This window comes from Rhinopithecus roxellana, chromosome 17 (assembly GCF_007565055.1).
Source record: "Rhinopithecus roxellana isolate Shanxi Qingling chromosome 17, ASM756505v1, whole genome shotgun sequence".
Lineage (NCBI taxonomy): Eukaryota > Metazoa > Chordata > Mammalia > Primates > Cercopithecidae > Rhinopithecus > Rhinopithecus roxellana.
Genome location: NC_044565.1, coordinates 26,276,364 through 26,560,680, shown reverse-complemented (window position 1 = coordinate 26,560,680; position 284,317 = coordinate 26,276,364). Strand labels below are relative to the sequence as shown.

Here is a 284,317-nt window from a genome sequence, read left to right as displayed (position 1 = left end):
GAGAATTGCTTGAACCCAGGAGATGGAGGTTGCAGTGAGCCGAGATTGCACCACTGCACTCCTCTCAAAATAAATAAATAAATAAATAAATAATTTTAAAAAGTTTCTTCGTAGTGATGGGGCATTGCCACGTTGCCCAGGCTGGTCTCAAACTCCTGGCCTCAGACAATCCTCTTGCCTCAGCCTCAAAGGGCGGGGATTATAGGCATGAGCCACCTAGCCCAGCTGCCCCCTCCTCCTTGCCCCCTTGCCACTGTGTTTTTTAAAAGACAAAATACAACTTGAGAAAATGTCACAAAAGAAGAGCTAGTTGATAGACAAATTTCCCTAGCATAAAAAAATTCTTAACAACCGAGCATGGTGGCTCACACCTGTAGTACCAGCACTTTGGGAGGCTGAGGTGGGCAGATCACCTGAGGTCAGGAGTTTAAGACCAGCCTGACCAACATGGCAAAACCCCATATCTACTAAAAATATAAAAATTAGTCAGGCATTGTGGTGGGTGCCTGTAATCCCAGTTATTCGGGAGGCTGAGACAGGAGAATTGCTTGAACCCAGGAGGTGGAGGTTGTAGTGAACCGAGATGGCGCCACTGCACTCCAGCCTGGGGAACAAGAGTGAGATTCTGTCCCAAAAAAAAAAAAGTTCTTACAAATAAATAAGGAAAAGGCAGATAGCCCCAAAGAAAAATGAGCAACATAAGTCACAGAAGACATACAAATAGATTGTAAGCACATTAAAAGATGCTCAATGTGTTAAAAGATTATAAGCACATTAAGATGCTTAAATTTATATAAGTATGATAAATGATATTTTTGACTATTTGAGTCCCAAGAATAAAAAGATTAGCAATATCCAGTGTTGGTGAAAATGTAGAGAAATAGGCCCTCTCATATATTATAGGCAAGCATGTAAATTAGTTCAGTTTTTTTGGAGAATTTTTTAAAATTTAAAACCTTTTTCTTTTCTTTTCTTTTCTTTTCTTTTCTTTTCTTTTCTTTTCTTTCTTTCTTTTCTTTCTTTTTTTTTTTTTTTTTTTGGAGTCTTGCCCTGACACCGAGGCTGGAGTGCAGTGGGGTGATCTCAACTCACTGCAACCTCCGCCCCCCAGCTGAAGCCATCCTCCTACCTCTGCCTCCTGAGTAGTTGGGACCACAGGCACATGCCACTATACCCAGCTATTTTTTTGTAGTTTTAGTAGACACGGGGTCTTGCCATGTTGCCCAGGCTGGTCTCAAACTCCTGAGCTCAAGTGATTCGCCTCCCTTGACCTCCCAAAGTGCTGGGATTACAGGTATCAGCCACGGCACTCGGCCTTTTTTTTTTTTTTTTTTTTTAATAGCGATGGGGCCTCACTATGTTACCCAGGGTGGTCTTGAACTCTTGGGCTCAAGCGATTTGCCTGCCTCAGCCTCCCAAAGTGCTGGGATCACAGGAGTGAGCCACTAAGCTCAGCCTGGAGAATAATTTGCAATAGCTACTAAAATGTCAGAAGATTCCTTTTCAAAGATTCCTGTATAAGGATGTACATTGTAGCACCTTTTATAGTAGCAAAAGCCTGGAGGCAACTTGAGCAGTCCCTAGATCTCTAGTGCCTAGAAGCAACCCAGGATTTTCTGATGAAATTAATTTTGGTGCTCAGCCTTGAACAATCAGTTTTCTTTTTCTCACTTAATTGTGGAAATTCCTCCAAGCTACCCAGTTTAGATCTAATTCATCTTTTTAGTGTCTGCATAGTGTTCCGCAGTATGGGTGGGCCACAATTTATTCAACCTTTCTTCTGTTGAAAGGCATTCAGGTTGTTTTCCACTTCTGTCCTACAAACAGAACTGGTAATAAACATTATTTTAAATATATATTGTGTACTGGCTCTTTTATTTCTGTACAAAAAGATCCCTGAAGAGTATTAATGGACAGAAACCTGTGTAAGTTTATATTTTTAAATTGTAATTGATATTACCATATTGATTTCTAAGACACTGTAAAAATTCACATGGCCCTTGTGACCTGCTGTATCCTCAGGGTCTAGTCCATGCCAGGGACTCAGTTGGCCAAACTAAAATAAAAATATTTAAAAAGAACAAATAAATTTGTCCAGGAGCTCTCAAGCTCTCCTGCAACCAAATTCCTCCCCACTTCCCAACCCTCTTTCCCCACTAAAGAATTCTCCTTCCTTTTTTTGTCTAGACCCATTAATATGCAAGTGAGCTGGGTAGCAAGGAGGAGGAGGGAAAAATGGTAGTAATAATAATAATGGGTAATATTTACAGATCACTTAGCTTTGCACTTGGATTATCTCACTTAAGTAGAGAATGAGTTTCCTTCTCTGGATTGAAGGAAGAAAACGTTTTGAGCACTAGTCGAGGTCTCAGAGCCACTGGGGAAGATGTGTTAGGAAGCCCCTTTGCTGCTCTTTCTCCCAACACCCTGATGAATCCTGTCCCTTTTCTCCTTTTTCACTCTCCTTTTGCAGGGTCTTTCTTCCTCCCTCCCTCTCTCTCTCTCTCTCTCTGTCCCCCCCTCCTTTGTTCCTCCCTCTATCCCTTCCTTTCTCTTTCTCTCTCTTTTCTTCTCTTGTCTTTCCAAAGGGAAGCTTTTTCATGCAGAAGAAAGGTGCTAAATGGTGATGATGCAGTTTGTTGGAGCTGGATGGAGGGCTGCCATGCAACGTGCCTTAAGTCAAGCCCAGCCTGCAGGGTCAGAGGGCCCCAGAGCTGCCTTGGGGAAGCCCCATGACTCTCCCCCTACCCCCTGCCCGGGCTGTCTCAGCTCCAGCTCACACCTGCTCTCCCCTCCCCTGCCCCTCCTGCTTCCCCTGCACCTGACAGGCCAAGAGCAAACATGGTTGGTTGTTTGTTCCTCCCTCCCCGGAATGCACAGCTAACACATTGCACTTTGCAGTTAAACCTAGTGTTTCCTAACTTTTTCTTATGTATGCCACTTTTAAGACTTTCTCTGAAATCCTATGCCCTTCAATTAGACTGAAGTTGACAAACATTTACTTGTTTGAGGCCTTTTCTGTGTTGGGTTTTATGAGGGGTACAAAGAGCAATGAAATATACAATGCCTGCCCAATGGGAGCTCAGAGTCTTATGGTGAGGGTGGAGGGAGGGGACAGAGAGACTCATCCACAACTAGCTAATGCAACTACCAAATTAAAGGGACAGATTCTATGGGAGTACAAAGATGGAGAGATTAGTAATAACTTCATAGGCCAGGCGCAGTGATTCATGCCTGTAATCCCAGCACTTTGGGAGGCCGAGGCAGGCAGATCACCTGAGGTCTGGGGTTCAAGACCAGCCTGGCCAACATAGTGAAACCTTGTCTCTACTAAAAATACAAAATTAGCCAGGCATGGTGGTGCATGCCTGTAACCCCAGCTACTTGGGAGGCTGAGGCAGGAGAATTGCTTGAACCCAGAAGGCAGAGGTTGCAGTGAGCCAAGATTATGCCATTGCACTCCAGCCTGGGCAACAGGTGAGAGTCCGTCTCAAAAATAAATAAATAAATAGATAAAGTAATAACTTCATAGGTCCAGGAGGGCTGTGTGGAGGACACTTTCCTCTGCAGAGGCATTCAAAGAGAGGGAGGCCTATCAAGGGATGAGAGTGGGTGAGATCACACAGAGAGAAAATGCTGTAGTAAAAGAGAAAGGGGTTTGTATGGATCCCTTGGGGACTGCTATGTTTAGGGACAGCAAGGACAGAGGAAGAAGGATTAGTCAGAGAGGAAGGTTGACAGCCAGGGCAAATAATCCTTGTGCAGTGAGATGAGTATGTTTTCTATTCACTTGGAGCGTTTTATAGCTGGTTGGGACTTTAGCAGCAAACTAGTCAAAGCCTCTTTTCTTTTCTTTTCTTTTCTTTTCTTTTCTTTTCTTTTCTTTTCTTTTCTTTTCTTTTCTTTTCTGTCTCTCTCTCTCTCCCCCTCCCTTCCCCCTCTTCCCTTCCTTCCTCCCTCCCTCCCTTCCTTTATTTCCTCCCTCCCTCCCTCTCTCTCTCTCTATCTCTTTCTCTCTTTCTTTCTCAGAGTCTCACTCTGTTGCCAGGCTGGAGTGCAGTGGTGCGATCTGGGCTCACTGCAACCTCTGCCTCCCGGGTTCAAGCGATACTTCTGCCTCAGCCTCCTGAGTAGCTGGGATTACAGGCACATGCCACCACACCCGGCTCTTTTTTTGTATTTTTAGTAGAGACGGGATTTCACCATGTTGATCAGTATAGTCTGGAACTCCAGACATCGTGATCCGCCTGCCTGGGGCTCCCAAAGTGCTGGGATTACCGGCGTGAGGCACCGCGCCCCGCCATTTCTTTTCTTTTCTTTTTTTTTGTGAGATGGAGTCTCACTCCATCGCCCAGGTTGGAGTGCAGTGGTCTGGCGATCTTGGCTCACTGCAACCTCTGCCTCCCAGGTTCAAGCAACTCTCCTGCCTTGGCCTCCCAAGTAGCTGGGACTACAGGCATCCACCACCATGCCTGGCTAGTTTTTGCATTTTTAGTAGAGATGGGATTTCACCATGTTGGCCAAGCTGGTCTTGAACTACTGACCTCAGGTAATCCGCTCACCTCAGCCTCCCAAAGTGCTGGAATTACAGGTGTGAGCCACCGCGCGTAGCCCTGGCTCCTATTTTATGTTTTTGTTTGTTTGTTTGTTTGTTTTGTTTTTTGTTTTTGTTTTTGCAGAGATGGGCTTTTGCTATGTTGCTCAGGCTGGTCACGAATTCCTGGACTCAAGCAATCTTCTTACCTAGCCTCCCAAAGTGTTGGGATTTTTGGTATGAGCCACTGTGTGCCTGCCCTGACAGCCCTTTCTTGAACTGAAAAGGGAAGACATTGAAGACCCACTAAGTGTGGAGTGATTTGCCCAAGAAAAAACTCAGTTCAGGACTGTGAACTTCCAGCTTACTCTGCATACCTCTGTGACAACCCAAGACCCACTTCAGTGCCTTATTCATTTTTTTATCCACTAATCATACCTTCCATGGTGCTTAGCACATATTGGTTGAATTGAATTCTCTCTCTTCCCCTATCACTCTAGTTTCTGAAAAAAGGGACAAGAAAGAGGGATGGTCCTCCAGTGAACTCGTATTATACCACAAGCGCATTGCAAGGGGCACACCTGTGCATTCTTTTTGACCCCCCACAATCATACTGTTATCCCCATTTTACAGATGAGAAACCTGGATCTTGGACAGTAATGTGATTTGTTTTACAACTAGTGACCTGCCAGAATTCAAACCTATTAGGTTGGTGCAAAAGTAATTGCAGTTTTTGCTGTTGAAACTAATGGTAAAAACCACAATTACTTTTTTTTTTTTTTTTTGAGACCAAGTCTCTGTCACTCAGGCTGGAGTACAGTGGCCCAGTCTCAGCTCACTGCAACCTCTGCCTCCTGAGTTCAAGCAATTCTCCTGCCTCAACCTCCTGAGTAGCTGGGATTACAGGTGCATGCCACCACACCCGGCTTTTTTGTATTTTTAGTAGAAACAGCGTTTCACCATGTTTGCCAGGCTGGTCTTGAACTCCTGACCTCAGGTGATGCCCACACTTTGGCCTCCCAAAGTCCTGGGATTACAGACATGAGCCACCACGTCCAGCCTAACCACAATTACTTTTGCACCAACCTAATAGTTCTGTTGACTCTAATCCTACAATGAGAGTGTTTATTTAATGGTTGAAATGGAATTGAATTGAATTGATTTTTCTTCTGTGCTCATAGCCCTTAGAGAGGAAGGAGGATTTTTTTTTTTTTTTCTTTTGTGGGTAAACAGGAGATGGAGTTTTAGAAGGAGAGTGAGTGAGTGAGTGAGACAGAATCCCTTTAAGGGCTTTTTTTTTTTTTTTAACAGAGTCTTGCTTTGTCACCCAGGCTGGAGTGCAGTGGCGCCATCCTGGCTCACTGTAACCTCCACCTCCCAGGTTCAAGCGATTCTCCTGCCTCGGCCTCCTAAGTAGCTGGAATCACAGCTGCCTGCCACCAAGCCCAGCTAATTTTTGTATTTTTAGTAGAAACGGGGTTTCGCCATGTTGGACAGGCTGGTCTTGAACCTGTGACCTCAAATGATCTGCTCTCCTCAGCCTCCCAAAGTTCTGGGATTACAGGCATGAGCCACTGCACTCAGTGGGGGCCAATTAGTTTTAACTACTCATAACTGATCGAACTTCCAATACCCGTAGGAGAGGCACACAAAGGTATGAGTTCCTCTTTAAAAATCACCACCTATCTTAGACCTTAGCTCCTTTTTCAGCATTTTCACCATTTGAACCTGATCTGAGGGGCGTTGTTGAAATGGACAGACACAAAGCGAGTTGGGTTGTGATGTGTGCGACCTCTCCAAATGCCATAAATAGATGGAGTCAGAGAGGGGAGAGGATGCAAGAACCACCTAGAAATAAGTTTCTGTGCTCAGGAAAAATAGGCGGTGATGGTCGTGGTGGTGGTGGTGGCGGTGGTGTGTGTGTGTGTCTTGCAGATAAATATAGTGTTGGGTAGGGGGAAGAGGACAGTCTTGCCATAAGCTCAGCTCAGACCTTCCCTCCTCCCCTGGTGAGCTTTTTAGAGCTCCTCCACAAGTGGGTTTCTAGGGTTGTCCCTGAGCCTTTGCCACTCACTACTAAGGCTAGAGAGGTTGAGTCCAGGAGGAGGGCAGGTTGGGAGAATATAGGTGGGGGAGGGCACTGGAAGTCCTGGGAAACCTCATTATCCCGGCCAAGCACAGAGGCTGGACCTTGCCACCATTGGGGGTCTAAGAGTGGGACGGGAGCTCTGGCTGGCTGTTTGTTCAGCACCGAACTGAGGTTCCTGTTAGGAAGTTTGTGTCCAGACGGATTTGTTTGCTATTCACACTTGCAGGGAGAGCTGCCCCTTGGAGTCCTGGCTTCAAACATAGGCATCAGTGTGGGAAGGGGGATTATGGGCTGAACTCAGAGTCCCCAGAATCCAGGAAAAGTCAACATCTATAAGCTCCTTTTTTTCCCTCTCCACCCCATCTTTAGAACCTGTGAATATAAGCTCCTGAAGAGGAGAGCAAAGGGTTGGACCCCACTGGAAGCTGCATAAGATGGTGAGGGGCTCAGACCTGACTTCCTCTTTTCTGGAGAGGAATCACGTGGGGGCTAGTCCCATGAGGAGTCCTGAGTCAGGAAAGGTTTGAGTTTGGCTTCCCCACTCACCAAGGGAATTCCTTAGTGAGGAACAAATTATCCTAATGCTGGCGTCCACCTCTGAGATTTTGACTTATTAGTCTGGGGTGTGGCTGGGTGTTGGGAGCTGGAAAATCTTCCTAGGTGATTCCACTGTGCAGCCAAGGCTGAGAACCACTGCTCCAGAGGCTGCCAGCTCCTCAAACCTTAATGTGAGCACAGATCCCCAGAGGGTCTAGTTCAGTTGCAGCTGCTGACTTGGGAGGTCTGGGGTAGGGCTTTAGGTTCTGGATTCTAACATTCCCAGGGGATGCTCGTGCTCCTGGTCCAGGGATGACTTGTCAAGTAGCAAGACCCTGTCCTGCTTTGGACTCCTCATTCCATTTGTCCTCACTGCACAGAGGGGAAGGGACAGAGCCATCTCTCCAAGTTTCCTGCACCTGTTCACCTAGCCCACCATTTCCCTCCATCCTATTTGATAAAGTGATCAACAGACTTCATAGCCTCTTGGGCCAAGGCTAGTCTTCTAGGACTTCTCCAGGTCTAAGTGGACAAAACAGATCCCTGACCCTGCCTTGAAACAAACCAATTCAACTAACTCCAGTTGGGGAGTGTGGCAGAATGGGGTAAAGGGTGGGAGCAAAAGTAGTAGGTACTTGGCAGGGTATGGTGGCACCTGCCTATATAGTCCCAGCTACTTGAGAGGCTGAGGTGGGAAGATCTTTTGAGCCTAGGAGTTCGAGGCCACAGTGTGCTACAATTGTACCTGTGAATAGCAACTGCACTCCAGCCTGGACAACATATCAAGAGCTTGACTCTAAAAAATAAAATAATAATAATAAAAAGTAGCAGGCACATCTTTCCCTAATCCTTTTGGGAACTTAGGCCTCCAGGGCAGGTAGGACATAAACATTGTGTGGTAGGGTGTGTTACCAAAGATGGCTGCAATAAAATCTTCCTTTCCACATGCTCTGTTACAAAGTGACCTTGCCAACTCCTTTTCTTGGATCTGGGCCAGACCTATGGCTTGTTTTGGTTAATAGAATGTGGAGAGAGTGATGCGGTGTAACTTCTGAGGCTGGCCCTTATGACCTGAAGCTTTCCTTCACTGCTTGGGATTTTCACTCTTGAGATCCAGCTGCCATGTGAAGAAGCCCAAGCTACTCATGCAGAGAGAGAGAGAGACAGAGAGGTCCCAGCCTCCCACCCAACTCTACCAAGACACTAGATTTGTGAATGAAGCTATCCTGGATATTCCAGCCTCAGCCACCATCTGATTCTAATCAACACTAGCTACATAATTTGCAGAGCCCAATGCACAGTGGAAATGCAAGATCCATTGTTCAAAACTTATTTAGAAATTTAAGATGGCAACAGCAGAGCATTAAACTAACTGCAGGGTCCCTCTGAATTTCGGGCCCTCTGCAGCTACACAGGTTTCATGCCTGTGAAGCTGACCCTGACTGCAACCTTATAAGATATCTGAGCTGATACCACATGAAGCAGAAGAACATCCCAGCTGAGCCCCGCCCAAATTCCTGACCCCCAGAATTGTGAATAAAATAGTTGTTGTTTTCTTTTTTTTTTTTTTTTTTTTTGTTGTTGTTGTTGAGACAGAGTCTCGCTCTGTCGCCCAGGCTGGAGTGCAGTGGCCGGATCTCAGTTCACTGCAAGCTCCACCTCCCGGGTTTACGCCATTCTCCTGCCTCAGCCTCCCGAGTAGCTGGGACTACAGGCCCCTGCCACGTCGCCCGGCTAGTTTTTTGTATTTTTTTAGTAGAGACGGGGTTTCACCGTGTTAGCCAGGATGGTCTAGATCTCCTGACCTCGTGATCTGCCCGTCTTGGCCTCCCAAAGTGCTGGGATTACAGGCTTGAGCCACCGCTCCCAGCCTGTTGTTTTCAACCACAAAGCTTTGGAGTGGTTTTTACAGAACAGTAGATAACCAAAACAAATTGCATGGTATGACTTTTATAGAATGGGAGATCCCTGAGAGGAGGCCCTGGCAGGTCAATGACTTGGGAATCTCAAACTATAGGCCAAATTCCAGTCTCTTAGTAAACAATAATACTTGTTCACTAAATCTCCAGATCTGTGAAGACAAAGACAGTCCACAAAGTGCAGTAGAGTCAAGAACTAAGCACCATGGCTGGGCATGGGTGCTCACGCCTGTAATCCTAGCACTTTGGAAGACCAAGGCGGGTGCATCATGAGGTCAGGAGATCAAGACCATCCTGGCTATCATGGTGAAACCCCATCTCTACTAAAAATACAAAAAAATTAGCCGGGCGTGGTGTTGGATGCCTGTAGTCCCAGCTACTTGGGAGGCTGAGGCAGGAGAATGGCGTGAACCCGGGAGGCAGAGCTTGCAGTGAGCCGAGATTGCGCCACTGCGCTCCAGCCTGGGCAACAGAGCGAGACTCCGTCTCAAAAAAAAAAAAGAACTAACTATAATTTGGCTGGGCATGGTGGCTCACACCTATATTCCCATCACTTTGGGAGGCCGAGGTGGGCAGATCACCTGTGGTCAGGAGTTCGAGACCAGCCTGGCCAACATGGTGAAATCCCATCTCTACTAAAAATGCAAAAATTAGCCAGGTGTGGTGGCGCATGCCTATAATCCCAGCTACTTGGGAAGCTGAGGCAGGAGAATCGATTGAACCTGGGAGGCAGAGACTGCAGTGAGCAGAGATTGTACCACTGCATTCCAGCCTGGGCAACAGAGCAAAACTCTGGCTCAAAAAAAAAAAAAAAAAAAAAAAAAGAATAACTATAATGCAGTGTTTGAATGTGTGTGTAAATTTCCCAAAATATGCTGAGCTCATTGAAGAGAAATGCAGGGATAGGACTACCACTCTTGCTCTGCCTTTTCCTTGGAGCAGGCAACTTGAAGAAGCCAAGGAAGGAAGGTTTTAAGTCAGGCAGACATAGGATTACATCAGGCTTGCGTGCATTCACCCTGTGAGAGTGACATCCTCCTCATCTGTCCCCATCCTGCTCCTCCAGCAGCATTTCCCACCCCAGAAAATGGCAACTTCATCCTGCCAGCTGCTCAGGGCAGAAAACTCAGTCATCCATGGATGTACTCTTGCTCTCATTCTCACATCCAGTTCAGCAGCACCATCCTCTTGGCTGTACCTTCAAAATACATTCAGAAGCCAGGCGCAGTGACTCACACCTGTAAGCCCAACGCTTTGAGAGGTCAAGGCATGCAGACCGCTTGGGCCCAGGAGTTTGAGACCAGCATGGGCAACATGGCGAAAATCGCATCTCTACCAAAAAATACAAACATTAGCTTAAGCCAAAGAGGCAGAGGTTGCAGTGAGCCAAGATCGCACCACTTCACTGCAGCCTGGGTGACAGAGCAAGACTTTGTCTCAAAAGAAAGAAAAACAAAAACAAAATACATTCAGAATCTGACTTCCTCCATCACCTTCCACTGACACTCCTGTGGCCCAAGCCTCCTGTCTCTAGCTGGGATCAGTGCAGTAGCTATCTGCTCCCTTGTCTTCCCCTTCTCCCTCAGCAGCCTTCAGCGCAGCAGCAGCCAGAGTGGCTCTGGTAAAGAGAGTCAGATCATGTCACTCTGAGCAGAGGCTTAAGACCCTTCAGTGACTCCCCAAGTCAGCCTGCATGAGGGCTGACAAGGTCCTACCCTCTTTCTCTCTAACCTCACCCACTGTGATCCCATTCTCTTGCTCTGTTCCCCCGACAGTGGCTCTCTGGCTTTCCCCTGACTATGCATGCTCCTGCCTCAGGACCCTCGCATTTGCTGCCCCTGATGCCTGGAGTGTTTGTCCTCTAGATGTCTGCTCGGCTCGTTCCCTTATCTTCTTTGAGTCTTTGATGAAATGTCACCTTTTAAATGAGGTCTGGCTGGATGCAGTGGCTCACGCCTATAATCTCAGCACTTTGGGATGCCGAGGTGGTTGAATCACCTGAGGTCAGGAGTTCGAGACCAGCCTGGCCAATAGGGCGAAACCCCATCTCTACTACCCCGTCTCTACTAAAAATACAAAAAATTAGCCGGGTGTGGTGGCATGTGCCTGTAATTCCAGCTATTCGGGAGGCTGAGACAGGAGAATCACTTGAACCTGGGAGGCAGAGGTTGCAGTGAGCTGAGATCACGCCATTGCACTCCAGCCTGGGCAACAAGAGTGATATTCTGTCTCAAAAATAAAAAATAATAAATAAATAAATAAATGAGGTATCTCTTGACCTGGCCAAAATGGAGATTTTGGCCTACATTCCTTATTTTCCTCTATTGCTTAATTTTTCTCCGTATCACCATCCAACAAACAGATATCTTATTTATTTTTATTACCTTTTTTCAACAAGAATGTGTGCTGCCTAAGGGCAGAATTTGTTTTGTTATGTTTCTAATAGAGACAGGGTATCCATGTTGTCCAGGCTGTACTTGAACTCCTGGGCTCAGGGGATCCTCCTGCCTCAGCCTCCAGAGAAGCTGGAACTACAGGTGTGCACCATGATGCCCAGGACAAAGATTTTGCTCTGCTTTCTTTACTGCTTTTTTTCCCCTTGGTGCCTAGAATTGAGCCTAGGAACCCCACAGATATTTGTTAAATGAATAAACCAGTGAACGAACCTAGCTGATATTAGCTTCACCTGATACAGCCCACTTCCTTGGATTGAGTGGAGTCTAAAGGAGGTAGTAAAGACACAGTTGTGGAGCAAGGGCTCATGTACACATACATGTGGGAATCAGGGAGGGGACATGAGCTGGGCAGCAAGCAGCTCATCAGTTTAATGTCTGCATCTTTGGCCAGATGTTCCTTTCAAGGACCCAGGTTAGCCATCACCAGCCTGGGATTCCGGTCTAGGATTAACAGGGCTTCAGCCTCCATCTAGGGAATTCTGGGTGGGGATTGATTTGGCCCAAATATGTTGCCATATCACATGAAACTTGTAGCCTTTCTTTTTCTTTTCTTTTTCCTTCCTTCCTTCTTTCCTTCCTTCCTTCCTCCCTCCTACTTCCCTCCCTTTCCTTTCCTTTCTTTTTCTTTCTCTCTCTTTCTTTCTCCTTCTTTCTTTTCTTTTCTTTCTTTTTCAAGACAGACTTTTGTTCTTGCTGCCCAGGCTGGAGTGCAATGGCATGATTTTGGCTCACTGCAACCTTGCCTCCCGGGTTCAAGTGATTCTCCTGCCTCAGCCTCCCAAGTAGCTGGGATTACAGGCATGTGCCACCACACCCGGCTAATTTTTGTATTTTTATTAGAGACAGGGTTTCGCCATGTTGGCCAGACTGGTCTCAAACTCCTGACTTCAGGTGATCCACCCACCTCAGCCTTCCAAAGTGCAGGAATTACAGGCATGAGCCACCAATACATCCCAGCCAAATGTATTTCTTTTTCTTCTTTCTCCTTCTTTCCTTCTTTCTTTCTTTTTTTCTTTTTTCTTTTTTTTTTTTTTTGATGGAGTCTTACTCTGCACTCTGTCACCCAGGCTGGAGTGCAGCAGCACAATCTCGGCTCACTGTATCCTCTGCCTCCCAGGTTCAAGTGATTCTCCTGCCTTAGCCTCTTGGGTAGTTGGGACAGGTGCGTTCCACCATGCCCAGCTAATTTTTGGTTTTTGTTTGTTTATTTGTTTGCTTGTTCTTTCTGAAATAGCGTCTCACTTTGTCATCCAGGCTGGAGTGTAGTAGTGTGATCTCTACTCACTGCAACTTCCACCTCCCAGGTTCAATCAATTCTTCTGCCTCAGCCTCCCAAGTAGTTGGGATTACAGGCAGGTGCCGCCACGCTTGGCTAATTCTTATATTTTTAGTAGAGATGGGGTTTTGCCATGTTGCCCAGGCTGGTCTCAAACTCTTGGGCTTAAGTGATCTGCCCATCTTGGCCTCCCAACGTTCTGAGGCTACAGGCATGACCTTGAGCCACCGCACCTGGCCAAAACTTGTAGCTTTTCTAAGCAAACATAAATACCTGAACACTGGCAAGCTCCTCTACCTACCTACCTACCTCCAAATCTTATATTTAGTTCATAATTTATTTCAGTGATGTTCAACCTTTTTCTGCATTTAGGAACACTTTTTTTTTTTTTTGAGATGGATTCTCGCTCTGTCACCAAGACTGGAGTGCAGTGGCAAGATCTTGGTTCACTGCAACCTCTGCCTTCCGGGTTCAAGCAATTCTCCTGACTCAGTCTCCCGAGTAGCTGGGATTACAACCACCACACCCAGCTAATTTTTGTATTTTTATTAGAGACAGAGTTTCACCATGTTCGCCAGGCTGGTCTCAAGTGATCCGCCCACCTTAGACTCCCAAAGTGCTGGGATTACAGGCGTGAACCACTGTGCCCATCTCCTATTTTTAAATGATTTTTTTTTTTTTTTTAATTTTGGATCTCAGAAGCAGAGGGCTGAAATATTCTCTCCTGCTCTTTTGTGGGCATTGCCATCAGAGGTCCGCACCAGACCCCACTCTTCATTCTGGCTTTTTCTCTTTCCCCCCATTTCCTCCTCTTCTCCTAGTAAGCCCTTCTCTTGTGCATTTGCTGTTGATTATTTATGGATCCATGTAAAACGTGCAGGGCTGTTCTGTATTTCTGTTTTTAATTTACATAAATGGTATTGTGTATAAATCTCTTTTTAAAAAGAAAAACCTATTTTTTAAAGTCTCTCTTTGGTGCTGTATGCATGGAAGTTTCATTGCTTCTAGTAGCTGTTTTATAATATTTCATGTTGCAGATGAAAAGTCGGCTGTCAGGTTGACTATTTGCAGAAAATCTTTCTGTTGTTAAAAAGCTTGGAAGGTTTTTTCATCATCAGTATTCAAAAGTTTCAGGAAGATGACTGGGTGTGTATCTTCTTTCCACATGCCTTCTCTCCACAAGCTGCAGGCAACAGGCAGTTGGAGGGGGTAGTTATCAATCGAGTTTTGCTTGTGTTCACGAGTCTGAGGTGTCTGAGAAACATCCTAGTGGAGATACCTAACCAGAAGTTGGATAAGAGAAGTTGTCTGGACTGGATATAGATTTGGGAGTCATCTGCATGTGGGTTCTAGTTTGAAAAGAAAAATGAATGGATGAGCTCAGAGATGGAGGAGAATTGGCCAAGCAGGGAGATGAGTGGGCTGAGTTGCCAAAAGCAGAGGGTCTATTACTATCAGTGACCAATGGTTTTCCTCTCCTTTCTTCTTTTTTTTTAAACCATAATAAAATATTTCAAACACCAAGAAAGTTATAGATAAAAATATAAGTACTCAAGAACACACCAGTCATCTTTCTCGACTGTAGGTTTTGCCACTTTTACATGAGTTTTGTTTTTGTTTTTGTTTTCTTAAGCAAAAGCACATTGCAGACACATATGGGGCCTTTTGTACCTCTCTCCAGTCCTATTTGCTGGAATCACCTCCAAATCTAATTTGGTATTATTTCCACTCATGGACTCATACAATTTCTCCATATTTATTGACCCATAAGTAGCATATAGAAGTGTTTTGTATGCTTTTAAACTTCATAAATGGGGCCAGGCATGGTGGCTTATGCCTGTAATGCCAGCACTTCGGGAGGCCAAAGCAGGAGGATTGCTTGAGCCCAGGAGTTTGACACCAGCTTGGGGAACATAGTGAGACCCTGTCTCAAAAAATGTTTTTATTAAAATTAAAAACATAAATTTAAAAAAGAAAAAAACTTCATATATGTAGCATCATACCATACTAATGCTTCAGCTTGCCTCTTTCACTCAGACTGTTTGCAAATTTTATGTATATAATCCTAGTTTATTAATTTTCATTGCTATACAGTATTTCAAAGATGAATACATTACAATTTGTTTATTCAGTTATACTGTTAGTGGATATTTGGTTGCGTCCAGTTTTTGGTTAACAGTGCTATGAAGGATAGCACCTGCTGCTTTGGGCTGACTGCCACACGCAGGCAGTTCTGGGAGTCGATTGGAGATCCCTGAAGGAGCTAAGGGCTACTTCAGAGACCACTTATGGAGCATCTGCTATATGCTAGATATTGCAAAATTGTAGCCCTTAATCCTCGCCACAACCTATGAAAATCTCCCCCCGCCCCTTTTTTTTTTGAGACAGGATCTCACTGTCAACCCAGGCTGGAGTTCTGTGGTGTGATCACGTGGCTCACTGCAGCCTTGACCTCCTGGTCAAGCCATACTCTAGCGATTCTCCCACCTCAGCCTCTCGAGTACCTGGGACTACAAGATGCATCACGATGCCGGGCTAATTTTTTTTTTTTTTTTTTTGGAGAGACAGGGTTTCGCCATGTTGCCCAGGCTGATCTCAAACTCCTGGGCTCAAGCAGTCAGCCCTCCCTGGCCTTCCAACGTGCTAGGATTACTGGCAGGAGCCACTGACCCTGCCGGAAGATCACCAACCTTTGTAAATATAAGAAACACAAGGCTCAGAAAGAGGAGTAACACAACTAGTCCAGGTCACGCAGCTAGTAAGTGGCAGAAGGAGGGCACCCTCTCATCCCTCCAGGCTCCTCTGGCCCTGACCTTGCATTGTCCCTCCTTCCCCAGCGAACGCACTGCCTCAGCTCCCCTTTTACAGCCGCAGCCCTGGAGGAAGGGATGCTTCTGGAACTTCTCGGGTTGGTGCTCTGCAGTTGACCAGGGACATTCCTGGGCTTGGTGCTGGGATGGAACCTGTCAGTGCCTACTGCCTGTGTATACTCTACCCAGGGACGGGTGACTCACAGCGCTGCCCAGCACAGAGCTAGGCCTGTGCCTGTTTTGGGGGTCCAGGTTCCTGGATGCCAGAACCCCATTTTCTCAGTCTCCACAGAGCTGTACGAGGCATACAGTGCCCTGGAGAATTTAAGCCTTTCATTAATGGTTTGTAAAAGTTGGACTTGCTGTCGGGAAACCTGGGCTCCAGTCCTGCTGCTTGATGCACGAACGTCACTGAGGTCCCCTGAAAAGTGGGGTGATAGTGTCAGGTGGTACTGAGCCCACTGATGGAGACAGCATTTTGTTTTGTAAGTGCCTGCACCTCCTAGGCGCTGTCCCAGCCAGGACGCGAGAACGCGCGGGGATGCGAGCGGTGGGGGGCGCCCGGAACCGAGAAGCTGAAGGGCCTGGCCGACGGAGGCCGTCATTTCTCGCAGCGGGCAGCAGGGGGCGCACGCAGACTGTACGATGCTGGCTTCCGACCTCCCCGAAGCGGGCTGCGACGCAGCCCGCGGGTCTCCAGAATGGGAGAGCCGGCGGGAAAGGGCTGTGCTGGGAAGGAGAGGAGGGATCTGTGCTTCGAAGGGATCTGTACGCCAAGATGATCCTAACTCCTTACACAGGAGCTTCGAAGCTACAGGAAATGAAGCTGGAGCGGGGGAGGAGGGGGGCGCGCTGTGCCCCGAGGTTGGTAAAGAATGCGTGGGGAGGGGGAACAGGGACACTGTGTCGACCGCTGACGACCGCTGCGCTCAGGCTGGTGGAGTCACTGCTTCCTAACCGTGGGGAAGAAATAAGCATTCCCCGCTCCTCCTCCCAGGAGGAAGAGCCGGTCACTTCTGGAAGTCGCAGCAGCTCACTACGGAATTTAGGGGAGGGTGAAGAAGAGAAGGCATAGCGCAGGGAAGTGGCTTGGTCAGTTCGGAAGCACCGATAGCATAGGGCTTCATAACCTTCCAAGAAGAAGGCTGGTTACAAAGCGTCTTCGCCTCCCAGGGGCTGGGTTGGGGGTGTCCCAGGAGCCAGAGTGAGGCATCAGTGGGAAGTCCGTGCGTCACTCCAGAGAGAAGGGGGCCCGCTTGGGCACAGGCGCCCCAGGGACCAGCCTACTGCCCTTTCAAGCCCCTACGCCTTTCTAAGGGATGGGGGATCCTAGACCAAACCTGCCAGCCCAAACTGAACATACCGCCTTTCTTTGAAGGAAAAGGGAGGAGGCTAAAGACCTTCACAGAGGGACCCTGAGATGGAATCAGATGCTAAATTTGCTCACAGCCCTCTGAGCTGGAGAACTAGAGAGCTTCCTGGAGGAAGAAACTGGGAGCTAACTGTGCCTTGATAGGTGGGCAGAATTTGGAGAAGCCCAGGCAAAGCCTTCTCCTTTGTAGGAATGAGCAGTCTGCCTGGGAAACGGGAAGGAGCTGGGATTTGGGGGGCGGGAGGGCAGGGGCAGGGCCAGAGGAACTCTAGCTGGGGGTGCAGCCAGGAGAGGAGCTGGTTTCTGGAGTTCTAGGCTGTCCTTCCGACCTCTGGGGGCCCTGAGATCTGGTTTAAGACTTGGACTCGTACCCTGGGGCTGTTGGACGCCTGCCGAAGGCTCGCTTCCCGGACCAGCTGAGGACTCAGCCCTGCGGTCGCTGGCTCTGACCCCCAAGTGCGCACCGGGTGGGCCCCCGCCACTCTCCAGTCTTCACACCTCCGCCTTTGGGTCTTTTCCTTACCTTCCCCAACCCGTTCCCCTTTCCCTCGCCCCACTAGGCAGATGGGGAACTAAGGGTGCGGGAGACGGAAGGGTTAGAGCCAGGCCTAACGACGGCGCGGCGAGGTGTGCCTGACGATGGAGCAAAAGGAGACCGTGCCCGGGTGGCCTCTGCCGAAGGAAAAACCCGTCGCTCCCCATCCGGTGCCTGCCTCCCCGAGTCTCCCCCCGGGCGGGCGCCGAGGGCTCCCGGGCGCTTGGGGCCGGGGCCGTCCCCTTCCCCCACCACCGAGTCACGGCGGGGCAGGCGCCGCCGCGGGCTGAATCGAGCACTGGGGATTGAGGCGGCCGCCGCGTGTTTGCCCAGCGCCCGCCCCCGCCCCCGCCGCCGCGGGCCCTAATCTCCGATACACTTGCTAGTTGGCTTCCTGCCCCTGGGCCCCGGCTCTGCAAGCAAACAGGCTGAGCGCGGCGCTGCATCCGAAATGCCGCATTTGAGCGGCGCGGCGAAAGCGAGCGGGGGCGCGGCCCACCCGGGTAATTGCCCTTCTCGGCTCCTAATCCCCTCGCCGGGCCCCTCCCGCCGGCTGCGGCCCATTGATTAGCGCGGGAGCTGCCGGCTCAACCCAGCTCCCGAGGGACCGCCACAATCCCCAGTGCTCACAATCCTGGGCCCCGAGGGCTGTCAGGACCCCCGCGGGGTCCTTCCGGGCTAAGAGCATGAGCGTGCTCCTGGAAAGGGCAGCGAGATCGCCCAGGAAAAGATGGGGTGGGGGAAAAAGGGGACGTCCAAAAACTTGCAATGGAGCCCAGGCCATGCATGCCCCAGGCAGAGAAGGCGGGACCCCAGACCCCGCTGTGCCGGTGAAGGAGACAGTGCAGAGGGCCCTGTGAGCGCAGCTGGGCTTGACACCACTGACAGCTCACTGTGGAGCCAGGGTTAGGAGATCCCCAACCACCCAAACCCAAATCACCCTCAAGACCCCGTACTTATTCAGTGGCCTAAGCCTGCTTCCTGTGGTCTGCCCAGAGGAACCTGGGCCTCACAGGGGTGGAATGCCAAGTGCTTCAAGCTGGGAAATAGACATGGTTCATTCTGCAAGATAGAGGTCAGTGCAGATGAGGAGAGAAATAGGGTTCTGTGGAGCCTTTCGGGGCAAACTCACTGATGACTGGGTGATAGCTTCACAGGGACAAGACCCAGTTGCCATCTGGGGTGAGTTTTGTTTCTTCCCTCCCACCTTTCACTTTCCCATCGGGGCCTGAGCTCATATCCTTTCCCCCTCCCAGAATAGCCACCCCAGGCCAGGAAAACTGAGCGTTTGCCTACTGAGTCGACCTCCCTGAGTCTAGGCCCACCGTTCAAAGCCTGACTTCCCTGTGCAGGGGCAAGGCTTGCTGCTGTGGCCCTCTGGGGTCCAGTGAGCAGGAGCCTCCTCTGACACCCTGAGACCTGGAAACAAACACTGGGGTTGGGGGCAGAAGCTGGGCCAATGTAGAACACAACAGCAGAGATGCAGGAGAGAAATCAGGCTTCTGGCTGAGAGGAAACCATAGCAAACAAGAACTTCATGCCTCAGTGACCCCCCCTTGTGTACCCTTGAACAGGGCTGGACTAGGGTGAGGCAAGTGATGTTCCACTGAGGCACATGTCTTAAGGAGGCACTCCCTCTCAAGGCCCTGTAAATGCAGGGCTAGCGCCTGAGGGAGTGCCTCCTCCCCTCACTCTTATCCATGGCCTGCCCCCATCTTGCCTGAGAGCTGTCCCTGGCCTCAGATAGCTCCAGTCACTCCCATAACCTGTTGATTTGCCTCAGAGTCCCCCCATCACCTCACTGTCTTCCTCACTACTCACTTGGTCAGTACTGACTATATCTTAGGTGGAACAGCAGGAGGCAGGGACCTCATGCCTTCTGCCAAGAGCAGTACTTGTGTTATTCAGACACAAAGCTAGGTTCTATTCAGACATGGAGTGCTGAATAATATCTGAGGAGTGAGTAAATACCTTGTGTTTCCCAAAATCTTCTCCCTGGGGCCTGCCTGAATTCTTTCCCCTAGACATGGCTGGCTCCAGTGGGCACTTCTGGGTTGCTTGCTTTACCTCAAGCCCCTTTACTGAGGCCCCTGACCTGAGCGTGAGTTTGCACAATTGGTGTGTGCTTGCTCTCACGTCTTCTAGGTTCTAAGTCCTGTTTCTCTTTCCAGCCAAATGCTGAGCTCCCTGAGGGCAGGGACCAAGCCTGTCCTGGAACTCTTTATCTGCCCTGTATTAGGAACCCCAAGGCCCTCTCACCCACCTCTGAAGACTGGTCAGACAAGTCCTCCTGACGCCTATTTCTTGTTGAGGAGAGGGTGATCCAGGTCATGTGTCTCTACAGTGACAGAGCTGGGTGGAAGTCAAGGTTCTGGGTCCTAGAAGCCTCCCTTTGTACATGGACTATGAGATCTCCTCATACTGGGTAATTGCATCAGGCAATTATGAAGATTCGGCCAGGCACAGTAGCTTACACCTGTAATCCCAGCACTTTGGGAGGCTGAGGCGGGCAGATCACTTGAGGTCAGGAGTTCGTGACCAGCCTGGCCAATATGGTGAAACCCCGACTCCACCCAAAATACAAGAATTAGGCCAGGTGCGGTGGCTCATGCTTGTAATCTCAGCACTTTGGGAGTCCAAGGCCGGCGGATCACCTGAGGTCAGGCATTTGAGACCAGCCTGGCCATGTTGGCGAAACTCCATCTCTACTAAAAATACCAAAATTGGCTGGTTGTGGTGGTGGGTGCCTGTAATCCCAGCTACTCGGGAGGCTGAGGCAGGATAATCACTTGAACCCGGGAATCGGAGGTTGCAGTGAGCTGAGATCATGCCACTGTACTCCAGCCTGGGAGACAGAGCAAGAGTCTGTCAAAAAAAAAAAATTTTTTTTGGCTCATGCCTGTAATCCCAGCACTTTGGGAGGTCGAGGCAGGAGGATCATGAGGTCAGGAGATCGAGACCACCCTGGCTAACACGGTGAAACCCCGTCTCTATTAAAAAAAAATACAAGAAATTAGCCGGGCGTGGTGGTGGGCGCCTGTAGTCCCAGTTACTCGGGAGGCTGAGGCAGGAGAATGGCATGAACCCGGGAGGCGGAGCTTGCAGTGAGCCGAGATCATGCCACTGCACTCCAGTGTGGGCGACAGAGCAAGACTCCATCTCAAATAAAAAAAAAAAAAAAAATTATGAAGACGCAATACTCTCTAACTCACTATTTTGTAGGTATGGGCTGGCAGAGGTTTCTCAGCCCTTCTCACGGCCCCAACTCCAATGAATGTGACAGTGCACATGTGAGTGGGCGGGAGTGTGCATGATATCTGTTGGGGTGTGTGTGTGTGTGTGTGTGGTGTCTGCTATATTCGAATATGTGTGGGAATTGTGTGCATGTGAGTGGTGTGTGAATTCTGTTGGATATGAGTGTAGGTTTATGGAGGTGTTGGCGGGTGTGTGTGTCTGCTGAGTGTTGGTGTGTATGTATTTTCTCCTGGGCTGTGTCTGTATTTTTGTAGTGTTTGCTAAGGGTGAGGGTAAGTGGTATCTGTGGGGCATGTCTGCAGAGTGTTTGTGGTGGTGGCTGCGACGTATGCATGCAACGTCTGCTCTGTGTGCATGTATGGGGTTGGGGTGCCTGCAGGCTGCATCATAATGCCACAAAATTCCTGGTGAAATCCCCCTACCAGTGACTCTGTGCTGGCAGAGGCTGCCCCTTAGAGGCAAGTAGGGAAGGTCTGGGAAGTCCACTGTCTCAGGATGTCAGGAAGCTGAGGGACCACAGTAATTGCTATACCCGGGGGCATGGAGACCCAGGCAGGGACAGGTGCTGGCTACAATAGGTAGACAAAGGCCAGTGCCTGGAAGCCTCCAATCCTGTTGAATACAGATGGCAAAGCTGCATGCACAACACAGATCCCAGGCAGGGGATAAGGATGGACATGTCAAGTCTGGGTCTCAATCCAGACAACATATTCAGGCTCAGGACAGTTCAGAAGGAGAGGAGCCCTGGGGGAAGGCTGAGCTCAGATGGTTGGGGTAGGTGGGGGAAAGAAGTGAGCTGGCCAGGCTACTCCATATGGCACCCTGCTGGGCAGAGGCAGCTCCATGCCAGGGCACAGGACTTGGTGAGGGGAACAGGAGCTGGACCTCAGTCCTGTTGCCCCCCTGGCCGGGTGCCCTCTTACAGGGGCCCAACTGTACATGGTGACCCTGGATATTGGCCTGGGAACCTGTGATCTTCTACTACATCTGGGGCTGGCAGAGGACTGGGGGGCTGAGAAGGAGACATGGTCCCACGACTTGGAGGAGAGAGAAGGCTTGACCAGAAGGGACTGGCTATGCAGCAGGATAGCTGGAGGCCTGTTGGCTGGGCATCCTGTCTCCTGGGTCCTGGACTGGTCTTGACAGCAAAGTCAGGGCAGTTGACACCAGTAAGCCACAATCTGCCTGCTCCACAGAGTGCTAGAATGGGCACTCATCAGTTACAGCAGGACTATAACGATGACCAAGAAGATAAGACAAAACAGAAGAGGGTGGGTAGACCAGAAAGAGTGTTCAGAAAGAAGCTTGAAAGAGGAGAGGAGAGAAGCTCCCGAGTAGTAGCAGCAACCTACTAGCTAGATTTGTAACCTCCAACTACTACTTTCTGGCCTCAGTTTTGTCACCTGACTAAGAGGGCTGGAATAAAATGAATTTAAGTCTCTTTTACCTTTGATTAGGACTGACCCAGGCTGGCCTTTCACCAGCTCCTGTCCCCATTCCCAAGGGAAGCTGGGTGGGGGGTAGAGGGTGTGGACGACTCAGTGTGGTCCATCGTCAGACCAAAAACCCAGCTCAGGGCCGACATATTACTCTCTGAAACACCATGCTCAGGTGTGAACAAAGATGCTTGGTTACTGTGGACTTTAACTCCAAGGAGGGCTGTGTCTTTCTTAACTCAATGTCTTTCTTAACTAATCAAATTAGGAGCCTGGCTGGGCATGGTGACTCACACCTGTAATCCCAGCACTTTGGGAGGCTGAGACAAGAGGATCGCTTGAGATCAGGAGTTCAACATCAGCCTAGGCAACATAGTGAGACCCCCATCTCTTAAAAAGAAAAAAAAATAGGAGCCCACATCTTTAGATTCCCAGGGCTGAGATTCTGGGAAACTCAGCCAAAACTCCAGAGCTGATGCAAGTAGCAAAGGACCTTTTTTTTTGGTCACTGGGGTCTGGAGGACAGACAAGGGCAAAAGGCAGAGAATTCCAGCCTTTACAGGTCACAGAGAAAGTGGAGGAGGAGGAGGTAGCTGATGCCTCCACACCCAGGAGGGAGGGGGAAGTGATGAGCAAGATTTTTCACCCTTTCGGTAAAACAAAAAAAATTATTTCTCCTATTTCCTTCTCTGAGATTAATGATAAACTGTCTATCCCCTAAAAGAAAATGATAAAGACTCTAATTTTACTTGGAGGCTTAGAAATGCCATTTCTACGCAAAACAGGGAGCCCATAATCTGACTTGAGCGGGGCAGAGCTTTGATAGAAAATGTTTTCCTCTCTCCCTCTATTTCTTCCCCTCCTTCCCCTCGCAAACCAAGATGCCCGACAGCTAAAAACAATGCTCAATAAAGTGAAATAATATTTTAGTCAAAATAGGCCGAGACTGCTCCCAGCCAACTATAAATTAGCATTTTGAGGGCAAATATGCAGACAATTTGAGATAATGAAGCCTGATTATTCAATCCAATGAATGTTAACTAGGGAGCAGAGGCTCCACTGCCTTATCTCACTCCCTTCGATTTATTTTTTTAATCGTTTCACATTTGAACTCTTTATTTGTTTCTGTTTTATGCGCCCCCTCCCTTCCTCGGTCACACACACACACACACACACACACACACACACACACACACACACAGGCACAGTCTCCCTCCCTTCTCTCCTCTCCTCCATTCCTGCCCAGGCTGCAGAAGGGGACCCTTGCGGAGGCCATCAGTCTTTCCACCCAGACTGGCCTTCGGGTTGGGGTCAGCATGCCCCATGGAGCCCCTACTGTGTGCATGGTCAACGTGCACTAAACAGATGACACACACGCTGCTTCTCAGGCCTTAGAACAGGCCTGGGTGCAGGAGCTGGAGAATGGCAGGTTTATAAAGGAACATGCCGGATGTATGTGGGGCTCAGAGAAGCGGGGGTGGAAGGACAAGAAATGTCTTTCATGTCCTTCAATCCACCCTCCATGAAAGGTCCATGTGGAGCGCCCCCTGTCCCTAGGAGTCATGGAAAACTTTCTTAAATTATCCTTTGTCCCAGGCAGGACTCACTGCATAATTTGCAGGACCCAGTGCAAAATGAAATGCAGGGGAACTTGCCCAAAAATCATTGAGAATTTCAAGATAGTTGTGGCAGAACATTATGACACCAAGCAGGGGAACTTCTGAGCTCGGGGCTCAGGCAACTGCACAGGCCACACACCCATGCAGCTGACCTGGCTCCAGCAGCTAAGGGGCAGCCTTGAAGCCTGTTGGAGGTAACATAATGAGGCCTTCTGAAGGAGGATTGAAGCCCTTCTCAAGTGAAGAGAGAGGTTTCTGAGACCCTGGGAAGGGTCCCAGCTGACTAGGGCTAGCCGCTGGGGTTGTGGGTGCCATAGGCAGGAGCCCCAGTGCCTGAACAGCTGTCAGCATGGTGGTTTCCCCTTGGAGGTACCCATCCTTCAGCCTAGAGATGAATGTGTACTTGGTGGTGGAAAGAACAGCTCCCACTTGGGCGAGGCTCCCCGCTGTTACGGTGCTTACCTGGCCTCAACCTCCTGCTTGGGTCCTGGCCCTGCTTTTTCCCTCAGAAGTGTGGCCTCCCAGTCCCTGCCCTGTCCCCATGAGCTCCTGCCTGGGTCAAGCCCCTTGCAGCCGCCCTTCCCTCGGGGCCCCCTTACCACCCTTTACGGTGTGTGTAGCAGGAATTCCCCGCCTGAGCATGGCCTCCCACCTTGTCTGCCCTGTTCTTCAGCTTGCCCACTCCCCACCAGACCTCCTGCTCATCGAGTGCCCTGTTCACCACTCTCATCCTCCCGCTGCCTCTGCTCATGCTGGGCCCTCACCTGGAGGGTCTTCAGCCCCCTCCTGCCTCCTATCTCCTCTGTTTCCACCCATCTCTTCACTCCCAGCCAAAGAACACTGCTCTGCCTTTTATCGGATGTGTTCTTGGGTGGGTGATTTCACCTCCTTGAGCTTTAGTTTCCCTGTGGGTAAATGGGATTGTAGTGGGGCCTGTCTTGTGAGGTGAGTGAGAAGACCAATCAAGCTGGTACAAGTAAAGCCCTGACCCCGGACTGGCCCACCTGAATGTGCATACCTGTTAGCTTGCACTCTGGGAAGCCTCTGGGAAGCTTCAGAATGCCACAGCCAGTTGGAACAGCTGCTCTCCTAGAACTTCCGCAGCCTTTGGAGTCCTGGTCACAAGGTGTAGCCTGCATTCTTACACTGTTTCCTCCACCTGATAGCAGTTTCCCAAGAGTTGTGTGGTGGGCACTTAGGACAGGCTCCCTCAGCCTCCCATGCCACCCTCCTTTTGTCTGGAGAGGCTGGAAAATTAAGAGCTGCATCTCCCAGATTCCCTTGCAGCTAGGCTTCTGGAAGTGAATTGGGTGATACTGATCAGTTAGACTCCTGAAGCTCAGAAGGTGGACATGAGACTCTTTCCTGCCCTGGATTTCTAATGGCTAGCAAGATAGTAGAAACACGATTACCTTTTTCTGCACCAGATTCCCATTGTCCATCTTCTAGCTTCTGGGTGTCAAGAGGCAAAAGCTGTTGTTTTGGTTTCAGTAATGGCTTGATTCTGGCCGGCCTTCCTTCCTTCCTTCCTTCCTTCCTTCCTTCCTTCCTTCCTTCCTTCCTTCCTTCTTTCCTTCCTGTGCCTTCCCTTCCTTCCTTTTTCTTCCTTCCCCTCCTCTCCCTTCTCCTTCCTTCCTTCCTTCCTGCCTTCTTTCCTTCCTTCCTTCCTTCCTTCCCTTTCCTTTTCCTTTCTTCTTTTCTTTTCTTTTTTCTCTAGATATAGAGTCTCACTCTGTCGCCCAGGCTGGAGTGCAGTGGTGCGATCATGACTCACTGCAGCCTCAACCTCCTGGGTTCAAGCGATCCTCCCACCTCAGCTTCCTAAGTACCTGGGACTATAGGTACCACCATGCCCAGCTAATTTTTACATTTTCTGTAGAGATGGGGTCTCAGCCTCCCGCTTCAGATTACAGGTATAAGCCACTGTGTCCAGCTGATTCTGGGTTTCTTGATCTTTGTATTGCAGCTACAGTGGTTTCAAACTCAATTTAAGGGGTGGTCTCAGAGGTTGTAGTGCCACTGGCAGTTAGTTCAGAATTCTGGAATTCCTTCCTGGATGTTCAGGTTAGAACCCACCATTCTGGCTTTTCCAACAATTTCAAAAGTATCTAATTCTCTAATTAAGTCTCTCTTTGGTGGCTGGGTGCAGTGGATCATGCCTGGAATCCCGCATTTTGGGAGGCTGAGGTAGGTGGATCACTTGAGCCCAGAAGTTTGAGACCAGTCTGGGCAATACAGCAAGACCCCCCGTCTCTACAAAAAATAAGTTTAAAAAATTAGCAGGGGTCGGGCGCGGTGGCTCACGCCTGTAATCCCAGCACTTTGGGAGGCCAAGGCGGGCAGATTGTGAGGTCAAGAGATAGAGACCATCCTGGCCAACATGGTGAAACCTCGTCTCTACTAAAAATACAAAAATTAGCTGGGCATGGTGGCACGTGCCTGCAGTCCCAGCTACTCAGGAGGCTGAGGCAGGAGAATCACTTGAACCCTGGAGGCGGAGGTTGCAGTGAGCTAAGCTCACGCCATTGTACTCCAGCCTGGTGACAGAGCGAGACTCTGTCTCAAAAAAAAAAAAAAAAAAAAAAAAAAAAAAAAAAATTAGCGGGGTATGGTAGTGTGTGCCTATAGTCTCAGCTTTTTTGGAGGCTGAGGTGGGAGAATGGCTTGAGCCCAGGAGATTGAGGCTGCAGTGAGCTATGATCATGCCACTGCACTCTAGCCTGTCTCAAAAAAAAAAAAAAAAAAAAAATCAGCTGGGCGTGGTGGTGTGTGCCTGTAGTCCCAGCTTCTTGGGAGGCTGAGGTGGGAGGATGGCTTGAGCCCAGGAGACTGAGGTTGCAGTGAGCTATGATCATGCCACTGCACTCTAGCCTGTCTCAAAAAAAAATCTCCCTTTGGTTAAAAAAGCTCAGAGGGGCTTTCTACATAAATCCTGACAGGCACAGGAATAAACTAAGCCATCGCTTTCTCCTGCACCCCTACAGCACAGTACCTAGCGTAGGTCTCCCTCTCCCTAAGAAATCCTCATGCCCCATACCAGCTGACCTGGCACCATGGCTGGCCTCTGAGCTGCCCGAGCACATGCTGGACATTTGCCTCTTTGTGCATCGTTCATTCCCTTCCCTTGCCCTGCTTTGTCCTGTATGCAGGAAGCTGACTCCTGCAAATTACATTTCCCTTGTCCACATGCACAGTGCCTTGTCCGCTGGTTTTTTGTTGGGTTCAACCAGTGCAATACACTGGTGATAAACTGGAGGGTGAGATAAGGGGAATGCCAGAGTATTTCTTGTCCTCTCTCTGCTTCCAGTGGCATCTATTTTGTGGAGCCAGTTTCTGCCAGGCAACACCCGCACCACAGCCTTCCAGCTCCCAGCCATTGGCCCCTCCACAGTTAAAGCTCTGCCCTGGCACGCCAGCTCCTGGAGTCATGTAAATACTATCTCCCTGCTCTGACTGTCTAGATCTATGGGTAGTAGCCGCTTCCTGAAATTGCTAATCTTTGAGTTGCCTCACCCTCCCCTGTTTTCGGCTTTTCCAACACTGTCGTAACTGGGTTCTCAAATGAAATTACCTCTCTTGTGAGCTACCTGGTGAGCTGGGTTTTCCTGACAGTGTGGTTCCTCCTATCTGCTACAAGTGGAGCTCAGGGCCTTGAGCCACGTCTTCCTTCCTTGTGGACACAGTCTGTCTCCCCTGCGGCCTTCCTGGCCATTTTGTCCTGGCCCAGCCTGAAGAAACATCTGAGTAAAATCCTTCGGGGTCCCTTTCCCCAGCTGGGGAATAGGGGGGCAGGGGAGGAGCCAGGGTGAATGGCAGCTTTCGCCAACACCTCACTCTTCTCTTCTCGACATGTTTACTCACAGGCTGTCTGGGAAGTGAGAATCCTCCCTAATGGATGTTTCACCCAATTAAATAATTAACTCCAAGTGCTGCTAAGCATCCTCGCCTCTTGCCTTCCAGTCCTGGAGGCTTCCTCATGCCAGGCCAGGGCTGCTGCTGACACAAGGAGCCTAGGGTAGGCTGCCCTGTTGCCTCTGCATGGAGTACCCCTGATGCTTCTGTACAGGATGAGGGAGATAAATGCACCTGAGAGGGAAGGTAAGAAGGGGTGTTTAGACAGGAGGCTGAGGGGAGGCCGAGACTCACAGGAAGTGGCATTAGAACCTTCTGGAGGCTTTCTATTGAATATTTAGTCCTTCAAGTCCTCTCCCCCTATTCTTCCCATACCCCACAGCAGGGTTCTTGTTCCTTCAAGGAAGGGGAAAGGAAGGGACACAGGTTTCTTCCTAATGGTGGTCTTGAGTTATGAGGACTTACAGAGCTGAGCTGCTCTCCTAACCAGACAGGTAAGGAACCCTGAGGGGAGAGGCTAAATACATTCATCCTGTGGAATATCACTCAGCCCTTAAAAAGAACAAGATACCTTTTCCTGTATAGATAGGAAAAGATCTGTAAGATACTATAAAGTGAAAAAATGCAGATACCAGTACATGCAGTTTAATTTAAGTAAAAATAATGTGCACATCTATGCATATACTTGTCTATCTATGGAAGGAGGACTGGAACTAGGGACACCAAACTATTCCAAGGGGTGACCTCTGTGCCTTAAAATGGAGTGGGGAGAAGGCTAGTGCTCTTATTTTATTCTCTGCACCCCTGAAATGCCTGATTCTTACAAGAATGTGTTATTATATCACTGCTACAATTAAAACAGCAATAGAGGCCAGGCGTGGTGGCTCACACTTGTAATCCCAGCACTTTGCGAGGCCGAGGCAGGCGGATCACCTGAGATCAGGAGTTCAAGACCAGCCTGGCCAACATGGTGAAACCCCGTCCGTACAAAAATACAAAAATCAGCCAGGCATGATGGTGGGTGCCTGAAATCCCAGCTACTTGGGAGGCTGAGGCGGAAGAATCGCTTGAACCTGGGAGGCGGAGGTTGCAGTTAGCCGAGATTGTGCCACTGCACTCCAGTCTGGATGACAGAGTTAAGACTCCGTCTCAAAAACAAAAACAAACCAATATAGTGAGGAATATGAAAGGAAAAAAAGAAACAACTATGCTCTTAAAAAATGGCACAGGGGGGCATGTGCGAGTTAGGACAAAGTGAAGAAAATGCATTCTTAACCCTAGGGATTTTAGATTGTTGAATCAATATTTTTCTATCTTTTTGGCCTCAAATCACAGTAAGAAATAGATTTTCATCAGATCCCAGTATACACATGTATACTTGTACTTATGTATTTGAAACAGACTTTCCAGTAAATAATGCTTGCATTTAGTATACATCATGCACCCTGGTATTTTCTATTCTTTTCTGATTTTCCCATTTAAAATACTGGTTGTGGCCAGGTGCGGTGGCTCATGCCTGTAATCCCAGCGCTTTGGGGGGCAGAAGTGGGCAGATCACCTGAGGTCAGGAGTTTGAGACCAGCCTGGCCAACATGGTGAAACCACGTCTGTACTAAAAATACAAAACAAAATTAGCCAGGTGTGGTGGCGGACACCTACAATCCCAGCTACTCAGGAGGCTGAGGCGGAAGAATCATGTGAACCCAGGACACAGAGGTTGCAGTGAGCTGAGATCGTGCCACCATTGCACTCCAGCCTGGGCCACAAGAACAAGACTCCGACTCAAAAAATAAATAAATAAATAAATACTGGTTGTGACTTTATTTTATTTTTTTGAGGCAGGGTCTCACTCTGCCATCCGGGCTAGAATGCAGTGGTACAATCTCAGTTCACTGCAACCTCCACTTCCCGGGTTCAAGCGATTCTCCCACCTCAGCCTCCCAAGTAGCTGGGATTACAGGCACGTACCACCATGCCCAACTAATCTTTGTATTTTTAGTAGAGATGGGGTTTCACCATGCTGGCCAGGCTGATCTCGAACTCCTGGCCTCAAGTGATCTGCCCGCTTCGGCCTCCCAAAGTGCGGGGATTACAGGTTTGAGCCATCGCGCCCGGCCTAAAAATATTGGTTGTGACCTTCTAAATAGATTTCATGAGCATTAATGGGTTCCAGACTGCAGTTTGGAGAAACTGCCTCAACTGATGGGGCTCTGGGCCCTCTTGGGAAAGGTTTGACCATCAAGCTTTCAGGGACCCAACGGGTCAGGAGGGGATCCCTCAAGTCTTTTCAGCAAGTCCCTGAAGGAGTGGGGAGAGTGGTCCTTCAGGACATGACCACTGGATGGCAGTGCTGGCTGCATTTCCCACCAATCCAGGCTCCAGCCCAGAGGCTTTTCTTTTAAACCGCTTAGAAACCAGAATTGAACCATTGCCTACCTCCCACCCCCACCTCTATGGCGCTGCTGAACTGGAAAGCATTATGGATGGCTCCCAAATAGGAAAAAAAGAACCGAAAGAACTTTGGATGAGAGGCCCAGACCTTCTCTACCAGTGTAGCCCAGTTAAGAAAGGAAGATAATCTCACCCAGGTCCAAAACCCAAGTCCTCACTACTAGTTGTGTGGCCTGGGGCAAGTTCCTTAACCTCTCTGTGTCTATTTCCTCATCTGTAAAATGGACATCCAGTGGTCATGTCCTGAAGGACCACTCTCCCCACTCCTTCAGGGACTTGCTGAAAAGACTTGAATGGCCCCACACTCAGAGCCTCAGAGCCAGCAGTAAGTAATAACCAACTGTCATTAGACTACTTTGCCTTCTGATTCCACCCTCTATGGAGGTGGCATGGCATTGGAAAGTGCTTTAGGGGTCAATTAACTGCAGAAATGAATGAAACCGTGGAGAGCCTGTTTCTACCCCCTCCCCTAGGCAAGCAGTAGGCTGGAGCCGATGGGGTGAGGGGTGGTGGGGGTAGGGGAGGTGGGGTGTGGCGGGCTCTGATGGAGCTGATAAGCCACGACTCCCAACTCCCACTCCCTGGTGACGGAGCCCTGAGCCCTGGGACCTGTGGCCTGGCCGCTGCCCGCTGATTTATTCTCTCCACTCCCCTCACCCCCTCATCCCTTGGGAACCAGGCCTATCTCTGCCATCACTGGCCCGCAAGCCAGGCCTACACTTACCCTGACCCCATAGGGCGGGGTAGGAGACAAACTGAGCCCTGTAGACCCAGGGACGGCTCATTCCACCCTCTCTACGTCACCCTAACTTCCCCTTCCTTCCCTCCGCACCTCCTCCAGGTGCACAGCTCCTGCCCACGGCCAAGGCTGCCTCCTCTGCAGAGCTCTGGATCCCCGGGTCAGCTTCCTCTCCCCAGCAGCCTCCCATTTCCCTTCTTCCCTCTCTGGCCCCACTGAAAAGCATCCTTAACGCACCCCTTCACAAAAGCCTTCCCCTAACTCAGGGAAGTTATGCACACCCAGAGCCAGGCCTCTCTCCACCATCATTGAGCCCCAAGGCTAGCACCTTCAACTTCCTCATCTTCTGAATATTAGGGCATGATGCTATCTGTTTAGAAACCTGTAAGCAGCTTCCAGAATATTAAAAGTATACCTTGGAAAGGGCCACTTTTCTTCTTTTGAAATTGCCTAATTTGACACAAACAATGCAAGGGTGGGAAACAAAGACGAACCAGAGAAGTAACCGCAACGTTAACATTTAAACACAGTAATATTCACTCTTCCTGGTATATAGGGTTATGAGTTTTGACAAATGCATAGAGTCCTGTGCCACTACCAAAATCGAGATATAAGACAGTTCCATCCTTCCTCCAAATTTCCTTTACTGTCTCATTTCAGTCAACTGCTCTTCCACCCCTAAGCCCTGGCAACCACTCATCTGCTCTCCTTCCCTATAGTTTCACCTCTTTCAAAAATGTTATCTAAGTGCAGTGCTACAGTGTGAAGCCTTTTGAGTCTGCATTGATTCAATGCATTTGAGAATCATTCATATTATTGCATTTCTCAATAGTTCGTTCCTTTTTATTGCTGAATAGCGTTTCGTTGTCTGTATGTACTATGGTCGATTTACTCATTACCAGTTGACAAATATTGGGTAGTTTCCAGTTGGGGGCTATTATAAATAAAGCTGCTAGATGTACATTGGTGTACAGGTTTTTATAAAAATAGCATTTTTGGATGAGCATGGTGGCTCATGCATGTAATCCTGGCACTTTAAAATCCCAGTTATTTATTTTATTTTATTTATTTTAATTAATTAATTAATTAATTAATTTATTTATTTATTTTGAGACGGAGTCTCGCTCAGTCACCCAGGCTGGAGTGCAGTGCGTGATCTTGGCTCACTGCAAGCTCCGCCTCCCAGGTTCACGCCATTCTCCTGCCTCAGCCTCCCAAGTAGCTGGTACTACAGGCGCCCGCCGCCACACCTGGCTAATTTTTTTGCAGTTTTAGTAGAGACGGGGTTTCACCGTGTTAGCCAGGATGGTCTCGATCTCCTGACCTCGTGATCCGCCTGCCTTGGCCTCTCAAAGTGCTGGGGTTACAGGTGCGAGCCACCGCGCCCGGCTTGTATTAATTTTTGAGACAGAGTCTTGCTCTGTCGCCCAGGCTGGAGTGCAGTGGCGCGATCTCGGCTCACTACAATCTCTGCCTCCTGGGTTCAAGCGATTTGCCTGCTTCAGCCTCCTGAGTAGCTGGGATTACAGGCGTGCAGCACCACGCCCAACTAATTTTTTTGCATTTTTAGTAGAGACGGGGTTTGACCATGTTGGCCAGGTTGGTCTTGAACTCCTGACCTCAGGTAATCCACCTGCCTTGGCCTCCCAAAGTGCTAGGATTACAGGCATGAGCCACAGCACCCGGCCCCAGTTATTTTAAAATAAAAAAAGAGCAAGTTCATTTCCCAGTCTTCTAGCTCTCCATTATTTTTTCTTTGCATTTTTCTAAAGATATTGTATGCGTGCCTGTGTATGTGTCTGAATGTGGTGTGTGTGTGTGAGAGTAAGAACGAATATCATCTTTTTAAAGTTCTGATCAACTTCCTGCCCATGCTGTGAGACCAACATCCCAAAGCTGACTCAGCATCTTGCTACCCCCAAGAGCTGTTCCTCACCTGCCTGCCCGAGCTTTGTTTTTGGAACTACTATGCTGCCAGGAACCTGGAAGACTTTGTGTCCCTCATCCCATGTTCATAAATGTACATTGTCCCACTCTTCTACCACTAATTCGTCACGAAAAGTTCTCCTTCCCAAAGTTTTCCCCATAATCAACCACTCTAGTGCTGGACTGCTCTTAACAATACAGGCTAAATTTTACTGACCGTTTTCTGTGTGCCAGGCACTATTAACAATTGTCAACCAGTTGTAAATTTTACACAAACTTACAAGAAATGTACTATTAGCACTTTATAGTGAAGATTCGGTAACACAGCCAGTAACGATGGACTCAGGATTTGGTCCCAAGCAGTCTAGAGCCTGTGCATGCAGCAATGCCCTTGCACCCTCTTACTCATTGAGATTGTCTTATAACAGGTTGTCTGGCCTTTAGACCTTACCAAATCCAACCTTCACTCAGCTCACAGATTGATGTTCCTACAGCAGGAGTCTCCACCCCCAGGCTACTGACTGGTACGGGTCTGGTGGCCTGTTAGGAACAAGGCCACGAAGCAGAAGGTGAGTGGTTGGCCAGTGAGCATCACCACCTAAGCTCTGCCTCCTCTCAGATAAGAGGCATTGGATTCTCACAGGAGCGCAAACCCTATTGTGAAGTGCGCATGCGAAGGATCTAGGTTGCTAGTTCCTTATGAGAATCTAATGCCTGATGATCTGTCATTGTCTCCCATCACCCCCAGATGGGACTGTTTAGTTGCAGGAAAACAAGCTCAGGGCTCCCACTGATTCTACATTATGGTGAGTTGTATAATTATTTCATTATATATTGCAATGTAATAATAATAGAAATAAAGTGCACAATAAATGTAACATGCTGGAATCATCCTGAAACCATCCCCCCTACCCCTCCATCTGTGGAAAAATTGTCTTCCACTGGTCCCTGGTGCCAAAAGTTTGGGGACTGCTGGACTAGAGCACTGTTCTAATTACATGACTCTGATCAAAAGCCTTCACTGCTTCCAGGGAAAGCCCTGATGCCAGACTTGCCATTCAAGGCCCTCCATGCATGGGGTCCAACCTGCCCATCCTGCCTTCCATGGGCACCCCACCCTCCAGCTGTCCCTGGTGTGACCCTCTCATTCTCACATCTTCATCTCAACTCATGCTGAAGAGTGCCATCACCCCTTAGCACCCCTCATCTCGGCGAGGCCAAATCCAACCCAGCCTTTGTGGTTCAGATGAATGCCGCTTCCTCCACAAAGCCCCCACTTCACAAATAGTTGGCATAAAAAAGAAATATTGTCAATTTGTACCCCAAAACTTCTTTCCTCTCTCTTAACATGAATCCCATCCTCTATGCTCCCATCCCAGCCATTCTTACCCTCGCAGATGTCTCATTTTAGCAACTATGCTGGACTGAAACCAGTTTGGCCAAAATCAAGCTGAATGGCATAACAAATTTATTTATTTATTTGTTTGTTTGTTTGTTTGTTTGTTTAGAGACAGAGTCTCGCTCTGTCCCAGGCTGGAGTGCAGTGGTATGATCTCCATGATTGCAAACTCCGCCTCCTGAGTTCAAGCGATTCTCCTGCCTCAGCCTCCTGAGTAGCTGGGGTTACAGGTGCCTGCCATCACGCCTGGCTAATTTTTGTATTTTTAATAGAGACGGGGTTTCACCATCTTGGCCAGGCTGGTCTCGAACTCCTGACCTCAGGTGATACACCCACCTAGGCCTCCCAAAGTGCTGGGATTACAGGCGTGAGTGAGCCACTGCACCTGGCCAATTTTATTTTTTGAAAAGAAAATATTCTACAGTCATTTAAAATTTATTTACTTATTTCTAGATAGTTAATGTATTTACATTGTTAAAAATTCACTATTTAAAAATTTTTTTGAGACAAGGTCTGGCTCTGTTGCCCAGACTGGAGTGCAGTGGCGTGATCTCAGCTCACTGCAACCTCTGCCTCCCAGGCTCAAACCATCCTCCCACCTCAGCCTCCCGAGTAACTGGGACTACAGGCGTGCACCACCATGCCTGGCTAATTTCTGTATTTTTTGTAGAGATGGAGTTTTGCCATGTTGTCCAGGCTGGTCTTGAACTTATGAGCTCAAGCTGTCTGCCTGCATCAGCTTCCCAAAAGAGCCACCTGCCCAGCCTCAGAAATCCTTAAGATAAAGTGAGTACAAAGTAAAATCCTCCCTTCTTCCCATCTCCCAGCCACCCAGCTCTCATTCTTCATAGGAACCAAATTTTATTAGTATCTTATGTTTTCTCTCAGAGATATTTTGTTGTGGTAGTTTTTTTTTTCTTCTTTTTTTCTTTTTTTTCTGAGACAGAGTCTTGCTCTTGTCGCCCAGGCTGGAGTGCAGTGGCGCAATCTCGGGTCACTGCAACGTCTGCCTCCCAGGTTCAAGCAATTCTCCTGCCTCATGTTGTGGTAGTTTTTAAATGTCTAACATTTATTTGATACTCCTCCCTTCAGGAGATGGCACTTAATTCCACTCCCCTTGAGTTTGGGTTGGACTTAGTGACTTGCTAATAGAATAATCGCACATTCTAGAATAATCACACTTCTAGAATATAATATTCTATTTTAGCAAATAGAATATAGCAGATGTGGTGGTGATACAGGTGTGAGCCACTGCCCCCGGCATGGAATTCTGGGTTTTCTTTACATATGGTATTTTCTGACTTTTCCTGAAATGAGTATGTATTAGTTTGTGACAGAAAAAAAATGATAAAACATAAAAAAGAAAATATTTAAAATTATATCATTAGATATGCTTGTTCCAGTTAGTTACTTATTGTTGGACCATCATTTTATAATACATCTCACCTTGTTAGGTATTTATTTAACCTAATCAATCCCTTATTGGACATGTAAGTAATTCCATCTTATCTCAAACCACATGACTTTTGCCCACGTTAGACTAGCTACTCAGTCACCCTTCTTTTATCCTTCTTCTGCAACCTCCCCTCACAGGTTCTGGTTCCTTCCCATCTGCAATTAAACCCCCTCGGGTCTCTCCCATTAAAACAAACAACACCCCTCTTTGCCCCTCCCTCACTCCTAAACTCTGGTTCCACCTTTCTTGAACACTGGTCAACCTTTTGCCTTCCTCCATTGAGCAGAAGTGTTCTCCTAATCTCCTTGTGGCTAAGGTAACAGACACTTCTCAGGTCCCTTATTACTCAAGGACATCAAGCCATTGCTGCTTCCTGAAGCACTCTCTCTGGGTTTCCAGGTCACACACTCTCTCCCTACCTGTCTAACTACTCCCCTGTGGCTCCTGTGCTTTAGAGCCAGTGACCTTGGGGTTTGGCTCTGTTGTCCTCTCCTCACTCTACACCCCCTCTCTGGGGGCTCGCTCACTCCCATGACTTCAGTTACCTCTGTCTGTTGGGGGCTCCCAACAGATCCCATTAGCTCCCTGCTGTCCCTGCTAGTGCTAACCCGAATAGCAGCCACCTAATGAGCCCCTCGCTGGGAAACGCCCCACACACTCAGCTTGTCCCACGCAGGACCCATCATTGCACACCCCTAGCCTCGCTCATCTGTTCTTCCCTGTTCCCATCAATTTCTCAGGCTAGAAACTTGGGGGAGACTACCCCCTCTTCCTCAGACTCTGAGGAAGAGTCTGGCACTCAGGAGCAGTCAATAAATGTTGATGTTTATTTAGTGACTTTAATCAACCACCACGTCCAGATGACTTTATCTTCTGAATGAAACTAAAAGGAGTCTGTTGTTCTCCTTCCACCATCTTCGCATTTGATACTTGTTTGTCTCTCCATGCGGCTATGGGATCCATCTTAGAAGCAGCAGAGGTGTGAACCCAGGACACCTTAATAAGATACTATGGGAGAATGAAATCTGGGCTGCTTTCAGGGTGTTGCGCTGCAGGACTTCATGCTGTCCCCCAGGCGTTCCCCCTTCCATCCAGGAGAAAGGGCGCCTTTTGTGCTGCACGTCCTCAGGGCTGCATCTGAAGGAGCAACTCTTTCTAGGCACCAGAAGGTGAGGTGAGAGCCCTCCACTCCCAGAGTCCAGGTCTGGCAGGCTGCACCCCCCTCACACTGGCTCAGTCTGGCTGAGCCCAGTGGCGTGGGGGTTGTTTCATGCGTCCACGTGAAGAGACCCCCAAACAGGCTTTGTGTGAGCAACAAGGCTGTTTATTTCACCTGGGTGCAGGCAGGCTGAGTCCGAAAAAGGAGTCAGCAAAGGGTGGTGGATTATCATTAGTTCTTACAGGTTTTGGGATAGGCGGTACAGTTAAGAGCAATGTTTTGGGGGCAGAGGGTGGATCTCACAAAGTACATTCTCAAGGTTGGGGAGAATTATAAAGAACCTTCATAAGGGTGGGGGAGATTACAAAGTACATTGATCAGTTAGGGTGGGGCAGAAACAAATCACAATGGTGGAATGTCATCAGTTAAGGCTATTTTCATTTCTGTGGATCTTGAGTTGCTTCAGTGCAGGTCACTGGGGATATGATGGTTTAGCTTGGGCTTAGAGGCCTGACAGGGGTCTTCTGCTTTTGGGAGGTACCCCCCAGAATGTGAACCAGGGGAAGGAGGGCCGTGCGTCTCGTGAATCAGTGGGGGCAATGAGGATGACCCAGGTCTGGGAAAGAAAGGAATGATGACCGACTTTCTCACTGTTCGCAGCACACAATAGGGGCGGCCTTCCTGGTTGGAGCCAAGTGACCTCATTCCTTGGAGAGATAGAAGTCAGAACCCTGATCTGGCAGTGCCTCTGGGAGCCGAGCTGCTCACTGGATTGGGATTTCTGGGACAGCAGCAGAGGGCGCCCTCAGTTCATCACTGCACCCTGTGGACAGTGCCAGGTGGGGACTTGGGGGCTCACATTGTAGTGGCAGCAGAACAGAGGGGCAGGGCCAGAAGACAGCAAGCCCCAGTTAGGAGACCAGGCAGGAGACCTGGTAGGATGCAATCAGTGTTGTACAAAGACCGTGACAGTGGGGATGGAGCTGGGATAGGAGTTTGGATGTGATGGAAAAGTTCTGATAAGCCATTGTATGTGGGGAGCAAGTGTGAGGGCCTGGTGAGCTGACTTCCACCTTTGTCTCCGGGATGAACTCAGATAGGAATACAGGAGAGGGGCCATGTGATGGCAGTCAGGGAAAGTGAGTAGGGTTTTGTGGAATATGAGGTCCTGAGGACATCCTGTAGGAGATGTGTACTGGCAATTGATAAATCATTCTGGAGCTCTGGGGAAAGGTTGGGGTTAAACATGCAGATTTGGGATCATCATTTTGTGTGCAACCGTGCAAGCTATGACGTGGCTGAGAGTTCCCAGGTTTTGGGATAAAGGCAGGCCCAAGGCAGAAGCACTGGGGAGCATCAGCATCAAAGGGACTGGGGGTGTACATACCAGAGAAGTGGGAGAGAACCCAAGGGAGCGTGTGGTGAATGCAAGGGGCAGGAGAGTCTAAAAGTGGATGAAGCCAGGCGTGATGGCTTAATCCCAGCACTTTGGGAGGCCGAGGTGGGTGGATCACTTGAGGTCAGGAATTAGAGACCAGCCTGGCAAACATGGTGAAACCCCATCTCTACTAAAAATACAAAAATTAGCGGGGTGTGGTGGAGTACACCTGTAGTCCCAGCTACTCAGAAGGCTGAGGCAGGAGTAGCACTCGAACCTCAGAGGCAGAGGTTGCAGTGAGCCGAGACAGCACCACTGCACTCCAGCCTGGGTGACAGAACAAGACACCGTCTAAAAAAAAAAGTGGCTGAGTGCTCCACTTACTGCCCTCTAAAGAAACTTTGCCAATCTGGTCCCAGGATCTTTTATCATGTATGGTCCCCCCAGTGGGAAAAGAGACAAAGCTAAGAGGCTGGAGGGAAGGTGGGGCCCTCAGCTAGAAAAAGGAAGTTTAGCTATACAACGTAAACAAGTGTGTTGAGGGGGTAGAGAAAGGAAGTCCATGTAGGGGTGGGGCGGGGGGGTGCGGTCCCTGAATTGGGGCTTAAGTATGAGGGTTTCCAGAAGAGCTCTAGGGTAAAAGAGAACTGGGAGAGGGAGATCAAACGGGTCTTGAAAAGTGCGTTCTTCTAGTGGAGTATAAGTTGAATTTCTTTTTGATTTCTATTTGGAAGCCAAATAACACATATTTGAATAGGACTCTGTATCTATGTTGAACCACATAGGACCTCAGCTTTCAGTAGAATTCATTAAACTTTAGCAAGCTAGGATTAGAAAAAACCTTAACATGACAAAGGGAAACAATCAGAAATCAATTGCATACTTAATGGTGAAACAGTGAAAGCATTCTCACAAAATCCAAGACCAACACATAAATGTCCACTATCATTGCTATTATTCAACATTGTACTGAAGGGCCTACTAAGACAAGAAGACAAAAGAAAGTATACATTCTGGGCCAGGCGCAGTGGCTCATGCCTGTAATCCCCCAGCACTTTGGGAGGGAAAAGCGGGGGACCACCAGAGGTCAGGAGTTCGAGACCAGCCTGGGTAACATGGCCAAAACCCATCTCTACTAAAAATACAAAAATTAGCCGGGCATGGTGGCGGGCACCTGTAATCCCAGCTACTTGGGAGGCTGAGTCAGGAGAATCACTTGAACCCAGGATGCAGAGATTGCAGTGAGCAGAGATTGCACCACTGCACTCCAGTCTGGATGACAGGGTGAGACTCCATCTCAAAGAAGAGAAGAGAAGAGAAGAGAAAAGAAAAAGAAAAGAAAGTATACATTTGGAATTATTAACTGGAATTCACCCACTGGAAACTTTCCTTTATTAACTACTTGACCAAAATGCAACTAAAAATATTATTATTTGCAGATGCTGTTACCGTATTAGATACCTAGAAAAGAGAGTTAACAGAGAAACTATCACAACTAACAAGATAATTAAGTGACTACATACAAGATTAACATATATAAATCAACAGATCTCCTACAAACAAGTGATTAAAAAACACAAAGATCAAAAGATACCGTAATTACTCAATACAGGCAACATTTGTTTACCTACATGTTTATAGTTGATTTGCTCACCATTCCTTCTTGAATCTCTGACATTCCTTATAGGATCATTTTCCTTCTTCCTGAAGAACATTCCTTGGCAGTTCTTTAGGACAGGTTTATTGGTGCTAAATCAGTTTCTGTTTATCTGGATATGTCCTTAATTCACCTTATTCTTCACAGTTGGTTTTGCTGATTATATGGTTCTAGCGTGACAGTTATTTTCTCTTACTCCTTTGACTTAGCCCTTTCTCTTAGTCCTGTATTATTCTGTTGTCTTCTGTTTTTGTTTTTTGTTTTGCTTTTTGTTTTTGTTTTGTTTCTGAGACAGAGTCTCACTCTCTTGCCCAGGCTGGAGTACGATAGTGCGATCTCAGCTCATTGCAACCTCTGCGTCCCGGGTTCAAGCAATTCTTGTGCCTCAGCCTCCTGAGTAGCTGGGATTGTACAGGGATGCACCACCACACCGGACTAATTTTTGTATTTTTAGTAGAGACAGTGTTTCGCCGTGTTGGTCAGGTTAGTCTCAAGCTCCCAACCTCAGGTGATTTGCCTGCCTCGGCCTCCCAAAGTTCTGGGATTACAGATGTGAGCCACCGTGCCTGGCCTATTCTATTATCTTCTGGTTTCTGCTCTTGCTGTTGAGAAAGTCAGTTCAATAATTGTTTCTTTGTAGATGATGCAACTTTTCTTTCTGATGATCTTTTTAAAAAAAAAAAAAAATCTTAGGGAAAATTTTATAAATTTACCTCAAAGTAGAGAGAACAGCATAATGAACTTCTACATTCCCAACATCCAGCTTCAACAGTTTAACAACATTTTGCCAATAATGTTTCTACATTCTGCCTTCCCTCCTCACAGGCATTCTTTGTTTTACTGGAGCATTTAAAGCAAATTTCAGATATATTCAAGGATCAAGTTGTATTTCTTAGAGATAAGGACCTTTCACTTTATTTTTATGTTAATTTCTTAATATTATCTAATTCCTTATGCATGTTTAAAAGTGGATGAGTAGCCCCATTGCCAGCCTGATTGTTCCAAAAAGCCCTTTTTACATTGGTTTGTTTGACTCAGCATCCAAAGTCTACACTATGCATTTTGTCTTTTAAGTCTCCTTTCATCTATAACAGTACCACTCTGGCCCTTTTTTAAGCTATTTATTTGTTGATTTCAAACAGGCCATTTGTCCTGCAGAATTTCCCACAATCAGAATTTGGCCGATTGCTTCCTCATGGTGTCATCTCACTTGTTCCTCCAGCCCCAGTATTTCCCATAAATATCTATATCTAGAACCTTAATTTAGCTTTTTTTTTTTTTTTTTTTGGCAAAAACATGTCATAGGTGGCACTGTGTACTTTCTATTATATCAGTTTAGGAGGTACACTGTGCATGGTTGTTGTGCTTTGATGTTCAATTCATCTGTTACTTAATTAGGGGTTGCTAAATGGTGGTTTCCCTCGAATTCTATCATTCTGTCTCTAATTATTAACTGGAATTCACCCACTGGAAACTTTCCTTTATTAACGACTTGACCAAAACGTAACTAACATCCTGTGATTGATGAGGTGTGGCAGCATGTGTGTATTTGTAATTATGAAATTTTTTAGTAAAATGCAGTCATTATTTATTATTATGATGCTGATATTATCTTGTCTTTAGCAAATGTTCCTTCAAGTTGGTTCCTGCGTCGTTTTATTTAATTAATTAATTAATTTGAGATGGAGTCTCACTCAGTTACCCAGGCTGGAGAGCAGTGGCGCAATCTCAGCTCATTGCAACCTCTGCCTCCCACGTTCAAGGGATTCCGCTGCCTCATCTCAGCCTCCCAAGTGGCTGGGACTACAGGTGCATGCCACCATACCTGGCTATTTTTTTTTTTTTTTTGTATTTTTAGTAGAGATGGGGTTTTGCCATGTTGGCCAAGCTGGTCTCAAACTCCTGACCTCAAGTGATGTGCCCACCTCAGTCTCCCAAAGTGCTTGGATTACAGACGTGAGCCACCATGCTCCACCTCCTGTGTCCTCAACCTTAGTAATTGCTGACAACCTCCTTCCTTTATGGCTTAATGAGATCTCCCAGGTTTCTCTTGTCCGTTTCTTGCCCTAGAACTGGCACCAGCCATTTCTCTAGGGAGAATTTGTTCCTTTTAGTGAGCAAAATTGGCCACTAAGTGTGCTTATTGCTACTGGATTGTCATTTCTTCAGAGGACAGAGCTGGAAAATACATATTAAAAATAAGGCACGAGTCCATATTGATATTCCTAATTTAGTTGTAAGATGACAAGATTTTCTTTTCTTTTCTTTTTTTTGAGACAGATTCTCTCTCTGTCACTCAAGCTGGAGTGCAATGACACAATCTCGGCTCACTGCAACCTCCATCTCCTGGGTTCAAGCAACTCTCCTGCCTCAGCCTCCTGAGTAGCTAGGATTACAGGTGCCTGCCACCATGCCTAGCTAATTTTTGTATTTTTAGTAGAGACAGGGTTTCTCCATGTTGGCCAGACTAGTCTCAAACTCCTGACCTCAGGTGATCCGCCCACCTCGGCCCCCAAAAGTCCTGGAATTACAGGTGTGAGCCACTTTTCCCAGCCAGATGATAAGATCTTTAACTGAACTTCTTTTATTTTCAATCTCTGGCTGCTTTTACAACTTTGTCTTTAGTTTTCTTTAATTTCCTTACAAGAATCCTATGAGTGGAATTTTTTTTATTTATCATTTTTGATATTATACTGTGCATCCTGTATGTCTGGATTCATATATTTTATCAATTCTGGAATACTCTTCCTTAATCTCTCTATATATAATTGATTTTCTGACATTCTTTCCATAATGTCTTTCTGGTACTTCAGTTAGACAAATGACAGGTCGTTTCACGCTATACTCTGTAGCTATTACATCTTCTTTCACATTTTTCATCTCCCTGTCTGTCTTTGCTGCATTTTAAGTAATTTCTTCACTATTTCTCTTTTCAGCTGTGTCTAATCTATGGTCCGATGTACCAAATAAAATGCTTTTGCATTGTGGTATTATTTGTTGATATCAAACTAGAGGAAAATTAAATTCTATAATTAGGTGAATGCTTAAACAATTATTATATGTACATAGATGAATAATATGAAGTCATTTTCATGGTATTTCACAAAGTTTTAAAAATGTACAAAATTGGCTGGGTGTGGGGTGGCTCATGCCTGTAATCCCAGCACTTTGGGAGGCCAAGGCAGGAGGATCACTTGAGCCCAGGAATTCAAGACCAGCCTGGGCAAAAATTTAAGAAATTACCCAGGCGTGGTGGCAGGTGTCTGTGGTTCCAGCTACTTGGGAGGTTGAGGTACAAGGATTGCTTCAGCCCGGGAGGTCAAGGGCACAGTGAGTTGTGATTGTGCCATTGCACTCCAGCCTGGGCAACAGAGTGGGACCCTGTCTTAAAAAATAAATAAATAAGTAAGTAAATAAAATGTACAAATCACCTAAAATAGTTTTAGGTGGAAAAAATTAAGATATCGGTTATATATACTTTTATCTCAATTATATATAAATTATACACAAAAATAAAAGTGTGATACATTGAAAGTGAATAGATTAAAAAAAATAAGACTGTGGTCCACATGACACAATGGAGCAGTGAAAAATAAATGTGATATGGCTGCACAAATCAAAGTGAGTGACTCTCATGACTATGAAAAAGCAAACTGCAGAAAAATACAGTATGCAGTAGGATTTAAAGAAAAGTCAAAACTAAACAAAACATGCTGAGAAGACTCTGGTAGAATAATTTTTTTAAAAAATTAAAGGCTGGATGTGGTAGCTCAAACCTGTAACCTCAGCACTTTGGGAGGCCAAAACAGAAGGATCACTTGAGCCCAGGATTTGAGACCAGCCTAGGCAACATAGCAAGACCCCATCTCTACAGACCTCATCTCTACAGACCCCGTCTCTACAAACGATACAAAAATTCTCAGGGCATGGTGGTGTGCGCCTGTGGTTCCAGCTACTCAGGAGGCTGAGGTAGAAGGATTGTTTGAGTCCTGGGAGGTCGAGGCTGCGGTGAGCCATTATTGCACCACTGCACTGCAGCCTGGGCGATAGAGCAAGACCCTCTCAAAAAAAAGATTTGAAAAAAACTGGGCCAGGCGCAACGGCTCACGCCTGTAATCCCATCACTTTGGGAGGCCCAGGCAGGCGTGGGAGGCCTAGGCCGGTGGATCACTTGAGGTCAGGGGTTCAAGACCAGCCTGGCTAACATGGTGAAACCCCGTCTCTACAAAAAAAAAAAAAAAAAAAATTAGCCAGGCGTGATGGCGGGGGCCCATAATCCCAGCTACTCAGGGGGATGAGGCGGAAGCATCACTTGAACCTGGGAGGCAGAGCTTGCAGTGAACAAAGATCGCGCCACTGCATTCCAGCCTGGGTGACAGAGCGAGACTCTGTTTAAAAAAAAAGACGGAACAAAACAATATATTGTTTAGGAATGAATACCAACTTGAATCATATGAAACTGCTTATTACATATGTGGTAAAACTATAAAGAAAAGTAAAGAAGTGAAAAGACAAAATTCAAAACACTTTAGGCCAGGCGCGGTGGCTCATGCCTGTAATCCCAGCACTTTGGGAGGCCGAGGTGGAGGGATCATTTGAGGCCAGGAGTTTGAGACCAGCCTGGCCAACATGGTGAAACCCCGTCTCTACTAAAAATACAAAAATTAGCTGAGTGTGGGAGCACACACATGTAGTCCCAGCTACTCGGGAGGCCGAGGCAGGGGAATTTCTTGAACTCGGGAGGTGGAGGTTGCAGTGAGTAGAGATCATGCCACTGCACTGCAACCCGGGTGACAGCAAGACTCTGTCTCAAACAAAAAAACACTTTAATGTCATTGGGATGAAGGGGGCTGAGATCTGGGCAGGGTGGCAGGGATTTCAAAAGTTCTTTTTTACTGAATGGTGGATCCACTGATGTTTGCTTTATTTTTGTTCCTTATATTTTACACATATGTAATGAATATTCTTTGGTATTTATTCAGTATTTCATAAGATACTATGTTTAAAAGGGCAGAAATATATTACATATTTATATGTAACATGTGATGTGATACACATATGTGATACATATGCATATGTAATATGTATATGTGACATTTGTTGTTACATCTGGACATGTTGATTCAGTGTGAGTTTTTTCCTCTTCTATATTTTTATGTCATGAAGAATTTTGTACAGTGAGCATGTATTATTTTTATAGTCAGGAAAAAATCTAGCTAGGTTGGAAAGCTGACAGCAAAAAGATTGAGCATTGTATTGGAATGTTAAAACAACAAAATTTAGGTGAAATATTTCCCTAGTCTTTATGTATAAGAAGGCAACAATATGCATTTTTTTTGCAAGATGGTAGTAATATCTACTTCACAAGGCTATTGCAGGGATCTCAAAGTAATCACACTGAGAATCTTAATATACTACAAGTATTAATTATGACTATGAGAAATGAACAGGAAAAACTACGTATAAAATTGTTCAGTCCAAATTTATATAGCATTCTCTAAAGGTAAGGCTTGGGAGATTTTGTAAATGTTAACAAGATAGAGTATAATATCTTTCTCTAGAGATTTAAAAATAATTTATTATAGAAGACATCAAGCATGCTCTAAACATGGGAAGAACAGTTGAGTGAATTCCCATATACCTATTGCCAAGACTCAACAATCATCAAAATGTTGTCAGACTTGCTTCATCTTTTCCTCTGTGTTGTATTTGCTGTTGCTGAATTAACAATGAACAATTCTGTTAAATTGTTTGGTATTCTTACAATATCAAATGATCGGAATTCCCTGGTACTCTTTATAGTATAATGCTAGGCCATATTCAAATTTCCTAAATTGTCTCAAAGACGTCTTTTTTTTTTTTTTTTTTTTGAGATGGAGTCTCGCTTTGTCGCCCAGGCTATAGTGCAGTGGCACAATCTCAGCTCACTGCAAACTCCGCCTCCTGGGTTCATGCCATTCTCCTGCCTGAGCCCCCCGAGTAGCTGGGACTACAGGCGCCTGCCACCTGGCCCGGCTAGTGTTTTTGTATTTTTAGTAGAGACGGGGTTTCACTGTGTTGGCCAGGGTGGTCTTGCTCTCCTGACCTCGTGATTCACCCGCCTTGGCCTCCCCCAAATGCTGGAATTACAGGCGTGAGCCACCATGCCCGGCCCCCTCAAAGATGTCTTTTTATAATTGGTCTGCAGGAGCCACATATTGCATTTAGTAATTATGTCTCTTAAATTTCTCTTAATCTAGAGCGATCTCTACCTTTTTTTTTTTTTTCCTTATGGCAGTGACATGTTGAAGAAACTGGATCAGTTGTTCTGTGGAATGTCCCAATTTCTGGTTTTGTCTCTCACCTTCTTCATGGTGTCTTTAACCCATTTTTCTCTCTCCTGTGTTGCTGTAAACCAGAGCTCAGCTGTGAAGGCTCAATTAGATGTGGGTTCTTATTGGGCAACCCCACTTTATACACTGGGCTGTGTAGTTTACACTGCATCACATCAAGGCATACATGGTGTCCACTTTTTCCATGTCCACTAAGTTGTTTTTTTGTTTGTTTGTTTTTTGAGACAGGATCTTGCTCTGTCACCCAGGCTTGAGTGCGGTAGCACAATCATGGCTCACTGTAGCCTCGACCCCTTGGGCTCAAGCGATCCTCCCACCTCAGCCTCCCCAGTAGCTGGGACTACAGGTACATGCCATCACACCTACCTAATATTCGGTCCACTAAGTTTACTTACTTTAGCAATCCTATTTTTTCTTTGCTAGACATTCTAATCTTCTGTAATTCTATTTTGTCCTCTCAGATAGCCTCTTCTTTGTTGCTTACTTCTGTGATTCCATATCTTATTTCTGTAGACATTTCAGATATAAGAGTGCTTATTATGTAGCTGACAATTCCCCTCTCAGGAATCTACATCTGTTGTGTAGGGTTTCTGCTGGCCCTCACCTGATGGAGTTTGTTTGGTTCTCTTTGAGGACATGAGTTTAGGTGAATAGGGCCACTCTCCAGGGAGTGTCCGGCTTCTGTTTCCAGGGAAAACTGTGGGACTAAGGACCTGGAACCACCTTTGCTCCCTTCTAAAGTCCCCACTTTGAGGCAAGAGTCTCGGGTTCAGGTCCCCACCTAGGCTGAGTCTCACAGATCATTTGAAGGGCTCTTGGCATTTTCTTCAGGGCAGCCTTGACTGGTAAGTTCCCATCATATACTGTTCTGGTTTCAGCTCAAGGCTTTTGCTTGTTTGCATTTGTTTTTTTCTTTTCTCTTTTAGGATTTTTCTTGTTTCCAATGAGTCCAGCAAAAATGTATGCTTAATGCATAATGTCCAGGCTGGTCTCGAACTGTTGGGCTCAGGTGATCCTCCTGCCTTGGTTTTCCAAAGTGCTGAGATGAGTACCTAATAGGCCAGACTCCTGGGAATGGGAGCCTACAGCAAAATTTACATAACTAAAATATGGAAACAACTTAAAAGTCAGTCAGTAGGGCTAGAGTTTCATGAATTATAGAGCATCAGTACAATGGAACACTATGGAATAATTCAAATCAAGAAGAGAAGGATATATGTGTGATGACATGGAAAATCTCTAATACATTGGGTTAAGCCATTCTTGCATTGCTATAAATCCCTGAGGCTGGATAATTTGTAAACAAAAGGGGCTTAATTGGCTCACAGTTCTGCAAGCTGTACAAGCATGACAGCAGCATCTATTTGGCTTCCAGGGAGGCTTCAGGGAGCTTTTACTCATGGTGGAAGGTGAAGCGAGAGCAGGCACATCACATGGCGAGAGCAGAAGCAAGAGAGAGAGAGTGAGGGGAGGTGCCACACACTTTAACCAACCGGATCTCATGAGAACTGACTCACTATTTAGAGAACAGCATCAAGCCATGAGGGATCTAGCCCTGTTACTCAAACATCTCCCACCAGGCCCTATCTTCAAACTAGGGCTCACATCTCAACATGAGATTTGGAGAGGACAGACATCCAAACTATATCATACATATTGTCAAGTGAAAAAGCAAGCTAGGACTCTATGTGGCATGACTCGACTTGTTATTGGCAAAATCAAGTCAATATATATGGAGGTAAATAAACAGAAAAAGACTTTGAAGAGTCCACAGCAATCTGTTAATAATAGTTCTCTCTGGGGCAGGAGGATGTGGAAGTCCGGAGTGGTGGCTTCCTTTCAGCCACTCAGCTAAGGCTGAGTTTTACTCTTTATGTATATTGGTATGATTTGATTTATTTTTTCTTTTGGTATCACCAGAGTGTACTTACATATTACTTTTGTAAATTCCCTTTTAAAAAGGAGGTTGTCTACAATGTCAGTTGCCTCAGTGAGGCCAAGAAAGGACTGCAAGAGTCCATTGACTTTGGCAACTTGGAGGATATTGGTGACTTCAGGAAGAGCTGCCAGTGCTGGGTGGACACCAGACTGTAGGGGTGAGGAGAGAGTCAGAGGGGGCATGGAAGTGGGAAGGTAACCTGTGAAAGGAGGGAGAAGGGTGGAATCCACTAGACAGGAGTGTAAAGCAGGGTAAGTAGAAGTTTCAATTGGATGGCGTTTGAGAGCACAGGGGGCAGCCTGAGCCATGTTTGAGGGGCAAGATGTGGTTCTAAACAGAGGAACAAGAAACTAGAAGTTGGAAGTCTAAGGATCAGGAACAGGTTGGGAAGCACAGATGGGTCAGGATGATTTGTTCAGGAAAAAGGCTGTGAACATTATTCAAGGACATTAGTGGCTCATTTTTCTGAGTGTGTGTGTTTGTGTGTGATGTCTGGTGTGGGGCCTGGAGGTGTTGGTGCCAGATTAAAGGAGACCTGCAGAGCAGGATTGAAGTTGGGTAGGGGACCCTTGTTTGGGGCAGGTGCAGGAGAAGCTTAAGGGGCTAGGTTGAGAGTCCTGTGGGAGATGGCTTTAAGGATGTCCCTATGAGTCCAGTTGAATAAGAAAGGGACTTGGGAAGCAAAGCATCTAATATTATACCTGGCACATCGTAGGTGCTTGATACATACTTGCTGACTGTTGTCAAGGCAAGTATTGTGAGACTAATAGTGTAATAGGCTGGCCAGGCATGGTGGCTCATGCCTGTAATCCCATCACTTTGGAAGGCCGAGGCAGGCGAATCACCTGAGGTCAGGAGTTCCAAAGACCAGCTTGGCCAACATGGTGAAACCCCATGTCTACTAAAAATACAAAAATTAGCCAGGCTTGGTGGTGCATGCCTGTAGTCCTAGCTACCCAGGAGGCTGAGGCAGGAGAATCGTTTGAACCCAGGAGGTGGAGGTTGCAGCGAGCTGAGATCGTGCCACTGCACTCCAGCCATTCCAGCCTGGGTGACAGAGTGAGACTGTCAAAAAAAAAAAAAAAAAAAAAAAGAGAAAAAGAAAAAAAGCAGAATATTGAGACGTTAAGATTTCAATAGTGGGGCGGGATGGTTTTGGTTCAGCTGTGGCTTGATGGAGGGTGGTGAAGGATAAGGTCTTTGATGCAATCACAGGACAGTGGGGATTTTAGAGTGCTGGAGAACTTAAAAATGGGGGTGCCCAACTCCAGGTTGTCTCAGCTTTTCCAGTGTTCAGTCTCTGGCCTCCCTATTCATTTGCCTTTGATTATACATACTCCTCTGCCCATGCCTTTACTGGCCCTTTAGTTAACTTCCTAGATGAGTTGAAGCCTGGCCAAGCTCCTAGGTATGCCTCGAACAATTACAACACCCTGGCTGAGAACTCCCTTCTGCCTCAGGATTTGCTTTCACTGACTTACAGATCTTCAGCCAATGCAGGGCTTTGTCTGTTAGGCTCTGAGCATCCTATGAGGATGTGAGTGTCTATTTACCCATTCAGAGAGAAAGGGACCATTACAGTAGAAAGATTAGGTATTTTATCATTGTTCAGACTCTGTCAACTTTCCAAAACTTTTCCATAAGCACCATATCTACCTCTTGCATTATCCCAAGGAGTTAAAATGACACAGGAAATATGAGCAGAGGGAGTCTGGTGATGGGGGTGGGGGATGGCACCTGACCGTGGAGACCCTATGAATTGTGGTCTGTGCATTCAATTTGCTGAACCAGACACTTGAATTTTGTGGGGTCCCCAAAGTGAATAGTCTCACCAGGACTGATTCACACCGGCCATCTTGATAAGGGATTCATGTGCAAACTGGATCTAAATTTTTATTCACAGTAAGGAGTATATTGTTCAAAAGGTGCCCCCTGTGTCCATACTTCCCCTTCAAAAGATCTCCTCTAGGCTCAGGGCTTTAAAATCTCCTGTGCCCTTATGACTCTGAAATAAGGTATCTCTAGCCTTAGTCTCTATCTTTATTTATTTATCTTTCTCTTCTTTAATTTGACTAATAGGCATCTCTTGGCTGCTGCAGTTTTTGCTAAGATAGGATTTTGCTTGGGCTGTTGGCTCCCTACCCAGGTTAAACATAAGAGAAATTATAGAGGGAAACATGAAAGCCAGGAAATAACAACAGAGAAGAACCCCCTGGGGAGTTGACAGGCTGTTTAGAACTGGGGAGTGTGTGCATGCATGTGGGGGTGGGGGGTGATTGCAGCCTGAGGGAGGTGGCTATGATGCTAAGGATGAAGGAAGAAAATAGTGATTGACTCTCTACTCTTGCCTCTCCTGCACCTTTTCATTGGCCAGTCATTGCTTGTCCACACGGCAGAACTGCAGAGGCTCAGACCACTGGTGAGGATGTCCATGGGGATGAACTCAGGGCAGCGTAGATCTCTGCCAGGGTGAGGAGATGAATTAGGGAACAGTCGTTTTTGAGCAATGCCTCCACTCTTTCCCCTCCAAATCGCCAGCCTGGCCCATCCCATCAGTGGAGACAGCTTCCTTTCAGCCACAGGGTGGAAAGTGAAACCAAGGCCCCTGGTCAGGATGAAAACAAACCTGTGGTTGTGCAGAGTTGTGGGGTGCTCCACTCAAGATCTGAGTCCTCATCCTCTCCTTGAACTTAACAGGCTGTTAGATACTAAGGAGTGGCCTTCTGCCTTCCCCGAACGGCATTACAGGGCAATAATGAGACACTTGTAGGGCAAAACTAAACCAGAAGAGAAAAGGAATACACAACATATGACACCAGAAGCAGCAGGACTGGGCAGGAGTATTAGTACAGATGGACCAACAATTTCAAATCAACTCTATAGACTGGGCACAGTGGCTCACGCCTGTAATCCCAGCACTTTGGAAGACCAAGGTGGGCAGATCACTTGAGTTCAGGAGTTCAAAACCAGCCTGGCCAACATGGTGAAACCCCATCTCCACTAAAAATACAAAAATTAGCCGGGTGTGATGGCGGGCACCTGTAATCCCACCAACTCAGGAGGCTGAGGCAAGAGAATCACTTGAACCCGGGAGGCGGAGGTTGCAGTGAGCTGAGATCATGCCACTGCACTCCAGCCTGGGCGACAGAGTGAGACACCATCTCAAAACAAAACAAAACAAAACAAATCAGCTCTATAAATACACAAGAGATATGAGAAGTAAGGTATAAGCAGTGTAAAACAAGAACAAGAAAAAAGTTAAAAGAATCAAATGAAAATGTTAAGTATGAAAAAGATAATGGGGCCGGGCGCGGTGGCTCAAGCCTGTAATCCCAGCACTTTGGGAGGCCGAGACGGGCGGATCACGAGGTCAGGAGATCGAGACCATCCTGGCTAATACGGTGAAACCCCGTCTCTACTAAAAAATACAAAAAACTAGCCGGGCGACGAGGCGGGCGCCTGTAGTCCCAGCTACTCGGGAGGCTGAGACAGGAGAATGGTGTGAACCCGGGAGGCGGAGCTTGCAGTGAGCTGAGAGCCGGCCACTGCACTCCAGCCTGGGCGACAGAGCAAGACTCCGTCTCAAAAAAAAAAAAAAAGAAAGAAAAAGAAAAAGATAATGGAAAGTAAGAACAAATAAATAAGGTAAGTAATAGATTAAAAATAAATTGAGAAACTGCAAGAAGAACTCATTGAAGAATGAGGAGGAGAAAAGCAAAATTAAGAAATAAGGAGACTAGAAGTAGAATACCCATCTTCATATAATAGGAATCCAGAATAAAACAATAAAAATGAATGGAAAAATATATTGGAAGAAACAATAGATATACATTTTTCGGATTTAGAAATAACGAATGACTTCAGATTGAAAGGGCCTACTGCATAGAAAATAAGAGAGAGAAGGGAAAACCCACATAAGATATAGTATGATGAAATTTAAGAATACCAAACAGGAAATTCTAAAAGAATTAGATTGATGTCAGACCTTTCAACAACAGCATTGGGTATAAGAAGATAATGGAGTAATATTTCTCTTTTTTTTTTTTTTTTTTTTTTGAGACGGAGTCTCGCTCTGCCACCCAGGCTGGAGTGCTGTGGCCATATCTCAGCTCACTGCTTCTGCCTCAGCCTCCTGAGTAGCTGGGACTACAGGTGCCCGCCACCTCGCCCGGCTAATTTTTTTGTGTTTTTTTTAGTTGAGACGGGGTTTCACCGTGTTAGCCAGGATGGTCTCGATCTCCTGACCTCGTGATCCGCCCGTCTCGGCCTCCCAAAGTGCTGGGATTACAGGCTTGAGCCACCGCGCCCGGCCGTAATATTTCTTAAGTAAAAAAGTTTGAACCTACAATTTTACATCCAGCCAAGTTGTCATTCAAATGTGAAAAGATAAAAATAAAAATATTCTCGGGCAGGGAGTGCACAGTGGCTAATGCCTATAATCTCAGCACTTTGGAAGGCCAAAGCAGGTAGATTTTTTGAGCTCAGGAGTTCAAGACCATCCTGGGCAACATGGCAAAACCTCATCTCTACAGAAAATACAAAAATTAGCAGGGTATGGTGGTATGCACCTGTAGTCCCAGCTACTTGAGAGGCTGAGGTGGGAGGATCACTTGAGCCAGGGAGGTGGAGGTTGCAGTGAGCCGTGATTGCGCCACTGCACTCCAACTTGGGTTACCGAGTGAGATCTCATCTCAAATGAATGAATGAATAAATAAATAAATAAATAAATAAATAAAAATTTGCAGGCAACAAGGCCTTAAAATGCTTGCCCTACAAAGAGCCACACTGAAAACCATCTCTGGAGTGTCAGAAAACAAGGCCGCATTTAAGGGTCAATGGAGTAATTTCAAATGGTTTAACCTAATATATAAAACAAATTATTTTAAAAATGTTGACAATTGTTATATCTAGGTGGAGGGATGTATTGATGTTCATCGTACTATCTTTTCTGCTTTTCTAGAAACATTTTACAATAAAAAAAGTTAAAAACATTTTGGAGGAAGTACTCAAGAAGAAAAAAAACCTAGGAGACTTTGCAAGAAATATTTAAATTAAGGTGATTAAATGCATTGGTAACATATTCTGTTGTGTAAACACCAACAGCAAGAACAGCAGCAGGCTTAAGACCAGAGACAAAGGGAAAGCATACCCATAAGAATCCCAAATTGAAATTCTGGACAATATTACTTTGATAGTGGGTTGTGAGTATGCAGAAATTTGGGAAATCCCCAAATATTTGGAAATTAATATATTTTTACATTATCCATGGAACAAAGAATAAATCCCAAGGAAAATTATTAAATATCTTTTGAATTAAGTGAAAAAAGAAAATGCAACATATCAAAATGTATGGGATGCAGCAAATGCAGTGTTTAAGGGAACTGTATAGCTGTAAATACCTAGATTAGAAAAGAAGAATAGTCTCATATCAACAATCTAAGCTTCTACTTTAAGCAACTGGAAAAAGAAGAACCAATTAAATTTGAAGCAAACAGCAGGAAGAAAATAATAAAGATTAGACTGTAAATAAGAAATAGAAAACAGAAAAACAATAGAGAAAAATCAATAGAACAAAAGGTCGATTTTTTGAAAAGGTTAACAAAATTGAGAGATTTTTAGCTAGATTGACCAAGAGAAGCAGAAAACATAAATTGCAAAATCAGTACTGACCCCACAGAAACAAAATAATTACAAGGAAAAATTACAAATGGAACAATTTGGATGAAATGGACAAATTTCCAGAAAGATACAGATTATTAAAACTGAGTCATGAAGAAATAAAGACTGAATAGGCCTATAGCAAGTAAGCAAATGGAATTAGTACTTAAAATCTCCCTACAAAGAAAAACCCAGTCACAGAACACTTTACTAGTGAATTCTATCAAATAATTTAAAAACACATAATACCAATCTTTCACAAATTATTTCAGAAAGTAGGAGAGGAAATTACACTTCCCAACTCACTCTGTGAGGCCAGTATTACCCTGATTCAAGCCAAAGATATCATGTGAAAAGAAAACTACAGACCAATACCCTTTTTGAACACAGATGCAAAAATCCTTAGCACAAAATTAGCAAATAAAACCCAGCGACACATGCATAGAAGTATATACCATGACCAAGTGGGCTTTATCCCAGGAAAGCAAGGTTGATTTAACATCTGAAAACCAATTAAGATGAGTCACTGTAGTAATAAAATAAAGGACAAAATCATATGATCTCAACAGATGCAGAAAAAACATTTGACAAAATCCAACATCCATTGATGATTGAAAAAAAAAAAAACAAAACCTTGAACTTGTAATAAAAGGGAGCTTTCTTAACTTGATAAAGCATATCTAAGTGAAACCTACCATCAACATTACATATAATAATGAAAGACTGAATGTTTCTCCTTAAGATCAGGAACAAGGCAAGAATGTCTGCTCTTGCCACTTTCAATCAACATTGTCCTGGAGGTTCAAGTCAGGGTGATAAGGCCAAAAATTAAGAATAAAGGCATCAACAGTGGAAAAGAAGTAAAACTGTCTTTTTTTTCCCCACAGATGACATGATCCTGTATATAGACACAACAAACTACTATTGTCTGTAATAGTATTGTGTCTGTATATAGACACAATAAACTACTATTGTACTGTAATCTCAGCACTTAGAGAGGCCAAGGTGGGAGGATTGCACGAGCCGGCCTGGGCAACATAGCAAGACCCATCTCTAAAAACAAAACAAAACGGATAAACTACTATTGTTAAGATAGCAATATTGTAATATTGCCCAAATTGATCTGCAAATTTAATGCAATCCTGTGACATAATAAGAAATATATATTTGGTCTCTGCCCTGGGTTCATAGCACAGAGCTACTAAAACTCCTGTGATTCCCCTGAGTGATAGGGGTGAGAGGAACACCCTTGGTTATTCATAATAAGCCCCTTTCAACCATACCTGGGTTTATGCTAATGAGGTGACTCTTGGAGGATGCAGGCTGGTCGACAGAGGAACCAACCTTATAATTAGAGGGCTGGAATTTTCAGCCCCATCTCTTTGACCTCTGGGGAGGGGAGAAGGGCTGAAGATTAATGTCAATCACAGAAGGTCAATGATATAATAAATCATGCCTACATAATGGGACCTCCATAAAAAACCTAAATGACAGGGTCTGGAGGTCTTCCAGGTTGGTGAACACATTAAGGTGCTGGCAGGGTGCAGGGCCTGAAAGGCCATGGAAGCTCTGTGCCCCTCCCTCCTCATACCCTGTCTTATGCATCTCTTCCATTTGGCTGTTCCTGAGTTGTATCCTTTATAATAAACTGTAGATGTAAGTGCTTCCCTGAGTTCTGCGAGCCATTACAGCAGATTATTGAGTCTGAATAGGTGGTTGTAGGAAACCTTCACTTGTAGCTAAGTCACACAGAAGTGAGGGTAACCTGGGGACCCATTACTTGAGATTGGCATTTGAAATCGGGGCAGTATTATGGGACTGAGCTCTTAAGCTGTGGGGTCTCACACTAACTCCAGGTAGCTACTGTCAGAATTGAATTGAGTCATTGAATTGAGTCAGTTGGTGTTTGCAGAGAGCTGAAGAATTGCTTGATGTGCGGGGAAAAAAATCCCAGATATTTGGTTTTAGAAGTGTTTTTGAGTATAGAAAACCTGTTTGTTTTCCCCTTTAAATCCCGATCAAAATCTTGGTTGTCATTTTTGCAGAAATTGACGAGCTTATTCTAAAATTAATATGGAAAGGCAAAGGATCTGGAATAGTGAAAATGATCTTGGAAAAGAGCAAAAGTGGAGGACTCACACTCTCTGATTTCAAAACTTACTACAAAGCTACAGTAATCAAAACAATATGGTACTGGCATAAGGATGGATGTATAGGCCAATGGACTAGAATTGAGAGCTCAGACCTCACATGTAAGGTCTATTTATTTTTGGCCAAGGCAATTCGGTGGGAAAAAGATATTTAATACAGTGTTGGTAAGGATGTGGAGAAACCGGATACCTCATACATTTCTGTTGAGAATGTAAAATGGACCAGGCACCGTGGCTCATGCTTGTAATCCCAGCACTTTGGGAGGCTGAGGTGGGTGGATCATTTGAGGTCAGGAGTTTGAGACCAGCCTGGCCAACATGGTGAAACCATGTCTCTACTAAAAATATGAAAAAATTAGCCGGGTGTGGGGGCACACGATAGTCTCAGATATTCGCGAGATTGAGGCAGGAGAATCAGTTGAGCCCAGGTGGCGGAGGTTGCAGTGAGCTGAGATTGTGTCACTGTACTCCAGCCTAGGCGACAAAGGGAGACCCTGTCTCAAAAAAAAAAAAAAAAAAAAGAGAGAGAAAGTAAAATGGTACAGCCACTTTGAAGAACAGTTTGGCAGTTTCTTAAAAAGTTAAAACTAAACTTACTATTTGACCCAGAAATTCCATTCTTAGGTATCTATCCAAAAGAAATGAAAACACATGTCCACAAAGACTTGTACATGAATATTCATAGCAACACTATTCATAATAATCCCAAACAGGAAACAGTCCAAATATCCATCAACAGGTTAATGGATAAACAAAATGTGCTAATGTGGTATATTCACATGACAGAACATGGCAATGAAAAGGAACTACTTTTTTTTTTTTTTTTCTTTTGAGATGGAGTCTTGCTCTGTCGCCAGGCTGGAGTGCAGTGGCGCGATCTTGGCTTGCTGCAACCTCTGCCTCCCGGATTCAAGCAGTTCTCCTGCCTCAGACTCCTGAGTGGCTGAGATTACAGGTGCACGCCACCACGCCCAGCTAATTTTTTTTTTTTTTTCTCAGACAGTCTTGCTGTCACCCAGGCTGGAGTGTAGGGGCGTGATCTCGGCTCACTGCAAGCTCCGCCTCCTGGGTTCACACCATTCTCAGCCTCTCGAGTAGCTGGCACTACAGGCACCCACCACCATGCCCGGATAATTTTTTGTATTTTTAGTAGAGACGGGGTTTCACCTTTTTAGCCAGGATGGTCTCGATCTCCTGACCTTGTGATCTGCCCGCCTCAGCCTACCAAAGTGCTGGGATTACAGGCGTGAGCCACCGTGCTCGGCCAAAAAGGAACTACTTTTTAGTGAAAAGTTCAGTCATGGTAGCTCATACCTACAATCCCAGCACTTTGGGTGGCTGGGGTGGGAAGATCCCTTGAACCCAGGAGTTCGAGACCAACCTGGGCAACATAGAGAGACCCTATCTCTACAATAATAGTAATAATAAAAAGATGAAAAAAAGGAACTACTAATATACACTATGACATAGAAGAACCTCAAAAACATTATACTAACTGAAGGCCAGACATAAACACTATATATTGTTGATTCCATTTACATATATATATAATATTATATTATATATATAGTTTATTTTGTTTGTTTTTTTCTTTTTTTGAGACAGAGTCTCGCTCTGTTGCCCAGGCTGGAGTGCAGTGGCGTGATCTCGGCTCACTGCAACCTCTGCCTTCCAGATTCAAGTGATTCTCCTGCCTCAGCCCCCTGAATAGCTGGGATTACAGGCGTGTGCCACCACACCCATCTAAGTTTTGTATTTTTTGTAGAGATAGGGCTTCGCCATGGTGGCCAGGCTGGTCTCAAACTCCTGACCTCAAGTGATCTGCCCACCTCAGCCTCCCAAAGTGCTGGGATTATAGGCGTGAGCCACCATGCCCGGCCATATTGTATGATCCATTTATATAAAGGGTACAGAAAAGGCAAATCTATATAGAGAAAGTAGACCAGTGGCTGTCTGGACTGGATCTGGTAGTAGGAACCAACTGCAAATAACCATGCGGAAACTTTTTGGGGTGATGGAAATATTCTAAATCTGGATTGTTGTAATAATTGCATAACTACAAACTTACTAAAAATAATCGAATTGTATACTCACAATGGATGAGTTTTATGGTGTATACATTAAACTTCAATCAAGCTGTCGGAAAAAAAAGATCATAGGTTCATGGCCCAGAGTATTAGGATATTTTGGGGATATTTTACTATTCCACTTGGGAGAAAATTTGTTGTGCTAGTGTCTGCCTCTAACGGGGTCCTAGTAGCAGAGATGTTTTCGTGGATGTTCTGACTCTCTGTGCCGGTATCAGCGAGGCCATGCAGATTCCTGTCATCACATCATTACCTAGGATCATTACATAGCTTCAAATCTGAGGGTTGCATCCTACTCTATACTTGTGGTAGGCTGAATGATGGCCCCCAAAGATATTCAAATCTGAATCCCTGCAACCTGTGAGTGTATTCTCCTACCGCAAAAGGGACTTCACAGTTGTGATTAAATTAAGGATTTTGAGATGGGGAGTTTATTCTGCATTATCCAGGTGGGTGGACCCTAAATACAATCACAAGTGCTTTTATAAGAGAGAGGTGGCGGAAGATTTGACAAAAAAGTAAGACATATGAAGATGGAAGCAGGTTGAAGGAAGGGGTCACGAGCCAAGGAATGTGGGTGGAGTCCAGAAGCTAGGAAAGGCAAGGAAAGGATTCTGCCCAGAGCCTCTACAAGAAACGCAGCCCTGTAGACACACAACTGTAGCCTTTCTTTCTTTCTCTCTCTCTCTCTTTCTTTTCTTTCTTTCTTTCTTTCTTCTTTCTTTCTTTCTTTTTCTTTCTTTCTTTCTTTCTTTCTTTCTTTCTTTCTTTCTTTCTTTCTTTCTTTTTCTTTCTCTTTCCTTCTTTCTTCTTTCTCTTCTCTCTCTCTCTCTCTTTCTTTCTTTCTTTCTTTCTTTCTTTCTTTCTTTCTTCCCTTTATTCTTTCTTTCTTCTTTCTTTCTCTCTTTCTTTCTCTCTTTCTTCCTTTTTCTTTCTCTTTCTTTCTTTCCCCTCCCTCCCTCCCTCCTTCCTTCCTTCCTTCCTTCCTTCTTTTTTGACAGAGTCTCACTCTGTTGCCCAGGCTGGAGTGCAGTGGCACAATCTTGGCTCACTGCCATCTCCACCTCCTGAGTTCAAGCAATTCTCCTGCCTCAGCCTCCCAAATAGCTGGGATTACAGATGCACACCACCACGCTTGGCGAATTTTTGTATTTTTAGTAGAGACGGGGTTTCAGTATATTGGCAAGGCTGGTCTCAAACTCCTAACCTCAAGTGATCCATCCACTTTGGCCTCCCAAAGTGCTGGGATTACAGGCGTAAGCCACTATGCCTGGCCAAATCTGTGCTGTTTTGTTACCAAGTTCATGGTAATTGTTATAGTGGCAACAGGAAGCTAATATTAATATGATATCCAACCTCAAACATATTTGATTTCTATTTTATAATTTTTGAATTAGTTGTAAACATAGAAAAATTCTAAAATTTTAAATTAAAATCTGGATTTATAATTCTGTTATTGTTATTTAACTGGAAAATTAGACAGCACAGATCTTCCCCAACAGCATGGCAGTACTAACTGCCTGGAGCTGTGCAATGATGCCCCAGGACCCTGGGTCCTGCTTGCCTCCCTGTGATGCCTGCCCGGCTCCTGCAGGCATACGAGAGTGTGACTTCCACTTTAGACTGCGTACCAGAGCTTCCTGCAGCCACATTTGGATCTGAGGATGTGACTCAATCACTTTGAATGAATGTGACTTCTTCTTTTTTTTTTTTTTTTAAACTAGCATGAATTACAATTATCTGCTTTTTTGAAAGGTTCAAAAGGGGACAAGAGGGGCTACTTCTCAAGCTGCCTGATTATTTCAGCCTGTGTCACCTACACATCTTCCAGCTGAAAATCCTCTGCCCATGTTATTGCAGGGACTTTTTCTTTTTGTCAAGCTTCTGACCTTTCTAGAATATTTGGGGAGTGACGGAATCTCTCCTGTCCATACCTCGCTTGTATTTTCCGCTTTGCCAGGTACTCATGCTTACTTCCTGGAGCTCCAGGACCACCAACCTCTCTTGAAAGATGAGAGCATCTTGGCACCCTCAGCAGTGCAGAAGGAGGGCAGTGGGAATGCTGTTCTCTGTTTGGGACAGGGACATAGACCTGTTTAATTATTTGCTTCAGCCCAGGTGGAAGGTTAACAGACTTATCTGAAATCTTGGTGTGAATTACAGTGCACAAAAAAGAAATTTTAAAAGTATACATTAGAATGCTCCAGCACTCAGAGGCCAAGCTTCTCCACTTAAGTTCCCTCCTGGGCACTCCCTCTTTCCTGTGCCTCAAGAAATGATACCTATAGCAACTCCCTCCACCGTGAGTCCTTGTCTCCTGCAGCCCTTGTCTCAGGTCAGGATTCTGAGGCTGGTCTTTCCACACTCTGACCTGGCCCTTTTTGGTAAGACTGACAACCTTACCAAAACTGACCCACTGGCTGCATCCCCCATCCCCACCAAAAAATACCATCATCCTCCAATCTGCAATCTGGATCAGCAGCCTGGGCTTTGGCACTGCCAGCGAGGCCCCTCTGGAGTCTTCGTGCTGAAGAGGAGTTCCGCTGGAGTCCTTCTGGCTGCCTTCCTGGCTCTCCTCCCATTTTCCTCTGGGTAACTGCCTCGACCAGGATATACCCACACCCTTGCCCAAAACACAGCTACAGAGACTGCCTTGTCTGAATCATAGTTTTTAAAAAGAAGGATTTTTCTAATCCTTAAATGGTTTTGCATTGCCCTTAGGAGGAAATCCCAAATCCTTAATGTGGCCCACGAGGCCCTGGAGGGTTGTGCCTGCCTTTCCTCCTGCTCAGGCCACACTAGCCTTCTTCCTTCCTTCCTTCCTTCCTTCCTTCCTTCCTTCCTTCCTTCCTTCCTTCCTTCCTTCCTTCCTTCCTTCCTTCCTTCCTTCCTTCCTTCCTTCCTTCCCTCTCTCCCTCCCTCCCTCCTTCCCTCTTTCCCTTCCTTTTTTTTTTTTTTTTTTGAGATGGAGTTTCGTATTTGTTGCCCAGGCTGGAGTACAATGGTGCTGTCTCAGCTCACTGCAACCTCCATCTCCTGGGTTCAAGCAATTCTCCTGCCGCAGCCTCCTGAGTAACTGGGATTACAGGCATGTGCCACCACACCTGGCTAATTTTGTATTTTCAGTAGAGACGGGGTTTCTCTGTGTTGGTTGGGCTGGTCTTGAACTCCTGACCTCAGGTGATCTGCCCGCCTTGGCCTCCCAAAGTGCTGGGATTACAGGCGTGAGCCACCGTGCCCAGCCCCTCCTTTTCTCCTTGTTCTTGTTGTTGTCCTCCTCCTCCTCCTCCTCCTCCTTCTTCTTCCTCTTTCTCTCTCTCTTTCTTTGGCACTTTCTCTCTTTCTTTCTTTTTTGAGACAGGGTCTTGCTCTGCCACCCAGGCTGGAGTGCAATGGCATGATCATAGCTCACTGCAGCCTCAAACTCCTGGACTCAAGCAATCCTCCTGCCTCTGGCTCTCGAGTAACTGGGACTATGGATGTGTGCCCCCACTAGCGGCGAATTTTTTTTTTCTCTGTAGAGATGAGGTCTCACTTATTGCCCAGGCTGGTCTGGAACTCCTGGGCTCCAGAGATCCACCTGCCTTGGCCTCCTAAAGTGTTGGGATTACAGGGATGAGCCATCATGCCTAGCATTGCTATTTTAAGTCATTCAGAGATCCACATACTTATATTAATACAAAGTTCTTTGAACACGTGTGAGGATTTCCATAGGATAAACTCTTAGAAATGGAGTTGCCAGATTACAGGAACCAACCATTTAAAATTGTTGATAGAAATTACTGAATTTATTTCCACAAAGGTTGTACCAGTTTGTGCTCACATCAAGGGTATCCTTCCCCATCACTGGTGTATTAATTGCAATTTTAAACCAGTAGTGAGGTTAAGCATTTTTTCATGTGTTTAATTGTCCTTTATATTTCACCTGTGAACTATTTATTCAAATTATTTGAGCAGTTGAGATAGAATTCCAAATATAAAAAATAAATTCCTATATTTTATTCTATTACTTTAGTGGGGTTTCATGTTTAGATCTTTATTCTATCTGACGTCATTTTTATGAGCTGGGACTTACCTTTACGTTTAATATTTATTACTATTATTTTTTAGAAATAAAAATAAAATTGTCTTTTTCCTACATATTTGAAATACCATCTTTATAACAGATCAAATCTTAAGTACATGTAAGACTATTTCCAGACTTTCTATTCTGTTTCTGCTGACTCTTTTTGTAGATTTCTGGCTCCACCTCATACTGTTTTAATTATTACAGCTCAATAATACATGCCTGGTACCTATTAAGCACTCAACAAATATTTGTTACCCTCTGAATCTACTCTTTTGAATATGCTTTGAAATCCATTTGTCAAGCTATTTAAAAACCCATTGAGATTTTAAATTCTTTTACTTTCAAATTCTTTATACAATTTTTTTTTTTTTTTAGACAGAGTCTTGCTCTGTCACCCAGCTGGAATGGAGTGGTGCAATCTTGACCCACTGCAAGCTCTGCCACCCGGGTTCACACTATTCTCCTGCCTCAACCTCCCGAGTAGCTGGGACTATAGGTGCCCGTCACCACGCCCAGCTAATTTTTTTTATTTTTAGTAGAGACAGGGTTTCACTGTGTTAGCCAGGATGGTCTTGATCTCTTGACCTCGTGATCTGCCCCCCTCAGCCTCCCAAAATGCTGGGATTACAGGTGTGAGCCACCGTGCTCGGTCACAATTTTTTTTTAAATTGATCCACAAACCACACACAGATGGGGTCTTGCTGTGTCTTCCAGGCTGGTTTCAAACTCCTGGGCTCAAGTAATCCTCCTGCCTCCACCTCGCAAATAGCTGGGATTATAGACACATGCCACCACACCAGGCTGCAATTGTATTTTAAGCATATCTTTTATTGATAGCATATATTTGCATTTAGTGTTTTTTAAATCTCATCTGAAAGTACTTAATTGGTGAGTTTCTGTCAATCAATTATTGCTTTACAGATAGATTTAGTCTGGTCATCTTTTGCTGTTTCGGATTGCTTTTTAAATACTCCCTTATTGTTTTTCTTGTTTTCTGTCATTTGCTTTCTGGCTTGTGTTTTGTTTGTTGCTTTTCCCCACTCCTAACAATTTGAAAAATGTAATTGTGCGCAACACACAATTTACCCATGTATCAAACCTGCAGATGTACCCACTGAACATAAAATTAAGTTGCAAAGAAAAAAATGTATAATTTTTCAAAACTATTATTTTACTTTTTTTTGGTTTTGTTTCTTCTCTTTTTTCTTTGCCCCCCTCACTAAAGACAAGACCTCTGTCAATCACCCGGGCTGGAGTGGAGTGGCTCAGTCACAGCTCACTGTTGCCTGGAACTCCTGGGCTCAAGCAACCCTCCCTCTTCAGTTTCCTGAGTAGCTGGCCTATTTTTTAACTTTTAAATAAACATGCTTATGCCTGTGCAATTCCAAAAGTCACTACTTTTAGAGACCAAGAGAGCAATCAGAGAGAAAACAAATAGGGATATTGAAGATCTAAACAATACAATTAATAAATTTGATCTATTAGATATAATTGAACTCCACATCCAACAGAGAATTCATATGCTTTTTAAGCACTAGAACACTAAATTGGCCTAAAAGGAACTGTAATAAATGTCACAGAATCAATATCATATAGACTAAAATTAGAAGTGAATAATAAAAATAAGGCTGAAAAGCACATGACTCTTATAATTTGCTGGCTCTGCTGTCGCTTCTGATCTCTCCTACCTGCTCCTCCCTCCTGGATTGCTGGATGGCTCTGGGAAACTGGAAATTTTTACTCTACATAGCAATTCAGTTCTCCAACATTTCCTCTCAAACTCAGCTCCCAAAACAACTGTCCTCATTGAGAGCCCATCCATGTGCCCAGCGAAACAAAAGGGTCATCTTCTGATTTACCAGGATCCGCCTTCCTAAGAAGCTTTTATTTATTTTTATTTTTATTTATTTATATTTTTGAGACGGAGTCTTGCTCTGTCATCCAGGCTGCAGAGCAGTGGCATGATCTTGGCTCACTGCGACCTCTGCCTCCTGGGTTCAAGCGATTGTTCCGCCTCTGCCTCCTGAGTAGATGGGATTACAGGCGTCCGCCACTGGGTTATTTTTTTTTGTATTTTTAGTAGAGATGGGGTTTCGCCATGTTGGCCAGGCTGGTCACTAACTCCTGATCTCAAGTGATCTGCCCACCTCAGCCTCCCAAACTACTGGGATTGTAGGCATGAGCCACCACGCCCAGCCCTAAAAAGATTTTAATGGTAACTTACACACTAGTAAGCAGTAGCTATTGACCTTCCTTTTCCACTTCCATGAAAAGGAAATAAATCAGCTAAAAACACTGTGGTAATTCCCTCCTGCTTTTTCCCTTTCCCGCTCCACCTTTTGGGCATGTTTTGTTGTTTTTGTTCCTTTCTTAAGTCAACAAATATTTCTTGAGCCCCTGCTGTGTGCCAGGCACAGTGGTGGAAGCTGAAGATGTGGAGGTCAACCAGGCAGCTGTGGTTCCTGCTCTCCTAGAGCTTACAGTCTATCAGGGAGAGAGACACAAACACAAATGATCAGCAAATGAGTGTAACATTGCCCCCGTGGATACTGATGAGAGCCTGTGGTAAGGAGATTTTACTATTAAAGACAATTATTCAATGATACTTGTTAAAGCATGGCAAGGAAGACTTTATTCAAGACCATCACAATAGGCATAGGGACCACTACAGTGGGATTTTGCAATGGGGGAAAGAGCCTGGGCTCAATTCTGAATACAGCATGGGCAAGTGGGAGTTTATCACCAAGAAGCAGGGTGGGGTCAGTGGATGGTAAATGACTAAGAGCAAGCATTGAGGATAAGGGATCATTCTGGCTAAACCAACCTCAAAGGATTCTTGCTACAGTCAGTCCAGGTGATTAGCTATCACCTGGGGGATAGGGGAGGATGAGAAACCCAATCAGATATCAAGGGTGATCGTGATCAGCTATCCAAGGGAGGTGTTCTTGCTGAACTGACTTAGCAAGATTCCTTGCTAAAACTAGATTTTACAAGGAAGTGCACAGGTAGGCCTAGGAGAAAGTTCAGGAGCCTGACTAAAGTTTAGTCAAGCAAAGAATCTTTGTCACTGCCTGGCCAGGGAGTCCAGGGAAGGCTGGACTGTTAGAGGGATGCTGTGGTGATGTCAGTGGTAGGGTAGGAGTTACCTTGGCAAAGAGGAGGGAAGAGTGTGCTGGGAGGACGCAACAGCAGATGCAAAGCCTTTGTGGCAGGAAGGAGCAAGGCAAATGTGAGGGACTGAAAGGAAGCAGTCTGCCTGGGTCATTGTGAGACCGGGAGAGGCTGCAGAGGTGGGCCAGCACCAGGCCACGCACGGCCTGGCAGGTCAGGCTGGGGATGGCTGCCCCTGATTCTTTTTTTTTTTTTTTTTTTGAGACGGAGTCCCGCTCTGTTGCCCAGGCTGGAATGCAGTGGCCGGATCTCAGCTCACTGCAAGCTCCGCCTCCCGGGTTCACGCCATTCTCCTGCCTCAGCCTCCCGAGTAGCTGGGACTACAGGCGCCCGCCACCTCGCCTGGCTAGTTTTTTGTATTTTTTAGTAGAGATGGGGTTTCACCGGGTTAGCCAGGATGGTCTCGATCTCCTGACCTTGTGATCCGCCCGTCTCGGCCTCCCAAAGTGCTGGGATTACAGGCTTGAACCACCACGCCCGGCCGGCTGCCCTGATTCTAAGAGTTGTGAAAAACCATTACGATTATTTTGCTTTTGTTTTTATTTGTGTTGTTAAATATAACATGAATTTAGAAAATCATATCAAGCAAATGTACCATTTAATGAATTACTATAAAGTAAACATCACAGATGGGAGGAAACTAAGGAGACACGATGACTAAATGCAGTATGGGATCCTGGATTGGATCTTGGAACAGAAAAAAAATTAATGGGAAAACTGGTTAAATCTGAATAAAGTCTGTCGTCTAGTTAATTGTATTGTACCAAATGTTGGTTTCTTAGTTTGGACAAAAAAAAAAAAAAGTAGGGAAAAAGTATTATGTACTAGTAAAATGTTAACATGAAGGGAAGCTGAGTGAAGAGTATATGGGAACTTTCTGTACTATCTTTGTAACTTTCTGTAAATCTAAAATTATTCCAAAATAAAAAATAATTTAAGCTGACAAATACCAAAAACATACTCAAATCCAGAAAATAATGTAATTTAAAAATTAACTGCCTTACCTACTTCTGCAGTACTTTTTCCCTATTTTTTTGGGTTTCATTCAATCAAGTCTTTTTTTTTTTTTTTTTTTTTTCTTTTTTTTCTTTTTTTTTTCAGATGGAGTTTTGCTCTTGTCGCCCAGGCTGGAATGCAGTGGCACAATCTTGGCTCACTTCTGCCTTAGCCTCCTAAGTAACTGGGATTACAGTTGTCCGCCACCACACTGGATAGTTCTTTGTACTTTTAGTAGAGATGGGGTTTCACCATGTTGGCCAGGCTGGTCTCGAACTACTGACCTCAGGTGATCCAACTGCCTCATCCTCCCAAAGTGCTAGGATTACAGGTGTGAGCCGCTGTGCCCGCCCTTGATCATGTCTTATATAGCAATGACTTTGTAATATTTTGTAAAGTAAGAATAAAAAGTAATTTAGTCTCGGGAGGCTGAGGCGGGAGAATGGCGTAAACCCGGGAGGCGGAGCTTGCAGTGAGCTGAGATCCGGCCACTGCACTCCAGCCTGGGCGACAGAGCGAGACTCCGTCTCAAAAAAAAAAAAAAAAAAAAAATGTAATTTAGTCTCTTTTTTTTAAATACAGATAAAACCAAAAGATAGTGTTTAGAGCTTGCACTTGGGCACTTGGGATATGTGTTAGACAGCGACATGCACAGCCCAGGTCTCCTCAAAGGCAGATATATCTTTTTTTTTTTTTTTTTTTTTTTTTTTTTTTTTTTTTTTTTGAGATGGAGTCTTGCTCTGTCGCCCGGGCTGGAGTGCAGTGGCCGGTTCTCAGCTCACTGCAAGCTCTGCCTCCCGGGTTTATGCCATTCTCCTGCCTCAGCCTCCGAGTAGCTGGGACTACAAGCGCCCGCCACCTCGCCCGGCTAGTTTTTTGTATTTTTTAGTAGAGACGGGGTTTCACCGTGTTAGCCAGGATGGTCTCGATCTCCTGACCTCGTGATCCACCCGTCTCGGCCTCCCAAAGTGCTGGGATTACAGGCTTGAGCCACCGCGCCCAGCCGGCAGATATATCTTCTTAATTTCCTCTTGTTAATGATAATTTCTTGGTCTTTCCTTGTGTCTCATGATCTTGACACTTTTGAAGGGTACTGATCGGGTATCTTGAAGAATGTCCTTCAATTTGGATATGTCTGATGTTTTTCTCTTGATTAGAAAGCAGCTATGGGTTTTTGGAAAGGCATAGAGGTGATGTGCTTTTTCTTTTTTTTTTTTTTGCGACAGTCTCGCTCTGTCACCCAGGCTGGAGTGCAGTGGCGCAATCTCGGTTCAGTGCAACCTCCGCATCCTGGGTTCAAGCAATTCTCCTATCTCAATCTCCTGAGTAGCTGGGATTACAGGCACCCACCACCATGGCCAACTAATTTTTCTGTATTTTTAGTAGAGATGGGGTTTTGCCATGTTGGCCAGGCTGGTACTGACCTCAAGTGATCCGCCCGCTTAGGCCTCCCAAGTGTTGGGATTACAGGTGTGAGCCACTGTGCCTGATATGCCTTTCTCATGGCTGCATATCGGGGGTTCATGCAGTCCATGGGACTTATAACTGGTGATGTTAATCTGGACCACTTGATGAAGGTGGGGCCTGCCAGGTTTTGCCATTGTAAAATTGTAAAATTGCTGGTTTTCATACTCTGTGCTTTGAAGGTGAGTCTCTGAGTCCAGCCGACACTCAAGGAAAGGGGAATTAAACTCCACCTCTTGGCCAGTGGGGGTAAGGGGGGGCAGTTTCAACATACATTACTTAGAATTCTGTAAGGCAGATTTTTCTCTTTTCTCTCATTTACCTTATTTGTTCAATCATTTATTGGTATCACTATAGATAGATACATGAGTATTTCTTTTATTTCATGGGTTATAATCCAATATGATTGTAATTTATTTTGTGGCCCAAATTGTTCGAGCTCTGACCATTGGGAGCTTGTTTCTGGTTGGCTCCTGTATTCTGCTGACATAGTGCACCTTCCTCACCTCCTTTTCTTCCCTGATGATTTCCTTACTTTTTGGCATTACAAAACGATCCAGGCTAATCTTGTGTTTTCTCTGCCCTAGTCCTATAATCAGACATTTCTCTAAGGAGCCTGGTTCTTTGTATTGGAGGATGGTAGTTAGGAACCATAATCTGAGTGCTAGACGTGCTCATTGCTACTGGGGTATTTACCTATTTAAAAAACTGTGCTTTTCAGGTTTTAAGGTTCCTCTTCTATCTTCTAGCTCTTCCTTTTTTTTTTTTTTTTTTTTTTGCAATTTGTTGAAAAAACCTGGATTGTTGGTCCTATGGTTTCCCATAGTCTGAATTTTGCTGATTGCATCCCTACGTTATTGGTTTAATGATTTTCTCTGTCCCATATATTTCCTGTAAATTTATATATGGTTGGATATAGAGGCTTGATCAGATTCTGGTTAAATTGGGGGGTGGGGCAAGACTACCTCATAGATGGTGGTGTATTCTTCCATCAGCAGGCACACAGTTCCTAGTTATCTCTTTTAGTCAACAGCCACTGACAATCACTGCTTAGATCCATTAATTCATTATGGGCTATGAAATGGTGCTATTCCAACTCAATTATTCCTTCTTCATTCATTTTCTGAAACACTTCTATATTTCAAATATTTGTCTTGCTATTCTTATTGGTGCTGAATTTGTTGTGCCTTTGTCCAGTAGAAGCATCTTGAGTTGGCTCTGGAATCCTTTTGATGCAATCCTGGTGGTCTTGAATGGCTTTCCTTCAATATGGCGTCTGGGAAGCAGGAAAAAGGTAATGCCCTCTGCAGCATCTAGGTGGCAGTGCTTCCTTCCCTTGAAAAAAAAAACACTAAGTTTCTGGTTAGGGCCTTCAAAGATTCACCAAGAGGGAATAAAGGAGAGGGAGCAGGTGGGGATGGGGAAGATAATGAGTTCAACTTACAATTTTTTTTTTTTTTTTTTTTGGAGATGGAATCTCACTCTGTTACCCAAGCTGGAGTGCAGTGGCACAATCTCGGCTCACTGCAAGCTCTGCTTCCTGGGTTCACACCATTCTCCTGCCTCAGCCTCCTGAGTAGCTGGGACCACAGGCGCCTGCCATCATGCCTGGCTAGTTTTTTGTATTTTTTTTAGTAGAGACGGGGTTTCACTGTGTTGGCCAGGATGGTCTCCATCTCCTGACCCGTGATCAGCCCGCCTCGGCCTCCCAAAATGCTGGGATTAGAGCCACTGCGTACGGCCTCAACTTATAATTTTTGTTATGGGCTGAATTGTGTGCCCTCAAAATTCATATATTGAAATCCTAACCCCAGTTTCCCAGAAGCCCCAGAATGTGACTATACTTGGAGATAGGGTCTCTTTTTTTTTTTTTTTTTTTTTTTTTTTTTAAGACAGAGTCTTACTCTTCCTGGCGTGATCTTGGCTCACTGCAATCTCCACCTCCTGGGTTCAGATGATTCTCCTGCCTCAGCCTCCTGAGTAGCTGGGATTACAGGCATGCACCATCACGCCCAGCTAATTTTTGTACTTTTAGTAGAGATGGGGTTTCACCATGTTGACCACACTGGTCTCAAACTCCTGACCTCAAGTGGTCCACCCGCCTGGACCTCCTAAAGTGCCGGGATTACAGGTGTGAGCCACTGCACCCGGCCTGAACATATAGTCTTTAAAGAAGTGATTAGGGTAAAATAAGGTCACATTAATGGGGCCTAATTCAATATGACTGGTGTCTTTGTAAGAAAAGGAGGCTAGAGCTGAGAGTGGTGACTGAGAGGTAATCCCAGCACTTTGGGAGGCTGAGGCTGGAGGATTACTTGAAGCCAGGTGTGCAAGACCAACCGAGTCAGCATAGTGAGACTTCAGTCTCTACAAAGGTAAAAAATTAGCCAGGTGTGGTGGTGCATACCTATAGTACCAGCTACTTGAGAGGCTGAGGAGAGATCACTTGAACCCAGAAATTCAAGGCTGCAGTGAGCTATGATTGTGCCACTGCACTGTAGCCTGGGCAACAGAGCAAAACCCTGCCTCTAAAAATAAATACATAAATTTTAAAAAGATAACAGGAGATAGGACATAATAAATACACAGACTGAGAAACAACCGTATGAGATCACATAAGAAGGTGGCCATCTGCAAGACAAAGAGAGAGGCCTCAGAAGAAACTAAACCTGCCAACACCTTGATCTTGAACTTCCAGCCTCCAGAACTGTGAAAAAATACATTTCTGCTGTTTAGTCACCAGTCTGTGATATTTTGTTATGGCAGACCTAGCAAACTAATAAAATTTGTTGAATTTGAAAGTATGCGTGGGTATACAATAAATACGTGCAATTTCATACGTCAACTTAAAAATAAATAAATTTGAAAAAGGTATGTATGGGATGTTTTCATGGCATTTGTAAGTGTTTATCTGAGGTTCAGGAAAGATGACTGGGCTGGAAGTAGACATATGGGAGGTGAGAACATTTATAGAATGAATAAAGCCGCATGTGTAAAAGGGAATCTTTAGGGAAAATCTAAGGAGTAAAAACAGAATAGGCCCGAGAAATAAACCAACATTAAGAATTTGGAAGCTTGGCATGGTGGCTTATGCCTATAATTCCAGCACTTTGGGAGATCAAGGTGGGCAGATAGCTTGAGCCAAGGAGTTCAAGACCAGCCTGGGTAACATGGTGAAATCCTGTCTCTACAAAATATATGAAAATTACCCAGGCGTGGTGGCATGTGCCTGTGGTCCCAGATACTCAGGAGGCTGAGACTCAGGATCTCTTTAGCCCTGGAGGTTGAGACTGCAGTGAGCCATAATTGCACTACTGCACTCCAACCTGGGTAACACCCTGCTTTGGGGGAAAAAATTGGGGAAAGGAAGAGAAGCCCCCTTAAGGAGACCCAGAAGGTATAAGGGAGAGGCAGAGCAAAGGCATGAAAGAGTGGGGTCCCAGAGGCAGAGAATGGGTTTGAGGGAGTTTGGGGGAAGGAAATGGTTAACTACCACATGCGGAGGGGAGGTTAAGATAAGGACTGAAGGAGGGCCTGGAATTTTGCAATTATGAATGCAAAAACAACAGGGTAGAAGGTTGGAGAGCCAGGCTGCTGTTGAGTTGGGTATGAATGGGGCAGTAAGCGGATAAAGGCAGGGGAAGTCAATCATATTTAGGAAACGTCTCAGAAAGAAGGACGTGGTACTGGCAATATTGAAAGGGTGTTGTGGTTTTCTGGCTTTATTGGGAAGGACATGAGCATATTTATATGATGAGAGGAGGAAACAGTGGATGAGAGGTACAGAAATGAAGGGGAGGATAGAACCCTGGACTGCCTCAAAGCAGAGTAAGGAAAATTAAGCACTCAGGAACAACTCTTCCTCTGAGATGCAAAAAAATGCAGTTGGAGATTGTAGATTTGGGGTAGGAACCTGGGGATGCATATTCATGTTCAACTTTTTGTGTGGACGCATGTTTTCATTTCTCTTGGATTTATATCTCGGAGTGTGAAATGGCTGGGTCATATGGTTACTACATGTTTAACAACTGAGGATCTGTCAAACTTTTTTCCAAAGTGTCAGCATTGTTTTACATTCCTACCAGCAGCGTATGAGTTTCCAGTGTCTCCACATCCGGAAAACACTTGTCACCTGTCTTTTTATTGTATCCATTCTATTTGGTGTGAAGTGATATCTCATTGTGATTTTGATTCACATTTCTCTAATGGCTAGTGGTTTTGGTGTCTTTTCTATTTGGTGTGAAGTGATATCTCATTGTGATTTTGATTCACATTTCTCTAATGGCTAGTGGTTTTGGTGTCTTTTCTATTTGGTGTGAAGTGATATCTCATTGTGATTTTGATTCACATTTCTCTAATGGCTGGTGGTTTTGGTGTCTTTTCTATTTGGTGTGAAGTGATATCTCATTGTGATTTTGATTCACATTTCTCTAATGGCTAGTGGTTTTGGTGTCTTTTCTATTTGGTGTGAAGTGATATCTCATTGTGATTTTGATTCACATTTCTCTAATGGCTGGTGGTTTTGGTGTCTTTTCTATTTGGTGTGAAGTGATATCTCATTGTGATTTTGATTCACATTTCTCTAATGGCTAGTGGTTTTGGTGTCTTTTCTATTTGGTGTGAAGTGATATCTCATTGTGATTTTGATTCACATTTCTCTAATGGCTAGTGGTTTTGGTGTCTTTTCATGTGCATGTCGGCCATTTGTATATCTTCGCAGAGAATTATGTATTCAAATCATGTTCCCATTTTTAAACTGGGTTGTCTTTTTATTGTTTTTCTTTTGTTTTTGTAGAGAAAAGTCCTTACTCTGTTGGCCAGGCTGGAGTGCAGTGGCAGTTCATAGCCTACTACAGCCTCAAATTCCTAGGGCTCAAGGGATCCTCTTGCCTCAGTCTCCCAAGCAGCTAGGACTACAGGTGAGTGCCACCATGCCTGGCTAGTTAAGAAAAAAATGTTTTTTGTAGAGATGAGGTGTTGTTATGCCCAGGCTGGTCTCAAATTCCTGGACTTAAGCAATCCTCTTGCCTTGGGCTCCCAAAGCATTGGGACTACAGGTGTGAGCCACTGTGCCTAGTCTGTCTTTTTATTGTTGAATTATAAAAGTTCTTTATACATTCTGGATACTAGTTCCTTATGAGATATATGATTTGTAAATACTTTCATCCTGTGGAGTGTCTTTTCACTTTTTTGATGGTGTTCTTTGAAGCCTAAAAGTTTTAAATTTAGATGGAATCCATTTTATTTTATTTTATTTCATTTATTTTGAAATGGAGTCTCACTCTGTTGCTCAGGCTGGAGTGCAGTGGCATGATCTTGGCTCACTGTAACTGCTGCCTCCCAGGTTCAAGCAATTCTCCTGCCTCTGCCTCCCGAGTAGCTGGGACTAGAGGCACACACCACCACACTCAGCTAATTTTTGTATTTTTAGCAGAGACGGGGTTTCACCATGTTGGCCAGGCTGGTCTTGACCTCCTGACCTCAGGTGATCCACCGACCTCAGCCTCCCAAAATGCTGGGATTACTGGCGTGAGTCACCATGCCTGGCCTTTATTTATTGATTTTTTTCAGTTGCTTTGGTATAGCTAAGAAGGTTTTGCCTCATGCAAGGTCATGAAGATTTATTCCTATGTTTTCTTCTAGGAGTTTTATAGTTTCAACTCTTACATTTAGGTCTATGATGTATTTTGAATTAATTTTTGTGTGCAGTGTAAGAAAGGGGTCCCGCTTAATTCTTTTGCGTGTGAATATTCAGCTGTCCCAGGCCATTTGTTGAAAAAACAATACCTTCCCCATTAAATGGTCTAGGTACCTTTGTTGCAAATCAGTTGGTCATAAATGTAAGGATTTATCTCTGGACTCTATTTCATTCCACTGGTCTATATGTCTATCTTTATGCCAGTACCACACTGTCTTTATTTGTAGTAAGTTCTGAAATCAAAAAGTGTGAGTGCCCTGACTTTGTTGTTCTTTTTCAAGATTGATTTGGCTATTTTGGGTCCCGTGCATTTCCATGTGCTTTTCAGGATCAGCTTTCCAATTTTTGCAAAGACAGTAGTTGGAATTTTGAGAGGGGATATGTTGAATCTGATGAGTATTGCCATCTTAACAATGTTAAGTCTTCAGTTCCCTGAACATGAAATACCTTTCTATGTATTTAGGTTACTAATTTCTTTCAACAATGTTTTGTAGTTTCCTTAGATATCTTTTTTTTTTGAGACTGAGTCTCATTCTGTCACCCTGGCTAGAGTGCAGCGGCACAATCAACCTCCACCTCCCATATTCAAGCTATTCTTGTGCCTCATCCTCCCAAGTAGCTGGGACTATAAGTGTGCACCGCCACGCCCAGCTTATTTTTGTATTTTTTGTAGAGAGGGGTTTTGCCATGTTGGCCAGACTGGTCTCGAACTGCTGACCTCAGGTGATCCGCCTGCCTCAGCCTCCCAAACTGCTAGGATTATAGGCATGAGCCATCACACCTGGCCTTGACTTCTTTTGTTAAATTTATTTCTAAGTATTTTATTTTTTGATGTTATTATAAATGGAATTGTTTCCTTAATTTTATTTTCAATTGCTCATTGCTAGTGTATAGAAATACAATTGATTTGAATGTGTTGATCTTGTACCCTAATAACCTTGCTGAACTTGTTTATTCACCCTAACAGATTTTAGTGGACTCCTCAGGATTTTCTATTTACAAGATCATGTAGTCTACAGAGGTAGTTTTCCTTTTCCTTTCCAATCTAGATGACTTTATTTCTTCTTCTTGCCAAACTGCCCTAGCTAGAACCTCAAGCACATGTTGAAATAGAAGTGAAGAGAGAGGACATTCTTGTCTTATTGCAGTCTTAGGGAGTATACCATGACTTTGAATGGGATGACTATGGTTTGTAAAGATGTCAATTTTTTGTCCCAACAATTTGTCTCACAATTCTAAATAGAATTACAGCTCATGTGGATGGATACAAAGTGAGAGTACAAGATCTTTGGGTGGAGATTTGCTCTTCTGTTGTAATAAAATATTTAAAAGGCAATAATAAAACAGAATGATGTAAATCTCAGTGAAAGAGAATATGGAGTTCAGACTGTCTACAAATATATATATATAAACTTATATGATAAACCCAGTGGTTAAGGGATAGGGCTTTGCAATAAATATTGGGAAACTTGGATAGCTGTTGGGAGAGAGCAGGTTAGATATTCACCTGAAATCATTCACCAAAATGGTTGCTAGCAGGATTTAAAGAGAATAAAAGAACAAACAAAAATCCAAACAACTTAAAAACTTGAAAAAAAACTAAATGAATATTGTTGGACCTGTAAGTTTGGAAGAACTCAAGCTTAAAGCAATGGAAGGAATTCAAGGATTTGATTATCTAATTTTATTTATTTATTTAGACAGGGTCTGAGCTCTGTCACCCAGGCTGGAGTGCAGTGGTGTGATAATGGTTCACTGAAGCCAGGATGTCCCGGGCTCAAGCAATCCTCCTGCCTCAGACCCACTCTAACCCCCTCAGTAGCCAGGACTACAGGCGTGCATTAGCACACTTAGCTAATTTAAAAAGAATTTTTAAAAAGAGACAGGGTCTTGCTATGTTGTCCAGGCTAGTCTAGAACTCCTGGGCTCAAGTAATCTTGCCTCGGCCTCCCAAAGCGCTAGGGTTACAGGCATGAGCCACTGCACTCAGCCTACCTAATGTCTTACATCAAAAACATATCTAGGCCGGGAGTGGGGGCTAAAACCTGTAATCCCAACACTTTGGTAGTCCGAGGAGGGTGGATCACCTGAGGTCAGTAGGTTGAGACCAGCCTAACCAACATGGCAAAACCCTGTTTCTACTAAAAATACAAAAATCAGCCTGACGTGGTGGCACGCACCTATAGTCTTAGCTACTGGGGGAATTTGAGGCAGGAGAATCACTTGAACCCTGGAGGTGAAGGTCGCAGTGAGCTGAGATCATGCCACTGCACTCCAGCCTGGGTGTCAGAGCAAGACTCTGTCTCAAAAAAAAAAAAAAATTAAATTAAAAAAATATCTGCAGTAAATATAAACAACAAAGTGTTACTATTCTTTTTCTTTTTCTTTTCTTTTTTTGAGATGGAGCCTCGCTGTCTCCCAGGCTGGAGTGCAGTGGCGCGATCTCGGCTCACTGCAAGTTCCACCTCCTGGGTTCACACCATTTTCCTGCCTCAGCCTCCCGAGTAGCTGGGACTACAGGCGCCCGCCACCCCACCCGGCTAATTTTTTGTATTTTTAGTAGAGATGGGGTTACACCGTGTTAGCCAGGATGGTCTCAATCTCCTGACCTCATGATCCGCCCACCTCGGCCTCCCAAAGTGCTGGGATTACAGGCGTGAGCCACCGTGCCCGGCCTTCTTCCTTTTCTTTTGAGACAGGGCCTCATTCCGATGCCCAGGCTGAGGTGCGGTGACGTGATCACAGTTTATTGCAACCTCGACTTCCTAAGCTCAGGTGATCCTCCCACCTCAGGACGCATGTGCCACCACACCCAGCTAATTTTTATATTTTTTTTAGAGATGGGGTTCACCATGTTGGCCAGGCTGATCTCAAACTCCTGGACTCAAGCAATCCTCCCTCCTCATCCCCTCAAAGTGCTGGGATTACAGGCATGAGTCACTGTGCCTGGCCACGTTACTATTCTTAACATATAAAGTATTTGTATAAATAATTAATAAGAAATTAAGGCTTCAAAGAAAAATGAGCATAGAAAATAGGCAATTCAGGAAATACACAATTCATTAAAGGAGGAAATACAAATGACTAATAACTGAAAAGAAGTTCAATCTCACTGGCAATCAAATAAATGCAAATGAAACAACAAGGAGGCACAAGTTTTGCCTTCAGCAAAGATTTCTAAGATGATAATTCATGCTCATTACTGCTTAGGGTGTGTTGAGATAGCTCTCGTGCTAACCCTATGAAGTAATTTCTTATTAGTAGGCCCATTTTACAGAGGCGGAAACAGACTTAGTAGGGTTCGGTAATTTGCCCATGCTTATACAGTTAGTAAGTGGTGGCACCAGGACTTAGACCTGGGCATGTGGTTCTGCTATAAAGAGGGCCTGGAAAATAGCTGCAGGAAGGTGAGGTAAAGAACAGATGGAAATGTAGCTGGAAGAGCAGGACAAATACATGTGAAGTGTCTACATGGAAAAGCAAACGGGCTTAGTGGTACTGAAGAGGGAGCAATGAGTGGAAGTTACACATATGTGGATGCTTTTCAAGCAAGAACTGTCTCCAACGGACTAGGGAGGCCCAGGAAGGCAGTGAGGACACCCAGCCCTGGGGAGGCAGAGGAAACTGATGCTTTTGGGTTCTTGTTGTCTAACACTTATGCAGGCTACTGCAGGGAGTGGGGCGGGGGGGAATCTCATCTTCTAGAGGATGAAACACACCTTTAGATGGCCAAGACCTCAGTATCTGGTGTTTCTGCTATTTTCTCAACCACAGACAGCTAGCAGACCCGCCTTTTCCTTCCAGGGCCAGGCAACGTGGGGTAGGAGCCCTGGCTGGTTTTGTTCCCCTTCTATAGCCAGCCACAGTCTAGAGCCAGCAGGACACTTGAGCTTGCCAATCTGTGAGGACCAAGGCAGGAGGAAAGAGAGTCGGAGGGCAGGTGGGGCAGAGGAGCCATCTGAGTTGTCCCCACCCTTTCTCCCTTTCCCGGTGCTTTGCTCCTCCTTGGCAGAGGAGGAGGAAGGGAGGAAGTGGGAGCAGTCACGTTGGAGAACAGGCAAACAGATGAAACAGAACCGCTAAAGGAGTGACCCATTTATGTTAGTTGAAGTTTAGTGATGATATTGTCATGTGCAAAGTCCTTGAAGAATTCACTCTTAAAGTAGGGGGTTCATCCTGATTCTTGTAACCTTGGTTACCTCAAGCTTCATCTGTAAAATGGGTGTGAGAACACTTCCTACTTTATTGACTTTAAATGGATCTAGTGCTTGGAAAACCAACAAGCTGGTGTAAGAGCAGAGTGCCACAGGCAGTAAAGCCACTCAGTCTCTGCAATTTTCCGATTGGAGACTTGGGGAAAATCACCCAAGCTCTTTCTGCTTCTGTTTCCTCATCAGTGAAACCAAGGGTAGCAACAGCACTTGCTTTAAATGGTTATCTTCAGGGTTAAACATTATTATGTATGTGTATGTGTGTGTGTGTGTGCAAGTACTATATGTATATAATTTTTCTTTAGAATACAGACTTATAGCCAAGAGTAATAATATATATATAAAGTAAATGGTAGAACCAGGACTCCAAAGCCCACAGATTTAATAATTATACTTTAGATGTCTCAAAAACCATAATGTATATAAAACAAACACGTATTGTGTAAAGACTAGAAAGAAACACAACAAATTATTAACAGTGTTTATTTATGGATGGTTGGGTTATGATTTATTTTCATTTTTTCTTTCTTTTTTTGAGACAGAGTCTCACTCTGCTGCACAGGCTGGAGTGCAGTGGTGCGATCTTGGCTCACTGCAACCTCTGCCTCCCAGGTTCAAGTGATTCTTGTGTCTCAGCCTCCTGAGTAGCTGGGATTACAGGTGTGCCCCACCATGCCTGGCTAATTTTCATATTTTCAGAAGAGACGGGGTTTCACTATGTTGGTCAGTCTGGTCTCGAACTCCTGACCTCAAGTGATCCGTCTGCCTCGGCCTTCCAAAGTGCTGGGATTACAGGCATGAGTCACTGCGCCTGGCCCCATTTTTTATTTTTTTGAGACAGTCTCATTCTGTAGCCCAGGCTGGAGTATAGCAGCACAATCTTGCCTCACTGCAATCTCTACCTCCCAGCTTCAAGTGATCCTTGTGCCTCAGCCTCCCAAGTAGCTGGGACTACAGGCACCTGCCACCACACCCGGGTAGTTTTTTGTCTTTTTAGTAGAGGTGGGGTTTCACCATGTTGCCCAGGCTGGTCTTGAACTCCTGGCTTCAAGTAATCCACCAGCCTCGGCTCCACCAGCCTCGGCTTCCCAAAGTGCTGGGATTACAGGTATGAGCCATCCCGCCTGGCTTGAGGTAAGAATCATTATCCCCATTATCCAGATGAAGAAATAAGGCCAAGAGAGGTTAGAGAGTTGGCTTAAACTTTGGGTTTCATAGCTACCAAGAGGCAGACAGCCAAGAGCTGTAGGCAGATCTGGCTGTCTCTAAAGCTAGGTGCTACCGTCAGGGATGCTGGACCATGGGGCTGGTGCCTAGGACTTCCCCACCCCAGTCTTCTGATGGAAGAGTTAAGGTGGGAGGCTGTGAGGACTGGGCCTGTGCTGGGTGTGCTCTCATGGGTCTCCTCTGCCTACTCTACTGGTTTCCTAGGTTCATATTACCAGTAGAGGACATAGCCTGGAAGGTGGACAGTCGAGGGGTACTGTGGAGTCTCCCTAAGAAGAAATACATGTTTCTCCTGTTAGGTATCCTATAGAGCAGTGGTTCCCAACCTTTTTGGTACCAGGGACCAAAATGTAAGTTTCCACAGACTGAGGGTGGCAGGGATGGTTTCAGGATGATTCAAGTGCATTACATTTACTGTGCACTTTATTTCTCTTATCATTACATTGCAATATATAATGAAGTAATTATACAACTCACCATAATGTAGAATCAGTAGGAGCCCTGAGCTTGTTTTCCTGCAACCAGATGGTCCCATCTGGGGATGGGAGACAGTGACAGATCATCAGGCATTAGATTCTCATAAGAAGTATGCAACCTAGATCCCTGGCATGCACAGTTCACAGTAGGGTTTGTGCTCCTAGGACAATCTAATGCCAGGGCTGATCTGACAGGAGGTGGAGCTCAGGCGGTAATGCGATAGGAAGCGGCTGTAAATACAGGTGAAATTTCACCAGCTAGCCCCCACCACCGCTCACCTCCTACCATGCAGCCCAGTTCCTAACAGGACATGGAGGGTTACCAGTCTGTGGCCCAAGGGTTGGGGACCCCTGCTATAGAGGAACTAAAAATAATAGCGTAACTACACAAGAATGAGGGATGAAAGTGGGTGTGAGCCAGCTAAATCATTATCTATCATAGGAGGAAGGCCACAGACAGTGGCCAGTCCTGATAAATCCAGATGTAGCTATGTGAGCATCTTAATGTAATGATGTGGAAGTAACCATCAGACCTGAAAACACCAGTGGCTTTAAGTGGTATCCCTGGATTGAAGGATGGAGAGAGAGTTCTTGCTTTTCATTGCAAGCCCTTCTATCCTATTTGATTTTTTAAAAAAAGCTGTGTGTATGATTTTTAAATTATTATTTTAAAAGTACAGGCTCTGAAAGTTAAAAACAAAACAAAACAGGCTCTGGGGGCATCTAGTGGATTCACAACCCTCCCCTATCTAGGCTGACATTTCATCTTCTGGAAAATAGGGATAAAAGCCATACCCCACAGAGTTGCTCTGAGGATAAAATGAGGTAATGCATATAAAAGCACACAGACCACAGTTGGCTGAAATTCAGCATCTATAATTACTAAACATCGTTATTATCAATAATAAACCAAGTGTACGTAATACTCAGGCCCTGGCACATAGTAGGCACTTAATAATGGGTGCAAGTAGTTATTTAACCCCCCACCAGGGCCTGTAATTTCCTCCAACCCGTGACACACTGGCCCCAAGGCTCCGAGTGAACACTTAAATATTGATGTGGTTACTCATTTATTCATCACTCAGCTCTCCGCCGCAGAGTCTGAGGAGGGTCAGCCCCGCTCTCCGGCCTCCCGCGCCGCGGCCTGGCCGCATCCCGGCCCCCTGTGCCGGGAAAGGTTGGAGGGGGCGGCAGCTCACTCCTTTCCAGGTCGCCGATGCGGGACCGTCACGTGGCGGGGCGACAATCGCTCCGGTATCACTCCGGCATTTTCCCGGGCAGGGGCGGACTGGAGGAGGGGAGAGCGCGGCCCAGGGTCAGGGGAGCGGCGGGGGTCCCCATCACCCCAAGTCCGCGCCAAGAGGCTGGCCATCCCACGGGCGGCGGGCCGGGACCCTTTTAGGGCGAGGGCTTTCCAGAGCAGGGACTTTTAGAAGGAAGACGTGGGATTGGCCTGGAGGAGCAGAGCGGGTTTTTGTACCTGGCCGCGGGTGTTGGGCTCCCCACAGGCGAGGCCGGGTTGCTTCGGGCGCCCCCAGCCAGGGGTGGGGCCACCGCGGGAACTCCGCCCACCCTCTGCAGAGGGCGCGCGCCGCCCCTTCCCGCTCCGGGCGGGTCTGCGGCTGCCGGGGCGCGAGCTGCGTCCCCGCGTCCCTGTCGCACCGCTACGCGGGTCGGGGCGGGGGGCGCGGGGCGGGGCGCTGACGTCGCGGCGCGGCCCGCGGCCCGCGGCCCGGTGGGGCGGGGAGGCAGCGGCCGGTCGGCCCGGCCCAGCCCAGCCGGCAGCTGCGGCGGCGCTCGGAGTCGGTTCCTGACCGCCTTCTGCCGCGGCCGAGTTTGTCACCAGGTCCCGGGGTCTGCACCGGCTCGGCCAGACCTCGCCCGCCGCTTCCCCGCCATGGCCCTGGTGCGGGGCGCGGAGCCGGCGGCGGGGCCTTCCCGCTGGCTGCCCACGCACGTCCAGGTGACGGTGCTGCGGGCCCGCGGGCTGCGGGGCAAGAGCTCGGGCGCGGGCAGCACCAGCGACGCGTACACTGTGATCCAGGTGGGCCGCGAGAAGTACAGTACGTCGGTGGTGGAGAAGACGCACGGCTGCCCCGAGTGGCGTGAGGAGTGCTCCTTTGAGCTGCCGCCCGGGGCCCTGGATGGCCTGCTGCGGGCGCAGGAGGCCGACGCGGGCCCGGCGCCCTGGGCCGCGAGCTCCGCCGCCGCCTGCGAGCTGGTGCTCACCACCATGCACCGCTCGCTTATCGGCGTCGACAAGTTCCTGGGCCAGGCCACGGTGGCGCTGGACGAGGTCTTCGGCGCAGGCCGCGCCCAGCACACGCAGTGAGTAGGGGGCGCGGGGGCACAGAAACGGCTAAAGGCCTAACTGGGCGGGGCTGGTGGGGGATCAGGACCCCGAACTTCCGCCGGGCGTGGAGCCCCTTGCCTCGCGCTCAAGGTCGTAAACCGACAGACACGTTGGTTCTTCGCATTTCGGGATCGCCTTCATGCTCCCCAAACGTGCGCTGTGTGGGGCTCCGCCGCTAGTGGTCCCTGGGAGGCCTGGGGGAGGTTCAAGTGGTGGCGAACGTTGGGAGTAGATTGTCACATAAAGTTAGGAGTGAGATTCAGAGGCTTTGGGGCTATGGAAACCTCAAGAAGGGAAATCTTGGGGCTATTCTTAGAACCTCCGGGCCTGCCTCCCTTTCCTCAAAGGGGAGGGGAACTGCGGGCGCCTGTCCGGCAGGGGAGTGGAGAGGCACAGACTTGCCCTGCGGGGGAAGGAAGGCCAGGTGTCTTTCTCCAGGGCGAGGTTGAATGTTGATTACCCCACTAAACGTAGAAGCTGGCTGCAGAGGGCATCTGCTTCTTGCCTGGCTCTCAAGATGCCCTCCACTATCTAGAGATGTCACCCCCCCATCCTGTCCCTCTGTGTCCTGTGTCCCTGTCCTGTGTCCCTGGTCCCTGGCAGGAGGATCTCCTAAGCAAAGAAAGGAAACACTTGAGTCAGCCTTCCAGTGGCCTGCCTGCCCTGCCCTGCCTGAGGTAGGAGGCAGCGGCATGGTTAATGCATAGCAGGAGATTATCTCCTGGTCATTTCCACCTCAATGGGCCAGGTTTTTTTTAAATCATTTATTTTGGCAGCATTTAACCTTGCCTGTGTTAAGATCAAGGCTTCAGCCTTGGAGCCCCATTTCCTGTTTTGGGCTTGGGCAGGAGCTGGAAGCCAGTCCGGGGGCTGACAGCCTGCTGTGGATCACTCAAGTGGTTAACTTGGGAGTGATCTGGGTAGGAGGGTAAGGGGATTGGGCCAGGACTGTGCCTTAGGTCAGGAGAGGTGCCGGAAACGTTTGCCCTGGTGGAATGGCATCCACTGAGTGAATAAATCCAGTAAAGCTTGCAGGAGGAAGGGGATGAGCCTGCTGCAAACCCAAATGAAAGCAGGATTTAGGTAAAAAGGATCTGACCTTGAATATTTTCCGAAACATGGGTGTGAAATGACCTTCCTGGCTGTCTCTCTGTGGCCTGGGATGAGGAGGGCATTAGTGCAGGGCAGGTTCCAGGCGTGGCTGTGACTTAACTCCATCTCCCCATCCCCTGGCCTGCTCCGCTCCTTCCTTCATGACTTGCTGTTTGGTGGCTGGGTGTGGAATCATGTGGTATAGCTTGGACCTTGTTTTGCTTTTTTCCTCCTTTCTGTCCTCTCCCTCCTTCCTGGTTCCTGGAGCCCAAGGGGGTGGGTATATGGGGCGAAAAGCTCTCCCCTGGATCTCTTAGCCCATTCTTTTTCAGAGGAAGTGCCTGTCCCCCAAATCATCCCACCCCTTCCCCCAGTCCTTCACCCTCCACCAATCAGCTACTCTGACCAGACTGGTAGATGACACATCTGTTCGGGGGGTGCTGGGGGAACAAGAGGAGGCAGACCAAAAAAAGGCTCCAGGCCTGCAGGGAGCAGCTTCTTTGATTGTTTTTTCCAGTTCCTGCCCATGCTTTCCTCTTGGCCTCTGGATCTTCCTTAGCTGAGCTGGCCAAGCCTGTAGGTCCAGGTGGACCCATTTTCAGCCAAGAACAGCCTGTCTTGGAGAATTTGACTTACCACCCCTTGATCTGAATGGGAGCCTTAATTTACTTTATAGAAATGATCTTTTCCACCAGGATCTTTCCACATGCACCTGGCTGTTTTCTCTGATGCTATGACCTGGTTTATTTCTAGAACTGGGAGGGAACAGGAGTGGGGATGGTCACTTAGGGTGGGCAGAGGAAAGTATGTGAAGTTGGCCTGGTGCTCTAGTTTACTGGACCTAACGTCATGCCCACTGACAGAGGAGGAGGGCTGTCACCCCTGCTGTGGTCCCCACCTCTGGCTCTAGTGGTCATTCCTGGTGGTATTTCCTGGAGCACCCTGATGTGGGCTACGGAGACTGAGTCTGAATGCTGCCTGGTAGGGAGAGGGCAAAGCAGAGAAGACCAGGGTGTACCCTCCTCAGCTTTGGATAATGGTGGAAAAGAAAAGTATCTATTCCTTAACTCCAGGAATTGGCTGTGGTGGTGTCAGGCAGGGCAGATGGTGGCCCTTTGCCAAGAGAGGACCTGACTGGGGAAGGGTACCTTCATGGTTGGGAAGGGGCTGCAGAGTGGCACTGGACAGATCCCAGTCCCAAAACTGCCACCTGTGGCAAGTCATATAAACTCTTGGTGCCTCAGTTTTCACATCTGTAAAATGGAGATAATTTATACCTTCATAGGGTTGATGTGAGGGATGAAATGAAAATGCAACTTAAGCACCTAGTACAGTCCCTGTACATGGTGGGTGGTCAGTGCAGAGCAGTGATGGTGAAGGGAGGTTTTGGTAACAATGTCTGGAAGAGCTTCTTATGGGGTGGGGGAGACAGTCTAGAACTTAGAGCTTAGGAAAAGCCTCAGAATCACGGGTGATGGAGTACACAGAAGAGTACAAGAGTTCCCAGCAAAATGAGCTGGCCCTTTGCAGCTTTCTGCATTCTATTTGCTGCTAGAGGCTCAAGAACTAGGGCTGGGCTTGAAAGGCCTCTGCAGTCCTGAAGCCAGGCTCAGATAAGCCCTGCAGCTCTGCAGCTCTCCTCCCTGGCAGCCCTGTCTGGAGCTGCCCCTGCCCTGTTGGGAAGGGAGGACGTTGCCCAGGGCGTCAAAACCTGGAGACTGGGGTTTCATTCTCAGTTCTGTGACTTACCAGCAGGCAGGTTACTTAGCCCACTTCCTCACTTCTAAAAAAGTCGTGATGATGATCATAGAGTTGTACAGATTAGATAAGACACCATCTGTAAAAGCCTTAATGTAGTTCTGGATACATAGAAGCTCTCAAAATATTAGCGTGGTGGTGACTCTGGGGCCCTGTTTTGTGTGATGGTGGTGGCTGGGGTGGTAGGTGCTTCAGCAGCCTCCGAAGGTCTTGTGTCAGTGGGGCAGTCTTTGAAATGAGGAATTTCACCAGAGGCTTCCAAATAATTGAAGAGGATATTCTCAAAACAAAATGTAACGGTAGTACACAAGGAAACTAATGATCTCCCCTCCCTCAGTAGAACTGTCCATGGATCATCATGTTCCTGTGAGTCTGGAAGTCGTGGATGCTTCTCTGCGATTTATTTTCTGGTTTTTACCTTTTTTTTTTTTTTTTTTTTTTTTTTTTTTTAAGACAGTGTCTCACTCTGTTGCCCAAGTTGGAGTGCAGTGGCGGAATCTTGGCTCACTTGCAATCTCTGCCTCCCAGGTTCAAGTGATTCTCCTGCCTCAGTCCCCTGAGTAGCTGGGATTACAGGTGTGTGCCACCACACCAGGCTAATTTTTGTATTTTTAGTAGAGACTGGGTTTCGCCATGTTGGCCTGGCTGGTCTCAAACTCCTGACCGCAGGTGACCCACCTGCCGTGGCCTCCCAAAGTGCTGGGATTACAGGCATAAGCCACCACGCCTGGCCCAACGTCCTTCTTAGCACTCCCCAGTGAGTATCCTGTGTTTGCCTCCCTGACTCCCAAGACAGGGATGGGATGTGGTGGTTAGTTAGTTCTCCTTGTTCCTTGCGGGGTCAGATGGGTCATTTGGACCTTTCTGGCCTTTATGCAATTGGTGTGAATCACACCCTCAGGGAGTGGACCTGAATATATCAGAAGAGGGAAGGAAGGAAGCAGCAGCAAAGGTTTTGGAGTAAGAAGACAGGGCATCTGCCACAGGGCCATTTTGCTCGGGGAGACCTGGTCTTTGCCAGGAGGATCACTGAAGGCCAAGAGTTCAAGAGCAACCTAGGCAACATAGCAAGACTCCATTTCTACAAAAATACAAAAAATTAGCTGGGCATGGTGGTGCGCACTAGCAGTCCCAGCTACTCAGGAGACTGAGGTGGGAGGATCACTTGAGCCCGGGAGTTCAAGGCTGCAAAATGCAATTAGCATTCTTTGCCCTGGAATGCTGGTCTTTGTGTGTTTCAGGAGAGGAGGAGGAGAGAGCACAACTGTGTTATATGGAGCCCCTGTCCACCTTCTCCCTCATCCTGATAAGGGTGAAATGGTCCCTGGAGTGTGGCAGACAGGATCATCATCCTGGGCCTGTTGGATCAATGGTTAGAGGCTGGCTTCTTGGGAACTTGGGTTGGGATCAGTTTGTCTTTTATCATCACAAAGACTAAAACTGTTGTGACCATGAATCATGGCCTGCAAGAGGCTCCATTCAGGCCCTGCTTAGACTGTGCCACTTGGCAAGGGAGCTCGGAGACCTAAGGCTATGAAGGATGTAGGTCTGAGATGAAAGCCTTCTGCCTGGCTGGTCATGGTGTTCTGAGACCTCCTTAGGTGGGTGGGTTTGGGGGCACTGGGAGGCACCTGAGGGGACATGCATCCTGTTGGCCTAAGGCTGGGATGGTCTTTGAAGGCTTCCGTCTATCCTGTAACCCACAGACAGCCTGGGCAGACAGTTGTGGGCAGATGGTGTGTGACCTCACAGCCTTCTCTCTATTGGCTTCTGGGTGTGACTCTGCTCCTCGGGAAACAGCCATGGTCACTGGAGCCCCTGGCCTTGGCTCCTGCTCCAGCCCCAGAGCTGGCGTGGGAGGCCTGTGGGACTGCTGGGGAGGTCTGCTCTGGCTGCAGTGGAAGGGTGTGGCTGCACTCAGAAGCCAGTCATTGGTATGCAGAAGCTCCACTGCCCTTAGTTATGGGGTAGTTTTTATTTGGGGTTGCTTGAGCAGCAGCGTCTGGGGGTGTGGGGTGGGGTAGGAAGTGTGACTCCTCAGTCAGGCTGGGCAGCTCCTCCTCTCTGGCCCAGCAGCTTCCCCTGCCCTCCCCATCTGCCCCTGGCCCTGAGCCCTGGCTGGAACCAGGGAGTTTCAAGGGGCCTGTGGTCAGCCCCATCTCTGCCCCGCGTGCCTGTCCTTGTAGGCAGCTGACTGCAAGGCACAGCTCAGCAGAGCCACATCCTGGTGACCTTGAGGGCTGTCCTTCTCTGCTGGGAGCTGCCCGCCCCGCTTGTCACTGCTGCCACCTCAGTGCTGTGACGCTCTTGTCTAAACCACTGGCCTGGCTTTGTCCAGATGTTCTCCTGCCCTTCCCACCCTGCGCAGGGACAGATGATGAACATAAGAACAGGAGCTGTTGTCGCTCTGCTCCAGGGGAAGCAGTCCTCTTTTTCTTTCTTTTGCAAAATGGTGTAGTCATGAAGCAGTTTTGTTTTTCCCCACGGCCAAGTAATAAAAATGAGTCCACACGTGAGTCTGCTGGGCACCTGGCAGTCCCATCGGGGAAGAGTCTGATCACTATGCCCTTACTGAGCTGGCCTGAGGTTATTTCTGCCTTGGGAACAATGGTGGCCAGAGAAAGGCTTGGCTGGCCACATGAGGCCTCTGTGTGGAGCTGGGCCCCGGCCTCTCAGGAGCAGTAAGTAGGGCCTCCCAAAATGGGGCTCCCAGGAGCAGCCAGCACCTCCAAGAAGCTGCAGGGTGAGGAGGGGGTATCACAGGCCACCTTGACCTTTGGTTCACCTGGTAGTGGGGAAGGGAGCACAGCCCTTACTCATGGGACTCCATCATGGGAGCTGGAAGAGAGCTCAGACAGGAAACTGAGACTCACAGAGGGACAGCTGCACACTCTCAACTACCCAGCACTTAGTGGAGAGTGTGCCCTGTGTGGTTTCCATTAGATCCGGGCAGCCCACAGAGCTGTAGGATTTGGGATAAAGAAGAGGTGGCATTTGGAGCCCTGTGTGTACCCCAGGGTTTCTGTGGAAGTGCCTGCCGGGTTTTAGTGAGATGGGGCATTGGGCTTCTCTGTTGACCTGGAAGGGCAGTCCAATCCCAAGGCAATTCTGGAGGCCTGAAAGGCCAAGAGTGGGCCACTGGTAGGGGAGAGATTCCAGAGAAGGGGAGGCCTGGAAATCCCCCTCCATTTGGAGGAAGCCCTATAGGCAAGTGCTATGTTTTGGGAGCCCTGGAGATGTTGGGAGTAGATAGAGCCACTGGTGCCGGCTGTGGTCAAGGCACACCTCTGTGAGGAGGGGACACACACCGGACCTGTCGGCCATCATGGAACCCATCTGCCTCCCCAGCCTTCTCTGAATCCCCACACCTGGAGCATTGGCACCTGTTTTGGTGCATTATTTTCATTGCCTGGTTGGTCTAGTACATCACTGATGAAGGCCTGTCTAGGTGCTGGCACTGTCTTAAGGACTGGACTTCCGTTTGTCCACAGCAAGCCCTTGAGGTGTAGGCACTGTTTAACAGCTGAGGAAACCTTGGCATAGAGAGGTAAAGTGACTTTGCTTTTTCTTTCTTTTTTGGGGGGGTGGGGTCAGGGTCTGGCTCCATCACTCAGGCTGGAGTGCAGTGGTGCCATCATAGCTCACTGCAGCCATGAACTCTCAAGTGATCCTCTTGCCTCAGCTTCCCAAAGTGCTGAGATTATAGGCATGAGTCACTGGACTTGACCACAGCACATGGCACAAAGTCAGGATGTGAACCTAGGCAATCTGGCTTCCGAGTCTGTGCTCTTGGCCACTACACCACACTGCCCACTTCAGTCTTCCCCCATGTCTCCTCCCATGACCCTGCTCTGCACAGGGCCAGGTGCTCAGCTGCTGCCTGTTAAGGCTTCCTCTCTCCTCCTTGACATGGATCTCGGGGGTTAATCTGGTGCTTTGTAAGCATGACCTGCTTCTCCTGGGTGAGTCCTTGGTTTATTGGGATAAGCACATTTGGTCTGCAGCTCTAGCCTTGTGTACGTCTCAGAGGCTGGGGGGTGTTATCTCTTACTTTGGGAGGGAGTCACTGCCACCAGATAACTCTCAGGAGTGGAGTGAGGGCTGGCTGTGGTAGCTCATGCCTGTAATCCCAGCACTTTGGGAGACCGAGTCAGGAGGATCACTGAAGGCCAAGAGTTCAAGAGCAACCTAGGCAACATAGCAAGACTCCATTTCTACAAAAATACAAAAAATTAGCTGGGCATGGTGGTGCGCACTAGCAGTCCCAGCTACTCAGGAGACTGAGGTGGGAGGATCACTTGAGCCCGGGAGTTCAAGGCTGCAATTAGCAATGATTGCCCCACTGCACTCCAGCCTGGGTGACAGAGCAAGATCCTATCTCAAAAACAGAAGAAAAAAAGGGAGTGGAGTGAGGCCTGAGAAGGTCAGCCTCACTTTCCACCAGGGCACTTTTCACCCCTGGGAGATTTGCTCCTTTCAAGCAGGGTTTGGGGGCATCAGCACATACCAGACTCTGTAATCCTTCCCAAGACGTCACATGCTGGTTTTACTGTGACAGAACACTCCGAGCCATCCTGTTCTTCCTCCTGCAGCAATATAGTCATTTGCTATTTTTTCCCTTCTGTTTCACAACGTCCAGGAAGCAATTACTGAACAACCATTGTAACCACTGTGCTTAGGTCAGTGCTGTGGGGGAAACCAGGGAAATAAAGTGGATAGCCCTTTTTCTAGAACGGCTAAAATATGTTTGAGACAAGCCTAACGCAGCAAGGACAGTTCCTCTACAAAGCAGCATGTAAAAAGTGTGAGAGAATGAGGGGATCAGGAGAAGAAGGAGCTCACCAGTTGGAGTGATCAGGGTGGGCTTCTTGGGAGAGGCAAGGCCTTGAATAGCAGGTGAGATCTGATTAGAGGCAGGGTGAGTTGGAGGCAGGGAAACTGTGAGTGTGGTGGGACTGGGCCAGGAGAGGGAGTGAGGGGAGCCAAGCTTAGTTTCCTGTGTGCTGCTCTCAGCAAAACAGCCTTTCTTTACTTCCTATTTACTACTTTTTTTTTTTTTGAGACAGAGTCTTGCTGTGTTGCCCAGGCTGGAGTGTAGTGGTGTGATCTTGGCTCACTGCAGCCTCCTCCTCCCAGGTTCAAGTGACTCTCCTGCCTCAGCCTACCGAGTAGCTGGGACTACAGGTGCATGTTACCATGCCCAGCTATTTTGTGTATTTTTAATAGAGATAGGGTTTCACCATGTTGGCCAGGCTGGTCTCGAACTCCTGACCTCAAGTGATCTGCCCACCTCAGCCTCCCAAAGTGTGGGGATTATAGGCATGAGCCACTGCACCCGGCCCCCATTTACTTTTGAGTAGTTCATCTGGCCCAAATTCTAAAGGTACAGAAGGGCACGTAATGAAAAAGATTTCCCTTGCCCCACCTTGAGTCACCTAGCTACTCTCTTCAGAGACATCCAACATTACCAGTTCTTGTGTAACCTTCCAAAGGTATTTTCTGCATTTAGAGGCAAATGTGTTGTGTATTTTCTTCCCTCCCCCATTTTTGTTTTCCCAAATGCAACGTTCTCACCACACAGTTCTGTACTTCCCATGAGCCTGGCAGGGGAGTTATTGTTTGTCTCCTCCCGTTGTGGGGTCTGAACTGAGACCTTGGCAGAGGGGACCATCGCCACTTGGTTTTGTCTTCCTCAACCTGAGTCTCCTGCTCAGGGTGAATATGGGGTTAGGAGCACACTGGCGAAGGGCATGGGTTAAGTGGAATTTCTTCTTTATTTTTCCACCTGCCAGAGATCCCCTGAGAGAGGTCATCTTGCAGGTTCTCTCCTTTCTTCTGGGCAGGGTTGTTGCTTTTTGGTCCTGGGCCACCTCACTTATGTGGGCCTGATGATGGCCTGTAAAAGGCCTTCGATAGACAATAAAGCCACATCTTTCTGTGTGGTTTGGCCTACTTTTAAGGGTGCCTTCCCAGTGTCACCTCATTTTATTCTTCCCTGAGGGCAGACGGGGACCACCATTTTTTTTTTTTTTTTTTTTTTTGAGACAGGGTCTCGCTCTGTTGCCCAGACCGGAGTGCAGTGGCCAGATCTCAGCTCACTGCAAGCTCCGCCTCCCGGGTTTATGCCATTCTCCTGCCTCAGCCTCCCGAGTAGCTGGGACCACAGGCCCCCGCCACCTCGCCCGGCTAGTTTTTTGTATTTTTTTTAGTAGAGACGGGGTTTCACCGGGTTAGCCAGGATGCTCTTGATCTCCTGACCTCGTGATCCGCCCGCCTCGGCCTCCCAAAGTGCTGGGATTACAGGTTTGAGCCACCGCGCCCGGCCAGGGGACCACCATTTTTGCGAATATGGAGACTGGGGTCTCAGGAGGTGGAATGACCTGTCCAAGGTCACACGACTCTTTAGTGGCAGCCAGACTTCTGATGTCTAAGCCTGATGCTTTTCTCTCTACACTGTGCTATCAACCCTACATCTTTTCTGTTGCTCTCTGTGGTTTGACTCGTCTCCAGCCATTTTTGCAGCTTTTCCTTGTGCTGGGTGAGCTGACAATGACAGACCTTTGGAGCCTACGGTATTAGGATGAAGATTAGACGAAGTGCTTGTGCCCAGGAGGGAGCGAGGCTGGACCTGGCTGGGATCTGAGGAGGGCTGAGTGAGCTGTCCCCACAGAGGCAGGGGGAACTCATGAATGAGGACCTGGGCTCCCTCCAAAGGTTGCTGGTGCCAGGCATGGTGCCAGGCCAGGTGATAAGAATCATCTTCTGGCCTGATAAGAGGCTGTATCCTGTCCTGCAATTATGTCTGGTTTGCAGTTTTACTGTAGATACCAAATCAAAAGGTGGGGTAGGCGGTGGATGCGGGGAGACAGCAGGGGTTGGCTTGAGGCCCACACAGCTCCTGTGTGCCGGTGTGTGAGGCAGGCTGCTGGGGTGGGCACTTGGAGAGGAGAGCAGGCATCAGGGTGGAGGAGGCTCTGGGAAAAAGCGTTTTCCGACTGTCTCACCAAACTCTGAATATAATAGTTCTAGTTTCACTTTACCTTGTCTTTAACTGCCTGATTTTATCACCCTCATTTTACAGAGGTGAAATGGCTGCTTCAAGCCACTTAGTAAGGCAGAGCCAGGACTAGAACCTAGGTCTCCTGTCTTCCAATCCACTGGGGTTCTCACACAATGCCCTTAAAATCATTGTTTTTCCAACTTGTTTCTGAGACAAAAGCCGAGCGCTCCAATTCCATGTCATTTACCCGTCAGGTGTTAGAAGATGTTCTGCATCTCGGGCCCCTTCTCAGGTGGTTAGGGATAAAAGGTAAGTAACTGTCCCTGCTGTCAACAGTAGTGAGAGATCAAAGTGGAGTGGCTCTGCCATAGTGCTGCTGCAGGGGGCGAAAAAGGGGTGCTCCCAAGGGGCCCTCCGGCTCTCCTGCCTCCCCCATTGTTCCTGTCCCATTTCAGGCTTAAAAAAAAATTTTTTTAACCTCTGCTCTGGACTATTACCTTAGTTGCTGCTGCCTTTTTATAAACCAGAGTGCCAGTTTTTTTTTTTTTTTTTTTTTTTTTTTTTTTTTTTTTTGAGGCGGAGTCTCGCTCTGTCGCCCGGACTGGAGTGCAGTGGCCAGATCTCAGCTCACTGCAAGCTCCGCCTCCCGGGTTTACGCCATTCTCCTGCCTCAGCCTCCCGAGTAGCTGGGACTACAGGCGCCCGCCACCTCGCCCGGCTAGTTTTTGTATTTTTTTTTAGTAGAGATGGGGTTTCACCGTGTTAGCCAGGATGGTCTCGATCTCCTGACCTCGTGATCCGCCCGTCTCGGCCTCCCAAAGTGCTGGGATTACAGGCTTGAGCCACCGCGCCCGGCCGAGTGCCAGTTTTTAATTAATGGTGAGAAATAACTGCTAAGGCATTAGGAGTTGCTCAGGTCAGCCTGGCCATGGGAGCTACCCTGGGCTGTGACTGTCCCTTGCTGGTCCCCTGCCTCACCTCTCTGCCGTCCCTCCCTCTTCCTGCAGCCTTGTCAGTCCTGTCCTTGTGTTGTACCCTGTTGTGCATTTCAGGGCCCAGAATACAATTATGGCTCCTTAGTGTGACATTAGGGGCAGTCTTTTCCTGCCTGCACATCTGCAGTCTGCATGTTCTGTCCCTCGCACCTGGAATGTCTCCCTACCCCCTCCTCGCCTCTTTCCCACCCATTGTTAAGGGCCCAATATAAATGCCACGTCCTGCACCCTTCTCCCGAAGTTAAATCCCTCCCCTTGAGCCTTCCTGTGTGCTTCATTTGTGCATTTTTGTGGTGTCTTTGGAAGAGGCCTGTCTTTGGAAGAGGTTGGGGTAGTGGCTACAGCCAGAAGGAGGAAGCTACAGATTTGGTGGGTTGTAGCCATAGCAGGTGAGGCTCAGGTGGGGACCAGCCCAGGGAAACTGGGGACTGTGATGTTGGGGGCAGATCAAAACAAGCTCCAGAGTAGCCTGCTCCCAGCTAGCAGGTGCATGTGGCTGTTTTTGTTTCTCTGGAGTCACCTTCATCAGCATGCAAGGGTTTGAGGGTCAGCCTGAGCACTGTGGCGTGACGCTGGGGAATCTTAGGGCCTTCAGCCAGCTTCTTGCCCTTCACCAGGCCCCCGTTCCCTTAGCTGGGTGGGAAATGGGAGCAGCACCCATCCTCTGCTTTGAGCTCTCAGCCTGGGTGCCATGCAGTGGGCAGGGAGGGGAGGACCTAGCCTTCTGCTGAGTTTGCTCCCTCCCCACTCTAAAGCAGGTTTTCTCAGCTCTTTTGGTGCATGGACTCCTCAGAATAAGGTCTTTAAATATACAGCATTGCAAAGTACACCAATGGTGTTGAAGTGTAGTTCTCAATATAAAAGCCAGCACTGCCGGGCGCGGTGGCTCACGCCTGTAATCCCAGCACTTTGGGAGGCCAAGGCGGGCGGATCACGAGGTCAGGAGATCAAGACCATCCTGGCTAACATGGTGAAACCCTGTCTCTACTAAAAATACAAAAAATTAGCTGGGCGTGGTGGCAGGCGCCTGTAGTCCCAGCTACTCGAGAGGCTGAGGCAGGAGAATGGCGTGAATCCGGGAGGCAGAGCTTGCAGTAAGCAGAGATTGCGCCACTACACTCCAGCCTGGGTGACAGAGCGAGACTCCCTCTCAAAAAAAAAAAAAAAAAAAAAAGCCAGCACTTTGGGAGGCCGAGGTGGGTGGATCACCTGAGGTCAGGAGTTTGAGACCAGCCTGGCCAACATGGTGAAACCACGTCTCTACTAAAAATACAAAAATTAGCTGGGTGTGGTGGTGGGTACCTATCAGCCCAGCTACTTGGGAGGCTGAGACAGGAGAATCGCTTGAGCACAGGAGGCGGAGGTTTCAGTGAGCCGAGGCTGTGCCATTGCATGTCAGCCTGGACAACAAGAGCAAATCTCTGTCTCAAAAGAAAACAAAACAAAACACAACAAAAGCATTTATTAAAGAAACATAAGTGCTTTATTACTGTATTAAATAATGAGATCTACAGGAGGTCTAATGACTTTACAATTCAAAGTAGTGATGAGTATAAATATTTGTGACATCTGTAACTGCTGAAATGTGATAGGAAAATAATCCGGTTTCTCTTGGTGACAAGCGTACAGGTACTGCTTCTATACTACTACTGTTGCAAAAATTCATAGTGGGAAGACATGCTAAATTTTGTTAGAGATTGGGGGAAATAAAGGTGTGATTTTTCCTCCCATCTAACACATACCCCCTGCTCTAGAGAAATAGGGGGGTGACTTTCCTTTGGATTCCTTGGTTGGGCAGAGACGTAGGGATTCCTGGGCATAGGGGGTGAGTGTGTGTTGTACTTGCAGAGGGAGGCAGCATAGTATAGTGGTCAAGGTCGGGGGCTCTGGAGGCAGGGAGCCTGCGTTCCAGTTCTGGCTCTCCTGCTTACTGTGTTACTGGACCCAGTGCACGTCTCCTTACCTCAGTGCTCACACCTGCTGAATGTGAGAGCCGATGCTCGTGTGCGTTTCCTGTGTGCCGGACCCTGTTCTGAGCGCTCCACGCATAGACCATTGAATCGTCATGCAAGTTGAAGATCCTTATTCCAAATGCTTGGGACAGAAGTGTTTTGTACTTTGGATTTTGGAATATTTGTATTATCTGGCCAGTTGAGCATCGATATAAAAATCCAAAATGCTCCAGTGACCATTTCTTTTGAGCATGATATTGGTGCTCAGAAAGTTTTGGAGCATTTCAGATTTCAGATTTTTGGGTTGGGTTATTCAGCCTGTTGTCTTGTGAGGAGAGGGTAAGCTGCTACCACCATTTTATAGACAGGCTAGGAAATGGAGGCATAGAAATGAGGCCACACAGCCAGCATGTGGTGGGGCTGGGGCTTAACCCAGGCAACCTGGCGCCGAAGTCCGTGCTCTTAGCCACTCCCAGAGTCTGCCTCCCATATCAACCTCATAGGGTTGTTAAGAGGATTGAGTAAGATGTAATTCCATGTGTTCAGTGCTTAGTATTGTGTCAGCACACAGTAGGTGCTAACTGAGTGATTGTAGTTGGTAATGGGGTAAGATTTGTGGCCCTTGAGGGCCAAGAGATGGGCTGGAGTTGGGTCAACAGTGACTCTTCTGTTCACAAAGCTGGACGCTTCCCACATCTGGTTGGGCATCTTCTCTCCCAGGGAAGTTAGTGAGATTCTTAGTTCAGTTGGGGGCTGAGGAAGTGTCTCACAGTTAAGGAAGGTCTCATTTTGGAAACCTCCCTTTAAGCCTGACATCTCTGGCTCCTTCCCTCCAGAGGCTCCTGTTTAGGGGGTGGGGTGGGGACCCTCTTTGCTCTTTGGGAGCTCCAGCTCTCACGAGTAAGACCCTTGGGTTTGTAGCAATAGAAAACCATAGAGTAGTTGTGAAGGGGGCCCACGTTAGTCACAGAATAATTTGTTGGCTCATTGAGCAAATAAATTTGAGTGTCCACTGTTGAGTGCTGGGGGTACAGAGATGAGCAGAATAATGCACTTGATGAGTGAGGAAAGACAGATGCTAACAAGCCTTGAACACACGCAGCATTTTGTCACGTTGATGTGCACGTGGGGACATGTGTGTGTGCACACATACAGTACCAGCTTGTGGTCAGTATGATGATGAAAGAGGGTGAGGGGGACTGGGTGCGGTGGCTCACGCCTGTAATCTCAGCACTTTGGGAGGCCGAGGCGGGTGGATCACCTGAGGTCGTGAGTTCAAGACCAGCATTACCAACATGGAGAAACCCCGTCTCTACTAAAAATACAAAATTAGCTGGGCAGGGTGGCCCACATGTCTGTAATCCCAGGTACTCAGGAGACTGAGGCCGGAGAATCGCTTGAACCCGGGATGCGGAGGTTGCAGTGAGCTGAGATCGAGCCATTGCACTCCAGCCTGGGCAACAAGAGTGAAACCCCATTTCAAAAAATAAAAATAAAAATAAAAAACATAAAGAGGGTGAAGGGTGGTTGCAGTTGGGGTACTCGGGGAAGACTGAGGAGGCTCGGATGAACAGAGCCCTGACTCGAGTGAGTGAGTGAACCGTGGCCGGAAGGTCTGGCCTGCGTCTTGGGCAGAGGGAGCAGCACGTGCAGTGGCCTTGAGGTGGGAATACACCTGATGGGTTCAGGGACACCAGAAGGATCAGTGTGGCCCGAGTGGAATAAGAGATGCAGAGAGTCGTAGGAGCTGAGCCCCAAAAGGTGCTGAGTGAGGGAGAGCGGGGCGTGATGAGCTCCGACTTCATATCTTTGCTGGGTGGAACATGGACATCAGGTAAACAGGGAGTTCTTTTTTTTTTTTTTTTTTTTTTTGAGAAGGAGTCTTGCTCTGTTGCCCAGGCTGGAGTGCAGTGGCGTGCAAGCTCCGCCTCCCAGGTTCATGCCATTCTCCTGCCTCAGCCTCCCGAGTAGCTGGGACTACAGGCGCTCACCACCACGCCCAGCTATTTTTGGTAGAGATAGGGTTTCACCATGTTAGCCAGGATGGTCTCAATCTCCTGACCTCGTGATCTACCTGCCTCGGCCTCCCAAAGTGCTGGGATTATAGGCCTGAGCCACCATGCCCGGCCAACCAGGGAGTTCTAATGTCCATCAGGGAGGTGCTAGTGGATGGGACTATGGGGTGACAGTGGTGAGAGAGTGAGTTCTGGAGATAATTGCACGTAGAGTTCACAGAGTTCAAAGTTTAAATGTAGGCAGTGAGGGAAAAAAAGAAAAAAGGAGACAAATCTGATTTCTAGGTTTGGAGTCTGGAATAAATGATGGGTGGGGGCTCAGAAAGGGGCATTGTTATTTGGGTCTGAAGTTTAGACTGCTAAGAGTTGGGGGTGAGTTAGATTGTCCAGGCCTGCTGCTGTAGCTACCCACAGCCCCCATACCCCTGTCTGTCTCTGACTGGAGTTCCCTGGCACTTGCAAGGGTATGTGTGACAGCTGCCCAGGTCGGCTCTCCCCTGAGTGCAGGGCCTCCCCAGTTATGCTGGATGGCATTGGTTAGCCCAGCTGCATTTTCTGAGAACTAGGTGGAGAGCTGGTTATGAGGGCCTGGGGACCCCACCAGCAGGAGTAACTAGGGCTGTAATCTTGACAGGTGAGCAGACTTGTTCCTCTCCACCCCTTCCATCCACTTTGTCCTCTGCTTCAGTGGTGGGTGTGGGGGAGGCTGAGGGCCAAGTCCCAAGTCCACATGGGGCCTGGTGAACTTTGTCAGGCAGAGAGAGCTTGGGAGAGGTGTTCTAGCTGAGCAGGGGGCCCTGCAAGAGCTTCCTTGTGGTCCCAGCCTCTCAGGAATTCTGGACCCTGATGGCTGCTGGAGGAGGCTGGGCTGCTCTCAGACAAGGTTTTGAGGGGCTGAGGACAGGACAAAACCCTGAGGTCCCCTCAGTAGTATCTCAGGGCACTGTGCTCTGGGATTGTGCCAACCTTTTGGAAGGGGGTCTGGTCTTCAGGGTCTGTGATGTGTAGGCCAGGCCTCTTACAGCCTCTGTCTTCTCAGGGTACCCAGGGCAGGAGTATATGCTTTCAGCTTTTCTGAAAGTTGCTACACCTTGAAGGTTAAGGTCATAGGCTTGGAGTCTGGCATTTTCATGTTCAAGTTCCAGCTCCATTACTTACTAGCTGTGTGGACCTGGGCACATTACAAACTGTCTCCACAACTTAGTTTCCTCATCTGTAAAATGGGCCTCCCATCTTCTGGGCTGGTTGTGTGGATAGTAAAAGAGCTGCAGAGCCCGGCACACAGTGAGCCCCCTCAGCAGGGTCAGGTCTGGCCATTCTGTAGCCCCCTCGTGTGCAGCCCTCTGCTCAGGTGTGGCCTCTGGGCCAGCAGCAGCATGGGTAGCTGGGAGCTCTCTCAGGCCCACCTACACTTTGGGTATCAGAATACACCTTTTAACAAGATCCAGTGATTTTGTTGCACTTTGCAATTTGAGAAGCACTGATGTGTGTCTTCTGAAGAGCAGCATCAGTAGCTGTGTGTGCCTCTTCAGTGCAAGGAATTTTCTCTTACTGTGACTTTCCTTATTGTGCCCATTATGTCCTGGCTGCAGAGGCACCTGGGACAAGTCCCAGATAATCATCATCTTCATCAAAACCCTTGTGTCCTGAGCATGTGCTGCGTGGGACTTGGAGAGTTTCAGTGCCCCAGATGGTGCCCCTGACAGAGAGATGGAGTCAAGATGGGTGCTTTGCAGGTGGAGCAGCTTAGTTCCTGCAGTGAAGGATGTGCCGGTCGGTGATACCTGTGCTGCCGGCAGCCCGGACTTTGAGCACTGGGTGGGACAGAATCACTGTCCTTCCTCCTGTTTTGGTGAGAGTGTTGTTTCTCAAGTGGTTTCTGAACTAGGAGGCCTAATTCATCTTAACACTCTTAATTTCTAGAAAGTGCTTAATGCTGCCTGCTCCTCCCCCATGGGTTCCTTTGGTAACTTACCCCCTCCTGGGGGAGGGATGAGTATTTCTAGGGTCAGTCCTCTCAGAAGCAGCGTGTCCTCGGGACTTGGGAAAGCAAGCCTTACCGGGCAGGGGAGAGACACAGGCTTCTCCTGGGTGCCGACTAAGTGTCCTTAAGGGCAAGACAAGGTGGAAAGCCCAGGTGGCCGCTGACCTTAAAGTGATGTAAAGTGTCAGGGACCATCCTTGTGGTTGCCACATGGGATCTGGGTGAATTCACTCACCTGTGGAGCCCCGCCCCCAAACCTACTGAGAAATATAGATAACCAGGCCGGGACCTTCTAGTTCAGTAAGTCTGGGTAGTGTCTTGGGTGGATTTATATCTATATATAAATCCTGCACCGATGCATAGCAGGTTTGGGTGCTATAGCTGTAGAGCTGTGAAAACGAGAGCTGTCTTTTGAGCCATTGTCTAGATGAATGTTGGGGCCTTGGTCACACCCTGATTGATTTTGGCCATGTCTTTGCCCTGGATGAAAGTGAAAGGTCAGGCCTCAGCTTGGGCTTCGGAGTTCCTAAGCCCAGTGGCCCAGCCAGGTAGGCCTAGTGAAGGGCACAGAGAGGGAGAAAACATCTTGGTCAGGTAGGGAGGAAGGAGCAGCAGCAGAAGCTCCAAAACTGGAGACCGGGGCCTGTCTCTTGCACAGCCAGCCTTGGGAAGTTGAGGTTGGAATTTTTTTATTTTTTATTTTATTTTTATTTTTTTTTTTTTGAGACAAAGTCTCACTCTGTTGCCCAGGCTGGAGTGCAGTGGTATAATCTTGGCTCACTGCAACCTCCCTTCCCAGGTTGAAGTGATTCTCGTGCCTCAGCTTCCCGAGCAGCTGGGATTACAGGTGTGCGCCACCACACCCAGCTAATTATTGTATTTTCAGTAGAGATGGTGTTTCGCCATGTTGGCCAGGCTGGTCTTGAACTCCTGGCCTCTAGTGATCTGCCTGCCTTGGCTTCCCAAAGTGCTGGGATTGCAGGCGTGAGCCACCGTGCGTGGCTGAGGTTGAATATTTGTTTAAGGATCTGGCATGTTCCCTTGAAGGCCATGCAGAGTGATCAGCGTCAGGGATTCAAGAGCAGGAGTCCTAGGAGCTCACGGTCGTGGGAGAGAATGAGAGGATAAGCAGGAAGCACTGGCTGTTTGCCAAACAGGCTTGGCATGCCTTAGCCTCCCAGCAGCCCCGAAAGGATGGCTGTCCCCACCTGAGGGTCAAGGAAGTGGAGGCTGAGGGAGGTGGCCTGGTCAGTGGGGAACCCAGCACTCACCACCATGCCCTGCTGTCAGGTGCATCCAGATGAGAGCTGAGAGGGCCCTGCAGGGTTGTAACAGCCCCAGACTGTGCATGCATGATTTCTTTACTTTGGAGCTGTGTGCCCAAGGGGATAGTCAGTCGATATCCACAAGAAACACAGTCCAGTGGGGGAGACCTTGGGCACCCAGCACATGACAACGCCAGGGGGTCCTGGAGCACAGTGTCGCCAGATCTGGCTGTAGGGTGAGTTTGGTCAGAGTGTGTATGCCTGGTCAGAAAGAGGAGGGACTGGGCTAGGCCAGCAGGATGGTGGCAGCTGAGGGAGCTTCCTAGAGGAGGTGGGACTTGAACTAGGTCATAGGACCCTGTTGTTGCATTCCCTGTGGGAGCTTCAGTCTCTAGGGATGAGGTGCTCAGAGCCCATTTGCTCTGCTGCGTGTGGGGCTTTGTGAAGAGAAAGCGTCCATTTGTTTTCATCGCGGGTTCCTCAGAAGTGTTCATAGTTTCCTGTCCTCCAGTGGACCTCCATGGTACCCGGCAGGTCTGTGGGGCTGTCTGGTCCAGCCACGGGGAAGTAGCAGCTCTGGGGACGGGGAGGATGTGGCCATCTCAGCTCGTGTAGGCCACACTTCTGGGAGAAGGCCTGCTCTGGTTGAGTCCCTGGGGTGCCCGGGGTGCCCAAGGTGCCGGGCAGTATCCCATTCAGTCCTGCCCTTGCTGGCTTGCAGAGGGAGGTGGGGCTGGAAGGAAAGTAGATGGGTGATGGCAGCTGGGGTCCAGAGGTAGGTCCTGGCCATTCTCCATTTCACTGTGCTCTGGATGGAAGAGCCTAAAAAATATTCAAGGAAACTTTTTCTTTTTCCTTCCATGCTTCCTTGAAAAACAAGTCCAGGGAGAAACCCAAATTCCCTATGGGGGAGGGGTGGGCAGAACAGGAGAAGGGGAAGTGACCTTATAGGGGAGAGAGGCCCAAAAGGTCCTTGTGGCAGAGGACCTGAAACTTGGCCTCCCACCTTCCTCTGAGGGCTGGGAGGCAGAGGAGCGCGACCCGTTTTGTGGCTCGGGAAGCTGAGATGAGGTAGGAGCAAGAGCTTTCCCTAGTCTCTTTTTCATATTACCACAGTAATATATGCTCCTTATAAAACATTCAAATAGGACAAAAATAGACAATGCAGGAAGTGCTAGTTCCCTGCAGTCTCACCACCCGGCCCCGGCCCCCCCAGGTAATTGCATTACCGCTGTGCTTTGTGCAGTGTGACCAGCTGGGGCCGAGGGCCTCTGATCTGTCTGCCCCAGCAAAGGCTGGCTGTGCTTGCTGATACTAGTTACTCAGGGCTTGGGTGGTTTGGGGCTGGAGTCCGTACCCTTCTCTTTTGCCTACCTCCCAGGACTTTCCTGTGCTAGATAGGGCCTAGCCCAGATTTAGGGAAAGCGACTAGGGCTTAGCCTCTAAATAGGCAAAGAGTCAGGCCCAGGGTGGTCACTGGGCTGAGAACGTAGAGCTATGAGGCTGTTGATGCTGCTGGCTGGTTTTTCTGTCAAACTTCCTCTCCTGCCCCACAGACACCCTCACACACATCCTTCAGTCTGTCTCTCTCACTTTGCCTCTCCTCCCCTCACTCCCTGCCTGTGCCTTATAAGAGAGGCACCCTCGGGGAGGGGGGAGGGATTGCATTGGGGAGTTATACATGATATAAATGATGAATTGATGGGTGCTGACGAGTTGATGGGTGCAGCACACCAACATGGCACAAATATACATATGTAACAAACCTGCACGTTATGCACATGTACCCTAGAACTTAAAGTATAATAAAAAATAAAAAATAAAAAAATAAAAAAAAAAAAAAGAGAGGCACCCTCTTGGGCATTTTCTCTGCCCACCCTGCCCGTGCCACCGTCTGTCCCTACCCGGCCTTCTCAGGGGATTGTCTCTCAGATTTGGGAGGGAAAACCAACAGTCTAGGCTCAGGCCACGGAGTGGGTCTCCAAGGATGGGACAGGCCATAGCTCACCAGGGTTTCGTTATGACGGGCTCTTCTACAGGGATGTAGAAGAGTCGGAGGTGCCCCAGGAAGCCTTTTAAAAAAAACTTCAACATTAAAAAATAATCAGAATACTACCACAACTACCACCAAGCTTTTGCAGTGACTTAATTCTGGATCTTTGGATGTGTAGGGACTTTTCATATAAAGGCTCCCCACATCCCACTCTGTGTCCACCAGAAGCTCAGGAAGCTGGCGCTGTGGGGGGCAGAGCTCAGGTGGGAGGTGGCCCCCGCACCACTGACTGCGGCTTGGGTAGGGGTGTGTGTGTGTGTCTGTGTGTGTGTGTGCTGTGCAGTCACCAAGGGACTTTGAGCCCTTTAGTGACCAGCCTGACCACTACCACCAGGCTTTATTCCACCTTCATGCTCGATTGGCTGGGTCTGGAATTCCAGGCTAGTGGAAGACTTTTCCCTCAGAAATGTGAAGGCATTCCTTCACGTGGTGCCCAGTGTTGCTAAGGAAGACTCCAGTGCTGTTGGAATCCTTTCATGCCTGGTGTTCTAAACCTCATAGCTGTATCTGTTGGTGTGTGTCTGTCTTAGTTCATTGCGTTGCATACTTGTAGGACTGTTCTAGCATTCATGTTCTTCAGTTCAGAAAAACATTCTTGTATGATTTCTTTCATAGTTTCTTCCTTTTTGTGTTCTTAGCTCTCTTTTTTTTAAGTTAATAGACTCTATTTTTCAGAGCAGTTTTAGGTTTACAGAAAAATGTGTGGAAAGTATAGAGAGTTCCCATCTACTCCACCCACCACCCGCCGCTGTTTCTTCTGTTGTTAACATCTTGCATTAGTGTGGCATGTTTGTTGTATTTGAGAGCCAATATCAATACATTGCTAACTAGAGTCTATACATTACATTAGGGTTCACTCGTTGTATTGTGCATTCTGTGGGTGTATAACAACATGTGTCCACCATTACGGTAGCATGCAGGATAGTTTTTCTCTCCTGCAAAGTCCTATGCTCTGCCTATTCATCCCTCTGTCCTCCCTTCAATCCCCCGGCAACCACTGATCTTTTCACTGTCTCCATAGTTTTGCCTTTTGCAGAATGTCAAATCGTTTTGTCATGCAAGCATGAAGCCTTTTCAGATTGTCTTCTTTCACTTATGTATGTAAGATCCATCCATGTCTGTTCATGGCTTGATAGCCTATTTCTTTTTATGATTAAGTAGTATTCCATTGTCTGGATGTACCACAGTTTGCTTATCTGTTCACCTACGGGAGGACACCTTGGCAGCTTCTGAGTTTTGGCAGTCATGAACAGAGCTGCTATAAACATTTGTGCGCAGGTTTTTCTGTGGACATAAGTTTTTACCTCAGTAGGCTAAGTACCAAGAAGTGTGATTGCTCCTTGTATGGTCGGAGTTTGCTTGTTTCTCTAAGAAACTGCCAACCCCTGCATAAGAACATCTCTCCCCAGTAGGGCGGGCCCCAGCCACCCTGTGCGGTGGCCATGTGTGTTGGGGGCTGTGTCTGTGTCTCTCTGGGCACAGTGGGTGTGCACCGGGAAGAACTTAAGCTTTGGAGGGCTGGATGCCTGGCTCTGAGTCTCCACGGATGGCTTCCTTTACCACTGAGCCTCACCCTCCTGATCTGCACAATGGGGTAGTGCCTCTTACCTCATATGCTTTTTGGGAGGTGTGTGCGGGAGTGAGGTAAGAACCCTCATGCTGGTTGTAACACACCATAGATCTGCTCAACAGATGTGAGTGCTCGTCATCTTTCCTGGGTCTCTTTCTGCCATTCTTGTCTGTTCCTCCATCTTGTAGAGGTATTCCTGACAGGGGTTGGGGTGAGTCAGTGTGTGAGTGAGGTGTGTGTGTGTGTGCGTGTACATACGTGAGTGTATGCACTAGCATTCCTGTATTTCTGGCCCTGGGCCTCTGGGTGAGCTGTTCTTTCCTGGGCTTACGGGTGGCTGGGAGTAGAGCTTTGGCTGGGACTGGCCAGAGGAGATGATGTCAACAGGGAGAAATGTGGGTAGGTCTGTCTGTGCTGGGGCCTGGAGATGGGAGGGCCCTCCCGGGCCCAGCCTCACCCCTCTGGGCCTCAGAGTTTCAGATGTAGGGGAGATGGGACAAAGTAGAGGTCTCTGAGCACCAGGAGAAGGTCCTGGGGTGGGAGGGGGCATGGCATGGTACCTACCTGGTGGTACCCGAGGAGCTTCCCCACTCAGGATGTGGTTTTCTCCATCATGGAATCATTTTGGATAGTTTCTCAGCTGTGTCTGAAGCCTGGAAGCCCAGGCCGATGGGTCAGAGCAGGAGCCTTTGGGGAGAGGCTGTCAGTGGCTCTCAGAGCAAGGAGGGGTCCGGGCAGTGCCTGGTACTGGGCAGGAGCCAGGCTCCCTGGGCCCATGACTGAGTTCTGCCTGCTCCCCTCTTCGCACAGGTGGTATAAGCTGCACTCCAAGCCAGGCAAGAAGGAGAAGGAACGCGGCGAGATCGAAGTCACCATCCAGTTCACGCGCAACAACCTGAGCGCCAGTATGTTTGACCTGTCTATGAAGGACAAGCCAAGGTCCCCCTTCAGCAAGATCAAGGACAAGATGAAGGGCAAGAAGAAGTATGATCTGGAATCTGCCTCTGCCATCCTCCCAAGCAGCGCCATAGAGGATCCTGACCTGGGCAGTCTGGGCAAGATGGGCAAGGCCAAAGGCTTCTTCCTCCGCAACAAGCTGCGCAAGTCGTCCCTGACCCAGTCCAATACCTCGCTGGGCTCGGACAGCACCCTGTCCTCAGCCAGCGGGAGCCTGGCCTACCAGGGGCCTGGTGCCGAGCTCCTCACCCGCTCACCAAGCCGCAGCAGCTGGCTGTCCACTGAAGGGGGTGAGCAAGCATGGGGCCACCGCCCTGGGGAGAGGGGCACTGGCTTTCCCCTTGGGTGGTGGTGAAGGCCTGGGCCAGGAAGTGGGGCCTCTCTTCCTGCGAGCTAACTCGGTGTGTTTCCCCTGCAGGTAGGGACTCTGCACAGTCCCCCAAGCTGTTCACCCACAAGAGGACCTACAGCGATGAGGCCAGCCAGATGCGAGTGGCTCCTCCTCGGGCCCTTCTGGACCTTCAGGGCCACCTGGATGCGGCCTCCCGCTCTTCACTCTGTGTCAATGGGAGCCACATTTACAACGAGGAGCCCCAGGGCCCTGTGCGGCACCGCAGCTCCATCTCGGGCTCACTCCCATCCTCTGGCTCCTTGCAAGCTGTCTCTTCCCGGTTCTCTGAGGAGGGGCCTCGTTCCACAGATGACTCCTGGCCCAGAGGCAGTCGTAGCAACAGCAGCTCGGAGGCAGTACTTGGACAGGAGGAGCCGAGTGCTCAGGCTAAAGTCTTGGCCCCTGGGGCCAGCCACCCTAGAGAGGAGGAGGGGGCCCGGCTACCAGAGGGCAAGCCGGTCCAGGTCGCCACACCCATAGTGGCCTCCTCTGAGGCTGTGGCAGAGAAGGAGGGAGCCCGGAAGGAGGAACGCAAGCCCCGGATGGGCCTCTTCCACCACCACCACCAAGGCCTAAGTCGGAGCGAGTTGGGGCGCCGAAGCTCTCTGGGGGAAAAGGGGGGTCCCACCCTGGGGGCCTCCCCACATCACTCGTCCAGTGGAGAGGAAAAGGCCAAGAGTAGTTGGTTTGGCTTGAGAGAAGCCAAGGACCCAACTCAGAAACCCAGGTACGTCGTTGGCAAGACCAACTTTGCTCCTTGGGGAGGATGGTGGGGTGTGTGCTGCCTGGACCCTGGGGCAGGGAGGAAGGAGCAGATGTGGACCCCGGGCAGGCTGCTGGGGCTCTGGCTTTGCATGGTTAAGTGGGGGTGTCTCCCTAAGCCAAGCTTCGTTCTGTGCTTATGGACACAGGTGAGTTACGAGGGCACAGTGCTCTGAGAGTCCTATGGATTCAGGGGTCTGACTTCTCAGCCCTAGGCCTTGCTGCATGAGTTGGCATGCCCACCCCCTGAGCTGGAGGGAAGCAGGAAAGGCCATTTGTGTGAATTCTTTGCTTCCTGACCTCCACCTCTTGCCCTCTGGCCTCAAGGTAAGGAAGCCTTGAGAGATGAGGACTGGAGACCGCACCCTCAGACATCCCTTCCCCTCTCAGGAGCTAGAGGACTTCTCCCCAGCTGACTCTGTGATTGCTTCCCTCTGGGAGACGGGAGTCAAATAACTGAGGCCACCACTCCTTCCCCCGTCCATTCAGCCCCAGTTGCTTCCCCTGGCAAGAGGCTGTGGGCGGCTCCCATGAAATCTGTAACCCATCTCTGTCCTTGGAGACCTGGGGGGTCTGGCCCTCTCTGATGTCTCTTGGTTTTGAGGAATGGCACCGTGGAAAGTGCTGGTGGCAGCTGCTCCATTTTGAATGTACTGACTCTCCCAGTTCAGGTCCTGGGCAGAGCCCCTGATGCCCACCGTTTGCTTCCTCCTAATTCTGAGCCAGGGGAGGCTGTAGAATTGTATAGCAGGGTCCAGAGAGGGGCTCCAGGCACAGGTCACAGAAGCATGTGTTCCACCTTCCCAAGGGCCTGGGGCCAGCCCTCATGGGCAGCATCTGTGGCAGCCCTGGCCAGTGTGGTGAGAGCCACTGTTTCTCTCAACAAGCCTGCCCTTCCCACTCCATGGCTGCTTGGACAGGTTTAGAGGACAAGCACAGTAGCAAGGGGGCAAAAGATAGGGCAGAGGAAGGACCCTGAACCTGTTGCCTAGAGCGGAGAGGAATCTTGTAGTCTTGGCTTTTCGTTTCCCTGTGGCACTCTGAGTCTGTTGAGAGGAGTGGGGAGAGAGATACAGGCCTTTCTAGGTTTGGGCCATGGTCAGCTGACAACCCCCGTTAGACCCTTATAGACAGAGGTGGGGGGTGAGTCAGTTTCAGGGGCATGCCACCCCCTGCCTCCCTTGCTTGGTATGGCAGCTTCTGTCCCTACTCACCAGAGCCCAGGCAAGCTGCTGGCCATCTGTGGCCTGGGGGAAGATTGGGAAGAAAGAAAAGGGGGCAGGCCTTTCCCAGATGCCAGGCTGAGCTGGTGGCCCTGTGATAGCCAGCTAGAGGTATTTGGAGGTGGTAGGGTAGAGGGAGGTGGCAGGAGATCTGGACAGGGCATTTGCTGGGAGGAGCTGAGCGCCTGGATTGAAAGGGGCACAGACCACAGGCTCCGTGTGGTTGTCCATATGGCGTCTCTGGGCCTTTTCTGGGGCACGGTGAATGCTGAGGCCATTTGTAGGTGAGTGCCCAGGCTTTGGGCTTGGACTCCCGCAGGCTTTGAGTCTGTGGGGTTGTCACTGGCCTGGGGCACTTACAGTCTCCATCCTCTTTCTCCTGCTTCCCCATGTTTCCTAATGGCCTCTTGGAGTCTGGAGGATTTGGGTCACTGATGGCCGTAAGGAAGCTGAGGTTTCTGTCCTGCTCTCACTTGAATTCCAAGCCTTGTCTTTAGCAGGATGGAGGGCACTCAGCATCCCTCCCCAGATGGGGCCCATTTGCAGGTGGCGGCTGCAGGGCCAGGCTCTGTGGCCGTGCATTCAGATGGGGCGGGAGGGGCTGTGCTTTGGGTAAGATGGCCTGGCCTGGACAGATGTGACACCTGGCCTTTGAGCTCAGTCAGCAGCATCCTGGCCTCATGTGCCTTGCAGGGAAGGGAAGGCTGGCCTGGAAGAAAGGACTGTTGGCGCTTCCCCAGAGGGCTTGCTTAGGGCTTCTGAGGAGAGAAGGAGAGGTGGGCTGCCTCACGGCAGGAAGCTGTGAGTTAGACCCAGAACTGGAGTGACTGAATGTAGCTGCAGGATCTCCAGCTGGGGCCTGGGGAGCCTGTCCCCCGGTCCAGAGATTGGGGGCCTCTGCCCTGGGGCTGCCATTGCAGATTGCAGGATGTTCCTCACTAGGAAGAACAGCGGCGCCCTCTAGTGCTCCCATGTGGCACTGATGCCCCACAGAGAGGCCCGGGGCTGAACGTGTTCAGTGTAGTATCCAGAGAAAGGCTGCTGCCGTGAGGAAGGAACAAATGAGGCTATGCAGGACTGAGAAGAGGGTTCTGCTGTTCCTCTTACGTGGCCTTTGTCTGCTGGGGTCCATGGTGGTCACAATGGGCCCCTATCAGTGTGTGCTGGAGTGGGGAGTAGGTAGTTGAGACCAAGCTTGTCTTGGCCGCAGAACTTAGCCTCATTCACCTGCCCTGTTATGAGCCATTCACACTGAGCTGCAGTATGGGTTACTTCATGTGTGTTTGAGGACAGGCAAGACCACGCATGTTAAACCCACCAGGGCCAAAGTGGATTGTCTTTGTGTCTATCCCAGGTCATTCTTGTGTTCCCTTGATCCCCGCCCTCCACACTAACCATAGGACTCTGTGCACAGAAGGGGATCAAATGTTGATTACAAAAACTGTTAAAGCTGGGAATAAGTGTGGTACAACATAGAGGTGAATGTATCATGATGGTGGCCTCTGGCAATCTCTGCAGTGGCTCCTTGCACCAGGCATGGTGGGCAACAAGGTCCCTGTGGGCCTGGAATGTGCTGTGGCAGTGAAAGGAGGTTGGCTGCATTCTTGGTGGTGTAAATGAGTAACTATAATGTGCGCCCAGAGGCTTGGAGTTAGAGCAGCCTCATGTCCTGCTTGTGCCTGTTCTCCTGGCATGGTTATTGTATTAACAGTGTTCTGGTTTGGAAGATAAATGATACGCTCTCCCTACTTACAGCTTACAAGGCCCCTCTGTCACCTCATTGTGCCCAGGTGATGAGAGGATGTGCCCGTCTCTTGGACATGTTTCCTGGACATTGGGCCCATCTCAGGAGGGTCAGGAGGTCGTGCCTCAGGAGGGAAGGCTGAAGGGCAGTGTTGCTGGAGGTGAGCGTGCCTCCAAGGTTGGCTTCGGCCTTTGGGGGATTGCCTGGTAGAGAACGTGTGCAGGTCCACTTGCCATCTCTGGGACCAGTGTGTGGAAATGACAAGGACACAAGCTCTTTTCCGCCTAAGGAAGAGCTGTCTGCTAGTGACACCTGGCCTTCAGCTACAGAGGTAGCCCTGTGGCGTAGTGTTTAAGAAGAGGGGCTGTCGGGGTGAACAGGTGGTTCCTGTGTTGAGTGGCAGGTTCAACCAATTGTTCAGGGCTTCCTGCAGGCAGTAAAGTTTTATTCCCTCAGGTTGAAGGGGCAGAGACATCTGGACTTCTGACTTCCTTCCCAGCATCTGATCCTAAGAGAAGACAAGTCAGTATATGTTGCTGCCCCCACCGCTTGGGGGTGGGGAAACTGTGCCAGGCTGGCACAGTGGGTTCTAGGATGCAGAGGTGTTATCTGTTCTCAGTGCACAACCGGCAAAGACAAGCACACGTGGGAATATGTCCCTGACCTGGGCCAGGTGGAGTGGGAGAGAGATGTTTTGAAGTGAGAACCTTCAGAATGTGCAGGTGGTGTGGAGCAAGGGAGAGGAAGGCATGAAGGAGGGATGTGTTACCAGATAGGAGGACGGACAGGATGCCCTCAGAAGTACTGCTGGCTCTGTAAAGCCTGCCAGGCCTGGTGCTTGGAGTCCCTTCCTCCAGGGAGAGCCCTTTGCTAATTCCATACCAACAGGTTTGTGTGTACCTCTGGGGAGCTGGCAGGGAGAGGGAGGTTGCCGAGCCTAACCTGGGGCTCCCAGTCTACTCCCCTGCCGTTCTTGTCCCTCCAGTTCTGACTGCCAGCCAGGTTGCTGAAAGACTGCAAGGGTGAGTGCAGGCCAGGTTAGGGCTGAGGGGGCAGAGCTAAGGGTGGTGCTTTTAATGTTGATGGGACTCTCTTCCTTCAGACCACTGTGGACTATTGTCATAAAGGGGGCTGGGAGAGAAGTAGCTCAGAGTGCTCTAGCCCTGTTCCTGGGGGGCCGGGTCCTGTAGGCAGGGTTGGGCTGGGTGTGGTATGGATGCTCTAATGGCAAGTGGGCTGAGGTCAGGCTCTTGACCTGGTGGTGGTGTATGTTGCTTCTCACTCCCTTTGGTCCCCAAGGCAGGCATGTGTGCCTTGGCCTGGGGCTTGTCTGGAATGAAGGAAGAAATGGCATCCGCTGGGGTTGAGGCTCTGGGCCCATGATTCTTCCTCTTTTGGTATCTTCACCATGACCATAGAAGCAGGGTAGTAGTGGGAAGCCCAGGTAGGGTGGGAACAGGTAGAAATTTTTACCTCCCTCTCCCTCCATCTTTAGGTGGAGGGGATGAGACTGAGAATTTACCCTTGGATGGGGAGTTATTGTAAGGGGAAAAATAGGGTCAGGAGACTCTCTGGAAGCTGATTCTTAATGAGAAATCCATGGGTTTGGGACCTGGCTGTGTTCTACCTGTGAGGCTGACCTCCCTGCTCTCAGAACCATCTTTGGAGCCACCTGTGCCTCTGTTTGGTTGGGCTCCTTCCTGTGTTCCGCCCCTGGTGGTAGCTGCCGAGCTGACCTGCCTCAGCCCACCTCTGTGTGGGTCTGCCCTCTTTGAGTCCTGGGTTCCCGGGAGAATCCAGGCAAACTCCAGACAGCTCATACTCTTGCCACAGGTGCCCTTCCTACCCCTAGCCATACTTCTTATGGGCTGGCTGGCAAAGCCTGGCTTCTGCCCCTTCAGGACTCACTACCCACATTTCCTGTGGAAGAAGCTGGTTGGCTTGAAAAGTTGGATATGTAGGGGTTTCCCCAGGATATTTCCACCTGGACAGGCAGGGGCCAAGAAACAGGGGTCCTGGAAGCTTAGAGCCAGGGCTGGGAGACCAACCATGAGGAGGGAGACTGCTCAGAAAGCAGAGGGTAAGGCCACCAAGGTCTGCCTCTGACGGTGGCTCAGTGGCAAGGCAGCCATTTTTTCTGGCCTTCTCTCTGTGTCCTGGGGAAGTGACAAACTCTAGTTTGAGAGCACGCCCCTGCCCGCATCTCTGGAGTCGGCTGCACTCTGTGGATAAGCACCAGTGCAGGGGTCGTTCCTCCCAGAAAGGACCCTGCCCTGGACAAATGAAGGCCAGCACCTGTTCTCTAGTGTCCTAAGAGCACCTTGCCTGTCCCCCATCCCCAGAGTCCCTGAGAAGTCCCTGGTGATATCCAGAGTTGCTGCTGCTGCCACACTGCCAGCCTTGGGAGACAAAGGCTGGACCATCAGGGAACGTGTTGGTTGATGTTCTCCACAGGTGGCTTATCTTCCTTAGCCAGTTAGGCTACCCCTCAAAGAAACAAGACACCTTGTCACACCAGATGACAGCCCGTCATTACTTCTGCTTCTGCAAGGGATCAATAGAACCCAGGCTGTTTCAAGTGTCAGAATCCAGGTGCCCTGCTAGGTCCTATAAGTTTTGGCTTTGTCCAGCCAGATACCTAGGCCTGGCCTTTCTCTGATCTCTTTATCCCCCCAATGCCAGCTGGTGTTTTCTTTGCTTTTAGTCCTAAAAAGGGCCAGGCCTGGTGGCTCATGTTTGTAATCCCAGCAGTTTGGGAGGCCAGGTGGGCAGATCACAAGGCCAGGCGTTAGAGACCAGCCTGGCCAACATGGTGAAACCTCATCTCTCCTAAAAATACAAAAATTATTCAGGCGTGGTGGCACACGCTGAGGCATGAGAATGGCTTGAGCCCAGGAGGCAGAGACTCTGTCTCAAAAACAAAAAAACAAAAAACGGGATGAAAGGTGCTTTCAGATGAGTTTTCCCAGACATGAATTCCTTGTTGAGTAGAACCTTAGAAGCTTCAGCATGGGATAGAGGAAAGAACACTTGGTTAGGTTTGGATCCTACCTGTCAGATGAGATGATTTCTCTCCAGGGTTGGAGTGAGGATTAAAGTAGCTCTGCTCAGCATCTTTCTCCTTGGGAGGCACTTGATAATGTTACATGTTGGGGTCTTCCCTCTGTACCCTGGCCCAAGTAGGTAAATCCAGCCTATGTGTGTGTTGTGGCCCCTGGTCCCGAAGCAGGGGATGGGGCGTGGGACTCAGGGACCTTTCCAGTCTTGGCATTAACCAGGAGGCTCACGATTTTGTCTCCCTCCACAGCCTGGACGTGTCTCCTCAGGTAGAATCTGACCCAGCTGCTCTTCCTCACCACCTCCCCTGCTCCCCCTGGGCTCCGGCCCCTCCCACTCCTGCTCCCACTGCTGCTCCCATGCTAAGCACTAACCTTTTTGCAGCCGCCTCCCCCGCTGCTGCCACTGCCGCCGCCGCCACCACCACCACCATCGCCACCCCTGAAGCCACCCCACCTGGATTATTGGGTCTTACCAACCCGTTCCTCACCTCTTTGCAGAGCAACCCCTTCTTCGAGGAGCTCATAGCCGACATAGCACTAAACTCTCCTTCACCTGCTCCCTCTCTCCCCAGTGCCTCGAGGGCCAGTCCCACCCCCCTGGCCTCCCCTGGGAAAGCCCTGCCTGAGTGGGACAACACCTTCAACGTCTTTGCTGCCAGCAGGCTGCGTCCAGAGGCCAGGAGCGAGATCCTGGCCCCTGCAGGAGTGGGGCTGGAGGCGGCAGGGCTGCAAGACCCAGGCCCCGGGGCCATGACTGCGAAGGCAGCTGAGCCCCAGGGAGACCCTGGGGGAGGAGGAGGAGGAAGAGGTGGGAGCAGCGTGTGGCTGGAGCCCAGGGTTCCTCTGGACTTGGGACCGGACCACGAGAGCATGAGTGCGGCTGACCCGGGGCCCCTCGGGTTGGTAGGGGCCGGCCTGCCCTCCTCGTCAGCCCAGCTGCAGCTGAGAGCCTCAGCCTCAGAACCAGACAGGGAACTGCCAGCCCCAGAAGGGGAAGCAGGGCAGAGTCCGGCAGACAGTGGGACATCTCTATTTAGCTCCCCAGAAGTGATCAGTGTGTGGGAGAGGCTGCCGGGCCCAGACAGCGCTGCTGAGGGCCAGGACGATGAGTCCTCCCGAGGCGAAAACCAGCTTTGCCCTGACATCGAGACAGCTGACGATGCCTGGCCTTGGGATGTGGTCACCATTTCTCCTGCAGCTGAGACGGCCTCACTAGTCTTGCGGGGAGAGTCTGATGAGCCTCCTCCCCAGGTGCAGCCTGAATCGTCAGAAACTGTGAGCCCCAAGGGGAGCGAGGGGCTTCCCCCACTGGAGCCCGAGCCTAAACCTGAGTGGGTGTCTGACAAGGGGCTGCAGCCCAGCACCCCACCTCCCAAGCCACCGCGCCTCTTCACACCCTCAAGATCTCAGGAGGAGGAGGAGAAGGCCACAGTGGGGCTGAGTAACAGAGGTCCAGAGACAGAGGGAGAAGATGCCTCCCTAAGTGCACTGGTTGTTGGTCCCCCGGAGACCAAGGAGGAGGGAGAGAAGCATGAGTCGGAGGAGTCTGACAGCTGTTCCTCTGCAACCCTGCTGGGCCAACCTGGCCTGGAAGAGCTAGTGGAGAACGCCAGCCCCCCTGTGTCTGGGCCCTGCCTCTCTGTGCCCACCAGCTGCCCTGAGGCTCCTGCCCCCATACCCTGTCACTCAAAGAGCTTGGCTCTTCAAAGTCAGCACATCTGGGGGGCTCCAGAGGTTGGAGAAGGCCCTGAGACTCCTGAGGCCCAGGGCCAGGATCCAGTAGGAGAGGGGCTTGGGTCCCTGTCAGTCACCTCCCAGCAGGCTGATGTGTGGGTCTCCAAGGAAGATGCCTTGAACCCCTTCTTGTTTCAGGGGAGCCGAGATCCTCCCAGCCTCTCATCTGCATCCCCACCAGGGTCGAGGGAATCTTCTATTCATTCTGGTCCAGAAGAGCTGCCCACTCCCCCAGAGCCTGACTTTCCACCGCCCCCTCTCCCGCCTTGGGCCAGCCACCACCGTGGGGGGCCCAGCCCTCCATGCTCTCCCCTGTCTGGAGCCCGGCCCCTGACCACCTCCTTCGCACCACCAGGGGAGCCAGCCTTACTCCCTGGCCCCCTTGAGCCCTCCCCACCTGGGGGCTCCCCTGCCCTACTTAGGGAGGACCTCGCTGCAGCCACCCCAGCCTCCCCGCTTGTGCTTCTGCCCTTGGAGACACGACCAGCTGAGGAGCCACAGCCCAGTGCCAGGTGAGCATCCACCCCCAGAACACTGTCCAGGAGGAAGGGGGTGGACAGGGGGCAGAACAGCCCAAGGGACTAAGGGGTTCACACTCCAGCCTCATCCTTTGTGGGGCAGGTGAGGGTCTCTTTTACTCCAGGGGCAAGACAGTACAGGCTTTGAAGACAGGAGCTTTCTATGGTACCACCTCTAAAGCTGCCTTCTTGGGGCTTGGGATAATCAAGGCAGACCCCCACAAGCCAGGGGTTAGGAGAACAGCACTCATGAGTGCAGGGCATAAGGAACGAAGTGGGGAGAGCCGATGTGGGCTGGCAGGGAAGGAGAGCTGTGCTGTAGGCCCTTCCGGAGTGTGTGCACTCGGCCGCAGGGGAGCTGTAGGCCGGGGGGCGGTGGAACTTGTCAAGCAGGGGCAGGTCTTGGGGCAGACCATGGCAGAGCAGGCTGATAGTGGAGCCTTAAGCAGTTTTCTGTTCTGCTAGAGTGAGGGTGCAGGCTGGGGAAGGCAGAGAGCCAGAGGAGGGATCAGCACTTAGGTCAGAGAGAAAGCTGCAGACACCTTCAGAAGAAAAAGGAAAGCTCAAACACTTCACACATATGTAACTCTCAGAAGAAAGGTTCCCCACCCGCAGCAGTAGCTTCATTGGTTTGCGTTTGGTGCCTTTCAGGGGGTGGTTCCGATGCATTTAGGACCGCTGAGTGGACAGCAGATGCCTATGTGACTGTGCTCACTGTGGCATTGGGAGGTTTGGAAGAATTATGAAGCTGTGACCTCACCAGCTGGCTGGTCAGGGGTGATGTGAGCAGAGGCCTGGAGACTCAGGGCACTGGGAGGTGATGGGGTATGACTTAGAAGGCAGCAAGTCCCTCTGGGACGATAGCGTCCTAGGAGGACCAAGTGAAGGAGGGGAGAGCAGGGCAGGGCGTGGGGCTTGGAGAGCAGAACAGGCTCCAGCACTGGCCTCCCGACCAGGCAGTCGTGTTTGGTCATCCACATTCACTGAGCACCTACTATGTGTCAGACACTGAACAGATGAAAGATACTGTCCCCACTCTATTCCCAAGGAATGTCTAGTCCACTAGGGGAAGACAAAGTGGACCCAAGAAGGGAAGAAACCCCAAGGGGCCAGAACTACCTATGAGAAGTGGGTAGGAGGGAGTCCAGGCTGCCCCCAGTGTCCCTCCCTGGTGGTGTTGGTGACTCTGCTCCCTTGAGGTGAGGGAGAGGACATGGGGGAGCTGGTGGTTGCAGTGTCCTCGGCTGGCCTTGCTGTCTGCCAGCATGACCTCTAATCATATTTGCCACTTTTTATAAGTTTTGTTCTTCCCCGAGTTGGCTTCATGTCTGTACTGGGCTTGTTCCTTCTGTTATGAAGTGGACGGGCCAAATAGAGCTGTCTCATTCCTCAAAGGAAGAAATGGAGCCCATGAGAGCCGCAGGGTTTAGGATCCCGGATCCCTCTGATGTAAGCGGGCAAACAAGCCAAGGCCTCCTGGCCCCTCATTCAAGGCACTTTTATACTACACTGGTCATCCTCCCCTTCCCTGGCACAGCCCGTAGGTGGCATTAGAGCTGCTTTTATACCCCATCCCTAGCGCAGGCTCCTAGGTGGCAGGAAAGGGACTGAGATGCATTCTTTCTCTCTGCTGTCTACCCAGAGCCTGGGTGCTCTGTGGCTCTTCCCGATTTGTGAGAATGAATGCATGGATCTAGCCTGAAAGTCTCTGGGTCTGGGTGACCCTTCCTTCAGTGGAGTTCAGGGCCTTGGACTAAGCCATTTTGCATTCTATTCCTGAATGGTCTAAATCCTCTATGAAGTAAGCATAGATTCGTAAGACGTCCCCTGGGTAGGATAGTTGATCTGGGGGCCTGATGCAGTTTATGTTACAGTTTATGTAACTGTCACAGGGTGCTGGAGGATCCCAGAGAAGGGTCATCTTAGCCTGGAGGAATCAGGAAGGCTTCCTGGAGGAGGTGGCCTTGCACAACTGTGAAATATGAGTAGGAATTAGTGAGCCAGTGGGAGGAAGGGGCAGTGTTGTTCCAGACAGAAGAATAGCTTTTGTAAGAGCTTGGTAAGAATGTGCCTGGGAGAGTAGTGGACCATGAAGAAAGGACAGGGACCAAATTGTGTGAGAGATTGTATTTTCTTACCTTGATAGAAGCCATTAAAGGATTCTCAGGCTTTGGAAATGCTGAGATCATTATCTTGCAGCAGAGTGGTTGGAGTTGGGCAAGACTGAGATGGAGAAGCTGATTTAGTGGCTGTGGCTACAAGGAAGGTTTAAGCATTGGCTTGGAGAGGAGCAGGGTCGCTTAAGAAGGTAGGAAGGTGGCAGTGCTTGATTTTTAAGGCTGAGGCTGAAGAGGATGAGCCAGAGGAACTCCTAGGCTTCTGACTTTCTGACCTGAGCCAGAGAGGGGCCAGAGGTTCTCCTCACTGCTAGGGCAGCACAGAGGGGGTGTGGCAGGGAGTAGGATGCACCTGAGGGGGAACCCAGGGAGCAAGCCAGCCTGCACCTGACTCTGCAGGTCTGGAGTCCAGGGAGTGAGGTCTGGGTTAGAGATGGAGATTAGGAGGGTGGTAGCATCCAGGGAGGAGGAGAGGAGAGAACCCAAGGGCAGGCAGACTAGCAGTTATTAAGACTGAGAAAGGGCTGTGGGGTTGGAAGACGAGATGGAGGTCTTGAAGGGAAAGGGAGGCGAGCAGCCCAAAGGAAGGAGTGCTTCAAGTGTCGGCTCCACAGAAGTCAGTGAGATGAGAACCAGCAGGGCTTGGTGACCTCAACAAGTCCACCTGTGGTGGGCCAGTAGAGACCGACATCCTGTTCTAATGGGTTAAGGAGTCAATGAAAGGTAAGAAATTACGCAAATGTAGTCTCCATGCTGCTGTGGAGAGGCTTGGGTGAGAAGAAAGGGGGAGGTGACTAGGAATGATAGCTAGAGCAAATACAAGGTCAAGGGAGGGTTTTGCAGGGCTCTGTAAATGCTGATGGGAAGCAACCCCTAGAGAGAGCTGGGGGACCAAGTGTCCCAGTTTGCCCAGGTTTTAGCACTCAAAGTCTCATGTCCTGGGAATCCTCACAGTCCTGGGAAAACTGGGAACTTGGGAGGGTTGGTCACCGCACTAGAGAAAGGTTACAGTATAGAAGAGAAAAGAGGGAAGATGGCTGGAGGAGGGTGTCCTGGACAGAGGCTGGGTGCAGGTGCACAGGAGTCTCTAGTATGGCCTTTGCTGTCCCTGTGAAAGGGCCAGGTCACCGGGTGAATGAGGGAGTGAAACGGGAGGGAGCAGGTGGTGGGGTGGGGATTGAGGCCAGCCCAGGGAGTTGCTCAGGAGTACTGGACACGGCTGCCCTGAGACTTTGACTCTGTAGGGGCAGCTACCACCCAGTGCTGGGCTTTCTGTCCAGCAGACCTGGAGGCTCCACAGGGAAAGCAGCCCCACCTTTGACCTGTGCCACCCTTCTCTTTGTGTAACCCATCTCTTGTATGTCTTTGCAGTCCCCACCCCGTGAAGCCCCTCAGTGCCACCCCTGTGGAGGGCAGCCCCGATAGGAAGCAGTCCCGCTCCAGTCTGAGCATAGCCCTGAGCAGTGGACTGGAGAAGCTCAAAACAGTAACATCTGGGAGCATTCAGCCTGTGACCCAGGCCCCTCAGGCTGGCCAGATGGTGGACACCAAGAAGCTGAAGGTAAGGCCCAGCAGGGTGTGGGGGTCATCTGACAGAATGTGTGGTGGAGTCTCAGGGCTTGATCCTGGGGAGGGTGGGGCAGGGAGCAGGCCAAGTCCCCCATGTCAGAGTCCTGAAGCCAGTTAGGCCACCTCTGGCATTGGAGACAGGCAGCCCAGGGCCTTGCGGTGGTGAAACTTAGGTGTTGGTGGGCAGGGGGGCGGGCAGGGGGGCGGGCAGGGGGGCAGGCAGGCCGGCCTAGGGCTCCCCTGCTCACTGTCTTCGGTCCGGCCTCAGGACTCAGCTGTGCTGGACCAGTCAGCCAAGTACTACCACCTGACCCACGATGAGCTCATCAGCCTGCTCCTGCAGCGGGAGCGGGAGCTGAGCCAGCGGGACGAGCATGTGCAGGAGCTGGAGAGCTACATCGACCGGCTACTGGTGCGGATCATGGAGACCTCACCCACGCTGCTGCAGATCCCCCCGGGCCCCCCCAAGTAGCCTTCCTCACCCCACCCCCAGGAGGGTTGGCATGGACCTGCTGCTGCCCGCCCTCCCTCCTGCTGAACTCTCTCATCTGCAGTGGGGCATCGTCCGTCTTGCCTTGTCACTCCTTGTTCCTCTCCCTCCTGCCTTGACTGGGGCTGCTGGAAGGGGGGCCCTCTGGATTCCCTTTGGAGGCATCAGGTTCTGTGCACAATTTGTGTGTCTTTGGGAGCCCTGGGTCTTTCCCACCTGCCTGTTTTCATACCCCTCAGCTTTGGGGGCCCCAGGGAATTGGAACTCTTCCCCCAAGACAGAGCAGGGTGAGCTGTAGCTTGATGCGGTAATCTGGGACAAGATTGGTTGCTAGCACATACTTTATTACCCCCCAAGGATGGTCAGCCATTTCTTCCCACAGCCAAAGCCCCATCCCCTTCACTTCCCTCCAATCCCTGGAGGGGCTTGTAGTATTACTGGGACAACGACCACGCTTCCTGTTTGTCTGTGAGTTATGGGCAACCAGGGTGCCTGTTCTTCAGCCTCACACCCATTCTCCTGAGAGCAAGGAGCCTGTGTGGTCTGGGTCAGTCTCTGCCATGTCCTGAGTCTGTTTCAGTCTGGCGCTGTTTGTGGGGCGAGTGCCGTGTGGACAGAGGTGGATGATGTGTGTGCTTCAGGCTGCTCCCTGCCTCCTCTGACCTTTCCACAAGTGTCACATGGGAACGTGTGGGGTGCAGGGGCGGGTGCGGGGAGAGTACCTTTTTGCTTTTCGAGCTCTTGACCACCTCCAATGTGTAGGCCCCTCCAGGCTGGGGCTTGGGGCTGCTTATGTTTTGGGGATCAAGCCTCCATGTCTATTCTTGTTGCCTGTCCAGATGCCAAAACTCTGTGTTACTGCAGGGTTTGAACTTTTGGAAACCAATTAAAATGTGCCTTTTGTGTGCGGGGTCAAGAGCCCCTGGATGTCGACCTCTCCCGCTGTGTGGCGTCCCCCTCCCACCTGTTGAGTACATAGGGATGGCTCTCTCAGGGCCCTGGGAATGGGAATGGGCAGCCCTACTATGGGCTCTTCCCCTCCCCTAGAGTTAATCTCTTGATCTGGCCAAGTTGCTGCTCCCTCAAACTTCCTGCTGTCTTCCCCTCCCTCAACCCCAATAGGAGGATCCCAGGATAAACACTGCTGGGCAGGCGGGCAGGCAGGCAGGCCTGGGGCTGCCCTGCTCACTCTCATTCTGTTTGGCCTCAGGACTTAGCCATGCTAGACCAGTCAGCTTGCCTGGAAGTGGGAGGTCCCACTATGCCTGTGGGAGACACCTATACTTAGGAAAAAGCCTTTGTTGCCCTCCCATCCATCCACTAAGCTGCTGTCTCAGCCTGTCCCTTCTGCCCCAGTGGCTTGCCTGGCTTGGCTGCAGTGCACTTTGAAATGAAGTGTCTGTCCTTTGGCCCAGCCCCTGGTTTGCTCGCAGAAAACGTGGTAGGCTTCCCCAAGGCATCTGCAGGGAACTTTGGCGGCTTGGGGCACCCTGAATTAGCAAAAATGGGGGGTGACGAGGTGCTGAAGGAGGATACTTACGGCTTAGTTAGGAGGCAAGAGCTCCTCTGGGACCACCACTTCTTCAGGAGGGGGCCTGTGGGCTTGCTTTTGGAAGGCCTTAGGCAGACACGTGCCCTCTGGGTGATGTCTGTCTGCCGCCAGGATGGAGCAGAGGAGCGTTACACATGGAGGAAAGCGCCTGTAACATTGCCTACCTTAAACTCCACTCATCAAAGCTGAGAAAAGTGTCCACTGGTCCCTAGGGTTTCAGTCATGCTTTTGGGGGTCATTGGGTATTAGAGAAGTAAGTACCTTTTCTGAGAGCAGGGAGTCACCCCCCTACTGGGGATTCCTCTGGGCTTTATTCAGTCCCAGCCCAGGCCCTGACCTTTGATTGTGGGCCTCCCTAATGCCCAGGGCATGGATGGCTTCAGAGGAGTTTTTGAATCAAAGCCCAGGGTCCTTGTTGATGTTTCTTCTCCTAGCCACACTTGGAGGAGAGCTGCAGGTGGGTTGGGCAGGGAGCAGGAATGGTTCTGCTTTGCTGTTTGTCTTCCTAGTTGTAAGGCTCTTTATAAAGAGCTTGTTCTTCATGTTTTAAGCACTTTATGAAGAATAAAACATTCATGTACTGCAGGTGGGTCTGTTGTGTTCCTGTTTTGGAATGAATAGATACAGGAGGCTGCTGTGGGAGAAGGCACCTTAAATCAAGGTGATGGGATTCTTGGATGGCCCTGTCCCTGCCCTGACATCAGGGCAGTAACACAGTGTTGCCCAGTAGCCTGAACTTAGTATTTTCTGACTCCCAGGATACTCACATTTATCGTGCACCTAAGATGAGCCCATTTATTGGTAATACAGAGGGTAAGAAATAGATTCCTATTCTCAAGTTGCATGGTCTAGCAGGGGAAGATACGATACAAATCCAATATACAAATAGTTCTTCATGGCTAGATACAATCTCTAAGATACAAATCCAAGATACAAATTGTTCTTCATGGCTAGCTAAAATCTCCCTCCAGCTTTATGAAAAGTATTTCTTGTGGTTCAACTACTAGAGGATGAAAAACTTTGACTACTACAGCCCGTGTAGTGTCCAGAAACACTGGCAGACATGAGCCAACCCTGCAGTCCACCATGAGACTAATGAGACCCAAAGTGGGGTTCCCTAGAAGACCAAATATTTCTACTGTCATCTTGGGCAAAAGACGCAGCTCCTCCACTCCCCAAGTCTGGCTCACTGACCAGGTAATTCAGCTGGGAATCTTCAGCTAATCCATTCTACAACTGTGTGTGTTCATTATCCATGCTGGTGCTTACTCCACAATCTGTAACACACCCCCTTACCTAATGCCCTCCCCACCCGCCCTAGTCCCAAGTTCTTCTCCTGCCCGGGAATTAGACCCAGGAGGGATCTTCCTTGGTTGGCCAGACAAGGTGAAGGCTGTCAGGGCTCTTAATCCCCCACGGATGAACTCACAGCCAACACTTACTTGAGTCTCTACTGTGAGCCCTCTTACGTCTGGCTCAGAAAACTGAAGTGAATCAAAAAGTCATAGCCCCTGCCCTGTGAACCTTACAGTAAGAAAGACTATCCAGAACAGTAAGTAATTGTGAGTGCAAAAGAGAAGTGCTGGGTGCCACGGAGCCTCTATGGGATTTGTGGAAGCAGAGTGATGGACTGGGTAATGCAATGTTTAGGCTAAAGCCAGAAAGAGAGCCAGCATCAGGCGAAGATTTAGTCTGGGTACAGAATGTTCGGGGGTCGCGGGGCGGGCTGGCCCCCGCATGCTCCAGGAACGGAGTGTCAGGACAACCGGAGAGCACAGGACGAGTGGGCAGGGTGGCGACGGAGGAAACGACGAGAAGGTTCCGCAGTGCAACTCCTTGCAGAAAGCCTTCCGAGGTTAACCCTACTCCGCCTGGAGTCTTTGCCCATCTGGTCCCAAGTCGGGCCCACTTGAATGGGACCCTTCTGGGCTGCCTGGCCCCAGGAGCGACGCCCACGGCAGCCACTCTAACTTCTGGGGGCAAGTAAGCAGCGAGGGGTGGCCCGTGGTCGTCCTACAGGAACACCCTTCCTGGGCTGCAGACCTTGCACCTTGCAACGCGGACAGCGGGCTCCGAGACCTCCCCGGACGGCCGCAACTCTCTGCAGTCTAGGGTTGCAAGCGTCGGGACGCGAAAAACTCCACTCCCCACAACCCCTTGCGCCTCCCGCTCGCTGCGGTTGCTTAGGGCCAATCGGGAGAGGCAGCTGTGGCGGGGGCCGAGGAGGGACATTTTAAAAGGGCCGGAGATTGCGGGCGTCAGTGGCCATGGCGGATACAGCGACTACAGCATCGGCGGCGGCGGCTAGTGCCGCTAACGCCTCGAGCGATGCACCTCCTTTCCAACTGGGCAAACCCCGCTTCCAGCAGGTGAGGACCGGGCTGTGGTCTGCGGGCCGGCGGGTGGCAGAGAGACGACCAGCAAACTCCCCTCCAAAGTCCCCTTCCGCCCGAGGCTCTCCCACCGGCGGCCAGCGGAGCCTGCAGCTAGCCCCAGGGGGGACTTCGGCCACAGCCACCCTTTTCCCATTCGTCAGCGGGGCGGGCACGGACTCTCACCGTGGCTTCCCATTGGTCCTTGGCGCCGTCACTCCCCGGCTGTCCGCGCCCTCTAGCCTTTCCCGCCCGCGGCGCCCTGTGATTGGCCACCGCTGGCTGCGGTCAAGGTCCCGAGCGCCCAGCTTGGAGCGGCTGCTCAGGGTCGCTTCGGGTTGTGCAGCCGCCCGCCTCGGGCGCAAAGTTCTAGTCCGGCCCTGGATGGGAAGTTGGCGTGGCCGGGATGCCTTCTAACTTTTTCCCCCGGTGGGGACTGACGTTCCTTTCGAGCTGCTGGCGGAACCGCCGGGCAGCGTCGCGCCCAGCGGTCACTCCCCAGCCCTGGCCCCCAAGCCGGGCCCGGCGCGCTCGGCAGTTTGCGGGGGCGAGTGCCGAGGCGAGCAGCGGTCCGGCGTCCCCTGTCCCTGCTCCCCTTCTTGGGTTGAGGATTCGCTGGCGCAGCAAGCCGGCCGATGTTCTGCGGGGATGTAGCCAGGGCGTGCGAGGGAAACGCTGTGTCATCCCCTGGGGCCGTCGTCCCTCCGAGGGGCTGTCGCCCGGGAACCCCCCCCAGCATCTCCCTCACTGCTTCCTCTGCGGAGCGTCTCCCGCGCCTGGGCCCCTGCGTCGCCGGGCACTGGCTCTGGGCACACCCGCTCGGGCTCTTCGGGGCACGGCGACAGGGGTCCTTTCCCTCCGGGACCCCCGCTGGGGCGTCGCCGACTCGGCCCTGGACTGCGGAGGCGGGGGTGGAACGCGGAGCCCGGGCGCCTTGCTGGGCCCGGAGACCGGAGCCGGGGAGGGGCCGCTCCCGCGCCGCAGACCCTCGGGCTCCCGTGCCTCCTGCACCGAGGAGACGGAATTTATTAGGAAACGGGCAGAGAGACCGCTGAAGTAAACCGGGGCTTGCCGGGGGTGGGCGGCAGCCGAGGCGACCAGAAAAGAACTTTGCAGGAAGAAAGGAAATTGTACAAAGGTCGGTGCGGTGGCTTTTTTTTTTTTTTTTTTTTTTTTTTTTAATTTTTTAAATTGTGGTGGTGGAAGGGAGATTGGTTCCAGCAAAGGGGGACCCGGAGCTTTGCTGATAATTAGGGAACTTGGCTCCTGAGCCGTCTGAAAAAAATGTCCCCAGTGTTTCTTAACAGGACTTTAATTCCTTTTGAAAGTAGGCCATCTCAGCATGTAGGTATCCGAGGTGAGACTGGCATCTTCCTTCCAGTGTAGGAGGCCATCTAGGGTGAGACTGTCGGGGTGTCCCTGCTTGGACTTGAGTGACCTTATTACATTGCCTATCCCCGCTCCCACGCCCATTGTGCTCATCCTTACAGGCTCAGTCGGGCCTGCCTCTCAGGCAAACAATTGGCTCCCTAGTCTCTGGTCCCTTTTTCCCTCTGGTCCCATGAGATTGCAGACTCCCTCCTGCACACCTCTTTGGCCACCTGAGTCGGATCCTCATAGCTCTCCATACAGTGCCCTGTGGTCTTCTAAATGTTTGCTGTGTGATGACTTGGTTTCCTCAAATCCCCTGTAGGCCTTTTGCGAGAAGGGGCTGAACTTGGCCTTCTCTGCCTCTGTCTTACCCTGATAGAGACAAGTTAGGCATATAGTAATGTGCCGAGTAAAAGATTTGTGGGTTTTTTTTTTTTTTGGTGTCTGTTATCTGCATGTGGCACTTGGGACATTCAGTTACCCAACGGACATTTATCAAATATGTCTTAGTAGCTTATATGACTGAGCCCTTTACTGTGAGCACTGCTCTAGAGCAATAGATAAACATTTGAGGCTACCCTGTTCCTGCAGCCATTACGGTACTTCTTTCTGGCACTGCTCTTGCAGGCAGTAAAATGTAGTGTTTGTTGTATCCACTTTTGAAGCTCCCCTCCCCAGCATAGTGACCTGCATAAAGCACGTTGCATCTGATTCATCCATGTTAAGGATCTTCTCTCTCGTCCACACCTGCTCCTCCCGCATGGCTCCCTGGCTCTGCAAGCAGCCCAACTTGCCACCCAATCAGTGCAGCCAGAAGCCTGGGAGCTGCCTGTGTTCTTGCCTTCTTCTCCCTCACCCTTTAAGTGCAACCAGAGGCCCAGTGATCTTACCTCTTACACAGCTCTCAAGTCCACCCATCTCTACTGCCAGAATCCTAAACCAAGCCCCCATCATCTATTTCCTGGGTCACTGCAGTAGCCTCGCAACAAGTCTCCCTGCTTCCACTCTGTCCCTCTTCCAGTCCTTCCTCCTTCTGCAAGGCAGAGTCCCAACAATACAGATCTGATCAAGGGACTCCCCACACCCTCGCACATTTAAATACCCTCCAATGGCTTCCCCTGCTTCTGAGATAAAGACCTAACTTCTGAAGGGGCCCCCAAAGTATACATGGCCCACCCCACTGACGACTACTTCCTTGAATCCCACCACCCAACCACCCACACCTCGCATCCCTCCTTCACATCACACTGGCTGCTTTTCAACCTCTGAACCCACCATGTTCCCTCCCACCACTGGGCCATCTGCTTGGAACATCACCTCTTCCTCTTCCTGCAACTCTTGTTCCCACTCTTCCTCATCCCTGGTGTATCCATGAAGCATCACTTTCTTGGAGAAGCCTCCTGCCACTCCCAGATTGAATTTTTGACTGTGTTTCCTTACTGCAAACACCTATCTCAGTGTATACATTGATTTGTGATGAGTATTTCTTTGCCATCTGTGTTTCCCCTTCAACTATGGACTTTGTGGAAGTGGAGGCTGTGCCTGCCTTCACTCCCTGTGGACTCTCCAAGGCTTATCACAGTGCCTGGTAGTTAAGAGGTACTTAATGAAGATTTGTTGTATACATGAATATCCTGGAGACAAATCAGTAGGGCTTTGTGGACTTGAATTAAATTGACTTGTAAGGTTGTGATTGGAAAGGTGAACCAACTTTTCTCCAAATTGTCCCTTAGGGATCTTATAAAATTGCAACCAAGTGGGGGCATGTTTGACAGTGTAAGATTAATCAGTACTGAAACATTCCAAAGTTGGGGTGTCTCTAAGGAGGTGAGTCTAAAGACACAAAGATTGGCCATGTATGTACTGGGTTGATGAGCTCCTTTAGGGCCCAGCCCACATCTCTGTGTCCTGCTCTGGCATGTAATAATTGTGTAATATATGCTTATAGTACCTTGTGCTGGCCTGACAGAAGCCTGCTTCAAGGTAGTTGATAATCCAGGATTCATTCCCAGCACCCATGCCAGGGACAACTAATCTCACCGCTTTCTGCAGGATTTGGCACCAACGTCTTTCCTTATTCCCTGGAGTCACTCTAGAACTCCTCTTTATTCCCTCAAGGGTCTCCCTGTGCAAAAGGACAGGGGGAGAAAGAGTGTGGAGGGTGTGGAGGGTCAGAGTGTGAAGAAAGGGTGATGGGTATTGGTGGTCTGTGACCATCTTTCTCCCTGTAAGATGGTGACAAGTGCCAAGCATCATTCCAGCCTTTTTGTGTATTGACTTACTGAATTTTCACAAAAACACTGTGAGGCAGGTGCAATGATCTCCAATTTATGGGGAAGAAAACTGCAGCACACAAACAGATTAAGTAACTTCCAGAAAGTCTGGCTCCAGAGTTCATGTTTGTTTGTTTATTTGTTTGTTGTCAACTTTATTATGGAAGTTTACAAACATACTAATCTGGAGACAGTTGTCAGTGAACCCCTGTGCACCCATCATCCAGCTTCAACAGTTGCCAACTTAAAGCCAGCCTTGTTTCATCTATACACCCATCCCCACAACCCAACCAATGAATTATTCTGAAGCAAAGCCCAAACATCCCATCATTTCATTGAACCTACTAGTAGGTGTCTCTAAAAAATAAGGACTCTTTGGTTAGGTTTTTTTAAAATAAACCTTTTTGTTTTGGAATAATTTCACACTTAGAGAAGTCAAAAGACAATTCCTGCCTAGCCCTCACCCATTGTCCTCTATTATCGTCTTGCATTGCCACTTTATATCTTTCAAAACTAAGAAACTAACATTGGTACGTTATCATTAACTACACTCCAGACTTAATTTTACTTTTTTTTTTTACACTAATGTCTCCTTTCTGTCCCAGGATCCCATCCAGGAACATGTTACGTTTAGTCATCATATCTCTTTAGCCTCCTCTGGTCTGTGGCAGTCATAGTACCTGGGACAGTTTCTCAGACTTTGCTTGTTTTTGATGACCTTGACAATTTTGGAAGATATTTTATAGAGTGTCCCTCAACTTGGGTTTACCTAATGTCTTTCTTTTGGGTAGACCGGAGTTATGGGTTTGGAGGTAAGAATATCACAGAGGTGAAGTGCTCTCTTTATCACATGATATTGGTGGTTTTTTAAATTTGTTTAACATAACCACGCCCTTAACACACCTAAAATCATTATTTCTTTTTTCTGTTTTTTAGAGACAGGGTTTCTATCTGTCACCCACACTGGAGTACAGTGGAACAGTAATTAATGGCTCAATGCAGCCTTTAGCTCCTGGGCTCAAGCAATCCTCTGGCCTCAACTTCCAAAGTAGCTGGAACTACAGGGGTGTGCCACCATGCATGGCCACATATATATATATGTGTGTGTGTGTGTGTGTGTGTGTATGTATATGTATATGTATATATATTTTTTTTGTTTGTTTGTTTTCTTTTTTTTTTGTAGAGACAGGTGTCTTGCTATTTTGCCAGGCTGGTATCAAACTCCTGGCCTCTAACGATTCTTCTGCTTCACCCTCCCAAAGTGCTGGGATTTACAGGCATGAGCCACCATGTCTGGCCCATTAATTCTTAATATCATCAAGTAACCAGTCACTATTCATATTTCCCTGATCATGACATAATTTATTTGTAGTTGATTTGTTTGAATCAGGATCCCGTAAGTTCCACATATTATTACCTTTGGGTATCTCTCTTGTATCTTTTATTTATTTATTTTGGAGACAGAATCTCTCTCTGTCACCCAGGATGGAGTGCAGTGGCACGATGTCAGCTCACTGCAACCTCTGCCTCCCGGGTTCAAGTGATCCTCCTGCCTCAGCCTCCTAAGTAGCTGGGATTATGGGCACACGCCACCACGCCCGGCTAATTTGTGTATTTTTAGTAGAGATGGGGTTTTGCCATGTTGGCCAGGCTGGTCTCAAACTCCTGACCTCAGGTGATCCACCCGCCTCGGCTTCCCAAAGTGCTGGGGTTGCAGGCGTGAGCTACTGCACCTGGCCTCTTTTGTGTCTTTTAATCCGTTAGTTCTCTCTTCCTCTTTTCCCTTCCTCTTTGTTGAAGAAACAGTTGTTCATCCCTGTAGAATTCCCCTCCTTCTCAATGTAGCTGATGGCATCTCTGTGGTAGTGGTTAGCATGTTCCTTTGTCCCTTGTTTCTCCTGTAAACTTAAAGTCTGCATTAAACCACTACTCCAACTGCCTAATGAAAGGGAGGAGATGACAGCGCAGCACCCAGAGAACCTTTGAGACCTGCTTTGCTTCCTTTCCTCTTCCTTTTCTGCTGATTTCCTCTCCTGAACTCACTGTTTTCCCTTCTGGCTCACATACCATGTTTGCCATGTTGGGGCCCCAGGACAGGAAACAAACGCACATACTTTCTCCCATTTGTGTTTCAGTCCATCTGTAAATAAATTGTTGTCCAGGGCCAGGCACAATGGCTCATGCTTGTAATCCCAGCACTTTGGGAGGCTAAGGCGGGCAGATCACTTGATGCCAGGAGTTTGAGACCAGCCTGGCCAACATGGTGAAACCCTGTCTCTACTAAAAATAACACAAAATTAGCTGGGAGCGGTGGCAGGCGCCTGTAATCCCCGCTACTCAGGAGGCTGAAGCAGGAGAATCGCTTGAACCCGGGAGGCAGAGGTTGCAGTGAGCCGAGATTGCGCCGTTGCACTCCAGCCTGGGCAACAAGAACGAAACTGTCCCCCCCACCAAAAAAAAAAAAATGCTATCTAGGTACAGTGGCTCATGCCTGTAATTCCAGCACTTCAAGAGGCCATGGCAGGAGGATTGCTTGAGGCCAGGAGCTTGCGACCAGCCTGGACAACATAGTGAGACCCCATGTCTACAGAAAATTGAAAAACTAGCTGGGCATGGTGGCATGTACCTGTAGTCCCAGCTACTTGGAAGGCTGGGACAGGAGGATCCCATGAGCCCAGAAGTCCAAGGCTGCAGTGAGCTATGATCACACAACTGCACTCCAGCTGGACAACAGAGTGAGACCCTGTCTCAAAAAAGAAGGAAAGAAGTTTTTTTAAACAAATTCTGGCGAGGTGTGGTGGCTCATGCTTATAATTCCAGCACTTTGAGAGGCTGAGGGGGACAGATCACTTGATCCCAGAAGTTTGAGACCAGCCCAGGCAACATGGCGAAACCCTGTCTCTACAAAAAATATAAAAATTGGCCAGGTGTGGTGACACATGCCTGTAGTCCCAGCTGCTCCAGAGGGTGAGGTGGGAGAATCACCTGAGTCCAGGAAGTGGGGGTTGTAGTGAGCTGTGATCGTGCCACTACACTCCAGCCTGGGTGACAAAGTGAGACGCTGTCTCAAAAATAAAACAAAAATTCATTGCTCTTTCGGAAGTCTCACTTATCTGTTGAGATGACTGGGGGTATGAGTGTGCTGGGGACAAAGGCCTAGTAGGCAGAGCAGGCTGTTTGCACAGGGCGGGTATGGAGAGCTTGCTGGGCAGAAAAATGCTTTCTTCACTTCAAGGTTGGGAGGTTTGTGTGGGCTGAGAGTTGGGAGGCGAGGGGAAATGTCTCATAGTTTGCTTGAAATAAAGTTCTAAAATCACAGTACCTTGCAGGTGGTTATGTATTTTAATCATTTACTTCCTATAGGCGAGACAGTGAGTTTTTTTCTGATGCTGCTCATGGGCTGGTTTGTGCAGTGGAGAGGGGTCATCATTTCCAAGAGTCACACTGGGCAGGTTTTTAAATAGACACTGATAGCTGGAGGCCATCCCCAGAGCAATAGAATCAGAATCCCTGGGTGTATGGCCTGGTTTTTTAAGTACCCAGGTGGTTCAGGGTGCAGCTGATTCAGGACTACTGGGCTGGCCCAGCCTTTCTGCTTTGGGCTGTAGATTCAGTGAGTATATTATTCCTAATCCCGGAGAGCAGTAATTTGGAGGTCTGGTGTGTGTATTTGGGGGGCATTGTTAGCTTCTTCAGGGATCTTTGCCCTCAGCTGCTGCTCCCAAGGCCTGCTCTCACTGGGGGGCCTGCAGATGGGAGAGAGCTGGCTGGTGGAAGTGGGAAGGCAGCAGCTGCTGCAGGCCTGGGGCTCCTGCTGAGAATTAGCTGACTCACCTTTCTTGTGAAGAGAAAGAGAAGGAATCACTTGACTGACTCATTCTTCCGGTAAAGAAAAAGGGGAGGAAAAACATCCACGGATTGTGTGATTGGGTAAAGATGGGAGCTCAATTTGGGAGGGAGGGGGTAAAAGATGGGAGCTGAATTTGGGAGGGAAGCTATACATTTTAAACTATTGAGAAAATAATTGAGAAAGTAAAAACCTTCCTTGCCATTCATTCATCAGGCAGGAAGGAACAGACACAGATCCAGCTGCAAAGAAACAATGTTTCTCACAAGGACCCACAGGAGCTACAAAGTATGGAACAACTTTCTTCTAGTAACCACCTCTTTCATACTCATGTCTCACTCTATGAGGTCCTACACTGCCAAGAACTTTGCTATTTAAATCATATCATTAGGAATGAACCATCTACCTCTTGATTGGCAGGTCTAAGTCACTTTGCCTCAGAGAATGAACCCATAGCTGCAAATAAGGGGTTTCTGGTCACAACATTTCTCATTAATCTTAACTTTATAGTTTTTAAGGAAACAAGACCCTGAGTGGTTGGTCCAGACTTACGTTGACTCCTTTCCATATGGTCTTGGTTTGCGTGGAGCATATTGAAGCACTGCTTCATTTAAATTTTACTCTATCTTCCTTAAATTATATACTAAATATTTTTCTTTGTTTGGCAAGGCACCCCATAATTCTCTGCTTTGTGCCCCTCTTTGTTGAGTGAGTCAGTAAATCTGACTTAGACTATAGGTTTACCTCTATAGTGGGTGGGGTGGGGGTCTTAGACCAATCTGTACCTGACATTTCCAACTCAGAATCTCTTTCTTGAATCTCAGTCCAAATGTTTGCTGAAAAATTACATCTGGAAAGCCCTTTAAATATCGCAGACTGATATGACCAATACAGAGTTTTTATCTTCTTCCCACTTAATCAGTATGCTTCTTGCTGTCCCCATTCTGGTTAACAAACATTCATGTCTCACTAGAAAGCGAGGCATCATCTGTGGCTGTTCTTCCTCATTTCCCCACAGTTGGTCAACCTTACTACTTCCAGGACGTAGCACAGTGCTGGGCACACAGTAGATCTTTGGTGGTGGGTTGAATGGTGAATGAATGAAGAGACCACAGGAGTCCCGTGCAACTTTTGATACTAAGTTTCATGCTTTCATCTTCTTGCATATACCTCCTCTGCTAGGTAAACTTATCCATCCCCTGGTGCCAGCTCCTCTGGGATACCTCCTTGACTTACGCTAGGAAGACATAGGAAGAACTCTGTGTCCCCAGTGCATTTTACGATGCTTCATTTAAACTCTGATCAGTGTTTTGTGGTTATTTGTTTATAGTTATTAGTCTAGCTTGATGGACTCTGAGCTCTTTGAGGGCTTGTTCATTTGGTGTCCCCTTGTGTCCAGAATTGGTGGGTTCTTGGTCTCACTGACTTCAAGAATGAAGCTGCAGACTCTCGCGGTGTGTTACAGTTCTTAAAGATGGTGTGTCCGGAGTTTGTTCCTTCAGACGTTCAGTTGTGTCTGGAGCTTCTTCCTTCTGGTGGGTGGTCTCCCTGTCAGGAGTGAAGCTGCAGACCTTCGCGGTGAGTGATACAGCTCATAAAGGCAGAGCAGACCCAAAGTGAGCAGCAGCAAGATTTATTGCAAAGGGTGAAAGAACAAAGCTTCCACAGTGTTGAAGGCGACCCTGGCGCCTTGCCACTGCTGGCTGGGGCAGCCTGCTTTCATTCCCTTATCTGGCCCCACGCACATCCTGCTGATTGGTCCATTTTACAGAGAGCTGATTGGTCTACTTTACAGAGAGCTGATTGGTGCCTTTACAATCCTTGAGTTAGAGTCGCAGAGTGCTAGTTAGCTAGATACAGAGTTAGCTAGATACAGAGTACCAATTGGTGTATTTACAAACCTTGAGCTAGACACAGAGTACTGATTGGTGTATTTACAAACCCTGAGCTAGACACAGAGTGCTGATTGGTGTGTTTACAATCCTTGAGCTAGACACAGAATGCTAGATGGAAAAGTTCTCCAAGTCCCCACTAGGTTAGCTAGATACAGAGTGCTGATTGGTACACATATGATCCTCTGGCTAGATATAAAAGTTCTCCAAGTCCCCATCCAGTTCAGGAGCCCAGCTGGCCTCACCCAGTGGATCCTGCACTAGGGCTGCAGGTGGAGCTGCCCACCAGTCCCGAGCGGCACCTGCACTCATCAGCCCTTGGGCTGTCCACTGGATCCGGCGCCAGGGAGCAGGCGGCAGCGCAGGTCGGGGAGGCTCCAGCCGCCTCGGAGCCAACCTCAGGGGGAGGAGCTCAGACATGGCAGGCTGCAGCAGGTCTGGAGCCCTGTGTGGTGGGGAGGCAGCTAAGGCCCGGCGAGAATTTGAGTGCGGCGCCGGTGGGCCAGCACTGCTGGGGGACCTGGCACAACCTGGGCAGCTGCTGGCCCAGGTGCTAAGCCCCTCACTGCCCTGGGCCGGTGGTGCCGGCTGGCCGCTCTGTGTTAGTGGCCCACCCACCCGCGCCTGCCGGAACTCACGCTGGCCCGTGAGCGCAGCCCCGGTTCCCGCCCTTGCCTCTCACTCCACACCTCCCAGCAAGCAGAGGGAGGCGGCTCCAGCCTCAGCCAGCCCAGAGAGGGGCTCCCACACCGTGGCACACTGAAGGACTCCTCAAGCACCACCAGAGTGGACACCGAGGCTGAGGAGGTGCTGAGAGTAAGGGCGGCTAGCACACTGTCACCTCTCACCCTGAGCCTAGCTCATTAGGCGTTTGTAGGTGTCTGTGTAGCAAAATGCGTTATCTGGGAGTCTCCCCCAGTAGCTGTGGTGGAAAGTGACGCAAGAAGGCTGGCAGGACTGGGACAGGATGAAGATAGTGTGAGACCCACAGGACAAGTCAGAGGCTGAAGTTTCTGCTGGACTATCTTCAAAAAGTTACTTCACTCAGGCCATTCTACTTCCAGGTTCTCTCCTCTGCACCTGCTCATCCTCTTCCCTCCTTGAACCATTAGCTGCCATACTGTTATCCTTTCCTAATCTTGCCCTCCCTTCAAAGCCCAGCCCAGCTCTACCCCACCGAGAAGCCTTGAGGCTGTTGGCCACTCATCAGCCCACTCAAGGATTCCTGTGGCAGGAGACCCTTCCTTCCAGATATGTAAGGAGACTTCGAACCAGGGAGGATAAGGAAGGAATATTCAATAGCCCATGTCCTTCAGGAGCTCATAATAAAATATAATACTTAAAATATCAGTTCATATTTTACTTTATTTTTGGAGACAGGCTCTCACTCTGTCCCCCAGCCTGGAGTGCAGTGGCGTGATCATAGCTCACTGCAACCTCAAACTCCTGGTCTGAGGTGGTCCTCCTACCTCACTCTCCTAAGTAGCTGGGACTACAGGTGCATACCACCATGCCTGGCTAATTTTTAAAATTTTTTTGTAGAGGTGGGGTTTCACTGTATTGCCCAGACTGATCTTAAACTCCGGGGCTCAAGTGATCCTATCACTTCAACCTCCCAAGTAGGTGGGATTATAGGAGCAAGCCACTGTGATTGGCTTGCATTTTACTCTAAATATGTATTTTCAAATGTAATATCATTTCTGCATATTATGCATAATATCGATTTTTTTATTTCAAAAGCAATTTAAAGATCTGGAAATATAAATCATACATAAGCCTATTACCCAGAGGCAATCTCTATTAGCATTTTAGTGTATTTTCATCTAGCTTTTTTGAAAATATAATTTTTACCTTTTTATTTTGAAACACTTTTAGTCTTACAGAAAGGTTGCAAGAAGAATAAGGAAAACTTCCCTATTTGCCTAGATCTACCAATTTTTAACATCTTATCACATTTCCTTTATTCTCTTTGTCTACAAGTAATTATAAAGTCTGGAAAGATAGCAAATATACATGATATCATCAGGACATCGTCAATCTACATTCAATTATAGTACCTACGTTTCCAGATTTTTTGGCTGCCTTGTATTTTTACACATTATTTTTCTTCAACTATTTACGAATAGATTGTATTCATTCATCTCCTAATACATCAGAGTATATGTCTTTTTTTTGTTTTTTTTGAGACAGAGTCTTGCTGTCACCCAGGCTGGAGTGCAGGGCATAATCTTGGCTCACTGCAACTTCCACCTCCCGGGTTCAAGCAATACTCCTGCCTCAGCCTCCCAAGTAGCTGGGATTGCACTACCACACCCAGCTAATTTTTATATTTTTAGTAGAGGCGGGGTTTCACCACATTGGCCAGGCTGGTCTTGAACCCCTGACCTCAGGTGATCCGCCTGCCTTGGTCTCCCAAAGTGCTGGGATTACAGGGTGAGCCACTGCGCCCGGCCCAGTGTATATCTTTTAAGAACAAGGACATTCTTGGCTGGGCGTGGTGGCTCACGCCTGTAATCCCAGCACTTTGGGAGGCTGAGGTGGGCAGATCATGAGGTCAGGAGATGGAGACCATCCTGGCTAACATGGTGAAACCGCATGTCTACTAAAAATACAAAAAAAATTAGCCAGGCATAGTGTCACAAGCCTGTAGTCACAGCTACTCGGGAGGCTGAGGCAGGAGAATTGGTAACTCAGGAGGCAGAGGTTACAGTGAGCTGAGATTGCACCACTGCACTCCAGCCTGGGAGACAGAGCAAGACTCTGTCTCGGAAAAAAAAACAAAAACAAAAACAAAAAACAAGGACATTCTCTTATATAACCACAGTGTGGTAATTATAGTCAGGAGATTTAACATGGATACAACACTTTTATTAACCTATGGTCCATATTCCACTTTTGTCACTTGTCTCAATAATGCTCTAGAGCATTCCTTCCTCTACGCCAGGATCCAGTCCCGAGTTACACAATGCATCTAGTTGTCTCTTCAGCTTCTTTAATGTGGAACAGTCTCATTCCCACTCTTTCTTTGTCTTTATGACATTGACATATTTGATGAACAAAACCAATTAATTTATGGAATGTCAGTGTGGGTTTGTTTTGTTTTCTCGTGATTAGATTTATTTAGTCGCTGTGGAATATTATGTGAGTGATGCTGTGGACTTCCCCGGTATCACATTTGGAAGAACACAATGTACCACCTGCCCTTCGTTGATCCTTTTAACATGTCCCCGTCATTTTTTAGGGATAAGACTTCATTACTTTTTGGTGCAACAAAATGTACCAGTTTCATCTTGCACCTTCCCTACCCCAGCCTTTGAATCTGCTCCTTTCCTGAGGAACCCTGGTCCCTGTTAGTGGACCAGGATCTGGATGTCATTTGGTCTTTTTGCTTTTCACTTAGTATCTGTCTAGCTCTGTTTATCCCCTTGTTTATTGAGTTGGAATCACACTGCTTATATGCATTTCATAAAATTTTAAGCATTATTCCATGTCATGAATGTTTGAAAACATAGTTTTAAAGGCCTCAGAGTATTCAGTCATATGAATGGACCAGCATTTATTTAACCATCCATCTTTGTAAATAATGCAGCAGTGAATATCCTTGGTATATACACCTGACCAGATCTTTGAATATCTTGGATTGTTTCCTTAGACTACATTCTTAGAGGTGAAATTTTGCCAGGACAGCATTGTGAGCCTCCCTTGTGTATGTCTTTAATGGGGAAATGGTCCAGGCTGTGTGGATTATAAGAGGTTAGGCAGCTGTTTCTATTAGGAATGGACTGAAGGTTGATCTGGTTTGTGAGAGACAGCATCTGGGTAGGGGCAGCATTAGGGGTTAGAGGTTGCTTCATGTAGGGTGCCATGGTGGGAGAGAAATGGAGGTGGGATGAGAACTGGTGTGTGGGAATACTTTGAGGTGACCTGGAGCCTATTGCAGGGTCTTTATTGGGAAGGGAAAGGAACAGGAATTTACTGCAGGGTCTGGTGTCCTACTAAATAAGGGGAGGGAGGCCGGGCATGGTGACTCACGCCTGTAATCCCAGCACTTTGAGAGGCTGAGGCGGGCGGATCACAAGGTCAGGAGATCCAGACCATTCTGGCTAACAAGATGAAACCCCGTCTACTAAAAATACAAAAATTATCCAGGCGTGGTGGTGGGCACCTATAGTCCCAGCTACTCAGGAGGCTGAGGCAGGAGAATGGCGTGAACCTGGGAGGCGGAGCTTGCAGTGAGCCGAGATTGCACCACTGCACTCCAGCCTGGACAACAGAGCGAGAATCTCCATCTCAAATAAATAACTAAATAAATAAATAAATAAGGGGAGGGAATGTGGAGGCTTCTGTTTCCTCCACTGTGCAAAGGATGGTGCTTGGAGAGTTGTGGGGCTCTAGGGAGGAAGTTGGGGCAGAGCCCAGAGTGTAGTGAGGCATGAACCCCCAGCGATTGCAGCTTCCCCTTCATCCCCGACCTTGGCACCCTCTGTCTTCCCCTTGAGCTCGGCTTTGCCCAGCTGGCTTAGTCCCCAGGGCAGAAGGCCCAGCAGCTGGGTTGCTTGGTTTCCTTTCATTGTGCTCTAATGCCTGTGGCGCTTAGCACAAAGCCCTCCTTTTCCACAGCCCCTGCTCTGGGGCAAGGTTGGGGGAGCTGCCTCTTGTCCTGCACCTCAGCAGCTACAGGATTCTGGATGAAGGAGGGCCTGAGGATTGTGAGCTTGGTGCTTTCAGGTTTGAGCTGCACTTGGGAACCTCCCCCTGGAGGCAGAGCTGGACCTTGGGGAGGGACCCTGTGAGGGGCAGGCAGGACGCTCTGTCACTTCAGGTCCTGAGCAAGACAGGGAGGCTGGGAGAGGGCTGGGGCCGGGCCTCACCTTCAACCTACATGTCCAGGGATGCTTGGGAGCTTTTAATAGGCTCAGAATAGATCTCAGGGCATTGGGAGAGAGGGGGAAAAATGGGAGGCACCTGGAAGAGCAGATGGGTCCATCCTTGAGTATCTCAGTGGTCTCTCTGAGTTGACTTTGGAAAACTCTCAGCCTCAGGAAAGCTGTCCTTAGATTTCTGAGGCCTCATTGGCATTTATCACCCACATGGGGAGTCCTGGGGACCGGGGGACCCCAATCATAAAGGGTAGGGCTCCCCAGTGTCTGGAGATGGGTGCACAGCGGCTGATCCGTTCACTCTTCTCTCTCATCCCCTTCAGACATCCTTCTATGGCCGCTTCAGGCACTTTTTGGATATCATCGACCCTCGTACACTCTTTGTCACTGAGGTAAGTCATGACTGTCACCCTCAGTGGCCTTTTGGCCTTTGTACCTTGTCATTTCAGAATATGTGGGTCATTAAGGGAGGGTGAGGATGGGGAAGTGAAAAGAATAGGGGAGGTGGGAGGTAAGAGAGGAAGGTAACAAATTCTATCTACCTGTAGCTATCTATTTATGTATCTATGTGTCTGTCTCTGAGTTCATACATTGTGCTGTATGCTTTTTACATTATGTCATTTGGATCTCACAACACCCCTTCAAGATAGATATTATTGTTATTCTTTAAAACTTTAATGAAATTATTATCAAGTACATAAATTATTTGCTCATTAGAAAAGTTCAAACAGTACAAGTATGTTTAAGTAGAAAAAAAAGTATCCTTTAATCATCCTCCCTACTTAGTTCCCTCCTCCCATAGGTAACAGCTGTTAATGGCTTTTAACATCAGATTAGTAAGGTATAATTTACCTTTCTTAGGTGTGCAGTTCTTTGAGTTTTGACCGTCATATTCAGTCATGTATCCACCATCACAATTGTATTAGTCTGGTCTCACACTGCTATAAAGAAATTCCTGAGACTGGGTAATTAATAAAAGAAAGTGGTTTAATTGTCTCACAGTTCCTCATGGCTGGGGAGGCCTCAGGAAATGATCATGGTGGAAGGGGAAGCAGGCACCTTCTTCACAAGGTGGCAGGAGAGAGAGGAATGGAGGAGGAACTTCTGAGCACTTATAAAACCATCAGATCTCATGCAAACTCACTATCATGAGAACACCATGAGGGAAACCATCCCCATGATGCAATCACCTCCCACCACATCCCTCTCTCAACATGTGGGGATTATGGGGTTTACAATTTGAGATGAGGTTTGGGTGGGGACACAGAAGCAAACCTTATTGACAATCAAGATGTGAAGCATTTTCATCACCCTGACATGTTCCTCATACCTCTTTATAATCAGTTCCTCCCTGTCTCCACCCCCTGTCAACCAGTCATTTGCTTTCTGTTTCTATTGTTTTGCTGTTTCCAGAATGTCATATAAATGGAATCCTACAGTATCCAGCCTTTTGTATCTGGCTTCTTTCCCTTAACACAATGTTTCTGAGGCTGGTGCAATGGCTCACACCTGTAATCTCATCACTTTGAGAGGCTGAGGCAGGAGGATTGCTGGAGCCCAGGAGTTCAAGACCAGCCTGGGCAACATAGTGAGACCTGTCTCTACAAAATTTTAAAAAATTAGCCGAGTGTGGTGGTGCATGCTTGTAGTCCCAGCTACTCGAGAGGCTCAGGTGGGAGGATCGCTTGAGCCTGAGAGGTTGAGGCTGCAGTGAACCGTGATTGTACCACTGCACTCCAGCCTGAGTAACAAAGTGAGACCCTATCTTTAAAAAAAAAAAAAAAAATGCTTTTGGGATTTATTTGTGTCATTGCATGTATTAGTAGTTAATCCCTTCTGACTGCTGAGTAGTGTCCCATTGAAAGGATGTTCCAGAATTTATCCATTCACTTGTTGATAAACACCTTGATTCTTTCCAGTTTTTTGGCTATTATGAATAAAACTATATGAACATTCTTTGTGTGGATGTATGCTTTCATTTCTCTTGAAGGAGTAAGAATGGGAATGCTGGATCCTATGGTAAGTGTGGTAAATATATGTTTACTTTATCAGAAACTGCCAAACTGTTGTTCAAAGGGTTGTACAATTTATATCTCCATCAGCAAATGATGAGAGTTCCAGTTGCTCCAGTATCTCACCAACACTTGCTATTGTCAAATTTAAAAATCTTTTTTTATTTCAGCCATTCTAAGAAGTATGTCTTGACAGATTTTTTTTTTTGAGACGAGTTTTGCTCTTGTTGCCCAGGTTGGAGTGCAATGGTGTGATCTCGGCTCACTGCAACTTCTGCCTCCCAGGTTCAAGCGATTCTCCTGCCCCAGCCTCCCCTGTAGCTGGGATTACAGGCGTGTGCCACCATGCCCGGCTAATTTTGTATTTTTAGTAGAGATGGGGTTTCTCCATGTTGGTCAGGCTGGTCTCGAACTCTCAACCTCAGGTGATCTGCCCACCTTGGCCTCCCAAAGTGCTGGGATTACAGGTGTGCGTCACAGCGCCTGGACTTGACAGATTTTTTTTTTTTTTTTTTGAGACAGAGTCTCACTCTTGTCCCCCAGGCTGGAGTGCGGCACGATCTCAGCTCACTGCTACCTCCACCTCCCGGGCTCAAGCGATTCTCCTGCCTCAGCTGCCCAAGTAGCTGGATTTACAGGCACCCACCACTACGCCGGGCTAATTTGACAGATGTTTTGTATGTATTTACAAATGTATGTAGGAATACATGTACATATAAAATGTCAAATTTTGTTTTGTTTTGTTTTGTTTTGTTTTGTTTGAGACGGTCTTGCTCTGTTGCCCAGGCTGTAGTGCAGTGGCATGTTCTTAGCTCACTGCAACCTCCACCTCCTGGGTTCAAGTGATTCTCGTGACTCAGCCTCCCGAGTAACTGGGATTACAGGCATGCACCACCACATGCAGCTAATTTTTGTATTTTAGTAGCGACTGGGTTTTGCCATGTTGGCCAGGCTGATCTCAAACTCTTGTTCTCAAGAAATCCACCCCTATCAGCCTACTAAATTGCTGGGATTATAGGTGTGAGTCACCGTGCCTGGCCTAAAATGTCAAATATTTATTAAGTACTATGAACAAGGCAATTTGTAAGCATTTTACATGCATTAACTTATCAGATTAACTCAAAGCAGCCCTAAGATGTGGATGCTATTATAAGTTCCAGTTTACAGATGAAGAAAAAGACAGACTGGAAGTTAAGCCTCATGCAAATGGTGCTGGCAAGTGATGGAGCCAGGGTATGAACCTGGGTACACTTGTCTCCAGACCCTTATACTCACCCCATTTGCATTCCTGTTCAAATAACCTGAGTTTGGGGAACTTGCCTAAGATTACATGGCAGAAGGCCCGAGCATTGGCCCTGGCCCTTATGTGGGCAGCACTTCACTGCACATCTTCTCTGTGCTGACATTGGGTTACTTGCTTTAAGCCTTGGAGTTGACCAGCTCTGGGAGAGAAAAGACATGATAGAAGGAGCACAAGGCTTGCTGGGCATCTGGGCCTAGGGCCATCGCCCCTCATGTCCAGGGGAGCAGCCCGGTAATATGAAATGTGGGAATTACCCTGACAGGTGGTTTCCTACTGCATCTCAGAAGGACAAAGGGCATAGGTATTTTAGTAGCTGGCCTGGGCTCTGTCTGGATTCTCCTAAGAAGTGATCAAGGAATAATTAGTGCAATTACATAAAAAGTTGGAAGAGCACAAAACTAGAGAAACTACTTATCTAGCCCACCTAATGTATGATTCTAGAAAGTTCTAGAACTGTGCAAAACAAGACACATTTGCAGTCCTAAAATCTGAACAGAAATGCCATGTATTTGGTGGAGGAGTCAGCCGAGACGTAAAGGATAGAAGTGCTAATGGTAGACTTCAAGGCACATTGAGACATGGTAGAGGGAGACGGGGGAACAGGGAGGTATTTCATTGCTTCCCAGATTACCATGAACAGGCAGGGGTTTTGGTGATGGATGAGCAGCTACGGGACGGCATGCTACCTGTGCCAGGAGGGCCCCCCCGTCCCTTTTCCCAGTCCCTCCTCCTCCCATTCTCAGACCATTTCATTTCACTACTCTCTTCCTTGTACTACAATTTTATTCTTCAACTCTTGCATTTTGAAAGACCCCAATATTCTTTTACATCACTCAATCATTTTTGACCCGTTTCTCCTATGAGTAAATTTTTAAAATTTCGTACCTGAAAAAAACTATTAAATGTCAAAGCAACTTAAATATTTACTGACTAGAAGATAATGAAGGCAACTCCAATTTTAGAATATTTTTCAAATTTCAATGTTCCTTTCCCTCATCAGAGATTGAGATAGACTTTTTAGAAAGATCTGCACCCCTCCTCCGCACTGTATCCCCGTTAGGGATTGTTTCCAGGCTATGTACTGGCCTTTTTGAAAGCTTCTGCCAACAGAAGATCTTCTAGCCTTAAAAAGTCTGGAAGGGCCCTGAATGGGACCTCTAGGCTAGCAAGATAGTGGCCATACCCCTCATTGGCTCTAGCCTAGGCAGGTTATTTAGTGAGGTCATCTCCATCAATGCAATGGGAAATTAGAGGCCTCTGAGTCCCTCCCATGAGCTGTGGGGCACTGGGAGGGCCAGGTTCCTCCTCAATGCTGGAGTCAGTCCACAGACCATGGCTTATAAATACTGTTTTCCTCCCAGGGCCCTGGGAGGGAATGTGGGGTGGTTGCTGCTTAGCTGGAGGAAATTTGGATGAGCCCATTTGTCTGTGATGATGGGAGAGCAGTAGAGGTCATGAGGACTTGAGGAGGTGGCTCTGGAAGCTGGAGGGTCCAGAAGTAGAAAGATCCTAGGTAGCTTGAGCCATCTGGTGACCTGGTTCTGAGGGACATTAGCTGAACCAATGGAGAAACTCCTCTTGAGGGAATTTTGCAGGTACTTCTTTGTAGTTTATAACTGACCATGCTTTAAAAAGATCCCAACCCTTGTATGTGTAATAAGGCAGAGGAAATTTTATTCACTATAATTTTTCTTAGGAAGAAGGCTGTCTTTGTTCTAAGAATGCCTTGAACAAAGCTTCGGAGGAGGAGGTTGCTCTGCTTCACAGAGGAGAAGAATGGTGCATTTTGATCCTAAATGGAGAAAGGAGAGGGAAGGAAGAGGAGGAAAAAAACAGTGGGAGGGCCGGGCGCGGTGGCTCAAGCCTGTAATCCCAGCACTTTGGGAGGCCGAGACGGGCGGATCATGAGGTCAGGAGATCGAGACCATCCTGGCTAATACGGTGAAACCCCGTCTCTACTAAAAATACAAAAAAAACTAGCCAGGCGACGAGGCAGGGCGCCTGTAGTCCCAGCTACTCGGGAGGCTGAGACAGGAGAATGGCGTGAACCCGGGAGGCGGAGCTTGCAGTGAGCTGAGAGCCGGCCACTGCACTCCAGCCTGGGCGGCAGAGCAAGACTCCGTCTCAAAAAAAAAAAAAAAAAAAAAAAAAAAAAAAACAGTGGGAAGGAGACCATAATACTGGGATGAGCTGAAAGACCAATAAAGAGATGCCGCAGTGAGGTGTGGCTGGGGGCTCTTTTGAGATGAGTGATGCTGACTGTGTTTGTGAGAACTGTGAATTTGCACTGTTACTCCTTCTACCATAATTCCTGGAAAGCTGTCATCAAAATATGCCTGGTTTGTGAAATCTCTGCAAGAGATTATTTGGGGGATTTTTTTTTTTTTTTTTTTTTTTTTTTTTTTTGAGGCAGACTCTCACTCACTCTGTTGCCCAGGCTGGAGTGCAGTGGCATCTTGGCTTACTGCAGCCTCTGCCTCCTGGGCTCAAGCACTTCTCATGCTTCGGCCTCCTGAGTAGCTGGGACTACAAGTGCATGCCACCACGCTTGGATAAGTTTTGTATTTTTGTAGAGATGGGGTTTTGCCTTTGGCCAGGCTGGTCTTGAACTCCTGACCTCAAGCAATCCACCTGCCTTGGCCTCCCAGAGTGCTGGGATTAACAGGGATGAGCCACAGTGCTTGGCCATTTGGGGGAATCTTGAAGGGCTGTGAGTCTCCTTGCCAGGGTGCAGTGTGTGCAGAATTATTTTCAATGAAGGAAACCACCGGGAGCTTACAGAAGCGAAAGGGAGAAATCTTTGGCTTTCTCTGTAGGCCAGGGAATTAGATCTAGATCTCTAAGGGCAAGGCTGTATGACATCTGAATTATGGACCAAAGATGGAAGGCATTTGCTATCCTGAATTCAATAATTACTTAAGGAAATGAATGGCTGACAGATTATCATCATGAAGGGCATAGAAAACTAACTGAAATAGTATTAATAGCAACAATTGAATACTAGAACTCGTGTCATAATCTGAAACTATTTGGGGTGTATTATAGGATAGAATAAATAATTATACTGATGTGGAGAACCAGTATTTTCACTGTGGGAGATCAGAGATACAAATATAGAGTAGGGGAAAAGACAGAACTATGTGATGTTGTATTTTAATTGGAGGTACCAATATGCACTCATCACACACACATACACACACACATACACTGTCTCTCTCTCTTAATATTTTCTAATTTTCTGCCTCTGTTTTCTGAAAGGGCCTAGAACTTACGACACCACAGTAACTATGAACACACTTAGTACCCAGATCTTGGTTTCTGCATACCGCTATCCACAAAAAGGAATGAGGGCTTCTTAAATGGTGAATTCCAGGTCTGAGGCTGCAAGTGTTGCTACAGAAAGCAAGGAAGTGCTCAAAGAATGATGGAGACACAGGAACTGGCTTAAAAGGAAATCCTTTGGCTGCATTGGGGCAATTTGAGCGTTAAGAAAAACAGCAATGGATTGTAACACATCAAATTAAAAAAAAAATCTGTGAGTTCATAAGCTATGGTTTGAATGTGTCCACTCCATACTTAATGGTGAATGTGATAGTATTAAGAGGGGGGGCTTTTACGCAATGGTTAGGCTATGACTGGGATTAAGACCTTTATAAAAAAGGCTTCCCACAGCTGTTAGGGTCTCTTGCCCTTCTGCCTTCTTCTCTGTGAGGACATAATATTTCTCCCCTCTGAGGAATGCAGACCTCACCAGACACTGAATGCTTGTTCTTTGATCTTGGACTTCCAGCCTCCAGAGCTGTGAGAAATACATTTCTGTTCTTTATAAATTACCCGCCTGTGGTATTCTGTTATAGCAGCACAGACGGACTACAACAGAAATTGATACCACAGAAGTGGGGTGTTGCTATAACAAATAACTAAAAATGTGGAAGCAGCTCTGGAGCTTGGTAAAGGGTAGAGGCTGGAATGGTTTTGAAATGAGTGCTGGAAGGCTGGGGGTGGTGGCTCACGCCTGTAATCCCAGCACTTTGGGAGGCCGAGGCAGGTGGATCACAAGGTCAGGAGTTCAAGACCAGCCTGGCCAAGATGGTGAAACCCCGTCTCTACTAAAAATACAAAAATTAGCCTGGTGTGATGGCGGGCGCCTGTAATCCCAGCTACTCGGGAGGCTGAGGCAGAGAGTTGCTTGAACCCAGGAGGCAGAGGTTGCAGTGAGCCGAGATTGCACCACTGCACTCCAGCCTGGGCAACAGAGCGAGACTCCATCTCAAAAAAAAAAAAAAAAAAAATCAAAATAAAAAGTGCTGGAAAAAGTCTCATTGCCATGAACAGAGCATTAAAGGCGATTCAGGTGAGGGCTAAGAAGAGAAGAGCCGTAGGGAAAGCCTCCTTCCTTTTAGAAGTAACTTACGGGATAGTGACAGTGAAGACCCTTCTGATAAGGCATGAGACAGAAATGAGGAACAAGGTACTGGAAATGGGGGAAAGGCCATTCTTACTACAGTGACAAAGAACTTGGCTAAATTATGCCTATGGAAGGCAGGACTTGAGAGCAATGAACTAGGATATATGGCAGAAGAAATCTCTAAGCAGCAAAGCATTCAGATGCTTCATGGCTTCTCTTAACTGCTTCTAGTAAAATATAAGAAGAGCGAAACAATTCAAAGGTAGAATTTATAATGAAAAGGGAAGCGGAACATACATATTTGGAAAATTCTCAGCCTGGCCATGTAAAGAATAAAAAATTATGTTGAGGAGAAAAAGCCAGCAGTGTGGCCAAGTGACCATTTGATAAGGAGATTAGTATGGCTAGAAGGAAGCCAGGTGCTATTCATTAAGACAATGGGAGAAAGACCCCCGAAGGCATTTCAGATCTTTGAGGTTGCCACATCCATCACAGACCCAGAGTGCCAAGACCTTAGGGGCAGAAGTTTCTTTTTTTTTTTTTTTTTTTTTTTTTTTTTTTTTTTGAGACGGAGTCTCGCTCTGTCGCCCGGGCTGGAGTGCAGTGGCCGGTTCTCAGCTCACTGCAAGCTCCGCCTCCCGGGTTTATGCCATTCTCCTGAGGGGCAGAAGTTTCTAAGGAGGGGTGCAGAGTGTCTATGGGACTTCAGGGCTCACTGCCCCTTGTCTCTGCCCACTGTATTCTGGCACATTGCTTCTCAGCCACCCCAGCTGTGGCTCAGGCAGACCCAGGTGCAGCTTGAGCCACTGCTCCAGAGGGCAGAAGCGTAAGCCTTGGCAGCATCCATGTGGTGCTAACTCTGCAGGTGTGTGTGTGAGCTGTGGCTGCGGCGCTACCTCCACCCAGATTTCAAAGGATGTTGCAGACAGCCTTGAGGCCCAGGCAGAGAGTTGCTGCAGGGGTGGAGCCACTGCAGTTTCCACCTGGGCAATGCTTAGTGGCATTGTGGGGATAGGGCTGTCTCTGCAACCCCAGAGCAATAGAGCCACCAGCATGCAGCACCAGCCTGGAAAAGCCGCAGGAATGCAACCTCAGTGTGTGAGAGCTGAAGCGTGGCTGTCTGGCAAAACCATGGGGTTGGGGCTGTCCAAGGGCTTGGGGGCCCAACTCCTGCCCCAGTGTGTCTGGTAAGGCAGGACTTGGAATCAAAGATGATTTTCAAGATCAAATGTTGTTTGCCCTGTTGGATTTTAGATTTACCGAGGACCTGGTACTCCTTTTTATTTTCATACTTCTCCCTTTTGGAAGATAAATATTCGTCTTGTACCTGTCCCACCATTGTACTTTGGAAGCATGTACCTTGTTTGAGTTTACAGGCTCATGGCTGGAGGGAAATTTGCCTCAGGATGAATTACACCTTTGGGTCTCATCCATATCTAATTTAGAGGATTCTAGATGAGACTCTGGACTTTAGACTTTAGAGTTGCTGCTGGAATGACTGACTTTTGAGGCTACTGAGATGGAATGAATATATGTGAAAAGGACATAAATTTTGTGGGGGCAGGGTAAGATGCTATGGCTGAAATGTGTCCCATACAAAATTCAGGTGTTGAAACTTAATGCCAAATGTAATAGTATTAAGAGGTGAGATCTTTAAGAGGCAATTAGGTCATGAGGGTCCCTCCCTCATGAATGGAATTAAGGCCCTTGTAAAAGAGGCCTGGCCAGGTGTGGTGGCTCACAGCTGTAATCCCAACACTTTGGGAGGCCAAGGGTCAAGAATCACTTGAGCGCAGGAGTTTGAGCTAAATTTTTTGAAAAATTAGCTGGGTGTGGTGGCATGCACCCGTAGTCCCAGCTACTCAAATCGGTTGAGCCTGGAAGGTTGAGGTTGCAGTGAACTGTGATCATGCCACTGCACTCCAGTCTGGGTGACCGAGCAAGATCCTGTCTCAAAAAATAAAAGAGGCTTCACACAGGGTTTGGCCCTCTTGCCGTTCTGTCGTGTTGAGGAACAGCCTTCCTCCCTTAAGAAAAATGCTGCCCTCACCAGATACCAAATGCTGGTTCTTGATCTTGGACTTCCAACTTCCAGAACTGTGAGAAATAAATTTCTGTTCTTTATAAATTACCTAGTCTGTGGCGTTCTGTTATAGCAGCACAGATAGTCTAAGATAACATAGTAAAACTAAAAATGTGGATGAGGAAACTCTTCTTTTTACCTTTAGTAACTCTCAGTGAAGTAACTGATTCTGTCCAAGATCATGAATAAATACTATTTCCAAAGAGTAAAATATTATTGGGAAACCGAATGCTCATTTGCTTTCAAAGTATCACCCTGCGGATTACTTAGCAATTACAAAGGAGAAAGGGTACCTTTATAATGGAGAACCTTAAAATGTCTTTCATTCAGAAATCTTGCTTCCACAAATTTATCCAAAGGAATTAAGTACAGTGAGATTTATATACAAGGGTATTAATTGCAATGTTATTTATAATGGTGGACACCTTTTAGCAAGATGACCAAACTTAGCATCCCTAACAATTGAAAACAAACTGACATTGTGTGTTTCCTGATGTGATGTGATTCTGGTAGTAATTCCTAAATACTGGAAGACATATAAAAGTCTAAAGAAAACAAAAAACTGTTTATCATCCAACCTGCTAGAAATAATCAACATTAACATTTTGGTGCATGTATATGTACAATATTGGGATGACTGGCTGGGTGCAGTGGCTCACACCTATAATCCCAGTACTTTGGAAGGCTGAAGCACTGGATCACCTGAGGTCAGGAATTTGAGATCAGCCTGGGCAACATGGTGAAACTCTCTCTCTACTAAAAATACAAAAATTAGCTGGGTGTGTTGGGACATGCCTGTAATCCCAGCTACTCAGGAGGCTGAGGCACGAGAATTTTGAACCCGGGAGGTGGAGGTTGCAGGGAGCTGAGATCACATCACTGCACTCCAGCCTGGGTGACAGACACTCTGTCTCAAAAACAAACAGAACAAACAAAAAAATAGGGATGACTGATATAATATGTATATATCTATATCTCTATATAAATATAGGGAATCATATGTACATATGCATGATATGTGTATATACATGATACATAGATGTCATACGTGATTATATAGCAATGGATATCCATGGTATCCATGATACCTAGAGTATATACTTTTATCTATGAATATATGAGCATTTTTTCATGTCATGAAATGTTTCAAAATGTGTTTAACTGCATAATAATTCATCACATGGTTATTCTATAACTTAATTATTTACTCTTGTTGACCATTTAGGTGGTTTCAAGTCTTTTTCATAAATAATATTGCAGTAAATATCCTCATACAAAAATCTCACTGTACTTTCTTTAATTCCTTTGGATAAATTTCTAGAAGTGGAATATCCAGATGAAAGACTTTAGATAAATATTTCCAAATTTACTGTATTAGTTTGTTCTCAGGCTACTAATAGAGACATACTCTTGAGTCTGGGTAATTATAAAGGAAAGAGGTTTAATGAACACATAGTTCCACATGGCTGGGGAGGCCTAACAGTCATGGTGGAAGGTGAAGGAGGAGCAAAGTCAAATCTTACATAGCGGCAGGCAAGAGAGCTTGTGCAGGGGGACTCTCATTTATAAAACCATCAGATCTTGTGAGACTTATTCACTACCATGAGAACAGTATGGGGGAAATTGCTCCATAATTCAATTATTTCCACCTGGCCCTGCCCTTGACATGGGGGGATTATTATAATTCAGGGTGAGATTTTGGTGGAGACACAGCCAAACCATATCATTGTCCTGCAGATTATACCAACCTGTACCAAGATTTTATATACATATGTATATATGTATACACATACACACACACACACACACATATATATATATATATTTTTTTTTTTTTTTTTTTTTGAGATGGAGTCTTGATCTGTCGCCTAGGCCAGAGTGCAGTTGTACAATCTTGGCTCACTGCAACCTCCGCCTCCCGGGTTCTAGCAATTCTCTGCCTCAGCCTCCTGAGTAGCTGGGATCACAGGTGCCTGCCACCATGTCTGGCTAATTTTTGTATTTTTAGCAGAAACAGGGTTTCACCATCTTGGCCAGGCTGGTCTTGAACTCCTGACCTGGTGATCCATCCGCCTTGGTCTTCCAAAGCGTTGCGATTACAGGCGTGAGTCACCACGCCTGTCCCAAGATTTTATGTTTATAGTCCCAATAGCAGCAAGTGAGGATGTACATTTAAATGAATTGTAGAAAAAAAAAAAAGGAAAAAATAACCAAACAGAAAAAAGAAAAAATGTATTTTAGACAGCGCTGGATAGTGTAACTTTAAAATCTTTAAAGGAATTTTTAAATTTAAAACATCCCCATTGTCAGTACCCTTATATACTTCAAGTTCTTGTCCATCTGCAAACATTTTGGCAATTATGACATTGAACATAAACTTTTTATTCTTTTCATTTCGAGGTCTTTATAACTTTAAAAATAATTTTTGGGGTGCAGTGGCAGTGATCATGGTTCACTGCAGCCTTAGCCTCCCAGGCTTGAGATCCTCCCATCTCAGCCTCACAAGTAGCTGGGACTATACCAAGTCTTTATTATTTTTAAAAATCAAGTTTTGTGGCATAAATAACCATCCCATTAAACCATTAGACTTATTGGTGTAACAGATAGGTTGTTTCCTATCTTCCTGGACAAAATAGTCTTAGACATACTACTTTTTTTTTTTTTTTTCAAGATGGAGTCTCGCTCTATTGCCCAGGGTGGAATGCAGTGGCATGATCTCGGTTCACTGTAGCCTCCACCTCCCGGGTTCAAGACTCTCCTGCCTGAGCCTCCCGAGCAGCTGGGACTACAGGTGTGTGCCACCATGCCCAGCTAATTTTTGTATTTTTAGTAGAGATGAGGTTTCACCATGTTGGCCAGGCTGGTCTCAAACTCCTGACCTCAAGTAATCTGCCTGCCTCAACTTCCCAAAGTGCTGGGATTACAGGCATAAGCCACTGCACCCAGCCAACATATCACTTAGTTTTTGCTAAGTTTACATTTTAGAGTAAATTCCAAGAGTTGGGTAGCCAGGCTGGAAGCCATGGTTGTTTTTAAAGTTCTTGGGATAGGTGGATCAGTTTCTTTCCTGTCATGCTGCTGGAACTGCATCAGTTTACCTCACTCGGCCTCCTAAGGTGACTAGAGGTTAGGACAGGGAAAGCCACATGTCCCTGGTTCCCCTTCTTTGGGCCTCTGGTGGGCTCCTGGCTGATGGGAGCCAAGGACCCATCGCAGCACAGACAGGTAGAACCCTGGGAGTTCCAGGACTGCTGGATGGGAACATGGAGTTGGGGATGGCTGAGGGAAGACAAGAGGAAGGCTTGGGACTTTGCCTGCATGTAACCATTACCTTTGGCCTCCAAGACCCACTGCTTGGAGGTGACTCTAGTAATGGTCAAGCCGTGGTAAGGATACATGGCCCTGCCCTCAGCAGTGCAAGATTGGCCCGGTGAGAACAGTCAGCTACTGAACCATCAAGACATGGTGGAACATAACCTCCCTGCTATCCTGCATGCCCCACTGCCAGTTCATCCCCCCAGCACCCCCGCCACAGTCTTTTAGTTCTATAACCATTGGAGCTTCCAAACTCTCTGCTTTGCTTGAAATGGCCCATGTTTCAGCTGTACCTGCTTCCTCTAAGTATGTTTGTTTTTTCTGTGTTAGGCTGGACTCAGCTTTGAGAGTAAAAGAGGCCATTTCTTTTTCTAGCCTGGGGTGCCCTGCCTCAAAGGCCATCAGTTCTAGGGGGCTTTGGGCATTGCTGAGGTTTCTTTGGGAGATGGTTGCTGCCATGAGTACAGCAGGTTCTTCTGTGTGGATGTCTCATGGAAATGGCTTGGAACTAGAGTTGAGGTTTCCTGGGATTTCTAGGTGTCACTCACCCACTCTGTGATATTGGGCAAGGAAGTACCCTTCCCTCTTGGCCCCAGTTTTCTCGGAGAGGGGATGGCCGCCATGTTTCTAGGGTGTGCACATACAAAGGGGTAATCTTATCCACATCCCATGTGAACAGGGCATGGTCTCTCCAAGAAAAGATGAGTTTTGCTTCGGATGACTCTTCCTCAGCTTTCCTTTTTGTGTCCCTTTTTCTTCCTTGTCCCTCTGTCCCCATTCCCCTCCATTGGGGTATCCTGCCCTCTTCCCACCCTTTCCCCTCAGGCGGGGCCTTGAGGCAGGACCACTGGGGCCAGGATTCTCCTCTGTTCAAATTCTGTGCTGCTGGAGCTGACCTCCTGGGTGCAGACCCCTCCAGAGGGATCTTCTGGAGACCACACGCCTCTCAAATACATGGAGGGACTCTCATGGTGACACTTGCTGGCAGGCTGGCGATGGAGTAGTGTTTGGGAAGCAGCAGCCTGGGCTGTGTCCTCCCGCTAATCCCAGCCGGGGCCCCTCACAGCCTTTGTGTTCAGGAGCTGGTGCCTGTTTGTTCCTGGTTGAAAAGACTTCCTGCAAAGTTCACCCTGCCACCAATCTCCCAGCTTTCCCCACCCCTCAAATACCCGGGTCCTTCTGCTGAGTGTCACAGTCCAGGGGCGTGTGAAGGGTTTGAACAGGGAGACTCTCCTCCCATTTCCCAAGTGTCTGTGATATAGGCCCTTTCTCTGAAGCAGGGACACCAGCCCCCAGAACAGCCAGGCCTCAGGGCCCTGTCCAGACAGGTGGCCTAGGGCCTTGCCTGTCCCACAGGCCTGGGGCCCCAGCCCCTCAGCCTTTGACAGAGGTTTCGTAAGGTCCAAGGCCAGCCTGTAGCTCTCAGAGGCAGGTTCCAGCTTCCTTCAGTCCTGGGCCCTCAGATTTGTCTGCAGGAACCTTGGATCTCGTTCTCTCTCAACCCATGCCCTTTGCCAAGATTAGGGCTCTTTGGAATTTATTCTTTTGTCAGGAGGGCTCCCTTTGATGACTGTGTCAAGTAAGATGGAATCTGGCCAGGTTGTTATAGGAACTCAGGAGAATCCCTGGAGTGGCAAAAATAATGAGAACACGGGGCCATTCACCATTCAGCGTTGGAAAGTAGAGCATTCATTGTCCAGGTCCGGAGGGGCAGGCTTAGGGGTGGGGGCCTCGCTGCATCACTAGGAGGCTTTGGTGGTATTGAAGGAGTGTGTGGTGGGGTGTGCAGAGTGAGGGTCTGACTAAACTTGGTTCAAATACTAAATCACCCACTTACTATTTGTGTGACCTTAAGCAAGTTAAAACAAATAACACAATCCAATTTTGTTGATTAAATGTATTATGTCTAGAAGAAAAATCATCCTCACTTTTGGAGTTGTTATCTTAGGGATATGTTTACAGATTTAAGATTACTTTTTGTACTTTTCCACTTTTTTTCCTGATATTTTCTTTAAACAGCATGAATTACTTGTACAATGGGGAAAAAAATAAAAACAACCACAAAGCTATCTCCACTTTGGAAATGAACAGTATCCAGGAAGGGGCTCTTTAGAATCTAGGAGCTGCTAGACCCTTCCATGTTTGGAAGGGGAGGGACAGTACTTTTCAGACTTCAGGCCATTTCAAGTAAGAAAAGTGTTCCTGGCCCCCTGGCTGCCTACAGTTCTGTCTTGGGCCAGGCCTGGCTTAGACCAATGCTGGCCACCACAGCGTTTCACATGTGGGTGCTTCACATGCAGGCCTGTGGGGTCGAGGGTGGCCTCACTGGTTTGTCTGTGTTGGCAGTTATTCGTGCTGCCATGGTACAGGAGGTAGCTCTTCATTTCCCACTCTGGCAGCCAGTTCAGAAAACCCTGTCTGCGCTACTGAGGGCCCTTCCTGAGGCTACATTCTTCTTTTAGACTAAGGGGTTTATGTTGAGGTCTCTGCACTCCTGTGCCTAGCGAGTCTCATCTCTCTATCAAAAGGGGAACACGGCAGCTTCACTGGGTTTCTTCCCCCATGCTGGGCTTCCTTAGTGTCTGGGTCCCTCATCTGGGCCTTGACATGAGCTTCCTTCTGTCACTGTTGTCTGTTTATTGTTTTTTTGCTGTTGTTGTTTATTTATTTATTTATTTTTGAGACAGTGTCACTCTGTCGCCCAAGCTGGAATGTAGTGGTGCGATCTCAGCTCACGGCAACCTTTGCCTCCCAGGTTCAAACGACTCTCGTGTCTTAGCTTCCTAAGTAGTTGGGACTACAGGCGCCCACCACCATATCCGGCTAATTTGTTTGTATTTTTAGTAGAGATGGGGATTTTGTCTCAAACTCCTGGCTTCAAGTGATCCACCTGCTTGGCCTCCCAAAGTTCTGGGATTACAGGTGTGGGCCACTGCACCTAGCCTGTTGTTTTTTGAGATAGGGTCTCATTCTGTCACCCAGGCTGGAGTGTGGTGGTACAGTCACACCTCACTGTAGCCTTAACCTCCCAGGTTCAGTCGATCCTCCCATCTCAGCCTCCTCAGTAGCTGGGACTACAGGCACTCGACAGCATGCCTGGCAAATTTTTTTTTTTTTTTCTGAGACGGAGTCTTGCTCTGTCGCCCAGGCTGGAGTGCAGTGGTGTGATCTCAACTCACTGCAGCCTCTACCTCCCAGGTTCAAGTGATTTTCCTGTCTCAGTCTCCTGAGTAGTTGGGATTACAGGTGGGCGCCACCATGCCTGGCTAATTTTTGTGTTTTTAGTAGAGACGGGGTTTCATCATGTTGGTCAGGCTGGTCTTGAACTCCTGACCTTGGGATCCACCCACCTCAGCCTCTCAAAGTGCTGATATATAGGCATAAGCCACTGTGCCCGGCCCATAATTTACTTTTTAACTACTGCGTAATAGTTATTGTGTGCATATATTGCTGTTTACTTACCCATTCTACAATGAATTATTTGCAGTTTGGGGCTATATAAATGCTGCTGCTATGAACATTCTTGCACAAGTCTTTTGGTGGGGACAAAGGCTACCTTCTGTCACTGTTACTGTCTCTTTAGCTTTTAGACTTAAAAAATCATACAGTTTTATCCTTTTTTTCTCTTTCTCCCCATCAGTTACTGTAGCCATATGTACTTTAGTAGGTAAATCTCTGCCAGTGTTTTTAAAATGTTGAAAAGAAATTATATAAGTGCTACTTAAATACGTTCTCCTGGCCGGGCACAGTGGCTCACATCTGTAATCTCAGCACTTTGGGAAGCTGAGGCAGGTGGATCACTTGAGCCCAGGAGTTTGAGACCAGCCTGAGCAACAAGGCAAAACCCTGTCTCTACAAAAAATAAATTAGCCAGGTGCAGTGGCGCGTGTCCATAATCCCAGCTACCTGGGAAGCTGAGGTGGGAGGATCACTTGAGCCTGGGCTGTTGAGGCTGCAGTGTGCTGAGATCATGCCACTGCACTCCAACCTGGCTGATAAAATAAGACCTTGTCTCAAAAAAAAGAAAGGAAAAAACCCTCCTTATAAAAGCTTTCCTTTTTTTTTTTTCTTTCTTTTAGACTGAGTCTTACGGTGTCCCCCAGGCTCACTGCAACCCCCGTCTCCTGGGTTCAAGTGATTCTCCTGCCTCAGACTCCTGAATAGCTGGGCATATAGGCATGTACCACCATGCCCAGCTAATTTTTGTATTTTTAGTAGAGACAGGGTTTCACCATGTTGGTCAGGCTTGTCTCAAACTCCTGGCCTCATGATGAGCCCGCCTCGGCCTCCCAAAGTGCTGAGATTACAGGTGTGAGCCACCACGCCCGGCCTAAAAGCTTTCAACATTACATTAAGATTAAAGTTCCTTATGATACCCCTTGCCAAGTCTTGGCCCTTTCCTCCTACCCTGAGGTAATTCCGGCCACCAGTTTGGTTGTTCTCCTTCTAGGACTTTTCTGATACATCGACATATATAAATGTTCACATAGGAAATATTATTTGATACGTGTGTGTTGTTTATTTGGTACAACAAACAGCATCATACTGCTTGGCCATTCGCTTTTTCACTCAACAAAATATCTTGGGGAGATGACCATGGGAGCACACGTAGCTAGCTCTACTTCATTTTTTAAACTGCCATGTAAGAACATTTAGGTGGTATTTCTTCGTGATTTTGTGTGTCTCATGAACTGAGGGCAGTCCTGAAGCCTTGCGCTGGCAGTATTTGATACTGATATAATCCCACAAAAGAAAAATTTGCAGGAGCCCTTGATCTGTGCCCCTCAATGTCTCCTTTCTTTCTTCTGCAGAGACGTCTCAGAGAGGCTGTGCAGCTGCTGGAGGACTATAAGCACGGAACTCTGCGCCCAGGAGTCACCAATGAACAGGTAACTCTGTGGGAGGTGGGAGCATGGCCGGTGGGGAAGGGAAGGAAAGTGAGAAATTCCCAACCCCTTCCCTGCAGCCAGAACCACTTCTTTCCTGTATCTACTTCTGCTGGTACATACCCCTGTGGACTAAAAGCTCTTTGAAGATGCTCAGATCTCTCCTGTGCTCTAGGTCCAGTGGAAAGCATGGAGGCCGATAAGGCTAGGGTGGTCCAAAGGCAGTGGCTTGGTGAAGCCAGCCTGCACTGGCTTGCAAGAGCTGATTGTGGGCATTTCTTCCCAATTCCACGATCAGGGACAACACAGTGGGAAATCAGCCATGATGGGAGTATTTACACCATAGACGTTGGCAAATGCTACAAATCAGGACTTTTTCCCCAGAGAATGGATTATTAAACGTTTACCAGCATACCACTGTTCAAAAATTCAAGTTAAGGGTGGGAAATTGGGGAGGATGTTGAGGATTAGGATTAGGATACTGTTGTCTTATTCTTTTTTAATATCGTATAGGAACTCGCATTAGAGATACCTGAAATGTTGAAGGTGGTGTTTTGTTTTGGAGAGGGTAAGGGAATGTAGTAGTTAATGATTACAGAGACTGATGGTTCATGTGCCAAAGTCTATCTTTTTGTTCATAAACTTTATTTCAAAAGCTTTTTCAAACATTAAACATTTTCAAAGTCATGTGTGTGCATAATTCAAGAAGTCAAATAGTACTAAAGTGCTTGTAAGGGGCTGGGCATGGTGGCTCACACCTGTCATCCTAGCACTTTGGGAGGCCGAGGTGGGCGGATTGCCTGAGCTCAGGAGTTCGAGACCAGCCTGGGCAACATGGTGAAACCCTGTCTTTACTAAAAGACAAAAAATCAGCCGGGCATGGTGGTGGGTGCCTGTAATCCCAGCTACTCATGAGGTTGAGGCAGGATAATCACTTGAACCCGGGAGAGGGAGGTTGCAGTGAGCCAAGGCTGCGCCACTGCATTCAGCCTAGGGAACAAAGCGAAACTCTATCTCAAAAATCAATAAAAATAAAATAAAATAAAATAGTGCTTGCAAGGAAAAATAGTATATGTTCCCCATCCCTTCCCAGTTCCCATGCCTGTTCCCCAGAAGCAACTACTTTTTGCTGTTCTGCAGATAGAAATTTATATTTTATCTTTCAGACCAATATGCTTATCTACACTGCTATTTCTCAATTAGTTCCTTTGGATTATCTATTACGGTAGTTGAGGATTCAGCTCTCTTGTCATCCACCCCTCTAAACACACTTCTTTTCCCCATCCATATCCACTCTTGAAATAGTTATCATGGTTTTGGGGCCTATACGTATTCAGTCTTCATGTTGTTAAAATTATGGAAATAACATTTACTGCATAGTCAGACTGTTTGTATCACGATTATGTCTCTTTTTCAACTTTGTTTTATCTGGAGTTAATAACTACCTCAGATTTTTCTTTGGCATACTTTCCTTTGTACCATCTCTCACTCTCACTGTACCCTCCCACGGCCTTTCAATACAGTCATGCACCACATAAAGACATTTTGGTCAACAAAGGATCACATATATGACAGTGGTTCCATAAGATGATAATGGCGGTCAGGCGTGGTGGCTCATGCCTGTAATCCCAGCACTTTGGGAGGCTAAGGCGGGCGGATCACTTGAGGTCAGGAGTTCGAGACCACCCTGGCCAACCTGACGAAACCCTGTCTCTACTAAAAATACAAAAATTAGCCGGGCATAGTGGTATACACTTATAATCCCAGCTCCTTGGGAGACTGAGGTAGGGTGATCACTTGAACCTAGGAGGTGGAGGTTATAGTGAATCGAGATCACGCCACTGCACTCCAGCCTGGGCAACAGAGTGAGACTCTGTCTCCAAAAAAAAAAAAAAAAAGATGATAATGGAACTGAAAAATTCCTGTTGCCTGGAGTTGTCTTGATGATCCTGACCCTGTGCAGGCCTAGTCTGTTTGTTTGTGTCTTAGTTTTTAGCTAGTTTTAAGAGTTTAAATAGTTAAAAAAAAAAAAAAAAAGTTGAAAGTTTTAAAATAGAAAACTTATAGAATAAGGATATAAAGAAAAATATTTTTGTACAGCTGTACAGTGTTTGTGTTTTAAGCTAAGTATTACAAAAGAGTTAAAAATTTAAACTTTAAAATTTTATAAAGTAAAAAATATACAGTAAGCTAAGGTTCATTTCATTGAAGAAATTTTTTTTAAGAGGCAAGGTCTTGCTCTGTCACCCAGGCCTGGAGTGTAGTGGGGCGATGTAGCTCACTGTAACCTCAAACTCTCGGGCTTAAGCGATCCTCCCACCTCTGCCTCCCTGAGTAACACACCACCACACCTGGCTAATTTAAAAAAAAAATAAATTTAGCGTGCTTAAATGTACAGTGTTTATAAAGTCTACAGTACTGTATACTAATGACCTAGGCCTTCACATTCACCCACTACACACTCAGTGATTCACCACAGCAACTGCCAGTCCTGCAAGCTCCGTTCATGGTAAATGCCCCATGCAGATGACCTTCGTTTATCTTTTATGCCGTATTTTTACTGAACTGTTTCTATACACAAATATACACAAACTGTTTACATACACAAATATCTACCATTGTGTTATAGTTGTCTATATATTCAGTACAGTAACATACTACCCAGGCTTGTAGCCAAGGAGCAGTAGGCTCTACCTACCATGTAGCCTAGGTGTGTAGCAGGCTTGCCCATCTAGGTTTGTGAAAGGATGCTCTGTGCTGTTTCCACAATGATGAAATCACCTAATGATGCATTTCTCAGAACATATCCCTGTTGTTAAGTGACGCATGACTGTATTTTCAGTGCGCCTTTCAATCTGAAGATTTCTGTCTTTGAGTTTCTTTGTTTTCCTGAAATTTTCCTTTCTGGGGCCTACCTCCAAGTTCCAGGTCTTCCTTTTCTTGGTGTATTTCATCATTTTGTTGGAACACCTCTTCTAGTAGCTTCCTGAAAAAGGGTAAATGAGAAGAAAGTTTTGAGTCTTTTTATGTCTGAAAAATTATAATTCTGCACTCAGCCTTAATTGACAGTTTGGCTGAGGAGAAAATTCTAGGTTGACAATCATTTTCCTTCAGATTTTTGAAGACCATTGCGCTATTTTCTTCTGGGTTCCAATATAGCTGTTGAAAAACCTGATGCCGTTTCATTCCTGATTCTTTGCGGTCTGTTTTCTTTCTTTGGAAATATTTAGGATCTTCTCTTTATCTGTGAAATTTGTTTCTGAAATTCCACAATGCTGTTTCTTTAAAAATTTATCATTTTGGATTCTTGATTACCCCTTTCAATCTGAAGACTCCTGTCTTCAGCTCTGGCAAAATTTTTAATTGCTTTCATCACTTTTTCTCATTCTGGAACTTCTGTTAGTCAAATAGTAGCCATCGTAGGCTGACACATAGCTTTTCTTACCTTTTTTCTCTTCTATCCATCACTATGGGCCAGAAGCGAGGGTAGGGCCTGGGGGATAGAGCAGGTAGGAAGCTGGATGAGGTTCTTGTCTGCACCACCAGAAACCAGGCAGTGACACTGAAAGCACATGATACCATGGCAGAGCCGTGGAAGGGGTGACCCTCCCAGACTCGGGGTGTCTGGAAGAGATTTCTGCCCTGAGATGTGAGGGCTGACAGGGCTGGTGAAGAGCAGGTGGGGGTGGTCCAGGCAAGGAGGCACACACTGTACTGGAGATCAAGGGAGCGAGACCCTACAGAAGGAGAGAATGGACAAATGTGCTAGACTGGAGCATGGTGATGGGAGTAGAGGGCAAATGCATGAGCAGAAGCAGCACCTTGGCCAGATGCTCCTGTGCAGGGCTCTGGGAGAGTGACAAACTTGCAGTACCTACCCACATGGGGCCCATCTGAAGGTGTGTGCACTGTGTGCTGAGTCATGGGCAGCCGTCAGCTGGGAGGGCAGGCTGCAATCTCCTCTTTCCTGAGCAGTGGGACTTCTCTCTGACCGTGAGCACCTAAGAGCCTGGATGGTGTGACCTGGTACCCCACCCTACTCAGGCCGAAGCAGTCCCCAGCCCCTTTCGTGTTCTTCTCAGACCTGTGAGAGTTGGATCCTGCCTCTGTGGCCTCTGGACCATGTGTTTGCTCCTGGCCCAAGCTCCGCTCTGCCCCTTTCTTACTGAGGTTGGCCTCTTGGGACCCCTTCCAGCTCCCAGAGTGTGGGGAATGAAGCCACATTACCTCCTCTTTGCTCCCTTCAGTAGCTTAAAGCTGCCTGTCCTGTTTCCCGGGCCTCTTTTGTTTTCTGTCCTGAAAGCCCCCATGTGCCTCCAGGGAGCTGGGGAGGAGGGGAACTGGGTAGCGGGGCAGCTTGGCACTAACTGTGCTTCCCAATTCTGGCTCATGTTGGTGATGCCTGCAGTGTCCATCTGGTGGCTGGGTAGCACAGTGCTCTAGGTGTGAGCCTGCCACTATGGCCCCCTAGAGGCAGATCCTCCTTCTCCCTTCCTTCCCCCAGCCTCCTGGCTGCCCCCGCACCAGCTCTCACAAATGCTTCCCTCCCTCGGCTTCAGTCAGCCAATATACATCCTCCTCTGACCTCCGCAGACACAGGAGCAGAGGGGATAAGTGGTGACATGGCAGCTCAGGGCTTGGAGGGCTTGGCAATCCATAATTAACAGTGACTGTTCCTGGCCCAGGCTGACCCTGCTCATCTGAAGTGGCCCGGGTGGTTCTTGGTCTGTCTGGACAGCGTCCTCACTTGCATTTGGGCTCTGCGCCTGCTCTGATGCCTTTGCAGGTGTGCGGACCAGAAGCCTGCAACTGGGTCCCGAGGCTTGCAGGCCTGTCCTGGTGTTGTGGGCAGTGCTGATTAACTTGTGACACTCTCTTTTTTTACCCAGTTTGTCATCTAACCTGACTTCCAGGTACAACACCTTACCAGTGGGTATGCGCAAATGTATTAATAGTTTGTTCACTTCTGATGGCCTTGGTTTGGTCTTCTGTTGTGGGTGGCTGCTCTCTCCTCCAGGGACCATTGCCTTGTTTAAAGGTTTCTATACCAGCCAAGCATGGTGTTTCACATCTGTAATCCTAACACTTTGGGAGGCCAAGACCTAAAATCAGGCGTTCGAGACCAGCCTGACCAATATGGTGAAACCCCGTCTCTACCAAAATACAAAATTAAACGGGCGTGGTGGCAGGCATCTGTAGTCCCAGCTACTCAGGAGGCTGAGACAGGAGAATTGCTTGAACCTGGGAGGCAGAGGTTGCAGTGAGCCGAGATCATGCCACTGCACTCCAGCCTGGGTGACAGAGCAAGACTCGGTGTCAAAAAAAAAGATTGCTATACCAATGAATCACTGGTTCTGAGGACAGAATAAAAATGAGTATAATTTACCTTTTGGGTTTAGCAGGTGAAAATCTGAAGAGCTAGGAACCCCAATACGGACTGTAGCTATTAGTTAAAAAAACAAAGCCACAGTGTGCAAAAATGTAAGCATAGACACAGCCAATTAAGTTTCTGAATGTTGACTCTGATCTGTACATTTGTATGTGCTGGGGCTTTGCCAGAAGAGTTTGGTGTAGCTGGAGGTGGGTGGGGCTAAATATAGAAGACCCCTCCCCATGGCGAGCCACCGCTCGCTGTGTGCTTATTGCACCATAAGTACTAGCGCTTTCCACATATTATCTCAGCTAATCTTCACATAAACTTGTCAGTAGGTACCTATATCAACCCAATTTTTAGTGAGACTCAGAGAGGTTGCATTATTTTCCTAAGGTCACATAGCTAGTATGTGGTGGGGCAGGGATCTGATACTGGGCCTCTGAGGTCTAATGGGAGAGACATCTTCTGTAAGTGAGAGAGACAGAGAGAAAAGAGATAAGAAAGAGAAAGCTGAGAAGGAAGTTGGAGGTTACAGGCCAGATTGTGAAAGTCTTTGAAAACCAGGCAGAGATGCTGGATGTGTTGTGTGGGGTAAGAGGAAGCTACTGAAAGCTGTTGAGCAAGGGAGTAGCACAACAGTGGTATTGTGGTAGGATCAGTCAGTGGCAGTGCCAGAGTGCACTGGGGAGGAGTAAGTGCTATTACAGAAACCAGCTCAGAAGCGACTGGAGTGATGGGGAGTGTGGTAAGCAGGTTACTGGGAACCACTGTAGCTCCTGAGTGGCGGGGCTTGTCCCTCATTCCACATTCCCCGGAGGTTGGGAAACAGCCAGCCTTTCCTAAGTGCCTACCCTGCACCCAGGGTAATGAATGTATGGGTTACTTGGAGCCCCTATGCAGGATGGATTTCTGTCTGCAACCTGTCTAGGAGAAAGAGCTGCTGGGATGCAAGAGATCCTGCAAGTCTTCTCTGGCAGAAAGGAAATGGGGTCAGCTGTGTTTGGGCTTTGCTGAAAATAGCAGAGCAAATACCAGAGGCAGGATTAAAAATACTTGTGCCCCAAGTCTTCTGTGGGCATCAGCAGGTTTGTCAGATGCTGAAGGGAAGGCTTGGCTGACCTACTAGTCTTACCCTGACTCTTAGCATCAAGCTCTGGGGATCCTGGTCAGCACCCTGCCCTTCTGGGCCAGCCCCAGCATAGCCCTAACTGGGAGCACAGAACAGGCAAGTGATCAGTAGGAGCTGAGTCATTTGTATGATGTGCTAGGTGTCGTACTGAGTGCTGTAGATGCATCTGTGAGCTGGGTCCCTGCAGTGGCTTCCTGGATGATCTCCCCATACTACCTGGGCCTCTCTGTCCATTGCTGATACAGCAGACGGAGCAATCTGTGAAATTATACAGGACATTGTTTGTTCCTCTGCTCCACGGTTTCTCAGACTTGGCACAATTGGCATTTGGAGCCAGATTATTCTTTTTTGTGAGGGCTGTCCAGTGTACTGAGGGTGTTTAGCAACCTGCCTGGCTTTGATCCAGTAGACGCCATTGGCTTCCCCTCCCCAGTCATGACAACCAAAAATGTTTTCTGATGTTACCAAATGTCCCTGGGTGCAAAATCCACCCCCCCAGTTGGGAACCACTGTTCTAGTAGAAACTATAGTGGTCCCCTTTTGCACTTAGAGTGAAAGCCATAGTCCTTAACCTGGCCTGCAAAGCCCCCAGTCCTCTCTGAGCTTGTCTCCTACTGTTCTCCCCTATTTGGTCCACTCCAGTCACACCAGTCTCCTTGCTGTCTCTCAAACATACCAGACAGGCCCACTTCTGCCTCAGGGCCTTTGCAGTAGCTGTTCTGTCTCCTACTAGATAACTGCGTGACTCATTCTCTCCTTCCAGTGTTTCTTCCAATATCACCTCAATGAGACCCACCCTGACCACCTTACTTATGTCTGTAATCTCCATCTCTTCCACCTGCTCACACTTGCTATCCTCTTGTCCTGTTCTATTTTCCCTAGTTTCCTGAAGCACTTATCCTTCTAACATATCAGATAATTTGCTTATTTATTGTTTGTGTTGCATATTGTTCGTCTGTCTGTGCAACCCTCTAAACTCAACAGAAGCAGAGATTTTGGCCCGTTTTTGTCACTGATGTGTCCTTAGCACCTAGAGCAGTGTTCAGCACATAGCAGATGCTCGATAAGTATTTGTTAAATAAATTAATTATTAATTTTCACAATAACTTTGAAAGTATTCACATCCTCACATTACAATTGAGGAAGAGAAGGCTCAGAAAGGTTAAGTATATTGCCCTAAAACACATAGCCAGCAAGTGGGAGATCTAGAATTTAAACCCGGGTCTGGATAGAAACAAACTGTGTATAGGGAAGTTGCGACTGCTGCTGTGTGCTATGCTGCAGAACTAGGCGAAGAGTCTCTCTTCTTTCGTGAGTCTGTAGAATTGGGGGTACCCTCACCCGACATAGACTTGCAATAGGCACATACTACCTGGGAGTAACCATGGTAACAAAATTAATGGTGAGGTATAATGCAATTGGCCCAACTGATAAATTAGGAAGTTTTTTTTTGTTTGTTTTATGGAGGCATTCTTTGCCTTACAGAAGGATCCCCTTCAGGCTCTGTTTAATTACCTTCTGGAGGTTGTTTTAAATAGGCTCTGTCTTTGCTGCCTTGGGAGGTTTGGAGAAGCAGCTTGGAAGGAGGCAGAGGGGAAGGGGAGCGAGCCAGACTGGGGGTGGTGCTGGGCTGTTCCTCCTCCCTCTGGGTGTTGGGGGTGTGCCCTGCTCTGCCCGAGAAGGCTAAGGCCGGTTGGTGAGTGTCCTCTGCCCCTCCCTTGGGCTCTACACCGAACTTCAGATAGGTTCAGATGGCAGTTCAGCTGAGATGCTGGCTGTTTTTGAAATTAGCCAACTTCTGGGATTGTCCAGCCACCTCTCACCCAGATTGCTTCTCCACACCTGCTCCATGTCTTCATTCACCAAGTTGAGAAATCAAGCAAGGTTCAAAGTCTCATATCCACACTGATTTGTTGTTGGAGCCAGTAGGTCCCAAGGGATCAAAACTGCATAGTTTTATGCTCAGCAGAGGCACAGAAGAGATGGACTGAGCCCACACCAGAGGAGGTCTTAAGCAGGAATTGTAGTTTAAAGTGGAGATGCTTCAGTGGTCTAGTGAGAAGATGCTGCGGTGCTCCCTGTCCTAGATTCCCAGTATGGATGGCCTGTTCACTGCATCTTATTTGACCTCCTGTCGAACTCTTGACATCCTAGGATGATCCTTTTCTATCATCTGTTCGCAGGACTGGCTTGTGAAACTTCAAACTAGCAACCAGCTCTTGGCTTGTGGGTGGTACGTTCCCTGCTGCCATTTTTGCATCCAACATTTAACCCCTTAAAGTCAACGTTTGATCCAGCAGGTAGGTCCTAGGGAAAAGCCTAGACCCAAGGAGTCAGACCTGAGTCCTTGTCCTGTTCTCCCCCTAAGCTGGGCCTGGCCTCATACACCGTAGGACAGGAAGGGACCCTGGAGAGACTTGCTTCTACCTCCTGTCCCTGCTTCTGCCTAATTTTAAAAATAATACAAGTCTAAGCTGTGAGGTAATTTGCAGAGGCAGACTATGTAAGTTAGTGACTAAGAGAGAGCCAAAGTCCATGATCCTGACTGTTGTCACCGTGGCCTGGTGATGGGATCAGCCCAAACAAGATAAGATCATGACTAGGAATTTTTGTTGAAAATGGAGATGTTCCTCCCACCTCACCCCAAAACCTCTGAGGCTGGTGTGTTGTCAGATGCCTCAAGAAGAGCCTCAAGCACCACTTTAGGTTCCATTCCTTCCTTTCTTCCCTGGAAATCTTTTCCTGATATCACTGGAAGCAGTTTCCAATAACCCCAAATGGGTTATATTAGTTAAAGTGATACTAGCTGCTGTAACAAAAAGATCCCCAAATGCACTAGCTTAAATGAGACAGTTTATTTCTGTCCTGTGTAACAGCTCAAGTTCCAGGTGGGCAAGTAGCTCTGCCCCACAGGATTATTCAGGGACCCAGGCTCCTTCCATCATGTTTCTCTACTGTGTCTTTGGGCGTTGTGCTATCTTCATGGCTGAGGCTGGGCTGCAGCCATATCCTTGCACTGGCTCACAGCAAGGGGACAGAAAGCATGGAGGGGGAGGCACTGGCCTGGAAAAGGCACATCACTTCCCCTCAGATGCCACTGGGGGTCTCAACCACATGGACGAGCCTCATTGCAGAGGAGGCTGGGAATTGTGGCAGGCCAGCCACCTGCCAGCTTCTGTTCTATGACTATGGACAACACAACAGGATGTGATTTTTGTTGGATAAGGGTCAATAAAGGGCTTGGAATTTGTGCATCTTCTATTATATTTTTCTAGTGGTTACCTTTAATTTTTAAACAAATATTTTAAAGTAGGTAATATATGAACAAGATACAGAATTCTAAAGGTATGAAAAGAATAGGGATTTTTTTTAAAAAAAAACTTTCCCTTTTTCTCTCCCCCAACTGCCCACTTTCCCTCCCTTGTCATTGGTTCCTTCTGTATTATGCCAGAAATCTCTATATAATTTATCCTTTTTCTTTAAATTCTCACAATATAATAACTCCAGTGAAATTCACTAGAGCATGATTTGTAATAGCAGAAAGATAAGACAGTCACAAAAGAATAAATACTATGTGATTCCACTTATATGAGATACCTAGTGTAGTCAATGTCGTGGAGACAGAAAGCAGACAGTGATTTCCAGGAGCTGGAGAAGGGAGGAATGGAGAGGTCACATTTAATGGGTAGAGAATTTCAGGTGGGGAAGCTGGCAGTGTTTTGGAGATGGATGGTGGTGATGGCGACTGCCCACGATGTGAATGTACTTAATGCCAGAGAACTGTCCATCAATAGGAAACATTTTATAAAATATTCGGACTGGGCACACTGGCTTATGCCTGTAATCCCAGCACTTTGGAAGGCCCAGGTAGGAGGATTGCTTGAGACCAGGAGTTCGTGACCAGCCTGGTCAACATAGCGAGATCTCATCTCTACAACAATGACAAATATATGTGTGTGTGTGTGTGTGTGTGTATATATAAATATTATATATATATATTATATTATATATCATAAATATATATACTTTTTCATTCATTCAAGGGTTTTGGTTGGAAGAATAAGACTGCTTTCTGTGCACTGATGTGGAAAGATCTCCAAAATATATGACAAGCCTGAGGGGCAGAACAGTGCAGTGACGAGCTAGCCTTTAGAGATGGAAGCAAGTGGTAGTTAAGGGCAGGGACTCTCGAGGCAGACTGCTTGGGTTCAAATCCCAGTGCTGCGAGACTTTGTTTTTTTGTTTGTTTGATTTTAGGTTTTTTTGTTTGTTTTGTTTTATTTTGAAACAGGGTTTCACTCCTGTCACCTAGGATGGAGGGCAAGGGCGTGATCTTAGCTCACTGCAGCCTCCGCTTCCTGGGCTCAGATGATTCTCCTGCCTCAGCCTCCCAAGTAGCTGGGACTACAGGTGTACGCCACTGTGCCTGGCTAATTTTTTTATTTTTTCTAGAGTTGGGATTTCACCATGTTGCCCAGGCTATTCTCAAACTCCTGAGCTCAAGCAATCCACCCGCCTCAGCCTCCCAAAGTGCTGAGATTATAGGTCTGAGCCACCACGCCCAGCCTGCTGTGGGACTTCAGGCAAGTCACTTAATTTCTCTGAGCCTTAGTTTCCACATCTGTAAAAATGGGAGATATATGAATCCCAACCTCCTAGGGCTGTTGAGGGGATTAAATAAGTGAATAAGTCATTCTGGCCAACCTTAGATGTTGATGTGCTCCAGTGTGGGGGAGACCCAGGTGAGGAGGCCTGGGTGCCTGTCTCCATCTTGCCACCGACCCCTGGGGCCCTGGCTTAGTCACTTAGTTTCTCTGAGATGCCTTACCTAGTCTAAAGAGCATCTGTCTACCTCCCAGGCATTTGGTGGATAAAACAATAGAGATGAAGTTGCTTTGAAAGATGATTAACTCCTTTAAAAAACTGCTCATTTGAATTGCTTCCCTCTATTTTAGGCAAAACTATTGAGCACGTTCTATGAGTCAAATATTTTATATAGGCATATGTCATTTAACGCTTGGGGTTAGTCAGATTGAGCCAAATGTTAGTACAAATAACGCCCAGGTTTCAGAGGCTGAACACAGTCAGGTCTGTTTCTCATTCGTATCTGACTCCATTGCAACTCGGGGACCTGGCAGAGGCCAAAGATGATGCCAAGATGCCTCCTTTCACTTGTGTCTTCTAGGGCCTCACTTGGGAGGCTTCGGGGACTGGAACTGGTGAACGTCATTTCCACCCACAATCCATTAGCCAGCACCAGGAGGCCACTTGACTGTGGGGGAGGCTGAGAATCATAGGCTTAGCTGTGTGCCCATAAATGCAGACTCCAGGGCACCCTCCCGTACAACAATTCATGTTACTGATGGAGAACCAGGCACAGAGGCAAAGTGATTTGCCCAGGGACACACATGGAGTAAGCGACAGAGCCAGGATTTGTCCCCTCCCTCTTTTTCATTGTATCCTGTTCCTCTTTCATGTCTGTCTGCTCTGAAGATGCTAGAGTGTTTTTAAAATATTCTTTAGTTCCTACATTGTCTCCTTTCCTCAGAATTCATTTTCTGTGTATGCATGTGTAGGCTCACTGAGCAGTGATCTGTTTCATTGGGGTCCTCCAAATATCAGCATTTCTAGGCAGAGCTGACCATATCATTGGTGAGACTCAATACGAAATAGAAATGCAAGACCCTGTTCAAAAAGCAAAAGAAGCTTTTCCTTCCTTTCTGAGTTCTCTCTCTTCCCCCATTCTTCTCTCATCCTGGCAAGGTGTTTTTTTATTTGCTCTTTAGTGTTTCTCTTCCTTAGCCACAGGGGACACTCGTGGGAAAAGTGCAGACCCTCACAGGCACCTGGAGTCCTGCCTCACAACTTGATGCATGGGGCCTGCATGGCCCTCCCTGCGCCCAGGCCTCTGACAGGAGTGGAGGGTTGCAGCAGTCGCTGGGTGGCCAAGAACTCATTTCAGGGAGGTGGCTGAGGCAGTGGGAGACAGGACCACGTGTGAGCTGAGGGTCCAGGCTGCCGGCATGTGCTCCATTCTCCCACTGCGCTTAACTTATGAAACTCAAATTCAAAGATAAAGTCATGCCTCACTTGACATCAGGGATATGTTCTGAGAAATGCGACATTAGGTGATTTTGTCATTACGGAAACATCATAGAGTGCACTTATACAAACCTAGATGGTAGAGCCTACTCCACACCTAGGCCGTGTGGCATAGCCTGTTACTCCTAGGCTACAAACCTGTACAGCATGGTGCTCTACTGAATACTGTAGGCAGTTGGAACACATGGTATTTGTGTATCTAAACATAGACAAGCTACAGTAAAAATACGGCATAAAAGATTAAAAAGATGGGGCCAGGCACGGTGGCTCATGCTTGTAATCCTAACACTTCGGGAGGCTGAAGTGGGAGGATTGCTTGAGCCCGAGAGTCGGAGACCAGCCTGGGCAACATAGGGAGACCATGTTTCTACAAAAACACACAAAAAGTTAGCCAAGTGTGGTGGCACATGCCTGTAGTCCCAGCTACTCAGGAGGCTGAGGTGGGAGGATTGCTTGAGCTGGAGAGGTGGGGGCTACAGTGAGCTGTGATGATATCACTGCACTTCAACCTGGGCGACAGAGCAAGACCTGTCTAAAAAAAGAAAAAAAAGATAAAAAATGATATACCTTCATAGAACACTTACCATGAATGGAGCTTGCAGGACTGGAAGTTGCTCTGAGTGAGTGAGTGAGTGAGTGAGTGAGTGGTCAGTGAATGTGAAGGCCTAGGATGTGACTGTGCACTACTGTAGGCTTTATAAACACATATCCTTAGGCTGCACTGAATTTATTGTAAAAATGCTCTCTCTTCAAAATAAATTAACTGTAGCTTACAGTAGCGTTACTTCATAAACTTGTACATTTTTAAAACTTTTTGACTATTTTGTAATAATACTTAGCTTAAAACACAAACACACTGTACAACTGTACAAAGAAATTCTTGTCTATAAGCTCTTTCCTATTTTTAAACATTTTTACTTTTTTAAAAACCTTTCTAAACGTTTTCGTTAAAAAGTAAGACACAAACACCCATATTATCCTAGGCCTACATGGAGTCAGGATCATCAATATCACTGTCTTTTAAATCTGGTCCCACTGGAAAGTCTTCAGGAACAGCAACACACAGGAGGTGTCATCTCCTATGATAAGTATGCCTCTTTCTGGAATACCCCCTGAAGGGCCTGCCTGAGGCTGTTTTACAGTTAACTTTTTTTTTTTTAAATATAAATAGAAGGTATATGCTCTAAAATAATAAGTGGCCGGGCACGGTGGCTCATGCCTGTAATCCCAGCATTTTGGGAGGCTGAGGCAGGTGGATCACCTGAGATCAGGAGTTTGAGACCAGCCTGGCCAACATGTTGAAACCCCGTCTCTACTAAAAATACAAAAATTACCTGGGCATGGGGGTGGGCGCCTGTAATCCCAGCTACTCGGGAGGCTGAGGCAGGAGAATCCCTTGAACCTGGGAGGTGGAGGTTGCAGTGAGCCAAGACCGTGCCATTGCACTCCAGCCTGGGCAACAAGAGTGAATCTCCGTCTCAAAAATAATAATAAATAAATAAAATAATAAGAAGCATGGCATAGTAAACATATAAACCAGTAACATTGTTTATTATTGTCAGGTGTTGTGCTAGGCTTTTATATGACTGGCAATGTAGTAGGTTGGTTTACGCCAGCATTACCACAAATGTGAGTAATGCATTATACTATTACTTTAAGATAGCCACAAGGTCACTAGGTCATAGGAATTTTCCAGCTCTCTTGTAGTCTTATGGGACCACTATTGTATATGTGGTCTGTCATTGACCAAAATTCCTTAGGTGGCAATGCCTGTATTAAAGTCAAGATAGCAACCATGTTGGGTGAGGTGGCTCATGCCTGTAATCCCAGCATTTTGGGAGGCCGAGGCAAGTGGATCACTTGAGGGCAGGAGTTCAAGGCCAGCCTGGCCAACATGGCGAAACCCTGTCTCTACTAAAAAAATAAAAAATAGCCAGGCGTGGTGGCGCATGCCTCTAATCCCAGCTACTGGAGAGGCTGAGGCACAAGAATCACTTGAACTTGGGAGGCGGAGTTTGCAGTGGGTCGATATCACACCACTGCACTCCAGCCTGGGTAAAAAAAAAAAAAAAAAAAAAAAAAAAGACAGTAGCATCAGACCACTGGAATGGGACCTCCTTCTCAGCATTACGCTGATGACCTGTCCACGAATCCAGCCCTCTTGTGGGTCATTTCTCTGGGATCCTTTCTGTTTCCCTGGAGAAGGTGTCTCCATCCTCCTAGCTGTGGTGTCCTGGGAGCTGGACACAGACGGGCTCCTTTAGAGACTCAGCACTCAGACCCTTGCCTGGTCCCCCTGTGCCTGTGACCATGTCTGGGCTGTTCTGATTCAGCTTCTCTGGAGAATAAACCTCCATTACCTGGGCGGGAACTTTGGGCCTCCCTGCTCCGTCTGCTCCGTGCGCTGGGACATTTTCAACCTCTCTCCCTGCTCTCTGGCCATGTTGCCTGCACCTTCACGGTGTCTGGAGCTCTAGTTGGGCTGAGCCCACTCACTCCCACTGAGCATGTGGGGTACACTTCCACCCTCTGCAACATTGCCAACCTCTCATCTCTTCATCAGCTTACCACCTTTCAAAGATGTGTGACATCTTCCGCCTGCTGTATGTCCGCTTCCTCCCTGAGGGGGTTTTCAGCTGGTTTATTCCTTTGCTGTTCTTTTCTCGAGGACTTGGGAAGAAAAGGAGATGAAACTGTGCCTTGGCATCACTGTGCCTTATCAGAAGTCAACTTAAGTCTAGATATACTTCTGTTTTAGAAGACAATATTCCTCCATTAAGCACGTATTGAGCACCTACTGTGTTCCAGGCCCTGTGGGGTTGGAATGTGCTAGGAGACAGTGCTGAAAAGCCAGTTCCTACCTCTGAGTGGCCTGACCGTGAATCCAGAGGGAGAGGATGCAGAAGGTTGACTGGGGTGGAGGGTATGGGGTGTCAGGAGTCTGTGTACAGAGCCTGGGGTCACACCAGGGACACAGCCCAGACTTGACGGTGCACTTCAGGAAGCTGCTTACTGAGCAAAGAGGGGAGGATTGGCCTTTTATCATTTTTTTTTTAAATATATATATATATAACCTCTTAGCTGTTAGGCTCTCACTTAACCTTTGTGCTAGCAGTGATTCAACTTTTTGACTTTTCTCTCATCAGTCCCCTCTGTTCCCCAATTATTATTTTTTAAACATCGACTGCTTCTAATCTGCCTGGGTCTGGAATAGCAGACAATCAAGTGTGTTGGAAATGTGTCTAAAATAAGAGTTAATTAGGCTGTGAAGTAAGGTTTGAGGGACTCAGCTGTGAGAAAAATGCATAAACTTTAATGTATCAATTTTATAACTTCTATTTTTACTACCCAGTAGCCTTCTTAACTTCTGCAGCTTAATTTATGTTCCAGATGACCAACATTGCCATATACATGAGGCATAACAACCGTTCTATTATAAAACTTTAACATCAGCTGCTGGCTGTATCTTCCTTCTAGCCCCATAGCCTTCTTTCTCCATTAAAAATATATACTGGCCTTTGGTGTTTTTTTTTTGGAGACAGGTTCTCATGCTGTCATCCAGGCTGGAGTGCTATGGCACAATCATGGTTCACTGCAGCCTCTACCTCCTGGGCATAAGTGTTCCTCCCACCTCAGCCTCCTGAATAGCTGGGTCTGCAGGCACATGCCACCACGCCCTGCTAATTTTTAAGAGTTTTTGTAAAGATGGGGTCTCCCTTTGTTGCCCAGGGTGGACTGATCCTGGGCTCAGCGATCCTCCTGCTTTGACCTCCTAAACTGTTGGGGCTACAGGCATGAGCCACTGTGCCTGGCCCCCGGACAGTGTAAATGTTTATTTACCATGTTTCCTTGATTTGAAAAGGCCTGGGCCGGGCGCAGTGGCTCACACCTGTAATCTCAGCACCTTGGGAGGCCGAGGCAGGCAGATTATGAGGTCAGGAGTTTGAGACCTGCCTGACCAACATGGTGAAATCCTGTCTCTACTAAAAATACAAAAATTAACCGGGCGTGGTGGTGAGTACCTGTAATCCCAGCTACTCAGGAGGCTGAGGCAGGAGAATCACTTGAACCTGGAAGGCAGAGGTTGCAGTGAGCTGAGATCGCACAACTGCACTCCAGTCTGGGCAACAGAGCGAGACTCCATCCCCCCCCGCCAAAAAAAAAAAAAAAAGGCCTAATTTATCACATTATAACATCTGTAAAATGAAATGAGTCTTTTAATTGATGGGGGTCTTGGTATTACGGTCACAGTTTTCTTTCGTATGTGGCACATAATAGTATATCTTAGGATCAGTGGTGTCTTAGATTCGATGCAATACAGTATTTAGGTCATTTGAGGGATTTGACAAATTATTCTGTTTCTCCAACCTGTCTCTTTGCTGGAAAGAGACAGCCTCATCAGCATTTGAAAGGAACTTTTTTCTCCCTACAGCCTTCTTATAATAACAACAGGCATAATAATGTCAGCAACAGTAAGCACTTATAAGCACATGCTATTGTGCTGACACTGCTCCAAGAGCTTCCCATTCACCTCTTAAATGACTCTGTGTTAGAGGCATGGCTATTAGGCCCATTCCACAGATGAGGAAACTGAGGCTCAAAGGTAGAAGTGGCACAGCAGGGAATCTAGGCTATCTCTGAAAAAATTATATTACGCTGCCACTAGTGATTCTGGGAGACAATTGAAGTATCTTCATTTAAATCAGAGGTTTCTACCTGCTTATGACTTAGAGTCAGCTAGGGAGCTTTAGGAAAATGCTGAAAAAAATTATCCAAGGAATTCTAAAGTGCAGACAGAGTCGAGAACCCCTGGCTTCATTGATCCGTGTTAGGTCCCCTAGCTCTGCCATTCTGGGACCTCTCTGGCCCTTACTCTCTGATACCACCCCCAGGATAGGACGGCTGCCCAGCCTGGGCTGGCAAGGACAGCCCGAGCTGCTTATGCTTTTGGAGCTGGATCCCTGGGTTAGAAAACATGGGTTGGAAACCTTAAACCAATATATGCTTTTGATTTTTGTTCTTTATTTTCTTTTCCTTTCTCTCTCTTTCTTCCAGCTCTGGAGTGCACAGAAAATCAAGCAGGTAATCCAGTTTTGAATTCTCTATTTCCTTCTCCATGCTGTCCTGGACTCAACCCTGCCCTGTCCCAGGGATCTAGTGGAAGCTCCTCCTCCCATGGCTCTTCCAGGCTCTCACATTTGCCCTTGACTCCTTCACTCCTTCCTTCTGCCCTGGCACCCAAGGGCCAGAGTCTCTGAAGCCTGGAGCTCAGGCCAGGCTGGCCTTTGCCTGGGTTCTCTGAGCTCCTGCAAGAGACATGGCTCTGTCCACAAAATCCTTATTATGTGCCTACCTAGACACGATCCCATTCCCCATGGACTTTTGCTGTCCACTGCATTCAGCTTTTAGGGTAAGTTAGGAGAAGGGATGCTATCTGTTTATGGCCCATGGTTTGGTATTCTCTTGCCTCAGGTGGTGGAAAGGCCTAACTGGCCACAAGGCAACTTACAGCCACTGGTGTCTGAATCTTCCCAGAGAAGTTGTCCTCTTGCCTTCTTCCTCCCCTAATGCCTCTGCTTGTCTCCCTCCTCCCTTCCCCTTCCCTGTTCTCCCTCCCTGCACCCCTGTCCCCACCCCATTCTCTGTTCCTGCTTTTTCCAGGCTATTCTACACCCGGACACCAATGAGAAGATCTTCATGCCCTTTAGAATGTCAGGTAAGCTCCTGGGGCCCTTCTGGTTCTGGTCAGCCTGGGGTGCTTACTCCAGTCACAGCTCCAGGAGTGTCCAGATGGTTTGGCCTAAGGAGGGGACAGAGCCTGTCACAATTGTGGCCATATTTGCACCTATACATTCACCTCAGCTCACCTGTACAAGACGGGGGCCAGGCCTCAGAATCCTCTATGGAGCTTGCCTGGCTTTTCTGCCTGAGCAGTTGGGGTGGAGCTGGGCCTTCCACAGGCAAATCTGGCAGTCCCCCGCACCGCCCACTCCACGTCACTCAGCACTCACTAGGACAGCCTCAGTGATGCCTCCTCTGAGCAAGCCCTGGCTTCTACAAGTCATTCCCCCTCTCTTACCAGTGTGTAGCCTGCTGTTTCCTTCCAAGTCCTGCTCCCTGCCCTGCCCCTTTTAGGCAGTCAGTCTCCAGCTTAATTCTCTATTCTCTGGTCCTGCAATTAGCCCTCCTTTCAGAATGGATGCACTGTTACTGCACTGCTGTGCACATACAGAAGGTGGGATTCCTGTTCTGTGGAGACCAGGGGGCAGAGGGGAATACAAGATCCCTGCCCCCGGAAGTCCCAGTGGTCACTGAAGGGGTAGCTGTGTCTATGTGGGCTTTAGGGCTTAGAAAGCACTAGCAGGTACACGAGCTAGGCTGGCATGCTTATCCCCCTAACAGTTCTGAGAGTCTCTGCAGTCAAACTCACGGATGTGCTGACGCCTCCTCGTTGCCATTTCTCCGTGCAATGGGGTGCACCCACCTTGAGTTATGAGGGTGGGATGGGAGGGCACTGCTACTGTTGCTTTGGGAAGGCCTCAGAGGGCTGGAGAAAGGCGGTCTAAGTCAAATGGGTCAGTCAGGGTCCCCACCCCCAGAGAGCCTGACCTCATTGGGAGCAATAAACAACCAGGGAGTAGGTGGACATGTGATGCCATTGTGTAAACTGGGGCGTTGAGTGCCCTGTGACCCCCTTGCTTTGCCATGCAAAACTTCAAGGCTCTGAGCATTTTTTTTTTCTTTTTATTTGAGACAGAGTCTCACTCTGTTGCCCAAGCTGGAGTGTAGTGGCGTGATCTCTGCTCATTGCAACCTCCACCTCCCAGATTCAAGTGATTCTCCTGCCTTAGCCTCCCGAGTAGCTGGGACTGCAGCCACACACTACCATGCCTGGCTAATTTTTGTATTTTTTAGTAGAGATGGGCTTTCACCATGTTGGCCAGGGTGGTCTTGAACTCCTGACCTCAAGTGATGCGCCTGCTTTGGCCTCCCAAAGCCCTTCCAGAGCTGGGAAGGGCTCTGAGCATCTTACAGTTGTGGTTGTAGATGCTCCCCAGTCCCTGCACCTGGCACAGCAGGCTCTCACCCTGAGCCTGGCTTCTCTTGTAATTCTTGAGCTTTTTGAGTCATGCATTCCTCTGAGGCCCTGATCAAACTCTGGTTCTCTTCCCCAGAGAGAAGTGGGTAGGAGAGCCATGGCTCATGTGCGTGTGTGATTATGCGCACTCAGGAGCAAAGCTTCACTTTAGATGCAAGTCAATAAGCCCAATCCTGCTGTCCAGCCACTGCTCACCGGCTGCCATGGTTAGAGGTTGGGGACAAGAGGCTGTCCACTGACAGCAGTTGGGGCTGTGGAGGGAGCCTCGCCCGAGGGCTGAGAGCAGCGAGGAGGCTGTACCCAGGGCCTGGCTGCGCTTCACCCCAGCTCCCTGCTGCGCCACTGGGGATGCCACAGATTTTTTTTTTTTTTTTTTTTTTTTTTTTTTGAGGCAGAGTCTCGCTCTGTCGCCCGGACTGGAGTGCAGTGGCCAGATCTCAGCTCATTGCAAGCTCCGCCTCCCGGGTTTTACGCCATTCTTCTGCCTCAGCCTCCCGAGTAGCTGGGACTACAGGCGCCCGCCACCTCGCCCAGCTAGTTTTTGTATTTTTAGTAGAGACGGGGTTTCACCGTGTTAGCCAGGATGGTCTCGATCTCCTGACCTCGTGATCCGCCCGTCTCGGCCTCCCAAAGTGCTGGGATTACAGGCTTGAGCCACCGCACCCGGCCATGCCACAGATTTAAGAAGTTCTGGCACTTAGAGGTGCATGGCTTAGGTGGGGAGGGAATTTTCTTTCCAGAAATGGTCATGATGCTGGCCGGGGAAGTAAGGGCCTATGTTAGAAAGACAAGCCGAGGGAAGAAGGAAGACATTCTGGGGTCCTTGGAGGATGTTCAGCCTCATGTAGTGAGCGTGGGCAGGGTGTGTCGTGCCTCGCAGGAAATCGTCGGAGGATCACCAAGTGTGAAGCAGTGATGCCCCAGGCCATGGGCAGCCCTGCCTGCAGGAACAGGCCTCTGGGTTCCAGGAGAGAGTGAAAGCTGCCTGGTCAAAGGGGAGCAGAGAAGAGGAGGCTGGGGACACAACCCTGGCAAGGGCTGAATGCGGAAAGGGTCTGTGAGATTGGAGATGCCTCCCGCCTAACTGACCTGAACCCCTTCATTAGGGCCACTGATGGCCTGAGACCTAACCCAGAGGCTCCTGGGTATCTCAGGTGAGATGTGGGTGGATTATCAGGCCTGCCTCTTTTCTTCTCGTTCACAGGTTACATTCCTTTTGGGACGCCAATTGTAAGTGTTATCTTCAAAGGATTTCTTTTTCTAAAAAATAATTTTAAATGTCTGACTTATGTTATTGCTCACAGATAATTGAGTTGTTGATTTAGGATAAATCAATTCCTGGAGAGAGATTACCAAATAAAATGATATGTATTTCTTACTGCATCTCTTGACGCCGATTGACAAACCTCTTTTCATAAAAAGCCTGATGACTTAAATCCAGCATGGAGTCGAAAATTGCCTTCTTCCCTGCACGTTTTCTGTCCCCACTGTTGTCATTAGCACCTGCTAGTCATAGGGAAGTTTTCTCAAAGAACTTGGGAAGTAGGAGTGGAAGCATGCCTTCTGAAAAATCAAAGTTTAAAATTAATTCAGAAAGAATTTTCAGCATTCTTTTTGCTTAGTTTTAGAATCAGGATTATGTTTACTCTTTATTTTTATTGGAATAAAACATACAGAAAGGTTCATTCATCATAAATGTACAGCTTGGTAAATTTTCAAAAAGCAAGCATATCCAGGGCTGGGTGCAGTGATTCACGCCTGTAATCCCAGCACTTTGGGAGGCTGAGGCGGGCGGATCATGAGGTCAGGAGATCAAGACCATCCTGGCTAACATGGTAAAACATCTCTACTAAAAATACAAAAAATTAGCTGGGCGTGGTGGGGGGTGCCTATAGTCCCAGCTACTCGGGAGGCTGAGGCAGGAGAATGGCGTGAACCTGGGAGGCGGAGTGTGTAGTGAGCCGAGATGGTGCCACTGCACTCCAGCCTGGGCGACAGAGCGAGACTCCATCTCAAAAAAAAAAAAAAAAAAAGCAGGCATATTCAGTAAACATCACTTAGGTAAGGAACAGTCTGACACCCTCCCAACTGAGCTACTTTGGCCAGCTCACTTAAAGATTTAGAGCATCATCAGCATCTCAGAAACCTCACATGTGTCCTTCCCAATCACCACCCCCATAGGAAATCACTTTTCTGACTTTTATATTTTAGTTTTGCTTGTTATTGAACTTTATATAAATGGAATCATCAACATGTGCTTTTTTGTGTGTGTCTTCTTTTACTCCACATTGTGAGATTTGCACATATTGTCTGTAACATTCGTTTGTTCTTTTCTCATTGCTGTATAATATTCCATTGTCATAAATTTTCAGAGTTTCTTTATTCATACTACTGTTGGTGAACATTTGGGTTTTTCTAGTTTTGGGTTTACAACAAATAGTGCTGTTTTGAACATGCTTGTACAAGTCTTTTAGTGGATATATGCCGTCATTCCTCTTGGATACAGACCTGGGAAGCTAAAAGCAGGTAACAACTATAATAAATGCAATGTGTGATCCGAGAATGGATCCTGGGTTGGAGCAGGTGGTGTGTAAACTGTATTGCAGTTTCTTATAAAGCTAAAGATGCACTTACAATATGACCAAATAACCCTACTTTTAGGTATTTATCCAAGATAAATGAATGTGTTTATTTACACAAAGATCTGTATGTGAATGTTTGTAGTAGCATTTTTCACATTAGTCTAAAACTGGAAGCAGCAAGAATGACCAACAGATGTTAAAACTATTGGAGAAAAACTAATTGAGAACAGAGTATTTGCATAGTATCAAATTTTCCTGTAGATATCATAGATATTATTCCTTCCATGTTAATTAGTTGGCATCCTCTTGAGTTTCCCTTCTGCCTCTTCCTTTAATGTTTTCTTAAAACTATCAGTATTTAGATACTGTTAATACAGTCTTTGTGTTTTTTTTTTTTAAATTCAGGGGTAAAAATTTACTCCTGTCATTATTTATTTTGATATGCAAATTGGGCCACTTTTGACCCAACCTTAAAGCAGTTTCTCTATTTGACATGCCCCCTTAGTCTTTGAGAGCTTCAGTACTCTCTGACACAACAGGATATTCTAGGTTCATCTTTTCTTTTCTCTTTCTCTTTTTCTTTTCTTTTCCTTTCTCCTTTCCTCTTTCCTTTCCTTCATTTTCTGTCTTCATTCCTTCCTTTTTCTTTCTTTTTTCTTTTATTTTGTCTCACTCTGTCACCCAGACTGGAGTGCAGTGGCAGGATCCTGGCTCACTGGAACCTCAAACTCCTGGGCTCAAGTGATCCTCTTGCCTCAGCCTCCCAAGTAGCTAGGACAACAGGCATGTGCCACGATGCCCAGCTAACTTCTCAAAAATTTTTTTGTAGAGATGGAGTCTCATTATGTTGCCCAGGCTTGTCTTGAACTCCTGACTGAAAGCAGTCTTCCCACCTCAGCCTCCTAAAGTGCTGAGATTATAGTAGATTTGTCTGTACAGTACTTTCTTCGCCCCCATCCTAGAATAATTGATTTCTCCAAGGAGCCCTGTTTCCTTTTAGAAGGAAATGATACTTAGAAACCAAGATCTTGATTTTGGGTGTACTCATTGTTACTGGAGTGTCATTGCTTCTTGGTATTCTTAGAGGACAGAGCTAGGAGATACAACTTTTAAAAATTCATGAGTTTATACTGATGCCTGTAATTCCCATCAAACATCTCAGTGTTCATTTGTTCTCCCATTTCGTATTTGAATCTCCCTTCTCCTAATGAGATTCCAACAGTATATTTACTCACTTGCAAAATCTTATACATACAAATAAGAGTTTTCAGAATTGCTACATCAATACCACTCTCAAAATACTACTAACTAAAGCCCAAGATTTCTTTGAAGTTCTTTTTGTCCTTAGAAAGTATCCTATTGAGAGTACACAGTCAGAGTACCATGTTCAAAAGTTTCTTGAATTTTTTTCTTATGTGTTTATGTTATCTACTTGATGTACAGTTATAGGTTTAACTGATTTCTGTCGGCATTCCATTTTAGTTGTTTCTCCATTCTTATTATTTTTTGATATTTAGGAGATAGGAATAGTTTAAAAGTCCAAGCTATTTAAAAAGATATACTCATAAAAGTTCCACTCCCCTTCCTATCCCTGCTACCTCCTTCTCACCTATCCTCTGTAGGTAAACAACTTCTCCTTCTTATTTTTTTTGTGTGAGAATAAACAGATACAAATATCTGCTTTCCCCCTTTTTTCTTATATAAAATGTAGTATACTATATACAGATGTGTCTAACTTATGATGGTTCAACTTACAATTATTTGACTTTATGATATGTGACACTGAAAACAATACTTGCAATTTTGAATTTTGATCCTTTCCTAGGCTAGAGATATGTGATTGATACTTTAACCATGCTGGGCAGTGCAGTTCCCAGTCAGCCATGTGATCACAGGAGTAAACAACCCATACTACAGTGTACTCTGTTGCCAGTGTTTTTTTGAATTTTGCATTCTGTGTTCCACATCCCATCACGTCAACAAAATGCCCATTTTCAACTTACGGTATGTTCAGTTTATGATGGGTTTATCAGGCGTAACCACATCATAAGTTGAGAAGTATCTGTACACCCTTTTGCACAATGGTTTTTTTCGCTCGATACATCTGGTTTTTGTGGGTTTGTTTGTTTGTTTGCTTGTTTGTTTTAGACAGAGTCTCACTCTGTCTGTCGCCCAGGCTGGAGCACAGTGGCATGATCTCTGCTCACTGCAGCCTCTGACGCCAGGTTGAAGCGATTCTCCTGCCTCAGCCTAACTGAATAGCTGGGATTACAGGTGTGTGCCTCCACGCCTGGCTAATTTTTGTATTTTTAGTAGAGATAGGGTTTCGCCATGTTGGCCAGGCTAGTCTTGAACTCCTGACCTCAAGTGATCCGCTCACCTCAGCCTCCCAAAGTGTTGGGATTACAGGCATGAGCCACTGCCCCAGCTCTTCCACTTGATATATCTTGAAAATCACTGTATATCGATTTATAGAGATCTTCTTCATTATTACGTTTTTACAGCTGTATAGTATTCTACTAAGTGGAAGTACCATGATTTATTTAGATAATTTCTTACATTAGATTATTTGTAATACTTTGCCATCATGAATAATGCCAGAATGATAATCTTGTGATATTGGTGGAATATATCTTGAGGGTAAATTCCTAGGTTCTATGGAAGGACTAATTACATAGACATTTCTAGAAAGATTGATCAAGACGAAAGAAAGAAGATACAAATAAACAGCATTAGCTATAAGTACAGTAATTACAGATGCAGTAGCAGAATAAAAGATCTGAATGCATTGAACAACTCAAGGCAATACATTTAAAGACTTAGAAGAAATGAATACATTTCTGGGAAAATACAGCTTACCAAAACTGCCTAGAAAGACGAAATATAGTCTTTTTTTTTTTTTTTTTCCTTTTTTGGAGACAAGATATCACTCCGTCTCCCAGGCTGGAGTGCAGTGATGCGATCATGGCCCACTGCAGCCTCAAATTCCTGGACTCAAGTGATCCCTCCTGCCTCAGCCTCCCAAAGCATTGGGATTACAGGCATGAGCTGTCACACCTGGCCTTAAAATCTGAATATACCTATAAATAAAAGGAAATTTAATTTGCAGTTTAAAATATTTGTACCACAGAACAAACAAACCAAAAATTATCACTGGGCTCTGATCTTCCAGGTGACTGTACCCAAAGGAATAGCTGAACTCAATTTTACAAAGCTTTCAAAAGAGAAAAAAGTGCCAGGCATAGCGGCTCACGCCTCTTATCCCAGCACTTTGAGAGGCCAAGGCAGGGGAATCACTTGAGCCCAGGAGTTTGAGACCAGCCTGGGCAACATAGCAAGACCTCGTCTCCATTGAAAAAAACGAAAAAGAGAGAGGAAAAAAAAGGAAATCTTCCCAGTTTATTTAATGAGGCACTTTGAGACCAATACCGAAGTAAATATAAGACGGAAAAAGTATAAGCCAATATCACTTATGAAATTGCATGTAAAAATTATGAAATAAAATAATAGCAAACTGAATCCAACAATGCATCAAAGTACATCATAACGAAATGCTTTTTACCAAATATAACATTAGAGAATATATTAATATTAGTTCGTCACACTAAGAAACTGAAGAAGAAACATGATTTTCCCAGTAGATACAGAAAAAATATTTGATAAAATAAAACATAACTCAATTTACAGTAATAATTATTATGATAAAAACAGAACAGATTAGGTCTAGAAGGAACTTTCTTAACTTGATAGTGTCTATAAAATTTATTTGAACCAACCATAGCAGGCACCTGTCTTAAAGATGAAACAAAGGTAAATTCTTGATGTGTTGGACAGGGTAAGAATGCCTGATGATGTTGCTTCTAACATTTTCCTGGAAGACTAGCAAGTGCAGTAAGACATGAAAAAATAAACAGTGGTATTAGAGTTGGAAAGAAAGAAAGAAAAACATTTATGAGAATAGACAAACTATTGGAACTATTTTAAAAGATTTCTGGATGTAAGACAAGTATACAAAAAAATTTGTATGCCTGTAAACCTAAAACAAACATCTAGAATATGATTTTTGTAAAAGATGTCATTTACAATAGTATTTTAGACAATAAGGGATATAAAAATAAATTCGAGAAGCAATATTCAAGACCTTTATAGAGAAACCTATACAACTTTATTGAAGGACATTGGAGATCTAAATAAGTGGAGAGCTGTATCATTTTGTTTTCTTCAAATTAAAATCTATATTCAACGTAATTTCAGTCATAATCTCAGCAGGATTTGTTATGGAACTTGACAGGTTCCTATGAAAAGTTACATGAATACAAGCTAAGGGATAAGAAGAGCAAAGACAATTTTCAAGAATGAGGTGGGGGGAGAGGACTCACCCTACCAAATATTATAAGACAACTTGGTTTTGATACAGTGATAAGCAAATATGTCAATGGAACAGAACGGAGAACCTGGAGACATGCCCATATGGAAACTTAAGATTTGACTAAGGTGGCATTACAAATCAGTGGAGAAAAAGAACAAACCATCTGATAGTATTATATGGTGCTGAGACAGCTGGCTACCTATGTGGAAAAGAAAGAAAGTCAGATCTCTACATCACCTTATACACAAAAGGACATTTAAATACGAAAAGGAAATATTTGCAGCAATGTTTATGATAGCAAAAAATTCGAAACTGCTGAAATTCCATCAACAAGAAAATGAATCAGTCATGGCTTAGTCACACAGTGGAATACTTAACACAGGAAAGAAAACAATGAGCAAGGGCGACATTTATGAATATGGATAAATTTCAAAAACAATGTTGAATGAAAAAATAGTAGCAGAGTAGTAATGCTCTCTGTCATTTATATAATGTTAAAAGATATGCAAAGCAATATTATATATAGTGTATGAGTACATTTTTAATGCATCCTTAAAAACATTCATGGGAACAATTAGCACCGGCTTCGTGATACTGTTTACCTCTGGGGAGAGAAAGCAATGAAATTTAGCAGGAGAACAGGGGGTGCTTCGTTTGCATTTATAGTGTTTCATCTCTTAAAAACATCTTCACAAAAAAATTGACAAAATAAGATTGGACATATATGGATGCTCGTTATCCTCTAGACTTTTCTGTATCCTTGAAATATTTCATTTTATACATATATTTAAAAATATATAAATATATCAAGAGAGGTATTATTCACACCTCTATTTTTATGTTGTTGCCCTGAAACTACTACATTGTTCTGAAATATTCTGAGAAAGGTTTATAAATTTCCCACCATAATTGTGTGTATGTGCGAGTGTGTGTTTCATTTCTTTGCATTTCTTGCAGTTGTTTTATAGATTTCGATGCAATGGTGTTTGGTGTGTTCAGACAGTTTTGTCTTCTTGATATCATCTGTGTCTCTCAAACACACACACACACAAAATATCCCTGTTTCGTTGATTATTCTTGCCTTGAATTTTACTTCTCTTAATATTTTTTATTCCCATTTTGCTTAATTGACTTGCATTATGTATCATTGCCTATACCTTTATGTCAGAGTCATTTAATTTCTGTGCCATTTTGTGTTACACACCTCTTTTGGACAAAATATAGCTGAATTCTACTTTTGCTGCATAAAAAGGCTACTTACATTTAACCCAGTTTGAGAAACGCTGCCTTTAATTTTAATGAGAAATGGAACTCTTTGGTATTTATTCTGCCACTGATCATTATGACTGCATAGCCCAGCTGTCAAATGGGTTTTGTTGTTTCTGTTAGCTTTTTATTAAGCTTTGTTTTTGTTTCCACTTCTTCTCCTGATTTATAGTAGAGAAAAGGTCCTTTAGTTTCTTTAGTTTAGAAGGGGAACATCGTAATTTTCTCTACTTACCATTCATCTGTAATATTTTATAGTACAGAGAGGTTACATTATATATACTTTATAATCAAGAGTCAAATAATAAGTATGACTTCCCTAACGCTACCCACGTAGGAAGAGACTTGTAGCATGTAATTTCGCTCTACTCTCTACTTGATCATTTTATCTCCCTCCACACACCTGCCAAGTTTTTGGAAATCATCTGGAATGTCATCAGATTTATAAAGCCTTTCTTAACACCTGTATTATACTTCACAATTATTTAGGCTGTGTGTGTGTGTGTGTGTGTGTGTGTGTGTGTGTGTGTGTGTGTGTGTTTGTGTTGTTTGGCTAGAATACCTTTTTGAACAATATTCAGAATACAGGGCCAATATGCCTTTCTGAATCTTTGCATATCTGGAGGTCTTTTTTTCCCTTTCATACATGAACAATAGTTGGCCTGATTTTCTTTTCCTTTCTAGGTAAACTTCCCCCTTCCCCTGGAATCGTTTGGTATTTTTTCTCTTTATCTTTGGAATTCAGAAATATCTCCCAGGATTTAAAAAAAAATCTTCTCTGTATATTTTATAAAATTATACAAGTAATACATGAATATGTTCTTTGGGATTCAAAAATACCACCAAGAATGTTTTATAAAGAATATTTTTAAAGTTATACAAGTAATACATGAATGTTCTCTCAGCTCGGAATTTAAACAATGCAAACAAAAGTAGAGGTCCTTGTGATGCTCCTCAACCCCAAACTTCCGCCCAGAGTAACCCCTGTAAGAAGTTTGGTGTGTGCCTCTAGGCTTTTTCTAGATATCTGCATACATTTAAGTCATTTAAAATTTTTTTTGTTTTGTGGATTTTTCCATTAAAAATATAACAATATACATATATATCTATGGTTAGCTTATGACACTTAGCAGTTTGCCCCCATAACGATTGGCTTCATTTATTTAGTTGTTTGTTTTCTCTGCTGAATGGCACTGTCTCCTCCAGTGTGATGGGTTGAGGTTATTTCCGACTATTTGCTGTTAGAAATGATTGTGCTGTGAAAAATCTTTGTACAGCCATATTTGCACAAGGATAAGGGTTTCTAAAGGGCACTTCCAGAAAGTGAATTTGCTGCTTAAAAAGCTACGCACATGTACATCTTTAACAGATACGGCCGAATTTCCCTTCAAAAAGACTATATTTCCCCATGCTTTCGTAACACTAGTATTCATTCATCTTTTTAACGTTTTTGCCAGGCTGATGGGGGAAGGGGTAGGTTCTCATTATGCTTTTAATTTTTATTTCCATAAACACCGAAAAGATGTTGGTGCTTTTTAAATTTATTTATTGGCGATTTGTATTCCCTCTTCTCTGAATTACCTGTTCACACTCTTTGTCCATTCTTCCATGGGCCATATTTTTCTAGTTGATTTGTAAGAGCTCTTTATATATTTTGGACATTAATCCTTTGGGTTATATATATGGCAAGTCTCTTCTCCAGCTGTTTATCCCTTATTCTCTGGTGTCTTTGTTATAGAAAAGTTTTATATATTGATGTCTTTAAATATAATGATCTATCTTTTGATTGATTTTGAGTCTTTTTCCGCTCCTCACCTCCATCTGCTCTATTAAAATAACTGAGGCCAGGAGTGGTGGCTCACACGTGTAATCCCAGTACTTTGGGAGGCCAAGGTGGGAGGATTGCTTGAGCCCAGGAGTCTGAGACCCGTCTGGGCAACATAGGGAGATCTCATCTCTACAAAAAAGTTAAAAACATTAGCCAGGCATGGTGGTGTGCGCCTGTGGTCCCAGTTACTCGGGAGGCTGAGATGGGAGGATTACTTGAGCTGAGGAGTTTGAGGCTCCAGTGAGTTTTGATTGTGCCACTGCACTTCAGCCAGGGGCGGCGGAGTGAGACCCTGTCTCAAAATAAATACATAAAGTAAATAAAGATAAAATAACTAGATTTGTGAAAGCTATGTCTTGGAATCAGCTCTTGGATGTATTTATCAATTCTATATTCTAAGTGTTCATTTATGCTTTTGTTTTTATAATATCCTTTTTTCCCTCTTTTCTTTGTTTGTGGTTGGTTTTCTTACTTTTTGCCTTGAATGCTTAGTTTATTTATTTTCCTTCTAATGAAAGTGTTTAGTGCTGTGAATTTGCCTCTGAATATATCTAAAACATGGCTATATCTGATATGTTTTCATATATAGTGATCTTATGTTGTTATTTTCTAAATAAGCTTGAAATTATAATTTCAAATCCTCTTTAGTCAATTAGAAGAACACATTTTAAATTCTAAGTGGTTGGGTTTTAAAAAATGTGTTCTTTTGTTATGTTCTAGCTTGTCTTATTTTCAGAGAGAGTGACCTCTACAGTTTTGCCAGTTGGGATTTATTGTGGTTTTCTTTGTAGCATGGTATCTGAATATGCCACTTAGGATCAGGGTCATCTGCATGTAACAAAGTCCAAAATAACAGTGGCTTAAACAAAATAGTTTATTTCTCTCTCATGTCAAAGAGGTTTGGAGATAGGCAGGACCCCCACAGTATCATCAGGAACCCAGTCTTCCATTTTTCTACACCACCATTTTCAGTACTGGCTTCTATTGTAAAAAGTCACCCCATAGCCGGAGATGGCTGCTGGAGTTCCAGCCATCACATTCACATTGCAGAAAGGAGAAAGAAAAGAAGAATAGTAGGCTGTATCTCCCAACTGAAATACATTTATCTTTAAGATACAGCCTCTCTTTAAGGAGGCTTTTTGGAATTTCCATGCAACAGTTCTGCTTACATTTCATTTAGAATTCAGCTGGGTATATAGTTGATCCCCAATTATATAAGGATTCTATTAGTAAGAAGGAAGGGAAGAATGGTGATAGGTAGGCAAACAAAAATGCCATAATAACTTCTATAAATATTCCATCAACACTTTAAAAGATATACAATTTAGTGGTATCATCTCTTTGTTAAACTGGGTAAGTGGATATTTGAAATGGCAAAAGTTGAATGTGGGGCTCATTTTTCCCTGAGAAGCCAAATGGAGTGTTACACAATTACCAGCTGCCATCAAGTGGGAAGAACTGGCTAACCCAGTAGATGCCAGCACTGTCTTTGATTCACAACGGGTTACTGAGGCTCACCCCATACATTTCCACTCTCGCCTTACCCTACCCAAGACCAGCCCATCATTGCAGGGTCACTATGGCCCTGTAGGCAGGTGGGGGACTTGGATGCTGATCCACTCGCATGCCATTCAGGGGTTCATTGCTGAAGCAGATGCTGTGAATGTCCTATTAGGACCGATCCTCTCCCAGGCTGGAGCAAACATCCCTCTATGAATAAACGCATGTGGTGTGAGAAGAGGATGCCCTGGCCTCCAAGATCCTGTATGAATACATGATGGAGGCAAAATGGGGAGCATGGCCTGGGATACCTCCCAGCAGCTCTACCAGGCAGCCAGAACCGAAATGACAATGCTCACCTATCCCCACTTCCTAGCCCCAAATATCTGTATCCTGGGGTTCAGAACAGTCAAGCCAGAGGCTGAGTCTCCAGACGAACCATTGGATTTGAAGAACCTGTGGCCTTCCACCTTGGCATTTTCACATGGACAAGCAACGTGGTCCGTCCCCATTCCTCCCCACCCCTGGGCCACTGCCTCGTCTTGTGTGGAAGGAGCATGCTGGCTGCTCCAGCGCTTTCTGCAGCCCCATCAGCTCCTCCAAGGCCCTGCTGTCGCCTGGTAGCACTGAACATTTAAGCAAATGCCTGGTCTGAAGGGGAGTGAAAGTTCCAGTCCACACCTTAGGAAAGCCCCTGGTCTGATGGAGTGGGTAAGAAAATATACGCATGCAGAAGCCACTAAAAATGCTTACCAAAATAGAAACGAGGGTGCCAGCGAATGTGCTAGGAACTGGGTCCCTGAGTGATGAAGGGAAGGGGCGAGTAAGGCTGGCAGGTGCCTCAACTGAGAAGCTTCTGGAAACCACAGTGAAGCTGCCTTCTGCCCAGGTGCACATCCCCGGCTTGACCCCGACGCTGTTCCCACTTTGCCCGGGAGTCACCTCGCCCTACCCTGCTCGCCCCCCAGAGCTCAGGAGAAACGAGCTGGTTTTCTCCCAGAGGCTGGTGCCAGTTTAGTCAGCAGATTTCACAGATCCACTGGCAACCATGTAGTGTCTTATTTTAAGCTTAACATTTGAAGATGGGAACTTTTTCCCCCTTCGGTGTGTGGCAAAGAGATCCCAATTTATACATAAGCACCGCGGCTGTGCCGGTGCACTGAGGCTGTCCCTGAGGCTCTGCGGTTCATCGCTCCCTTTCTTCAGGTATCTTTCCAGAAAAAACCCGCCAGCGTGGTCGCTTCTTATCCACGGCCTCTCCCTTCCCAGGTTTCCCCTGAGCACAGCACTGCCGCTTCCGTGCACGTGGCCGGGGAGAGGCAGAGCCAGGCTTGGCCCTGGTGGTCCGTCCCTCGTCCTGCCTGCCCTCTCCATTGCCCCTCTGCTCCTGTGCCCTCTTCCCTTGTTGGCTGTGGAATGCCTCAGATGCCAGGGCCTGGGTTTCCCTCATGGGCCTGGGGCTCTCCCAGAGAGCATTCGTGCCTCCCTCAGCCCTGAGCTCCCCAAAGTGCTGCTCCCCTCCCCTCCTCTCCTTTCCCCTCCCCTCCCCTCCTCTCCTTTCCCCTCCCCTCCCCTCCCCTCCCTGTCATATCGGACTCTCAAAACTCAGGGACCAAAAGCCTCATTTCCAGACCAGGGTGCTAAGGAGGGCAGACCACAAACACCTAGTCATTGGATCTGGTGGCCTTAGGTTAAGTCTAAATCTGTTTTCTGTCTTGAGATATTAAGAGCTTGGACTCTGTACTTTGCACTCCTTCATTTTAATGCACAGATGATCACATGGACTTAGACACTCCAAGTATCAGAAGATGCTGGTGTTGGCCACTTCATCTCCAGGGGTGTGTCCCAGGGCCCTCCTGACATCTCCCAAGCCTCCTCATCCCTCCTCTGCTTTTTTGCACATTTAAATCCCAATCCCAGTGTTCTCCCTGGCTTTCCTCCAGCATTACCAGACCCCAGCCATGTTGACCTAGCTCACCACACAGGAGGTGTCGCTCCAGTGAAGCTAGAATTGACCGGTCCGGGGTAAACATTCATTTGACAGAGAGATTTTCTTTAACTGGCTGGCGTACTTTAAGTAGCAACACCCCTTATACACTGAAGTGTAACTTTCAGATCATTAGCCACATAAATCAGAAGATGGAGACAAAGTAGAAGGAAACAACAGGACATCTGTTGGGTATTGGGGTACTGGGGCCCATGGTGGATCTGTCAGTAACAAAGAGGGACATTTATGGAGTTGAGCGAATCTGTGGTGGAAAGGGATGAGATGTAAAGACACTTGCTCTACCTGGGAGGCTTCCGGGTATGTGGGGAGGCAGCGTCAGGGGGCCTCCTCTGAGCTACTGGAAGCTCTCGAGGTAGGCACACTTTTTTGCTGCTGAGATGAATGGTACAGAGAAGGCATGCAGGGTGCCGGGGAGCGCGTGACAGCCCTTACCTCACTGTGAGGGTCAGAGGAGACATCCTGGAGGAAGTGATGCTTAAACTAAAACCTGAAGGATGAGGAAGGAGGGATTAGCCAAGTAGAAACGGGGTGAAGGGTGAGAGGGACGATTATTTCTACCATTATCTTGGCGAACAGGACAGTTCTATACCCCGTAGTCTTCCCCTGGCTTCAGTTTTACCGCCCAATTGTTTTGACGCATACCTCATTTCCTCTCCAGATTTCCCACGCTTTTAAAAAAACCTTTCTCCTGTAGTTTGAGTCAGTTTTGTATGGGAGGTGGCCAAGGGGCGGGGGCTTGCTCAGTTCTGAGCCCTGATATCATGGTACACAGAACTGTGGCAGTGGCCTTACCCCTCCTTGCCTTTATCTTCAGCTGTTCATGTCCCACTTCTGGCCAAGCAGATTGAGATATTTGGGGGTGCCTCTCTCCCAGATTGAGACCTCATCTCTCTGCAGCAGTTAGAATACTCTGAAGGAGGAGGCCCAAAGTGAAGATGTGATTTTTCTTGTAGCAAGTTACCATATGGGTGCCATTGGCCCCATTCCTTACTCTGCCTTGAGACTAGGCTCAAGCACAAACTGCCCCTCTTCCTGGGCCTGTCAGGGCATCCCTAGAGTTGGGCTGATGGCCCCTGGGTTGGGTGGGTTTGATAAGCAAGGCTGCTTAGGAACCAACATCCCTGATGAAGACTTAATTCAAGGCATATATTCATAGTGGTACAGAATTTTGGACTAGAAAGAACAGCATAGTCACTCTGCATATGTAGTAAGCCATGTATTAGCTAGCTATTGCTACCATAGTGTCATGTAGAAAACATCCACAACACTTCAGTGGCATCTGCGAGCATTCTTTTTTTTTTTTTTTTTTTGAGATAATGTCGCTCTTTGGGCTCTGTTGCCCAGGCTGGAGTGCAGTGGTGCGATCTCAGCTCACTGCAACCTCCGCCTCCTGGGTTTAAGCAGTTCTTCTGCCTCAGCCTCCCAAGTAGCTGGGATTACAGTCACCTGCCACCACCCTCAGCTAGTTTTTGCATTTTTACTAGAGATGGGGTTTTGCCACATTGGCCAGGCTGGTCTTGAACTCCTGACCTCAGGTGATCCGCCTGCCTTGGCCTCCCAAAGTGCTGGGATTACAGGTGTGAGCCACCGTGCCTGTAAGCATTCATTCTTAGGGATCTGCGGTTGACTGGGGTTTGCCCGGTCTAGACAGAGCTTGACTGAGGCAGTTCTGGATCTCACTATGGTCAACTGAAGGTGACCTGACCTGGGATAGACTGTGCCCTCCTGTCTCTCCTCCTCCTTGGACCAGGGATTTTTCAGGGATGCCTTCTTGTGGCAACCTTAGATGCTCAGGAGGACAAGCAGGAAGGCATGAGGCCTCTGAGCCAGGGCTCAACTGACACACTGCCACATCCATCCTCCCGTGTGCCATCAGCCAGAGCAAGTTAGATGACCAAGTGGAGCCAAAAAGTGAGGAAATAAATTCCTTCTGTGATGAGGCCGTGGCGAGGGTATGGATAGAGGGAGTGGAAAATAATCTGGACCAAAGACTCAGTCTCCTACCCCAACCGCCCTGCAATTAGGACTTAATAAAAGGAGTCAGGAGTGCATTGTCCCAGTCCAGCAGAGATCTTTCCCTGGTCAATAATTATGTAATGATGAGCAGTGTTCTTCCAGCCTGGGGTGTGAGCCCAGCTTTGTGCTGAATGCCATGGGGGGCATCAGAGGAAGAAGGAAAAGCTCCAACTTTGCCTTCCGCAGCTCTGTTCTCTGAGGGATAAGACTTGTATTCCAAGACTGATGGAGATGAGATGATGTTCAGTGGTGTAATGCTGACTATGGAGCTCAGAGGAAGAAACCAGCAAAGTCCAGGAAAGAACTACATGGGAGGAGAGGAATGGAACTGGCAACCAGCATCCAGGGAGCGCTTGCTGCAGGCTGCACGCTGAGCTGAATTTCCTCCATACCTTACTTCCTCTCATAACCATCCTGAGAGGTACTGGGATTGTCCTCCACTTAACAGCTGAAGAAACAGAGGCACAAAGAGCTCCAGGGACTTGCCTGTGGTCACATAGCTGGTAAATGCTGGCACCAGCATTTGACGACCAGAGCCTGAGCGTTAATCACTAGGTCCGTGGTAGGACACCCAAGAGGAAGGGGAACAGTAAAGGTACAGACGGATGTGCAGAGAGCACAGCTGCCAGGGGGCTGGAGCGGCAGAGGGGACTTCAGCCATGTTATGAACTATAAATGGGAGCAGAGATAGGATGTGTGATTTGGCCAAGGTCCTGCAGCGCGATAGGGTGGAGGCTGGGCTAGAAATCCTAGCTGTTGGCTCCTGTTTCCCTCTCCTTCCACTTTCCTTGGTACCAGCCACATTCTGGGCGCTCTCCACCCGTCTGCGTGGCCACGCCTGAATCGTTTCCCTCTTGGAAGAGGTGCAATCCACTGGCATTGAAGCTGGGTGGACTGGCTCCCTCTCTATCCATCTCTTTCTTCCTTTCCCCTGCCATGTTCTGGAAAGGGCAGCGGGAGGGAATGTGGGCAGGTTGCACCAGAGATATACATCTGAGAGCTGAAGGGAACATTTATTTTTAATTTAGACTTAAAAAGAAAAAAGGAAGTTATAAAATATCTGCTCTTGCTCCTGGGATTGTGCAGATGGTGCTGCGTTTTGCCTAATAGGGAATGGGGCTGGCATCCTCGTGCTTTTGGTCCCTGCCTGACTGTGAGGACCTGGAGGGCAGGATCCCTGCTCCCCTGCCTTAGCCTCACATGGCCCCCTAAGGCTCTGTTTGGCCGGTGCAGCTCTGTGCTCCTGTTCTCTAAGCTCACCCTCTCCACACTCCCTTCTGGGCTCCCAGACCTCCTCTGCAGTCAGACGAGTCTCTCCGCTGTCTCGGCTGTCCCTGCTCCGGTGTCTGCACCCCCTCGGCTCACTCCTACCTCCGCCTTTGTTAGATAGCCGGGACACACTCACCCCTCCCTTCCTGAACTCCTCTTTGGATGTTAAAATTTATCAGCTTTACACATATCCAAATACCTCATTAAACCATCTTGTCATTTTCAAGCCTAGGTGTTATAAAGGATGTTATCCTCCATTTTCTTGTCTGGTTTTTGTTTTTATTGTGGTTAAGGAGTGTGTGTGTGTGTGTGTATGTGTGTGTGGTGTGAGTGTGCGCGTGCACGCATGTACTCATTCCTTTCCTCTGACTTTCTCCGTTAGGAGCAGCAAGGAACTTGGTACGTAGAAGCAGCTCCCCATAAATGGATGTGGAGTGCTGACTGGATCCCCCCTCTTTCTGTGCTCAGGGGGATGAGCTGGAGAAGGAGCACCCTAAAATCAGAGTCAGGGCCCTCAAGCCAGGAACCAGGAGACCTGATTCTCTAGCTTGCTATGAAACTATGGACAGATTACTGAATTTCTCTAAGCCTCAGTTGTCTCGTTTGCAAAATATCAAAAGTCATCTCTGCTTTGATCCCCAGGGTTAGTATGAGGATTATGGTAAGTGAAATGCTTGGCAAAATCAATCAGTCCATCCATCTCTTTAAGAAAGAGTGAGGAGACTTACAGCAGTCAGAGGTGCCAGCATGGACCCCAGACCCATGTTAGGGCAGGAGGTTGGGATGGGAAGTGGGGATTGTTTAACAAAGTAAAAAGCTCGCTGGTCACAGAGCCATGGGCAGTGTGTATGTGTGTGGTACATAGCCCAAATACTAGTTTAGTTTAGAGTTCTGGTTTGTTCTGGAAAAGACTTGATGTCACTTTTAAAAATGCTTGTCACTAAAGATAAAAGAAGTGAAGATGAAAATGAGACAAAGGGAAGGGAAGATAAAATGAAGCCAGAAGTGAGGTTTGGGCACAGAATCCAGGCAGTGTGGGTCTGTACACTTGGCAGATGTGGCTATGGAGAGCTGGCCTGAGTTTCTGGACGGTGCAAAGAGACTCAGTTAAATGGCCCAGTGTCTGCAAGGCGCATGCACACCAGTTACTCAGAGGCACAGCTTCTGACCCTGAGACTGGAAAATACTTCCCCCAAGAGGATTATAAAGGGAACCCTGTGGTGTCACCGGCCGTGTCCTGGACAGCAGTTGTCAGGTAAATGCAGTGAGTCCCATTGGGCTGTATCTTACGATGTTCCTGGTGGTCCAAGCACAGTTCAAGGCGGGTAAGTGGGGATTCAGAGGAGAAGACATGTAGTCCATAAGACACCGTGTTCAGTAGACTCCAGATCAGGGGATGACGTGCTGGGCTCCAAACGGTGAACAGACTTATTAACTTTCTCTGGTGGTAGGAGGCAGTCAGCCATGCATACGTGTACACATATGAGCACATGTCCTCTTCACCCACCCCTGTCCTGTCCCCATCCCTGCTAGGCTCGGCTTCCTCCCTCTGGTTTGGCTTCTAACTGGGGGCCCCAACTAGGAGGAGGTCCTCAGTTTCCTGGGATACTCCTTGGCAGATGGGATCCCATTACAGACAAGACTGTCTCTGTTGACTTGACACCAACTACCCAGAATTTAGAAGTAGAATTTTACACTGAGGTCACCCCCTTCACTTTCATAGGTAAGAAAGTTAGAGCCCCAAAGGGGATCATCTTCTGCCGGTGATCACACGGGGATGGAGCTGACTGTAAGACCCAAGTTCCCCTGATTCTCACTCTAGTTCCCTAAGCTGCCACTGCAAAGAAAAAAAATCAAGTTGGGATCTCATTCTGGGGGAAAAAATCTCATAATTCCTCTTTGGAGCTATGGAATAGCTTTATATTATATTATTTTATTCAAACTGATGTGAGCCAATAAATATAGATTATGTGTGTGTGTGTGTGTGTGTGTGTGTGTGTTTGCTGTTTTAAAACATTTTAATGTTTAAAACATGATTTACTAATGCTGCTGGGGATGTCTAGAATTTGATTTACTGCATATTATTGAATGTTTATACTTGTTCCTTACAGAAATTCTTGCCAAAGAGCCATTTTATCTACAGGAATAATAAATAAGTCAATATGTGGATGGTTGTGCACATTTTTCCCATATGCAGCGGGACTTGGTAGATGTTACTTTGCACACAAACACTCAAAAGGTAAACTGGAGAGATGCACATGGATCCCTGAAGTCCAAGGCTTGGCCAGTGTCAAAATCAGACCATTCATCTTGACTTAAACCAAAAAAACGATCAGCAAGTCTAGGTCTTAGGTGATATTTGGGCTTTGGGAATAATGGATCCACGCCGGTGCTTCCATACGTAGCCATATGTGTATATGTGTGTATTTGTTCATCTCTTCATTCATTCCTTCACTCATTCAACAAATACTAGAAATCTGTGTTTCATTCAGTTGCTTAAACATGGTATAGGTTTTTGCTTCATGGAAATTCACAGATAACAGATACAAATTCCCCCAACTTGTATTTACAAAGCACTTAAGGCCTTTGAAATGATTTTTGTTTAATCCTCGCAAAAATCCTACAGGAAGGCTAGGGTGAGAAGGAGTTAGGTAACCTGAGTGGAAACGAAGGTATTCCTTTTGTTTGCTTGTTTTTATTGCCCCCCAATAGTGGAAATAATGCATGTCTATTGTTAAGAAGAATACAGAAATATTTAAGATTGTGCAAAAGTAACCTGCAACCCAACCTCCAGAGACATCCACGCTACAGGTTTTTTCATGCTTGGAGATGTGTGTATGCATGTGTTTGTGTATATGGTTATATATATAAGGTGATTTTTCTTTAAATAAGATTATGCTGTAATACAATTCTGCAACTTGGTTTTTTCCCATCGCACACCCTCTTCCTTAGTGAACCTCAGTTTGTGTGTACACGGCATACCACATCAGTTTGTATAGATCCAGCTCACTCGTTTGTGGTAGTGTATTTTTTCTTTGCAAAAGCATAGATGTTTCTTTTGCCTTTTTCAGCATTTCTTCTCTCTCGCTCATAGGTAGTCGGTCTTCTCTTGCCCAACCAGACACTGGCATCCACTGTCTTCTGGCAGGTAACAGTCTCCCAGCAAACAGGGCTCCTGAAGGAAGGGTCCACACAGGTGCTGGTTAAGAACTCCCTGCCCTGGTGTCTCCTGTCCCGTCCAGACCCCGTGTAGGGTCAGTCCACCCCGACACCACCCCTAGCCCAGAAGTCACTGAAGGAAAACCAGGACTTTGGCCCTGCTGAGGTCTCCAGCAGCCCAGCATGTCTCAATCCACATGTGTCACTCTAACCTTTGGACAGAGGTGATGAGGGCTGCGTGCCCCTGCCTGGAACATGCTGGCTTATCAGTGGGGTGGCCCCCACTCTGCCCCTTGGCTGCTTATCCCAAGGCCAGTGACCCTGAGGCCCATATTCTCATTTTGACATCAGCCTCCCCCACATCTACTGAGGAAGGCTAATCCACCCCTAACCTGAGGTGGTGAAGTGCATCACAGACCCTGGTCCCTGCTCTTGGAGACAGTCTGGGTTGTGATGCCATGAAAACAGTTGAGGGTATCTCTGTGTTTATGTGTGCAGAGAAAGAGGGGCAGGAAGGAAAACCTGTCTGTGTTCTAGGAGAAAATGTCAGTCTTCACTGAACAAAACTCCTGCTGGCCTCTGTGTCTGGGAACTGGAGGTGCAGGACACTGGACTGGGAGATTGTTGAAAGAAGTGCAGGGCTATCAGTCATTCTAGGCCGACTTTTGTCCAGCAAGTAATATAATAAAGATGGTGTGACAAAGGCAGTGGGGTCTGCAGGGGCAGTGAATGCCATCATTCCACGAGAGGTGACTGTCTCAGGATCAGCTGGACTGCTGGGGTGTGCAGGACCCCATTCAGGAACCAAGAGACTTCCCGAGAGGCAGGGCTCAGTGCTAACACCAGCACAGCCCTGGGCAAACCAGGACCATCAGTCATGCTAACCGGCAGCGTGGGCGGCACCATGTGAGCTAGAGATCACATGCTGTGCCTTTCTGGGGATGTGTGACCTCCTGGGGTCCAGGCCTGGCTTCCAGGGAGGTGACCACTCCTTCCCTGACTTCTCTCATCATTGCCTTTCAGTGGCTGAACCAGAGCCACAATGCCTGTGTCAACTATGCAAACCGCAATGCGACCAAGGTGAGCATCACTGCCCTCTCCCAAGTGGTGGGGTTCAGGATAGGGAGGCCCAGTCATCCTCCCTACAGTGTGACATCAGTGGCTGCCTCTTGGTTAAACATGGCCCTCCTCTAGATATCTTATTTAAAATGCCAACCCTTCAGGTGGGTGGCCGACTCAGACATTACTTGGCTGAGGTCAGCTGGAGTTTCTGGGCCAGGAGCCCCCTGGGGAGGAGCTGTTTACATGAAGTGAAGAAGGCCCATTAAATGGGAGCAGTGCAAGGGATGAGTTTGGCTGGTTTTCAGATTCTTCTTGGGTAGCTCTTACATTTGGGTTTTGGATCATGATGATATCAGCTACTTGGGGGCCAAATTCCCCTAAAGCTTCCTCCAAATTTTCTGGAAGCTGCCTCAGTGCTCTCAGGTCCCGACTGCTGGCCACAAGCTGAAGGGCTGCTCCTGAGTGGGGAGGGTCCAGGACTGGTACCTCCTCCCCAAAGCCCCCTGCACTCCTTGGAGAGCTTGTGGTGGAGGCCCAATGACCCTTCTGTTGTCTAGGAAGAGCTCCTGGGCCCCTGCTTTGCTGCAGAGGCCACCTCTCCCCCACTTCAGTTCAAAGGCAAAGAAGGCAGGATGCATCTAGGTCCCCTTTGGGGGTCTGTCGGTTTGGGGTAGAGGAGAGTCCTAACATTTGCTAACCTTGGGGAAGAGGAGGGGAGTTAGGAGCTGGCCTGGGCTGTAGGAATTGAGAGGCTTGGTACGCTGTGGGTGCCCCCTGACATCTAAATCTCCACCCCAAGTCTCTCTCATAGGCTTCACATATGGCCATCTCTGCTTGGATGACTCCCATTTATCTTAAACCAAACACCTCTAAACCTGCAGTTGTAGCACAGGGCAAGTTCCTTAGCTCTTTCTTAATTGTCTGTGTTGGAACTTGGGGTATATTACTCTGTAGAGATATTGGGCAGCTATCATCTGTTGACATGGGAGCCCAGTTGTTCCATGGGCTGGCAAGGCCTGTGAGAGCCTTGACACTGGCATTTCCACCTAGAAAGTGCTCCAGGTGCCAAACAGCCCCCTTGCAACATTTAACCTCTAAAGTGGAGACTGCTTGCCCCAGCCATCAATTGCTTGCTGTTCTTCACCTCCAGCCAGCACTGTGTACCAGTGACCTTTCTAGAACAGGGCAGGAGTGAAGTGGGCCCTTCAGCATCTCCCTGGTTACTGGTGATTTATATTTCTACATTGGGAACTGAGCTGAGGGTGGCCTGATCCCTTTGGGTCCTGAGGGGCTCTTCCACCCACCTTCCAGGCTGGTGGGCAGGATGCTTCTTGCTGGCTGGGACAGCTTATAAGGGGAAGTATGGGAGCTTTTGGCACCCAGCAGGCCTGAAATTCTGCCTCTGTTTTCCAGCCTTCACCTGTATCCAAGTTCATCCAGGGCTACCTGGGAGCTGTCATCAGTGCCGTCTCCATTGCTGTGAGTACTCCCTCCCCTGCTCCTTCTTGACTCTGCTGCCCTGGGGCCACCCCGCTCAGCATTGCAAGTGGATGCTTACCTGAGGGCCAGGCTGGGCAAGGATGTGGGAGACAGGTTTCCGTGGGTAGGGAGTCAGGACAGGCTTTCCAGGCCAAAAAGAGGCTCCAGTAGACAGAGCACAACCCGGTGCTCCCTGTTATGAAGAGCAGGCAGGAAGGTGAGGTGGTGCTCGGGGGCGCCGAGGCAGGACATCTGTCTTGAGTGGGGCCACAGTTGCCCAGCACTCTGCTCAGAAGGCCGCTCCTCATGCTCGATAACGTGGCTGGGTTGGAGTTGGGGGGTCGCCTCTGAATGACTCTGCAAGGCCCGCCCATGTGCCTGCTCCCCTGAGCTCTTGCTCAGCTACCGGGGCGCTGCTGTTCCCTCTCTGTGGCCTTACTGGTGTCACATGTCCAGCTCCTCCTGAAGACCTGTCAGTGCCCAGAGCCAGGGGCATTAGGCTCACGCTGAGTCTCCACAGTACTTTGAGGCCAGAGCAGCTACTCAGTAGGGGAGGTTCAGAGACTGAGGGTGAGGGTATGGTAGATGTGGCTCCCTGCTTCCCAGAGGAGGCCGGGGCAAGTGACACAGTCAGAGCCCTGGGCCAGAGCCAGAGTGGACGCTCAAGCTGCCAGGACCTTCTGCACACTTGTCCCACCTCTGAGCCCACCCCTGTGCCTACATCTGGCTCTCTCTGGATCCCCACTAGGATGGCCTTCTATAGCCAACTCCAGAGGGCGGAGGGCCCCTTCACAACTCTGTCATTTCATTCATTACACAATACATTAATGTAACTGGTAAGAAAAAATAATTAGAAAATGAAAACCAAACAACATTCACATAGCTGAGCACAGCGGGGCACACCTGTAGTCCCAGCTACTCAGGAGGCTGAGGTGGGAGGATCACTTGAGCCCAGGTGTTGGAGTGTATAGTGTGCTATAATCACACCTGTGAACAGCCAGTGCACTCCAACCTGGGCAACATGGCAAGACCCCATTTAAAAAAAGAAAAGTCTGGGCGCAGTGGCTCACGCCTGTAATCCCGACACTTTGGGAGGCCGAGGCAGGTGGATCACCTGAGATCAGGAGTTCAAGACCAGCCTGGCCAACGTGGTGAAACCCCGTCAATACTAAAAAAATACGAAAATTAGTTGGCATGGTGATGGGCACCTGTAATCCCAGCTCCTTGAGAGGCTGAGGCAGGAGAATCGCTTGAACCTGGGAGGCAGAAGTTGCAGTGAGCTGAGATCACGCCACTGCACTCCAGCCTGGGGCGACAGAGTGAGACTCCATCTCCAGAAAAATAAATAAATAAATAAATAATAAAAAAGTTTAAAAATTAAAAAACTCCAAAACCGTTCAGCTGGGCAAGGTGGTGTGCCCCTGTAATCCCAGCTACTCAGGAGGCTGAGATGGGAGGATCACTTATGGCCACGTTGGGCAGCATAGCAATATCTTATCTCTAATGACAAAGAAAACATTCACATATAATGAAGAATTCACATACAATAACCTTTTGGTAAAACCCACTTTCCTCATCTTTCCAGTGCCATTAAGTAAATACTGTATAATAACAGTTCACAGCTGTATATTACCCATTGTACCATATACCACGGTTTAATTCACCATTCTTCTAAAGGAGGGATTTGGGGTTGTCCTGAAATGGCCTCATTTATTTCACTCCCACATAGACCAAGTCATCTCCCAATAGCTGTGAAGTGGGATGTCCCATCTCATGCTCAAGATCTCTTTCCCAAATCCTTATGTCTTCATAAAAGCAAGAAGCCAGACATTGCAGACCTATTCAGATGGCTCACCAAGAGACTACTGACCTGCCACCAAGCTTGTCCTGCAGCCCAGCAGGAGACTTCATTTGTGAGTCAGACAAATTGGGGGTCCCTGATTCTGGGGACTTGCTGGGTGAAGGCCAAAGGCTCTCCTGAGTGGGAAAAAGGACTGTCACCTCCTCCTTGTTCCTTGTGATGAGAGGAGCTGATGGTCTGCTTGGCTTAGCAGCTCAAAAATCCCCTTCCCTTCTTTGAGACTCAGGGGTGGGGTGAAAGGAGGAGGCTACATGGGGAAGGATGCTGAGTGGCCCTGAATGGAAAGGCTTGAGTGAAGGGGATCATTGTCCTGGTGGACTTCCTTCCTCTGCAGGCCAAGAATCAGCTTCTCAGCCTGAGTAACATGGCAAAACCCCATCTCTACAAGAAATACAAAAAAATTAGTCAGGCATGGTGGTGCACACCTGTAGTCCCAGCTACCTGGGAGGCTGAGGTGGGAGAATCGCTTGAGCCCAGGAGGTCAAGGCTGCAGTGAGCCATGATTGCACCACTGCACTCCAGCCTGGGCGACAGAGCAAAACCCTGTCTCAAAAAAAGTAAAAAATCACTCAGCTTTTTCTGAGAGCTCCGAGCTCTCTGTGTGTCCAGTCCTCACTGCCCCACCTGAAGGACCATCAGCCGCTCCATCCCAACCACTTGCCAGGGCAAACCTAACACAGATTTGTGGGGTATGGGTTCTGAAGACAGAGTTATTGGGGGACTTGGAGCCCTCTGGGGTTCCCAGAGCTGAGTTCTTGCTGAGCAGGGGCTGGGGCCTCACGTGGGGCTGTGTCTGTGCTGGGGCCTCCCTCCTTTCTCCTCCCTGTGAGCTCCAGCACCCCTCAAAAGGCTTTCCCCAACCACTCCAGCCTGTAGCACTCTCCCTCCCCACAAGTCCTGGAAACCCCTGTCCTCCCCACTCACACTCAGTCGTACCATGTCCCTGTCCCCTCAGTGTTCTGCAGTCTGAGCCCCATCCCCACTGAATTTCAAGTTAGCCAGGGACAGGCACCATGGCTTCTCCCCCATGGAGTGGAGCATAGGGCACTGCCCCATAAATACTTATTAATTAGGCCACTGACTGATTGCTGGCCTTGAGGCCCCTCCTATCTGTGAGTCCTAGCGGTGGCGGCGTCCCTCCTCCTGACGTCTTCACACAGCGAGGGTCTAACTCCGGCAGATGGAGTGGAGTTTCTGACTTGGAAAATCAGCAGCTTGCTTGCTTTTCTTTTGTGTGTGTAAGTCACAAAACCTCTGAAGAAAGAGACTTTATTTTATTTTCCTTTCCCTTGTTCTCTGGAACCCCAGGTCCCGCAGCCTCATTAACTGATCTCTGCTTCAGTTAGTGACAAATCCCCTCCCAGGGCGAACCTGTTAGGAGGAGATGACCTGCAAACAAGTGTCATGGCCCCAGTGGTTGGCCCAGCTCTGGCATTAATTAAAACGAGTCCCTACAAGCAGGTGGCATGGATGGGGGCCTACAGGCTGCAAGCAGGTCGTTGGGACAGAGGGCGAGCTGGAGTGGAGGCCAGCTTCCTCCATGGCCCTGGAGAGCCCCCTCCCCCACTCAGAGGAGCCCTGACCTTGGCCAGCAACCCTGGGATCAGGGATCCCCAGTTTGCATGCCCTCAAATGAAGACTCCTGCTGGTTGCAGGACCACCAGGGTGGGATTAGCAGCCTTTTGGTGAACCTTCTAAATAGATTTGGCAATGTCTGGCTGCTTGCTTGAGAATAAAAAAGAAATCCCGTCTTAAGTTATTTTTGAAATCTAACAGTTTGCTGTCTTTTAACAAAGGAAGCCTCTCTCAATCCTCACTGTTTTTTAGTTCGAGAGTTTGCATTAAGCACTTCTGTGGGCGGCCCTCAACTGGGCCCCCGGCTACCCAAGGGTGAGAGGAAGTAAGACCCTTTGACTCCCATCGGGGGACTGTGATGTGCGGGTACTTTGCAGGCGCTGGGGGCTGCAGGGACTGGGGTGTCCTTCAAGGCGCTGAGAGGGGAAGCTAGAACGTTCTGTAGTATAATCAGAATTATGATTAAGGTGACCCCAGGGTGTGGTGGAAGCAGGGGAGGGGCCCCTACTTCACACAGGGCTGACTCATCCGACAGAGTGGAGAGAGCAAGGGGCAGACAGGGCGGGTGTTCCAGAGAGAGGGCACCACACAGGCAGAGGCGCACAGGAGAGCATGACCAACTCCGGGCTCAGAGCAGGAGGGTGGCCACCGGGTAGGGAGTGATGGTGATCATGAGTGGAGGAGGATCGGGGCCAGTCAAGAAGCACTGTGAGTGCCTTGCTCAGGAGGAAGGAGGCCATGCCTGGAGCCCTGCCTGGGTGTCATCTGCTGGGTGTCTCAGATGGTGCAGGTGGAAGTGGGCTGGAGGAGAAGGGGTGGGGCCACCCTCATGGACGAGGGGCCTGGATGAGGGTGGATGTGGGGCTGGAGAGGAAGACTCAGGGATGAAGTGATGTGGGACCAATCAGGAGCTGCCTGGGGGAGCCACATGATGAGAGGCACTTCATGCCCATTCCTCACACCCTTCCCTTCCAGCTAGGTCTTAGCTGGCTGAGGTTTTTCCCTGTTGGGGCAGTGCTGAACTCCATTCCCAAGGGTCCTGGGCCCTGGGGGGTTCTTTCTGTGTAGGATGCAGTGGCTGTTAACCTTCACTACCAGACACTGGCATAGAAGGAGGGGTTCCAGGGGATCCCTGGGTACTGAACCTGTACACCTTCCAGTTCCCATTGCTTACTGACAACTCTGTGTCCCCTGGATAGTCAGACTGGAAAGTAGTCATGAGAATTGTAATAATAGCTAGCACTTCCAGAGTGCCTGCAGCGCGCCAGACATCGTTTAGGTGCTCATCCTCATTTTACAGATGAGGAGACTGAGGCACGGAGGTGAAGTAAGTGACAGGGCCTATCGAGGCCTAATCACACACAGAGACCCCTTTTTCCTTTTTCCTACTGCACCCCCCGTGGCATAGGGAGGGGAGAAGCCAAGTGCTGTTCTCAGCTTCTAGGTTGGAGGAGCTATTATCATGGCGCCTGGCAGACAAGTCCCTCCCCAGGTACCCTGAGAGCAGTGGGGACTGGAAGACATTTTTTGAGAGGTTCTTTAGGTGTAACAGAATTCAACCCTCTGCTCACCTTCATACTTAGTTCCTGGGCCTGTGTTTTCTGGCCATTGTCAAGTCAGTGGCATATATTTGTCCCTGGCCCAGAGCATGCCCTGCCGCCTGCAAGACAGGGCCTGGCTGGCTCTGTGGTGGAGGGTGTACCTCAGGCCCTTCTGTTCTTCTCCAGGCTGGAGGGAGGTAGGGGGACGACAGCACCTGGGAATCCTGGACCAGACTGTTGTCTTGCTGTGTTCAGGGAGTGGCTTTGGGTTTGGAGGGTCCATCGCATGGACCCTGTAGAGAATCTGCAGTGTTCAGAAGCCTGCAGATGGTGATGCTGGCAGTGCGAGTCAGACACAGAAAGCAGCTCTGTGTCTTTTCTAGGGAGGACAAGTTGTTGCCGCCTCCTGTGTAGAAGGGGTCTGTGTAATTGATTTCCTAGCAGGTAGCCCCCTGGCCCTTGTGGGGCATGGTTCAGGAGTCAGGGTTGGTCACTGTTGTCAGCAAACAAGCAACTTGGTCACAGCTGGAGCAACTGATGTTTTAGCCTGTGCAGAACTCTGTCCCAGCTACTTGGCTACTTTGCTGCTGACCCCATTGCCAAGCAGCAGGCTGGCTGGGGTTGGGGAACAATTGACCTCCATGGAGGGTCTTGGGTCTACTTGACTACCAATGTGTTCTATCAAGTGTGCCCTCTGGTGGATAGTTTTGGTACTTCAGCGATTCTTTGACCTTCTCCAACCCTTGCCCCCAGTGCCCACACAAACCCCTAACCCTTGGTTACATTATTATCGCCCAAGAGGTGCCCTCCTTTTAGGCATGCCCCTTCCTCCATTGTTCTGCAGTAGAGTCTGCGGACTGTTGTCTGAGTGCCCCGCAGACGACCTGGTATTTCATTCTTCTGATCCTCGGCGGAGTCCCGCTCCCTTCCTAGCCTCCTACTCAGGGGTCAGGCAGGCATCCCCTTCCTCAGGAGGCTTCATGACCCTTGGACCCACTCCCTCACGGCACCTCCTCATACAGGTAGCCAGAGCCTTTCAAGCAAGCCAGGCAGTCCTGCAGGGCTGTGTGGCTCCTCCAGTACCACTGAAGGCTTTAAGCAAGTTGCCATGTGTTTTCAGACTTCACTCCGACTGCTGTAGAGAACAGATGGATGGGGGCAAGAATGGAAGCAGGGGGCCTGGTTAGGAGGCACGCAGTCATCCTGGGACAGAGGCTGCGTGCTGAGTCGGGGGAGCAGGGAGAGCAAACAGCTGCATTCATGATATCCGGGAGATGCACCAGGGAGCCATGGTTACACGTGGGCCCCAGGAGGCTTCTGCCCAGAACGCTCTGAGGTCTCTGGCATGAGAAGCAGAGCTGGAAATGGGCGAGGAGGCTGGGGTGTGGGTGAGGAAGAGCGAGACAACCTTCATTTGAGGTGCGAGAAGGTGGAATGCCTAGAGCCCTTGGACATAGAGGCATCCACCAGGCAACGGATATTCAGGCTGGAGTCAGGGCACAGATGCGGGGAGAGGGATGCAGGCATTTTTCCAGCTCCATCCAGTGTCTCCTTGCTGGCCTGTTGGCCCAGAAAGCCCTTGGTTCTTAAGGCTACAGCCACCAACTGTGTAGCTCATGACACTAAAGATTTGGTGTCATGCAGCTCCCACCCTACCCACAGCTCCTGCTGCTGGTTGACCCTGTTCCCATCTCTATGGGGACTATCAGGAAGCTGGCCTTCCCTCCCTTTCCCCTGGTCTCCTGTCAGCTGCTCATGGCAAATTCACTGGCCCAGTAGCCAGACCTTGGAGATAGGTGGTCAAGAAGGCCTATTCCCTCTTTCAGGATATTGCTGATGTCTTCTGGGGCCTGAGCCCTGGTTTTCCCAGAAACCCCGTCTGATGGCCATAGGAGAAATTCTTGTGCAAAATCCACACCCTGTTTGTTTTCCCCATCTACCAAAATGGAGCTCCTGTTTGGTTAATTTCTATTTTGTGGCTTATTTGGATGCTGTTAAAACAGATCCTGGGGGACCCTCAGCAGTAATTGTTCCACATCTCATTATCTTTCCTGAACCCGATTATTAGCTCTGATTTTTCTGATCGCTAGCTGCTGTTTGTGATGAGCTGTGTGCCATTAATACCAGCTGGTTCCCTTAAACAGGACTCACCATGCCAGGGAAAACGAGCTGGCATTCAGCGCCACCAGCCTCTTGGCTTTTTCATTTTAACGGGCTCTACCAAATGTTCCAGGCCAAAGGGCCCTGAGGAACCAGAACAGACAGGCTCTCAACCCCTGGTCTGCAGCCATCTTGGGTTCTTCTCAGGCTGTGGCTGTCCTAGGTGCTGCGGCAGTAAGACCTGGGCTGGGGCCTGGGAAGGGGTGAGGGTAAGTGGCCCTTTGCCTCTTCTGTGTCCATGCCCTCCCTGCCACTGGGCCCATCACTGACAAGTGGGCATTGTGACCTCACTGACTCCTTGTGAGCTCACAGCTACACACATGCCCAGGTCTCCTCCCTGCTTTGCTGGTCCCCAGCCCCTTTCTCGGTCTCAGGCATGTTGGCCATGCTCTCAGAAACATATGTGTACCGCACTAAAAGTCACCCTATCCATGCTGGGAGACCTGGTGACTTTCAGGGAAGGAGAGCCCAGAAGAAACCTGGGACAAGAACATTGTTTTCTCTCTTCGTTCTTCCTCCCTACACTCTGAGCTGTGCCAGTCCTAGCCAGTGGGAAGAATGGCCAACCAGGGAGGGGGAGGCTTTGGAGAGAGGGAGGCAAATGTGATGGCTACCTTTCCTCCTTTCCCTCCCACTGCTCTCCAGCCCTGCCTACCCCCAAGAGGCTGTCATGGGGAAGGGTCCCAGCCCCTCTGCTCACTTCCTTGAATGGCTCCTGCTCCCCGCCTCTTCCAGCACTTCCTGTATCTTCTTAAATTGTCATGCAGGATTTTGAACTCAGATCTTCTGACTTCTGGCTGCTGGGGGCAGGGATGGTTCAAGGGCCCTGTCTTCCCTGCAGGAGTTGCCTTCTGTTTTCCACTCATTTGGACCCCAGCCCCAAGGTGGCCATTGTCAGGGAGGTGCTTGCTATGCAGATGTGCCGTTCAAAGGCATGCAGATATGAAAGCATCGCTCCCTCAGGTGGGAGACAATGGGAAGGTCGAGAGCACTGTGGTTAGGAGCAGGGCTTTGGAATTAGCAGTCCCTGCGTTCAAATCCTAGCCTTACTTGCCTCATGACAGCTGTCTGTCCTTGGGCAAAATTGTTCAACCTCTCTGGACCTGTCTCTATCTGTAAAAAGGGCCAACTTGGTCTATCCAAAAGACTTGTCGTGGGGATCTCATTAAGATATTTCATGTGAATATGTGCTGAGTGGCCTCACGTAGGAGGTGCTTACTGACTTCTCCCAAGCCCCCTCCTCTTCATCGCTACTGCCCATCTGTGTGTCCTCCAGCCTCCTCCCACGCTTTCTCTCACTGCACTTTTTTGGGGGTGAGGGAGGCCATTTCTGAGTCACTCGCTCCTGGACTTGATGAATTCCATTCGTGTGGCGGGGGCAGCAAGGCCCAGTGTGAACCGGCAGCTCCCCAGCCCTGCCCACTGTACCACTCAAGTGAGTCCACGCCGTGATGCCCCTGGCTGCCTCCCAGCCTTCCCTTGAGCGAGCTGGGAGACCAAGGATTGGACTCTGAGGATCAGCCTGAGACTTAAGATGGGGGCTGTGTTCCCGAGAGCCCAGGGTGGGCATGCCAGGAAGCACTCTGGCTCCACGGAATGCTGCACTGCCCCGGGGCTGGCGGACCAGCACTTCCTTGTCTTCCTGGATCTCACAGTCGCAGCCTGGCCTGGGCTGTTTCTGCCTTGCTGCACCCTGCCTCAACAGCGGCAGGCACCTGGCAGCCCTGGAGGCCTTCCCAAGGCTCTGCGTCTTCCCCAACCACCCACAACATTAAGGCCAGAGCCAGGCCCGAGGGCACAGGGTGGCCTGCTGAGCCACCAGGTATGCCAGACCTGAGAGCAGGCTGCCCTGGCCCATGAGGCCAGGAGTCCTGCCACGGCTCTTCCCACGCTCCCCAGGAAAGACAGCACAGGGGGCTGGCTTTGACCACTGTCTGGGGAAGCAGAGGCCTCTGCAACCCAACCCCTTTTCTGGTTTCATGCATCTTGCCTTTTCTGTCTCCAGGCCTGCACTCATATGCATTTCTCCACCAGAAAGTCCTTTTCCTCTGCCTAGCCCAACCCCATCTTTCTCTCCTCCGCAAAGCCCCACTCCCAGCCTTTGTCTTCTCCATGCAGTCATATGTTTGTTGGTTCCTGCATTTATTCCTGAGTCACCAATTTATTGAGCGTGTACTATGTGCCAGTGAGTGTAGCCCTAAGTAGTGGACATACAAAGATGAAAAAGGTGCAGTCACTTCTCCTGGTCCGGTGACATCATGATTATATAGCTTCATTTATTGAGGTCTCTTATATGCCAAGCTCACACCCACCACTTTACATACATTCTTATACCAGCCCTGGGATGTTGTAGGTATTACTATCCCTTTTTACAGATAGGTAAACCAAGGCAGAGAAAGATGAAATGACTTACCTGCCTAAGGTCCCACTGCTAGTAAGTGACACTGGAGGTAGAACTCCTGGGCGGGCCCGAAAGAACAGGTGTGGACTGAGTGGAGGAGGGAGGCATCCCAGGCACAGGGACCAGCACTGCAAAGGCCCCATGACTGGAAGGCTACGGAGCATCTGATGAGCAGCAGTTCTCGGGGTTGAATGTGGGGTGTTGGGGGACTGGGGAAGTGAGGTTATGGAGGCCAAGGCTGCTGCGGGAAGGAGATGATACCTTCTCAGGCAGGTTGGTCATAGAGAGGAGCTGGTGTGGCAGACATCAGAAAGCCTGTGCTCTCGAAAGGTGAAAGAGCCTAGGGGATGGACTGGAGTGATGAAGACCCCAGCCAGGGGCTGGGGTGGGGCACCTGGCATCCTGGGCCAGATGACAGGTATGAAGGCAATGACAGTGAGTTCAGGACATCCACCTCACCCTCCATCCTGCCCTGAGCTACACTGCTTAGTCCTGCAGCCTGTGGGCAGGTGTGGGGGTCTCCCTGTCCTGAGCCCTTATGGTCTGGCTGGGCCCACACCTGGGTGTACCATGGAATTTCAGAAAGGTAGTGCTTAGGGCTAAGGTGGGAATGAGGCCTTCCTACACTTCTTTTATTCATGGAGTATGTATCGTTTTACCAGCAACTGCCACATCATCCCATCCCTTTTCTCCTCTGCAGTGTGTGTGTGTGAGTGTGTAAATGTGTGTGTATGTGTCTGATGCTTTACTTCTCCCTCTTATGGGCCAGTTGCCTGGGATGACTGGGCAGTGGTACTTTATGCAGCGACACTGGAGCTCTGCAACCTCAGGTGACGCTCGGATTAGGGGTGTGAGGTGCAATTGTGGGGAAAGATGACATCCCCCACTCTCTGCCCTTCCTCCAGTTCTGCGCCTCCTCCCACAAGCCACTGCAGCATCATGTACTTTTTCTGTGTTTTTATTTTTTTCTTTCAAAGGTGGGCCTTAATGTCCTGGTTCAGAAAGCCAACAAGTTCACCCCAGCCACCCGCCTTCTCATCCAGAGGTTTGTGCCGTTCCCTGCTGTAGGTAAGACCTGCACAGCACATAGACGTGTGGTGTGGGTGGGTGTGGGGGACCGCGGGGCTCCCAGCAAGACAGACGACCCTTCCACACCTCTCCTGATGCCCAGGGGGTACCCAGCTGGGAGAAGTGGTGCAAAATGTGTAGCTAAAAGACAGGTCACGGGGTTCCACTGACCAGCTCTGTGCTGAGATTCTGCTTTCAGCATAGAGGTTCTTAGCCTGGGGTCCCAGACCCCCAAGGGATCAGTAGACAGAATGCTGTGGATCCAGTGAGTTTGGTCAGAGAAAAGATTTACATTAACCTCTAACTGCCTTTTAACATTTCCTTCCATTACGAATGTAGGCAGCAAACCACAGTCAGAAGCAGGACCTGTGACTTTGTCACCAGTAGAAATCACAGATGTTTTCATGGCACATTACAGTTCTTACAGAGATCTTAAAATATTATTTATGATCAACACTAATTCATATTTTCTTTTTCTTTTGAGACAGAGCTTCGCTCTTGTCACCCAGGCTGGAGTGTGGTGGCGCGATCTTGGCTCACTGCAAACCTCCACCTCCCAGCTTCAAGCAGTTCTCCTGCCTCAGGCTCCCAAGTAGCTGGGATTACAGGCATGCACCACCATGCCCGTCTAATTTTATGTTTTTAGTAGAGATGGGGTTTCACCATGTTAGCCAGGCTGGTCTCGAATTCCTGACCTCATGATCCACCTGCCTCGGCCTCCCAAAGTGCTGGGATTAGAGGCTGGGATTAGTGGACATGCCTGTCCACTAATTCATATTTAATACATCAACTGATAGATCTTGTTTTTAATTCATTAGTTAAAAAGCACATCTAGGCTGAGTGTGGTAGCTCACACCTGTAATCCCAGCACTTTGGGAGGCCGAGGTAGGTGGATCACGAGGTCAGGAAATCAAGACCATCCTTGCCAACATGGTGAAAACCCATCTCTACTAAAAATACAAAAATTAGCTGGGTGTGGTGGTGCAGGCCTATAATCCCAGCTACTCAGGAGGCTGAGGCAGGAGAATCACCTGAACCAGGGAGTTGGAGGTTGCAGTGAGCCGAGATCACGCCACTGCAATCCAACCTGGCAACAGAGTGAGACTCTGTCTCAAAAACAAAACAAAACAAAACAAAAAAAAACATCTATTACTATATCACAATATTTTGGTAATTTCTTTCAGGATGATCCCCGTGATCCTATGTGTTTTGTTTTATGCATTTAGAAACATTATTCTGAGAGGGCTCCATGGGCTTCACCAGAGTGAAGCCAGAGTGGTTCCTGGCACAAGAGAAGGTTGGAAGCTTCTGCTAGTCTAGGTTTCAAGCCTTTGGTATTGAGAACAGCGTAAGGCAGTGCATAGTTGTCAAAAGAGAAGGGTAAACCAGTGCTTGAACCATAACAGCAGAGCTCCCCATCTGTGCCAGAGGACAACAACGGGGACAGGCCAGCACAGGGCATGAGGACTTGTGACCTCTGTGGTACCAAGGCACAGTCTGAAGAGCCGGAGTCAGACCCAGGCTCATGGTCCTGACCCTGATCATCATCTCCAGGGCCCTGCTTCTCCATCTGTAAAATGTGGGTACCAGTACCCACCTTCCTACAGCCCAGAGCTCTGGGAGGAGCAAGTGAGGCCACAAACCAGTTTCCACTGAGAGGAAGGTGCTTTGAAGCACCTGCAAAGCCCTGTGAGAGGCTGAGAGGTCATTGCTGGGCAGCCCCACCCCTGGATGACCCAGAGACTAATGAACTCCCAGAACCAGCCACCTGGCTTAGCCTCAGCCAGCCCAGATAATTGCTATAGCAACTCCACACTTTTAATGAACTTTCAGCTATTTCTGTCGTGGGCCATTAATGGAATAACCCTTTAGATCTGACTTCGTTAAGAGGCCTAATAAAGCAAACACGGCTGCCCAACTGCTGTTCCTGGCCATTCAGCCTGGAGGGTCAGATGCAGTCTGAGAAGGGGCAGCGCTCGGCTGCACTGGGCTGGATCTGGGATTCGGCCAAGATGTAATCTGTCCTTAGCCAAGCTTTAGATAAGAACTTTGCCGGCGGCCCATTCCAGCCCTACTGGCCATCTTGCTGTGTGACCTTGGAGTGGTCTTAACCTCTCTGGGACTGTTTTAGGAGGAGGGTCCCTGCTTTGGGTCTGAGACTTTCTGACCTGCCCCTCTTCAGACTCTAGTGCAATTCCCCTCCCCTCTTCTTTTTGGGAATGAGGCCTCAGCTGCTGGCACAGGTGCAGCCACTGTTGTAGTCTTGAGATCGTGAACATCCCTTGCAGCTTGCATAATGTGGTTTGCAGCCCTGACAGTCCTAGCTCGCCGGGATCCAGGGAGAGGCAGGCCCTCTGTGGCTTCTTCCTCCGCCTGGCTGCTGAGTCCTGGCTGGGTGCCTGCCTGCCTTCTGCCCCAGCCCCAGCCTCCCCTCCCACCACACAGGCTTCCATCTCTCTAGTCCCCATGTCCATCCCTCTCATCTGCAGGTGGGCACTTGCGGACTGCCCTAGTCAATGCTGACACAGTTTTGAGATGATTAGGTATGGCCCTTACCCACCAGGGACTCAAAAGCCCGCTGGTCCTCTCAAGGCCACTGTCCAGTCCCTGTACTTGGCCTCTCTTCACCTTATCCAGAGTATCCCTACGCTGCACTGGGTGCTGGCAGGGCCTAGGTCCTGCCTGGAGTTCACTCCAGCTCTCCGAGGCAGGCTAGGCCAGACCTAGCTGGGCCACTGTTAAAGGTGACCAAGAAGCTGGCTCAGGCTGTGCTTGACCTCGTGGAGGGTCCCCTGTCCCTCTAGGCTGCTTGCAGAGATGGGACTCAGCAGTGAGTGCACAGGGGAAGGTGCTGGGGAAATTGGCAGTGATCATATTTAAACCCCGTTGTTGGGATGTGAGTGGAGTTGAAGGGGGTCTTCAGGGTGATGGGGGGTCCTGAAGAGGCTTGTGCCCTGTGGTCAGAGGCCACATCCAGACTCTCACACTTCTGAGCAGGTTGGGAACTCAAGCTCTAGGGAACAAGGAAGCCCCAGGAGTCAACTTCTTCTTCCCAAGGCTCTGCCAGCTCCTCTGCAGGCTCCAGCCTGAAGCCTGGGAGGTGGGCTACACACTGCCTAAGAGTGGCCTGAGACACACTCACCTGGACCGCACACCAAACTCCACCACTCCCACCCCATTCTACCCACTGTCTCCTCATCTGGAAATAAGGCCTCTGACGAGACCCTCCTTCAGCCCCTTCCCACCAGGACCTCTGTGACTGCAGGCCTCCTTGAGGTTTGCAGAGCTCTTGGGTGCTGCACGGCTCCCCTCATATTCTCCAGCAGGCCTCTCTCCTCCCCCTCGGTTCTCCTCATTCTGTGCCGGGAGGGTCTGAAGGCAGAGCATGCCATCACCTTCTTACAGAAGAATGAACAAAGTCAGACTTGCTGAAAGTGGTACTGAGCTGGCCAGAGCCCAGGCCTCCCAGGCCCAGCCCAGGGCTATTTCAAGCCCTCTGAGATAACCCCTCACCCCTATAGCTGAGAAACTGAGCAGTGTGGCCCAGAGGCAGCCAAGGCTACGCAGTATCCTCCCTATTCTGCCTCCAGGTTCCTCCCCTAGTTTTTCAGAGTGTGTGTGCACACGCCTGTGTCACATGACTGATGCGTGTACACACACATGTGCTGAGTACGTGGGAAGCCCTGGGATGCTCACTGCAGCCATTTCTGCCCCCTTGCAGAGAGGTGGTTTCAGGGCGATGCTGTGCCTCTGGTCTAGAACAGCAATCGTGTGGGAGATCTCAGTTTCCATTTATACTTGGAGATGTTAGGAAAGACAGTGAGCCCAGGAGCATGTGTGCTGGCATCGGAATCGATTGGGGACTGGTAATTAATTTGCTTAGACCTTAATTAATTCTCCAGTTCTTTCTTATTTGTGGACTGTCACGCCTAATTGTGTTCAGGAGCTCAAGCTCAGAGCGGGCCCTCTGTTAATTGACGTATGGTTGCTGCGAGGTGAAGTTAATGGTTTGGGAAGCTGGGCAAACAGTGTAATTAAAGGTCAGTAGAAGAGGCATTGGAAAAATACACACCCCCAGGTCCAGCCACCAGTCTCTGTGAGCAGAGTCCATTCCAGGGGTTGCCGGCCCCACAGGCTTCTTGATGGGCCTTGGGGGAGGGGTACCGGGAGCAGTTACCAGCAGGAAGGAGGGCCAGGTCCCAGGTCCCAGAGGGGCAGTGGCCAGGGGAATAGACACATCTTGTTGACAGTAATGGGTGGGGCAGGGGCTTTAGGGAGGTAGAGACTGAGGTGTTGTCTCAGCAAGCACATCTATAAAGCTGACCCTTTAGACTCCGGGTAGGTGTGGGCATGGGGAGGGCAGGAAGCCCTGAAGGTCACTCCAGGCTGCCTGGCTGCATCCACTCGAAGCAGGGAACAGGCAGTGATTGTATCATGTGCTCATCAAGACCCCCAGCTAGGCCCTGAGCTCCCAATGAGGGAGGCCCGAGCCTCGGCATCAGCCAGCTGCTCCTTCCAAGGAGAACAAGCTTCCTGCAGGCACCGGAAATGCCAGCCTCAGCAGCTCCTTGCTGAGAAATGACTTCTTCCTGTGCCGTCCCCAGCAGTCTCTTATGTTAAATGTCAGAATGTATTTTATTGCCATGAAAAGATCTGTGTTCACTGGTGAATCCGTCGCCCAGGGTGTCCTGGCACTGTTTGGGAGAAGGTCTTCTGTTCATTCACGGGTGCGGCAAACCTGCTCCCCGATGTCCACGCCCCCTTCTCCCCAAGGCCACACGGGTGTTCTCCACTGCTCCCCCTTTTCCCCAAGGCCACACGGGTGTTCGTGTCATTGAACCCCTCTTCTCTCCACTCTCCCCCTTCGTGCTCAGTCCACCCTGCTTTCTCCGTCTAGGAGGTGGCCATGGCAGTGCTGCCCAAGTCTGGAGGCCCTACCCCCAGGTCAGAGCTCAGCTCCCCAGGCCTCATCCCCTGTAAGCAGGAGGCAGCAGCGTGCACCTGTGGCAGCTTTGCCCTGGGCCCTGTGACATCAAGGTCAATGGTGCTTCACATGGCATCCACGCCCTTCAGGCACCTCTGGATGCCAGGAGTCCCTTCTTTGACCTGCCCTGCTCTTGCCTCTCCTGTGCCCCACTCTAGCCCTGGAGAATCCTGCCATCCTCCTCTCCTCCCTCTTGCTGGGCCCTGGGCCTTTGCATGTGGCCCTGATGTCTGGATACCTGCTCTTCCCACTACCTCAAGCCACCCTCTGCCCTCCGTCGACTGCCAGGCCTTTGTGAGTCGGCTCAAACACCATCTCCTCTGGAAGCCCTCGCTGGGAATCCCAGCCAGGATTAGACGGCAGCTACCTGTGTGTGCCGATGTCTATCTGGGGACTGCCCATGTTGTTTCCAAGCCTGCCTCCCCCATTAGACAGTGAGTGCCCCAAGACAGGGACTGGATCTCATCTACCACCACCCTCAGCCCCCTCGGTGCCTGACACACAGTCGGTACTCAGTGTGGGTTTATTCGATGATCAAACGAGTGCTTTGGCACAAAAGGTTTGAGATGAGGCATTCGCAGCAGAACCTCACCCTGATGACAGTGGTGGCCAGATTCTGTAGCTACCTGGACATTTATTCTGGACCTTTCTCACTTTTTAAAGTTGGTTTTGAGTGCTCTGTTTTCCTGTATACGTTTTTACTGTCACTGTGGTCCACTCTTAGTCAGTGGGCCTAGGGCGAATGACCAATGAGCTCACCCCTTTCCAGATCATCCTGGGCAGATTATCCAGCCTTTCCAGGCCATGGTGGGCCCATCTATAAAATGGGATACTAGTATTGCTAAGCAAAGTTTTCATGGGGATTAAACATGTCAGTTTCCCAGTGTAGCATGAGCACCTATTAAATGTTGATCCTCTTCCAGCTCCACTCTGTTCCTCCTGCCCCAGTCAGGGGTGGCACATTCCTGCTATCAGGGAACTTGTTCTTTGGGGGTAAGAAGTGGTTAGATGTTCAAATGGCACAAAAAAACCCACAAAAGTTCCAGTGATAAGGGCAATAAAGTTTTATAGAGGATGAAACCCATTCGATAATTTCTCTAAATCACCTTCCATCACCTCTGCGATTTTAGGAATCTAATATGAACTGAATTATGTAGGGAAAGGGTGTTTGTTGAAAAAAGGGGCAGGATAATTAGATCATGTTATCAAAGGAATATGTGGGCATGGTGGTGTGGATTGTGAGGAGCCATGGAAGGCTGGGCTGGGCTGGGTGCTGGAATCGGTGGCAGCCTCAGAACTGGCATGGGCCCCTGGTGTGTGTCAGGCCCCAAGAGGACACAGGCAGTGGGTCCAAGGCAGCCAGAGGGAAGTGTCTCGTGTCCCAGGGCTCTGTTTTCAGTTTCATTCCCTTCAGTTATTTTGACTGCCTTGGATGGAGGAGGCCTGTGGCTCACATTCAAGAAACAGGGACACCAACCTGGCAGGGATTGTGAATTCATGGGCAAGAGCACCAGGATCTAAAAAGATCTGTCGAGGTGGGCCGATGAGATCTCACAAGGTTTGATGTAAGTCTTGCTGTTCAAAAAATGTAGGTGCACAAGTGATAGGGTGCCAAGACCTGACTTGGCTGAAGTTCTCAAGACAGAGACCCAGGAGTCTCATGGGCCGTGTGTTCAGAATGGGTCCCTGGTGTGGCATGTGCCTCTGATGATGCTCACTCAGATTTCAGCAGCATTACTAAAGATAGAACACCAAGAACAAAGGAGTCTGTTTAATTCTGGCTGTACACGTCAAGAGTAGCTCTGATAAGTGGTAACGCCACAAGAGTGACAGGATCTTCTGAAAAAACTGAGAGCCTGTTATTGAAATGAACTGCCTCACCCCTGGATTTGAGGGAAATGTCTGATCAGCAGACAGGCCCCAGAAGTTGTGAGGAGCACTCGCACGTGACCAAGGCACCTGTTTCCAAGCAGCTTGCTCGGGAGCTGGCATACAGTAGGTACTCCATAAGTGCTTGTTGCATAAATGGCCTTCCAGTTCCAGGGTTTTGTAATTCCTGAAATCCAGAGGGTAGAGACGCCCAGAGGCAGAGAAAGTGGGGAAGTGTAATGTGGAGGGAGGGAGGGGCTATGCAGGAGGGGAATGCAGAAGGGAGCAGGGGGCCTGGCTGGGCTGGGCTGGCCTGCTGGGGAACAGAGGAGGGCATGTTGGCGCTGTGAGTGTTAGCTTGGGGTTTGAGCTTTATCTTTGGTTTATGGGGAACCATTGAAGAATCTCAAGCTAAGAGGCAGCTGTGATAAAAAGAGGCTTTTTTAAAAGATGGATATGTTAGCAGGAATCATATTAAGAAATTCCAAACTTCCGAGTCAGCCTGCACCTAGACTTACAGGCTGATTTTTCAGTCCAGAAATTCCCGGTCCTGAGTCGGTGACACTTCAATATGGATTGTGAAACTCTCCCCAAATTCTCAAGCTACTTAAAAGAAAATTTGTGCTGCTTGCTTAACACTGCCTCTCAGATGGAATAATGGGGACTTTTGTGAAATCGAGCAAATATGAGGGCATGCATCCTTATTTGATAATCATCACTATCTTAAAGGCAGAGGGGTTGTATTCTGCTGTGATTCGAGTGTGAGAGAGAGAGTATGTGTGAGTGTGTAAAGGTGGTAATATGCCTACATGTATATTTTCAATGCATAAAACTTCCCCAGGCAGGGACGTGAGAACCTGGCTACGATGGTTGCCTCTGGGGAGGGGGTGAAGCTTAGGGTTGGGAAGGAGACTTACTTTTTATTATTACCCCTTTTACACCATTTGAATCATTGACTGTGTTGCCCACAACGGTGGAAGGAAGGAAGAGAGGGAGGGAGGAGAGAAGAAAGAAGAGGGGAGGGGAGGCCAGCGTTACCTCCCACTTCTTGCAGATGAGAAAGTAGAATCTGGAAGTACTTAGTCCAACATCAGTCTTGAGCCAAAATAGCAACTGAAGTTTCATGCTTGCTACTAAAGTGCTTGTTTGTTTATTTTAATGAAAATGGCTCTGTTTCTTTCTGATAATACATAATAGAATAAGCAATCCTACTTCTCTCTCCAGAGTCATTTAGTGTGTATCCCTCCAAATTCAAGTTAACATCTAAAAGTATATGAATCTCTGCCCATTATATCTATATATAGTGTAAATATGTTTATATGAATGTAATTTAATACAAATGGGTTCATATATATATACATATATATATATACACTATTCTGTAAACTGCTTTTTAACCTCACAGTCAATTTTAGATGTCTTTCCATGGCAGTCAAAATTCTAACTTCTCCTTAATGGCCACAATAGTTTGTTCCATGGCTATTTTCTATTTATTTATTTATTTATTTATTTATTTATTTATTTATTTATTTTTAGACAGAGTCTTGCTCTGTCACCCAGACTGGAGTTCAGTGGCATTATCTCGGCTCACTGCAACCTCTGCCTCCTGGGTTCAAGCGATTCTTCTGTTTTGGCCTCCCGAGTAGCTAGGATTATGGGTGATTTTTGTATTGGGGGTAAGAGGTGGTTAGATGTTCAAATTTTTGTATTTTTAGTAGAGATGGGGTTTCACCATGTTGGCCAGGCTGGTCTTGAACTCCTGACCTCAGGTGATCCACCCGCCTTGGCCTCTCAAAGTGCTGGGATTATAGGCATGAGCCACTGCACTTGGCCTGTTTTTTTAATTACGAAATTTTTCTATTAACATAGAGAATTGAAGAAATAGAGAAAGAGAACATTAGATACACTCAAAACCCTCCACCTTCTCGATTCTGGTTTCTTTCTCTCCCCACAGAAGGCACCAACCTGGAGTTAGTGTATGCTTACCATTTAGGTTTTATATTTTAGCATATGTGCATGTATCATAAGCCATCAATTGTATTGTGCATGAATTTTTTAACTGTACTATACTGTACATATCCTTTTGAAGCTTGCCTTTCATTGTGATTTTGAAATGTATTACGTTAATACATATACATTCATTTCAGCTGCCATAGGCATTTGTACTCTGTGGCCATCCACAGGTGGTTAATTGGGGACATTTAGGTTGTTTCCAGTCTCTCATTATTATACAGTCCTGCTCTAAACAACCTTGTGCTCTAAACAGCTCACGTGCACATGAGTAAGAGTTTCTCCTGGGCAAAAGTTTTCAAACCTTCCTCTGTATTATAATCACCTGGGGAATTAAAACAAAACAGATCTGGGCCCTGCCTCAGCTTTGGTTTCACTTGTGCAGCCGGTGCTGGGAAACTCCAGGCCAGGGTGTGTAGCCAGACATGGAATGGACACATTAGAGGGTATGCACGTTTCTAGCTTTATTAAATATTGCCAGATGGGCATACGGGCGTTTACTCAGCCTGCAGGGTATGAAGTTTTGTTTCCCTACATCCTCTTCAATATTTGATATTATCGATCTCTTAAAATTTGTGTTCATCTGGGCCGGGCGTGGTAGCTCACACCTGTAATCCCAGCACTTTGAGAGGTTGAAGCGGGTGGATCACCTGAGGTCAGGAGTTCAAGACCAGCTTAGCCAACATGGTGAAAACCCATCTCTACTAAAAATACAAAAATTAGCTGGGCATGGTGGTGGGTACCTGTAATTGCAGCTACCTGGGATACTGAGGCAGAGAATTGCTTGAACCCGGGAGGCAGAGGTTGCAGTGAGCCAAGATTGTGCTACTGCACTCGAGCCCGGGTGACAGAGTGAGACTCCATCTCAAAAAAAAAGTAAGATTTGTTCATCTGAACTGGTTTATTTCTCATTTTAATTTGCATTTTCCAGTTCCCAGTATGGTTGGGAAACTTTTCTTAACTTTATTGGACATTTGGGTTTCCAAACAGAAGAGAGAGCAAGAGGATATCCTTATTTCATACCATCCACAAATTCAAGATAGATTAAATGCCTAAATGTGAAAAGTAAATTAAAACCTTTGGAAGAAAATATAGATGAACACTGGAGTAGGGGTAGAGTTTCTTTTTGCTCTTTTTTTTTTGAGGCAGAATCTCTCTCTGTTGCCCAGGCTGGAGTGCAGTGGTGCAATCTTGGCTCACTGCAGTCTCCGCCTCCTGGTTCAAGCGATTATCTTGCCTCAGCCTCCTGAGTAGCTGTGACTACAGATATGCGCCACCACACCCGACTAATTTTTGTGTTTTTAGTAGAGATGGGGTTTCTCCATGTTGGGCAGGCTGGTCTCGAACTCCTGACCTCAAGTGATCCACTCACATCGGCCTCCCAAAGTGCTGGGATTACAGGCATGAAGCACGTGCCCTGCCTAGAGTTTCTTAACAACACAAAATGTATCTGCCAGGAAGAATTCTTTATCTGACTATGTATTAAACTATATGACAGAAGACACCATGTTGTGAGAAAAACAAGTCACAGGCTGGGAATAGCTATTTGTAAACCCTTTAACCAATGAAGTTTAGCCCCAAAACCTATGAGGAACTCCTGCAGATTTTTTTTCCTCAGATCTAGAAACCTAACCTTGATTATTAGTAAGATTGGGTTCATGTTTATTAGTTTTTCAGTCTTTTATGAATTGCCGACTCATATATTTTTCTATGATTTTGATCACCGTATATTTTTCTTAATAATTGTTAAAGCTCTTATACATCATATGGATTTTTTGGCTGAAATTAGCACCAACAGTTTGTGTTGAGGGTTTAAATAATAAGGGAGTCTATTACTTTACAAAGGGCGAGTCTCAGGTGGGGCATCCAGGGTGCTTCCCCCAGTGCTGCTCTGCTGGCCTCCCGGTGGGCTTCATCTCAGGCTTGTGGAAGATGGCGGCAGCAGCTCCAAGCATCACATCTGGACCCAGTGTCCAGAGGACAGGAGGCTCTACCTGCCTCCCACCCCTTCTTAGATGGGAGGAGACCTTCCCCAGAAGTCCCCAGCAGACATTCCTCATTGTCTGAAATCGGGTCACATGCCTCTTCCTCGATCAGTCACTGCCTGTGGGAGGATTATTACTATTAGTTTGGACTAATCTCAGGGGGGTGGAATAGCTCTTGGGAGTCAGTCACTATGACCCTCCATAACTTAAGATTAGTAGCCCTTTGTTTATCATATGTAATAAATATCACTTCCCAGGTCCCCATTTCTTACAGTATAGTTTCTAAATCAATCTTGAATGCTGCGTTTCTAAGATGCCTGAGTTATAAGAGGTATTAACATAATAGCCTTTTAGAAGAGAAGAGAACTATAGTTAGTGTCCATTGGAAGGAATAAGCAAGCATTCACTTACACATTCAATACAAGTCACTTTCTTTAGTACCACAGAGTTGGAGTCTAAGCCTCCTTCACATTTTCTTGTTCTTTTTTGGGCATTGGTTTTTAAACACAGCATCGTGGCCACCACTGCTTTTTGTAGTCCTGCTTCTAATCTCGACTCCTTTAGCCCGTTTAAGCTGAATGGTATAATTTCAAAGCATATAAAAGAATATTGGGAATTTTTGTTTGCATTTCTGATTTGGTTATACTTGTATCTCATATTTGTTCATTACTTGAAGAAAAAATATTCCTGAAATTAATCAGCTTTAGGAAGCCGACATGTTGTAGGTACCTAAGTGTGGACCCATGACTAGGTTACGTCAATCCCTGCTGGCTTTAAAATTTGTGTGATCTTCTTCAAGAAGTTTGGCAGGTTTTTTTTTTTTTTTTTTTTTTTTACTTTTTGGGTAAATGAAACATGATTATATTCTCACTGTAAAAATTTAAATATTATAGAAAATTCTGGTGTAAAAAAGTGGAAGTCTTTCAACAACCCCTAATTCTCAAATTGAATTCCTTTCCACAAGCAGACCACTCTGTGAGCTGTGAACCTTCCAAAACATTACCTGTGGATTTATGCACACATGTATGTGCATATGCCAATTACAGGGTTTTACATACAGTAAATCATCATGTAGATACTCAGTAGCTTTTTTCACATGACAGTTTGTTTTGGAGATCTTCCCATGTGAGTTCCCTAATGGTGGACATTTAGGTTGTTTCTAATTATTTGCTCTTACAAACAGTGCTATAATTAACATCCTTGTAAATGTCTCTTTGTGCATATGGGCAAGCATTTCTTTAGGGTAGCTATCTATGGTTTGGCAATTTCTACTGTCTTTAATTGCATTGCCTGGTATCTGGCAGACGATCTTCTGCATGTACAATAACTTTTCATGTCCGTGCTCCATTATAGTGTAAGTTTTAGAAAGATGTTTTAGGCAACAATTAGGAATCTAAGTTTAAGTTCAAATTCTGTATGGATTGCTGTGGTCAGCTGAGGTGACACTTGAATGAATGGGTACCTCTACACATGGCTGAATTCACACACATACAGGCAATTGTGTTGAGTAGCAGGTAAGGTTCTCTTCTCTGCCGACTTTCATTGTAAGGCACATCATGATTTTTGAAACATTAAAATATGGGAAAGTGCATTGTAGAATTGAGGAGTTATGTAGTTTATTTTCCCCAAATCAGTAGCCCATTGCTACTGATGGTCCTTTCCCTGTGAGTTGATAGAACTGCTTTACCACCAATTAATTTCCCCGACAGATGGGTGTGTTACAGGACTAGTGCACTGCATTGATCTGCTTGTCTATTCCTGCCCTAGTTCAGGGGGCAGGCTCCCCTGTGATCTTTTGGAGAACTTTCTTGCACATTTGTCTTTCTGTCTACTGCTCTTTCTTCCTCCCCACACTGCCCCTTTTACACTGGGTGCTTCATTAGCTTTTCACAATCTGCATGATTTTGCATCGCAATGGGTCGGATGTGAGAACATCTGCAGCAGGCAAGAGCAAATTGTCTTCAGGACTTAACACTGAGCTTGCCATCATCAAGAAGCAATGTCTTTCTCTTTCCTTCTCTTTCTCTCTCTCATTCCTTGACATCTCCCACATTGCTGCTCAAACATCAGTTATGCCTGAGTCTTGAATGGTGTCAATCTGAGTTGAGAATGTGCCAACTTCCTTAACATCATCACTAACAGGCTGCTTAATGAACCTGCTGATACCATCAATAGTAGATCTTGCTGGTGTGTTGGAGAGGAGACCCGTGCCCCAGGGTTGTGCGTGCTCTCGTTCTCTCTCTCTGTTTTTTCTTTTTCTTTTTTTCTCTCTCTCTCTCTCTGTCTCTCTGTATCATTTGCTTAGGCTCTCAGTGTCCCTGTCATAGGAGCTGGACTTGCCAGGAGTGGGATGGGAAGGATCAGGGACAGTTTGAAAAGGATATGGCAGAATTGAAAGTTCGGGATGAGCTCATGGAAATGAAATCACTATAACAGGCTAGCATTCCCATTGCTTGAGGGCATGGATGGCTGGTAGCCTGTGCATACGGTAGGTGCTCAATAAAGGCCAACCAATGCACACAGTCAACAGAAGAGATTGTAGGTCATGTGCCATCTATGTAGGCTGTAAGAATTGCCTGCTTCAAGGGAGGAGCCTGGGGGAGTACCATCATTCTGAGATGACTTTTAGGGTTTTCTCTGTCTTTTTTCCATCCAGGCAGCTTCAGAAATGTCCTGGAGGGGCTGGATGAGGGGAAGGAGGCTGGGTTTTCACTTCCTTTCATGCTTCATCTTTCATCTCAGTGGTTTTGTGTTTGAACCAAAGCTGTCCTGCTCGCCCCATGTTTAATGTTTGGAGATTACGAGGAGGGAGTGAGATGCCATCGTGAGTCAGGGCTGGTCCACCACCACCTCCAAATCCACACTGTCTCTTCTCTTTGTCTCCCCTGTGCATACACACACAAAATCGGGGCTAGAGATGTTTCAGCTGTCCCCAGCTTCCCCTGACTTGGCATGGGCACAGGTGCAGAGGCTAGCATTTTGTGTGAGCTCAGCCAGCACCCAGAAATCCTGTGGAGACCTTAAATTCTGCCCCTCCTTTTATGCCTGGAGAAGCCAAGGTGGGGTTGGGGTGGCAATGGCTCAAGTCCCCAGAGTGAGCTGGTAGGATGCTCATCTCCTGGACCTTAGCAGGATGCTCATCTCCTGGACCACATTCCTGTATCTTTGCCTTTCCGGGAGTGGCGGTGGTGGTGGTATGGTGGACAGCTTCCTCAGAGGGCTGGGATTGATGCCTTCCAGGGCAGAAAACCCCACTATCCTCTCAACGGTTTTCTCAGGTCTCCTGGGAACCGAGAACCTGGCAGCCCCAAGGGCATGGGGGATGCATAGCTTCCCTAAGGCCACTAGAGGGCGTATCACTAACACAGCGGCCAGGTGGCTGCTTCCCAAGGCTACCCTGGGGGACCCTTCTGGGCCCTGAGCCCTGGGCGCCTGGGGCTGAGCAGGGAGAGATATGGAGCCAGAATTGGAACCCAAGCCCGATGGCCCCAAACCCAGGCTCCCAACCCCTCCTGGTCATGCCTGCTAACCAGATCTCCTTTACCTCGGATTCAGCTTCCTAATTCTGTCTGTCGCTGCCTATGGTGAAAACGAGGGTTTCTGAATGTCAGCAATGTTGACATATTTGGGGGCCAGATGATCCTTTGGTGAGGGGACTGTCCTGTGCCTTGCGGGATGTTTAGCAGCACCCCTGGCCTCTCTCCACTCAGATGCCTGCAGCAACCCCCAACCCCTAGATCGCAGTCACTGAAAATGCCCCCAGACATGGCCAGATGCCCCACAAAACCACCCCTGGCAGAGAGCGGCTCTTTAGGGCAGGTGAGCATGCCTGTTGTGGGGCAGGAGAGCCCGGGACGCAGAGGGACTGCCCATGGTTCCCACTGCGCTGAGCGTCGGTGGTAGCAGAAGAGATACTCGAAGATGGCGTGTGTGCTCTAAATACATTTTAGAACTGTATTTGGCCTCCTGCTTTTCTTCTCCAAAGACTGCAGAGCCTCTCGGTCTTCCCCTGTTTATTCCACCTCCCATTTTAACGAAACAGGCGACTGAGGCCCCCGGGGTCTCAAGCCACACCTCACCCACAGAACCCTGTACCCCAGCTGTGAGCACCCTGGACCGCTTGTTGGCTCAGGCCCCAGGAGCATCTGTGGTCTCCCTCCCACTCCGCCTGCCCACTAGGCCCCTGCCACCCTCCAGCTCCCCAAACCCTGGTGCCCCCCCCACTGGAGGGAGGGGGAAGCAGCAGGTGTTGATGCTAATCAGCGTTCACAGCCCAGAACTGCAGTCGCTCCCAGGCTCACACACTCCCCAAAATTAAACACTCATTATACAAAATTAATTGACATTAATTAGCAAAAATTAAAACTTTAAACACAGCAAGGCGCTTTGGGGGGAGGAGTGAAGCAGGCAGACTCCGCATTTGTCACCCCCCACTCCCCACCTGCCCACCCCTCCCAGGTCCCCCTACTTCCATGCTGAAGCAGGGCTGGGAGAGTTCAGGCGGGGTCAACACCCACACTGCACCGGGCCATGGGGCCTGGCCCAGTCGTGTGAGCCCCAGACTCGGGGAGCAGAAAGAGGATCCCTGAGCTAGTCTGGTGGCCCCAGACTTCACCAACCAGTGATTCACTAAGGAGCCGGGAACCGTCCACTCAGCCCAGGTCCCCAAGATCTCAGATGGTGGAGGGGCCTAGCCAAAGGCAGGAACTCAACCATAGGAAGCAAGAATGGAGAAGGTCTGCCTTTAACTCAGCCCGCCACTCCCACCCCAACCCTCCTGCCCTGCTGGGTATTCAGAGGCAGAGGCACTGTAGCCTTTCTGCTCTGTCCCACTGTGCGGTGTGACCTCAGATAAGTCACTCTTCTCTGAGCCTCAGTGTTCCATCCATATGATGAGGGGGTGGTGCTGGGTGAACACTGAGGTTTCTGCCTTTCTGGCACCTGCTGTCAGGGATGCAAATTTCTGAGAACTTGATTCACTCAGAGACCGGAGGGGCTGGATATGAGATGGGCAGTTCAAGAGGATGGGGCAGCCCAAGGGCCCCAGTGATGGTGGAACATCAGGCCTCTCGGGGTCAGGGGTGATGCGACTTCAGGCCAGAGAGCCCTCCCAGATGGACACCCACTTTGCCTGCCTAGACGGCCTGCCCTGGAGGGGAGGAAAGCAACCCCTCGGTAAGTGGCTGCTTTCTGAGGCAGAACGGGTATCCTCCCTAATACCTGTTCTTTTCTACTTTTGCTTACCAGGTTCCCAAGGTCCCCCAGATCCCTCACCAGGCTGATAGGCAGGTGGACAACAGAACCACCCCTTCCCCAACCTTTGCCCGTGCATTTGAACACAGAACCCCATGGCTTGGGTAGGGAGGAGCGCAGTGACCTCCCTCCAGGTGGAATGCCATCTTCCTCCTCATCCTGCTCTCTGCATCCCCTCTCTCTGCAGCCAGTGCCAATATCTGCAACGTGGTCCTGATGCGGTATGGGGAGCTGGAGGAAGGGATTGATGTCCTGGACAGCGATGGCAACCTCGTGGGCTCCTCCAAGATCGCAGCCAGACACGTGGGTCTGGGGGCTTGCAGGGTTGGGGAGGCCAGCAACAGGGAGGGGAGTGGTTTTCCCTTAGCGTGTGTCTTCCACAGGCTTCTATCCGGAGTACCCTTGTTTTGGCCTCTCGATGTCTCCTTCTCACCCTGCCACCACCTCCAATCTGCATGAGTCCAGGCCTCTGGCCCTCCTGCCTGTTCCCCTGGACATGCCCTCGCTGCCGTGAAAAGTCCCTGTCTCTTGTTGCAGCCCCTCAGGACCCAGCTTCTAGCTTGTCTCACCCAGAGGAGGTGTTAATTGGTGAGGGCAGAGGAGGCTCCCTCAGAGCTCTCTTCCCCCTCCCTCTGCCCAGGGCCCTGCCTCCCAGGCCTTCACATCCTCTTGAGTAAGCCAAGGAAGCTTGGGAGGCCAGTGGCTTGTGGTTCTGGGTTAATAGGCACTTCTGCAGGTGAGAGCTCACCTGGGAGTGAGTGCCGTGCGTGAGGTCGAGGGATTTGAGGCTTGCAGAGGTTTGGAGGATATTTTGTTACAAGACCTTCTTTCATCCCTGGTTTCATAGGCTCAGCCACTCTAGCAATTGCAGTTTAAAATATGAAAACACGGGCTGGTCACGGTAGCTCACGTCTGTAATTCTAGCACTTTGGGAGGCCAAAGTGGGTGGATCGCCTGAGGTCAGGAGTTCGAGACCACCCTGGCCAACATGGCAAAACCCTGTCTCTGCTAAAAATGCAAAAATTAGCCAGGCATGGTGGCGGGCACCTATAATTCCAGCTACTCAGGAGGCATAGGCAGGAGAATTGCTTGAACCCAGAGGGTAGAAGTTGCAGCTGAGATCACGCCACTGCATTCCAGCCTGGGTGAAAGAGTGAAACTCCATTTCAAAGAAAAAAAAAAAAAAGAAAACGCAGTCCACGTGTACATCTCCCCCTGCTTTCCCAGCCTTTGTCCTGATGGTAGTTAGTGGCTCCTCTTGCTGCCCCCTGGGCTCTGGCTTCTGTGCTGGGCATGGGGCAGGGTGGGTGCTGGGGGAAGCCATGAGGTAGTCGAGCATGCATCCCTGCTCCAGCCACTGTCCTCCTCAGCTCCCACGAGGGCCCCCAAGCCTTACCCCAGTCATGTGGCCTTCTCAATCAGACTTTGGTCTAGGAAGAGCTCTCTCCAAGTCAGTGCCCCTCCAAGGTTTTTAGGGCAAGGGGTTGGGGGTGTCATGCCTACATTGCATCCTCTGCTCCCTGCACTGGCACTGGACCCTCCTGTCATTCCCATACCTGTTCCGGAGACTGGAGGGGCCTCTCCCAGGCCTTCCTGAGGCTGACCATGAAGAGCCCAGGTTCCATGGGAGAAATGTTCAGCCCTGAGCCCATCACGAGAGTGGATTTAGCCTCAGTTTCCCACCTGTCCCCAACCTCCTATCCCAGCCCTGTTCTTTTTCCCCAACCCCCCTGAGGGAGGACAGCCATGATAACTCATCTCAGTGTTACACAGCAAGGAAACCCAAGCGGCCTGAGCTCCCTTCAGCCTGGCTTGCTTAGTTCTTTGCTGTCTGGGGAAGGACTCCAGGCATCTGTGGGCTGTGAGCCGCTCCTGGAGCCTCTTTTGAGGACCGGAGCTTATAGGGCTAAAGGAACTCACCACAGTGGCTGTCGGAGCTCAGAATTGCCACTGAGCTGTGCTGTGGCCAGGGACACCCCCACCCCAGGAATCCCTTGGGAGCCCCTGGAGCAAGGCCCCAGGCAGATCCTCAGGGAAACCCTGCAGATGCCCTCCTGAAGCATACCTCCCTTACAGAACCAACCTCTTGTCACTGAGAAAGACTCATCCAGAGCCAAGAGACACAAGATCTTGCAAATCTTTGTCTTTAAGAGATTTAAAAAAAAGAAAACAGAATACAAAAAGTAGGCTGGGTGCGGTGTCTCACACCTGTAATCCCAGCATTTTGGAGGCTGAGGTGGGCGGATCACCTGAGGTCAGGAGTTTGAGACCAGCCTGGCCAACAAGGCGAAACCCCATCCCTTCCCTACTAAAAATACAAAAATTAGCCAGGCTTGGTAGTGTGCACCTGTAATCCCAGCTACTCAGGATGCTGAGACAGGAGAATCACTTGAACTTGGAAGCGGAGGTTGAAGTGAGCTGAGTTCACACCACTGCACTCCAGCCTGGGAGACGGAGCAAGGCTCTGTCTAAAAAAAAGAAAGAAAGAGAAAAGGAGACCAGTGTTTTTTGTTGTGTGGAATGCAGCTTCCTGAGCAATCCCATGAATAATGCCATTCAGACACACGTGTGTTGTGGTGGCACACACCTAGGGCTCTGGGTGGGTGTGCTGTCCCATCCCCAGCCGTCAGGCCCCTCTCACCACAGCCTCTGCCTGCCCCTCAGGCCCTGCTGGAGACGGCGCTGACGCGAGTGGTCCTACCCATGCCCATCCTGGTGCTACCCCCGATCGTCATGTCCATGCTGGAGAAGTGAGTTGGGGCAGCCAGCATGGAGAGGCCACTGTGGGGGAGGAGGAGGAGAAGGAGGGGGAACCGGCTGGCCCAGGCAAGGGATGAGGGGGCGGCAGGAAGCCTGCCCCAGTTTGTGTAGAGGGTGGAAGGTGTCTTGCTCCATCTTGGACTCTCCAGGTAGTGCCACAGAATCACTCTGTGAGAATTCTTGGACTTTCACTATGCAGGACCCTGGGCTAGGTGCCGCAAGGGATACCAGGATGATAGCGCTGGCCCTCTGAGGAGCTGGCAGTTCTGGGGTATGTGCGTGTGTGCACATATGCTCACATTCTCTCAGTGAATCGTGCAGGACCATTTGTGAAGGCAGAGTCTGAGGATTCAGGTAGGAAGACTGGATTCGGGTAGGCATCTGCTGTGGGGCAAATCACCACCTTACTGAGCCTCAGTTTCTCAGCTTGTAAAATACAAATAGTAATAGCCTCCTGCCTCCCTCAGAGGGCTGTTCTAAGCACTCATATCTGTCATGACTGTAAAGAAATGAGGGAGCATGATAACAGTAGTGGAGTGATTCTATTAGTGATTGAGTGCGAAACTGAAGGGGCGGACTGAAAGGCTGCCCGGAGAGGGCAGGCCCTGGGAGAAGGCAAGGGGCAGGGGAGGGTCCCCTAGTTGGAGGGAGCCTGGAGATACAGACCCATGGCTTGTCAGTTGACAGCGAGGAGACCCTACCCCATGGGGACACCTCAAGACAGCAGCTGGAATTGGGGGCGTGTGGTGTAAGGACGGGGATAGGGGGTACTCCATCTGGGGTTCTAGGGCAAAGGATTCTTCCCTGTTTGGGGACTTTCTTACTCCCACAGTATGAATTATAATAACAAGTGACATTTATTAAGCACTTGTATATCCCAGTCCTCTCTCAGTCAGGTTTCTGCCTGAATGCCACCTCCTCAAAGAGGCCCTCCCTGACCACCCCATCAGAAGTCACCATTTCTCATTATTTCCTTTCCCTTGGGTCCTTTATTTTTCTTACAGCCCTTATCCATATCTGAGATTGTTCCTCTAGTTGTGCATTTTCTGTCTGCTCTACTAGAATGTCATCTCCATGAGGCATGTCCATCTTTTTGTTCACTGCCCTGCCCAGCATCTAGCACAGTTCCTGCCACAGAGTAGATGCTCAGTAAGTGTTTGTTGAAAGGATGAATGAGTGAGTGAATGAATTCTCTCATTTCCCTTCAGGACAGCACAATAAGGTAAGTATAATATCCTCATTCTACAGCTGAGGAGAGGAAGGCAAAGACAGGCTATATCATCCACTTATAGTCATGTACTAGGAAATAGAGCCGGTGGTGGCTCAGAAGTGCAGCTGCAAATCTTAGTCTCTTCAAACCACACTGGCTGCCTCTTACGTCTTAACCCACAATCCTGTGTTTGAGCCTTGCCCTGTGTGGAAATGGGAAGAGTAGATTTGGGGTCTGATCTCAGGAAGCCTGTGTGTTTATAAGGGTGATGGGCAAGACCTGTTACCCAGGTCAGCTGCAGGTGAGAGCAGGCAGTGTATGAACTTGGCCAAGGTGACCTTGAGAAGAGGGAGCACCGTGGGCCCGGCAGCAAGGAGGGCTGGTCCCCAGAAAGGGGCTGTGGCCAACCCAGAGAGCAGGATAGAATTTTTGTGGAAGGGCAGGCTTTCTGGGCAGGGTGTAGGCCTGTGGTATGGACACTGAGGTGTCCAGCCTGGCCAAAGTGAAGTGTGCTCATGGGGCCAGCTGAGGAGGGGTCCTGTGTGCCCAGCTGAGATGATCCCTCTCTCACCCTAGAAGAGGGCGGAGGCTCTGGGGGTACCTGAGCATGGGCATGGTAGGTGAGCGCTGGGATTAAGAAAATTCGTGTGGTATGAAAGTTCACAACAGACAAAAATAAACAGGGCAGCTCTTTCGTGCCCCTGACTCTCGTATACATAGCCCCTTCGTGAGCTGAGGTTGCCCCTGAATGCCAGTGACTGCAAGTACATACAGGGAGGCAGCGGGGCAGGTGAGGAAGGTGGTTCTTCTGTCCTTGAGACTACTGAGTCCTGAACCTTGGAATTCTGAAGCAGGTTCAGTGAGCAGCGCTTACTCTGTTACTTGCACCGCAAGTCCAGCGAGGTAGAACGCTTGCACGAGTCAAGCGAAGCAACTTTATTACTCACAGATAGGCCTCGGGGACAATGGACGCCTACCACTCAAGGCAAGCTGGTGCTCCACGGCTCGAGAAAGCTGCCCAGGGAGGATGGAGTCCCCTCCACCTGCGTACCACATCACACTGCAACTGAGGGAGCCTGGGAGCACTCCACCCTGGGGTTTCCACCCTGGGGACATCAGCTTGCTGTGCTAAAGTGTTGCAGGACATCCTGTTCCAGAAGAGGTGGGAACATGAGCCCAGGCTGTCCCAGACAAGCCCTCCTTATCTCAAGATGTTGCATTCCCAACACATCCTACAGCTATCCTGAGAACTACAAGAAGGCGGGGGTGGGGTGTGAAGCTGGGTCAGCCATGCTCATCCAGGGACCTGTCCTTCTGCAAGAATTTGGGGGAAAACATGCTCTGCGATGCCTTCCCAGTTGGCAGAGATGTTTGCAGACAGTGGAATGATGGTTAGTGTCCCATTAACTTGGGGGCTTAAACTTGGCTTTGGGAGTCATGGTGAAACAGGAAAAGTTCCCTTGTCCCCCTCAAAGGGAGTGTGATGGGGGTGTGGCTCACTTCTTCAGGGCCCTGCTGCTCAAACCTCTTAAGGGAGCATACAGACGATGGGGAGGCTGTGGGGCTCCGACCCCACCGCAGTGTCTAGGGGTGAATGTTTACAGCTGAAGCCCCAGTATCGCGAGGACAGAGGGCTTTCTGTATCCTGGGGTTTCTTGCCTTGATGTACTGAAAGAATTGGGTCACACGTGGGCTTGGAGATTGAGTGCAAGGTTTCATTGAGCGGAAGTAGCTCTCAGCAGACTGGGGAGCCAGAAGGGAGATTGGTTTTCCCCTGGAGTCGGGCTGCTTGGTGGCCCAGGCTGTCCTCTGACTGCCCCAGCCAAACTCCGCGTCGTTCTGCCAGTTGGTGGCCTGCCAGCGTCTGTCCGTGTGCTCTTCTGCCAGCGTGCTCCCCTCAATGTCTTGCTGTCTAGCCGCTTGTGTGTTCCTCCGCTGATGTGCTCCTCTGGACGTCCAGCTTTAGGGACAGGATCGGGGGTGTGGCAGGCCAGGGTGGTCTTGGGAAATGCAACATTTGGGCAGGAAAACAAAAATGCCTGTCCTCAGTTAGGTCCGTGGGCACAGGCCTGGGGGTGGAGCCCTAGCCAGAGACCACGCCCTTCCCTCCTTCCGTATCCATGGGAAGTGGGGTGATTATTCTGGGTCTGAACCTGCCCAGCCTGGGACCTCCCTAGTGTCTGGGGTGCCACATACTCTCACATTCCAGCCTCCAAAGGAGCCCCTCTGATAAGGTGATAAGAGGTCAGAGTTTGGTGCTCCTGGCAGCCTCATGTTTCATTGATCCTTCCCTGGAGTTCCTTGGAGGGTCCCTGGGGAAAACAAAAAGTTCAGCCCAGGGTCCCCCAAGAAGATGAAGATGAATTAAGACCCAGTTTGTGACCTTGGAGGCTTGCCAATCTCACGTACTCTGGAAGTGCAGGGACTGTGTGATAGGAGAGGCAGAGCAATGTAGCAGAGTGAGCTGAGGCTCTGGCAGGAAAATAAAATCTAGATTCCTGCTCCACCTCTTTCTGCCAGTCTGATGTGGTTGTGGAGCCTCCCTCAGCCTCAGTTTCCCACCTGGAAAATGAGGACACTGCCCCTTCATCACCTTGTTTGTTGGGGCTTTGCATTTTGCACCATCCAGCAGCTCTTCGGCTCTTTGCAGGGTCCCTGCCACGCACCCTGCCTTTGGGTGCAGGGGCACTAGTGCAGGGCTTCCGCTGAGGAGGCTGAAGAGGAAGGCAGCCCCCACCCTTGGGGAGCCCCTGTTGGGTGAGGGAGTCGGGACAGCCAAAGAAAAAAGACAAAAGAACACTTACAAAGCAGCCTATGTGCAAATTAATGGAGTGCAAACTAAAACTGTGCTCCAAGTGCTGAAGGAATGCATAGCAATGGGGGGACAAGCTGTTGTGTGGCGGCCGTGGCTGGGACCTGCCTTGCTTTGCCTCTGGCCTCAGTTGATACTCTGGGAGCCAAGGTCCCTGGGCTTCCTGCTGGGAAGAGAAAGGTGGGAGCTCAGCGAGCTCAGTTGGCCTTGACTCTGAGACGGAAAGGTAAAGAATCTCAAGTCAGAAGCAGAGGAGCTTCCATCCCCAGCCCAGAGCACTGGGCTGCCCCTGGGGGGTGCAGTACACTGGGTGCCATCCCTCCCTCTCCACCACCCTCCAGCTCCCCTGAGCGCTCCAGGGGTTCACACTTGATACCCTTCTTGCAGCACCAACCATGCTGAGGAGGAAGCAAGGCCCAGGGCTGGGATCGCAGGTTCCTGTGCTGGATCAGGAGGGCTCTAGCTGGCTCAGCCCCAGCCCAGCCTCCCTGGCACTGGAATGAAGGACCAGCAGAGGCACCAGGCTGGGTCTGAGTTGGCTCCGGGTCCAGGCCACAGCCCTGAGTCCGCTCCCCCAGCTTCCTTTACTCCCTGGGCTCCAGGTCTTTCCTTTCTCCCAGGCATTCGCACATCTCTCCATCTGCATATTTTAACTCTCCTAGCTGCCTTTCCCATCTCTCCTTGCCATTTTCCTCCCCCCTCCCCTCCCCGTGGCCTGCTGTGTTCGCTCTCTGGCCTGCTCGGGGCTGGGGCTGCTGAGGCTCCTGTTTTAGCCTCAGGCCTACCTCCTTCCTGACCTGGGAGCCCAGGCCTGGGGCTTCTTGGACCTCTTTCCTACTGAGTACTTCAGCCAGCCACCCTGAGAGAGGAGCCTTGGTCACAGCCCCACAGGAAGAGGGTCTGTCCAGTGTCCCCACCAGCAGGTCCCGAGGACTGAGCCCATGGCCTGCTGTTCACCTGCCAGCGGGGGAGCTTCTCTCTTTTTCTCACCCTTCACTGCTCTCAGGGCTGTGGGCAGAGACCCTCGGGGCTGTGCTTCCAGGGACTCCACACCCTCTAGTCACTGCCACTGGAACAGGAGGGCAGCCCCATCCTTCCACAGCCTCCTCGAAGCAGGGGCTCCGGGCCCTGTATGAAGCTTGGAGAATGAGACTTGTGTCCCCTGCTCCTCCTCGTCTTGCTTGAGAAGTTCATCTCAGGGCCGTCTCAGCCTTACTCAGGCTAGCATGGAGTAGCATGGACTAGCATGGAGTAGAGAGAGAGGATGGAGATGCTGGATGGGCATTGGAGGATCAGAGGGGTTTGAGCTTGATTTAGGCACCTTGGTCCTGCTGGTCAATCCTGTGGAAACTCCCCTTTCCAATAGCTTAATTCAGGCCAAATTTAGCAGCTGGACAAACCTTGCGGTCTGGGCCAGTGGGAATGGCTGGAGGACAGGTGGGTTACGAGGATCCTACCTTCCTGCAGGTAACATGAGCAATAATAACAGCAATAATGACACGTAATTTCTGAGCACTTACTGCATGCTAGGCCAGGGCTGACCCCTTTGCTAGCATAGGATTTGCAAGTAATGGCATCTTTATTAATACCTGAGCAGGAACATCCAAGGCCAGGGTTTGTCAGAAGTGTGGTCTGGGATCACCATTTTAGACTCATGGAGGGTTGATTAAAATGCACATTTCCAGGTCCAGTGCCCACTGAATCAGGCTTTCATGGTTGTAAGCAGCCCTTGGGCATTTGCATTTTTAACCCGCTGTCCAGCCCATCTGATGCACTTTAACTTTTGAAAACTACTCCCAATTTTGCTGTCTTCTCGGGGCCAGCTGCTGTTGGGATTCTTGTCTCAAGAGGTGAGGATATATGGGGTTTACTGCCCCCCACATTGGGGCTCTGCCCCTAGGAGGGTCCCTTACCTGCCTGTGGCCATTGTCAGCCCTGCTGGGGGCAGTGGACAAGATCCTGGATTATTTCCACTTCACACCAGAAGCCTGTCACGCGGAGGCTGACAGTTACTGAGGTCAGACTTAGTGCCTGCCCAACACCCGCTGGCAAATAGTCTAGTCATCCCAGCCCTCCCCAGGTGGAATGCTGTGGTCCCCACCGAAGGGCCTACTGTATTAAGCACAACAGGAAGCTCCGATGAACACAGTGCAGGCACATTGGCCAGCTGGTATATCCCCACGCTGTCTGGGGAGCTTGGGCCCTGGAGGAAGGTTTATCATGCCCCCTCCCATGCCCAGGAAACCAGCTCCGAAGCCAGCCATGGGGAGAGGGTGCCAGCTGTGTTGTGTTGGTGATGAAGCTGGTAAAGGGGACCAGCTGGGGTGACAGCACCCTCGGGGAGTCAGGGGTCCAGGCAGCAGCTCTGCCAGCCTTCTGCAGACTTGGCCTTGGATGAGTCACTGCCCCCTCCGTTGCCCTTGGGTTGAAGTTGCCCTTGGGTTGAAGGTGGCCAGTGCAGTGTCTTCTGTTCTCACACATAGAGGAGGATCACCCCCTCCTGGCTGGCACGTGCCCATATTTATGTGCTTTGTCGTCTCCCCTGAACTTGGCACCTACTCTGGTTTCTTTGCTCTTTAATTACGTGCTGCCCTCAAGAGCAATCTTACCTTCCTATGTGTCTCCCCAGGAACAGGGGCCGACAGCCTCTTTTAGTGGCTCTCCCACATAGGGCCTTCTTGGCACGGGGCTGGATGCATGGTGGGTGGGTGCCCCGAAAGTGCTCATTCGTGACCTGAGTAGTTGAGGTTTCAGCCAGCAATGTCCTTCAAGGCAGGGCCTTGGGATACGGGTACCCATCGGGAAAGGTCACAAAGACAGAACTCCGCTATATCTGTTTAGCTGCACACTGGCACTGCCCCAGAACCATGCTTCCTGGGCCCAGAGACAGAGTGGGACCCAGCATGGTGGCTGGCAGCCAGCCCACCCCACCTTTGGGTCTCATGGGGCTCCCTCCTCTCTCCCCCACAGGACATCTCTCCTGCAGGCGCGCCCCCGGCTGCTCCTCCCTGTGCAAAGCCTCGTGTGCCTGGCAGCCTTCGGCCTGGCCCTGCCACTGGCCATCAGCCTCTTCCCACAGATGTCAGAGGTCAGTGGGGAGGGGCTCAAGGGCAGGGCAGGGGGTGCTGTTTGGTGATTTCTGAACAAATACTCATACTGTGCCGACTCCTTAGCACTGTGCTAGGCGCTGGGGCTGGAACCGTAAATGAGGCTGGCCCAGGCTCTGGCCCTCAGAGTGGGGGTCACGCAGTCAACAGGGTGATTAAACAGAGGCCAGGAGATGATGAGCCAGGAGCGTTAGGGTGGGAGAAGCTCCACTGGGTGTGGAAGGAGACAGCAGACCAAACTGAGCCTAGAGGGAAGTGACATTTCACTGGGACTGGGAGTGTGGCTGGAGTTGGCCAGATGAAAAGGGGTGGCGGGGGGAGATGTGAGGTCTGCGGACACCTGGTGTGAAGTTTCTGAGGTAAGGCAGCACATGCCATGTCCAAGAGCTGACCAAAGTCTGCAGCGCGACCAGGGAGTGCAGCAAGGTGATGTGGCCCGGGAATGAGGGGCTGGGGCTGGGTGGTGTTGGGAGCTTGGAAGCCAGAACAGAGAGGGTGAATATCCTCCTAAGGGCTGTGCAAGGCAGAACACAGATTCCTGATTCTGAGCGGCCCCTGTGCTGCCGCGTGGGGCTGGGTTGGAGCTCTGGAGAAGGAACCATCAGGAGGCTATGGCAGGCATCCAGTGAGCGGTGATGGTGGCTTAGACCAGGCTTTGGCAATGGGCATGGAGAGAAGTGGGTCCCTAAAGAGGGAGTCAGGAGGCGGCTTCTTTGGGATTCAATGAAGAGCTGTATGTGGTGGGAGGAATCGGGAGCCGGAGGATGTGTGCTGACTTTCTGGTTTTGAATGACCAGGCAGATGTAGGTGCTTAATGAGATGGAGCCAGGCAGGGGCAGGTTCAAGGGAGGGCAGCGGGTCAGTTGGATGGACATGCAGGGTTGAGGAGCCTGTGGGATGTTGGCTGTGGGTCTGGAATGAGGAGAGACGCCTGGGCTGGAGGGATAGAAGTAGAGGCTCCCGGCATGACAACAGTGCTAGAATCGAGGGTGGTGGGTGAGGCCCCCGCTCTGGCGGGGTCCAAGGACAAGCAGCCAGGGTGGTGAGGGCAGAGCCGGGCCATGTGTGATCAGGGTGGGTGGGCATCCGCAGGGTCAGACCCTCCCGAGAGGTCACACTCTGTGAGATTACAGAGTATCCATTGGTGTCTCAGGCAACATAGTCAAACCCTGTCCCCAAAGAAGGGACCCAAGTGACAGGTGAGGGGAAAAAATGAGAAAGACAGGTCCATAGCCACAACAAGATGTGGGATCAGGAGGGGCTTTTATTTACGTATCTGTCCTTGTTTAAAAATGGGAGAGACAGGGGCTTGGTCAATGCAGTAGGGAAGGTACCAGGAGAGATGTTGAGGACACTGAGAGGACGATGTTGGGAAAGTCCATGAAGAGGAGGGGGGACCAGAGCACAGACGAGGGGATCAGCCTTGGCATGGGGAGACCCCTCCCCACTTCAGTAGGTGGAAGAGGAGTGGGGTGGGAGGAAGATGCTGCTGGGGGCAGGGTTCGGGGTGGGGAAATTGAAGAAGTTGTTCCAGTGGCTCCTGTGTTCTTGTGACTGAGTAGAGAGGAGAGAGCAGGGTGGGGAAGGGGCGGGAGGTCAGAAGTCTGAGGACACAGAGAAGGGATGAGACATCCAGGGGAAAATGAGAGGTGAGGGAGGCTGAGCAGCACGTGGTCTGGGGGTGTGACTGGGGCCCGTTCACCAGGAGGTGCTATGGGCCAGTACAGGGAGGGCCACAGATCCTTTCTGCTGGGGTTCTGTCAGGTTAGGGGTGGGGGGGGCTGAGAGATGGGTGACAGCACGGAGGAGCAGAGGACCACGGGATCCACGCTGGGTTGGAGTGAAGGTGGGAGCTAAGCTGAGGGGGAGGACCCAAAAGGGCCAAGGTGTCTGCACTGAGCTAACAAGAAGGTGGGGGCTGTGGTGCTTCTGAAACTGTGATTTCACCACGGACCTGCTTCAGGCAGGGCCCCAAGACAGGTTGGGGAGAGGTGAGGGTTCCTGGAGACAAGTCAGGGAAGTGAAAACAAGAGGCCGGGGGTGTCGGGGCTGCGAGGGCTGGAGACCCAGGCTCTTAGAGCAGGAGGAGGGGGTGACCCGCCTTAGGCCTCACTGTCCCTGGAAAGCGAGAAATGGGGTGGCTTCCTTCCAGAGCCCCAGAGTTTGAGGAGGAGACTCTGTGGGATTGGGGCTCCTGTCTTGGGAGCCACCATTCAAGGCACACCAGGACTAAAGCCAGCAGGACCTCATCTCATGCCCACAGGGCCCAGCCTTGTCATGGGTGCTGGGATGCTCCTTCCCCCACCTCCCACCCTGGGAAAGCTGAAGCCTGGGACTCCAAATGGAGCCATGGGCTCTGGGTTACCTAGGAGCCCTGAAGAGGGAAGGGCGGGTATTTCTCAGTGATCTCTGACATCCCTGTCCCAGTCCAGCACTCCCCGAAGCCATTGCATCTGTCTGTGCTATCAGCCTGAGCCCAGGGTCCTAGACCAGGGCCAGAGTCACCCATGTGCTTGTAGGTACCTCTGCGCTTCCTGCAGCTGTCATAACTCCACCTGCCTGCACAGAGAAGGGACCCAGGGCAAAGACAACACATGATGCGGAATCAGAGACCCTCCTAGCTAGAAAGATTTTCAAGGCCATCAAGTTTACCTTGCTCCTGGCTGTGCTGGGCAAATGGTGGCCCAGAAAAGCCATGGGACCAGCCCAAGGTTGCAGAAGCCAGGTGCCGATAGGAGAAGAAACACCAGAGGTCCACACTCCAAGTCCAGGCCCCTAGGAGGTGCTACATCTGATCGTTTCCTGTGACTGAATTTCTCTCCCTAGACAACCACCTTACCTACCTTGGGACAGCCAAGAGAAGAGGAAGCTGGGGGCTGCACTGTGGTGTGGAAGGGTCTAGAAGTGCTGTAGGTCTTTGGCAGGTGTTCCTCTGGGGCATATAATGGGGAGATGGCTACCATTCACCCACCCAGGCCTCCAGCTCTGGCTGCAAAGCAGTGATGGAAAAGTGAGCCACCCTGGTCTCACAGATGCTGCAGGTCAAAGCCCAGGCTCCCCCCTCCCCACATGCCTACTTCAAATAGACGTGGGAGTTAGTTCTTATGCTTTTTTTTTTTTTTTTTTTGAGACGGAGTCTTGCTCTGTCGCCCAGGCTGGAGTGCAGTGGCCGGATCTCAGCTCACTGCAAGCTCCGCCTCCCGGGTTTACGCCATTCTCCTGCCTCAGCCTCCCAAGTAGCTGGGACTACAGGCGCGAGCCACCTCGCCCGGCTAGCTTTTTTTGTATTTTTTTTTTTAGTAGAGACAGGGTTTCACCGTGTTAGCCAGGATGGTCTCGAACTCCTGACCTCGTGATCCGCCCGTCTCGGCCTCCCAAAGTGCTGGGATTGTAGGTTTGAGCCACCGCGCCCGGCCTTCTTCTGCATATTTAACCAGAGTCCCTCTTACTGCAATCCAAGCCTCTTTCTCTAGATTGGGAAGAGGATAGTCATTGCATGTTAAGTCTTTGTCCTCTGGGAAGGGAGGGTAGAGGCAGGATTTTCAGAGCTCCCTCCTCGACTACGCGGATCCCAACAAGATGCAGAGTAGCCTGGGCATTATGGGGTATTTGGAGCCCTGCTTGGGACCCATGGCACCAAAGCCTTCAGCCAACTTGCTGACAGGGCCTTGTTTCCCCATTCACTCTCCCAGTTCTCCCTAACAAGGTGCTTCTTCTGCCATACGGGGATCATGTCTCAAGTCCCAGAAGCCAGTGGAATTTGCCACAATAAGTCTGGACTTGCTTGGGCTGACCCAACCTTGCCAAAAGTCACCAAGGTTGTCAACAGAAGTAATCACTGGAACACCAATTAATCAATCAGGGGACTCGGAGATAGAATTTAGGAACTAGTTCCTAGAATGGCTGACCTGCAGTGATTGGTGTGGAGTTTCCAACTCACTGACCCCAGAGATTAAGGCAAGGACTTCAATCCTTCCTTCAGTTCCTGGGGGAGAGTTTTGTCTGCTCTTTTCTGCCTATTAAAATGGTACTGAGGGTCAAATTGCAAATAATAATGGCTACCATTTGCCAGATATCTATTGGACCAGGCAGCATGCTGGGAGCTCGGTGTGCCTTACTGTATTAAGTCTTCCTAATGCCCTTTAAGTCTAAATCATTGAACATCAAAAGATGATTCCTAGACAGGCAGATGGTTCTGGGGAGAGAGTTTGGCTGGAGATACGGAACCTTCAGTGCATGGGGGGAGTTGAAGTTGAGAAAGGGGATGCAGTCAACTATAGGAGGAAATAAAAACCATCAAGAAGGGGAAGAAAAAGCCAAGGGCACAGGGAGAACCCGGATGGAGTAGCTTCATGGAAGCTGAGGACTTGGGCGATTCAAAGAGGAGGGGCTTTCTGCAGAGTGGGCGAGTGCAGAGAGGACTAGAAGGAGTGGAGGAGACTTAGGTGGCATAGCTAGACATGGCAGTCTAGGAGGCAACATGGTAGTCAGTTTTTTCTTTGTTCAAAGAATTGAGCTCAGGGATGGGGAAGTGTGGGAGAACAGCAAAGAAATTGTGAGATAGAGGTTGGGGGGGGCTTGGAGAGAGGGCAATGATGGGGAAGGAATGCCCAGAGTCCAAGGCAGGAAGGCATGGCCTCTGTGGAGTCCCTGGGTCCAGTGAGTAGAGGGGGCTACCTGGCTGTGGTGGAGAAATGGGGGCCTGGATCCTGAGAATTCTCCAAGGTAGGTACCAATACTTCTTGTTTACCAATGAGGAAACTGAGGCACATTGAGTTTAAGTACCTTGTCCAAGATCCAAAGTTGGTGACGATGGAGCAGGCTTTGTACCCAGGCAGAAGGATTCTGTGATCCTCCCCAGCCCACCCACACCTCACTATAGAAAGAGGAGGCCCACTTCTGGGCTGCAGACTGCTTGCTGCTAATTTATCAGCAGGAACATCCCAGTGCCCTCACCCAGCCCTCCTCCCCTCCACAGGAAATCTGTGCATTTTCACAGGGACCTTTTGGAGTAAGTGTTTGTCTTTTCCAACCCAGAGCCGAGGAAGGGGCTGGGTAGTAGAGGGGCTGGAGGGAGGCTAAAGGGCCAACAGGTAGGGCAGGGAACCTCCTGTTGTTGTGAGAACTGGGGAACAGGGCTTGGGCTCCCTTCTGTACCCCAGTCCTCTTGCCCATGCAGAGAGTACAGGGTTTGCCCTGGCGGATCTGGTGGATCTGGAGGTTACTGCTGTAGGCCTGCCCCACCAGCCTGTCCCCAAACAGGGACGGGCCCATCACACCCAGAATCTGCTCCCTGCCCCATGAAGCCTGGGCACTTTCCCCTTTTTCTTGTTACCAGGATGGCCACGTAGGAGCCCTGTGGTCTCAGCGAACCTCCCTCCTGGTGGTGGAGACAAAACTCAATAAACAAGAACTGTCAGGTGACAGCACAGGTTGTGGTGGAACTAATGCATGGTGGAACTAAAGCAGAGGCTGCGCTGCAGCTTGCCGGGGCCACTGTAGGTGGGGCTGGTGCTGGTCTCCCTTGTGGTAGGGCCAGACTGTGGTGGCCTTTCTGGCGTTGCCCGCTTTGGTGATTGGGGCTGTGGATTCCAAGCACATGGGGTCCTCTCTGTCCTCCCCACCGCAACACAGACATACACTGGGGCCGCAGGTCCCTTGAGGGAGATATGCAGGGTCCAGTGTCTGGAAACATGGGCTTGGCTACCACAAGAGGCTGGAGCGGGTGGTGGCAAATGTCCCTCTAACTCTGACAGCCGGTGTTCCCTACCTGGGAGCACTTCCAATCCTGTTTAATGAACCTCATGTCTCTCTGGAGCAAGAAGCACTACCTTGGCCAAGGCCCCTCCCCACGTCCCTGCCTCTGTTTCTGCTTCAGTCTTTCTTTGTGCCTCTTTCTCCTTTCCTTGATTCCTCTGGGGCTCTCCCCCACCCCAGTCCCCTCTCTTTTCCCCACTCTTCCCCTGGGAGCTCGGGGGCTGGGGAATGGGGCTGCGCATACAAGCCGGAGCCATTGTTCAACAATCTGTTTTTGTCTTCATCTTGTTGGCAGGCGGCAGGAGAGGAGCAAAAGGTTAATGAGGCACTGTGCAGCGGGATTACTGCGTGAACGGGCGGGCGGCGGGCGGGCGAGCCAGCCGTGGTGACAGGGAACTAATTAGGAGCAGTTTAACAGGAGGAAAAAGTGAAATCTCCTCTTCACCAACTGTCAATAATTAGCTGATTTGGTGAGGTTGAAATGTGTCCACAGAAGGTGGGGCTTGTCTGTGGATGAGTGAGGTGTGGGGAGTGGGGGGCAGCGGGGAGCTCGACCCCGTCCCTAGGTGATGTTGGGGTGGAGGGGCCGTCCCGTGGCCCCAAGGCCTGCCCTGTGCCCCTCTGGCTGGCATCCCTCTGCCTCAACTCTCCATATGACCTTGGGTCTTAACCTCAAAGACCTCAGTTTCCCCAGCTGGAAGATGAGGTGTTGGAACTAAGTTTCTTCCTGTAAGAACTAAGTTTCTCCCAGTAAGATTAGGAAAGTGAAAACTCAAGACAGGGCCCTGGTGCTAGACAGTGGGCTGAGTGAGTCCCCTTGAGTTACATGCTGCCCCTCAGGTGCCCGGCCTGCAGCAAGAGTGTGCCCTCTGGGAGCCACCCTCTGGGTCTGGGCATGGCGAGTGGGCAGGGCCTTGGCCTTCCTGGGAATGTGTCTTATGGCCCCTAGACCCTCACTGGCTCCTTTGTCCTCCCTGCACCTGTGGGTCTGGGGTAGGGATGAGAGATTGGGCAGTGTGCCTCCTGGCTGGGGCTGCGGGCAGGGGAGAGGGCCCTGGGCCACCCTTGTAGGGGCTGGAGGCTATGAGCATGTGTCTCTTCCCTGCCTCAGCTGTTGCACGAGCCCTGGGGGCAGGAGTGAGGTTCACTGGCCAGGAGGCTTATTTCCTGTGGGCCTGTTCCCTGCTGGCTGTCTTGTTGGTTTGTTGGCCTCTGCCCTCTGCCTTCCCTGAGGCCTCAGCAGAGAACCGGCCTCCCCCTGTACCCTCACCACCTGTTCCTCCCCCTTCTAGCTTTTGCCAAGCACCTTGACTAGAAGAAAAGACAGCCTAAGAGTCCCCTGGGGCCAGGGCTTCCTGCTCTGAGCCTCCCATGTCAGCCCTGGGAACTCCCCAGGTCCCTCCCTCTCAGCTGAGCCCCTACTCACCTCAGCTGTAGAGGGTTCTGGGGATTAGAAGCCATGTTCTGAGGAAGGCTAAAGCCTTCCCATCATTCCTCAGCACGATTTATGAGCCATATCTCGTCCTGGCCCCAGAGAGTGGCTCTTAGAGGCCACACCCATGTGGTAGATGAGGCAGGAGGGCCAACCTCAACCACCTGATACTCCTTCCTGCCTTCCCACTTACAGCTTTCAGGGTTAAGAAACAGGCATACCTCCCTGTATGGGCGAAAATGTGGGTACCCTCAGTGGGTACCAGAACCTCCACTATCTCCACCCTCTTACCAGCCCTGATGAAAATGGTGGTTTTGATGAACCAGCCTGGCTAGAAAGCTGTAAGCCACCAGAAGCAAAGGTCCCCCCAGCTTATCTCCCTTTCTTTGAGAAAGTATTTGGACCCCCAACCAAGAATGGAGAAGAGTTGGGAATAAGCTGGAATGTGAGTCCACATTCAAGCTGTTCTAGAAATGGCTCCTCCTCCAGGAAGTCCTCGCTGATCTGTCTTACCTCTCCTGTGTAGGCTCTGGTGGTGTGTTTTCTGTGTTCCATCTTCCCCCTTGGGACAATAGACCTTTCTGCCTTCCCTGACACAAGGTGTCCCTGTGGCTGAGAACTGGTGCTCTGTATCATCAACACCTAGTACAGAGCGTGGCTCATCTGGGTTCACCTTGACTTTGTTGGTCCCTGCTTCTCCCACTCTTGCAGGGTTGATGTGAGGCCAGAGACAATGTCTCGGGTCCATTGCATCCCTCCTGAGTCTACAGCAGTATTCAGTGTCTCCCAGAGCAGCAGCCTCCTCCCCTCCAGTCTCAAATCCATCTCCTACTTTGCTTGGAGATGTTTGTTTGGGGTTTTTCTCGTTTACTGGTTTAATCAGTCCCTACTGAACTCTAAAGTGGGCTATTTTTGCCGTCAGAAATCTGCTGCCTCCCCGCCCGCTGCTTTCTTGGAGTTTGCCCACAGGACCCCCCAGGAGGGACGGATGGGAATGGCAAAGCCGCTCAGAGCCCAGGAACGCCAACGCCACCTGTCATGTTGCCTGTTCCCCACACCCCCACCCCAAACCTGCGCGTGCACACAGGCTCGCACACATACACGTGCACGCAAGAACATGCACACATGCCCGGATGGCAGACCTTGGCAGGGCTGCCTGACAGCCTTTCCCCCGCAGGTCTCCTTTCCAGGACCTTTCATGACACCTAGCTGAATCCAGGACAGGGAGGGAGAAGGCTTGGTTGTGCAGAGCTTCCATTAAAGGCATTAATACGTGCAAAGTGGAGCATGCTTGGCCTGCAGCAAGGCTCAGCCCTGTGAGCTGAGTGAGCAGGGCTGGGGCTGAGTGTGGGAACCCTGGGTCCCGTCCTCTTTACACAGCATCACACAGGTTTTCTAAGCCTCCAAAGGGCCATCCTATCCATTTTGCGATATAATCCTCATCCTGGCACCAGGAGATCTTAGAAAATCTTCCCAGCATACTTGTGGGGAAACTGAGGCCTCAAAACTGAGATGATAGAGGACAGAGAATGATTCTGAGATTGGTCCACCAGAGGGCACCCAGGAATGGTGCAAAGCTCCAAAATGGTAGGGGGCGGGATGTGGTCTGAGCACTTGCTGGGTACACATAGCACAAGGGAGCCGGAAAAGTGTAAGACAGGATTCTTGTCCAAGAGGCACTTCAGTGTCATTTAACTCAACTGTTACCGAGGACCTACTGTGCACAGTGCACAGGGATACTGAGCTGCCTGGAGTGGCTCACCGTGGGGTGGGGTGGGGGACTACTGTAATCACCCCTGTTTAGAGTGCAAATGAGCCTTTGCCTGGGGATGGGATGGAGATCAAAGCATGTGCTGGGGACACCAGAGGCAGCCGCAATGGATTTGGTCTAAGAAGATCAAGGGAGGCTTCTTGGAGGAGGCAGCCTTAGAGAGTCAGAATATAGCCTGGACTCAAGGCTCAAAGTGTATACTTAGAATGTAAAGAAAATGGACAGCAGTTGATGGGTGAAGGAGCTGGAGAAAGTCCCAGAAGGCCTGGAGTGTCCAGCAGAGGGTTCTTTCACTGAGAAGGTAGTGGGAGCCCAGAGCTGGCACCAGAGGCCTAACTCAGGGGTCCAGGGCTCTAGACTTAGGCCTCAGCTGCTCCCCAGCCCCAGCCTAATGTGTCTGCCCTCCAAGGACACTCAAGATAGCTCTCCCAAAGGTGGGGCCTGGATGTGTGTGTGTCGGAGCAGGACGTGAGGCCTGCCCAGCCCTGGTAAGATGGGATGTTGTGCCCAGTGGACAAAGCGGTCCCAGGCCTGGCAGAGGTCTCAGGCACAAAGGGTCAGCCAGGTGCCTGCATAGGCTTTGGGCCCTGTGTCAATGTCGCCACCTTCTGCAGACCCTCAGAAGCCCAGACCTGTGGCCAGGAGCAGGTGGTGGCTTTGAGCTATGTCACAGGGTCACACCGAACACCCCACCCCCACTAGCCCCGTGCCTTTGAAAAGGAGGCAGAAAAGCCATCAGAAGAAAGGCCAGGAGGAGGAAGTTCTTTGTAGTAGGTAAAAGCCCCGGAGAATGGGGCACAGGCGGGGTATCCAGTTTCCTGTTTATGTCTCCGCACCTTAGCTCCAGGTTCAAATATGTAAACTATCCGCTGGCCTGGCTGCAGGTGTGTGTGTGCTCCCAGGCTGTAGAGGCAGAGGTGGCCCCAGATGCATTCCTGACTCTAGCCCCCCACCCACAGTGAGCCAAGAGACAGACAAATAGCTCAAGGTTAACCCTTCCCACACCACAAGGGAAGGTGCTTGGCTGTTCTAGCTGGGCCTTAGGGTGCCTGGGAGGCTGGGGAGATGCTGAATAGGATGCTCCATGTCTGGGAATATCTCCTGGAGGGTCAGCAAGGTCTGAGTGGGGTGGGGAGGATGGGGTGGCACTCTGATACGGGGAGGGGCATATCCTGAGGAGGCTGGCTGGGAGCTGGTGTGCAGGTTCTGCCTGGGAGTCAGGGAGTGCTAGCAAGGTGGCACTGCTTCCTTCATGGCAGGGCAGGGTGATCCTGGCAGCCCACTTCTGTGGCGGGGGCGACCATCAGTCAGTGCTCCATGGTCCCTGCAGCCCCTGCCCTTCAGGGCTTTGGTTTTCCATCCCAGGCACCCCCTCCCTCGGGAACCCCTGCTGACTGGCTCTCGGGTGCCCGGGGAGGAGCCTGCCAGATGGAAGAGACGGGCCACGGATTCCAGCCTGCCCTTAGCTGGCTGCCTGGGGCTGGGCCACTTCTTCTCCCTGTGGCCACTCCTTGTGGCCTTATCCCCAGAGAAGGCCCGTCAGAGCCAGTTTGTGGTCACAGCCAAGTCCCTGCCCCTCAACCCACTACCCTGGGGCTGTGGCCTTCTTTGCGGGGGAGCTGGCTGGGTAGCAGGAGGGATACTCTATTGCCCTTGCTCAGACCTGAGTCACTTTCACTTACCCATGGGTCCAGAGGCCACTGCCAGGCAAGACCCTGGATGTGGTGCCCTGGAGGAAACTTGGCCCCACACTTACCTCAGAGAGGTGGTCTTCAAGGGGAGACACTTAGTTTTTGGTGGATGGGGAGGAAACATCACGTATAGGTGAGCAGGCAACTCAGTGGTAGCCATTGACCCAACACCTGGCCATGACCAGAGAGCTGGAGGAGTCCTAACAAATGACCAGTTGAGTTGGCCTGGGATACAGTGAGAGGCTGTGAACCAGGATCAGCACGAGGTGGGGGTCATGCAACGTGGACCCCAGGGAGTCACTGAAATCCAGTTGCCAAGACCAAAGCCTCTCAGCCCTCATTGGGACAAGTCTCAGAAAACTGTCTGACGCTCATGGCTGCTCAGTGTTTAAAGCACCCTCTGTCATTGCGTCCGCTCCTTGGGCTGGTTCCCCAAGGCCACCATCACGGGCTTGTTCCCTTCACTTGCCCTTCAAGTGTGCCTATTCCCCAGGCCTTGGCACCCACCCCTCCATCTGCTTCCCTGGGTGAGCTCCTCCACTCTAAAGGCTCTGGCTATGCTCACACATCCCGGGTGCTTTCTTCTGCCCAGAGCTCCAGAGCCCTGGACCCATCTGCCTCTGGGCCTCTCCACCTGGGGAACACACTGGCACCCCAGACTCACTGTGGCCACCCTGAGCCTACCACCCCCAACCCTGGCCCATCCCCTCCCATATTCCCTCCCTCTGAGAATGGCGTCACCAGCCACCCCAGCTCCTGAGCTAGAATTAGGAGTCATCCAACGCACAGTCATCCTCAACACCTCCTTCTCACCCCCACGTGGAATTGGTCATCAACTGTGGATTTCATCTTCAGAAAGGCTCCTCCTGTCTACCCCCACTCACAGCATCATAGGGCAGGACCTGGCACTTCTCTGATTCCCACAGATGCTCCCCAGGAGGCCTCCCCACCCCCTCCTTACCCCTCCAGTCCATCCTTCACACCCAGCATCCCAAGAGAGACCTTTCTAAGACAGTCTAAGGCCAGGCACAGTGGCTCACGCCTGTAATCCCAACACTTTGAAAGGCTAAGGTGGAGGATCATTTGAGGCCGAGAGTTGAAGATCAGCCTGGGCAACATAGCAAGACCCTGTCTCTATAAAAAATTTTAAAACAATTTAAAACTTAGCCAGGCATGGTGGCACATGCCTGTAGTCCTAGCTACTCAGGAGGCTGAGGCAAGAGGATGGCTTGAGCCCAGGAATTCCAGGCTGCAGTGAGCTGCAATCACACTACTGCACTCCAGCCTGGGTGACAGAGCGAGATCCTATCTCAAGAAAAAATAAAAATAAAAACAGAGTCTGGGTTATGGTCCACTCCTGCTCAAAGTCCTTCTGTGGCTCCCTGTTGCCCTCAGAGAAAATGCTGACACCTTCATGTAGCATACAAGATTCTGCCTGTCCCAGCCGCACCTCCATTTCCTGCCACGTTTCCATGTCCAACATTGTCCTACCTCCCTGACACAGGCCGTGCTAGCTAGCTAATACTTTTTTCTTCACCCAGCAAGCTTGGCCTGCCCTTTCTGATCAAAATTCTCCATTCTCTTCCTGGCTTACCTCCTCTGAGAAGTCTTTCTTCCTTGTTGCCTCATCAATACATTGGAACTCCCAGCCCCTCCCCAGTTGCCATGGCACTCTGCTTGTCTCTCCGGACTCCATCTGCTTTCACCAGCCAACTCCTCTCTAGACTTTAAGCTTCTTGAGGGCATGAACTGGTCTTGTCCTCCTCTGTGTACCCAGCCTGGGTGTCTGGAGTTGGCGACCATCAACATCTGCTGACATGAGGGTGGATTGACTTGAAATGAGAGAGGAAGCCTAGGATGCCAGCTCTGTCCCGGGGCCCCCATTCCTGATCCCTCAGCCATCTCCCCCAGGAGCCTTCCCACCCGCTGCATCTCCCCCTGCTCCTACCTGCTGCCCTGTGTGTGGTGGGGAGCCCAGGGGAGACGGGATACCAGGAGGAGGAGGCCTCGGTCTCCCCCGGGCCAGCATGCTCTAGGGAGTGGGCACAGTGGGCCGTGGCCCTGGGCCATGGTCCTCCACGGTGGTGCTGAGCAGCCTCTCTGATTTTAATGTGGGCCTCAGTGCTTCAGTGAAAGCCGGCATGGGAAGTTGCTAATAATGGCACTAAAATAAAATATGCTACATCTGTTATGGGTAGCAGAACAAAATTAGCTGCTCACACCTCTGACATCCAAGATGTCTTAACTTAAAATACTCCTTGGCTTACTTTACATCATTTACTGATTATATTTAAAAGAAATACAATTTTGCAATTACTGTTCTTTCCAGCGTGATATCTATGCATCATTTTCCTTTTATGTTTATATATTTCTCCTTCATTAGTGCAGTCTGAAGGGTGATTAGGATTCTTCAAACATTTTACAGAGGTTAAACGTTGATTAAGATTTAATTATTACTGTAAATAGCTTGGAATGACATATGGTGCAAAAGCCTGACATATGTGCATTTGAATAAATGAAGTGCTATTTCCCAGGATGCCTCAGTAGCTGTTTAACAGCTTTCCCGAAGGGTTATGTTACACCTCATGGTAAGATTGCTGGGATGTTATATTTTGTTGGTTTTTGCAGCTGAAAGCTAAGAACAGTTTTCCAGTTTTTTAAAAACATTGAATATTTTAAATACCTAAATTGTTTTGCACAAATTTTTGCTAATTTGTCTAACTAGGTTAAACATTTTCAAAAGCATTTAGATTTTTAAGCGTGGGCGCTGTGCATTGTGTCAGTGGCAGCGTGGGGACGAGGGGAGCCGGCAGGGTGGAGGGGACTGGGGGTGGCAGGGGTAGGGTGGGAGAAGGTGGTTTGAGAAGAGGGGGTGGGGAAGAGGCCTGGGCCCTCAGCTTAGCTCTCTTCTGTTTGGCCCTCTCGGGTGACCAGACTTGGGTAATGGGGCACCAGGGACTACAGAGGAAGGGTCCCCTCTTCTCCCACTGTGCCCACCAGCTCTAGTCCTCACCACACTCCCTCTTGTGTGGACTCCAGTGTGCACAGCCCGGATGTGACAGAGCTCTCCGAAGGCCAGGCCGGCCTGTACCACCTTCTGCCCACTTCCCAGGGTTGCCATATCTTGACATATGGCAGGTGCCTAGAACCAAGTTCAACCAACCTACGTTGCAAGAGGCCTGGTGCCTCCTTGACTCTGTCCAGGGCAAATGTCTGGCGGGGACCTTCTCACTGTGGTAGTGTCTTTCTCACCTGCCCCCCTCAAGTTAGGGGTTCAGGCATCCCCATGGGCTCAGTCCCTGGAGATAAAGCCCATCGGGGCTGATGTGGTACCTCCAGGGGGATCCCGTCTTCCAGTGCTTACTGGCTCTTTTCTTTCTGCCCATATATTCCACACTGAGGGAGCACCTACCGTGGACCAGCATTGTGCTAGGCTTTGAGAACGCAGGGGCGAGCCAGATCCGCACGCCCGCTGCCTCAGGGAGCTTGTGATCTAATGTGGAGAGGTGGGGATATGAGAAGTTCAGGGAGCTATGGGGGCCACAGAAGTGGCCACGCCCAGCCTGGGGGAGGGAAGGTGTCTAAAGCTGAGACAAGAAAGATGATGAGCTGAAGACGGGAGAGCAGAGTGGGGGCAGGAATGGAAGTAGGACGGGACATCTCTGGACAACTCAGGCAAAGACTGGAGTGGGGACAGAGCCCAGGGTGTGCCAGGAACCAAAATCAGTCCATGTGCCCTGTGTCTCCAGTCTAAGGGGCAGGGTGGTACAGGAGTCTGACTTGATCCCTGAGGATCAGGGTGCCATGGAGCCATTTCACAGTGAAGAGAGGCATAGGAAGACTTGCAGTTTAGAAGGCCAGCACTGGCTGTGGTTGGGGACGGACTGGGCTGGATGAGACCTTGCGGGGAGGGATGGGGAGAGGACGCAAAGAGGCCCCAGAGTCTTTGGGCAGAGCATCACTGGATGGCAGTGTCATTCCCGAGATGGAGAGCTGAGTGGGCCTGGGGGAGAGGGCGGGTTCAGTTCCATTTCAGGTGGGTTAAGTTCAGGCGCCTGTGAGACGTCCACAGCAAAGTCTGGCAGGCAGACGGCTGTGAACCTGAGGCTCCAGGGAGAAATAAGGCTGGAGAACTCTGGTGTGGGGGTAACCCAGGGCATGTGCAGAGAAGAGGGTCCAGCCAGGCCCAGCCCCAACGACCCCAAGGACCATGCAGTGGGTGTCGTGAAGTTGGGGGTGGCAGTGACCTTGGAGAGAGAGATTTTTCTGGAGTGTGGTGAGAACAGAAGCCAGATTTATTGTGGGTTGAAAAGTCAGTGGGAGGGAAGGAGGTGGACACAGCCAGTGTAGACTAAGTTTTTTAAAGAAACGTAGCTGCTGGGGAGGAGAGAGACCAGGTAGTAGCTGGGCCTGCCTCGGGATGAAGGGGAGGTGTCATCAGAGAAGGTTCCTGTGTGTGGAACACTAATGGGCAAAAGTGGGAGAGAGGGAGGATGACCCAGGAGGGGACCCCGGAGTGGACAGGGGAGGTGGAGCCAGGTGGGGTCCCGTCCTGTGAGGGGAGGGATGGCAGCTGTGGGGTAGGAGGAGGGCAGGTGGAAAGCCGTGCATGGACACGGGAGGCAGCGTGTTTGATGATGAGAAGCTGAGGGGTTCTCTGACACCTTCAGCTTTTTCCCTGAATAAGAGGAAGTCTCCCCTGCCTGGGATGCGTGGGAACAGGGGTTGGGGTGGCTGAGGAGAGGAGAGCAGAGCAGGTGTCCGGTTGCCTCTGTAGAGTGGGCAAGGGAGCTGACCTGGCTATGGGGGCAGGGGCAGGGTGGTTGTCCACTGGTTGGGGGTCCAGCCAAAGTCAAGGACAGGGAATTTTGAGGGTCTCCATTACATGGTCAGGTTCAAGTAGGAGTGGGGTGCATGGCGGGGTTCTCCAAAGCAGGGCTTCTGCCAGCAGCATGGGAGGGACCCTTGGGCTAGGGAGTAGCTGAAGGGATGGCCCCTGGAGTCCGGGTTGCAGGGGAAGATGGAAAGACTGAGTGGTGGGAGTGTGGGTGCTGAGGTCTAGGGGACTGGAAACAGAGAAGCAGGAGTGAGTGGGGTGCTAGAAAGACAGGGGACTGAGGAGCCCAGGAGGGTGGCGTTTGGATGGAAGGAGGTGGGGCAGCCCTGGGTGGTGATCAGGTCCAGGGGATGGCCCTGTGGGGGGCTGTGGGGGGTCTGCAGTGCGGCAGACATGGTTCTTGGAGGTGAGGGAGATGCAGAACTCAGAGGCCAATGTGTAGGATGTCCACCCACGTGGACACACCGTCAAAAGAAAGAGGCTGGGTCTGGGCTGGAAGGGATGCTCTGAGCCCCGTGGCAGGAGGGCAGTGGAGAAGGAAGATGTGTCACTAGGTAGGGCACGTGAGCCCTGGCTGGGGTGGACATGGGGGTGCAGAGGGGCAGGGCTCTGGAGCCCAGGGTGGTCCTCACTGCAGCTCCCAGCCCCACTATTTGCCCCTTCCCACTCCCCCACTTTTCCTCTCTATTCTCTCTCTGCAGATTGAAACATCCCAGTTAGAGCCGGAGATAGCCCAGGCCACGAGCAGCCGGACAGTGGTGTACAACAAGGGGCTGTGAGTGTGGTCAGCGGCCTGGGGATGGAGCACTGTGCAGCCGGGGAGCTGAGGGGCAGGGCTGTAGACTCACGGCTGCACCTGCAGGGAGCAGCACGCCGACCCCAGCAGTCCTGGGCCCCCTGGGAGAGTGCTTCACCTGCAGTGGAGGGAGACTGACCATTCACATTTTAACATAGAGAGAGGAGTTCTAACACATTTCCTACAAAAAAATAATCAAGTGCATTTCTGGGCCTTACGTGGGGTTGTCAGAATTCCACTCAGCACAATTATGTGTGAAGCTGAAAAATTGTAGAGTGCCCATGGGGTAGAATTAGAATCCTTTTATACTTTGGTTTCTTTTTTATTTTTATTTTTTATCAGAATCAAATCTGAGCCTTAGTTTCAGCTGACCAGAAGTGGCAGGAGGACAGGTGGGGGGAGCCAGATTAGGCCTGGGGTTGGGTTGGTTTGGTGGCCAGGCTGATAAATTTAGGATATTACAATGACCAGCCCAGATGACTCCCTAGGCTGGCGTGGGGAGGGGAGAGAAGGTGGTCTGCACCCCACAGGATGAACTAGCCGTGACTAGGTCCTCAGGAAGTGGCCCAGGGAATCAGGGAGCACTGGAGTCCTCTGCAAGATTCTGTGGGCAGCTGGCTCTGAATGTAGCCAGGCCACATCCATTCCAGAGCTGCAGAACCAGTCCCTCTGAGTGAAACTGGGTGACCCTGGAGCTAGAGTCCCCCTTTGTGGAGCTCTCACTGATTCAGGGCCCCTGAAGCGACCCCAGCTCCAGGCAGGAAGCCCCAAGAAGGAATGGTGCTTGGCAGGAACCGTGGACCTGCGCTTGGCTTCTTCAAGAAGATCCTCCTTCCAGGCCCCAGGCTGGATGCTGGGTACTCGGGCTGAGAGTGGGGCTGGAACTGGGCTGGCTGCCTTCTGGGGAGCTTCTCCAGCCACCAAGGCTGCCTGCCCCATCCCATCCCTTTCTAAGCAGGAAGGTCTCATGCCTGAGAAAGCCTAGGCCAGCTCCTTAGACACCTATCAGAGAAGCAGCATCAACCGAGGAGCAGTGGGCCCTGGCTCTGGCACTAAATAGCATTGAGATGTCGGACAAGTTCATTCCCTTCTCTGAGCCTCCACTCCCTGTCTGAAACCAGAAGACTGGATCAAGGGGTTCCCACTGGCTCCTCCAGCAAGACCTCATCTTTGCCTGTCCTGCTCAGATGCTGGTCATCCTGGGCATGTCCCCAGTGTGGACTCTGGACTGGGAAGGGTGCAGGCCCCTTTGGACCAGCGGTTGGCCTCAGAACCTGGACCTTGCCTTCTGTATGTGACCCCATATCCCGGGAGCAGTTGACCTTTGCCAAACACTTTACAGTTGGAGGAGGAGGTGACATAGATGCCTGGGCCTGATGGTGGGGCCATACCTGCGTGTCGCCTCTCACTCTGCAGCCTCAGAGGCCCCTTGCTGCTGGCTCCCATCTCCCTGCCATTTGCAGACCAGGAAGGAAGAGCGAGCTGTACAGAGGGAAGCAGAGCCTGGGGAGGGTGTGAGCAGGGTGGCGCCTCATCTGAAAGGCCCAAACCAGGGGGAAGCTCCAGCCTGAGTGCGGCCCCCTCCTGACCCCACCTAGGATGGAAGCCTCCACCTGCAGCCCTGAGCCTCCCTCCCCCGGGGACTCCACCTCAGGGGAGATTTAGGCCAGAGGTGAACCTTCATGTGTAGGAAGAGGCTGGTGCAGGGCGGCATCTTAGGGCAGCGGAAGTGTGCTGAGGCGGGTCTTCTGTGGGCATGGCCGTTGCCTCTCTGACAGCCCCTGGTGCCCACCAGCTGGCTCTGCAGCACATTGCCCTGAGGGGCAGCCCACCTGCTGCCCGTGAGGAGGGGGACAAACCTGGAGGACAAAACAGCGGGGGAGTGGAGGTGCCATGGTGTTGGAGGGCCAGGCCTTTTTGAGCCAATCACACCATAATGTGAATATGCCAGTGACTGTTGCACTATGCGGGTCTCTAGGCCTGGACTAGGGCTGGCATGTCTGGGTCCTCTTTTGAAAAGCTCACTTCAGGCTCACCTTGCTCCTACCTATCATAGGCTCTTATCCTCGTGCACTTTATCTTGGGACCAAAACTGCCTCCCCACCGCCCCTCCCCGAGCCTGCGCCTGCCGGAGGCCTGGCAGAGATGGGTGCCCTAGCCCAGCCTGGAGCCTCAGCATCTCGTAATTTATTTGCTTTGTCTCCTGGATGATTTCTGTCATGCTCCCAAATGCAGCTTCAGGTGAGCCAAGGGGTCTGCTTCTGTGGCGGTGCAGTGGCAAAGGATCCAGATAGCCCAGGGTGAGGGTGACAGAGGGACAGTGGGCTATGCCAGTAGGCCCTGGTCTGGCTTTGGAAAGCCCCATGAAGGGAAACCTTCACCCAGCACCCATGCCCCACTCTGCTGAGGCCAGAGGAAGGGAGACCTGAGGCGCAGATTGGTTCATGCCTGGGGCGGAGGCTGAGCCTGGACCCACAGTCAGGGCAGGGCTGGCCAGCTGTGCCAGAACACAACCCACACCTGCAGTGGTCTTCCATCCCTGGTGTCCCTGCCTGGCCCTCCGCTGATCACTTCAAACATTCCCTCAGGCTTGGGGATGCCCTTCTTCCATTTCCAGACAGCAATGTGAGGGTGCAGGGAGCAAGATGTCAAGCTGGCCATGGAGTCACGCTGGCCGACGGACCCCTTTCACTCCTGGTTATGAGCCAACTTATTTCGTGTTCTGGCCTCTGGCCTGGGAGAAGGGCAGGAGCCTAGAGAAGGAAAAAGGCCCATAGACAGACCCAGGGTGATCTTCAAGCCTGGCCTAGTGAGAGTGAGGCCCCCACACGCAAGCCTCAGCCACTCCCAGGGGCCTTTGCAGTGTCTTTTTAACCTTCTCAGAAAATTTCTCAATCTATGTGATTTGTGTAATACTAATGAGCTTCAGGCAATAAATACAGGATTTAAAGCGTCAGGGTGTGGTTTTGTGAATTGTGGGTGGGAAGGGGAGTGGTGTATGGAACCCAGTGGGAAAAGGGAAGGACTGCCTGAGGATTTTGTGGGAAGACCCCCCAAGGAAGGTGCAGACCTAGGTTCCAGGCTGGATCAGGCCAGCTGGGAGGCCCAGAGGGAAGGGAAGAGGAAAGGATGGAGACCATGTGAGGGCACAGGAGGGTGAAATTCTGCAGGAATCCCCTTACAGAGCTGTTATTGAGCACTCACTAAGGAGCCCGCCCTCGAGGAACGTGAGTAAATAAGACTTTTGGTAGATTCCCATACTGTTTATATCGATGAGGCTGGGAGACCGGAGGGGGTTATTCCTGGACCACCTGGGGCCAGGAGAGGCCTCCCAGGGAGGGAAGGTTTGAGCCAAGTGGAAAGGTGCTTCATGGCTGCAGTGTGTATGGTACCAGCCCTGAGAGGTCTGCCCCTTAACTCCTCCACTATCCCTTGGGGCTAAGACTTGGGCATCTCCTGATAGCAATGGTTCCTCTTCTTCCAGGCAGCCCCCAGAGTTCTCAAGTCCAGCCCTGCAGAGAGAAGCAGGCAGGGAGGTGGAAAGCCGTCCTGGTTGGGTTCAGATAGACCCCAGTTCCAGCTGCAGCTCGGCCCAGCGTGACTGGAGCTTCCAGCCAGACACTTCCTTTATTCACCTATCAATTTGGTCAGACGTTTATTGACATCTACTGTAACTGAGCCTTGGTGTCCTTATTTATAAAATGTCAAGAACAGCATCACTCGCTGGACTGTTGTAAGGATGGAAGCTGGAGGAGGAATGCACCCAGACTCCTCTTCCCGCTCCCAGGTGTGTGGGGAAGGGCCTGCCTCCCCTCCTGGGTGCTGGACCCTTCCCCACTAGAGAGCGAGGAGAGAAAGGGATAGGGGAGAGGGCTGTTCTCAAAGTGATGCCTCTGGGCCAGGAGGATGCTGGTCTCTGGGGAATTTCTTTGCTAAGAGCTCCACAGGCCACAGCCTCCATCCGGTCAGGCGGAAATCCTTGACTCTCAGGACAGACACAAATCCCTCCTGGAAGCTGTTTGTTGTTTTTAGCTGGTTTGGGGGCTCAGCTCCTGCCCAGACCAGAGATCATTAACACTCCAGGAATGTGGCCTCCCCTGCCCCATCCCCCGCTGCCTGGCCCATCGGACCTCCCTCCTCTCACTCAGGCCACGGTTAGAAGGAGAGTCAGAATGTGAGGGGATGGGTGCCACGATAAGTGACCCTTCCTGATGCCCCAGGGACCTAGCCTCATTTTCATAGCTCCCTCAGTTCCCGAAAGCTGCTGCAGCTTCTACCATCTTGGCCATCCCTCTGCCACCAATTAGCTCCCAAAACAGGAATGCCTCAGCTACTTCCTCCAAGGCCTCACCCCTGCATGTCCACCCTTCCCTGAAGAACCGAGAGTCTCTCCGGGCAGTGGCTGAAAAGTGTTCACTCTCCACCCCTCACACTGAGGCAGCCGTTGGCAGCCTTGCCTAAGGCCAAGGCCAGTCGCTCCTTCCCTTCCGCACGAGGACACCTCCTCAGCCACAGCAAGAATCTGGGGCCCACCCCAGTTCCCTGGGCCTTAGGGATCGGTGGAGAAGAGAGCAAAGGAAAAGAGAAGATGGACAAATGGACAGACAGGCCCCAGACCACCAGACCCTCTCCTAGAAGACCCCATGTAAACCCATGGGGAAGTGAGGGAAGGGGCCAGCCCACCATCCCAGGCCAACGGATGCTGGTTCTCCTCCTCTTCACATGTTAGCATGACAGAGGAGGGACAGTACTGCAGGGCCCTGAAGCAGCTCAATGTCATTAGAGAATAGAGAGGAGACCCAGGAGCGGCGGTGTGGCCAGGTGCTGCCGGGCCAAAGCCAGCAGAGAGCCCCCCCTTGAGGCTTTAAGTAGAGAAGTGGAGTGACCTGGCTGCAGAGTGGCGGGTGGAATGGACACAGTGAGGCTGTTGGGGAGACTGGGTGAGGGGGCCCTGCGGCGGTCATGGTAAGGAAGATGGGGCCTGAGCCATGTGGTGGGGATGGGGGTGGGGATGGGGATGGGGAAGGAGAGAAGTGAAGATTTAGGACTGCTCAGCTCTCCGTGAGGGTGGCAGAGAGAAGTAAGGGATGACCGTAGGTTCCTGCCGTAGGCAGCAGAGAAGGGGCCATTTCTGAGCTAAGGCACAGAGAAGGAAGAACAAACCCACAGGAAAGGGGATGCATTCCAATTTCCAAGGCATCAGAGGCTCCTGGGAGATAACCAGGTGGACACCAAGAGATGAGGAATTGCTGGTCGGGAGGTCAGGAGACAGGTAGGGATGGGAAATGTGGATGTGTCTGTTATCCATGTCTAGGGAGCATCTGGAGCTGGAGGAGCAGAGATGGCCACCCAGGCGAAGGAGGTGGGGTGAGAAGAGGAGGACTGGAACGGAGCCCTGAGGAGCCCCACCTCTGAGGCCTGGGCAGAGACGAGGAAGCTCAGCCACAAGGGATATGTCAGGGCTGAACTGCATCCTCCAGAAGTCATCTGTTGAAGTCCCAGTGCCTCGTGCCTCAGAATGTGATTGTCTTTGGAGACAGGGTCTTTACAGAAGTAATTAAGTTAAAATGTGGTTATTAAGGTGGGCTCTCATCCAAATGAGAATCCAAAATGACTGATGTCCTTTTAAGAAGAGGAGATTGGGATGCAGCCACGCTACAGGAAGAAGCTCCTGTGAAGACGAAGGCGCCGTCCACAGGCCAAGGAGAGAGGCTTCAGAAGAAACCCATCCTGCCAACCCCTGACCTCGGGCTGGCAGCCTCCGGTGCTGGGAGGGAATAAATTTTGGTTGTCGAAGCCACTCAGTCTGAGGTGCTTTGTCGTGGGGCCCCAGCACACCAAGGCAAGAGGCGAGGAAGGCAGGGAGGGCATGGTATTCCAGAGGACATTGATGGGAGTGCTCCAGGTAGAAGGGGCTTCCACGTACCTCACTGAGGCAGACAGGTGAAGGGAGACACGGACCAAGGCGGGCCCCATGGAGGACCCAGAGAGAAGGGCCTCAGTGGGATGTGGTCAGGGCAAAAGACAGATCTTCACAGGTTGAGAAATCAGTAGGACTCCCGTGGATGGCCGGCGTAGCTAATTCCTTCATGAAATTTAGCTGGTGGGCAGAAGTGGGGCATTGTGACATGGAGCTGAGGGGGTGCTTAGAAGGTGGACCCTCAGGCAAGAATCAGAAGAGACTGTCGCAGAAAGAGGAAGAACAGCCTAGCAGTGAGCTGCTCCAGGCGGGGAGACTCTGAAGCCCAGGTTGGAGGTGGGGGTTAGGGGTGGGGTTCTCCTGGGCCAGAAGGAGAGAAAGTGGCGGGTGGTTACAGGAGGCAGGTGGAGAAGATGGGCTGGCTGCAGGCAGCGTGGGGTTGAGGGTAAGGAGCCCCCGCCCCTCCAGATCTACTCTGTGTCTGTCCACCTGCTCTGTCCCTGGAAGCTAAGGGCTGGCTGGCTGGCTTCCACCACCAGGAGTCCCAGCAGGAAACTGGGGGATTGGAGGAGTGACACTGGGGGATTTTTCCCTCCTTGTCCCTCCTGCCATCTCTGGGCCTCTCTGTACCGAAGGTTACAGCTCCTACTGGGGGCCCTCTCCAGCCAACTCCTCCAGATTCCAGTAGCTGCCGCTGGTCCTTCCTCTTCAGGCCTCAGGGCCATATGGGCTCCCCATTGTTACCAGCTCTGGGGTACTGCACCATCCCTGTGGGTTCCCCAAAATTTAATTGTTCCTGTAGTAAACTCTCCAAGTGCTCTATTTGAAGGTACCATCTGACCGATGCAAAGGTGTCCCCTTCCAGGACTGTCTCTGAAGGTGGGAGTAAGGCCCTCTGCTCAGTCAGGGGGAAGAGAGGTTTGGAGGGAGGGCAGCAGAGGACTTTTCAACAGTGCAAGGCCTCAGCTGAGGCTGGGACCTGAAACATCGAGGGGCGCCATCCCGCACACCTGGCTGCTGTCCTCATGGACTCAACTGCACGGGCGGGTGAAGAAGCAGGTTCAAGCAGGGTTTCAATTCTGCCAGACAGGTGCAACCAAGGAATAGTGGGACACGGGTGTGTCGGAAAGAGCAGACGGGGCTGTGGCCTAGGGGCCCCCACAAGGTGCCACACTGCCGCAGAGGGAAAGGAGCGAGCCAGCGAATGGGAAGAGCTCAGGGTTCGACGGGAAGACATCTGAATGTGTGATTTGAGAGAAGGCCCCATTCTGGGCTCTGATCATCCCTGAGAGAGGGTGGTGAGGGGGAGATGAGGGAATGAGAGGCTGGGATGCTAGGTGGGTTGTCCATGCAGACCCCAAGATCTGGGGGACAGGAAGACTGTAAGCCGTAGCCACAGCTTTGAAGAAATGAGGGGGCATGACCGGGCCACGCAGCCACAGACGGCACACGTGCACAGCCGCACACATGCACAGCCGAACGCCCACAGGCACCCACACAGTCACACTCACGCGCACGCCCACAGCCCTCCCAGACACTCCAAACACCCTCACATGCACTCACCCTCACACACACCCTAGACAGCAGATGGGGCGCTCGGGTAATTGGTTAAACCTGTTCCGATGTCTGGCTCCGCCTTGGCAGCGCCCGTCTGACAGGAAAGCTGGCTGGGCCTGCACCACTCAGCCTGCTGGCCGCCCCTCCCCTCCTCTCCCCTTGCCTGCAGGGATGCCCTGGAGCGGGGCTATAGCAGAGGCCTGTGGGCCTTGGCCGGTTCCCTCTGGACAGAGCCTGGTTCACTTAGCCAGGGCGCCTTGATACCTCCCGGGAAGCCGTCCCAGCACGTGTGAGGAGGAGTTGGTGCAAACCAAGTGCAGAAATGCTAGGAGCGTGAGCTGTACTGCTGCGAAGGCCGTGGGGATGAGTCCTGGAAAGTTCCACGGACAAGAGGATATGCAAAGATCAGTCCCCGAAGGTGAAGGTGTGGATGAGGCCACCAAGGTTCAGAACAGGCCCCCTGAGCTCCCTCTACTTCAGCTGCGCACAATTTGGAGCTCCTACAGGTGTTCATGATACCTCAGCCCACGAGTTCTGCAGGGCCCAGGAGGCCAGCCCAGCTGAGGGGAGTGGCTGACCTGGGCCCCCTCGGGGAAGGCCTGGCCACGCAGTGCCTGCATGCGGAGGCCACCAGCAAGCTAGTGTCCGTGGGTCCTCACCCTCTGCAGGGCCCCTGCTCCCCAGGTGGGAGGAGCCGTTGGGGGAGGGAAGGGAGCAGCAGTCCTCGTCTTCTTCTCTTCTCGGCTGCATCTGTGTCTCTTCGAGAGAGACTTTGGTTTGTTCCCTGGAGAGGGCCCAAAAACTCCCAAATTAGCAAACCTGGCAAGCCCGCAGCTCAGAAAATAGTTCATCCTGATTCCATGTTTTTCAGGCTCACAGAAGCCTTTATTAATGAAGTCACAACACCAATATTTACCGTCTGCAGGGAGAGGCACAACATGGGGGGTGGATGGGAGTGCGGCAGGAACTCCCCGCCCCGCCCCCCGCAGGCCTGGCCTCAGGAGATTGGCAGGTTTCCTTGGATCCCTTCCAACCCTTTATTCGGATGACAGGGGGTGCTCTGCTGTGATCTTCCTGGACCCCCTCCCCGTACCAAGTGAGGCAGGATCTTGAGAGGAACAGCTCACCCGTCTCTGTCCCCCACTGGGGCCAAAAGGATGACTCTTCCTCCCACCTTCCTTCCACACCTGGGCATGTGTGCTCCCAGAAGTGATCCCACCTGCTTGGCAGTGAGGGTCGCCATGTGGGTTAATCTGGATTAGGACTTTCAAGACGCGCAGAATGTATTCCTGACTGATGGAGGGAGAGGGGTGTTGGGATGGGACAAAGCCCTTTGGTTTCTAGCATTGACTGGACACAAGTGAGGTGGGCAGAGGCAGAGGGGAGACACTGAGAGTGCGAGTGGGATCTGGGTCTGTGCTCCCAGCAGAACGACCTTATGTGCTTGGATCCCTGCATGTGGCCCAGGCAGCAAGGCTGGGCCTCTGACATCTTTCCAGTGAGTTCAACATTGATCAAGCACCCAACATTCCAGGTGGGAAGAACAGCATGAGCGAAGGCACAGCACAGGGAAAACCTGTGGCTCCCTCAGGGACAGGGATGGGGATGCTGAAGCAAAGGGTACCAGGAGCAAGGCAAGAAGAGGGGCAGAGGGGCTCAGAAGGGGGTGACTCTGCCCTGTTTGGGTGCAAGGAAGAGAAATCTAGCTGCAGCATGGAGGGCCTCCTTTGAAGTGGGCCTCATCCTTGACATTCACAGAAATCTCCCTAGAGGAGCAGGGCCCAGGCCAGGCCACTGGCAGGAGCTGGACAGGGGGGCAGCGGGGGAGCTGCACTAGGGAGGTGTGGTTGGGAAGCCAGTCTAGACCCAACCCACCAGATGGGAATGGATGGGGCTGGGGAAGAGGAGAGGAAGCTTGAGGAAGATTCCCAGGTTTCCTGTAGCTTGGGAAACTGTGTACATGGCTAATGCTTTTTGCCGAGGTGGATGATCCTGGAGAAGCACAGATGGGGAGGTGAGTCCTGCTGTGGATGTATTGGCTTTGAGGTGCTGAGGGGCAGGGGGTGGAGCAGGCAGCTGGCTTGATGGGTCTGCAGCTCAGCAGAGGTCAGCTAAAGACACAGACCAGGGAGCCAAAGAGAAATCCTGGAAGTGGATGTGAGCCCCCGAGGCAGAGGGCACAATGAGGAGGCAGGGAGAGCAAGGACTGACCTGGGTGTGGCCAGAGGTAACAAGGCATGGATGACACTGAATGAGCTCAGGCTGGAGGAGGAGTCAGAGCTACCGAAATGAAGGCAGAGCAGGGTGGGAGAATCCAGGAGGGCATGGCCAACAGATCAGGGAGCAGGCGAACCCAGACAGGAAGTGGTTGAGTTTGGCCACAAGGGAGTGGCCAGTGACTGTAGTTGGTGACTGTCAGCACCAGCAGAATGGTGGCATGGAGGCCAAAGAGCAGAGGTTTCATGAGCACATGGGAGGTGAAGAAGAAAGAGGGGTCTGGATGTCGTAAGGGAAAGACTTAGGAATGCAGATATGCTTGTCAGGAAACCTTCATCCTGACAAGTGGGACAAACAGAAGGGCAGGTGAACATAAGAGCTCAGCAGGTCCCAGCACGTTGCTCTTTCTTGGGCTGAGGAGGCCCTGAGTCACTGGGGACTGGATGCAGGCTCAGCCTTAAGCCCTGTCTCTGCAGTCTTAACCTGCCCAGGGGTTCTCCCAGGACAGGTGAGCATCCTGGTGGGCCCACGACTTCGGTCTGGAACCGTCAGCCTTTGTGAGTGGTGTTCCCTCCCCCAGACCCCAATCCTCCCCTTTCCTCTGGTTTCTCCTCAACTGGAGAAGCCTCCAGAGTCTCTAGGCAGAGGGAAGCACTCTCTGTCTCCCACTGAATCACCTGGGCCTGATTCTCACCCCTCAATATGTTAAGAAAGACCTGGGCCTGTCTTCCCTCAAGATACAGCATGGCCCTTCCCTATGTCTAGCCTGTTTCTCTTGCTGTGGAGCTGGGACCAGGGTCTCCCAACAAAAGAGAGGAGTTAATGAATTACCCTTGCCCCCCTCCACCAGTACCCCACCCGAGCTCCCAGGCCCTGAACGCATTTGCTCTACCAGCCCCCACTGGCCCTCAGAGCCAGAATCTACCACCCCAGGCTCTGGGGCTGGAGCTGGATACCCGTGTCATTAAGAGAGAGACTTTTATTATTCCCATAGGGAAGGGAGACACTGGGGATCACTAAACTACAGTGGTGCCTGGAAAATAAATTAAAACAGAAACGCAGATTGGAGACACGGAGAGCAACTGGGAGGCTGCGGTGGCGGGCGGGCCCGCCCAGGCAGGCAGGCTCTCCGAGGAGAAGGCCAAGTGGTCCCAGGCCTCAGCCAGCCCATTGCTTGTCCCTCTGTCAATGGCAGCCCCGGACTTCAAGCCCTGTGGGGCCATGACTCCAGGCCTCCCCGAAGCCTGGCCAGGGAGTGGCCAGAGTCCAGCTTGGGCCCACGCAGGGGCCTGGCCAGCAGCAAGCAGCACTCTGCCCTCGTGGGTTTGTGGTTGCCCACCCTAGTCATTGGAGGTGACATCGATGTCCTCCCCATTGGCCTGCTTCGTGGCGATGCGCCACCGGTTGATGTGATGGGAGCCCTTCTTCTTCTGCTCGGACTCAGGCCCTTCCTCCTCCAGCTTCTGCCGTTTGTACTTTGTCCTCCGGTTCTGGAACCACACCTTCACCTGGGCCAGGGAGGGAGGGGCACGGATGAGAAACTCAGGAGGCCCCCAGAGCAGCCACTGGGGCCTCAACACTCAGGCCGAGCTGAGAGCCTGATGGGAAGACCAAGGCTACATAGGGTTAGGGCCCCCAGGTCGGGGTCCCCTCTGGCCAGCTGCCCCCATGGGTCTAGCATTCATAGAAGGGGATGGCAGGGCAGGAAGAGGACACAGTGGGCCAGAGAGAAGGATGTTTTTCCTGTTCCTCTCAAACAAAGGGTCACAGAGCTGCTGCGCATCCCAGCTCCTCTAGCCCCAGCAAAGCCAAGCCAAGGTGGAGGAGCACAGGCTCTGGAAGCTGGCAGACCTGGGACTCCACGAGTTTCTAGGGGAGAGATCATAATCGTTCCTTCACAGAGTGGATGTGAGTAGTAAATGAGGAAGCCTATGACCCACTGCGTGGGTTCCCATGAGCTCCCACAGGGCCTAAAGTGGACACCACCCCATGGGCCAGCCCCATGCTCTTTCCCATACACAGGCAGAGTGGGCATGGTTTCATAACCAGGGGTGGTGTTTATACCAAGAGCAGTGCCTGGACAGCCAGACTACCCCTGGGGGCACAGAACCCGCTGCTAGAGACTCCAACCTCACACACTGTGTGGTCTCCTTCTTCAGGGGAGGCTTTCTTAGCAACCTCATGTAGCTCTCTCCCACCCCTCATCAGAAGTGGAGCTGTAGAGGCTGGAGCTGGGCAGGTGGGGGGCCTTGTCCCTCAGGTGCCAGCTCCTCAGGGTAGTGAGGCCTCATTCTCCTTGGACAGACAAGGACAGGGAGGAGGCGGGTCTGAGGGCAGTGTTCTGCCCTTCACGGGCAGCTCTAGACCTTCTGTCCCCACAGCACTGGCTCCTGCAGCCCATCCAGATGTGGGAACAGGTCACACAAGGAACAGTCAGGAGAAGCCCAGGGGACAGAAGCGAGCTCCACTTTGAACCCAGAGAGCCCCCTCTTCTGTGTCTGGCAGTGAGAGCCCTGGCAAGGTACAGGGTGGGGTTCAAACAGAAACTGGACAACCATCCTCCATGTTGGAGGAGGCATGAGGCAGAGGACAGGTCTATGGTTCTAAGCCATCTCCTCCAGGGAGCCTCTTTTCCCTCCTCCTCCAGTATCTGTTCAGTGTCCAGGACACAGCCCTTAATGTCCTCTCATGCATAATCTGGGAGGCTTGTCCTGGCTCCTGGACTGGTCTTAGTGCTTGTGGGCTGTGGAGAAAGCCTTCATCTGTCAACTCTCCCTGACTCTGTGGTTCTTTACTTGGCTTTGCAGAGTCAGGCCAGACCCACACCGTCTTCAGTGTTGGCAGGAGGATCCTGGGTACTGATTCTCAGCTAAGTCCCTTCCCCCTCAGGGCTTCAGTCCTTCATGCATAGAAGAAATGTTCTGGGGACTCTTGCAGCGCCAGGGCACCTCTTGGATTCTTGCTCCAGAGGGCCCCGGAGGGAGGAGGTGCAGAGGGCAGGCTCCAAGGCCCAGACGGTTTCCAGGAAATGACAGCACATTCAAAAGCAAGTACGTGTGGCCAACTGCAGCTGTGCAGACGGTGCTGCGTGGCAGAGTTGCGAGTGAGGAATGGTGGGTAGCCTCTTAGTTTTGGCAGCAGCAATGATGCTGAGGGGAGATCCTTGAACCCTGGGCAGGGCTGAGGGCAGGCCTCAGAAAGACTGCTAGGTCCAGGCCCTGCTCCTAGAGAACTGGGTAAAGCACAGGCCTTAGCCACAAGGCCAAGCAGTGCATCCAGAGGCAGACCTGGCCCCTGTGCCCTGCAGATGGTTTCATGCCCAGGAGGTGCTGCCCCTACACCCTTCCCAGGCAGTCCTCTCTGTCCCACCTACCCCAGGACCTCCCCTCACAGTCTCTTCTTGCCAGGACTTCCACTGTGCCATCCGCCCTGGTTTGAGAGCACTGATTTTAGAGCACTGGCACGGGGATGGGGGTAGCTGGCACTGAGTGCTTGCAGAGCAGTCAGCCAGGGGCTGGAAAGCTGGCCCAGGAAGGGTTGGTGCCCGGCCTCGATGGATGGAGTGAGGGCAAGGGGATTCTCCCCTCATTTCCAAACCCATAGCCTGCATATCTCACCTAGGCCGGCCGTGGAGGATGGCGGAGGCTCTGGGCACAGGCTGCTGGACTCCAAGCCCACCTATCTTTGGGCGCAGGGCCACCTGGACCCTGGGTGGTTCTCAGCACAACCATTTGGCAGCAGCCTGGCCCCTGCCCCCCACCCTGGAGCCTGTGACTGTGCCAGCCAGTGGGCGGGTGAGCTCACCCTGCCTCCTGCGCGTGACTCAGGGCCGGATGCAGGGCCGGGGCGTCATTCCTGAGAAGCCCAAGTGGGCTGGCCGAAGGTGACCGTCAGGTGATGCAGGCAGTACCAGGGACCAAGGGCCCTTTTCTGTACCTTCCTCCTTCCACACACATTTCCAAGTGTCCTTCAGGAAGGAGACTGACGGTCACATTGGCCTGTAGTGGGATGGGCCCAGCATGCTGCCCTTGTCTAGCAATACTGGCTCAAAGAAGGAAAGCTTTTGATGGCGACTTCAGGCACAGGATAGGCCAGAGGCAGCTTCCTAGGGCACCCAAGTGAAAGGTGATTCTGAGTATTTTCTCCATGAAAAATACTGGGGTCAAGTAGGCATCTCTCTAGAAGCAGGGACATAAACCCTCTCCCTGTGCAGCCTGGCCATCTTCCGGAGAACAGCCTTGGGCTGAGTGTCCAGATGCTGTTTACAAAGACTGCAATAACAGGGTGGTGCTTATGACTTCATAGCATTAGTGGAAACGCCAGGATGCACAGGGCTGGCATGATATGATCATAACCATAGAAAAACAAAATCTACACACGGGGAAAAAAGACTAGAAGGAAATGTACCCAAAGTGTGGGTGATGTTTCTTTCTTCTTTCTACTTTTCTGAATTTTCCTTAATAGATTATGGATAATGGTAGTTATTTTTTACTTGGTAAAAGAGAAGGAACTGGGCTCTGAGGGTATTAGGAGATGAGAGTGACATTTCATGACCTCGCCAACGTACAGGCAACTCTGGATCCTCCAGACCCCCTTCCCTAGAGAACACAGGCCCTAGAAAGGAGCTGGATCATACGGTGTGGCTTGGAGGCTGGATCTGTCCTGCACATGCCTCCCCATCCCCAAACACACTACAAACACACTACTCACCTCTCTCTAAGCCCCAAGGTACAGTTGGAATGTTGGCTGGAGGACCCCTTGCCCACTCTGACCTCTCTACTATAGCAAGAGGTCCCTTGTGGTCTCCCAAATCCTCACTTCACTGAACGTCTCAGTTTCTCAGAGGCCAGATCCTTCCAAAAGTCCCTGTTCTCCTGAGTTACCTAACCTGGAATACTCTCCTTAGCCTTCAAGACACTGACCTGATGTTCCTTGATGGGCCTGCCCCATCACCTGCCTGTAGTTCCTTAGTACCTCTTCCCAGTTTCAGTAACAGTGACTCCCACTGTGCACTAATTTACTTATTTACATCTATCTCCTCACCAGACTCTGAGACTGGAGAACCAAAGTGGTATGTTAGTCCCAGTGCCCTGCCCAGAGGACATGTTCCATATATAGTCATCTGGCTGGACAGGCCTATGCTCTAGGCAAGAGGTACCTGGGCCAGACCTGGAAAACAGGAGAAAATGAAGAGGGGCAGAATTCTAATCAGCAAAGGGTTTGAGAAGTGCTCAATGATAGAGAGACGGGATCTTTTTCTTAGTTTTGTGGACACTTTTGCGAGAGGGCCAGTTTTTAATATTCCACATGGTAAATTGGATTGGCCACTTTTAGGGGAAGTTGGAGGAGGGAGACCTACTGCTGGGCGGAAGAAGGGTTGGCTTGAGTCAGGCAGAATGAAGAAGGTGAAACTGCTATGGATGAATGAATCAATTTGCTAGAGGATTGATCAATGTATGCATTAATGAATGAAGACATGCATGCAAGAACAAAGGGAAAAATGAACTAACAAACAAGCAAACTACAGCTCCAGCCAATATTTCAGAACTAATCAGACTTTACTTTGGAATAATCTATTTTGAATGAGCGAGGTCTGGATGCCTTCTTCTTCACCACTCCTGCAAATGGAAAGGTCTGTGGCTCCAGGCCCCTGCACACTTTCAGGTGAGTAAGTGTCCTGTTGTCAAAGATTTCAAATATCCCAGAATGGACAGGAGCCTGGAGACATCAATCAAGTCACCCCTCAGCCTACTCTGTTCCCTGGGGACCCATTTCCTATCATTTGATCATGTGGGCTGTTCCCACTCTCGAGGTCAAGCCCAATGCCATGCTAAGTTCAACCTTTACCCCAGTAAGCTGAGGTCACCTCCAGCTCCCCACCAACCATAACCATAATCTCCCTAAGCCTCCCTGTCTCCTCCTCTTTCAGCCCAGCCTGGACCCTTCCTCTCTCTCTCTCAGGGAGACATCATAAGATTTACCTCAGGACATGTCCCCAGTCCCAGCTCCTCACAGAACCACTCTAATCTCCTTTATCTCCCCCTCATCCTCCCACACAGGACTCCTAGAACATGAGATGCAGAAGTTCTTGAAGAAAAGCCAAGACTTAGACAAGAGATATGGACACACCGTGAGCTAGGAACAAATGTCTCTTGATTTCTTCCTAAAATTCAGGTCACTTGGATATCCCCCTCTTATCCATTCCTCTAAGGGCAGAACATTCCAGAGCATGAAAGCACCCCCCAAATCCTCCTTTCCATGCCTCTGAGGGGAAAAAGCCATAGGCAGGTGACTGTAACTCCTGCCTCCCAAGATCTCCCTGCCTTGGACTCCAAGATGGTGGCTGGTCTTGACAGCTCCTGCTCTATCTTCATCTGCCTGCCTCAAACCCTCCCCTTCTTTCCCTCCAACGTAGGATCCTAAGCATCCCCCCAAGCCTTCCAGGTCTGAGGCCTCCCAGAACCATCTTCTCAAGCATTTCTATCCTGATACCCCTCAGCCCACAGCTGTGACCTCAAGGGGACCCTAGTCATTCATCCTGTGCATGCTTCACAAGTGTGCAAGCTTGGCACTTAGCCTTCATCACTCAGTGAGCAATCTTCAGAGCCACAGACCACGTTTCTGTACCCTTTGCCCTCACCGCTCAGCTAAACTCTAACCCAGACAAGATCAAGAAACAACTGCTGATCTCTTCAGAGCAGAAGGAGTAGCTGGAAACACTGACCAGTTGATCAGCCTGGAGCAACCAGGTGCTTTCTCTCACTCCCCCTAAAACTAACTTACCCCTACCCCCGACACACACAAACACACACTGAAGCATGCAAGCTGCGCTCCATGTCATGTGACTGCCTAATGGCATCCAATGTGTACCTATGCTATCATCTGACCTTTGGGCATCAATCACATGAAGCCCGCTGGTGCCCCACATGGTGGGCAGGCACATGTTGCACACACCCATTACACACACTTATTAAACTTGAGCCTCTGCAATGACCCAGGCCCAGGTCTGCCCAACCAGCCACCAGGACTGAAGCTTAGACTGGTACCTTCTTGGTCATACTACAGGGTGGCACCGAAGCAGCGAGGAACAAGTCATTAGAACCTGAAGGGAGAACTAGCCCTTGCCCAGGGCTCTTCCCTCACCTCCTAGATTGAGGCACTGGCTATCCCAGCACAAATACCCCACTCCCACTAAACATATATAGTCACCCAGTTTGCCCACGTCCCAGCACCCGGCTGAAGTTTTGGGAGTGCACGGACCTCTGAGCTCTGGATTAAGAGTTCACTCACATACTGATCTGAGTAACCCTCCGAGAAGTTTTATCCACAAACTGGTATATGCGTAATTTAAATCAACAATCAGCTGTGAAAGTACAAGGGAAAGATAGAAGGAGAGGGACAGGGAGGGAGCAGTGACAGCAGAGAGCAAGGGGAATGATTGATAAAGTTAGTGTGTATTTGTATGGGCAAAGAGAAATGTGCTCATTAATTCAATACATGTTTATTGAGCATCTACTCCATCCCGGGCACTGAGCTGGGCCCTGTGAGAAATAGACAGGCTTGGCCTCTGCCTCCCAGAGCCAAGATGCTCAGGCCTGTTACTCATCATGATCACCCAAAGAACTGTTTTTAAACTTTTTCCTGCACCCTATCCTGGACTTCCTAAGAGAATCTCCTGGGTGAGGCCCAGGAATCTGTATTTTAAGATCTCCCTGAGAGATGCATGCTGCTGGTCTACAGATTGATGTTTGGACATGGCAGATAATTAAGTAATAACAACAAAGTTTGATGCAAATCATGATAGGCAGGGGTTGTGTGGTGAGCTCTGAGAATGTGGAGGAGGGAGTATACAGAAACACAGAGAAGTAGAATGTAGAGGAGCCACAGAAACTCAGGGCTAGAAAAAACCCTGGAATTTGTGTCATTCAATCTCACAGTTACAGAAACTGAGGCCCAGACCCAGAGAGAAGACAAAGCCAGAGCTAATAAGATAATAGATAACCATTACCAGACATATGGATATACTGTTTGTCAGTTGCTAAATAGCTTGATGAAGTTTGAGATGAACGGTGGACACACGGAAGGTAAAGTAGATGACAAAGATAATGAACAAATGGGTAAATAGTTCTTATTGTTAGGAAGAACATATAATTAATAGAAAATCAGAAATATAAATTAGCCAGTTTTGGGGAGGCAGTTTAATGAGAGCAGACAGAAGTAGATGGCTAGATGTAAAACAGCCACGGGGAGGGACAGATTAGAGAGCTCTGGGAGACAGATACAGATATTAACAGTAGAAATGCATGGCAGGGGGGTTGATGGGGGTGACTGATGCCTGACAAATAGCTGATAGCTGGAAATGACAGGTAAGCTTGCCTGGTAAGTACCAAGAGGTGGATAGAGAAGTAGTTAATTATATAGCCTGGCTCTAAATGGTAAGTTATGAGGGCAACAGAAAGACAGTGTTGATGATGGAAACTGCATAAGGCAGGAAAAACACTGGACTAAGAGGACACCCAGGTTTGGATCTTCTTATGCTTCTAATCCAACATACTACCTTAAAGGGACGGGGGACGGGGGTTAATATTATTTGAGCTCATATGAGGTAACTTTAGTCATTAAACAACCTATTTTCTCGATGAGGAAACCAGAGCTCAGAGAGGTTAAGTGACTTGCCCAGGGTTACACAGTAAGTTAGCAGGGAGGCAGGTATTTAAAATGGTGTTTGCCCACCTGGGAAGCTCTGCCCAATCCATCTCTCCATCTCAGGGTCTTCACCTGGAAGGACAGGCTGCCACGGGAGATTCCTCAGGCTAAAACCTCCCCTCATTCTTTTTGTTGTACCATATGCAAAAAAGCAGCTCATTTACAGATGGGAAGAAGATTAACCCTAAGTTTTGATAGTTAATGAAGCTGGATACATTTATGTTATTCTATCTGGTTTCGTTTTAAATATATGTTTGAAATGTCTCATAATAAAAATGAAAGAAACAATCAGTCCGTTTACTAACTGGCATTGTTAGGAGCAAATATTGACAGGCATCTAGGTTCAGTTTGAAAGAGAGTTAATTAAAAATGCTCTCACTGAGCTAAAAAATTGAAAGTTTAAAAACAATGACATTATTTCAACAAGTGTTAATCTGTGGGTGGTAGGATTAAAAACCATTTTTGTTTTCTTACACTTCTGCAATTAAAATTTAATAAATATTACTTTTTAAATGAGGTTAATTATAAACACCATTCTTAAACTAACACCTTGTTTCAAACAATAATTTTAAAACACTGCCAGGAGGGAAAAGGGAGTGTTATTTTATTAACTTATATTTTAAAAACATATCTTTCTTTGAAACGTTTTTAAAATTAACTGTTGTTTTGTAAGCTTTTCCCCTGCAGTTAGAACAGCCCAGCAAGCATGTCTGAAAACGCACGGGTCCTGCCTCCGACCCAGGAGCGATTTGTAGATTGTTAAGTGGGGCATCAGACAGATATGACAATAGATGCTAATAATGCCACCAAAGGAGGAGAGGGTGAGGTCCGCCGAAGAAAGCTGGGGATGAAGTTTGGGTCTAGGCTCCCTAAGCCCCCTTCCTACTTTGGCTGCTAAAGGGAGGCTCCGGCTGCCCCCCATGCCGGGCATCTTCTCACTGCCCGGGATTTGGGAGGGGACGATGGTGTAGTAGGGGCGAGACCACGAGGAAAAGGGGAGCGGAAGGTGAAAAGTCAGCCGGGAGGTAGCTGGGGGACCATGGAGCCGGCCTCTCGCAACTCTGGGAGCCAGCAGGCACGCAAGGCCCATCCAGAGACTGAAATCCAGCTCCAGGGCAGCAGCTAGGCTGAGGGTCGCTGAGCCCCACTCCAACACGTGGGACCCGGGTGGACCAGGAGCTTACGCAGTGATCCCCAGGCAGCATTTATTCATGGCAAAGTCTACTTACAATGAACCCAAATCCACCTCCCTATAACTTTCATCTAATTCTTTAATTTTTTCCCTTATATGATCATTTACAAAAACACTACACGGTAATTGTTAATTTCACTCAGTTCAAGCCCAGACGCCGTTGGGGTTTATTCCTTCTCGCATTCGACAGCCTTTCCAGTGATTCAGAGCAGCCCCTGCGTACCCGGGGTCTATTTCCCACCATGCCCAGGCCCCTCAAATGCTCTGCGCGTGCACACCGTGGCTTCCACAGCCCTACCAGACGGCCTGGCCCGGATCAGAGGAACCCTCGGGCCCCAAGCAGGAGCTGGCCCCTCCCTGGCTAAGCCCCTCTGTTGGTAGTCTGAGGACACCTGAGCTTTCTCCCCAGACCCTCCCTTGGCTGGTGGGCAGCCAAGGCCCCGCCAGTTTTGCCCAGGAACAGCAGCAAAGCCAGTGTGGACTGGCTCCCCGCAGGACTATGAGCGCCCCGGCATAGTGGCGGGAAAAGGGCTGCAGTAATGCCAGGGCTGGGACCAGCTCCAGTGGCCTCGGTGCTGCCTGCGCTGCCCTCTCCCCAGGCGACCCGCTTCCTCCAGAGAACCTGGTCCCTCTGTGAGGAGCTTTGGGAGCCGGGCTCGGGATGCAGTTTGCATTTACTCTGCCTCCTGCTAGGTCCTTAGCGCTTGACAAAAGTCCTGCGGCCTCAGCAGGCTGCACGCAGTCTCCAGGAAGGGGCTCTAAAGACAGGCTTGACTGCAGCGCCGCGAGGAATGGGGGCCTTTTGGAACCCAGCGGTGCTGGGCTGGGGCGGGCTCAGGGCCTCTCCTGCACCCGCGCACCCTCATCTCGACCCGGGCTCCGGACGCAGGGCAGGCCGCGACCGGGGGTGATTACCTGCGTCTCGGAAAGGCTGAGACTGCCGGCCAGCTGCTTCCGCTCGGCGCCCACCACGTAGTGGTTCTTCTCGAAGGCGCGCTCCAGCCGCAGCAGCTGCGAGGGCGAGAAGGCCGTACGGATCCGCTTGGGCTTGCGTGCGAAGGGGCCGTGCAGAAGCAGCCCGTCCTGGGGCACGTCGCTGGCTGCGGCCCCGCCGCCGACGGCAACACACGCAGGTACAGACAGAGAGAAGGGGCGCCGTGAGCCCGGGCCCGGCAGAGCCCGGCCTCCCGCCCTGCTCCCACGCGCCCTGCCCTCTCCATTCCTTGACACGCACACACACGCCATTTCTCCCTTTGCCCTTTTGCCGCCCCCTCCCTAAGTCCACTCCCCTCCTCGACACCTCCCCACACTAGAGAGCCACTCCGCGGGGGTACGCGGGGAATAACAGCACTCCAGATCCCTCTGTTAGGCCAAGAGATGGGTCCAGGCCGGACAAGGCGCCAACTAGCCCAAATCCACAATGCCTGGGGCAGCGGAAGAGGCCAAAGGGTGGCGAAGAAAAGTCCCTTGGCGCTCTTTCTCCGCCCTTTCCCAGAGGCGCTGCCCTGGCCGCCAGTCCCAACGATTTGCTTTTAGTTAACTGGTCGCAAAGCATCTCCCTCCAAGAGGACCCAGGGTAGAGGCAGGGCCAGGGGTCAGGAAGGTGATAAGGGGAACAGCGGGGTGCCAGGCACACCCTTGCCAAACACAGATTCAAGAACTAGCAGGTACTCAAGGAGCAATCCCTTCACACCTGCTTGCATTAGTCTTGCCGCTGAATGCTCAGGCTACTAGCTCATTAAAAACTCCTGCCAGCAGGCTCTAGCTCTGTCTTGCAGAGGGTATAAATAGGCCAGTGGCTAGGTCAGTGGTCCAGGCAGCACCTGCAAGTGGAAAGTCAGGCTCCTTCTTCCCCTTTCTCCACCTCTCTCTCCACCAGGCCTTGGCTGTCCAGAGACCCAGCCTCTAGAGTAAGCCCCCAAACCCCTACCCCAACACACACTGGAGACTCCAAGTACTGTCTGGTGGGAAAAGCTTCATCCCTGCTTCATCCCTGAATAGTCCCTTGCTAAAGAAACATGTGTATAAATATCTAGATGTCATCTTTCTCTCTAATATATATAGATATAGATATATTGGTTTCTGCATGGGCGTGTGTAAATATATGTTCCAGCCTCCCTACTGTCTTTTTTTCCCATCTACTGTATAGGATTTTTAGAGTGTGACTGTCCCTTAGCAAATGTTGGCCAGCATAGGGACTCAGCTCCCACATGCAGGAGGAAGGGATAACACTGGACTGGATGAAGCTGGGGTAGGGGAGATGGGGTCAGAAACTATCAATGCCAAAACAAGCCTCTACCCACAGCCCCTGTCTCAATGAACCCCCCCAACTAGGCCCTCACACAATCTCTGGCTTGGTTGCACATGCTAACAAGACTCAAAACAGGCCCTGACAAAATCACCCATGGGTTCTCATGCAAGGGCACATAACAGCCTCCTGACGCACCAACAACACAGAACCCTAGATGGAATATTTTGACAGAATTAGCTCTTGGGACTGACTGATCCAATTAATTTCTTCAGAGGTAGCTACTGGTTGGACTTGATTTGACCTGTTGTTTTGCTCTAAGACAATCACCTGGATAATTCAGTTAACATCTTCCATCTCTGGAAACATCTATGTAAGTAAAGCAAAAGCACATAATTGAGATGCTGTAGCTAAAACTCTCCAGGTAACTGTGTTGGTGGAACTTGCCTGACCTTACTTACTCCAAGTCTCTGGGCTGTGGATAACTAAACAGGCAAAGTTTTTGCTGGAGTTTTCTGTGGAAAAGAGTTGCTAGGATTGTGGGGTAGTGCCTGGGAGGGGTCAGTCAATAACCTCCAGTCATCTTATCAATTTCAACTGGTTGGATCTGTGCGGCCACAAAAATGGTGGGACCACATCACAGGGAGATGGGTGAGGGACACCCCATTTGGTTATTCAAGTGGGGGCAGATCTAGGGCCCTCGGATCCGACTGAAGGAAGAGAAGTTTCACTTGGGATAGTGGAATAGACAGATGGTCAGGGAAGGTGGTCTGGCAGAGATGAGTAAAGAGCAGAAAAATATGGAGCCTGCTCCAGGTGGGGAATAAGGAAGATTAAAGTCTCTGGGGGGTGGGGCCAAGTGAGGTAGGCCAGGGAAAGGTGGGTGGAAAGCAAATGCTTCTTGTTGATGTTAATAACTTGCCTTAAACAACAACATTGTTATGAACCTGGGTGAAGTCCCAGTAGTCGTTTCCTCTGGACAAATGAACCAGAGAGGGAGAGAGAACGCCTAGCTCGTCCCAGCATTGGCAGGGTTTGGCCTCAGCTGCTGGGCTGGCCCAGGTTGGTCAGAAGTGAGGCTGCAGTGTGGAAAGCCCAGTAAGTGTGTGTGAATAGGATGCAGAGGTGTGAAGGGCAGTGTGGGGCTGAGGAAGCAGGTTTGCATTCTGCCCCAGTGTCTGTCACTTAGTGACTATTTTGCGATTCTGTGGTATATGTCAGTCACCTGAGTGGTGGAGTGCTCTGTGTTTGTCTTTATAAACCCAGATGAGAGGATGAAGGCAACAAGCTTCTGTCCCAACATATATGCCCCTTTGCCTCAAGTCTGGTTATTTTAGGGGGATGCTAGGTTGCTTTGGGTCTACCTTACTGAGAAAATGGCCCCAGGTCATTGTCATGTTCAGCTGTGGTAGATAGCATGTCTCCTAAAGGGTATATTTACATGCAAGTGCAAAAACACAGGGGTCCTTCTAACCCCATCACAGAGAAGCAGGAGACTGCAGGATGAGTCAAGATGCTAAGTGATGACAGGTTATTTAATTCCAAAAGAATAAGTACATTTCCCGGTTAGAAAGAGGATGTTCAGTACAACACCAAACATCCTGAGAAACAGATCAATTGCTACATGTTTCTGCAAAGACAAGGGTGAAGCCTTAGGTGCACAAGTACCTGTACCCACCCCCACCCCCCGACCTGTGGGAAGGAGGCCTGAACCACCCCTACCAAGGGTTCAGTTTCCCTTGCCTGGACCACAAGGGCAGAACAAACTTGGGGCTGGAGTGCGGCCTGTTTGGAGACAGTAATTCCGGGCTGTGAGAACGGGCTGTCAGTTTCGGACTAGGACAGTTAGCAAAGTGGAAAGGGACTGGTATGGCCTTCCCTGGAGCTAGGGAAATGAATACCCCTCTCCCCCCACCCCCGGCCTCCCTACCCCTCCGATTTTTCTACAGTCACTCTTTTAGGGCCCCTTCAAGGCAATGGCTGGGAACTAGCACTAGGGACTCCCAGGAATGAGGAGGCTTGAGGTAGGAGCTGGGCATCCGAAGCACCCGGCGTCCGAACTGCAGTCTTCGAGCTGCAGTGTTCGCTGGAGAGGCCGCCGCCGGCCAGGGGCTTGGGGCTGGACGGCTGGGAGGAGGGCCCTAGGGCTAGGAGAAGGAGAGGTAGGACAGGCGGCGGAGATAACCTCATTCCCCGTTCTCCTGCCAGAACAAAGGCGACCTTAGAAGCTCCGGCCCATTGTCGTTGCGGGTCCCGGAGCGCTGGGTCTCTACACCCCCCTCCCGGCGTTGCTCCTAGACCCAGAAAGTTCCTGATCTCGGGGAAACAGTACCGAAATGCTGCCCCACTCCTGGTCTTCGCCGGCTCCTCCCCTTCGGGCCTCGCGAGCGGCCTCGACCTTCGGGGTCCGGGACGATTCCGCATTCGCTTTTCCCCTTCCACCGCCTCGGTTAGCGGAGACGCCGCTTCCCTGCGCGCCGGGACCGCGCCGCCCGAGCGCTGCGCACAGAGCGCAGACATGTTCCTTTTCGTTCGTGTGGGGTTTCGTTTGTTGCATTAAAACGGGGCTGAAATGAGCATCGCCGGAGACCCGGTTCTCTAGAAAACGCGGCGCCGGAGGGCCCGAGACGGCTCGGCTCCTAGCCCCGAGGCCTGGCAGGGACTGGAGGGCGTGGAGCCGCCAGGAGCGCGTCCGTCTGCACCGGCGACGATGGACCGCGAAGCCACAGCGCTTCAGGGTTCGAAAAGTGCTTCAGTACCCAACGGATTTCCGGGTCCGAAAATGCAGCCACACTTGGCTCCATCTCCGCGTCCAGACTCGGTTCTTGAGAGAAAAATTCAACTGTTTGTGCAACTCGATAACGTACCCGCTGGGACTGATGGCTCAGGAAGCCGCGGCAATTTCCAAGAGGGTTTTGCGAAGGATTTATCCGCCTCGCCTCGCCTGGCTGGAGACGCTCAGAGATGGAGCTGGATTTTTCTCGAGGCGCCCCCGGCCCTCGGCGCCCGGAGGCGGGAACCGCGGTGTGGAGGGCGTCAGGGGCTGGATTCGAAGCCGAGGGTGCGGCTCAAGATGCCGCCTCCGGACAAGCTGAACTCCTGGAGGCCACAGGACTTAGGAGCGGCCCCGCCCTCTCCTCCGAACCCCTAACCCTCCACCAGCCTCCAACCCGCCAGCCCCTCGGCCGCGGCGGCCCGCCGGTGGGCTCACACACCGCCCCAACTACAACTCGGCCCTTGGGCGCCAGGTTTTGAGACCCAGGCTTCGGATCGAGCCCACGGAGGACCAGGGTAGATTGCTCAATTTTGAAGACATTCTCATGTTATCGGTAAACATTTATTTTTAAGTGGCAGAAACTCTTGCCCAAGGCAGATGACATTGTAGGCATTTTTGTTTTTTTCGGATTTGGATTTGGGCAAGTCTTTGAAATCTTCAAAGAGGAGACAAGGCTGCCCACAACAATTCTTATTCTAGTAATTACATTCTCTGGTTTTGTGGGATCTGCCAAGTCAGGATCTATTGGCCAGGTGGGACTGAAAAAATTGCCTGACAAATGGGGACCCGGGAAAGCGGTTTTCTGTGAAAGTCAGTGTCAAGAGATAATTTTCATTTTATTATCTAAATAACTGTGCCAAACATCTAATTGACTGTAGACCTAGACTACTGACCGTCGCATTAGTTCCCGGAGCCGAAGCTCCAGCCATGTCCCTTTCATTTGTTTCTCTAAAAGCCGGGTTACCTAGCTCTGAGCCATAGACCCTTCTCACAAGGCTGCGGTCTGGTCTACACTAACAAAATAAAACTGTAAACTAAAGTGATGACTGTACAAATCAAGGCCACTCTTTAAAATAAAATTTAGAAAAAGAAAAAAAAAAAGAAAAGAAAAACTCCAACAAATTTCAAGGAAGAAAACGAACTCCAACAAATGCAACTCTCTTTTCTCCGGGAAAGACAAATAATTGAAACGTGTCTCTCTCTGTGTGTGTGTGTGTGTGTGTGTGTGTGTGTGTGTAAGGCCAGTGGAGGATCTTTATTAGCAAGCCGATTGCTGGGTGCAAACTCCGGGGTTCGGACGGGCTACGACCTTAAAAGCCCTCTGCCCCCGCCCCCTGCCCCGGAAAACTGTACTCGGTACTCCAGCAGCCGGGTAGGCTCCCTCCCAAAGGCGACGAGCAACGGCGCAAGCCAGTTTGCTTACTGCAAACCTTCCCCACCTTGGGTAGGAGAGGCACGTGTGACTTCGAAAAGTCGGGCCAAGGTTGCTGAGAAATATCCCAAGACAGCCGGGCCCTCCACGCTGAACATTAACTCTACGACTCGCCCTCCCCGCTGCCCTTGCTTCCCACAGAACTGGAGCACGCGGATGGACTTTCCCCGGCCCTGACGCGCCAGCGAAGGCTGAAGTCTGGGAGGTGGTGGTGGACGTGCGAGCGATGCGTGGTGCCAGGTCAAGCCGGGTGGAGGGAAAGCGGGAGCAGTTGTACTCTGGGCTAAGACTGGCTCAGCCGGGAGAGAGAATTGGGCAGGCCGTGGCGAGGGCCAGTAGAGGCTCCAACAACGCGCCTGGGCTTGCGTCCGAACTGGTATATTTTCTAGAAAAGCCTGGAGGTCTCCACCTGCTTTCCTGGGAGGGAGACCAACGCGGCAGAGGCGCGGGTAGAGCCTGCACTGCTGTTCCCTGCTTGGGAATCTACCTCCGCGGACCTGCAGCCTTCCCGGCAGTAACTTCTGAACGGCCCCGCGCGCCCCCGAGCCTCCCCCGCATCGCCGCAGCGCGGGCGCCGGCCGGCCGCCTCGGCGGGCACAGCGTGGGCACTCACCCTGGAAGCGGTGGCCGAAGAAGCGGTTCCGCAGGACCCAGGGGTAGAAATGGAGAGGGTCCCGGTGCTGGGCGCCGAAGAAGGAGTGCGGGGGCTGCAGCGGGGAGGCGCCCAGCTGGTGCGCCGGATGCACGGTCAGCGCGGGGTGGTTCATGGCCTCGGGGAACACGAGCTCTGGCCCACCGTAGAGCGAGCGGCCCGCGCCCGCGGCGGCCGCGGCAGGGAAGCCACTCACGAAGGCCGCCTCGGCCGCGCTGGGGTGAGGGTAGTTGAGCGCCGTGGGCCGGAGCGGTTCCTCAGAGGCGGCCGCCGCCAGGAGATGGGAGCCCGCGCCCCCGCCGCCAGTGCCCCCGCCGGTGCCGCCGTCCTTGGCCACCAAGGACTCTATGGTAAAGCCGCGCTTGGCCGCGGGCTGGAACATGGTCGCAGCCGCGGGAGCTGTGCGAGGCAGCCGGGCTCTGGGGAGCGCTCCGCGTCCTGGCGCCGCCGCCGTGCGGGGTGTGCACCCAGCCAGGCACATGCACACCCGCCCGCACCCCTCACCTCCCACGCCCGCCCGCTTGCGCTCGGCCCCCGCGGGCGAGCGATGCGCGGAGCGGCGAGGGGTGTGTGAGCGAGCGAGCGCGGGGTCCGGCCACAGCGTACAGCCAGGCGCGGCGGCAGCTGCGGCGGAGCGGGCAGCTCCAGGCGCCCGCACAGGCGCGGGCTCCGTGCGAGGCTGCGAGCTGCCGGTAAGGCCCGAGGGCTGAGCCCGGCTCCCTCCTTTCGGAGTCCCGCTGGGACCGACCCCAGCCCCCGGTGTCCCCGCACTGCCCTGCCCGGCCCCAGCAGCCCAGCGCTGCGAGGCGCCAGTTAGCGGGCACCTGCCCCGCGCTCGCCCATTGGCCGCCGCTCACCTGCCCCAAGGTGGGGGGGCGGGGCGGGGCGGGGCGAGGGACTGCGGGTGGGGAGGGAGCCCGCAGTCGGAGGCAAAAGCCGGACTGGAGCCTTCGCGGGGAGATCCAGGCCTCCTCCTCCCCTCGCCACTGGCTTCTCCTCGCGACTCCGCCCTTTAGCTGAGTCTGGTGGCCGCTGCCGCCGTCTCAACCCACGCGGGAGCCGAAGAAGGTGTCCGAAGGGTCTTAGGGTAAACTCCAATCCCCGCCTCCCCGGTGTGTAGCTCAGCCTAACTCTCCCATTTGTCCTAGGATATCGGTTCAGTTCTCAGAGAACTTGGATCCGAGAGGAGGGTGGATGTTTGGGGTCCAACATATTGGTTTTCCCGAAAACCAGCTTTTTGCTCCCCTGCTCTCCGGGACTCTCCCACTCACCCACTATCGGCCTCCTGGGCCGCGGTCTGAAGCTGCGGCCTTGTTCCTGAGGTTTCGCGTTTTCTGGATGTCACGGGGGACAGCTCTGGAAAGGGGACGCTCACTGCCTTCACAAGGGGCCAGACGGGGCACTGCGCGGAAGAAGCCGCCGAAGCGGTCCCACTGCAACCCTCCAGCTGTTCGCGGGGCTGGAAGCAGCTCCTGTGCCCAACCACGGCGCCGCGACCGGCTCGGACCAGGACGGCAGGCCTTGGCACTGGGCGATCCACCTCCTCGCCTTCTCTGAGGCTCGGGGGGCTCAAGTGTCGGCGGGCCGGACCAGGCCAGGGCCTCGGAGACACTGTGGCTTAAATTGAAGCTGTCCAAGTAGCCGCAGCCCATCCCAAGAGAACACGCCGGCCGTCAGGACACGCAGAGGCAGCCTGACCTCCCTCGACCTTCACCTTCCACCTGCAACCGCGGAACCGCGGACGACTCTGCTCCGGCCAGTTTTTCCGTGTTGCGGACGAATTCCTTGGGGGCAGTTCTCACGACTGGCCGTGAGAGCCGGAACTCCGCAAACTTTCCCACCCCGACCTTCCAGGCCGCAGAAAGGCGGTGCTCCGAGGCCTAGGAGGGCGCGGGCAGCGGTGGGGAGGCTGGGACCTGGACCTTGCCAGAGCACTGTGGAGAGGGAGCCTCAGAGAGTTCCGCTTCCTCGCCGCTGCCGGGGTCCATCCTAGCGGCCTGAGCGCCGCTCAGGCGCGCATATCCAGGCTGGGCCTCCTGACATCCCAAGGCCACTGGGTCCACGCGCCACGCAACTCTGAGGGGACTCCAGGCCGGGTCTTGGCAGCGGCCCGCCTGAGCGCCAGGAGCCGTGGTTTGGAGAGCGCTCCGGGCGCCCCGGCCGCCACAAAGCGGGTTAAAGTCTATTTTCCACTCGACTGCTCCGAAAAGCCCCCGCGCGCCGACGCCGTTCCGGCCCCCTTGGAAGAGGTGGGGAGGGGCGGCCAGGGGCGGGGAGGCAAGGCAGCCGCACCCAGCACTCCTCCGCGTCCTGGGAACCCCAGGGCCTGGCACGGCGGAGACACGGCAGAGGCGCCTTCGGAAGGAATGATGGAATCAGTGGGGAGCGCGGGTGTCTCTTTCGCTGGCCTCTCCGGAGATTTCCGGCTTTCTGTGATGGTCTTTTCCTCTCGTTTCTGTCTCAGGCTCTTTATTTTCCCCCTCTCCTGCCTCCCGGCTCCCCTCCCTCCCGACTTTTCCTCCCCTGATTTCTTCCGCCTCCTGCTTTTCACCACCCTCAGTCTGGGAAAAGGGGAAGCGCCGCCGAGTGGGGGACCAGGACCCGACCAGGCCGTATCTCTAAGGGGGCGGGGGTGCGGAGCTGGGCAGAGGTACAGAAGATTTTCGTTCCATATGGAAGGAGACAACGATGGGATTTTGTTGGAGCAAGGTTCCCACAGGGATGCGGGTTCAGTTGGATAAACGTTGCCTGGGCCTGTGCTCTGCGGCGACAGAGCAAGTGCTGGGGGCTGAGACAAGACAGGAGCCCAGCAAGCTGAACCCGGCCCCAGGGCCTTGCACTCCTAGCCTGGTAATGAATCCCACCCGTCCTGTCACAGACCCCCGCCTCCTACCCCCACCGCAAGACTGGCCAGGGGCCGCGAACTTGTTTAACTGGGCAGGTAGAGGAGTTTGGAATCTACCCACCGTCCTAGACTTGCATCTACGCTGGCCACCTCCTTTCATTTGTGTGGCTCTGGGTATACTTGTTCATATCTAAATCGATAGACCTTTTATTACACCACCTTACCTTGTGAGGCTTTCAAATGCTGACATTTCTATTCGGGAGGCTGAGGCAGGAAGATCTCTCGAGCCCAGGAGGTCGAGGCTGCAGTGAGCTGTGATCATACCACTGCACTCCAGCCTGGGCGACACAGGGAGATCCCATCTCTAAAACAGACAACAAAGAAGTTGACATCCAGTTGTCTGTCATTAACTCCACTTTACAGATGAAGAAACAGCAGAGGATCAGTAACTTGAGTCTGGTCACCGTCTGGGTTGGGCTGGGACAGCCCAGGGGTCCCAGCCTGGCCTAGGTTCCACTCCCATTCCATCCCTGCCAGGATGCAGTCCCAGACTTCCCCGGGGAGGAGGAGGGGGTTGGAATGCGCTGGGCGATAGGAGTTCTGTTTTCGTCCTCCCTCACCCTTCCCTCTCCCAGCGCCCCTTTCTGTCAGCTTCCTCTCCTAGAATTCCCTAATTGTCTTCTTTTTCTTCCATAGCTCTGCTTATCTTTATCCCTTGGCTAGTTTCCTCTATTTTCACTCCTCTTAGGACCTCTTCTCTTGTCGTTTCCCCTGCAACAAGTTAAGAGAAGAATTTGTCACCCTCAGGGGGTCTGTAAGCCTGCCCCTGTGTTCTGGATTCTGTATCAGTGCCCCCACCCCAATCTCCTCCTGTGCCATCTCCCCTGCCCTGTTCCTCCCAAACTCTCATACTGCTCCCTCTACCACCATCCCCCACAACTGATCTTATACACAAATACTTCCCCTCTTCACCACCGGACAGCTGCCCATCTTAACCAAAACCTGTTCCCCCCACCACCTTCCATTCCCTGCCCTTCCTTTCCTCCCACCCAAGCTGCTGAGCTCTGCAAGAGACTGGAGGCTCCTCACGCTGGAGTCCACTACATCCCACCCATCTTCAGGCTGCTTACCTTTCACTTTGCCCCTGTCCAGCCTCCCACCCGCTTCCTGAAGTTCCCATCTCCTGCACCCCGGAGCCTTACTTTCTGGAGAACAGCCGGATGCCTCCTAGGCTGATACAGCCTACCCTACCTGTTCTGGCTCTGGCCCCACATTAACGTTTTCCCTCCCTCCCTCCCTCCCTCCCTCCCTCCCTCTATCTCTGGAACAACCTGGCCCCAAATCCAGACTCTCCTATTTATTAGTGGTGAGCCCTGGGCCAATTATTTGGCCTCAGCTTGCATATCTGTGAAATGGCAAGCATTATATGGGACCTCTGTGAGGAGTATATGAGCTAACATATGTGGTGCACTGGATCAATGTCAGACTCCAAAGAAGCACTCAGTACAAGATACTGTCTCTGCCTTTGTCCATGCGGAGAACTTGGGAATCACCTCAAAGCCTCACTCTCTCATCCTCCACATCCAATCAGTGGCTCAGTGGTCCAGTGATGTAATCCTCAAGTCCATATCCTCTTCCTTTTGCTTCTTTGCTGGCTAACTTCATTCTTAAAACTCAGTTCATCTCCCTGGGAAGCCCTCCACCCCATTCTTTCATAGCATTCACCTGCGCGATGGGGTTGTGTGTGTCTCCTTCTGTCCCCCTCACCAGGCCATGACTCCCAGCTCCCTCTAGCTGGGAAGCTGCTGTGTACATCTTGCCACCAGCACAAGCCAGGCAATGTTTCTCCAACAGAGCTCTTGTGAGAATTTGGACCAGCCACACCCCCAGCCATCTCTCTTTCACCTTTCACCTCTTTCTTTCCTATTCAGCCTGACTTCATCTTTATGTCTCCTTGCCTTACAAAGAGTTTTCTGTCCTCATGTGTCTTCTTCACCACAAAACTTCTTGAATGATTTTTAGTCTCTCTCCAACTCTCTCACTTGCCCTCTACCCAAGCCTTTGCAACCAGACTTGGATGCCCATTGTGTTAGGAAAATGGCTTTTGCAAAAGCTCCAAACATTTCATTATGGTGTTAGGACAAGGGCAAGCAACATGTGCTTATGGAGAGCACAATAAGTTCAACCTCAGGGAGTTATTGAGACCTAATGAGTTATAATCTCCACCTGATGAACTTAGAGCAGTGCCTGGAACATAGTAGGCTTTTGATAAATATTAACTGCTATTATTTCATAGAGCCATGCTAGGAGCCAAATGTGGTTATGCGGTGCTTGAGAAGTGGATGGCCCAGATAGAGATGTTCTGTAAATGTGAATACCCACTGCATTTAGTGTTAAACAGGCTTAGTGCTAAAATATTTATTAATATTTTTATATCAATTACACATAATAATGGATATATTGAGTAAAATAAAATATCTTAAGAAGATTATTTTATCTGTTTCTTTCTACTTTTTAAGTGTGGCCACCAGAACATTTAAAATTACGTGTGTCTCACATTATATTTCTGTTGGACAGAGTTATAAAAAATACAGGTGATCCAAAAGGGGGGAGTGAAGAGAAAACACAGATCTTGTAATTGTCAAATCCTACTACCCAGAAACAAACATCGTGAAATTCTGATAGTATATCCTTCCAGTTCTTTCTATATGTGCCTCCCTTTAAAAAAAGGATCATACTGTACATAGTATTGTAACTTCTTTATCTTTATAACCAATCAAAGCATCTTTGCCTCTCATTAAATATTCTTTATTGTTGGACGTTTATACAGTTTACAGATTTTCACTGTTGTAACAAAATTTCAACAAACAGCTCCATAGCTGTATCTTACCACATGTTTGTGTTTCTTCTCTACATATTTCTAGCTGTGTAATTTCCAGATATGCAATATTTTCATTCATTTGATTCATTGTCACTAGTTTGGCCTCTGGAAATGTTATATATAGTTATTCTTCCACAGGCTGACTTTAAGAATCTCTCTTCATCCTCTGAAATGTTCATTAGGACACCTTTTTTCCAAATTTGAGTCTTTTTTAGTCACAGTTGTTTATAGGCTCCTCAGCATCTGAGTACCTTCAACCCCCTTTTCTTTTGGAAACTCTCTTCTCTTTATTTTCTGAACAAGATACTTGCCTGGATCTGCAAACTCCCTCATTCCATGTATCATGCCATTTATTCTATCTATCTATCTATCTATCTATCTATCTATCTATCTATCTATCTATTGTCTATCATTATCTATTTCCACAGTTTCAACCAATACTATAATGCAGACCCCGGCAGGTTTGTAATGCCAGTCCTGTATTTTTCTCCAGATCAAGTCACTGATTTTCAAATGCTTGTGAGAAGCTTTCTGGAGGTGTCCTACAGGCCCCCTAGACACTCACCATACCCCCAAACTACGGTCAACATCATTCCCCCCAAATCTGTGCCTCTCTCTGGCTTCTCTCTTCTGATAGTGACTGCCCCTTTCTGCAGGACACCCAGGCTTAGCAGCTAAGAGGCATCTGTGATATCTCCTCTCTCTCAGTCATTGCTCTGCACATCCAGTCAGTCTTTGCATTTTTTCATTTCTTTCTGTTCTCCTTGCCTCTAATTTTGGTTCTTGTTAACTTTTCCCAGTGATTCTCTTATGATAGCCATTTGTGATCTCTCTTCTCTACAATTCATCTTTCACATGGCTGGCTACCAGATTTCTACAATACAACTCTAACCTGCTAAAAGTTTTCAGACAACTCTGGGACCCAGGGTGGTTTTTTTTTTTTTTTTTTACCTCTCTGTGACTCAGTTTTTCATCAGCAATCTGGAAATAATAAGACCTACTCTGGAGAGTTAAGAGAATTAGAATGAGGTGATTCATGCATAGCTCTTAGCACATAGTAAGCACTCAGTAAACATTAACTATTAGTGTCACTGTTCCAATAAAGTTCAAACTCCTAAGCTTGGCATTCAAGGCTCTCCATGAGCAAGTCATACCTGTCTAGCCTCAAGTCTTCTGCTCACCTTTGGGTAGCCTGCCCTTTGACAATACTGCCACCAGCCAGAGCATTCATCCAGGGACTCTGTGCTCCCTGTGCCTCTCTGTGCTTGTCCTGTACCTTCGCTTTGCTCAAAAACATTACTCCAAGCCAGGTTCAATGGCTCACACCTATAATCTCAGCATTTTTGGAGGCTATGGCAGAAAGACTGCTTGAGGCCAGGAGTTCAAGACCAGCCTGGGTAACATAGTGAGACCCTGTCTCTACAAAAAATTAAAACTATTAGCCAGGTGTGGTGGTGCATGCCTGTAATCCCAGCTACTCTGGAGGCTGAGGTGGGAGAATCACTTGAGACTAAAAGTTCGAGCCTGCAGTCAGCCATGATCACACCACTACACTCCAGCCTGGGTGACAGAGTGAGACCCTGTTTCAAAAAAGAAAAAAAAAAATTTACTCCAGAGCCTGTATCAGTCCAACTTCTGAGAGGAGGAAAATTGTCAATAGTGCACATAGTCAACTATTTAGAATGCCAGCTTCATGAGAACGTCTATTTTGTTCACTGCTATGTTTCCAACACAACACTGTTGTCTGGCATATAATAAGTGCTCATTAAAGATTTGTTGACTGATTATAAAAATGTGAGAAACATGACTCAAGGTTCTATTTGTTCTGAGATATGTAAAAATGCAAGTTTTCATCATAATAGGACGTAAAGAATATACAGTCCTTGCCCTGTAGGGTTTGCCACACCTCCCAAAATAGGTGGAATTCTTGCCTGACCCTCAAGGTGGGCTTCCCATCCTAGGTCCCATATTGGAAGAATATGCTTTTTGCAGAGCTTCTGTCTGCTGGGAAAGAAACCCCAGACACTTTGAACTGGGAGCCTGCCCAATAATTGGCTAAACTCTTGAGTGGGAAGGACTGTAAATTCAAAGTTTCAAGTATGACTCTATTACATAAAATGTGTGAACTTGGAGCAAATATCCCTTTCTTCTGAAAAAAAAAAAAAAAAAAACCCACTTCAATGATGTCTTGTAAATGCAAAGATAAAGCACTTCAATGGATGCCTCATTTTTGCAAAGATAAACCAAAGACTTAATTCTTTAGTGGAATCTATTAGAGACCACAAGCTCAAGTGTTCTGCATAATGTATGAATGTCTCCTCTATAACAGGATGTCATTTTTGCAGGTTAATTTAACTTAAGGAAATGTTTCTTTTCAACATTTGGGTCTAGTCTGCTCTGTCCCTGAAAATTACGGTTCCTTCTTGGGAGTATATATGCATTCTGATTCAAATTGTTCTCCATAGAACTGGAAAATGAAAGGCAGGGAGGCCCATATTTTCATCTTCCACTGGTACAGGACTTTTCTTTTTCTTTTTCTTTTTTTTTTTTTTTTTTTGAGACAGGGTCTTATTCTGTCACCTAGGCTAGAGTGCAGTGATACAATCATAGCTTACTGTAGCCTTGAACTCCTGGGCTCAAG

The 284,317-nt window shown here is 49.4% G+C and overlaps 3 protein-coding genes across 36 annotated transcripts; 2 read left to right on the top strand and 1 right to left on the bottom strand.

The window, feature by feature from the left end:
* Positions 1-81,006: 81,006 nt before the first annotated feature.
* Positions 81,007-120,071, top strand: RAB11FIP5 (RAB11 family interacting protein 5). 4 transcript variants are annotated; one of them, XM_030921164.1, is made up of 7 exons: positions 81,022-81,661; positions 104,181-104,617; positions 104,746-105,445; positions 111,755-111,773; positions 112,005-113,752; positions 117,247-117,436; positions 117,713-120,071. In XM_030921164.1, exons 1-7 carry the CDS (start codon positions 81,231-81,233, stop codon positions 117,914-117,916), a joined length of 3,729 nt encoding a protein of 1,242 aa, XP_030777024.1. In that variant the 5' UTR covers positions 81,022-81,230; the 3' UTR covers positions 117,917-120,071. The 4 variants fall into 4 exon arrangements, with proteins under 4 accessions (XP_010360261.2, XP_030777024.1, XP_010360260.2 ...); XM_010361958.2 differs by lacking the exon at positions 111,755-111,773 and having other exon boundaries at positions 112,079-113,752; XM_010361957.2 differs by having other exon boundaries at positions 111,755-113,752.
* A 1,551-nt stretch (positions 120,072-121,622) lies between these two features.
* On the top strand, positions 121,623-255,009 carry SFXN5 (sideroflexin 5). Of its 31 annotated transcripts, XR_004054299.1 has the most exons (19): positions 122,139-122,996; positions 136,445-136,513; positions 154,054-154,131; positions 162,815-162,931; positions 171,789-171,815; positions 172,395-172,449; positions 175,037-175,062; positions 193,765-193,818; positions 194,853-194,909; positions 196,305-196,370; positions 198,191-198,283; positions 206,886-206,976; positions 223,265-223,380; positions 223,461-223,665; positions 225,742-225,827; positions 226,900-226,986; positions 227,997-228,209; positions 232,830-232,947; positions 249,156-249,178. XR_004054299.1 is itself a non-coding variant. In XM_030920992.1 (16 exons), the coding sequence occupies exons 1-16, from the start codon at positions 121,754-121,756 to the stop codon at positions 254,647-254,649; spliced, it is 1,197 nt and encodes a 398-aa protein (XP_030776852.1). In that variant the 5' UTR covers positions 121,662-121,753; the 3' UTR covers positions 254,650-255,009. The 31 variants fall into 31 exon arrangements, 14 of the variants coding, with proteins under 14 accessions (XP_010360257.1, XP_030776852.1, XP_030776850.1 ...); XR_004054291.1 differs by lacking the exons at positions 122,139-122,996; positions 162,815-162,931 and adding an exon at positions 121,662-121,855; XR_004054300.1 differs by lacking the exons at positions 122,139-122,996; positions 162,815-162,931 and adding an exon at positions 121,662-121,855 and having other exon boundaries at positions 198,187-198,283.
* A 4,896-nt stretch (positions 255,010-259,905) lies between these two features.
* EMX1 (empty spiracles homeobox 1) lies at positions 259,906-276,803 on the bottom strand. The gene is made up of 3 exons (XM_010361954.2): positions 275,912-276,803; positions 269,758-269,942; positions 259,906-260,452 (listed from the first exon to the last, which is right to left on the bottom strand). Exons 1-3 carry the CDS (start codon positions 276,429-276,431, stop codon positions 260,285-260,287), a joined length of 873 nt encoding a protein of 290 aa, XP_010360256.1. The 5' UTR covers positions 276,432-276,803; the 3' UTR covers positions 259,906-260,284.
* Between the last annotated feature and the right edge of the window lie 7,514 nt (positions 276,804-284,317).

What these genes read in the sequence shown, in the direction of transcription:
- RAB11FIP5 (XM_010361957.2), top strand. Translation starts at nt 81,231, where the DNA reads ATGGCCCTGGTGCGGGGCGCGGAGCCGGCGGCGGGGCCTTCCCGCTGG. An exon ending in GGCCGCGCCCAGCACACGCA is followed by an intron (nt 81,662 to 104,180) that starts GTGAGTAGGGGG and finishes CTCTTCGCACAG; the next exon opens with GTGGTATAAGCTGCACTCCA. An exon ending in TGGACACCAAGAAGCTGAAG is followed by an intron (nt 117,437 to 117,712) that starts GTAAGGCCCAGC and finishes GTCCGGCCTCAG; the next exon opens with GACTCAGCTGTGCTGGACCA.
- SFXN5 (XM_030920990.1), top strand. Translation starts at nt 121,754, where the DNA reads ATGGCGGATACAGCGACTACAGCATCGGCGGCGGCGGCTAGTGCCGCT. An exon ending in CATGCCCTTTAGAATGTCAG is followed by an intron (nt 172,450 to 175,036) that starts GTAAGCTCCTGG and finishes TCTCGTTCACAG; the next exon opens with GTTACATTCCTTTTGGGACG. An exon ending in GTCATGTCCATGCTGGAGAA is followed by an intron (nt 225,828 to 232,829) that starts GTGAGTTGGGGC and finishes TCTCCCCCACAG; the next exon opens with GACATCTCTCCTGCAGGCGC.
- EMX1 (XM_010361954.2), bottom strand. Translation starts at nt 276,431, where the DNA reads ATGTGCCTGGCTGGGTGCACACCCCGCACGGCGGCGGCGCCAGGACGC. An exon ending in CTTCGGCCACCGCTTCCAGG is followed by an intron (nt 269,943 to 275,911) that starts GTGAGTGCCCAC and finishes GCGGGGCCGCAG; the next exon opens with CCAGCGACGTGCCCCAGGAC. An exon ending in TCAGCCTTTCCGAGACGCAG is followed by an intron (nt 260,453 to 269,757) that starts GTAATCACCCCC and finishes TCCCTGGCCCAG; the next exon opens with GTGAAGGTGTGGTTCCAGAA.